The 246,708-nt window shown below is 42.8% G+C and overlaps 7 protein-coding genes, 1 long non-coding RNA gene and 1 pseudogene across 9 annotated transcripts; 6 read left to right on the top strand and 3 right to left on the bottom strand.

Moving 5' to 3' along the window:
• Positions 1-11,955: 11,955 nt before the first annotated feature.
• pno1 (partner of NOB1 homolog) lies at positions 11,956-16,404 on the bottom strand. The gene is made up of 7 exons (XM_084198997.1): positions 16,101-16,404; positions 15,552-15,701; positions 15,251-15,334; positions 14,642-14,702; positions 13,936-14,053; positions 13,745-13,815; positions 11,956-12,499 (listed from the first exon to the last, which is right to left on the bottom strand). Exons 1-7 carry the CDS (start codon positions 16,299-16,301, stop codon positions 12,432-12,434), a joined length of 753 nt encoding a protein of 250 aa, XP_084055123.1. The 5' UTR covers positions 16,302-16,404; the 3' UTR covers positions 11,956-12,431.
• Positions 16,405-16,618: 214 nt separating this feature from the next.
• dnaaf10 (dynein axonemal assembly factor 10) lies at positions 16,619-38,274 on the top strand. The gene is made up of 8 exons (XM_084198978.1): positions 16,619-16,955; positions 17,400-17,500; positions 18,406-18,536; positions 24,990-25,091; positions 25,346-25,461; positions 28,031-28,165; positions 31,723-31,820; positions 36,659-38,274. Exons 1-8 carry the CDS (start codon positions 16,770-16,772, stop codon positions 36,864-36,866), a joined length of 1,077 nt encoding a protein of 358 aa, XP_084055104.1. The 5' UTR covers positions 16,619-16,769; the 3' UTR covers positions 36,867-38,274.
• Positions 38,275-47,818: 9,544 nt separating this feature from the next.
• Positions 47,819-55,543, top strand: LOC311124886 (nuclear nucleic acid-binding protein C1D-like). Its single transcript, XM_084198980.1, has 5 exons — positions 47,819-47,874; positions 50,155-50,297; positions 52,959-53,025; positions 53,164-53,219; positions 54,587-55,543. Exons 2-5 carry the CDS (start codon positions 50,160-50,162, stop codon positions 54,965-54,967), a joined length of 642 nt encoding a protein of 213 aa, XP_084055106.1. The 5' UTR covers positions 47,819-47,874; positions 50,155-50,159; the 3' UTR covers positions 54,968-55,543.
• A 15,570-nt stretch (positions 55,544-71,113) lies between these two features.
• LOC311124890 (cadherin-related family member 1a-like) lies at positions 71,114-93,144 on the top strand (annotated as a pseudogene). Its single transcript has 17 exons — positions 71,114-71,186; positions 71,563-71,661; positions 75,945-76,090; positions 76,242-76,292; positions 76,426-76,515; positions 76,782-76,868; positions 79,173-79,289; positions 81,048-81,190; positions 81,327-81,405; positions 81,582-81,682; positions 81,984-82,190; positions 83,603-83,755; positions 84,164-84,328; positions 86,271-86,338; positions 88,194-88,422; positions 89,570-89,824; positions 92,542-93,144. The product of its transcript is annotated as a cadherin-related family member 1a-like (transcript).
• Positions 93,145-101,146: 8,002 nt separating this feature from the next.
• LOC311124879 (leucine-rich repeat, immunoglobulin-like domain and transmembrane domain-containing protein 2) lies at positions 101,147-103,982 on the bottom strand (the record flags this gene model as incomplete). Its single annotated transcript, XM_084198974.1, has 3 exons — positions 101,147-101,991; positions 102,823-103,610; positions 103,873-103,982. The coding sequence occupies 3 exons, from the start codon at positions 103,980-103,982 to the stop codon at positions 101,147-101,149; spliced, it is 1,743 nt and encodes a 580-aa protein (XP_084055100.1).
• Positions 103,983-109,000: 5,018 nt separating this feature from the next.
• On the bottom strand, positions 109,001-119,111 carry LOC311124891 (leucine-rich repeat, immunoglobulin-like domain and transmembrane domain-containing protein 1; the record flags this gene model as incomplete). Its single annotated transcript, XM_084198989.1, has 4 exons — positions 109,001-110,085; positions 115,963-116,268; positions 118,083-118,546; positions 118,987-119,111. 4 exons carry the CDS (start codon positions 119,109-119,111, stop codon positions 109,001-109,003), a joined length of 1,980 nt encoding a protein of 659 aa, XP_084055115.1.
• Positions 119,112-124,721: 5,610 nt separating this feature from the next.
• On the top strand, positions 124,722-131,990 carry LOC311124892 (RPE-retinal G protein-coupled receptor-like). Its single transcript, XM_084198990.1, has 7 exons — positions 124,722-125,133; positions 125,597-125,756; positions 126,942-127,063; positions 127,226-127,379; positions 127,953-128,070; positions 130,702-130,815; positions 131,021-131,990. Exons 1-7 carry the CDS (start codon positions 125,058-125,060, stop codon positions 131,165-131,167), a joined length of 891 nt encoding a protein of 296 aa, XP_084055116.1. The 5' UTR covers positions 124,722-125,057; the 3' UTR covers positions 131,168-131,990.
• An 850-nt stretch (positions 131,991-132,840) lies between these two features.
• On the top strand, positions 132,841-134,012 carry LOC311124893. The gene is made up of 2 exons (XR_014612820.1): positions 132,841-133,218; positions 133,253-134,012. It is a non-coding gene; the product is annotated as an uncharacterized lncRNA (long non-coding RNA).
• Positions 134,013-166,412: 32,400 nt separating this feature from the next.
• On the top strand, positions 166,413-170,278 carry LOC311124896 (protein Tob1-like). The gene is made up of 2 exons (XM_084198994.1): positions 166,413-166,674; positions 168,200-170,278. The coding sequence occupies exon 2, from the start codon at positions 168,343-168,345 to the stop codon at positions 169,363-169,365; it is 1,023 nt and encodes a 340-aa protein (XP_084055120.1). The 5' UTR covers positions 166,413-166,674; positions 168,200-168,342; the 3' UTR covers positions 169,366-170,278.
• The last annotated feature ends 76,430 nt before the right edge of the window (positions 170,279-246,708 follow it).

Here is a 246,708-nt window from a genome sequence, read left to right as displayed (position 1 = left end):
TACTGTAGTTATACTAGTATTAAGGGGTTAACAGGATACTGTAGTTATACTAGTATTAAGGGGTTAACAGGATACTGTAGTTATACTAGTATTAAGGGGTTAACAGGATACTGTAGTTATACTAGTATTAAGGGGTTAACAGGATACTGTAGTTATACTAGTATTAAGGGGGTTAACAGGATAGTATAGTTATACTAGTATTAAGGGGTTAACAGGATACTGTAGTTATACTAGTATTAAGGGGTTAACAGGATACTGTAGTTATGCTAGTATTAAGGGGTTAACAGGAAACTGTAGTTATACTAGTATTAAGGGGTTAACAGGATACTGTAGTTATGCTAGTATTAAGGGGTTAACGGGATACTGTAGTTATGCTAGTATTAAGGGGTTAACGGGATACAGTAGTTATACTAGTATTAAGGGGTTAACGGGATACTGTAGTTATACTGGTATTAAGGGGTTAACGGGATACTGTAGTTATACTAGTATTAAGGGGTTAACAGGATACTGTAGTTATACTAGTATTAAGGGGTTAACAGGATACTGTAGTTATACTAGTATTAAGGGGTTAACAGGATACTGTAGTTATACTAGTATTAAGGGGTTAACAGGATACTGTAGTTATACTAGTATTAAGGGGTTAACAGGATACTGTAGTTATACTAGTATTAAGGGGTTAACAGGATACTGTAGTTATACTAGTATTAAGGGGTTAACAGGATACTGTAGTTATACTAGTATTAAGGGGTTAACAGGATACTGTAGTTATACTAGTATTAAGGGGTTAACAGGATACTGTAGTTATACTAGTATTAAGGGGTTAACAGGATACTGTAGTTATACTAGTATTAAGGGGTTAACAGGATACTGTAGTTATGCTAGTATCAAGGGGTTAACAGGATACAGTAGTTATACTAGTATCAAGGGGTTAACAGGATACTGTAGTTATACTAGTATTAAGGGGTTAACAGGATACTGTAGTTATACTAGTATTAAGGGGTTAACAGGATACTGTAGTTATACTAGTATTAAGGGGTTAACAGGATACTGTAGTTATACTAGTATTAAGGGGTTAACAGGATACTGTAGTTATACTAGTATTAAGGGGTTAACAGGATACTGTAGTTATACTAGTATTAAGGGGTTAACAGGATACTGTAGTTATACTAGTATTAAGGGGTTAACAGGATACAGTAGTTATACTAGTATTAAGGGGTTAACAGGATACAGTAGTTATACTAGTATTAAGGGGTTAACAGGATACTGTAGTTATACTAGTATTAAGGGGTTAACAGGATACTGTAGTTATACTAGTATTAAGGGGTTAACAGGATACTGTAGTTATGCTAGTATTAAGGGGTTAACAGGATACTGTAGTTATACTAGTATTAAGGGGTTAACAGGATACTGTAGTTATACTAGTATTAAGGGGTTAACAGGATACTGTAGTTATGCTAGTATTAAGGGGTTAACAGGATACAGTAGTTATACTAGTATTAAGGGGTTAACAGGATACTGTAGTTATGCTAGTATTAAGGGGTTAACAGGATACTGTAGTTATGCTAGTATTAAGGGGTTAACAGGATACTGTAGTTATACTAGTATTAAGGGGTTAACAGGATACTGTAGTTATACTAGTATTAAGGGGGTTAACAGGATACTGTAGTTATACTAGTATTAAGGGGTTAACAGGATACTGTAGTTATACTAGTATTAAGGGGTTAACAGGATACTGTAGTTATACTAGTATTAAGGGGTTAACAGGATACTGTAGTTATACTAGTATTAAGGGGTTAACAGGATACTGTAGTTATACTAGTATTAAGGGGTTAACAGGATACTGTAGTTATACTAGTATTAAGGGGGTTAACAGGATACTGTAGTTATACTAGTATTAAGGGGTTAACAGGATACTGTAGTTATACTAGTATTAAGGGGTTAACAGGATACTGTAGTTATACTAGTATTAAGGGGTTAACAGGATACTGTAGTTATACTAGTATTAAGGGGTTAACAGGATACTGTAGTTATACTAGTATTAAGGGGTTAACAGGATACTGTAGTTATACTAGTATTAAGGGGTTAACAGGATACTGTAGTTATACTAGTATTAAGGGGTTAACAGGATACTGTAGTTATACTAGTATTAAGGGGTTAACAGGATACTGTAGTTATACTAGTATTAAGGGGTTAACAGGATACTGTAGTTATACTAGTATTAACGGGTTAACAGGATACTGTAGTTATACTAGTATTAAGGGGTTAACAGGATACTGTAGTTATACTAGTATTAAGGGGTTAACAGGATACTGTAGTTATGCTAGTATTAAGGGGTTAACATGATACTGTAGTTATACTAGTATTAAGGGGTTAACAGGATACTGTAGTTATACTAGTATTAAGGGGTTAACAGGATACTGTAGTTATACTAGTATTAAGGGGTTAACAGGATACAGTAGTTATACTAGTATTAAGGGGTTAACAGGATACAGTAGTTATACTAGTATTAAGGGGTTAACAGGATACTGTAGTTATACTAGTATTAAGGGGTTAACAGGATACTGTAGTTATACTAGTATTAAGGGGTTAACAGGATACTGTAGTTATACTAGTATTAAGGGGTTAACAGGATACTGTAGTTATACTAGTATTAAGGGGTTAACAGGATACTGTAGTTATACTAGTATTAAGGGGTTAACAGGATACTGTAGTTATACTAGTATTAAGGGGTTAACAGGATACTGTAGTTATACTAGTATTAAGGGGTTAACAGGATACTGTAGTTATACTAGTATTAAGGGGTTAACAGGATACTGTAGTTATACTAGTATTAAGGGGTTAACAGGATACTGTAGTTATACTAGTATTAAGGGGTTAACATGATACTGTAGTTATACTAGTATTAAGGGGTTAACAGGATACTGTAGTTATACTAGTATTAAGGGGTTAACAGGATACTGTAGTTATACTAGTATTAAGGGGTTAACAGGATACTGTAGTTATGCTAGTATCAAGGGGTTAACAGGATACAGTAGTTATACTAGTATCAAGGGGTTAACAGGATACTGTAGTTATACTAGTATCAAGGGGTTAACAGGATACTGTAGTTATACTAGTATTAAGGGGTTAACAGGATACTGTAGTTATACTAGTATTAAGGGGTTAACAGGATACTGTAGTTATACTAGTATTAAGGGGTTAACAGGATACTGTAGTTATACTAGTATTAAGGGGTTAACAGGATACTGTAGTTATACTAGTATTAAGGGGTTAACAGGATGCTGTAGTTATACTAGTATTAAGGGGTTAACAGGATACTGTAGTTATACTAGTATTAAGGGGTTAACAGGATACTGTAGTTATACTAGTATTAAGGGGTTAACAGGATACTGTAGTTATGCTAGTATTAAGGGGTTAACAGGATACTGTAGTTATGCTAGTATTAAGGGGTTAACAGGATACTGTAGTTATACTAGTATTAAGGGGTTAACAGGATACTGTAGTTATGCTAGTATTAAGGGGTTAACAGGATACTGTAGTTATACTAGTATTAAGGGGTTAACAGGATACTGTAGTTATGCTAGTATTAAGGGGTTAACAGGATACTGTAGTTATGCTAGTATTAAGGGGTTAACAGGATACTGTAGTTATGCTAGTATTAAGGGGTTAACAGGATACTGTAGTTATGCTAGTATTAAGGGGTTAACAGGATACTGTAGTTATGCTAGTATTAAGGGGTTAACAGGATACTGTAGTTATACTAGTATTAAGGGGTTAACAGGATACTGTAGTTATACTAGTATTAAGGGGTTAACAGGATACTGTAGTTATACTAGTATTAAGGGGTTAACAGGATACTGTAGTTATACTAGTATTAAGGGGTTAACAGGATACTGTAGTTATACTAGTATTAAGGGGTTAACAGGATACTGTAGTTATACTAGTATTAAGGGGTTAACAGGATACTGTAGTTATACTAGTATTAAGGGGTTAACAGGATACTGTAGTTATACTAGTATTAAGGGGTTAACAGGATACTGTAGTTATACTAGTATTAAGGGGTTAACAGGATACTGTAGTTATACTAGTATTAAGGGGTTAACAGGATACAGTAGTTATACTAGTATTAAGGGGTTAACAGGATACAGTAGTTATACTAGTATTAAGGGGTTAACAGGATACTGTAGTTATACTAGTATTAAGGGGTTAACAGGATACTGTAGTTATACTAGTATTAAGGGGTTAACAGGATACTGTAGTTATGCTAGTATTAAGGGGTTAACAGGATACTGTAGTTATACTAGTATTAAGGGGTTAACAGGATACTGTAGTTATACTAGTATTAAGGGGTTAACAGGATACTGTAGTTATGCTAGTATTAAGGGGTTAACAGGATACTGTAGTTATACTAGTATTAAGGGGTTAACAGGATACTGTAGTTATGCTAGTATTAAGGGGTTAACAGGATACTGTAGTTATGCTAGTATTAAGGGGTTAACAGGATACTGTAGTTATGCTAGTATTAAGGGGTTAACAGGATACTGTAGTTATGCTAGTATTAAGGGGTTAACAGGATACTGTAGTTATGCTAGTATTAAGGGGTTAACAGGATACTGTAGTTATACTAGTATTAAGGGGTTAACAGGATACTGTAGTTATACTAGTATTAAGGGGTTAACAGGATACTGTAGTTATACTAGTATTAAGGGGTTAACAGGATACTGTAGTTATACTAGTATTAAGAGGTTAACAGGATACTGTAGTTATACTAGTATTAAGGGGTTAACAGGATACTGTAGTTATACTAGTATTAAGGGGTTAACAGGATACTGTAGTTATACTAGTATTAAGGGGTTAACAGGATACTGTAGTTATACTAGTATTAAGGGGTTAACAGGATACTGTAGTTATACTAGTATTAAGGGGTTAACAGGATACTGTAGTTATACTAGTATTAAGGGGTTAACAGGATACAGTAGTTATACTAGTATTAAGGGGTTAACAGGATACTGTAGTTATACTAGTATTAAGGGGTTAACAGGATACTGTAGTTATACTAGTATTAAGGGGTTAACAGGATACTGTAGTTATACTAGTATTAAGGGGTTAACAGGATACTGTAGTTATACTAGTATTAAGGGGTTAACAGGATACTGTAGTTATACTAGTATTAAGGGGTTAACAGGATACTGTAGTTATACTAGTATTAAGGGGGTTAACAGGATAGTATAGTTATACTAGTATTAAGGGGTTAACAGGATTCTGTAGTTATACTAGTATTAAGGGGTTAACAGGATACTGTAGTTATGCTAGTATTAAGGGGTTAACAGGAAACTGTAGTTATACTAGTATTAAGGGGTTAACGGGATACTGTAGTTATGCTAGTATTAAGGGGTTAACGGGATACTGTAGTTATGCTAGTATTAAGGGGTTAACGGGATACAGTAGTTATACTAGTATTAAGGGGTTAACGGGATACTGTAGTTATACTGGTATTAAGGGGTTAACGGGATACTGTAGTTATACTAGTATTAAGGGGTTAACAGGATACTGTAGTTATACTAGTATTAAGGGGTTAACAGGATACTGTAGTTATACTAGTATTAAGGGGTTAACAGGATACTGTAGTTATACTAGTATTAAGGGGTTAACAGGATACTGTAGTTATACTAGTATTAAGGGGTTAACAGGATACTGTAGTTATACTAGTATTAAGGGGTTAACAGGATACTGTAGTTATACTAGTATTAAGGGGTTAACAGGATACTGTAGTTATACTAGTATTAAGGGGTTAACAGGATACTGTAGTTATACTAGTATTAAGGGGTTAACAGGATACTGTAGTTATACTAGTATTAAGGGGTTAACAGGATACTGTAGTTATACTAGTATTAAGGGGTTAACAGGATACTGTAGTTATGCTAGTATCAAGGGGTTAACAGGATACAGTAGTTATACTAGTATCAAGGGGTTAACAGGATACTGTAGTTATACTAGTATTAAGGGGTTAACAGGATACTGTAGTTATACTAGTATTAAGGGGTTAACAGGATACTGTAGTTATACTAGTATTAAGGGGTTAACAGGATACTGTAGTTATACTAGTATTAAGGGGTTAACAGGATACTGTAGTTATACTAGTATTAAGGGGTTAGCAGGATACTGTAGTTATACTAGTATTAAGGGGTTAACAGGATACTGTAGTTATACTAGTATTAAGGGGTTAACAGGATACTGTAGTTATACTAGTATTAAGGGGTTAACAGGATACTGTAGTTATACTAGTATTAAGGGGTTAACAGGATACTGTAGTTATACTAGTATTAAGGGGTTAACAGGATACTGTAGTTATACTAGTATTAAGGGGTTAACAGGATACTGTAGTTATACTAGTATTAAGGGGTTAACAGGATACTGTAGTTATACTAGTATTAAGGGGTTAACAGGATGCTGTAGTTATACTAGTATTAAGGGGTTAACAGGATGCTGTAGTTATACTAGTATTAAGGGGTTAACAGGATACTGTAGTTATACTAGTATTAAGGGGTTAACAGGATACTGTAGTTATACTAGTATTAAGGGGTTAACAGGATACTGTAGTTATACTAGTATTAAGGGGTTAACAGGATACTGTAGTTATACTAGTATTAAGGGGTTAACAGGATACTGTAGTTATACTAGTATTAAGGGGTTAACAGGATACTGTAGTTATACTAGTATTAAGGGGTTAACAGGATACTGTAGTTATACTAGTATTAAGGGGTTAACAGGATACTGTAGTTATACTAGTATTAAGGGGTTAACAGGATACTGTAGTTATACTAGTATTAAGGGGTTAACAGGATACTGTAGTTATACTAGTATTAAGGGGTTAACAGGATACTGTAGTTATACTAGTATTAAGGGGTTAACAGGATACTGTAGTTATACTAGTATTAAGGGGTTAACAGGATACTGTAGTTATACTAGTATTAAGGGGTTAACAGGATACAGTAGTTATACTAGTATTAAGGGGTTAACAGGATACTGTAGTTATACTAGTATTAAGGGGTTAACAGGATACTGTAGTTATACTAGTATTAAGGGGTTAACAGGATACTGTAGTTATACTAGTATTAAGGGGTTAACAGGATACTGTAGTTATACTAGTATTAAGGGGTTAACAGGATACTGTAGTTATACTAGTATTAAGGGGTTAACAGGATACTGTAGTTATACTAGTATTAAGGGGGTTAACAGGATAGTATAGTTATACTAGTATTAAGGGGTTAACAGGATTCTGTAGTTATACTAGTATTAAGGGGTTAACAGGATACTGTAGTTATGCTAGTATTAAGGGGTTAACAGGAAACTGTAGTTATACTAGTATTAAGGGGTTAACGGGATACTGTAGTTATGCTAGTATTAAGGGGTTAACGGGATACTGTAGTTATGCTAGTATTAAGGGGTTAACGGGATACAGTAGTTATACTAGTATTAAGGGGTTAACGGGATACTGTAGTTATACTGGTATTAAGGGGTTAACGGGATACTGTAGTTATACTAGTATTAAGGGGTTAACAGGATACTGTAGTTATACTAGTATTAAGGGGTTAACAGGATACTGTAGTTATACTAGTATTAAGGGGTTAACAGGATACTGTAGTTATACTAGTATTAAGGGGTTAACAGGATACTGTAGTTATACTAGTATTAAGGGGTTAACAGGATACTGTAGTTATACTAGTATTAAGGGGTTAACAGGATACTGTAGTTATACTAGTATTAAGGGGTTAACAGGATACTGTAGTTATACTAGTATTAAGGGGTTAACAGGATACTGTAGTTATACTAGTATTAAGGGGTTAACAGGATACTGTAGTTATACTAGTATTAAGGGGTTAACAGGATACTGTAGTTATACTAGTATTAAGGGGTTAACAGGATACTGTAGTTATGCTAGTATCAAGGGGTTAACAGGATACAGTAGTTATACTAGTATCAAGGGGTTAACAGGATACTGTAGTTATACTAGTATTAAGGGGTTAACAGGATACTGTAGTTATACTAGTATTAAGGGGTTAACAGGATACTGTAGTTATACTAGTATTAAGGGGTTAACAGGATACTGTAGTTATACTAGTATTAAGGGGTTAACAGGATACTGTAGTTATACTAGTATTAAGGGGTTAGCAGGATACTGTAGTTATACTAGTATTAAGGGGTTAACAGGATACTGTAGTTATACTAGTATTAAGGGGTTAACAGGATACTGTAGTTATACTAGTATTAAGGGGTTAACAGGATACTGTAGTTATACTAGTATTAAGGGGTTAACAGGATACTGTAGTTATACTAGTATTAAGGGGTTAACAGGATACTGTAGTTATACTAGTATTAAGGGGTTAACAGGATACTGTAGTTATACTAGTATTAAGGGGTTAACAGGATACTGTAGTTATACTAGTATTAAGGGGTTAACAGGATGCTGTAGTTATACTAGTATTAAGGGGTTAACAGGATGCTGTAGTTATACTAGTATTAAGGGGTTAACAGGATACTGTAGTTATACTAGTATTAAGGGGTTAACAGGATACTGTAGTTATACTAGTATTAAGGGGTTAACAGGATACTGTAGTTATACTAGTATTAAGGGGTTAACAGGATACTGTAGTTATACTAGTATTAAGGGGTTAACAGGATACTGTAGTTATACTAGTATTAAGGGGTTAACAGGATACTGTAGTTATACTAGTATTAAGGGGTTAACAGGATACTGTAGTTATACTAGTATTAAGGGGTTAACAGGATACTGTAGTTATACTAGTATTAAGGGGTTAACAGGATACTGTAGTTATACTAGTATTAAGGGGTTAACAGGATACTGTAGTTATACTAGTATTAAGGGGTTAACAGGATACTGTAGTTATACTAGTATTAAGTTGCCTCTCTTAGTTAGAAATCCGCTAATTTAGCCAATAGCATTAAGAATCAATCTGTTCCAGCTTTTGCTCTAGAATTGGAATTAGAACTAGAATAAGAACTCTTTGGTTCTGTTCCTCCTCTCTTCTCCTAGGTGGTGGGTGGCCTTGACATACACAAAAAGATGGTGGTGGACGTGTGAGCCCGTCCCTCCTCCTCCTCTCTCCCCCTCACTTTCTTCTCCGTCGGTCTCTGAAGATCTGTTCAAGACGTCTGGCAAACGCTCTATGTATTTCAATGGAAGTATTCTCTCTCCCCGTGAAGCCACCTTTTTTCTTCTAAACAAGCCACGAGCCTCGCGAAGCCAACTTCGAAGTGTTATTGAACTCCGATCCTCTCAATAACCTGAAGGACAGCTATTCTCGTTTGTAAGAGCATCCCAGTTCAATGGAGGGGGAGGGCGGGAGAAAGCTTGGCTTGTTTATATTGAGTTAATTATTTTTTGTTGTAATATAATTTTTTAATATTTATTTTCGTTCTGGTCTCTTTTTTTTTTTTATAGACAAGTATATCTATAATGTCTCTTTCGCGGGGAAATGTGTCGTTAGCTGAGGTGTTACGTTAAATAATATACTTGATTTCAGTTACAATTCAAAACGTAGTGTGAAGTGCCAACCAGGACATATCATACTGTTATTATGAACTATCCATCGTCACTGTCAGTGATGGACTGGTCTGCGATGCGTCAAACACTCGCTGCACGATCACTAATGGTTAGATGCAAATTTCATTTTCAAAAATAAACAGCAGTTTCTTTTACTCTATTTGACCCTTGAACAGGTTATATTAGATCAGTTAAACTTCCAATCAGGTTGGATTAGATCAGTTAAACTTCCAATCAGGTTGGATTAGATCAGTTAAGCTTCCAATCAGGTTGGATTAGATCAGTTAAGCTTACGATCACATTAAACATACAATTTTGTAACAAGAGTGAAAGGATGTGTTATTTATATGTTTATATTGTTGGAGATTAATATTCTAAACGTAGAGATAGATGCCAAGAAAGTGATGTCTTTGCACACTTATTTGTAATTTACTTTAACGACACGTTTTTACGTCGAACCATAGGACAATCCCCCACAATGCAAAGTAAATGGGCGGCAGGTAGCCTAGCAATTAGAGGCGAGCCAGCAACCGGAGGGTTGCCAGTTTGAATCCCGGGTCTGACGGGAAAAATCTGGAGGGAAGTGAGCTGGCAACCGGAGGGTTGCCAGTTTGAATCCCGGGTCTGACGGGAAAAATCTGGGGGGAAGTGAGCTGGCAACCGGAGGGTTGCTGCTGGTATCAAATCCTAGAAGCCATCACCTGCCATTGTACCCTTGAGCAAGTCCCTTAACCCCCCCACAGCAACTGCTCCACGGGTGCCGTAGTATGGCAGTCCTCTGCACCAACCTCTGTGTGTGTGTGTGTGTGTGTGTGTGTGTGTGTGTGTGTGTGTGTGTGTGTGTGTGTGTGTGTGTGTGTGTGTGTGTGTGTGTGTGTGTGTGTGTGTGTGTGTGTGTGTGTGTGTGTGTGTGTCTTTTGGAGAGTTGGGATAAAGTCAAATGTTCAGTTGCACCTTGTGTAAAATTGGATGAATAAAGGGATCTTGTATAGCTTAATCACTCAAGTTGAAAAATCTCTTAAACATGGAGCATCTATGTATTTGTATTTTATTACATTTTGAACTGAAGTGAGGAATATCCTAAGATCGAGATGAGAAAGATTATGAATGTCAGTGAGTTATTGAGAGAATATTTAACGTTATGGGCATCTTATTGAGACAACTGCAAACAGCGTAGTTATTGTATATTAGGTCAATGTTTGATCATCTTCTTAGCCAAGAGAGGCTGCAGCAGCTCGATGTCGAAGCCCTCCTGAATAGTGCAGCTACAGTACAGGGTTCTTTCTAATGCAACAACGGAGTTACTCGTAACTTTTGACATGATCAACGGGATACTGTACATTTGAGAGTTGTGTGTACATTAAGTTCTTAATCTTCACCACGTTCTATCACGATCACCTCATGGGTCCCTTGTCCCGCCCAGTGGTATTTCACAGAAGGGAGATTGACACCAGCTTAACCAAACCACCCCATGAAAATAACTGTAACAAAATGGCGTCGGGGTGCATTTTTAATGACTCGATAGCTGGTTTGGAAACCGACGTTTTTAAGTGAGACATTGAGTTGGGAGTCATTGGGTGAGTCTCAAATGGCACCCTATTCCCGATTTTATAGTGCACTACTTTTAACCAGGGCCCATAGATCTGGTCAAAATGAGTGCATCATATAGGGAGCCATTTGGGATGGATCCCGTTTCCCTTCATAGAGCACTGGACAAGTGGCTTTGCTTGCGCCTCCCCTGTGCTTGCACGATGATTTTCATTGTGCCATGTAGATGAACCCATTTAAATAATCCTCATTAACACATGAATGGTGAGGTCAGTAATAATGCTATTTGATAATCCACTGGGATACAACATGGATGTTGCCAAACTTTGGTAAATGTACACATTATGAGAAGTAATCCAAACAAACTGAACTACATGTTAACTTTTTTTGTATCCCCATCCCCCCCCCCGGATCAGCGAAATGCTTCTATTCCAGTAAAAGGTGCAAATCTGGTCCCAAGTCAACTGCCACGCATTGTACTCCGCTTTCAATGGGGAAATGATGTTTCTTGTTTTGTATAGAAGCTTTCTATTCCATCTGTATAGTTCAGACTGCTACTTTCTTTTCTTTTCTTTGAAGGAGACTCAGTGCTTTTTTAGTTTGTGTGGAAACTGAAATGGTTAAGTTGGACAAAGTTATTTCCCCCCTTTTCTCTGCATGCTGCATCTGATGCCATGGGCCTGTTGGAAACGTGATACTGTATGAAAATAAAAAAATAAAATAGACTTTGAAACATTTTAAGTAGGTGTTTTGTGTGGTCACTTTTGTTTCCCTGGTGTGTGGTGGGGTTTCTGGGCCAATTTTATCTGGCGCTTTATAGTCTCACAGAAAACTAACAACAGTTTCACATTAGGGTTTCCCCATTTTTATTTACATTAACTCATATTTTCACTTTGACATATGTGTAAGAATTCATCGTTGGCCTCCAAAAATACTTTGTTAGGTTCAGATCCAAACAATCATCATTAGTTAATATTTTATTTCAATCAAACAACTGAAAACCAAAAAGGACAATTAGGGGCAAATCATTTACATGCAAATATCCCCTGTGAGAAGACACTGGCCAGTCCAGATGTCTAAGGCAGGTAGGCACTCCCCAGATCAATATGTCCAGCGTCAATAACAAAGGTCCAGGAAGAGGTCAGGCAAGGGCACATATTCCAAAAAGCATCTCAAAGAGGAGCGCTGATCTAGGACCAGGTCCACCCGTCCATATGACCTTATTCATGATGTTTTAAAAAAAGATCAGATCCTACTGAGACTCTTGGTGAATACCCGACTTTCATCAGGCGATGAGAAGATAATTCCATGTATGATTCTAGAACCTCTCTGCCGTCCTGCTGGCCACAACCCTGATGTTACCGTACACCTTAGAAGGGGGACTTCCTGTACGGGGAAAGAGACATGTATAATATATCAATAATAATAATATATATAATATGCCATTTAGCAGACGCTTAAACCCAAAGCCACAGTTATCCGTGCATACATTATTCGTATGGGGTGACCCGGGAATCAAACCCCACAATCATGGCATTACAAGCGCCATGCTCTAACAACCATTTGTTTTATGTGGCATTTCCTGTAACACTCCCCATTTTAATACACGGGACTTGTAGGTTACTTGGGCAATGGTGAGACGTGATTATATGACTATAATTCACATGGCCAATAGAGTGGTGATGTGGAGGAGAAGCTCCGGCCGATCCTTCGTGTCTGGAAGTAATTTAGCCATTAATTGTCGTCATTGGCGCGCTGTAGAGTTGCTATTTTCTCAAGTTTTATCTTGTCAATTAACTCATGACATTCCTGGATTACTCATTATATTAATAAAAAGTCTGATTTATTCAACAAATACGATAGTCAGTTCAAAAAAGGTTAAAGGGTACAAGACTGTGTACATATCTGGATGTGTTGGCAAAATCACTACATATCCCATGGAGCCAAGCGGGGAGAGCCTGCCCATTGTCAGTTCCAAGACCTGTCAGAAACGTCCAGCTAATCCTACGCCAATGACGCCGGTGGATCTCAAAACTGAACTTGGTTCCGCGTTAAGTAGCAATGAGATCCTTCGCCACTGTCGTCTTACGACAGACATCTCAAACCATTCATGACTGTACAACAAAACAATAAAATAATTTTCAAGTTTCTTTCCAGCTAATTTCTTAGTTACATAATTGTATAACTAGTAAAAGGAGTTTTGAATTTGAGGGTGCAGTATTTATGAAGTTTGTCAATGAGGACAAAAACTATCATAGTTTAGCTAGCCAGCTAGTTTAGCCAGGGAAAACGAGCTTGGGCCTAGTTCGCTTGGGAGCCCAGCTGGGCGCACATGTAAGCTAATTCACGAGACAGATTGTAGTTTGTTCTCCTGATATCAGTAGCTGGTGGCGAAAAGTTCGATGAAACAATTCAGAGACTGAAACAATGAATCAGACGACTTATTTTTAAGGTGATCGAATCGATATTCAATCCTGAAATCAGCTGTAACTGTCAATAGTAAAACAAAGCTTAAAAAGACGTTTGAGTGAAACCTGAATACAGAAAGTGGTGTTGTCGCATCCGGACACTGTATACTCCTCCTCCTCCTCCTCACCACTCTACTAACTTCCACATCTCTTTCAGTCTTACCTAAGATGAGGTTGCATATCGCTGTCCGTGCCATCTTAATATTCTGGAAAGATCCTAATATGTGTACTTTTCTGTAAAATATTAAGGACACCAACAAAAAAGGCCATGAGTAAACCATAAATAATAGTCTTTGAATGTAGACCTAGAATTCTAACTATTCCGTCATACCATAGGGCCATAGCGCTACTCACGAGTCTGCAAGAACAATCCTGGTCTTGGTCACATTTTCAATGGTGAATTTTGTTTTTCCTCCTTTACCTGCTATCCTCCCGATAGCTCTGGACAAATGATCTCCTTTCAGTGGTTTCACTGCCAACCAAACAGAAAACATTAGTACAGAGAGAAAGGGGTTTGTGCCTTAAATGCACTTAGTATTGGTAGGGACCGTGCATACTTTTTTTATTTGACAGTGACAACGCACATCAAATAACAGTTCTTGAAATGTGCCATATTTAGCCAGCTGGCTAGTTTTCATCTGTAGTTCCCAAATATAAAAATAATTAATAAAAATATTAAAAAGGTTTTAAAGATAAGATGATAAGACCAAAACCGATTCATTGAAAGAAAGAAAACAACAAGACAGTTAGTGAAAAATGTGATTCTGAGGGAGTGCACTTAGTAGTGAAGAGAACTTACAGGGATAGAAATTAAGCTAACCCAAGGCTAGTACTTTTCAGACCGGGCTAGTAGAAAGTGTGCCTAACTAGCCCGATGACTAGTGAAATGTTGTCTTTTCAAATACCGCATTGCACAGAATGTCACCCGGGCAAGTACACATTGTGGTTTACTAGCCTGGCTGGCCAGTGCCCCAAAATCCTTCAATTCCATTCCTGACTACAAATAGTGTAGTTTGTAAAGGTAGAGAATAACAGTGCTGCCAGCCAGGCCCTTAGTTACCGTCTGTGACATCAAAGGTTTCTAGGAAAAGCTCGTCCAATCTGATGAGAGCAAGGGCATCCTGGGGAGACAGACAAGGTGTTGTTTAGATTCAATAGAACAAAACAGGGGAGTTGTATTCTCAAAGACGTTACGGTTAACTAATACCCTGTATTTAGATAAACTTTAGAGACATCCCAAGGGAGAGCGAAAAGGTGTCAGATTCCCTTTACATGATAAACAGTGGGTTTGTATTCTCAATATACATTAGGCTTTAGGCCTCGTTAGCATGTTTAAAGTAGAGTACTGCATGCTAGAGGTTCCGGTAGACTTCAAGTCATTGCGCTAACGCTAGTTAGCGATGGCTCAAGAAACTGCCTTCAAACTGCATGCAGTGACACATAAATAGTATCCATGAGTTCATCTGACTCTGGGTACGTAGAAAAAAACATACCCAGAATTGCCAAAATCTCTCACTATCCCTTTAAAAACATATTTGACTTGAAAGAAGGGAGATGGCCTGTAATTCTCACTATGTCAACACAGAGCAGAGATGGTAGAGTGCTGCTGGATGACTGGATCCTTCGCATTTCATCACCCCAACAAGAGAATGAAGGTGCTGCTGCTTACCTCAACCTGGAATCCTAGAACGAAGGCTCGGACGAAGTCTGCAGCTCTCGTGAGAGAGCCAATGTCCTGTGTGTCTTTACACGTCTGAAATGAAAGACAAGTTCTTATTAAAGCCTACTTTCTAGACACCAATAAATAAACATTCCACAAGATGTAATAATAAACATTTAACCAATTCACTGAAATGTCATTGTAAGAGTTCATGTAAGTAGATGCATAATGACACTTATCTATGAGCTTTCCAAGACACTCTGGACTATCAGGGACTATATCGTCACTCAGGTAATCTCATTGCACTTACTTTAATTTCCACATTTCTGGTTTTGAGGTTGAATCTGACTTGGAGCTGTAGGTTCTCGACGATGGGTGTGAATATCTTCAGCCAGTTCTCCTTCAGAGGAGTATACCTGTGGGCCGGGACAGCCACCTTACGCATCTCATCAGAACCACCCTGAAACAAGGAGCCCAACAAAAAAAAATATAGGACGCAGTGGAAATGTTAGAATTGTCACTGCAGCATCTCACAGTGGTATGTGCAGATTGTGCCCATTAGTAGCTTCAACAGTTTCTTGACATTGTTGTGTAGCCTATACCCTTCTCCACTAGAAGAAAACCGCACTGGCTGACTAAAATGTAGTCTTGTGAGACAGTGACACTTAAAATTTGTGTGGGGTAAAGCCTTCCATTTAGGGAGTGTCAGCATAATGATAGCAATAGGGTGACATTGCGCATGTGCAAGACCCAGACGTTACGAGCAAAATGTGCTACCCTAACATACAAAGTTCAAGCTAAGTATAATAGCTCAGTACGAAATATGTACTCTTATATGAAATGTTTGGATTTACTTTACCTTAAGTTTGTCGCCTGAAATGGGTGGAAACTGCGGCCGCTTGCTTGCTACGGAGTCCTCAGACTCCATATCGACTCCATCCATCTCGCGTTTTCGCTTCGACGCCTTCTTTGATTTCACCTTTACGAACGCTTCTGTTGTATCTCCACTGTCCATAGTAGTAGCAACTACCTCCGTTGTTGGATTATTATCAGTGTCCATAACGAATTTCGTTTTTTAACAGTAAATAAAGCCAAAATGTTAGGAGAGGTACATGAAGTTAGACACGAGGTTGTTCCCGTGTTTTGGAAAGGACCCAAAGTCTGTTCAACACGCGCCTGAGTGCAATGTATAATTATGGATGGATGAAAAAACATGTATGTGAATATGGTATTATATATATTCATGTCTGTTAGGGAATAGTATGTAATTATTTGGAAAATAAAACGACATTATTCACAAGTATTCAACAAATAAATTGTCTTTCATATTTTCATCAGGCGAAAATGCAGACAGCGCTTTATGTGGCCTTCCATATCATTTGTGTTGGTACAAAATCGTGTTGACAAGTTACCGAACCAAGCTTTAAAAAATTAGCTTGTTATTATATTAGTGTCAGAAAATCGTTATATCAGTCATTATTAGAGTTCGTTATAACATTGACATCGTTATTGTCATTCCAGTGAAGAAATGTCGACGCCATTTGAGAAGCCACAAATTATAGCTCACGTTCAGAAAAGCTTGAACTACACAGTGTTTGACAGTAAATGGATTCCTTGTAGTGCAAAGTTTGTCTGTCTGGGAAACTATGCAAGGGGCACCGGAGTGATGCAAATATACGAGGTGGAACATGGAGAGGTTAAACTCGTAAAAGAGGTAGCAAATTTTGTATTGTTTGTGCTTTGTTTTCTATCTAGTTAGCTCACGCTTTTAGCTAGCTAGGTAAGTGTTAGCATTGTAGTTTGTTCTGGAAAAGTCGTTCGGATACCTTTGTTACTATAGCAACTAGTAACACAATGATCCCTGTCGGTCTGTGAAACTGCAGCAGCGATTGTAGCTAGATTGGTTTCTACTGTCACTTGACTGTTGTTAACAGTGCAATGTCAAAAACACACATACACGAATAGCAACCATGCATGTTCATGTTGTTATCTGTTGCAGTCGTTTGGACCCTAGCGATAACTATTTGGACCCCTGTTTCCCAAAGACAAGACAGTACCCCTTTTTGAGGCAATCCATCTAATGAATTTCAGTAATGTAGACACATTTTCAGTAATGGACAAGGTCACAAGCATAACAATGTCCTGTTATCTTTCACAGATCGAGAAAGCAAAGCCCATCAAGTGTGGTACATTCGGGGCCAGCTCTCTACAACAAAGACATATAGCAACTGGGGACTTTGATGGAAATCTCAATATATGGTAGCCTATTTATTTATCAACTATTTTGACAAGACATATCACATGTCTTGTCAAATAGATTTACCCTACCACCAGCATGTGCTGCTATACATCATAAAAGCTATCTCTAGTAAGGACATTGGTGACAGCGTGTCCAGACGCCTGGTCCCAGGTCTGTTTGTACTAGCCAACTCCTTTGCGACCATATAGGAGACGGTGGCTATGCAGCACTAACAGATCTAGGATCAGGCTATGTGCCTGTACAATCAAAATCAAATGTTATTTGTCACATGCTTCGTAGACAACGTGTAGACTAACAGTGAAATGCTTACGTACGGGTCCTTTTCCAACAGTGCAGAGTTAAAGATTAGATTTAAAAAATATATAAAAAGTGACACGAGGAATAAATACACGGTGAATAATGAATAAAAATAATATGTCTATATATAGGGAGTAGACAATAACATACCCTCCTGTAGCTCAGTTGGTAGAGCATGGCGCTTGCAACGCCAGGGTTGTGGGTTCGATTCCCACGGGGGGCCAGTATGAAAAATGTATGCACTAACTGTAAGTCGCTCTGGATAAGAGCGTCTGCTAAATGACTAAAAGGTAAAATGGCTATATACAGGGAGTGCCAGTACTGAGTCGATGTGCAGGGGTACTGTACATATAGGTAGGGGTAAAGTGACTGGGCAGTATGTGTGAGTGTGTGGGTAGTGTCCAGTAGGAGTCAGTGCAAGGGAGTCGGTGTCAATGCAGGTAGTCTGGTTAGCCATTTGATTAGCTATTTAGTAGACTTGTTTAGAAGTCTTATGGCTTGGGGGTAGAGGCAGTTCCAGATCCTGTTGGTTCCAGACTTGGTATTTTGGTACCTAGTTGCCGTGCAGTCGTCATCTGATCCTGTGATATCCCCTGTCTGTCTGTAGGAACCTGGAGGTGCCTGACGTGTCTGTGTACTCTGTGAAGGCCCACAAGGAGATCGTGAACAGCATAGATGGTGTCGGGGGTCTGGGGATCGGTGACGGGGCCCCCGAGATCGTGACTGGGAGCAGAGATGGTAATTATTATATATATTTTTTAAAAGATTAATTTAATCCTGAGGGTGTAGCTAGGACTCTTAGGCAAGCACTCGTAGGATGCTGTAAAAGAAGATGGAATACAGACAGAAGTCATAAATTCATTAACATCAACTGAGTTTCAAGTTTTAGTTTCAAGTACAGGATACACATGGTATCCAGTATACAAATCAAATCAAATCAAATTTTATTGGTCACATGCGCCGAATAAAACAGGTGCAGACATTACAGTGAAATGCTTACTTACAGCCCTTAACAAACAGTGCATTTATTTTTAACAAAAAAAGTAAAAATAAAACAACAACAAAAAAAGTGTTGAGAAAAAAAGAGCAGAAGTAAAATAAAATAACAGTAGGGAGGCTATATATACAGGGGGGTACCGGTGCAGAGTCAATGTGCGGGGGCACCGGCTAGTTGAGGTAGTTGAAGTAATATGTACATGTGGGTAGAGTTAAAGTGACTATGCATAAATAATTAACAGAGTAGCAGCAGCGTAAAAAGGATGGGGTGGGGGGGCAGTGCAAATAGTCCGGGTAGCCATGATTAGCTGTTCAGGAGTCTTATGGCTTGGGGGTAGAAGCTGTTGAGAAGTCTTTTGGACCTAGACTTGGCACTCCGGTACCGCTTGCCGTGCGGTAGCAGAGAGAACAGTCTATGACTAGGGTGGCTGGAGTCTTTGAAAATTTTGAGGGCCTTCCTCTGACACCGCCTGGTATAGAGGTCCTGGATGGCAGGAAGCTTGGCCCCAGTGATGTACTGGGCCGTACGCACTACCCTCTGTAGTGCCTTGCGGTCGGAGGCCAAGCAGTTGCCATACCAGGCGGTGATGCAACCAGTCAGGATGCTCTCGATGGTGCAGCTGTAGAATTTTTTGAGGATCTGAGGACCCATGCCAAATCTTTTTAGTCTCCTGAGGGGGAATAGGCTTTGTCGTGCCCTCTTCACGACTGTCTTGGTGTGTTTGGACCATGATAGTTTGTTGGTGATGTGGACACCAAGGAACTTGAAGCTCTCAACCTGTTCCACTACAGACCCGTCGATGAGAATGGGGGCGTGCTCAGTTCTCTTTTTTTTCCTGTAGTCCACAATCATCTCCTTTGTCTTGGTCACGTTGAGGGAGAGGTTGTTGTCCTGGCACCACACGGCCAGGTCTCTGACCTCCTCCCTATAGGCTGTCTCATCGTTGTCGGTGATCAGGCCTACCACTGTTGTGTCGTCGGCAAACTTAATGATGGTGTTGGAGTCGTGCCTGACCATGCAGTCATGGGTGAACAGAGAGTACAGGAGGGGACTGAGCACGCACCCCTGAGGGGCCCCGTGTTGAGGATCAGTGTGGCAGATGTGTTGTTACCTACCCTTACCACCTGGGGGCGGCCCGTCAGGAAGTCCAGGATCCAGTTGCAGAGGGAGGTGTTTAGTCCCAGGATCCTTAGCTTAGTGATGAGCTTAGAGGGCACTATGGTGTTGAATGCTGAGCTGTAGTCAATGAATAGCATTCTCACGTAGGTGTTCCTCTTGTCCAGGTGGGAAAGGGCATCTGTTGAGGCGGTATGCAAATTGGAGTGGGTCTAGGGTTTCTGGGATAATGCTGTTGATGTGAGCCATGACCAGCCTTTCAAAGCACTTCATGGCTACAGACGTCAGTGCTACGGGTCGGTAGTCATTTAGGCAGGTTATCTTAGAGTCCTTGGGCACAGGGACTATGGTGGTCTGCTTGAAACATGTTGGTATTACAGACTCAGTCAGGGACATGTTGAAAATGTCAGTGAAGACACTTGCCAGTTGGTCAGCACATGCTCGGAGTACACGTCCTGGTAATCCGTCTGGCCCTGCGGCCTTGTGAATGTTGACCTGCTTAAAAGTCTTACTCACATCGGCTACGGAGAGCGTGATCACATAGTCATCCAGAACAGCTGGTGCTCTCATGCATGCTTCAGTGTTGCTTGCCTCGAAGCGAGCATAGAAGTGGTTTAGCTCCTCTGGTAGGCTTGTGTCACTGGGAAGCTCGCGGCTGTGCTTCCCTTTGTAGTCTGTAATAGTTTTCAAGCCCTGCCACATCCGACGAGCGTCAGAGCCAGTGTAGTACGATTTCAATCTTAGTCCTGTATTGACTCTTTGCCTGTTTGATGGTTCGTCGGAGGGCATAGCGGGATTTCTTATAAGCGTCCGGGTTCGAGTCCCGTTCCTTGAAAGCGGCAGCTCTACCCTTTAGCTCAGTGCGGATGTTTCCCGTAATCCATGGCTTCTGGTTGGGGTATGTACGTACGGTCACTGTGGGGACGACATCATCGATGCACTTATTGATGAAGCCAGTGACTGATGTGGTGTACTCCTCAATGCTGTCTGAAGAATCCCGGAACATGTTCCAGTCTGTGCTAGCAAAACAGTCCAACTAAATGCTTTCTTTCAGGTTCCTTCTCGGCAATACAACAACAATAAGAAATAATAAAGATAAGAATACGAACATAAAGTAAATGGCTCAGTAGAATAGAATAAACATTTAGCATAAGTATAATACAGGAAGGCACACTTTATAGTAGTACAATATTTACAGTACTTTCAGAAAGTATTCACATCCCTTGACTTTTTCCACATTTTGTTGTTACAAAGTGGGATTCAAATGGATTTAATTGTCATTTTTGGTCAACGATCTACACAAAATACTCTGTAATGTCAAAGTGGAAGAAAAATTCTAACATTTGTAAGAAATAACACTCATATCTTCATTAGATAAGTATTCAACCCCCAGAGTCAATACGTGTTAGAATCACCTTTGGCAGTGATTACAACTGTGAGTCTTTCTGGTTAAGTCTCTTAAGAGCTTTGCACACCTGGATTGTACAATATTTGCACATTCTTCTTTTTAAAAGTCTTCAAGCTCTGTCAAGTTGGTTGTTGATCATTGCTAGACAGCCATTTTCAAGTCTTGCCATATACAGTACCATTCAAACGTTTGGAAACACCTACTCATTCAAGGGTTTTTCTTGATTTTTACTATTTTCTACATTGTAGAATAATAGTGAAGACATCAAAACTATGAAATAACACATATGAAATCATGTAGTAACCAAAAAAGTGTTAAACAAATCAAAATATATTTTAGATGTTAGATTCTTCAAAGTAGCCACGCTTTGCCTTGATGACAGCTTTGCACACCCTTGAGATGTGTTAAGAGTCAGTGTGGAGGAGGTGTTGTTGCCAATCCTCACAGCCTGTGGTCTGCCCCTCAGGAAGTCCAGGACACACCCCTGGGGGGCCCCTGTGTTAAGAGTCAGTGTGGAGGAGGTGTTGTTGCCAATCCTCACAGCCTGTGGTCTGCCTGTCAGGAAGTCCAGGACACACCCCTGGGGGGCCCCTGTGTTAAGAGTCAGTGTGGAGGAGGTGTTGTTGCCAATCCTCACAGCCTGTGGTCTGCCCGTCAGGAAGTCCAGGGTCCAGTTGCAGAGGGTGGTGTCCAGACCCAGGGCTCTGAGCTTGGTGTCGCGCTTGGAGGGAACAATAGAGTTGAATGCTGAACTATAGTCAATGAACAGCATTCCCCTTGACTTTTTCCATATTTTGTTAATTTACAGCCTTATTCTAAAATGGATCAAATTGTTTTCCCCCTCAATCTACACACAATAACCAATAATGGCAAAGCAAAAACAGGATTTTATACATTTTTGCACATTTATACAAAATAATCAACTGAAATATCACATTTACATAAGTATTCAGACCCTTTACTCAGTACTTTGTTGAAGCACCTTTGGCAGCAATTACAGCCTTGAGTCTTCTTGGGTATGATGCTACAAGCTTGGCACACCTGTATTTTGGGATTTATGGGGTATAAAGTTATGTACAGCAACCCAAGGTGTAAAATATTAAATAATGGTTACTTCTCAGAATGTATTGAGCTTTTAAGAGGAGTAAAACAAGGCTGTCCGTTGTCTCCATATCTATTTATTATGGCCATTGAAATGCTAGCTATTAAAATTAGATCCAACAAGAACATCAAGGGGTTAGAAATCCAGGGGATGAAAACAAAAGTGTTAAGTGTATGCCGATGGCTCAAGTTTCTTCTTAAGTCCGCAATCTGGATCCCTGCACAGTCTTATTGAAGATCTTGATCCCTTTTCTAACCTCTCTGGACTAAAACCTAATTATGACAAGTGTACCATATTACGTATTGGATCGTTAAAAGACACAGTGTTTACACTACCTTTTAGTTTACCAATAAAATGGACGGATGGTGAAGTAGACGTACTTGGTATTCATATCTAAAAAAAAATATCAATTAACTTACCACAATCAATTTAAATAGGAAGTTAGCAAAAATAGATAAGATTCTGCAACCATGGAGAGGTAAATAATTGTCTATTTATGGAAAAATCACATTGATTAACTCTTTGGTCCTATCTCAGTTTACTTACTTACTAATGGCACTGCCTACTCCAGACAACTCGTTTTTAAAAATCATATGAGCAAAAAGTATTTCATTTTGTTTGGAATGCTAAGCCAGACAAAAAAAAAAGATTGTGGGAGGTGTTTTGTTAGACTTCAGTTCGGCTTTTGACATCATCGATCATAGTCTGCTGCTGGAAAAACGTATTTATTATGGCTTTACACCCCCTGCTATATTGTGGATAAAGAGTTACCTGTCTAACAGAAAACACAGGGTGTTCTTTAATGGAAGCCTCTCCAAAATAATCCAGGTAGAATCACGCATTCTCCAGGGCAGCTGTCTAGGCCCATTACTTTTTTCGATTTTTACTAATGACATGCCACTGGCTTTGAGTAAAGCCAGTGTGTCTATGTATGCGGGTGACTCAACACTATACACGTCAGCTACTACAGTGAGTGAAATCACTGCAACACTTAACAAAGAGCTGCAGTTAGTTTCAGAATGGGTGGCGATAAATAAGTTAGTCCTGAATATTTCAAAAAACTAAAAGCATTGTATTTGGGACAAATCATTCACTAAACCATAAACGCCAACTAAATCTTGTAATGAATAATGTGGAAATTGAGAAAGTTGAGGTGACTAAACTGCTTGGAGTAACCATGGATTGTAAACCGTCATGGTCAAAACATGTTGATGCAACAGTAGAAGTCTGTCCATAATAAAGTTATGCTCTACCTTTTTAACAGCACTATCAACAAAGCAGGTCCTACTGGCCCTAGTTTTGTAGCACCTGGACTACTGTTCAGTCGTGGGGTCAGGTGCCACAAGGAGGGACTATTGGCTCAGATCAGGGCAGCGCGGCTGGCCCTTAAATGTACACGGAGAGCTAACGTTAATAATATGCATGTCAATCTCTCATGGCTCAAAGTGGAGGAGAGATCGACTTCATCACTACTTGTTTTTGTAAGAAGTGTTGACATGCTGAATGCACCGAGGTGTCTGTTTTAAACTACTAGCACACAGCTCGGACACCCATGCATACCCCATTAGACATGCCACCAGAGGTCTCTTCACAATCTCCAAGTCCAGAACGGACTATGGGAGGCGCACAGTACTACATAGAGCCATGGCTACATGGAACTCCATTTCACATCAGATAACTGATACAAGCAGTAGAATCCGATTTTTTTTCAAAACAGCCTCTTGAAGCACTTCATGATGACTGGGGTGAGTGCGACAAGGCGATAGTCATTTGGCCATGTCACCTTGATTTTCTTGGACACTGGGATGATGGTGGTCACAGGTTGAAGATGTCCGAGAAGAGAGCCACCAGTTGGTCAGCACAAACTCTGAGGACGCGACCAGCAGGGTTCTTACAGTCATGAAAATCCTGGAAAAGTCATGGAATTTTAAAATGGTGTTTTCCAGGCCTGGAAAAGTTTTGGGAAAATGATAAAAATCCAAAAAGTCATGGAAATTAATTTAATAATTTCTGTAAATGTAATTTAGTTAGGCACAGTTTTATAAATATGTTATCAATCAATTTACAAATCAACATATCAGCCAGGATCGGAATGACACTTTAGCACGGCTGTGTATGCATGCATCACCTGCATGTGTGCGAAACGAATGGGCCGCGGTGTTGCCAACTTAGTGACTGTCGCTAGATTTATGCTCCTTTGAGAGCCCTCTTTCCAAGTCACTGAGATCTCTTCTTCTAGCCACGGTAGCCAAAATGATGGCCAACTGGGCATTTTTATACATGACCCTAAGCATGATGGGATGTTCATGGCTTAATTAAGTCAGGAACCACACTTGTGTGGAAGCACCTGCTTTCGATATACTTGTATCTCTCATTTACTCAAGTGTTTCCTTTATATTGTCAGTTGCCTGTATATTCCTCAATGTTGATGGACGAGTCCTGGATGGATGAATCTTTTAACATATTCCAATCAGTATTCTCAAAACAGTCCTGCAGTGCCGCCATCTTACATGAGGCATCAAAATATGTGTTTAATGTTATCCCTGCTGTCTGTGTTCTGTCTTCCAGGGACAGTGAAGGTGTGGGACCCCAGACAGAAGGACTCACCTGTGGCTAACATGGAGCCAGGGGAGGGGGAGGCCAAGAGAGACTGCTGGACCGTAGCTTTTGGTACGTATGGGGAAAAATACTAGCATAATGGAAACCCGTGGTTTCCCATGCTGCATCGCTCCTGTCACTTCACTCATCTGCGCTCATCTCAAATCTGCATTGGGACGCAGGAATGAATAGATCTCATGTTATCCTTCGCTTGCAGAAATTAGCAAAGCATAGGTCCTAAATGTCTAAGTTACTACATTTAAAACACCATCATAATGATAATTTAACCCCTCTGAGTAAAGTCTGTTTGACCATTTCTTCTCCAGGCCACGCCTTCAATGACCAGGACCGCTGTGTGTGTGCTGGCTACGACAACGGAGACATCAAGCTCTTTGACCTCAGGAGCATGTCTCTCCGGTGGGAAACCAACATTAAAAATGGGGTGAGGCCAACTGAAGATGCCAAGGGCCGGTTTCCTGCACCCAGATTAAAGGGAGAGTGCCAGATTTAGGCAATTGAGCTATTTTTCGATTTACCCAGAGACAGATTAACTGATGGGTAAAAATGGTATGTCTCTGCGTGCAGTGTGCTAGCTGTACCTGTAGACCTCCAGTCATTGTGCTAACGCTAGTTAGCAACATCTCTTAAAACTATCTTGAACCTTCTTCATACTGGACGCAGAGGCATACTGGACACAGAGACATACAGGACGCAGAGACATATCAATTAGTTAATTTACTCTGGGTAAGTATAAATTGTTGGCTGGTTTCCTGGACACAGATTAAGCCTTCTTCTCAACTAAAATCTCGCACTGTCCCTTTAAGCTCAGTTCTATTCTGAAATGCACTTTCAATGGAGATTCTAGTCGAGAAGAATGCTTAGGGCTCTGTTCTATCCGCACCGCGGAAGTTCAGCTTTACAGCGTGATTGAAATGTAAAGGCAATGTTCCCGCTTTAGCGGAGACTGCGTTCAGGGTAAACGCTGCAATATGTCGGCTCAATCGGAAATGACCTTTACATTTCTATGGCGGAATCGGTAATGCTTCAGCATTACAGGTTGAATAGAGCCCTTAATCTGTGTCCAGGAAATCAGCCCTGAATGTCTGGAGAATTATATGGTAGTAGTGGTCTGTACCTTCTTTTTGCTCGATTCGATATTGACACAGTAACAGCAGAATAGCAGCTACCTTCATATTGTGACTATGAACAGCCAACCTTGATATACGTTAAAGGCCCAGTGCAGTCAAAATTCAGTTTTTCCTGTGTTTTGTATCATATTGTACAACAGCTGATGAAACTAACACTTTAAAGGTGTGAAAAATGTTGATCAGTGTTATTTCCTGATAGTTGCTGGTTGAAAATACAATCTACACAGGACCTTCTAATCAGCCTGTTTGAATGGGCAGGAGTTTTGGCTTGTTTAGTAGACCAATAACAATGAGTTCCAAACCTCTCTGCCAATAACAGCTAGTTTTAAGTTCCCCCCTCCCCACTCAGACCATTCCCAGACAGTCCAAGCAAAATTATTGCTTGAGAAAGTGTTTTTTGTTGCAAAAAAAGCAATTTTTGTCAATTTTAATGGAAAACTATTACAATTTTTACCTTTTGACATTGGACATTTTGAAATGTTTTTCCTGGATTATTGGTGTTGTGTATGTAATGTTTCATGCTCTTATACATGTCTATCTGTATTCTACAAGGGCCCATTTTTTCCCCTTTCAACACTGAGACCCAATCGGTGGAAAAAGTATATTTTAATATATTACGTGTATACTTAAATATACTACGAATTAATAGAATATACTTCAAAATACCAGATGTACTTTTCTAGTATATCATTAAGTATGCTTTACACATACTATCATTTCACTTCAATACACTTCTAGGAGCTGAAGTTAGTTCTACTGAGGACATTTATCTGCTAGGAGCTGAAGTTAGTTCTACTGAGGACATTTCTCTCGGTGCTAGGAGATGAAGTTAGTTCTACTGTGGACATTTCTCTGCTAGGAGCTGAAGTTAGTTCTACTGGGGACATTTCTCTCGGTGCTAGGAGCTGAAGTTAGTTCTACTGAGGACATTTCTCTGCTAGGAGCTGACGTTAGTTCTACTGAGGTCATTTCTCTGCTAGGAGCTGAAGTTAGTTCTACTGAGGACATTTCTCTCGGTGCTAGGAGCTGAAGTTAGTTCTACTGAGGACATTTCTCTGCTAGGAGCTGAAGTTAGTTCTACTGAGGTCATTTCTCTGCTAAGAGCTGAAGTTAGTTCTACTGAGGACATTTCTCTCGGTGCTAGGAGCTAAAGTTAGTTCTACTGAGGACATTTCTCTCGGTGCTAGGAGCTGAAGTTAGTTCTACTGAGGACATTTCTCTGCTAGGAGCTGAAGTTAGTTCTATTGAGGACATTTCTCTGCTAGGAGCTGAAGTTAGTTCTACTGAGGTAATTTCTCTGCTAGGAGCTGAAGTTAGTTCTGCTGAGGTCATTTCTCTGCTAGGAGCTGAAGTTAGTTCTACTGAGGACATTTCTCTGCTAGGAGCTGAAGTTAGTTCTACTGAAGTCATTTCTCTCAGTGCTAGGAGCTGAAGTTAGTTCTACTGAGGTCATTTCTCTGCTAGGAGCTGAAGTTAGTTCTACTGAGGTCATTTCTCTGCTAGGAGCTGAAGTTAGTTCTACTGAGGTCATTTTTCTGCTATGAGCTGAAGTTAGTTCTACTGAGGTCATTTCTCTCAGTGCTAGGAGCTGAAGTTAGTTCTACTGAGGACATTTCTCTGCTAGGAGCTGAAGTTAGTTCTATTGAGGTCATTTCTCTCAGTGCTAGGAGCTGAAGTTAGTTCTACTGAGGACATTTCTCTGCTAGGAGCTGAAGTTAGTTCTACTGAGGTCATTTCTCTCAGTGCTAGGAGCTGAAGTTAGTTCTACTGAGGTCATTTCTCTGGTATGGCTCGGCTGTCCGGCTGTCCGCTCCAAGGACTCAGTGCCTCATTGTGTTATTTTCTTTTATAACTGTCCGGCAGGTATGCCACGTGGAGTTTGACAGGAAGGATATCAACATGAACAAGCTAGTGGCCACTTCATTGGAGGGGAAATTCCACGTCTTTGACATGAGGACCCAGCACCCCACCAAGGGCTTCGACTCCGTTTCCGAAAAGGTAATTAGCGAAATAGAAGGCTTACCTTTGGTGGGGTGCTGACGGGAAAAGCGTCAAAGGTTATTTTTCGTCCTCCGGTGCCGGTGAGTCCGTTGTGGTTACGGAGAGAGAGAGAAAGTCAGTTTGAATGTTTTCACAACTGGATCTGTGTTTTTCTTACATGCTCATTGCCATGAAGTTGCCTGCCAAAGACCACATACGGTCGGTGGAGAGCGAGGTGTGGCTTTTTCAATCGTTCCTCTGTGAAATGAAAACACACTTGACTAAATTGCATTAAAGCCCAGGGGTGCCTCCCACATGGCACTCTTTCCACTATATAGTGCACTACTTTTGACCAGAGCCCTATGGGTAACCTAGCGGTTAGAGCAGGGGTGTCAAACTCATTTTAGCTCAGGGGCCACATGGAGGAAAATCTATTCCCAAGTGGGCCGGACCGGAAAAATCATGGTATATATAACTTAAAAACAACAACTTCAGATTGTTTTCTTTGTTTTAATACGATCAAACATACAACATAAAGCTGGAGCCTGAGGACAGTGTGTCCAAAATAGTACAAGCACAACATGACTATTAATCATAAAACACGTCAAGTTTATTTGAAAATTCTAAAGAAAAAGAACACACAAACACACAATGCCTCAGTGATTAACAGAACTGTTTCACAGATCACAGAACTATATCAGGGTGTCATTTCTCAGGCAGAAATGTAGATAAAAATAATGAAATCCTGTTCCCCAAACAAGTGCAAGAACCACAGAGTCAAGAATAGGTTAAATATACAAATAAAATCAATTAAAAACAATAGCACATCAACATAAAAACATAAACATAAATATGAAAGCGTTGCTCAAACTCCCGTAACAGTCCCGTTATTTTATATTTGAACCGCTTCATGTCTGCCACATGTTGGGTCGCGCACACATTTTTCAGACAGGGGAAGTGAGCTGCATCACCACCGGCAAGTTGTCTCCCACAATGACAGCTTCAACTTGAAAGAACGTATGCTGTCATAATACTGCGTGACAACTTTGTTGCGCCCTTGCAGCTGTTTGTTCAAGTTATTCAGGTGCTCTGTAACATCCACCATAAATGCAAGGTCCTGCATCCATTCTGCGGAATGAAATTCTAACACTGGTTTGCCCTTTTCTTCCATGAACTGTTCAATTTCTTCTCGTAAATCAAAGAAACGCCTCAGCACAGCACCTCGGCTTAACCATCTTACCTCAGTGTGGTATGGCAGGCCATAGATGTGGTCTTTCTCTCTGAGAAGGCTGTCAAACTGACAGTGATTCAGGCTTCTGGATCGGATGAAATTAACAGTTTGGATGACCACCTTCATGACGTTATCCATCTTTAATGACTTGCAACACAAAGCCTCCTGGTGCAAAATACAGTGAAAAGTCAAAAAATCACGTCCTCCATTTGCAGATTGCACTTTCTCTCTGAACTTTGTCACAACGCCTGCTTTTTTCCCGATCATTGAGGGCGCACCATCTGTAGCCAGGCTGACAGCGCGGGACCAGTCCACTCCGACCCTGTCCAGCGCGCCGACGAGTGCGGTAAAAATATCAGCTGCTGTCGTTGTATCTGTCATCGGCACCAACTGCACCAACTCCACGAACTCCTCGGTGACGGTCAATGTGTCATCAACTCCGCGGATGAAAATGGCCAGTTGTGCAACATCTGTAATGTCCGTGCTTTCATCAATTGCAACCGAAAACGCAATAAATGACTTTACTTTTTGCTTCAACTGGCTGTCCAAATCCACTGAAAGATCGGAAATCCTGTCTGCAACTGTGTTTCTTGTCAGGCTGATATTTGCAAAAGCCTGCCGCTTTTCAGGGCACACAATCTCCGCTGCCTTCATCATGCATGTTTTTACAAATTCACCCTCACTAAATGGTTTTGAAGCCACTGCGATTTCATTAGCAATGAGGTAGCTAGCTTTCACTGCAGCATCACTGATGTCTCGGCTGTGAGTAAACACAGACTGCTGTTTCTTCAGACCCGCCAACAGTTCATTCACCTTCTCTCTTCTCCGCTGTCCTTGAAAGTTGTCATATTTGTCGGCATGAAGACTCACATAGTGGCGACGAAGGTTATATTCTTTCAGCACTGCAACATGCTCTGAACACACCAAACATACAGCTTTCCCATTCAATTCCGTGAATAAATAGGATGACAATTTTTCTTGGAACACTCTGCACTCTGCGTCCACTTTTCTCTTTTTTGACAGAGACATATTGGGGCAATGAGGGTGCCAAAGCACATAATGTTAAAAGTAGAAGCCGTAATAAATATCGCGGGCAAAACAAAGTAGCTCATTGGCTGGACGTGCTTGACCTACTTGCTCTGCCCCGGTATAAACAGTTTGCTTGCTTAACACAATTGCTATTGCGCCATCCAGTGGACGCAATTGGAACAGCAGTTTATTTTATTGAAAAATTGCAGCGCATTTTTATACTTTACAAAAAAAAAAAAAAAAAAAATCCGAAATCATCTCGCGGGCCGGATTAAACCCGTTTGCGGGCCTGATCCGGCCCGCGGGCCGTACGTTTGACACCCCTGGGTTAGAGCGTTGGGCCTGTAACCTATTTAGAATCCAGGACCCGACAAGGTGAAGAATCTGGACGTGCCTTTGAGCAAGGCACTTAACCCCAATTGCTCCAAGGTCAAACCCTGGCCATGACCCCACTCTCCAAGGGTGTCTGTCACAGGGAGAGTTGGGATGTGCAACAAAAAAACGAATAATAACATTTCCAATTCACACAATGCATATTAATACACACTGGACGAATATAAACACCCACCAAATTATTATTATTTTAACTAGTGCCCTATGGGCCCCGGTCAAATGTAGTGCACTTTATAGGGATTAGGGTACGACCCTGGCTCCGTTCGATCTGGTGTTTGGAGGTCTGGGGAGATCAGAGAGGACTTTGCCGCCATACCTCTTCAAATATTTGTGTAGTTCATTGAGCAATCAACAGTCGGGAACATAAATATGTCTTAATCTCATTTTGGGTTTCAATCCACTTAGATTGTTCTTTTGTTTCTTAGATTGTTGAGTTGTTTCTGGTTTCATGCCCCTTCCCCTAATCAAAGTTGTACGTCTGCCACCGACATGGGATATTACTAACCGTTGAGTGAATATAAATAATAATAATAATAATATGCCATTTAGCAGACGCTTTTATCCAAAGCGACTTACAGTCATGCGTGCATACATTATTTTTATTTTTTTGTGTATGGGTGGTCCCGGGGATCGAACCCACTACCTTGGCGTTACAAGCGCCGTGCTCTACCAGCTGAGCTACAGAGGACCACATATACTACTAGACTTTTGGTTTGTGTGATTCTAGCGAGCATGCTTTCCAGTCAGCTACTCATTGTGCGATATCCCTGTGAACTTGCAATCACAGAAATAGAATGACCATACATTAACTTGAATGCGGATCCCATTCTATGAATTGTATTTCTATGGTTGCAATATCCATTTGAAAATGTTTAAGCACATCCTTTTTTTATGGAATGGATTCTTTCCCATTTCATTCCAGGCCCATAAATCGACTATCTGGCAAGTGAGACATCTGCCCCAGAACAGAGACATCTTTATGACGGCAGGAGGGGCTGGAAACCTTCATCTATGGAAATAGTAAGTAACTTTATCTATTGTTCACGTACTTGGTCAAATGGATTTCAATATATAACCTTAGAAACATGTCTCTATAATGGTAAACTAGTTAAGACTCAAAATAAATGCTCTTCACTCCTGGTTCTGGAGGGACACTGCTGGTACAGTATATGGGCTGAATCCTAACTTGAGATAAACATGCATAATTGGCATCAGTGCATGATGTACTGTATGTGAAAGTCTTGAGTTATGCGCTTATATCTCAAGTTACATGTAGGATTTAGCCCTGAATGAGTCTAGAGTCTAGACTAGTGTGTAGATGCATCCTTGATTCCTGCTGTCTTCTGTACTGTTAACAGTGAATACCCTGCTCAGAGGATTTACTGTCTTCTGTACTGTTAACAGTGAATACCCTGCTCAGAGGATTTACTGTCTTCTGTACTGTTAACAGTGAATACCCTGCTCAGAGGATTTACTGTCTTCTGTACTGTTAACAGTGAATACCCTGCTCAGAGGATTTACTGTCTTCTGTACTGTTAACAGTGAATACCCTGCTCAGAGGACTTACTGTCTTCGGGCCTGTTAACAGTGAATACCCTGCTCAGAGGACTTACTGTCTTCTGTCCTGTTAACAGTGAATACCCTGCTCAAAGGATTTACTGTCTTTGTCCTGTTAATAGTGAATACCCTGCTCAGAGGATTTACTGTCTTCTGTCCTGTTAACAGTGAATACCCTGCTCAGAGCATTTACTGTCTTCTGTCCTGTTAACAGTGAATACCCTGCTCAGAGCATTTACTGTCTTTGGGCCTGTTAACAGTGAATACCCTGCTCAAAGGATTTACTGTCTTTGTCCTGTTAATAGTGAATACCCTGCTCAGAGGATTTACTGTCTTCTGTCCTGTTAACAGTGAATACCCTGCTCAGAGCATTTACTGTCTTCTGTCCTGTTAACAGTGAATACCCTGCTCAGAGGATTTACTGTCTTCTGTCCTGTTAACAGTGAATACCCTGCTCAGAGCATTTACTGTCTTCCGGCCTGTTAACAGTGAATACCCTGCTCAGAGGATTTACTGTCTTCTGTACTGTTAACAGTGAATACCCTGCTCAGAGGATTTATTGTCTTCTGTCCTGTTAATAGTGAATACCCTGCTCAGAGGATTTATTGTCTTCTGTCCTGTTAACAGTGAATACCCTGCTCAGAGCATTTACTGTCTTCTGTCCTGTTAACAGTGAATACCCTGCTCAGAGGATTTATTGTCTTTGTCCTGTTAATAGTGAATACCCTGCTCAGAGGATTTATTGTCTTCTGTCCTGTTAACAGTGAATACCCTGCTCAGAGGATTTATTGTCTTTGTCCTGTTAACAGTGAATACCCTGCTCAGAGCATTTACTGTCTTTGGGCCTGTTAACAGTGAATACCCTGCTCAGAGGATTTACTGTCTTCTGTACTGTTAACAGTGAATACCCTGCTCTGAGGACTTACTGTCTTCGGGCCTGTTAACAGTGAATACCCTGCTCAGAGGATTTACTGTCTTCTGTACTGTTAACAGTGAATACACTGCTCAGAGGATTTATTGTCTTTGTCCTGTTAATAGTGAATACCCTGCTCAGAGGATTTACTGTCTTCTGTCCTGTTAACAGTGAATACCCTGCTCAGAGGATTTATTGTCTTTGTCCTGTTAATAGTGAATACCCTGCTCAGAGGATTTATTGTCTTCTGTCCTGTTAACAGTGAATACCCTGCTCAGAGCATTTACTGTCTTCTGTCCTGTTAACAGTGAATACCCTGCTCAGAGGATGTATTGTCTTTGTCCTGTTAATAGTGAATACCCTGCTCAGAGGATTTATTGTCTTCTGTCCTGTTAACAGTGAATACCCTGCTCAGAGGATTTATTGTCTTCTGTCCTGTTAACAGTGAATACCCTGCTCAGAGGATTTATTGTCTTTGTCCTGTTAACAGTGAATACCCTGCTCAGAGCATTTACTGTCTTTGGGCCTGTTAACAGTGAATACCCTGCTCAGAGGATTTACTGTCTTCTGTACTGTTAACAGTGAATACCCTGCTCAGAGGACTTACTGTCTTTGGGCCTGTTAACAGTGAATACCCTGCTCAGAGGATTTACTGTCTTCTGTACTGTTAACAGTGAATACCCTGCTCAGAGGATTTACTGTCTTCTGTCCTGTTAACAGTGAATACACTGCTCAGAGGATTTATTGTCTTTGTCCTGTTAATAGTGAATACCCTGCTCAGAGGATTTACTGTCTTCTGTCCTGTTAACAGTGAATACCCTGCTCAGAGGATTTATTGTCTTTGTCCTGTTAATAGTGAATACCCTGCTCAGAGGATTTATTGTCTTCTGTCCTGTTTACAGTGAATACCCTGCTCAGAGGATTTATTGTCTTTGTCCTGTTAACAGTGAATACCCTGCTCAGAGCATTTACTGTCTTTGGGCCTGTTAACAGTGAATACCCTGCTCAGAGGATTTACTGTCTTCTGTACTGTTAACAGTGAATACCCTGCTCAGAGGACTTACTGTCTTCGGGCCTGTTAACAGTGAATACCCTGCTCAGAGGATTTACTGTCTTCTGTCCTGTTAACAGTGAATACCCTGCTCAGAGGATTTACTGTCTTCTGTCCTGTTAACAGTGAATACCCTGCTCAGAGGACTTACTGTCTTCGGGCCTGTTAACAGTGAATACCCTGCTCAGAGGATTTACTATTTACTGTCTTCTGTACTGTTAACAGTGAATACCCTGCTCAGAGGACTTACTGTCTTCGGGCCTGTTAACAGTGAATACCCTGCTCAGAGGATTTACTGTCTTCTGTCCTGTTAACAGTGAATACACTGCTCAGAGGATTTATTGTCTTTGTCCTGTTAATAGTGAATACCCTGCTCAGAGGATTTACTGTCTTCTGTCCTGTTAACAGTGAATACCCTGCTCAGAGGATTTATTGTCTTTGTCCTGTTAATAGTGAATACCCTGCTCAGAGGATTTATTGTCTTCTGTCCTGTTTACAGTGAATACCCTGCTCAGAGGATTTATTGTCTTTGTCCTGTTAACAGTGAATACCCTGCTCAGAGCATTTACTGTCTTTGGGCCTGTTAACAGTGAATACCCTGCTCAGAGGATTTACTGTCTTCTGTACTGTTAACAGTGAATACCCTGCTCAGAGGACTTACTGTCTTCGGGCCTGTTAACAGTGAATACCCTGCTCAGAGGATTTACTGTCTTCTGTCCTGTTAACAGTGAATACCCTGCTCAGAGGATTTACTGTCTTCTGTCCTGTTAACAGTGAATACCCTGCTCAGAGGACTTACTGTCTTCTGTCCTGTTAACAGTGAATACCCTGCTCAGAGGATTTACTATTTACTGTCTTCTGTACTGTTAACAGTGAATACCCTGCTCAGAGGACTTACTGTCTTCGGGCCTGTTAACAGTGAATACCCTGCTCAGAGGATTTACTGTCTTCTGTCCTGTTAACAGTGAATACCCTGCTCAGAGGATTTACTGTCTTCTGTCCTGTTAACAGTGAATACCCTGCTCAGAGGATTTATTGTCTTTGTCCTGTTAACAGTGAATACCCTGCTCAGAGGATTTACTGTCTTCTGTACTGTTAACAGTGAATACCCTGCTCAGAGGATTTATTGTCTTTGTCCTGTTAACAGTGAATACCCTGCTCAGAGGATTTACTGTCTTTGTCCTGTTAACAGTGAATACCCTGCTCAGAGGATTTACTGTCTTCTGTCCTGTTAACAGTGAATACCCTGCTCAGAGGATTTATTGTCTTTGTCCTGTTAACAGTGAATACCCTGCTCAGAGGATTTACTGTCTTCTGTCCTGTTAACAGTGAATACCCTGCTCAGAGGACTTATTGTCTTCTGTCCTGTTAACAGTGAATACCCTGCTCAGAGGATTTATTGTCTTTGTCCTGTTAATAGTGAATACCCTGCTCAGAGGACTTACTGTCTTCGGGCCTGTTAACAGTGAATACCCTGCTCAGAGGATTTACTGTCTTCTGTACTGTTAACAGTGAATACCCTGCTCAGAGGACTTACTGTCTTCGGGCCTGTTAACAGTGAATACCCTGCTCAGAGGATTTACTGTCTTCTGTACTGTTAACAGTGAATACCCTGCTCAGAGGACTTACTGTCTTCTGTCCTGTTAACAGTGAATACCCTGCTCAGAGGACTTATTGTCTTCTGTCCTGTTAACAGTGAATACCCTGCTCAGAGGATTTATTGTCTTTGTCCTGTTAATAGTGAATACCCTGCTCAGAGGACTTACTGTCTTCTGTCCTGTTAACAGTGAATACCCTGCTCAGAGCATTTACTGTCTTCTGTCCTGTTAACAGTGAATACCCTGCTCAGAGGATTTATTGTCTTTGTCCTGTTAATAGTGAATAACCTGCTCAGAGGATTTATTGTCTTTGTCCTGTTAATAGTGAATACCCTGCTCAGAGGATTTACTGTCTTCCATCCTGTTAACAGTGAATACCCTGCTCAGAGGATTTATTGTCTTCTGTCCTGTTAACAGTGAATACCCTGCTCAGAGGATTTACTGTCTTCTGTCCTGTTAACAGTGAATACCCTGCTCAGAGGATTTACTGTCTTCTGTCCTGTTAATAGTGAATACCCTGCTCAGAGGATGTACTGTCTTCTGTCCTGTTAACAGTGAATACCCTGCTCAGAGGATGTATTGTCTTCTGTCCTGTTAACAGTGAATACCCTGCTCAGAGGATTTACTGTCTTCTGTACTGTTAACAGTGAATACCCTGCTCAGAGGATTTATTGTCTTCTGTCCTGTTAACAGTGAATACCCTGCTCAGAGGATTTACTGTCTTCTGTACTGTTAACAGTGAATACCCTGCTCAGCGGATTAAGAAGGACTCAGATGAGGTGGACATGGGCGTGGCCGGCACTGTGAACCTGCTGCAGAACGTCACTCTGTCCACCCAGCCAATCGCCAGCCTGGACTGGAGCCCCGATAAGCAGGGCCTGTGTGTCTGCTCCGCCTTCGACCAGTCCGTCCGCGTCCTCATCGTGACCAAGCTCAACCGTGTGTGAGGTGTACGGTGAAGTACCCCTAGGTGTATGAAAGCTGTGGCCATTCAGTGTACCTAATTAGCAAAGTAATGTGGGTGATGAAGAGGTGAACACCAGCAGGACTGTGACCCAACTAGCTATATATCTTCAAGGCCTGCTAGTCCAAGTTAAAATGACTAACAGAACACCCAGTTGGCCTCCATGGATGGCAGTGAGAAACACTCTCTCTCTGTCTCTCTCTCTCTCTCTCTCTCTCCTCATCAAACAGTTTCCATTGAGTTGTTAGGAGGATTGAGTCACACAGGAATTTTGTGGAACTCAATATCCTTTGTTTCTCCCTCTTCCATCCCTCCAGCCATCCTTTCTCCTGTTCAAAACACGTGTAGCCGATGTTTCTAATGGCAGAAGGTTGATAGCAAAGGAATTTTGTTCAGACTAACTGAAGTTAGCATATTTTGCTGCTGGAGAAAAATGCTTGTGGTCTTTGTGTCTTTTACACAGGCAGGGTGTGTTTCATTATCACAGGCCTCCAGTTTTGCCTACAGATGTTCTTACTGTGTTATAAAACACCCTACTGTGGATGAAGTGTTCCAGATTAAATTGCCTTTTTTGAGAAAACTAGTATTGTTTTATTGCTTTGAAATGTTAATACTCAAGTCTGTGACCTAATTTACATGTAAAGTGTTGGTTCCCATGTTTCATGAGCTGATATCAAAGATCCCAGACATTTTCCATACGCACAGAAAGCTTATTTCTTTAAAATGTTGTGCAGAAATGTGTTTACATCCCTGTTAGTGAGCATTTCTCCTTTGCCAAGGTAATCCATCCGCCTGACAGGTGTGGCATATCAAGAAGCTGATTAAACAGCGTGATCATTACACAGGTGCACCTTCTAATGGGGACAATAAAAGGCCACTGTAAAATGTGCAATTTTGTCACACAACACAATACCACAGATGAGATTTTGAATGAGTGTGCAATTGGCATGTCCACCAGAGCTTTTGCCAGACAATCTAATGTTAATTTCTCGACCATAAGCCGCCTCCAAAGTCATTTTAGAGAATTTGGCAGTATGTCCAACTGCAGACCACATGTAACCACGCCAACCCAGGACCTCCACATCCGGCTTCTTCACCTGCAGGATCGTCTGAGACCCACAGCTGATGAAACTGAGGAGTATTTCTGTCTGTTATAAAGCCCTTTTGTGGGGAAAATTTATTCTCATTGGCTGGGCCTGGCTCCCCAGTGGGTGGGCCTATGCCCTCCCAGGCCCACCCATGGCTGCGTCCCTGCCCAGTCATGTGAAATCCATAGATTAGGGCTTAATGGATTTATTTCAATTGACTGATTTCCTTATATGAACTGTAACTCTGTAAAATCATTGAAATTGTTGCATGTTGCGTTTATTATTATGTTCAGTATAGTTCTTAAATAAAATCAAAATACATATATATATTATTTATTTTTTGTCGGGACCAGCGGTCTGTATTGACCCTGTTCTGGGTCCGGATCCGGACCGCGGCCTGTCTGGTGAGTATGGGTGTACCACAGTGTGTGCTGACCTGAGTGCGGGCTTTGAGGGCCGCAGGGCCAGACCAGTCTGCAGGTGCTGCAGTACCTCCCTACGCCTCTTCTGTAGCAGCAGCAGATGACTCCCATGGAGGTTGTAGTCCCAGAAGTCCTGGATCAGCGACCAGGCATCCAGGTACTTCAGCAGGGCATGTTGGATACAGCTCTCCTCATCCCCCACGCCCAAACTGCCATCCTGGGAAACAAGCATTTTTTTGCCGGGACCAAGATAAAGTTGGAGGAATCACATCCCCTTTTCACCTTGGTTTTCTTCCAGATCGCCTAACCTAACCCTCAGACAGTCTGTATTACAAGAGCAAGCACACTGTGTATTTAAACAGCTGACATCACCACTCCCACCTCGTGTTTTCAAAGGTGTGAGTTAAGGATTACATTTCAGAGTGAGGACCAACGAGTCCTATTCAACGCTTCTCTGATGTCACTTCTCAGATTCAGTGATTTAGTCTGGCACTAAGACAAAAAAAAAAGACAAACAGTAACCTGAGTGCCATGCATCATGTCAGGATAGGCCCTTGACGCTTACGCTAACTAGCCTCTCTTAATGTATTTTTCAATAGGCAAGGCTAATCAGCTATGCTAATTCTAACTAGCCTCTTCATGTACACAGTGTACAAAACATTAAGAACACCTTAATATTGAGTTGCACCCCCTTTTGCCCTCAGAACAGCCTCAATTTGTCGGACATGGACTCTACAAGGTGTTCGAAAGCGTTCCACAGGGATACTGGCCCATGTTGACTCCAATGCGTCCCACAGATGTTTCAAGTTGGCTGGTAGTGGATCTCTACTCCGAATAGCTCGTTCCAGCTCATCCCACAGATGATCAATTGGATTGAGATCTGGTGACTTGGCAGGCCACCGCAGTAAGCTGAATTCACTGTTATGTTCGTGGAACCATTTCTGGACAATCCTAGCCTTGTGGCATGGGGGGCATTATCCTGCTGAAAAAATCAATTTGCAGATGGAATCACTGCTCCCATGAAAGGATGCACCTGATTGGCATTGACGTTCAGATATCCTGTGGCATTCAAACATTGCTCCACTTTTATCAAGGGGCCCAATGTGTGCCATGAAAACACATCCCACACCATCACACCACCACCACCACACCACCACCACCAGCCTGCAATGTCGACACGCGGCATGATGGGTGCATGTACTCGTGGTGTTCTCCGTACCCTAGTCCTTCCATCAGCGTGAAACAGCAGGAACCGGGATTCATCAGACCAGACAATGTTTTTCCAATTCTCCAGTGTCCAGTGTTTTCGTTCCTTAGCCCACTGCAACCGCAGTTTCTTGTTTTTTGCTGAAAGAATTGGAACTCTGTAAGGTTGTCGGCTGCCATACCCAATTTGTGTCAAGGTACGACGAGTTGTCCATTCTTTTATGGGTCTTTGGGCACCAATGTTGTACTGGACTGTCAATTGACAAACTGTTGCCCATCTGTTGCTCTGCACAATTCGTGTCAGCTTCCTTTGTCCTCTTACATAAATTACCCATTTTCGACCACTGGCCTGCTGTTGGCTGGATGTCCTTTTGGTGGTGGACCATTCCTGATACACACGGAAACTGTTGAGCGTGAAAAACCCAGCAGCATTGCAGTTCTTGACACTCAAACCGTTGCGCCTGGCACCTACTACCATACCCCGTTCAAAGGCACTTAAATAATTTGTCTTGTTCATTCACCCTCTGAATGGCACACATACACAATCCCATGTCTAAATTGTCTCAAGGCTTAAAAATCATTCTTTAACCTGTCTCCTCCCTTTCATCTACACTGATTGAAGTGGATTTAACAAGTGTCGTATATGATGAATGGTGGTCGTCCTTGCTGATGAACAAAAGGAGTCTGCTCATACTGAACCTTGATCATAAGGTTTATTCAGACCACAAGCTTCAGCATGAGTTTACAGACACGCGTGGTCCGGAGAGCAGTGTCCTCCAATTCTAATGTCTGCTCTGTCCTATCTTCTTCGTGTACCCCTATTTATAACCAATGCAACAAGATGGGCTCCCTCTTCTGGCCAGTTTACAATACACTTCCTGTCTATTATATGTTACATTATACTAACCATTGTCTTGTGATACTAACATAACCAACATTCCATTTCGTCATGAAAAACATTTAACAAAGGCATAATCTTCAGATACGATACAAGTAACATCAATAAGGGATTGTTATGATGAGTTTCTCGGGTATCAAGTAGTTCATGATGCAAGAAGATATTTAACACTTAGATGGAGAGTTCATACAAATATTTAATAGATTCGGTACTGGGTTCGTCTAACAAAAGGCACGTGCTTCGCCTCCTGCCATCCGAACTACTCGACAAAGAAAACCTCTCAGTTGATATACCTCATGTTACACGTTTCTTCAACAACATCTGGTACAACCATCAGTTGGCACTCCCTTCTTTGATGTTATTACATTGTACCCCAAGTCAGTATATCATGTCCATCAATCATCCTAAGATAAACCTCAGTAATCTCCCTCGACATACTGGAATCCTTGGCCTCTAGACTGTGTGGCACCAAGAATTACCTATCTACTAAATTTCCTTGTTCCCACAACACCATGAAGAGACATCATAACAGGGATCATAGCTTTCACTTGGATACACCTGGTTCGTCTATGTCATGGAAAGAGCAGGTGTTCCTAATGTTTTGTCCACTCGGTGTATATTTCAATGGGCAAGGCTGATCCGCTGCTTTGCTCACAGAAGTTCGGCTTAGCTGCGTTGGATGGAAACTCTTACCGACCTGGTTTGGGCAGACACTCTCTGTAGAGTTTTCAGATTCTCCAGGGCCAGGACACACAGATTATCCACACTGTCCTGTCCTGTTGCCTTTTGTAGTCTCTTCTCCCAGGAACACACCGGTGGAGAACAAAGGAAACATCCTCACTGATGCAGAATGAAGGATGCCTCATCAGCAACACATTAGCAGAGAATTTGTCTAATGAGATGAACAAGGTTTGTGAACAATCTTAGCAACAACATGTAACGATGACAGTGAATAGAGTAACATAGCCAAACATAGGCAACACTTTCCAATATTTCAGTTCTCTGTAGATCATAAGTTATGGAAATACCTTGTATCAGTGAGTAATCCATCACTAGCTCATCCAAAACAGTGCTGCAAGGATTCTGACAAAACCAAAACAGTCTGCCCACATCACACCCATCCTTGCTGATCTCCATTGGCTACCTGTTCCTCAAAGAATTTACACTACAATTCTCCTCCTTGTCTACAAAGCCCTAAATGGTATCGGACCCTACGTTCAAGCCACGCCAAACTTCTCCATGACCCTGAGGGGGAGTTTTTAGTGAACTATGTGCTACACAAAGTTAAATCATGGACGTCTCTGTTGCTAGGCAATAACTAAGAATGGTTCCTTTCACTGGGCTTGTGTATGTGTGAAATGGGGTTCTGACCTAGGGTCGAATTGCTCGCTCTTACCTAATCCATGGCTGTCTTACCTTATCAGAGACTGAAACCAGACTGTTGCCTAATGCATCTCTCCTCAAACAAAGGTTCTGAGAGAGGAGCCAAAGTTGAACAGCGTTTAGACTAGTCATGAGTAGTTACAGCATGACGGGAGGGAAGAGGAGTAGGTTTGGGTATGTTTGAAAGATTAAGTGTCAACCTGTCATGTCCAACAATCAATCTTCAGGTCAAGCTCGGGAGAGCTGGGGTTGGACAGAGTTTAAACTAAACATGAGTGTTTTTGCAAGATAAGGGATTGATTGATTGTATTACTATTGATTTTGAACTGAATAAAAGTTAAATTTAGCCACCATCATAGACGAAGGGAGTGGGCGGAGCGATAGAGAGCGGGAAACTGAAGATAAGGGTAGGAGAACCCAAGAGGGAGGGGCTTTGAGCTAGGAGAGATGTGAATGGGACTATATAGATGGGGAGCAGAGAGAGAGAGAAGGGAGGATGCTTTGCAAATCACCCCGGCTTTGTCCATTGTAATAAAGTCTCTCGATTCTACAAAAACTCTGTAAGAACTTTGATTTTTAATAAAGTACAGTGACAAGTTTCCACAACAACCCCAGGACCAGACTACACACAATGGGGGGACCAAGCCTTTTCCTCCCATTTACCACACCTATGGAACTCCCTTCCAGGTAATGTCTGGACTGTTCAGACTGTTGGGTCTTTTAAAGCAGGCTTTAAGACTCATCTCTATCAGCTGGCCTATCCTTACTACTAGATTGTTGCTTTCATGATATTTGTTATGTTTTTTTAAACTATTTTTCAATTTAATTTGATGCACTTTGAGATTATTCTTGTATAATGAAAAGCGCTTTACAAATGTAATACATTATTATTATTATTATTATTATTATTAGATTGTTAATAACAGGTTAGATCTTTCAACCAAAGATGCACTGTGGCGGCAAGTTTTATTAGGGATTGTCATTTGGTTAGAGCACTTCAACCTATAGTCCTCTGCATGCAGCGCACACACTCACTCACACACACTCACATCCCATAACGAAGGCTAATATATCAAAATATATTTCAAATACATATGTAATATATGCACTAACATTTGAAATAAATATTTATAAATCCATGGATTAGTAATATATCCATATACAGTATGTCAAATATATTTCATAAAAATGATTTTGACCATTTTTAAATATGTTTTAATATTTCTGACATATATGTAAATACAGTATGTTTATACATAGGTGGTTGTAAGCATTTTACATACATGTGCTATTCATATATTTACATGTATTTGTTTAAAATATATTTAGCAGTATGCATGGTTATTTATGATCAATGCGTGTACAAAACATTAAGAACACCTGCTCTTTCCATGACATAGCCTGACCAGGTGAATCCAAGCTATGATCCCTTATTGATGTCACTTGTTAAATCCACTTCAATCAGTGTAGATGAAGGGAAGGAGGCAGGTTAAAGATGTATTTTTAAACCTTGAGACAATTGAGACATGGATTGTGTATGTGTGCCGTTCAGAGGGTGAATGGGCAAAACAAAAGATTTAAGTGCCTTTGAACAGGGTATGGTAGTAGTTGCCAGGTGCACCGGTTTGAGAGTGTCAAGAACGGCAACGCTGCAGGGCTTTTTACGCTCAACAGTTTCACGTGTGTATCAAGAATGGTCCCCCACCCAAAGGACATCCAGCCAACTTGACACAACTGTGGGAAGCATTGGAGTCAACATGGCCAGCATCCCTGTGGAACGCTTTCTACACCTTGTAGAGCCCATGCCCCGACGTATTGAGGCTGTTCTGAGGGGAAAAGGGGGTGCAACTCAATATTAGGAAGGTGTTCCTAATGTTTTGTACACTCAGTGCATATACAGTGGGGGAAAAAAGTATTTAGTCAGCCACCAATTGTGCAAGTTCTCCCACTTAAAAAGATGAGAGAGGCCTGTAATTTTCATCATAGGTACACGTCAACTATGACAGACAAATTGAGAAGAAAACAATCCAGAAAGTCACATTGTAGGATTTTTAATGAATTTATTTGCAAATTATGGTGGAAAATAAGTATTTGGTCACCTACAAACAAGCAAGATTTCTGGCTCTCACAGACCTGTAACTTCTTCTTTAAGAGGCTCCTCTGTCCTCCACTCTTTACCTGTATTAATGCCACCAGTTTGAACTTGTTATCAGTATAAAAGACACCTGTCCACAACCTCAAACAGTCACACTCCAAACTCCACTATGGCCAAGACCAAAGAGCTGTCAAAGGACACCAGAAACAAAATTGTAGACCTGCACCAGGCTGGGAAGACTGAATCTGCAATAGGTAAGCAGCTTGGTTTGAAGAAATCAACTGTGGGAGCAATTATTAGGAAATGGAAGACATACAAGACCACTGATAATCTCCCTCGATCTGGGGCTCCACGCAAGATCTCACCCCGTGGGGTCAAAATGATCACAAGAACGGTGAGCAAAAATCCCAGAACCACACGGGGGGACCTAGTGAATGACCTGCAGAGAGCTGGGACCAAAGTAACAAAGCCTACCATCAGTAACACACTACGCCGCCAGGGACTCAAATCCTGCAGTGCCAGACGTGTCCCCCTGCTTAAGCCAGTACATGTCCAGGCCCGTCTGAAGTTTTCTAGAGTGCATTTGGATGATCCAGAAGAGGATTGGGAGAATGTCATATGGTCAGATGAAACCAAAATATAACTTTTTGGTAAAAACTCAACTCGTCGTGTTTGGAGGACAAAGAATGCTGAGTTGCATCCAAAGAACACCATACCTACTGTGAAGCATGGGGGTGGAAACATCATGCTTTGGGGCTGTTTTTCTGCAAAGGGACCAGGACGACTGATCCGTGTAAAGGAAAGAATGAATGGGGCCATGTATCGTGAGATTTTGAGTGAAAACCTCCTTCCATCAGCAAGGGCATTGAAGATGAAACGTGGCTGGGTCTTTCAGCATGACAATGATCCCAAACACACCGCCCTTGCAACGAAGGAGTGGCTTCGTAAGAAGCATTTCAAGGTCCTGGAGTGGCCTAGCCAGTCTCCAGATCTCAACCCCATAGAAAATCTTTGGAGGGAGTTGAAAGTCCGTGTTGCCCAGCGACAGCCCCAAAACATCACTGCTCTAGAGGAGATCTGCATGGAGGAATGGGCCAAAATACCAGCAACAGTGTGTGAAAACCTTGTGAAGACTTACAGAAAACGTTTGACCTGTGTCATTGCCAACAGAGGGTATATAACAAAGTATTGAGAAACTTTTGTTATTGACCAAATACTTATTTTCCACCATAATTTGCAAATAAATTCATTAAAAATCCTACAATGTGATTTTCTGGATTTTTTCTCTCTCATTTTGTCTGTCATAGTTGACGTGTACCTATGATGAAAATTACAGGCCTCTCTCATCTTTTTAAGTGGGAGAACTTGCACAATTGGTGGCTGACTAAATCCTTTTTTTCCCCACTGTATATTGCTGTCAGATAAACCCAGACTTCACTACAAAGATAGCTAGCTAGCTAGCAAGCAACACATTGCTTGGCAAGCAACATTTAACATTAGCTAGCTAGCAATTCAATTATATCTAACACATAGCTACATGACATTAACCGCATGTCTCTTTTTGAAATAAACATAGCTAATCTTACTATGTTTTATAAGTGGCAGGTAGCCTCAATAGCTGCATAATTTATGTTCAACTTTTGCATACAAACCCTACTTTGGGAACCTAATACCAAGGTACCAGAGGTCAATAGACTCAACATAAGACATGTGGCGCAAAAATATATTTAATTAACATATATTTTAAAATATATTTACATACATATTCTACGATGTTATATTTCTCATAAATATATTCTGGCTATATGTATCAATATATTTTGAATTCCCACGCATATATACATAAATTATAATACATTAGTTTTCCTTATGGGACACTGGTCTTTTAATATTATTATTATTATCACACACACACACTGGTCGATGTTACATGCTGACCTTTTGGTCCAGGTCCGCTGAGGGTTTGTGTGAACACTCCACTGCGTCTTGCTGGCTTGTAGGTGACAGTGTACCTTGGTATGCAAAGAAACATTTTGACCAGGGCGGAGGACATGGTCTTGTCCAGGTCGTGTTCCAGAACCTTCCTGCTGTCTCCCAGAGGACACTCGTTTAGCAGGTCGACCTTTGACCTTCTAGCCAGCATGTCAATGTAGGGGGGCTGAGAACAGGTGCTTTAGATCACTGCAGAAAACAGTGTCAGAGTCTCAAATGATGAGAAAGAATCAGTGCATATTGATAAATAACCTGAGAGCAGGGCCCAAATTCATAAAGTGTATCAGAGTAGGAGTGCTGATCTAGGATAAGTTTAGCTTTTTAGATCGTAATGAATCATATGAACAGGGAGGACCCTGATCCTAGATCAGCACTCCTACTCTGAGATTCTATGTGACTGTGGGCCCTGAAGACTAATGCCCAGGCTTTAGCTCAGTGGGCTAACATAGTCTAAGGCACGTAGTAGGAGACCTGGGTTCGAAACCTAGTTGGTAACACATATACAGTATAGGAACCTCAAATTAAAATCTGGACCTGGAAGTTCCACCGTTTTTCTCTTCTTCTTCTCCCCTTCTAATCAGAGACTGGTTTAGACCTGGGACACCAGATGGGTGCAATTATGAAATCAGGTAGAACAGAAGACCAGCAGGCTCCGGAACCTCCAGGGTAAGATTAGAATACCCCCGGTGCTATAGTAACTTTACCTCTGGTTGATGGAGATGGGTCTGTAGAGGGCTGTCAGAGTGAATGGGACATTCATACTAGACCTGCTCTTTCACGTCACTGAAAGCCACAGCCATGGGAATCTGCTCTCATGTGACCAGCACATTGTACATCTGGAAGAGGTTTTGAAAAAATACACTCTTTAATCCATTAGGCTTCAATGAATAGTTGATGTATCATTATCTAAAGTACAAAGATTTACCAAAAGTTTCCATACAAATGTTGCCGATACTGTAGCAGTCTATGTGTAATCATCTTACACGAGAATTGCTTCCATCTGCTGATAAAACCTTGATACTGACGACAGTTTCTCCAACATTCAATGGGGAAGGTTGGGAATCTCTTTCTCCATTCACTGAAGCGTTCATTCTCCAACATTCAATGGGGAAGGTTGAAAATCACTTTCTCCATTCACTGAAGCGTTCATTCTCCAACATTCAATGGGCAAGGTTGGGAATCATTTTCTCCATTCACTGAAACGTTCATGTTTTTATCAGGAACCTTGGGCATTACAGTCACCGAGTTACAGTAGAAAGAAACTGTGCCTAAATGAGGTTTTAAAAAAACTGCACATTACATGTCATAGAATAAGTCATTAGAATAGAATAGTACTTTAGTTTCCATTTTTCTTAAGGTTATGGATATCCTCCTCTCACTTGAGTAGGTAATCATAGATGTTTGCAGAAAATGTAGGTTGTAGTTGAACATACAATATTTCTTGAAGTGCCATACTCTGCTACCACATCTATCTCAACCACATCAATCCTTCATTTAGTTTGATGGACTTTGAACCATCACCACACCGCTGAAAAGTAAAAATGCATTGATTTGCAAGAGCACGAAGAAAAAATGATGGTTTATGTACACAGTGTAGAATATTTTACAGCGTTTCCTCCGACACTCACTATGTTGGAAACAATCAATGTGCTCTCTGTGCAGCGCTATGATAACAGTCCTGTTTATTATGCCATTGCCAAATGAATCACATTCTCTTAACTTTACTGTTAAAATAGCCAAGACAGCCCGTCATAATATGCGCTTGAATGTAAATTATGTTTTCTGAAATCCAACACAGTAGAGGGCGATATTGAGCATCAGTGTCGCTGGGCGAAATACAAAACATAGAAGAAGAGAGTGTTGCCGCTGGTGTGTTTCCGGTTGGACGACAACGTGTGGAGAAACAGGTAGCTAACTTCACATTATTGCTGTAACTAGCTAAAATAATAGACAAACTATTCAACAATGAGTAGTTAACGGAGTGTTACGATGGGCTTTGTCATTGACAGGAATAAAGTGTTTTCGCTGAGCCGTAGCTGTTCAAAATCCTTGATTGAACGCTAGTTAGCTAGCCAGCAATAAGCTAGCTAGCATCATGCATGGCTATCTTAGCCACATTTTCAATGATATTGCTTCGCCTCTTCCTCGGTCTTAGCTACATCAAAGCTGGTGGAATAGATGGGTTGGTTGTTTAGCAACAAAACCGACGCATGCAAAACAGACATTACATGTCATAGTAAAAAAAATTATGCACTCACTAACTGTAAGTCGCTCTGGATAAGAGCGTCTGCTAAATGACTGAAATGTAATTAAATGTTTAGATTGTTAACATGTAAAGTATGTTACGTCTCCAATGTTTATTGAAAACATAAAGTTGCAAAATCTGAGCATTTGTCTCTCAAATACATTGTTATAGTTGTTGGTTAGCTAACAAATTTGAGCCATATTAGCATAGACGTGACATCCGTCAAAACACCTAAAAACAAGACATGGTATCAAGAACAAGACCAAACTAGCTGAAACGAGCCACTTAGCTACAAATAAAATCACCACATGGCAGCTTCTTGTCAACCATGACACAGCCTTATGCCCCTTTGCAGCGCCTCTGTCTGCATTCCCTGGCTGAAATGTTGCAGTTCAGTTGTCACGGGGGTCGTTCTAGCAAACCATGACACCCACCATCTCAGATTGTTCTGAAATCGTTTCTGTAGTTAGAAAATGATAAGATTAGCATTCCTGGAACATTTTGTTGAAATATAATTTGATCTGATCTCTGAGAAATTAGTTAATTCATTGCACCCAAATTGGCAATTTTTAATGTATACGATTCATGTAATATTCACTAAAAATAATACTGTAACGACCCTGGGTTTATAAGTGCGGATATGCTTTTGGGGCACAGTCGATGGCGCGCTCCCTGCCTGTTTCATTACATTGGTGTCAGAAGTGATCGACACCAATGTAATGAAACAGGCAGGGAGCAGGTCTTCATCCCTCAATCTTATAGCCTGAAGTCCAGCGCGCCATCGACTGTGCCCCAAAAGCATGCTCGTGTGGCAGCGTCGATATCCGCACTTATAAACCCAGGGTCGTTACAGTACCTTACATCCAATTTGGACCTCATTGAGTTAGACAATTAATTTGTAGATACTTTAGGATGATTTGAACATTAAGCGTGAAAATGCTAATATAGGTACCATTGATGCATTAGATTTGTCCCACACATGCTTAAAAGTTAGCATTTAAAACAGTGGCTAACAAAACCAAAGCGTGGGTTGCTGTAATACATTGTCAATAGACTACTTACAGGGTAAGGAAACCAATATAATTTTGTAATTTGGGTGAACTATCCCTTTAACATTGAGGGGGAGGGGGGTGGGGTCAAACTTTTTCACATAATAGCAGGAACAGCACCATCTAGTGGTCAGAATCTGGTAATATCAGGTTGTCGGATGGGACATAAACCTAACAACTTCGATGACTAATTTATCTGAACAGAGGAAGAAAAAAAAACACCAAAATCACTGGTAATACATTACGATGAAGAAACAATACTCCGAGCCGCAGCTCCATACTACTTGTCAGACACAGAGAACCGATACTATATACTCGTTTTTGGGGTGGGGTGTCGGGGGTCCGTGGGTGGCTTTTGACCATTCCTTTGGATTCCTCATGTCTAACTCATTGTTAGATTTTTATTTTTTTGTCAAAATCGGATGTTGGGTACTATATTTATTGAGTATTATATGAATCCTATAAATTAAAATGGCCAATTTGGATGCAATCAAATTATATTTAAACAAAATAATGTTGCAGGAATGCTAATCTTTATCGGTTTCTAACAACCAAAATGATTTCAGAACAATCTGAGATGGTGGATGTCGAAATCCTCTTTCTTGTGCTTTTTGAGGTGAAACGACCCATGGTATCGTTAGTAGCTAGCTAGCTAGCTTGTCTAGTGGAACGACCCATGGTATCGTTAGTAGCTAGCTAGCTAGCTAGCTAGCTTGTCTAGTGGAACGACCCATGGTATCGTTAGTAGCTAGCTAGCTTGTCTAGTGTCTACAGTACACTCACTACTGTAAGTCCCTCTGGATAAGAGTTTCTGTTAGCTAAATGAATAAAATGTCAAATGTAATATGTCTATCTATCTAACTAATGTTAATTGTCTTTCTCAATCTCCCCAGACAACATGGCAGAGGACATCCCTGTGGAAGACTACCCTACTGAGATTGAGGAGCAGCTCACAGGGTTTGAGTCATCAGTCGGTGCTGTCAACAACATGGTGCAGACCATCCTATCCATGCCAAGAAATGAGCTGGTGCAAAAAGTATGTTTTCAGACAGACAGGGTAGAATGACTTGGTATTGAGTGTTATCTGAAGTCCAGCGGTGTATTCAGCCGTTTACTGTTTTAAGAACCAAACGGAACCAAACAGAGAAAACAGAACGAAACGGGGAGAGACCTAGCTGAATTTGTCCAATAGAAACTCTAGTTTTCGTTGTAAAACCTTTTCCATTTGTAGTAAACGGTTTCTGTCGCAAAACATTTTGCAACAGACGACAAATGTTTTGCAACAGTATCGGCGTAATGAATACACCCCTGATTATTGGGAATGTCACTCTGAGTCGGTCACATTCAAATGAACAGAAGCAATATTTAGGCCTCTGCTGTTAGACCCTCACCACTTAAGAGGTTTAATTACACTCCTGAAATGGGGTGCACAGAGCGCCCTGCTTAAATCTACGGCTCCGGGTCATATTGTCAACAAGGCAGCGTGATGCATGCTTCAGAAACAGGCTACAACGTGTATTTTCTATGAAATATACAGTACCATTCAAAAGTTTGGGCACACCTACTCATTCAAGGGTTTTTCTTTATTTGTACTATTTTCTACATTGTAGAATAATAGTGAAGACATCAAAACTATGAAATAACACATATGGAATCATGTAGTAACCAAAAAACTGTTAAATAGCCACCCTTTGCCTTGATGACAGCTTTCCACACTCTTGGCATTCTCTCAACCAGCTTCACCTGGGGTGCTTTTCCAACAGTCTTGAAGGAGTTCCCACATATGCTTAGCACTGCTTTTCCTTCACTCTGCCGTTCGACTCATCCCAAACCATCTCAATTGGGTTGAGGCCGGGGGATTGTGGAGGCCAGGTCATCTGATGCAGCACTCCATCACTCCTTCTTGGTCAAATAGCTCTTACACAGCCTGGAGGTGTGTTGGGTCATTGTCCTGTTGAAAAACAAATGATAGTCCCACTAAGCCCAAACCAGATGGGATGGCGTATCGCTGCAGAATGCTGTGGTAGCCATGCTGGTTAAGTGTGACTTGAATTCTAAATAAATCACAGTGTCACCAGTAAAGCACCCCCACACCATAACACCTCCTCTTCCATGCTTTACGGAGGGAACTACACATGCAGAGATCAACCGTTCACCCACACCGCGTCTCACAAAGACACGGCGGTTGGAACCAAAAATCTCCAATTTAGACTCCAGACCAAAGGACACATTTCCACCGGTCTAATGTCCATTGCTCGTGTTTCTTGGCCCAAGCAAGTCTTTTCTTCTTATTGGTGTCCTTTAGTAGTGGTTTCTTTGCAGTAATTCGACCATGAAGGCCTGATTCACACAGTCCCCTCTGAACAGTTAATGTTGAGATGTGACATGAACTTTTTGAAGCATTTATTTGGGTAGCAATTTCTGAGGCTGGTAACTCTAATGAACTTATCCTCTGCAGCAGAGGCAACTATGGGTCTTCCTTTCCTGTGGCGGTCCTCATGAGAGCCAGTTTCATCATAGCACTTGAGGGTTTTTGCGACTGCACTTGAAGAAACTTTCAAAGTTCTTGAAATGTTCCGTATTGACTGACCTTCATGCTTTAAAGTAATGATGGACTGTCGTTTCTCTTTGCTTATTTGAGCTGTTCTTGCCATAATATGGACTTGGTCTTTTACCAAATAGGGCTATCTTCTGTATACCCCCCTACCTTGTCACAACACAACTGATTGGCTCAAACTCATTAATGAAATATTCCATACGCACAAAAAGCTTCTTTAGCTCCAATATTGTGCACAAATGTGTTTACATCCCTGTTAGTGAGCATTTATCCTTTGCCAAGATAATCCATCCACCTGACAGATGTGGCATATCAAGAAGCTGATTAAACAGCATGATCTTTACACAGGTACACCTTGTGTTAGGGGACAATAAAAGGCCACTCTAAAATGTGCAGTTTTGTCACACAACACAATGCCACAGATGTCTCAAGTTTTCAGGGAGCGTGCAATTGGCATGCAGGAATGTCCACCAGAGCTTTTGCCAGAGAATTGAATGTTAATTTCTCTACCTTAAGCTGCCTCCAACGTTGTTTTAGAGAATTTGGCAGTATGTCCAACTGGCCTCTCAACCACAGGCCATGTGTAACCACGCCAGCCCAGGACCTCCACATCCGGCTTCTTCACCTGTGGGATCCTCTGAGACCAGCCACCCAGACAGTTGATGAAACTGAGGAGTATGTCTGTCTGTAATAAAGCCCTTTTGTGGAGAAAAACTCATTCTGATTGGCTGGTCCTGGCTCCCCAGTGGGTGGGCCTGTGCCCCTGCCCAGTCATGTGAAATCCATAGATTAGGGTCTAATGAATTTATTTCAATTGTCTGATTTCCTTATTTGAACTGTAACTCAGTAAAATCGTTGAAATTGTTGAATGTTGCGTTTATATTTTTGTTCAGTATAGTTTTCCATCAAACACTTGTTCATGTGAAAACATGTAATACTAACTCATTACTGCTTGACAATAGGCTCGTTTTGAGCTGATTTCACCACCGGCTTGAGCGGTGCTCCCAGCTCACACCCGGGGGGCAGCCTGGTTACAAAACGAATGCAAATCACGTTTAACCTGGTGCAAACTCTGCCTACCTGTCGAACTGGGCCAAGCTAAAACGAACCCTCTCAATGTGTCTTTTGCTTACTTAATAGCTGGATCCTCTGGAACAAGCCAAGCTGGACCTGATGTCTGCATATAGCCTCAACTCTCTTTTCTGGAGTAAGTGTGCTTTATTTTCCTGCACGCAAATCCAGGTTAATATTGTAAAATTATATTCAGTCAGCACATTGTTTTGTGTGTAAAGATGATGAAACGACTGTCACCACAACGCACTCATTCTTGTTTTGTTGTTTGCAGTGTACTTGGTCACACAAGGAATAAACCCCAAAGAACATGCAATCAAGCAAGAGTTGGTAAGATATTCCATTTTTTTTACCCTGAAGACAATTCTACTCGTCCCACTGTATTTTGTTCAGTCAATTGGCAACTTCCATAACCTGCATACAACTGAGTGTACAAAACATTAGGAACACCTGCTCTTTCCATGACAGAGCATGCACACTAATAATTCAATATTAAACTGATTATGGCAGAAGGCCGAGTATGGCAATACATTTTACATTACATTTTAGTCATTTAGCAGACGCTCTTATCCAGAGCGACTTACAGTTCGTGAATACATATATTTATTTATTTTATACTGGCCCCCCGTGGGAATCGAACCCACAACCCTGGCATTGCAAACGCCATGTTCTATCAACTGAGCTACATCCCTGCCGGCCATTCCCTCCCCTACCCTGGACAAGCTGGGCCAATTGTGCGCCGCCCATGAGTCTCCCGGTCGCGGCCGGCTGCGACAGAGCCTGGATTCGAACCAGGATCTCTAGTGGCACAGTTAGCACTGCGATGCGGCGCCTTAGACCACTGCGCCACTCAGGAGACAGTACATAGACAATACATTAGTCATGTAAACACCTTACTCTGTTGATCTGTCATGGACACAGCAGGTGTTCCTAATGTTTTGGAAGTTTCCGGCATTTATCAAAAGTCCCATCCGTAGCCTGATTTCAGATGTGTCCATGTAAACAGGATTATTAAGGAAATCGTTCTTCTTGCAAAGCATGTAAACATTTTAAACCAACTATTATATTAACATGACTATCCACAATAATCACATTGTTTACATGTAACCGTGGTAATAGACAGACCAGGTGAATCCAGGTGAAAGCTATGATCCCTTATTGATGTCACTTGTTAAATCCACTTCAATCAGTGTAGATGAAGGGGAGGAGACAGGTTAAAGAAGGATTTCTAAGCCTTGAGACAATTGAGACATGGATTGTGTATGGGTGCCATTCAGAGGGTAACTGGGCAAGACAAAATATTTAAGTGCCTTTGAACGGGGTATGGGAGTAGGTGCCAGGCGCACCGGTTTGAGTGTGTCAAGAACTGCAACGCTGCTGGGTTTTTTCACACTCAACAGTTTCCCCGTGTGTATCAAGAATGGTCCACCACCCAAAGGACATCCAGCCAACTTGACACTACTGTGGGAAGCATTGGAGTCAACATGGGCCAGCTTCCCTGTGGAACGCTTTCGACACCTTGTAGAGTCCATGTCCCTGACGAATTGAGGCTGTTCTGAGGGGTGCAACTCAATATTAGGAAGGTGTTGCTAATGTTTTGTACTCTGTCTGCTGTAGATAAGTATCTGCTAAGTGACATTATATATTTTTATCGTAACGTTATTTCTAAGTGCTTTATTTTCTTGTCACCTGACTAGGAGAGGATCAGGACGTACATGAACCGTGTGAAGGAGATCACTGACAGGAGGAAAGCGGCCCGTCTGGACAAAGCAGCGGCATCTCGCTTCCTCAGGAACGCCCTGTGGGAACCTGAGGAAGGGGGGTCAAAGGACACGCCGGGTCGTGCCCCCCAACACACACCAGGTCGCGGTCGCATCACACCGGGTCGCGGTCACAGCACCCCGGGTCGCGGTCACAACACACCGGGTCGCGGTCACAGCACACCGGGTCGCGGTCACAACACACCGGGTCGCGGTCACATCACACCGGGTCGCGGTCACAACACACCGGGTCGCGGTCACAACACACCGGGTCGCGGTCACAACACACCGGGTCGCGGCCACCACAAAAGATTTTGATGGCCATCAGTCAAAATAACCCAAACTCAGCTGAGAGGAGGTGCTTCCTCACTGCCCTCTACCACGTTTCCTTGGCCCCCTTTCTATGTGCACCTGTCTGAAAGAACTGGACAGGTGAAAGCAGAGCCTTATCACGTGTAACCATGGTGTTACCATGGACAAGCGACTAATGAGTCAGTTATTTTTACACATGTTTTGTGCACAAGTAGAAGTTTTATCAAATTGTTTTAGTTTATTTCTCTCTTCAAACATTCAAAGAAGTCGTCATCATAACATCAGACAGAAAATGTCCTACCAGTGCTACCCTTATTGTCTCTGAACTAGATTGATACTTTTTATATGCATTTGTTTTATTTAGTCATCAACTTTGTTTACGTTGCCTACTGTAATTACAAAAACGCCACTCTGGAAACCGTCTCCAGGCGACGCTCGTGACCATGTCAATGTAGATCAGACATGTGGCCATGTTTTAGAGAGGATTCCGTTTGGCTGGTAATCACTGTCTATGTCTGTATTGGATCCATCTTGTTTCTGTCAGTTTCAACTGACCAACTATAAAGCCTTTATTGATGCACAGTACTGTTGATTTGGTAACACCCTACATAGCACTCTCCTTCTACAGGTCCCTCTGGGGGGGCGTCCCAAATGACACCCTATTCTCTACAGAGTGCATAACCTTTAACCTTTGAGTCCTACGGTAAACGGTAACATTTAGGATGCAACCTCAGTCTTAATTTATTACATAATGCAACAAATCAGTTTGTCCCTCTAATCAAGCTCAGGAAGTAGGGATGTACTGTACTGCTGGTTCCCCCAGGAATGACATATCTTCGTATTTTCCACATATTTGCTCTTCTCGCTGGTCTTTGGTTCAGATTACTAAAGTGACATTTGTTTTAAGGGCGTTTCCTTCTTCCATCTCTTACTTTTTCCACTGAAGTGTTGATTCTACACCGTTCAAAGAAGTGCGTCAGCGTTCAGCCTGCCTCACGAATGGTCCAGTTCGCATCCAAATCCTACCCTATTCCCTATGTAGTGCAGTACGTTTGACTAGGACCCAATAATGAAAAGGGTGCCATTTTGGACATGCCCAGTCTGCTCATAGGGCCTTCAGGACATACCAGCATGTGCTCAGTTTAGAAGCTAATCAAAAGGGGATCATCGCACTCTCCCAGAAGTTTGGTTGGTGTGTAAAACCTGTCAGTTCAGATAAGCAAAAAGGTGCGATGGGTCCTCACTCAAAAAGATGTTGCATAAAGCTTACTTCATTTTAAACAATTATTTGAATTGCATCAGGGATGTGGCCTAGCGGTTAAGAGTGTTGGACCAGTAACCTAAAAGTCGCTGGTTTGAATCCCCGAGGCGTCTAGGTGAACAATCTGTCGTTGTGCCCTTGAGCAAGGCACTTAACCCTAACAGCTCCTGCTAGTCGCTCTGGATAAGAGCGTCTGCTAAATAACTTACATGTAAAAGCGTACACAGACATTTCGGCTTTGCAGACGTCTTCTACATTAGGCATTAGGTCACTAATCAGGCTTTTCAGTAGAAAACAAAACAGCACGTCGAACGACACGAGGCAACAAGCTCCATTCTGGTTCTGCTGTGTTTATTTACCCAGTGTGTTTGGTATGAATCAGCGCTAGCTATACTGAACTGGCAGAGAGGAGGGTTAGGTCAGAGATAGTGACACCACCAGGGTATCTGACCTCCCAGACCTGAGGGGAGCAGCGAGAGGTTTCACTCATATGAAATAATGTAGAACTACCTTAGACAAACGTGGGAGGCTGTTCCACCTACGTGGGAGGCTGTTCCACCTACGTGGGAGGCTGTTCCACCTACGTGGGAGGCTGTTCCACCTACGTGGGAGGCTGTTCCACCTACGTGGGAGGCTGTTCACCTACGTGGGAGGCTGTTCCACCTACGTGGGAGGCTGTTCCACCTACGTGGGAGGCTGTTCCACCTACGTGGGAGGCTGTTCCACCTACGTGGGAGGCTGTTCCACCTACGTGGGAGGCTGTTCCACCTACGTGGGAGGCTGTTCCACCTACGTGGGAGGCTGTTCCACCTACGTGGGAGGCTGTTCCACCTACGTGGGAGGCTGTTCCACCTACGTGGGAGGCTGTTCACCTACGTGGGAGGCTGTTCACCTGGCTGAGAAGTAAATCGTTTTTTGGGCCAGTGTACTTAAAGAAGCATATCCAACTGACAACCTCTTAGAAAAAATATTAGCTATTGGAACCAAGACTTAAAAATAACTGATATTGGCACAAGATGGAAGGAATGTTGGAACATAACTAACGAAATGTACAGTTAACGAAAAATGTACACTTAATCCAATATAAACTAATGTATGTAATTTATTACACGAGACAAAATTCACATTCTATAGTGCAACGGCAGAGTCATATCTTAAGTGTAAAACTAACAATGACTCAGTCCATGCCTTCTGGGAGTGCTATAAAGTTCAAAAGTTATGGGCAGAGTTAGAAATGTGACTGTCAGAAGTATTACAATGTACATTTACTTTTAATCCTTCTGTCTGCACATTTCAAGACATGTCATATGAGGGTGCAGTGAGATACCCGATGGGTTGGACAATACTCTTGTCAATTGTCTTGAAAAACTTATACTTAACTGGAAATCAACCAATCCTCCATCGTTAAGACAATGGAAAAATCGTACGCTTCATTATCTAAATATTGAAAGAGCGTGGGCGAACGAGAGGAATAAAATGGTGCAATTTGAGGACGTGGCGGAGAGTAGTGCAGTCACTGGAGATAGGAGGGAGAACAGGTGGGTCTGGGTAGGAGTGAGAACAGGTGGGTCTGGGTAGGAGTGAGAACAGGTGGGTCTGGGTAGGAGTGAGAACAGGTGGGTCTGGGTAGGAGTGAGAACAGGTGGGTCTGGGTAGGAGTGAGAACAGGTGGGTCTGGGTAGGAGTGAGAACAGGTGGGTCTGGGTAGGAGTGAGAACAGGTAGGTCTGGGTAGGAGTGAGAACAGGTGGGTCTGGGCAGGGTTATGTCGTTGATCTTTATGTGCGTCTGTATGTTGTCTTTACTGTGGCAGAGTAAAGGAGGATAGGATAGGAAAGGATTAATACAGCTCTGAGAAGCTGCTCCAGCCCCTTCACTGAGCTGAGACGCCTGGCATACCCCCATAAGAGCCAAATAGATATTAGAATTATGAAATGACATTGTTTATATGTCATTCTGATTATTCGTCTGACATAATTATTGTTTGACATATGAATCAGCTGTCAGTGTTTATTCCCTCCTTTACAGGCTGGAGATGGCTATACCAGTCAAGGGGTCCAGAGACCTAGTGGGAATGGCTGGCTAGAGTCCATACAGTGAGAGACCTAATGAGAATGGCTGGCTAGAGTCCATACAGTGAGAGACCTAATGAGAATGGCTGGCTAGAGTCCATACAGTGAGATACCTAATGAGAATGGCTGGCTAGAGTCCATACAGTGAGAGACCTAATGAGAATGGCTGGCTAGAGTCCATACAGTGAGATACCTAATGAGAATGGCTGGCTAGAGTCCGTACAGTGAGAGACCTAATGGGAATGGCTGGCTAGAGTCCATACAGTGAGAGACCTAATGGGAATGGCTGGCTAGAGTCCATACAGTGAGAGACCTAATGAGAATGGCTGGCTAGAGTCCATACAGTGAGAGACCTAATGAGAATGGCTGGCTAGAGTCCATACAGTGAGAGACCTAGTGGGAATGGCTGGCTAGAGTCCATACAGTGAGAGACCTAATGGGAATGGCTGGCTAGAGTCCATACAGTGAGAGACCTAATGGGAATGGCTGGCTAGAGTCCATACAGTGAGAGACCTAATGAGAATGGCTGGCTAGAGTCCATACAGTGAGAGACCTAATGAGAATGGCTGGCTAGAGTCCATACAGTGAGAGACCTAGTGGGAATGGCTGGCTAGAGTCCATACAGTGAGAGACCTAATGGGAATGGCTGGCTAGAGTCCATACAGTGAGAGACCTAGTGGGAATGGCTGGCTAGAGTCCATACAGTGAGAGACCTAATGGGAATGGCTGGCTAGAGTCCATACAGTCATTGGCCTAATGAGAATGGCTGGCTAGAGTCCATACAGTGAGAGACCTAATGAGAATGGCTGGCTAGAGCCAAAAAAGGTAAAGACATCAACGATTCCTTGCCACAGATCTTTCCCACAGAAGAACAGTTACCAAACGCTCTGGAGCAGAATGGAGAAAAGATCAAATCGAAGTTTATTTGACGCGTACACAGATTAGCAAGATGTTAAAGCAGGTGCAGCGAAATGATTTGTTCCTAGCGCCAGCAGTGCAGTAAATGTCTTAACAGGACAATGATAATACACAAATAATCAAAGACGAAGAAACGAGATTAAAAACAAAAATATCAGAACGAGCTGTCAGTCTGAGAAATGGGGTGTGTGTAGACAGTATGGACAATATACTGCATAAGTAGGAAAAGGGACATTACCAGTCCAAAGTTAGGACACACCTACTCATTCCAGGGTTTTTCTTTATTTTTACTATTTTCTACATTGTAGAATAATAGTGAAGACATCAAAACTATTAAATAACACACATGGAATCATGTAGTAACCAAAAAAAAGTGTTAAACAAATCAAAATGTATTTAATATTTGAGATTCTTCAAAGTAGCCACCCATTTGCCTTGATGACAGCTTTGCACACTTGGCATTCTCTCAACCAGCTTCATGAGGTAGTCACCTGGAATGCATTTCAATTAACAGGTGTGCCTAGTTAAAAGTTAATTTTTGGCATCTCTTTCCTCTTTTTTCGTACCCTTGACAAGCAGAACACTCCATTTGCATCAGCAAATGAAAAACCTAAAGAAAATCAAGGTGATTGGTTTCCTGAATGGCAACCCAATGAAAGAAGAGGCCCATGTAGAGTCCATTGGCAAACACATACTGTCTGCAGGAGAAGCAACCCACTGGGGAAAAACAGGTTGAATCCATATTGTTTCCACATCATTTCAACAAAATAATTAAATGTGATGATGTTGAATCAACGATTGGATTTACAAAGAGTAATCAACATAAGGGAATGTAGTCTTTTTCACCCAACTTTTAACCTAAATCCAATGACATGGTGAATTTTTAGGGGGATTTCACATTGAATTCATGTTAGTTGACAACTAAACCAAATGTAAATCAAAACTAGACGTTGAACTGACGTCAGTGCCCAGTGGGAAGGGACTGACGTACATGGCTGTGAATATCACAAAGCAATGGGACTATTGTACATGGCTGTGATTATCACAAAGCAATGGGGCTGATGGGAAACCAAGAGGAGAAAAAAAAACAAGATTCCTGTGGAGGCCAGGAGAGAAAATGGCAGAGCTGGAAATGATGACATCTAGTGGCCTGTGAAATGTTGGATTCAGTGCCAGAACACGGACTTTTGAAAGTGAAAGAATACGTGGATACAGCAGCCATGTCTGAGGAGGCAAGGTTGGTGAACAGAAGATGACTGGTTAACTGAAGAGTCCTGTCTTCTACAGCCTGCTGCTAGCATCCACTGAGATGGTAATATGGACTGACCAACAGCAAAAGCTTCCTGCAAGTATTATACACACACATCTATACATTTAGGCTCTAATGTAAACATTCTGTTTAGATAATTGTTTTGCCTCACTTTACATACAATAAGGGGCTGGTATGTTAGAGCCAAATAGATATTTGTTTGAATTAGAATTATGAAATGACATTGTTTATATGTCACTGATTATTCGTCTGTCATGATTATTCGTCTGTCATGATTATTCGTCTGTCATAATTATTTGTTTGTCATAATTATTGTTTGACTGATATTAATAACCTGTCAGTGTTTATGCCCTGTGCGTGGGGTCCAGAGACCTAATGGGAATGGCTGGCTAGAGTCCATACAGTGAGAGACCTAATGGGAATGGCTGGCTAGAGTCCATACAGTGAGAGACCTAATGGGAATGGCTGGCTAGAGTCCATACAGTGAGAGACCTAATGGGAATGGCTGGCTAGAGTCCGTACAGTCTTTTGACTGTGCTTTCTTTGTCTCCGTGATACGTGTGATCCAAGAATGCCCATGTCGTAGCTTAAATATCTTATTTTTATCTTCATTATTTAGATAAATTTTTTTGCAACATTGTAACCAAGAATTTGAATAAATTGAACTTTATTTTTATGGAAAACAACCTGTGGACATTCGATTTCTGGATTCATGAATTACATGCTTCAGGAACAAATAGCCAGCCCATTTCCCACGGTGGCTGTAAGGAAAAGCCACTACACCTCCAGAAGGACACTGACTCCGCTCCGCTCAGCCTCAGCCTCAGCTGGACTCCCTCTCCCTGGTCTCTACCCCCTATCTCCACCCTGCATGATCCTGACAAGCCGTCTTCTTCTCCCACCTCCATCAGGATGAAGAACCAAAAGAAAAAGAGAGGTTCTATTCTTCTTGTAGCTTTATAACCATATTGAACCGGGCCCTGTCTCCCAAAAGCATCTTAAGACTAAGTTCATTGTTAGAACCTTCGTAGGAGCATCGTTAAATCTCTGGGCTGTTTCCCAAAAAACATTGTTACTAAAGTTGCTCTTGAAAACAAATGTGCATATCAATAAAATGTAAAATGTATTTTATAAACCACTTTTAACATCAGCAGTTGTCACAAAGTGCTTTGCAGGTACCCAGTGTAAAACCCCACAAAGCAAGCAATGCAGACCCAGGACAAACTCCCTAGAAGACAGGAACCTAGATGACCAGCTGCGTCAGATAATAACCATGAAGGTTATAGTAGAGGGTCAGATAATAACCATGAAGGTTATAGCAGAGGGTCAGATAATAACCATGAAGGTTATAGTAGAGGGTCAGATAATAACCATGAAGGTTATAGTAGAGGGTCAGATAATAACCATGAAGGTTATGGTAGAGGGTCAGATAATAACCATGAAGGTTATAGTAGAGGGTCAGATAATAACCATGAAGGTTATGGTAGAGAGTCAGATAATAACCATGAAGGTTATGGTAGAGGGTCAGATAATAACCATGAAGGTTATAGTAGAGGGTGCAACACTTCTAGATTCTAATGCCAGATGTCCTTTCATGCATAGTACAGATGTAGAAACACATTCACTGTAGCGGAGTGAAAAATATATCACACAGTCATTCAGTGACAGAGTGCAAATTGGCATGTGTTATATTTGCATGTGGCAGAGTGCAAATTGGCAGCTACAGTGAGGGAAAAAAGTATTTGATCCCCTGCTGATTTTGTACATTTGCCCACTGACAAAGACATGATCAGTCTTTAATTTTAATGGTAGGTTTATTTGAACAGTGAGAGACAGAATAACAACAACAAAAATCCAGAAAAACGCATGTCAAAAATGTTATAAATTGATTTGCATTTGAATGAGGGAAATAAGTATTTGACCCCTCTGCAAAACATGACTTAGTACTTGGTGGAAAAAACCCTTGTTGGCAATCACAGAGGTCAGACGTTTCTTGTAGTTGGCCACCAGGTTTGCACACATCTCAGGAGGGATTTTGTCCCACTCCTTTTTGCAGATCTTCTCCAAGTCATTAAGGTTTCGAGGCTGACGTTTGGCAACTCGAACCTTCAGCTCCCTCCACAGATTTTCTATGGGATTAAGGTCTGGAGACTGGCTAGGCCACTCCAGGACCTTAATGTGCTTCTTCTTGAGCCACTCCTTTGTTGCCTTGGACGCGTGTTTTGGGTCATTGTCATGCTGGAATACCTATCCACGACCCATTTTCAATGCCCTGGCTGGGGGAAGGAGGTTCTCACCCAAGATTTGACGGTACATGGCACCGTCCATCGTCCCTTTGATGCAGTGAAGTTGTCCTGTCCCCTTAGCAGAAAAACACCTCCAAAGCATAATGTTTCCACCTCCATGTTTGACGGTGGGGATGGTGTTCTTGGGGTCATAGGCAGCATTCCTCCTCCTCCAAACACGGCGAGTTGAGTTGATGCCAAAGAGCTCGATTTTGGTCTCATCTGACCACAACACTTTCACCCAGTTCTCCTCTGAATCATTCAGATGTTCATTGGCAAACTTCAGACGGGCATGTATATGTGCTTTCTTGAACAGGGGGACCTTGCGGGCGCTGCAGGATTTCAGTCCTTCACGGCGTAGTGTGTTACCAATTGTTTTCTTGGTGACTATGGTCCCAGCTGCCTTGAAATCATTGACAAGATCCTCCCGTGTAGTTCTTGGCTGATACCTCACCGTTCTCATGATCATTGCAACTCCACGAGGTGAGATCTTGCATGGAGCCCCAGGCCGAGGGAGATTGACAGTTATTTTGTGTTTCTTCCATTTGCGAATAATTGCACCAACTGTTGTCACCTTCTCACCAAGCTGCTTGGCGATGGTCTTGTAGCCCATTCCAGCCTTGTGTAGGTCTACAATCTTGTCCCTGACATCCTTGGAGAGCTCTTTGGTCTTGGCCATGGTGACGAGTTTGGATTCTAATTGATTGATTGCTTCTGTGGACAGGTGTCTTATATACAGGTAAGAAGCTGAGATTAGGAGCACTCCCTTTAAGAGTGTGCTCCTAATTTCAGCTCGTTACCTGTATAAAAGACACCTGGGAGCCAGAAATCTTTCTGATTGAGAGGGGGTCAAATACTTATTTCCCTCATTAAAATTCAAATCAATTTATAACATTTTTGACATGCGTTTTTCTGTCTCTCACTGTTCAAATAAACCTACCATTAAAAGTATAGACTGATCATTTCTTTGTCAGTGGGCAAACGTACAAAATCAGCAGGGGATCAAATACTTTTTTCCCTCACTGTGCATATATTATAGTGTCGAGTCACCACTATAGTAACTGTTGATTGGGCAATGCAACTTTGGGGCAGGAAAGTTCTGCTTACATACATTCCTGAGTTGTCTCAACGCATTTGCCAAAGTTGAGTAAACTAGAAATCATGTTGCAGCTGGTTACCTTGATTTTCTAAGTTGACTCAACTTTTTATTTTTTTATTACAGTGTATGCACATCAATAACAGTAGCAGGTGTAATAATCTGATTGCTTTAAAACTTCTGTGCATATGGGAAATTTAGGGTAGGGCTGCCAATTTGAATTTCCTAACTTTTTTGGCTATTGCCAACACTAACTATGTCACTTAAAACATAGTTTTTGTATTTAATATATACAACAATGTGCAGAGAGAGTGCAATTAGCAAATGTACAGTTCTAGGATGTTAGTGCAGAGGGCATAGTCCCTGAATGTATAGTGCAGAAAAAAATAAGCTCTGAGTAAGTCCTTACTGGTATCCTAGAGAGGCAATATTGAGAATAGGTTTTAAACACTTTCCCGGCAATTGAATCCTACTAATTGAAAAGATAATCTGAACCTTGTCTATACGTCTTTACCTGCGGTCCTTTCAGTGGCCCTGGGTCTAACTAGACAGCAATGTGCTGGACAGAACAGAAAGGGGTCCGTCCACCTATTTCTCCATAGACAACATGGCTCTGTGCTGCAAAGCTAGTGGCACCAGATGACAAAGGCTTGGTCAGATCATCCTCTTGTCAGCCATCTGCTCTGGCCCTCCAAAATTAAACCTCAAAACCAGGGCACTAGCAACCAGGGCACTAGCAACCAGGGCACTAGCAACCAGGGCACTAGCAACCAGGGCACTAGCAACCAGGGCACTAGCAACCAGGACACTAGCAACCAGGGCACTAGCAACCAGGGCACTAGCAACCAGGACACTAGCAACCAGGGCACTAGCAACCAGGGCACTAGCAACCAGGGCACTAGCAACCAGGGCACTAGCAACCAGGGCACTAGCAACCAGGGCACTAGCAACCAGGGCACTAGCAACAGATGCTAACATCTGTAACTAGCCAGGTGCTTCATTAGAAAAAAACAGATCGGCCTACATGTGCTGCGATAGCTGCTTGGGTTGGGTTTTAATCTTTTAAATCATAGCATATACTATTTATCATGATATGTAGTAATAATAATAATAAAAATAATATGCCATTTAGCAGACGCTTTTATCCAAAGCGACTTACAGTCATGCGTGCATACATTTTCACGTATGGGTGGTCCCGGGGATCGAACCCACTACCCTAACATTACAAGTGCCATGCTCTACCAATTGAGCTACAATATGATACGTGTAGATGGCATCGTATGTAATATGTTTGATATTTGTAACATATAGGAATGGTAGGCTAGAGACGGTTGGAACCGAGGACAACGCTAGAAGAGATGGAAAAGCTTCGTCCTTACTATTGCTGTGGATATCTGTTGCCTTAATCGATGTTATTGTGTTTCAGACATGGGTTCACCAGTAGTGGGTGCCAGTGTCTTCAATTGAATCCTAATCAACACATGGCATACAATACTGTTAGTTACATACAGTAGATTATATTGTCGCTCTTAAAACACAGAGAATTGACCATCAAGTGGAGGTGGACGTACAGCCTTTTCAAGGACCATGTCTACATAGCCTCCGTCAGGATCAGTGCGGTCTCTAGTGAGAGGCCTGTTAGGCCAACTTATGTTCCCCAGCAAGAAAATCTAAAACTGTCATTCAAAACAGAAGAGTCCCTGACAATGACCAAAACGAAACTGCTGGGGGTTTTAGGAGGGGTTCTGAAAGACGCTCATGCGGGGTGTCCACTGAAAGTTGCCTAGCAACAACAACTGGAACCTAAAAGACAGCCACCATAAGCAACTACTAAATTTGCCCGAGGACAGGCAAACTAAATTAAAACCCACACCAAACGTAAAAGACAGGAAGTAAACCAAAACAAAATCAGAGAAAGGGATTGTTTGTCTAGAAATCAAAATAATGAAGCGCCAACTAAAGGTGTTAACCCTCCACATCTACCAAGACAACTGGAGGACTGGGCCAGCCACTCATAAATAGCACCTGGGCCAGCACAGGTGAAACACCTTCCCACTAACGAGATGGCAACCAGCACAGGTGAAACACCTTCCCACTAACGAGATGGCAACCAGCACAGGTGTAACACCATACTGACTAACAAGGTGACACCAACCAGCTACACGTGCTAAAGTCCAACCTCAAAACATAAATGGAAAAACCAAAGCCTGTAACACTACCCACCCTACCTTTTAACTTGTCATTGTTGTGTGTGTGTAGAGATATCTATCCCACTGACTTGGCCCACGGTGCTTTTTCTCTGACTGTCTGTATGTCTGAGATTTCCATTGGCATACAGGTGAAACCTGCCTGAGTCCCTTTGGCCTAGTGAACACTTCCTCTAGCAACCGTAGTCCAATCAGGACCTCCGGGGATGTTTATTGACCGTTTTTCACTTCTTTTTTTTTTTTTGGGGGGGGGGGGGAAGTTCACTTTCTCAAAATCTAGAATATATTATTATTTCACCAGGCACCACCCTTACTGCTCAAAATGACAATACAAATTACTCTGCTCTGTATTATTCAATCTATGTGCTTGTTGGGAATATTTAAAGTCCTCATTCATAAATCTAAATCGGAGGAATGTTAATGTATCACTGAGTTATAAATTCAGTGTGACGTTGAAATATAATTCTAAATATCTGTATACCTTAATTGACAAAGAAAAGCTCATGGTAACTGCATATATTTTGGGAAGAACGTTGCAGGTCTATGTCTGGCTGCTTCCTGTGCTCTGTGTGAGCGGGTCATAAGACGTCACATCCTATTTTTAAACGTGTGAAGAGAGAAAACGCACATGACTGCACCTCTGAGTAAGTAAGTTACCACTGTCAATATAATATACAGCGCATTCGGAAAGTATTCAGATCACTACGTTACAGCCTTATTCTAAAATATACATTATTTTAGCAAATGTCTTACAAATAAAAAACAGAAATACCTTATTTACAAAAGTATTCAGACCCTTTGCTATGAGACTCGAAATTGAGCTCAGGTGCATCCTGTTTCCATTGATCATCCTTGAGATGTTTCTACAACTTGATTGGAGTCCACCTGTGGTAAATTCAATTGATTGGACATGATTTGGAAAGGCACACACCTGTCTATATAAGGTCCCACAGTTGACAATGCATGTCAGAGCAAAAACCAAGCCATGAGGTCGAAGGAATTGTCTGTAGAGCGCCAAGACAGGATTGTGTCGAGGCACAGATCTGGGGAAGGGTACCAAAAACTGTCTGCAGCATTGAAAGTCCCCAAAACACAGTGGCCTCCATCATTCTTAAATGGAATAAGTTTGGAACCACCAAGACTCTTCCTAGAGCTGGCCGTCCAGCCAAACTGAGCAATCGGAGGAGAAGGGCCTTGGTCAGGGAGGTGACCAAGAACACGATGGTCACTCTGACAGAGCTCCAGAGTTCCTCTGTGGAGATGGGAGAATCTTCCAGAAGGACAACCATCTCTGCAGCACTCCACCAATCAGGCCTTTATGGTAGCATGACGGAAGCCACTCCTCAATAAATGGCACATGACAGCCCGCTTGGAGTTTGCCAAAAGGCACCTAAAAGGACTCTCAGACCATGAGAAACAAGATTCTCTGGTCTGATGAAACCAAGATTAAACTCTTTGGCCTGAATGCCAAGCGTCACATCTGGAGGAAACCAGGCACCGCTCATCACCTGGCCAATACCATGCCTACGATGAAGCATGGTGGTGGCAGCATCATGCTGTGGGGATGTTTTTCAGTGGCTGGGACTTGGAGACTAATCAGGATCGAGGGAAAGATGAACGGAGCAAAGTACAGAGATCCTGGATTAAAAACCTGCTCCTGAGCGCTCAGAACCTCAGACTGGGGCGAAAGTTCACCTTCCAATAGGACAACGACCCTAAGCACACAGCTAAGACAACGCAGGAGTGGCTTCGGGACAAGTCTCTGAATGTCCTTGAGTGACCCAGCTAGAGTCTTGACTTGAACCCGATCAAACATCTCTGGAGAGACCTGAAAATAGCTGTGCAGCAACGCTCCCCATCCAACCTGACAGAGCTTGAGAACATCTGCAGAGAAGAATGGGATAAACTCGCCAAATACAGGTGTGCCAAGCTTGTAGCGTCATACCCAAGAAGACTTGAGGCTGTAATCGCTGCCAAAGATGCTCCAACAAAGTACTGAGTAAAGGGTCTGAATACTTATGTAAATGTATTTTTTTTTTAAAAAAATTATAAAGTTGCAAAAATTTCTAAACCTGTTTTTGCTTTGTCATTATGGGGTATTGTGTTTAGATTGATGAGGAAAAACATGTATTTAATCCATTTTAGAATAAGGCTGTAACGTAACAAAATGTGGAAAAAGTTTAGGGGTCTGAATACGTTCCGAAGGCACTGTATGTTTTGTTAACGTGGGCTGTACAAATAGTACCCTATTGCTTATGGGCTGGTCAAAAGTAGTGCACTACTGGTCCTGGTCCCTGGTCAAAAGTAGTGCACTAAATAGGGAATAGGGTGCCATTTGGGCCCCTTGGCCTTGAAGAAGCAATCAGCAGTTGGAACAACATCAAAGCGCCTGTCTGTTTCGGTAAAAAGCTGAGGTATGGGGCTGAAGAAATGTAACCACTCTGAAATTCATGGACGCAAGGACTGACCATCCATGATATTAACATTTTAACCATGTTTCGAGGCTACATTTCCCTCCCATTAGTTGGATTGATCCATGTTTAACCATGTTTCGAGGCTATATAGTGTTTGTTTACATTTACTTGGTTTACGAAGATTGGAGTGAAACAAGCTTATATGTTTGGTTCTGAAATGGTATGACAGTTGAACTAAGCTCATGGGGCATTTATAAGTTATATTCTTCAAGAATCAATGGGAACATATCATACATTTTAGGTCCAAAAATGTATATAGCACTTGCAGATTGTCCCCTTTGAGTTGCATGCCAAGGATGACGTCAGTCACGAGAGAGCAGCTTAGGTGAAATGTCTTTCTGGCACGTGACTAAACAAGATTAAAGTTGCACTCAGATGCCCACAGAAGGCCCTTAAGGGCTGTTGATTAAACATATTCCTCACAAACACTAGACTCTCTGTGGAGAACAGTCTGTTACATTAGATATCTCCTAGCCTCTCTGTGGGGAGAACAGTCTGTTACATTAGATATATCCTAGCCTCTCTGTGGGGAGAACAGTCTGTTATATTAGATATCTCCTAGCCTCTCTGTGGGGAGAACAGTCTCATATTTGAGGGTGAGAGCAGCAGTAGATGAGGTCTATCTAAGATGTCTGCTGTGGCTGTGAAGTACAGGAGTAGAAGATAGGATAGGATTCGTCACTGGATTAATACCGCTCTGAGCAACCTGGACTCAGGGGTAGACGTAACACAGTAAACATAAATCCGGGACAGTCCAATTAATATGATACAGTGCATTCGGAAAGTGTTCAGACCACTTGACTTTTTCCACATTTTATTACGTTACAGCCTTATTCTAAAATGGATTAAATAAATAAAAATCCTCATCAATCTACACACAATACCGCATAATGGCAAAGTGAAAACAGGTTTCTAGAAATGTTTACAAATGTATTAAAAATAAATAACAGAAATACCTTATTTACATGAGTATTGAAACCCTTTGCTATGAGACTCGAAATGTAGCTCAGTTGCATCCTGTTTCCATTGATTATCCTTGAGATGTTTCTACAACTTGATTGGAGTCAACCTGTGGTAAATTCAATTGATTGGACATGATTTGGAAAGGCACACACCTGTCTATATAAGGTTCCACAGTTGACAATGCATGTCAAAGCAAAAACCAAGCCATGAGGTCGAAGGAATTCTCCGTAGAGCGCCGAGACAGGATTGTGTCGAGGCACAGATCTGCGGAAGGGTACCAAAAACTGTCTGCTGCACTGAAGGTCCCCAAGAACACAGTGGCCTCCATCATTCTTAAATGGAAGAAGTTTGGAACCACCAAGACTCTTCCTAGAGCTGGCCGCCCTGCCAAACTGAGCAATCGGAGGAGAAGGGCCTCGGTCAGGGAGGTGACCAAGAACCTGATGGTCACTCTGACAGAGCTCCAGAGTTCCTCTGTGGAGATGGTAGAACCTTCCAGAAGGACAACCATCTCTGCAGCACTCCACCAATCAGGCCTTTATGGTAGAGTGGCCAGACGGAAGCCACTCCTCAGTAAAAGGCACATGACAGCCCACTTGGAGTTTGCCAAAAGGCACCTAAAGGACTCTCAGACCATGAGAAACAAGATTCTCTGGTCTGATGAAACCAAGATTGAACTCTTTGGCCTGAATGCCAAGCGTCACATCTGGAGGAAACCAGGCACCGCTCATCACCTGGCCAATACCATCCCTACGATGAAGCATGGTGGTGGCAGCATCATGCTGTGAGGATGTTTTTCAGCGGCAGGGACTTGGAGACTAATCAGGATCGAGGGAAAGATGAACTGAGCAAAGTACAGAGATCCTTGATTAAAAACCTGCTCCAGAGCGCTCAGGACCTCAGACTGGGGCGACGGTTCACCTTCCAACAGGACAACGACCCTTAGCACACAGCCAAGACAATGCAGGAGTGGCTTCCGGACAAGACTCTGAATGTCCTTGAGTGGCCCAGCCAGAGTCCGGACTTGAACCCGATCGAACATCTCTGGAGAAACCTGAAAATAGCTGTGCAGCAACGCTCCCCATCCAACTTTACAGAGCAGAGCTATATATATATTAGCAAAAATGTCTAAACCTGTTCTTGCTTTGTCATTATGGGGTATGGTGTGTAGATGACTGAGAATTGTTTTTTGAATCCATTTTAGAATAAGGCTGTAACATAACAAAATGTGGAAAAAGTCAAGGGGTCTGATGAATACTTTCCGAATGCACTGTATTTTATGTTTCGTATGGTATGTATTAATTTGTGGATGTCCATCATCCATTTCGTATCATATGTTACAAATTACAAGGCATATGATATAATACGAATAGCAATTTTTCGCAGATTTACGTTTACTATGTTACGTATAGTCTATGAGACCAGGCTGCACTGAGAAACTGCTCCAGTCTCTCCCACTGAGCTGAGCCGCCTTGCGTACTGTAGACACCTCCAGAAGGACACTGACTCCGCTCAGCCTCAGCTGGACTCCCTCTCCCTGGTCTCTACCCCCTATCTCCACCCTGCATGATCCTGACAAGCCGTCTTCTTCTCCCACCTCCATCAGGATGAAGAACCAAAAGAAGAAGAGAGAGTCTATTTTTCTCTTAGTCTTCCTGGTTACTCTTCCTCCCTCTTTGGGTAGGTTTCCTTTATTTTCTCTGTCCTGGTCTTTGTCATGATATTAGGACTTCACTGGGGGTTCCTTTACCTTCCTTAAGATAATACACTTTTCTTGACCTCTTCTGACATTGAACTGTCTTGTTTCTCTCTCTGCTTTCCTGCCGTTTCAGGAAGTGAGTACAATAATTGTAATTGAATATTCAGATAAATAGGACCACAGGTGTTAGAAGTATTGAATTGATTATGACATCATGCGTTATCATTTCTGTGCTGTATGAAGAGTTTACTCGTCATCCATAGATTGTCATCTACCTTTTTGTGATTGTGAACACGCTGCTTGTTATAAGTGACACATTTGACTCTACATTTTGATTCATTTGTTTTTCTCCACCAGGGCAAATGTCGGACTACGCACCCTATTTCTACGACAACGGACCGAGCAGCACCAATGGGAATATGGCACTCTTCAGTATCTCAGAAGACACACCTGTCGGTAAGTGTTTTAAACAATTAAATAAATGAGATGATTATTTAATTAATTAGTTGAGTCAGTGAAGTTGTGAATTAATAATATACAGTATGTCTTGTGATTTTAGAAATAATGTAGATAATGTGGCTAAATTAAAAGAAAATCACAACGTGATGAATTTTGTGTTTCAAGGGCAGCGTTACACAGTAGCTAATTATCAGACCTGGGTTCAAATACTATTTGTAATCATTTCATATAGTCGATGTGTGCTTCATTGAGTTTGCCTAGCTTAATTGACCAACAGAATAGTCCCAAAACTGCAAACCCCGCCCATCTGGCACTCCATGCAGGCTAGAGCAAACACTCGAAAGTATTTGAAAGATTTCAAATAGTATTTGAACCCAGGTCTGCTTGTGCTGGACTGATCAGTGATCACATGAGCAACACTGAGCCTTAGATTTATCACCATAAAGCCCTGCAGAGGAGGGTGACGGGCACTAACAGGCTTAGCCAGGGAAAACAATAGCGGGGCAGGAGTGGCTGTCAGCAATAGGAAAACCAATCAGATAATACTACGGGTTGCAACACTCCAGTAAAATTCCAGAAATCCCAGTTGGATCCCCATGATTTCCTGCTTATTCCTGGGTTTCTGGAAAACCTAGGTTTTTGGGAAAGTTATACCTCAGAATTCCTATTCCTAAACAACTATGTCTAGATCAGGTTAATGGTGCTGTATGCTAGTCTCTCCTCACTATCTTCTGTACAACTGGAGGCAGAGATTGGTTACCTTTCACGTTTTATTTAATTTATTTCACCTTTATTTAACCAGGTAAGCCAGTTGAGAACAAGTTCTCATTTACAACTGCGACCTGGCCAAGATAAAGCAAAGCAGTGCGATAAAAACAACAACAACACAGAGTTACATATGGGGTAAAACAAAAACATACAGAAAATATATATACAGTGTGTGCAAATGTAGTAAGTTATGGAGGTAAGGCAATAAATAGGCCATAGTGCAAAATAGTTACAATTTCGTATTAACACTGGAATGATAGATGTGCAAAAGATGATGTGCAAATAGAGATACTGGGGTGCAAATTAGCAAAATAAATAACAATATAGGGACAAGGTAGTAGTATTTTTGCAGTTCGTTCCAGTCATTGGCAGCAGAGAACTGGAAGGAATGGCGGCCAAAGGAGGTGTTGGCTTTGGGGATGACCAGTGAGATATACCTGCAGGAGGGTGTTGCTATGGTGACAAGTGAGCTAAGAAAAGACGGGGATTTGCCTAGCAGTAATTTATAGATGACCTGGAGCCAGTGGGTTTGGCGACGAATATGTAGTGAGGGCCAGCCAACAAGAGCGTACAGGTCACAATGGTGGGTAGTATATGGGGCTTTGGTGACAAAACGGATGGCACTGTGATAGACTACATCCAATTTGCTGAGTAGAGTGTTGGAGGCTATTTTGTAAATGACATTGCCGAAGTCAAGGATCGGTAGGATAGTCAGTTTTACGAGGGCATGTTTGACAGCATGAGTGAAGGAGGCTTTGTTGCGAAATAGGAAGCCGATTCTAGATCTAACTTTTGATTGGAGATGCTTAATGTGAGTCTGGAAGGAGAGTTTACAGTCTAACCAGACACCTAGGTATTTGTAGTTGTCCACATACTCTAGGTCAGACCCGCCGAGAGTAGTGATTCTAGTCGGGCGGGCGGGTGCAAGCAGCGTTCGGTTGAAGAGCATGCATTTAGTTTTACTAGTATTTAAGAGCAGTTGGAGGCTACGGAAGGAGTGTTGTATGGCATTGAAGCTCGTTTGGAGGTTTGTTAACACAGTGTCCAATGAAGGGCCAGATGTATACAAAATGGTGTCGTCTGCATAGAGGTGGATCCGAGCGTCACCAGCAGCAAGAGCGACATCATTGATATACACAGAGAATAGAGTCGGCCCGAGAATTGAACCCTGTGGCAACCCCATAGAGACGGCCAGAGGTCCAGACAACAGGCCCTCCGATTTGACACATTGAACTCTATCTGAGAAGTAGTTGGTGAACCAGGCGAGGCAGTCATTAGAGAAACCAAGGCTATTTAGTCTGCCAATAAGAATGCGGTGGTTGACAGAGTCGAAAGCCTTGGCCAGGTTGATGAAGATGGCTGCGCAGTACTGTCTTTTATCGATCGCGGTTATAATATCATTTAGGACCTTGAGCGTGGCTGAGGTGCACCCATGACCAGCTCGGAAACCGGATTGCATAGCGGAGAAGGTACGTTAGGATTCGAAATGGTCAGTGATCTGTTTGTTAACTTGACTTTCAAATACTTTCGAAAGGCAGGGCAGGATGGATATAGGTCTGTAACAGTTTGGATCTAGAGTGTCACCCCCTTTGAAGAGGGGGATGACCGCGGCAGCTTTCCAATCTCTGGGGATCTCAGACGTTACGAAAGAGAGGTTGAACAGGCTAGTAATAGGGGTTGCGACAATTTCGGCGGCTAATTTTAGAAAGAAAGGGTCCAGATTGTCTAGCCCAGCTAATTTGTAGGGGTCCAGATTTTTCAGCTCTTTCAGAACATCAGCTGTCTGAATTTGTGTGAAGGAGAAGCGGGGGAGGGGGGGGGGGGCATGGGCAAGTTGCAGCGGAGGGTGCAGAGCTGGTGGCTGGGGTAGTGGTAGCCAGGTGGAAAGCATGGCCAGCCATAGCAAAATGCTTGTTGAAATTCTCGATTATTGTAGATTTTTCGTTGGTGACAGTGTTTCCTAGCCTCAGTGTAGTGGGCAGTTGGGAGGTGCTCTTATTCTCCATGGACTTTACAGTGTCCCAAAACTTTTTGGAGTTAGTGCTACAGGATGCAAATTTCTGTTTGAAAAAGCTAGCCTTTGCTTTCCTAACTGATTGTGTATATTGGTTCCTGACTTCCCTGAAAAGTTGCATATCGCGGGGGCTGTTTGATGCTAATGCAGTACGCCACAGGATGTTTTTGTGCTGGTCAAGGGCAGTCAAGTCTGAGGAGAACCAGGGGCTATATCTGTTCTTAGTTCTGAATTTTTTGAATGGGGCATGCTTATTTAAGATTGAGAGGAAGCACTTTTAAAGAACAACCAGTCATTCTCTACTGACCGAGGTCAATATCCATCCAGGATACCCGGGCCAGGTCAATTAGAAAGGCCTGCTCGCTAAAGTGTTTTAGGGAGCGTTTGACAGTGATGAGGGGTGGTCGTTTGACCGCGGACCCATTACCAAGCAAGAGGCCACGGCTTGCGTGTGCTAGCGGGCCGGGGCTAGCAGATGGATCTTCGTGGTCGACGTCATAATGGGAAGCCTGTTGAAACCACATCAGACGATTTCGTCGGCAGACCAGTCGTGTTGGATCGGCGGGGCTCCGTGTCAACACTAGGAAGGCCCGTCCGGTTGACAGAGAGGTAGATAGCCGGGAGATGGGCCTGGCTCGAGGCTAGCTCAAGGCTGATTAGCCAACAACATCCATTTGGTTGCAGCTAGCTAGTTGCGATGATCTGATGTTAAAGGTCCAGTGATTCAGTGATTCCGGCAGAAAAAACTATATGTTCTGGGTCGATAACGCGCTGTGCAGACGGTGCAGACTGGCCGATAATAGTCCAGGCTAGAGCTGGCTGGTAGGTAGTGCAGGCCACGGACAATGGTGAAAAACCGCTAACGGTGGCTAATAGCAAGTAGCTAGTTAGCTGGCTACTCCCGTCCGGTAGACAGAGAGGTAGATAGCCGGGATATGGGCCTGGCTCGAGGCTAGCTCAAGGCTAACTGGTGTTTGCTTCGGGGGCAGTGGTGATTAGCCAACAGCAACATCCATTCGGTTGCGGCTAGCTAGTTGCGATCCGGTGTTAATGTCCAGTGATTCAGTTATTCCGGCAGAAAATCTGATGTTCTGGGTGAAAACTGCTAACGGTGGCTAATAGCAAGTTAGCTGGCTAGCTAGTTTCAACTGGAGATTCTAGATAAAAGGTAAGTCAATAATAGAATCCGTTCCACATTGAGTGAGGCGGGTTGCAGGAAAGTATATTTAGTAGAAGGATGAAAAGTGTGATAGGGAAATACAAAAAACAGGCTATTTACACGGACACACAACAGAGAACATGACTGCACTGCTACGCCATCTTGGATCTTGTTCCATGTATTTGATAGGCAATGTTATAACCAAATTCGGTAACACTTTATTATTTGAAGAGTACCTACATAAAGACTTCATAACACATTGATAAGCATTCATAACACATTCATAAGCATTCATAACACATTCATAAGCAGGTGCTATCTCTGTCTCTAACCTTACAGGAACACAGGTATATACCCTAAACGGTACCGACCCAGAGGGGGATGCCGTGAGGTTTGGCCTGACCTTTGAGAAGGGCACCAGAGAATACCTGAGAGTGGACCCCAAGTCAGGAAACATAACTCTCATTCAGGAATTAGACAGAGAGGTGAGTGTAATGCAGTGAGGCTTGAGAACACTATCTCTGGTAATCTCAGGAACCCAGAACCAAATCTGCCGTCTGTCACCAGAGATTATCATTACCCCCAGTAACGGATGTGCTGTTTAGAGCGCTGTTAACATGTTCTTTGTTTTGTCAGAAACAAGGTGAAATCTCAGCTCTTGTTAGCATAACAGATGGTCGGAATAAGGTGAGCTGAGCTTTGACAACAACATTAGTCGCAAATCCATATGCATCACATGTATAGGCCTATACACTTACGCAATAACACCTGGCTTCTCAGCTAGGTTGTTGTGATGTCATCTGTTTGTTCCTTCTTTTAGGTTGTCGAGACGATTCGGGTGTTTGTCACCGATGTCAATGATGAGCAACCAGAGTTTCAGAACCTGCCTTTCACCGTAGACGTCCCCGAGGTCAGTGTTAAATCCTGATCACCATAAAGACAGCTCTGTCATTGGTTTAATGTCTTTAGAGATAATGTTAAAAGATACTGACAGAGATGTCAATATTGGTATCATGTCTTTAGATATAATAGGGCTTCACTACCCCAGGGGCCTGTCTGACATGCCGGCAAGTAAAGACACCGTTATTAAAGTCTAGCAGATATGTACTAGATAAGTGCACAGGCAATATGTTATATTTAAATGTCGAATGTCATCAATGTTTTTGTCATCTGCAGGACACTGCAGCTGGAAGCAGCATTTACAGAGTGCAAGCTGTGGATAAAGACATGGGCTCTGGAGGCAGTGTCACCTACTACGTACAGGTAAACAACGTCCACACCCCTGGGTCTGCTTCATTGGACACTAAAGAAGAAGAACATGGACTGAAACAATATCAATTTTTAGCATATTTTTGCTACGTGTGCCCTAATGAATACAGTCCTGGTCTACCAGAGGTTTCAGGGTTAGATCTAATGTTATACAGTCTACAGTCGGGGTCAAACGTTTTGAGAATGACACAAATATTAATTTTCACAAAGTCTGCTACCTCGGTTTTTATGATGGAAATTTGCATATACTCCAGAATGTTATGAAGAGTGATCAGATGAATTGCGATTAATTGCAAAGTCCCTGTTTGCCATGAAAATGAACTTAATCCCCCAAAAAACATTTCCACTGCATTTCAGCCCTGCCACAAAAGGACCAGCTGACATCATGTCAGTGATTTTCTCGTTAACACAGGTGAGAGTGTTGACGAGGACAAGGCTGGAGATCACTCTGTCATGCTGATTGAGTTAGAATAACAGACTGGAAGCTTTAAAAGGAGGGTGGTGCTTGAAATCATTGTTCTTCCTCTGTTAACCATGGTTACCTGCAAGGAAACACGTGCCGTCATCATTGCTTTGCACAAAAAGGGCTTCACAGGCAAGGATATTGCTGCTATTAAGATTGCACCTAAATCAACCATTTTTCGGATCATCAAGAACTTCAAGGAGAGAAGTTCAATTGTTGTGAAGAAGGCTTCAGGGCGCCCAAGAAAGTCCAGCAAGCGCCAGGACCGTCTCCTAAAGTTGATTCAGCTGCGGGATCGGGGCACCACCAGTGCAGAGCTTGCTCAGGAATGGCAGCAGGCAGGTGTGAGTGCATCTGCACGCACAGTGAGGCGAGGACTTTTGGAGGATGGCCTGGTGTCAAGAAGGGCAGCGAGGAAGCCACTTCTCTCCAGGAAAAACATCAGGGACAGACTGATATTCTGCAAAAGGTACTGGGATTGGACTGCTGAGGACTGGGGTAAAGTAATTTTCTCTGATGAATCCCCTTTCCGATTGTTTGGGGCATCTGGAAAAAAGCTTGTCCGGAGAAGACAAGGTGAGCGCTACCATCAGTCCTGTGTCATGCCAACAGTAAAGCATCCTGAAACCATTAATGTGTGGGGTTGCTTCTCAGCCAAGGGAGTGGGATCACTCACAATTGTGCCTAAGAACACAGCCATGAATAAAGAATGGTACCAACACATCCTCCGAGAGCAACTTCTCCCAACCATCCAATAACAGTTTGGTGACGAACAATGCCTTTTCCAGCATGATGGAGCACCTTGCCATAAGGCAAAAGTGATAACTAAGTGGCTCGGGGAACAAAACATCAACATTTTGGGTCCATGGCCAGGAAACTCCCCAGACCTTAATCCCATTGAGAACTTGTGGTCAATCCTCAAGTGGCGGGTGGACAAACAAAACCCCACAAATTCTGACAAACTCCAAGCGTTGATTATGCAAGAATGGGCTGCCATCAGTCAGGATGTGGCCCAGAAGTTAATTGACAGCATGCCAGGGCGGATTGCAGAGGTCTTGAAAAAGAAGGGGCAACACTGCAAATATTGACTCTTTGCATAAACTTAATGTAATTGTCAATAAAAGCCTTTGCCACTTATGGAATGCTTGTAATTATACTTCAGTATGCCATAGTAACATCTAACAAAAATATCTAAAAACACTGAAGCAGCAAACTTTGTGAAGACCAATACTTTTGTCATTCTCAAAACTTTTGACCACGACTGTATATGGAGGATCCATTGTCATACTGTAGATGAATGGTACGGTCTTTAATCAACACAGGACAGAAACCATCCATGGAGAGAGAACCATTCATTTTACACTGGAGTGGAGGCAGGAAATTGTGTTACTTTAGTGGATTACATTTCAATTACATTTCAGCAAGGTATTGAGGACTAAGCAGAAGCTTAGGGTTGCTTTTGGCCATCAGCAAGCAAACCGTAGTTGGCACCGTTCATATGTCGACTGGGAGATTCACAAAGCAGATTCTAGAGTCTAAACCACCCTGATGATTCTAGAGTCTAAACCACCCTGATGATTCTAGAGTCTAAACCACCCTGATGATTCTAGACATCTGAAAGAACAACAGTAGAAAACAGTTGAAAGGCTGAAATATAATGTTGTAGCCATCTTTAGGTCTGGATTTGATGTGTGATGGGGTATTGGTTGTATTTCAAATGTCATTGAAGTAAAAACTGCATTGAATGGAGAGTGCGATTAGTTAGATCTAAGTCTAGATCTCAGTATACATCATCATAATGAAGGGTTTAAAGATGGCCCTGTGTCTGTTCACAGGGCACCCCTACTACCAAGTTCACCATCGACGGCCACAGTGGGGTCCTGCGGATCAAACCAGGCGAGACGCTCGACTTTGAGACCACAGCATTACACTTTGTGACGGTGGTTGCCAAGGTTAGACGCCGGCTAGCTATGTGTCAATCAACCCATCAATCAAATGTATTTTTTATTAAGCCCTTTTTACATCAGCAGTTGTCACAAAGTGCTTTACAGATACCCAGCCTAAAACCCCAAACAGCAATGTGTCATCCCTATGTGTCAGCCCAATGTGTCAGCCCAATGTTATCATCCCTATGTGTCATCCCTATGTGTCATCCCAATGTGTCATCCCAATGTGTCATCCCAATGTGTCATCCCTATGTGTCATCCCTATGTGTCATCCCTATGTGTCATCCCTATGTGTCCGCCCAATGTGTCATCCCAATGTGTCATCCCAATGTGTCAGCCCAATGTGTCAGCCCTATGTGTCATCCCAATGTGTCATCCCTATGTGTCATCCCAATGTGTCAGCCCTATGTGTCATCCCTATGTGTCAGCCCTATGTGTCATCCCAATGTGTCATCTCTGTCTGGTCTGGGGCTGCTGATCCCTTCTGGCCCTGGCCCCGTCTCTGGGCCTCAGAGGGAGGGTCAGCTCTCTCTATTCCGCCCCTGTCTCTCTGGGGAGGGAAGCTTTTCTTCTACTGTGTCTCTGTCATCTTCTCTGAGCCCTGGGGGAGGGAAGCTTTTCTTCTACTGTATCTCTGTCCTGTTCTCTGAGCCCTAGGGGAGGGAAGCTTTTCTTGTGTCTCTGTCCTCTTCTCTGAGCCCTAGGGGAGGGAAGCTTTTCTTCTACTGCATCTCTGTCCTGTTCTCTGAGCCCTAGGGGAGGGAAGCTTTTCTTGTGTCTCTGTCCTCTTCTCTAGGGGAGGGAAGCTTTTCTTCTACTACATCTCTGTCCTGTTCTCTGAGCCCTAGGGGAGGGAAGCTTTTCTTGTGTCTCTGTCCTCTTCTCTGAGCCCTAGGGGAGGGAAGCTTTTCTTCTACTGCATCTATGTCCTGTTCTCTGAGCCCTAGGGGAGGGAAGCTTTTCTTGTGTCTCTGTCCTGTTCTCTGAGCCCGAGGGGAGGGAAGCTTTTCTTCTACTGCATCTCTGTCCTGTTCTCTGAGCCCTAGGGGAGGGAAGCTTTTCTTCTACTGCATCTCTGTCCTGTTCTCTGAGCCCGAGGGGAGGGAAGCTTTTCTTCTACTGCATCTCTGTCCTGTTCTCTGAGCCCTAGGGGAGGGAAGCTTTTCTTCTACTGCATCTCTGTCCTGTTCTCTGAGCCCTAGGGGAGGGTGAAGGGCTGGGGGTCCCTCCTCCGTCTCTGTCTTTACGCCTCAGGGGGAGGGTCCTGTCCTCCATCCCTGGGTCCGTCTCTAAGCTCTTGGGGAGGGTAAGCCCTGATTACCTAAGGCCGCACTACGTCTCGGTCTCGGCCCTTGATCCCACACCATGGCAGTTGATTGACTAATTGTCTCGTGTAAAGGAGCATGTTGTTTAGGCCCTTACTGTACGTTGAGTGTATTTTCACGGGAGCAAGATTAAGAAGTTCACACACAAATAGAAAGCTGATGAAATTCACAAATGTAGCAGATGGGGATCTGTGACACTAACTCCTCAGCCTGAAGTGTCGCTCCTTGCACAATTGAAGAAGGCCTTTTTCATTAGCACGATGGAGGAGGTGGTACTCCTCGCTAAGCAAGCAGCGTCATATCCTTCACACGTAGAGTGTTAACTTATGCAAACAGTACTGTTGTTTCACAATGTTTTTAGCACTAAATAAATCAGTCAGAAAATTATTTATCATGTGTCGTCGTCCAATGTCTAACATGTCCCTTCTGTTGTCATCAGGATGGAGGTGGACAGTATAAAGGTAAGGCCCAGGTGTTGACATCTACGGCCACCATAACCATCAACGTCCTCGACGCCCAAGACACCCCTCCATCCTTCATTGGAACTCCTACTTTGGCTATGTCTACGAGGTCTCGGTTCCTGTAAGCACAACACAGCCTGTGATGATCATCTGGTCTTTAAAACATAACCCTGTTTTGAAAGCTGTAAGATTACATTTTTGGAACTTTGGGAACTTTTGCATGCCATTTCTTTATGATTTATAATGTGTATTTGCAGGGTTCTGAAATTTCCACTGTGTTTGCCAAAGATGGAGATGAAGGAAACCCTAATCCTATTCATTATTCCATTACCAATGGTAAGTTATAAACACACACGCACACACTACCAAGCTATTTCTTCACAAACTGATAATAACCTATCATTGTCAACAGTTGAGCGTGTGTTTGTTTACAGTTTCACAGATATTTGTGATTTTCTGTATATGTCATGATTCACATACTATGATGAAGTCCTTCCTGTTCTCCTCTTCAGGTAGTGAGGGTGCCTTCACCATCAATAGCACAAGTGGTTGTATCAGCCTAACAGCTTATCCAGTCACGCTGAGGAATGAATTTTATGAAATCAAAGTCAAGGTAATAACACCTTTCTATCCTGTTATTACATGTTTAGTGCATATGTTTTATTGTCTGACCTCTCTCTCTCTCTCTCTCTTCTCTCTCTCTCTCTCTCTCTCTCTCTCTCTCTCTCTCTCTCTCTCTCTCTCTCTCTCTCTCTCTCTCTCTCTCTCTCTCTCTCTCTCTCTCTCTCTCTCTCTCTCTCTCTCTCTCTCTCTCTCTCTCTCTCTCTCTCTCTCTCTCTCTCTCTCTCTCTCTCTCTCTCTCTGTCTGTCTGTCTGTCTGTCTCTCTGTCTCTCTGTCTGTCTCTCTCTCTCAGGCCACTGAGCTGGGGCCTAGTGAGGAGCTGTTGGACTACTATACCATGACTGTGGTGACTGTTCGAGTGGTGGACCTCAACAACCACCCTCCTACCTTCTACGGAGAGAACGGACCCCAGAGCCAGTTTGAGGTGACCATGCATGAGCACCCTTCAGAGGGGGAGATCCTCAGGGGGCTGAAGATAACGGTCAACGACTCTGATCAGGTACTGGAAGGCAGTCCGTTTCCCAAATCGCACCATATTCCCTATATAGTGCACGACCTTTGATCAGTGAAATAGGGTAACAGTTGGGATACAGCCAGAGCCATTCCTTCTCTATTTCCCCTCTTGTACTCTCATGGAAACCACTTCGTATGCTTCGTTATAGGCCTTGAACATGTGTCCTAAACCACTCTGTATGCTTCGTTATAGGCCTTGAACATGTGTCCTAAACCACTCCTTATGCTTCGTTATAGGCCTTGAACCTGTGTCCTAAACCACTCCTTATGCTTCGTTATAGGCCTTGAACATGTGTCCTAAACCACTCCTTATGCTTCGTTATAGGCCTTGAACCTGTGTCCTAAACCACTCCTTATGCTTCGTTATATGCCTTGAACATGTGTCCTAAACCACTCCTTATGCTTCGTTATAGGCCTTGAGCCTGTGTCCTAAACCACTCCTTATGCTTCGTTATAGGCCTTGAGCCTGTGTCCTAAACCACTCCTTATGCTTCGTTATAGGCCTTGAACATGTGTCCTAAACCACTCCTTATGCTTTGTTATAGGCCTTGAGCCTGTGTCCTAAACCACTCCTTATGCTTCGTTATAGGCCTTGAACCTGTGTCCTAAACCACTCCTTATGCTTCGTTATAGGCCTTGAGCCTGTGTCCTAAACCACTCCTTATGCTTCGTTATAGGCCTTGAACCTGTGTCCTAAACCACTCCTTATGCTTCGTTATAGGCCTTGAGCCTGTGTCCTAAACCACTCCTTATGCTTCGTTATAGGCCTTGAGCCTGTGTCCTAAACCACTCCTTATGCTTCGTTATAGGCCTTGAGCTTGTGTCCTAAACCACTCCTTATGCTTCGTTATAGGCCTTGAGCCTGTGTTCTAAAAATGTGTGTAAGCCCAAACTCTAAAGACTTGACTGATACTAAGGTACTGATAGATCTAACGATGAATATGGCGCTACAATCCATTTGTGTTTTAAATCCGGTTGATTTCTGAAGGCGTTGGCATATTATGGGATGTTTGGCCCTAAAAATCTACATTTCATAAAGGATGCTTTCATTAATCCCCCAAAAACAGTATGTGACATTATGTAACCCCATTTTAGAAATAATATCTTAATCCCCCCCCATTTAGCGAATAATACTATTACGCATCCCAGGAATGTCAACAGTTAATTTAGATTAAAAGGACCGTCATTATCCTCAGTATGTCATTGTTCCCACATTTCTTGACTGCATTGTTTTACATTACATAATAATTGTATCCATTGACAGTTTTTTTCCCCCCCTCAGCCCATACGATAGATTAAAGTTACTGTTGTTGAACAAGAGGTCATAGGTCCTGGTATTTGCCATGAATGTTGTCATCGATGGCAGACTCATGTAGGTGTGTGTGTTTTCTCTGACAGGGGGCGAATGCTAAATTTAAATTGAGATTGGTGGGGCCTGGTCGTGTACTCAGAGTGGTGCCCCAGACGGTCCTCAATGAAGCACAGGTCACCATCATCGTTGAAGACTCTGCTGCCATCGACTATGAAAAAGGCAAATCCTTAACATACAAGGTATTTCAGCCCATTTTCAGCTGCATTAATGACAAACTGGAATAACAAACATTTGATCCTAAAAAGGGATTTGGTTTTTCTGAATTTTTATGGTACAGAAATTACTAGGTATTTACTAAGAAATAACAATGGTAATTGTACAGTAAGAAATTACAATGGTAATTATACAGTAATAACCTATAACTTACTTAATATAATAATAATTTAGCAGACTTTTTTAAATCCAAAGTGACTTACAGTAGTGCTTCCATATATTTTGTATTTTTGACCCCAATGGGAATCCAACCCACAACTCTGGCATTGCAGGCACCAATGCTCATTCCTTTAATTATATTTTTACTACAGCACAACAGCAAGAATAGCAGGGAGTATTTTATGGATTTAACATGCATTTTTCCCCAACCACAGTTACTGGCTGTGGAGATTGACACCCCTGAGAGGTTCAGTGCGACGGCTGATATCGTGATTCATCTTTTGGACACCAACGACAACACTCCCAGGTTCACCTCAGAGTATTACATAACGCGTATCCCGGAGAACTCCCCCGGAGGTTCCAACGTTGTGTCTGTCACTGTGAGTACATCTGGATTATTGAACTCTACTCAAACACCACTGGCACCAAAATATGATTACGTAATCTCCCCAAAATAATCCACCGATAGATGGATATTAATGGTTATTGGTAATTGGAAGCTAAGAGGAAGCAGGGGATTTCCAGTTTGAGAGATTTACACAGAATGTGATATTTTGCCAGGAGAGAGGTAATACTTATAGGATGGACTTTCTCCATACAGTACTCAACTATGGAACCAGATTCATGACAAAAGAAATGCAAATAAAAGTATTAAAACAACACTAATATTGAAAAAAACAATACTCCAATATCCATTTTATGTATCTGTATTTCTTGTAGGATGAATCTGCTTCCATACTACTAGTATTTATACTGGTACACTACTAGTATTTATACTGGTACACTACTAGTATTTATACTGGTACACTACTAGTATTTATACTGGTACACTACTAGTAGGAAATGTTTAGCAGGAATCAGAGTTGGTGAGAGGAAACAATCCTTTAGGGTTAATCATATTGGCCTTTACCCTGTATTGTCCCTGTGGTGTCCCTGTGGTGTGGCTGTGGTGTCCCTGTGGTGTGGCTGTGTTGTCCCTGTGGTGTGGCTGTGTGCTATTCACCCCAGGGAATATGAGCTTAGTAGACAGCCCCTGCTGGGGTGAAATCCCACATTGTTCAGTCTGTTTTAGCTGATCCTCCCTAGTGGGTTATCCTCAGACTGTTCCAATCAGCTAATGGATAGTCATTGGATGACCTTCATTCAGGAGTTGTGTCCCAATGGACTCCCTACTCAACAATATTGTCAACCAAAAAATTAGTTGTTAATAATATAAATATGAATGTGGAAATTGTTATTATTATTATGAATAATATTGTTATATACTATTGGAGTTTATTTCCTGTGTGATGGCATTATTTTTAAAGAGCCCTGACATGCTTATGAACTTGATGTGCATAGGTTCCAACATTCTAACTCCTCTGTTCCGTTCCAACATTCTAACTCCTCTATGTTCCGTTCCAACATTCTAACTCTCCTCTGTGTTTCGTTCCAACTCTGTTTTGTTCCAACATTCTAACTCCTCTCCTCTATGTTCCGTTCCAACATTCTAACTCCTCTGTTCCGTTCCAACATTCTAACTCCTCTGTTCAGTTCCAACATTCTAACTCCTCTGTTCCGTTCCAACATTCTAACTCCTCTGTTCCGTTCCAACATTCTAACTCTCCTCTGTGTTTCGTTCCAACTCTGTTTTGTTCCAACATTCTAACTCCTCTCCTCTATGTTCCGTTCCAACATTCTAACTCCTCTATGTTCCGTTCCAACATTCTAACTCTCCTCTGTGTTTCGTTCCAACTCTGTTCCGTTCCAACATTCTAACTCCTCTCCTCTATGTTCCGTTCCAACATTCTAACTCCTCTAACATTTTAACTTATATCCTCTCCTCTGTTCCGTTCCAGCATTCTACCAACATTCTAACTTCTATCCTCTCCTCTATGTTCCGTTCCAGCATTCTACCAACATTCTAACTTCTATCCTCTCCTCTATGTTCCGTTCCAGCATTCTACCAACATTCTAACTTCTATCCTCTCCTCTATGTTCCGTTCCAGCATTCTACCAACATTCTAACTCCTCTCCTCTCCTCTATGTTCCGTTCCAGCATTCTACCAACATTCTAACTCCTCTCCTCTCCTCTATGTTCCGTTCCAGCATTCTACCAACATTCTAACTCCTCTCCTCTCCTCTATGTTCCGTTCCAGCATTCTACCAACATTCTAACTCCTCTCCTCTCCTCTATGTTCCGTTCCAGCATTCTACCAACATTCTAACTCCTCTCCTCTCCTCTATGTTCCGTTCCAGCATTCTACCAACATTCTAACTCCTCTCCTCTCCTCTATGTTCTGTTCCAGTGTTCTAACTCCCTTTCTCTTTATTGCATTCCAGGCCAATGATCCAGACTCTGGCCTTTGGGGTGAAGTCAAGTACTCCATCTATGGATCTGGATCTGATTTGTAAGTACAACAGACTCCTGCCAATACCAATGATTGTTGGACATGATGATTTGTATAAAATCACTTCCTCTGTTGGTGTGGAGCCAGTTGAACAGACCAATATGGGCAGAAATGATCACTTATGCAATATAATTATTTTGAATGTCTGATTATGTGTTAGGACAGACGTGGGGTAACCTGCTGGCTCTTTATATTGGATAATTACATAACATCCCAATCGCTCAGCAACAGTGATGTAATGGTTAAAAAAAAGTGGGTAAATGCTGATCGCCGTTTGCAGTGAATAAAGTACAGCCCCCTATATTTTCTATGCCCTTTTCCGCAATAGGTGTGAAAACGCTTGTGCAAAATAAAAAAGGTGTGTAAACAGTGTTTAGTTGAGCCTACTCCACTCCACCCAGGCATAACAACAACTGTCACTATCAGATGAACCAGCCTCCTCCTGACTGATCAGTCTCAGAAAGATGAATCTTTTTCATGCCATTCCATCACCTGCCGGCCATGATTATTGTGGCTAAGAATGAATGAGTTTGACTTGGATTAACTAATCCTGCTCAGGTCAACCATCTCTCAACTCAGATTCTTCCCCTTTGATTGGAAGATGGGAGCAGCCAGTATTCCAGTATATTGGGTTGGCTCTGCTTGTAGCTCCTCTCCTCTCTCCTGTAACAGCTTACTCTAAGATGGCGGCAAGATACTGACTGGTTAATCTCGTAATTGGATGTAGGGTAAGAAATAGCCTGCCAGGCCTGGATGTCTCGTGTAGAGAGGGCCAATTAACATGCAATGTGACAGCTGGAGCTCTGCTATGGAAAGCAAGCAAGGCAGGCAGGCTGCAATACAGGCAGTACATTGAAAAAAATAAGTGTCAAGTTATCTTCCAGTTTTGCTTGCCGTTTATAAATGTGTGAAAGTTAACAGTTTGCTTTGCATTTGTTAATTTTCACACGGAATAAGTTGTAAAAAGAAAATGTTGGAAAATGGCTGAATATGTGCTGCTTTAACATAATATTGGACTTTAAAAATGTGTACTGGACAAAAAACAACCTTTGTGATTGTACAGAAAACTTGATCCAGCATCCTGGAACACGGGTCTTGACATATTTTCCCCATGAGTTTTAATCCAAGATTAAACTGTAACGCACAGTACATATAGTGCATAACCTTGACTGTTACATAACTGCTAATATACTGCTAATATACTGCTAACATACTGCCAATATACTGCTAACATACAGCCAATATACTGCTAACATACAGCCAATATACTGCTAACATGCAGCCAATATACTGCTAACATACTGCCAATATACTGCTAATATATACTCTTAGAAAAAAGGGTTCTTCGTCTGTCCCCATAGGAAAACCCCTTTTGGTTCCAGGTAGAACCCCTGTTGGTTCCAGGTAGAACTATTTTGGGTTCCATGTAGAACCCTCTGTGGAAAGGGTTCTACATGGAACTCAAAAGGGTTTTACCTGGAACTAAAAAGGGTTATTCAAAGGGTTCTCTTATGGGGACAGCCAAAGAACCCTTTTAGGTTCTAGATAGAAAAAAAAGTGCTAAGAGTATACTGCCAATATACTGCCAATATACTTCCAGTATACTGTCAATATACTGCCAACATACTCTCAATATACTGCTAATAATCTGCCAATATACTGTCAATATACTGCTAATATACTGTCAATATACCGCTAATATACTGTCAATATACCGCTAATATACTGTCAATATACCGCTAATATACTGTCAATATACCGCTAATATACTGTCAATATACCGCTAATACACTGTCAATATACCGCTAATACACTGTCAATATACCGCTAATACACTTTCTGTTGTGTTTTCCAGGTTTCTCATCCACCCGTCCTCAGGCATCATCTACACCCAGGCCTGGGCCACTCTGGACGCTGAGGTCAAGTCCAAGTACAACTTCTACGTGAAGGCAGAGGACACAGAGGGGAAGTACAGCCTGGCGGAGGTGTTTGTCACTGTCCTGGACGTCAACGACCATGTTCCAGAGTTCGATGACAGCCTTGTGGAGAGGACCATGATCATCGGTGCACCTGTTAGGGTAGAGGTATGTACAGTAGCGATAAGATAGCACTTTACAGATCCCTAAAGTAGAGGTATGTACAGTAGCGATAAGATAGCACTTTACAGATCCCTAAAGTAGAGGTATATACAGTAGCGATAAGATGGCACTTTACAGATCCCTAAAGTAGAGGTATATACAGTAGCGATAAGATAGCACTTTACAGATCCCTAAAGTAGAGGTATATACAGTAGCGATAAGATGGCACTTTACAGATCCCTAAAGTAGAGGTATATACAGTAGCGATAAGATAAGATAGCACTTTACAGATCCCTAAAGTAGCGGTATGTACAGTAGCGATAAGATAGCACTTTACAGATCCCTAAAGTAGAGGTATATACAGTAGCGATAAGATGGCACTTTACAGATCCCTAAAGTAGAGGTATATACAGTAGCGATAAGATGGCACTTTACAGATCCCTAAAGTAGAGGTATATACAGTAGCGATAAGATAGCACTTTACAGATCCCTAAAGTAGAGGTATGTAGAGAAGCCATGTCGTGTGTAGTGGTATACCCTAGGGCAGGGGTCGGCGGGGGGGGGGGGGGCGTCGTTATTTTATTTTTTTAAAGGTACTCAGTCCGGCTTTCAACTTACTCTTGAAAGTTGTAATAGTAGAACGCACAAGGTGCCATTTCAAAATTGGTTAGTGCATCATCAGTATTCCTCTTGTCATGTCAGTCATTGCAGACCTTAGAGAGCTGTTTATAACTTGTCAGAAATGTCCAGATCAACTACCCATGTCAGCTAAAGTTTTTTAGCTAGGTTTTTTAGCCCATAGATTTTGTTGTAATGTTTGAGTCACTCAAATATAACAATACACGTTAGACATGGCAAAATGTATAGAATTGTAAGAAAATGTACTTTAAGACGGCAAAATGTTCTATGCAACCCACGACAGAATGTGTAGGATTGCAGGAAATAAGCTTTAAACCTGTGACAGTTCACTGGCCCATCGGTTCGGTCCCATACATGAATCATTACACCCCTAGTAAACATTGTACATTGAATGTTTGCTTTTGTTGGATTATAATTACCTGAAATGTGAGCGTATCCACAACTGCTCCAGTATAGAGCAATTTTAAAGTAACTAATGTGTTTGATTTTGCTGCTTTTTCGTTCTTCCATTCAGGCAATAGATGCCGATGCAGAGTCGCCCAATAACGTCATCGAGTATTCCATTATGCAAGCTGAACCTGACAACATCTTCGACATCAACGCGGAGACGGGAGAGATCAAGCTGAAGTCCTACATCAAGTCCATGGAGATAGTGCAGAACATCACCGAGCAGAAGGACTGCAGGTGGTCTCTGGTGGTCCAGGCCCGGGACAGAGGGTCTCCGTCCTTCAGCACTACCGCCGTGGTCAAGATCGACATCACTGAAGCGGTAGGTTTAATGTTTCCTGACCTTAACCGTAGAGTAATAACCCTAACCTAACTCTAATCCGAACTGCCTAATTTCCCAACCCTGACGCTAACTTTCTAACCCTAATGCTTACCCTTAACCTTAACCTAACCCTAATGCTTACCCTTAACCTTAACGTAACCCTAATGCTTACCCTTAACCTTAACCTTAACCTAACCCTAATGCTCACTAACGCTGTAGTATCACTGTGGTAAGAATTTAAACCTAAGTTCCCTAACCTTAACTAACCCAAACCCTTACAATAGACTTCTAACTCAAACCTTTAGCATAGACTTCTAACCTTAAAGGGATAGTTTACCCAAATTACAAAATGGCACATTGGTTTCCTTACCCTGTAAGCAGTCTATGGACAAGGTATGACAGCAATCCATGCGTTGGCTTAGTTTCACATGATGAGTGAAAAATGCTAATATCGGTACCATGACTTGAATGGGATTTGTGCCACAAATGCTCAAACGTTAGCATTTGGAAACAGTGCCAGGGAAACTAAGCCAATGCATGGATTGCTGTCATACCTTGTCCATAGGCTGCTTACAGGGTAAGGAAACCAATGTGCCATTTTGTAATTTGGGTGAACTATTAATGCCAGCAGCATTAGCTCTGTCAAGCCTGTTAAGTGATATTTTACATCACTCAAACTCTCCTCCAATAAAAACATAAAGAAAGTGGTATTTCAATTGTTTATGTTTTGTTTGTTTTTATAATGTAAAAAAAAAATCACATACTCATTAAGTGTATTTTCGTTTCTAAATTTGCATTAATTGATTACATTAATTTTAAAGCTTACTTTCCTATAAATTATTTAACTAAACCCTACATATTTGACATCATATTCGAGAAGAATAGAATAGTAGAATATTATCTCTGTTGTCTTCTGTGTCGTATTGTGCTTTTCAGATCAAAGCTCGAATAATTGCAAACTTCCTAAACCTCATCAAGCGCCCATCAAATGTTGTTGGACTTTTTTTGGCCATAGTCAGCTTCACCATCTTACTAACAATCTGTATATCCACTACCTTGTACTGTAGAACAGTGAAGAAAGCTCGCGTCAACCCCCAGGCCAGTTTCATCAGAGTTATCCGAAGGCCCAAATGATCATGAGACTCATCCCGCTGGACTATACAGACTACGTTTTATATATCACCTTATTATGTCTGCAAGACATTACTTTATGATCCATTTTTAAAAACAATATCATTTTTATTTTACTGCTTTGTCTGTAAAAGAGTACTGGAGCACATTATAAAGGATAGGATTTTTCTATTGGATTCTTGTATTGGTATTTTATTGGGATCCCCAATAGCTGTTGCGAAGGCAGCAGCTACTCTTCCTGGTGTCCACATGAAACATGACTTAATACATAACATTAATAGACAAGAACAGCTCAAGGACAGAACTACATACTGGAGCACATTATAAAGGAGAGTACTTGAGTACATTATAAAGGAGAGTACTGGAGCACATTATGAAGGAGAGTACTGGAGTACGTTATAAAGGAGAGTACTGGACTACATTATAAAGGAGAGTACTGGAGTACATTATAAAGGAGAGTATTGGAGCACATTATAAAGGAGAGTACTGGAGCACATTATAAAGGAGAGTACTGGAGCACATTATAAAGGAGAGTACTGGAGCACATTATAAAGGAGAGTACTGGAGCACATTATGAAGGAGAGTACTGGAGTACATTATAAAGGAGAGTACTGGAGTACATTATAAAGGAGAGTACTCGAGTACATTATAAAGGAGAGTACTGGAGCACATTATAAAGGAGAGTACTCGAGTACATTATAAAGGAACAGTAAATGAGTACACACAAAGTTTTTCGACAGGCCGTCATTGTAAATAATATTTTTTTCATAACTAACTTAGCTGTTTAAATAAAGGTTAAATAAATAAAATAAACAAAGATATATCATACACAATATAATATTATACCAAAAAATAATAGTTATTTCATATCCATCTTTTATATTTTGATTGGGAGATGTTTTTCTACTCCTAGAAATGTATTTTTATGTACTTTTATGTATACTGTTTTGATTATGTTGTCAAATTATAATTCTACCATTATAGTATGTAGTACTTATTTTATAGTAATCTAGAGCATATTTTAAACAGTTTGACTATACTGAAGTAACAAAGATTAAGTCATTTCATTTCAAACCAGTGTCTTGAGTTTGGGTTAATCCCTTTGTCAGAAGAACAGAGTAATCTCTATTTTTCATTTCATTTTTCATATCCATGTAAATAATACACTCAAACCAAAGACCCAGTAGCAATGAACGTAGTGCTTTAGGATCCTGTCACAGGAAGTTAATCCACAACACAATCCTCATCAGAAACATGTCACTGCTCGTGAACAAAAAGAACAAACCGTTCTGATGCACCCACCGCACTGCCAGACATACTCCCGACAACTACCACCAGTGTGCATAGTCCCAAATTGCACAGCCTAAAGTAGACCACCATTTACTACCCGCAGTCGTCATGCTGCGAATGTTATAGAGATGTTGTCTGTCTGGGGCTCCTCTGTCAGTGCTTGGCGCATGTCTGACCTCTGACCTCGCTGCTTGCCTGCATGCTTTGGACCAAAATGGTGAACGTTTAAAACGTTTGATGATCTAGCCCCGTGGATGGGCGTGATTAAAAGTATGATATTTTTTGCTCTTTTACAGACTCAACTCAAGGGGCCTATGGCAGCCTTTTTATTGCAAAGTAGGGACAACCCAATGAAGGCTCTAGGCATGGTCGCTGGTGTCATTAGCATATTGGTAGGGGTCACTGTCTTGATATCCACGGCTATGTTCTTGCGCAACACAAAGTCCAACAGGATAATGCCGGCACGTCGCATCATCATCAGACGGAGACCACCAAAGGACCGCAAGCCGTGGACGTTTAACGTACCGTTCAGTGGAGGCGGTGGAAATGACCTGTTGAACAAGACCGTTGTAGACGACCCGGAAGCAGGGAGTGTCAGCATCAACCCCAACAAAAACGGCAGACCCCGGTGCTCCAGGTCAAAGCCCAAGCCTCTGCCCCCCAGAGCCCCCTGCCTGCCCCCTCCATCCTGCCCCCTTCCATCTTCCAACCCCAGGCCCAGTGAGAGGCCCCGGGCAGCAGTGCCCACCGTCTCTGGGGCCCTGGCTTCCAAGAGCACCAGCAGAGACAGCAACATCAGCTCTGAGACTACTAGAATCCCTGTCAGCTCAGCCCTTGTCTCTGAACTCAAAATGAGGCTGCAGCAGAAAATCATCGAGAGTAACTCAAGCTATTATTGAACCTGATAGTTGTGGTGTGCTGGCGCTCTAACCAATCTTTCAATAATTGTCTGGACCACTGAAGGTGCTCAGTCTTAGGATTGTAAAACTGCAATTGTAAAGGAAGGTTGAGGACAGCAGGTTAATTTCCTTCAAAACTGTATTTGTTTCTAAGCAAGTCCTTTGTCAAAGCAATGTTGCAACACAGTGTCCTATTATTGAACCTATTGAATCTAACCAGCTCTACACGTTTTCTTAAATATGTTAACATAATGTGGATCCATGGGCCCTGGTCAAGAATAGTGGACTATATAGGGAATAGGATGCCATTTGAGACGCAGTCTCTGTCATCCAGCTTTAGAAATAACTAGAGACATTTCTGCACTGCCATCTTGAGAAATGTAATGGGATCCTTGTTAGATAAGTCTCTGCATTGCTGCCATCTTGAGGGAAACAACGTGTTAACAAGAGTGACTGAGGGGGAAATACTGGACCATGTCTGAGGAAAAGATTACTGCATATTTCTGTGTTTACAGAACTGTACATATGTTCCTGAAAAGTTATGTTTTATTTGCTTAAGACCATGCAATGTTGTCAAGAATAGTGCTGAAATATAGGATTAGGATTGTTGCCAGACAAATGTAGCCTACTAGGGATGGGCACAGTTATTCAAAAGTCAGAACGGCAGTTGGTATTCAATTAGACTACTTGGGAGACTATTTATTTTTTAGATTTAAAAAAAATAGGCCTCTTTTTATTTATACAATGATCTACATACGCTAAAAAGGATAGCCATTACATTCGACATTTGGTAATTTCTTTTGTAATTTTCTCCCTTTTTCTCCCCAATTCCGTGATTACGATCTTGTCTCATCGCTGCAACTCCCCAAGGGCTCCGGAGAAGCGAAGGTCGAGTCGTGCGTCCTCCGAAACATGACCAGCCAAACCGCGCTTCTCAACTACATTCGACATTTTAATAAAACAACAGTTTAATGACAGTTTGTATGAGTGTGCTCCATTAAAAAAAAGACGCACCGATAGCCTAGGCCGTACACACGTTCCACAGTGTAGCTTGTTGTTATTGTCGGTCAATCAGAGCGGCGCTACAGTCAGAGCCTAATCAATGCAAAATGGAATTAAAATTACCTAATTAATTTGGCTAAATGAGGAGTAAGCTACAATGATCAACCAACAGGTAGGCTGTTGTTTCATATGAATGGGGTTGTTGTCGTCAAGGACGCCTCAAAATAGCCTCAATCAGCCTTGCTACTTTAGCTAGCCAGCTGGCTAACTTAGTTGCCTACTGTAGCTAGCCAGCTGGCTAACTTAGTTGCCTACTGTAGCTAGCCAGCTGGCTAACTTAGTTGGCTACTATAGCTAGCCAGCTGGCTAACTTCTTTACAACGATTTGATTCAGTAAAGACGGGCACTACCAGATGACATGATAGGAAACCTATGGCAGCAACACGTTTGTGTAACTAGTGCCACACACCGGCCTCTACTCCTCTCTGCTCGTGTCCCTTCCCCACCGTTCTGCTGAAACAAGCAAGTCTCCATTGAAGTTTCCAAAACAACTGTTTTTTTCTTTAAAACACATATATTTATACTATCCGGATATCTGAAAAAATACAATGATATTATTCTAATAGTGAAACAATTTCAAATGCCCATCCCTAAAATGTACCCACTTTTAACTGTGCATCAGATCGAAGCAGCTATATAAGACCGCTATAAAATAAGATATATTCTTGACAGGATAAATGCCATTGCTTAAAACATGAAGTGCTCATGGACCTGTGTAGTGACATTCTAATGTTGTCATATTTTGAAGTAGGGAAGTAGATGTACTAGGATTATGATGTGCCACTGCCTGCTTTCAAAACAACAAAAGCTCTTGCTTGTTTGAAATCAGTTACTTTTTTTTCTTTCTCTGTTTTCTTGTTTTGCTTAAATGCTTTTATATTTCAAAAGGGTCTGCTTTTAATTTGGGGGATTGGTGTTGGATTACTCACTTAAATGAAGGGATCGCTTTGTTGTTTCAGTAAATATCAAACTGTATAAATGGAGATGTTGTAAAAAAATATATAAAAAAATAAAGTATTAGCTATACATTTATTTAGTGACACGTGAGTCACTAATAATCACTGTTTTTCAAAATTGTCCATAAACCTGGTTGGAATTTTGAAACATTCATTTCCACGCTGTGCGAACTACATGGAAATTCATGGGATACATAACGATACAATATATTCTGTATGTATATATTATTATAATAATGTATGTATGCTGTGTAACACTTGCCTGTCCCTTGAAGTGAAATCTTTATTGTCTTTATTTTATCATTTTGAATAAATATAGGAAAATAATTGTTGTGTTGTGATTTTGTTAGTTCATAACCAGCTAGATATACAATACGTTTTAGATAACAATAAACTAAAACTAGAATACAGAAATAATTTTGTGATCTGCAATAAATTACTAATAAAGTAAATAAAAAAATAAAAAATGTTTTATGTGTAGATAGTAGGGGTGTAACGATTCGATTTGTATCACGATTCGTGGTTGTCGATACGATTCAAGGACGATATTGGTTCATTTAGAACGATACGATCCGAAACGATTCAGTGACTTGAAATCGATTCAGTAACCTTTTAGCCAAAAATTCAACCAGTGTGACTGAAATAAATACCTGGTAACCAGTTGCATTTTAATGGCTGGCAATAGTCTTGATATTTTGAACAGTGTTTCATGCCTCCATGCAGACCATCTGGTATTATGAAACTTACCCATACCTACGTTGACATGTGCGGTTCGGTCAGCACCCAATTCAACCAGTCCAATAAAGTCCGAAGTAAACTCTCCGTTGCTGGACACAGACACAATGTAAACTATTTCCTGCTCAGTTTTTGTGATGTCCTCAGATCCATCAAAAAGCATTCAGTAAAGGAACATCCTCAGAATAGGAAGACATGGGACGTGCGTGTTTAGCTTTATGCATTTATTCTCGGCTAGCTTTTAGCAATGGCTTGCGCCACATTCGTGTGCTCCTTGCTCTTTTCATGTTGGTCAAATAAAGGATGGTTGAAATTCTTTGAGCCTTTATAAAATGCACCTGTTTTGTCTGCTAGATGTGGATTTGAGCGGCAAATCTTGCACCACATTTCAGTGCGCTCATCGTTAGCTTCAAGCCACTGCACATCTTGGAGCCACTTTTCCGAAAAAATTATTTTCTTCGGCTCTGGCTCCAGTTGGCGTTTCTTTGTAGGTGGCGAAACGCCAAAAAGGCTGCTTAATGTCTGTTGCTTTTTGGACATCCCTGACAGTAGTTGACAAGCAACATGTCATGTGTAAGGTTAGATGAGAAGATCGGTCAAGTACGCAAAGGCGCGTAGTAACACAAGTGGCATTACGCATTCCTGATTTTTGTCGTGCTTGCGTATCTGCGTACCAGTTATGGGCACCCCTGCATATAAAGTCTGACGTGCTTAAATCCAATGGGTTATTTGCTAGTATCGATACAATCGATTTATTACATTTTAAAACGATGTTAGATCGATATATGTTGTCCAAAAGGCCAACTCGCCGCGCACAGATCGATGTAGTTGGATCATATGAATATAAATCGATACATCGATGTAGTAGATGAATCGTTACACCCCTAGTAGATAGGAACCAGTGGAGGCTGCTGAGGGGAGGACGTCTCATAACAATGGCTGGAACGGAGCAAATGGAATGGCATCAAACCATGTTTGATTTAGTTGATACCATTCCACTGACTCCGCTCCAGCCATTACCACGAGCCCGTCCTCCCCAATTAAGGTGCCACCAACCTCCTGTGATAGGTACGGTGCTGTATGTCATTATTCAGTTGAAGCGCGCAAAGCCTGGGATTCAATCAAAGGCGTGTTGTCAACCAGTGCATTGCACTTGACTTTTAAAGGTAATTTACACTATAGCCGACATCCAAGCTGAAATATTTACTACACAAACATACATAAGACAAAAAACAGGAGAATGACAAAAACTGAACGACTAAAAAGCACCATAAGGAAAAGCAAAGCAAAAAATATGCGTTTTTAAGATCTCTTTTAAATATGTCCACAGTTTCGTCCCACCTCGGGTTCTCTGGCAGGCTATTCCAGAGGCTGGGGGCATAATAACTAAAGGCTGCCTCTCCATGCGTCTTGGTTCTAGGATTTGGGATGGTTAGAAGGCCAGTCAGTGCCAGAGGACCTGAGGGACCTACTGGGTAAATAACTTAAAAACATGTCTGATATGTATTGGGGTGCACAATCATGGTTTGATCTAAAAACCAATAGAATAATCTTAAAATGTATTCTAAAACTCACAGGCAGCCATTGCAGAGACCTTAAAACTGGTGTAATGTGTGCTCTCCGTCTGAGGAGACCATTACAGTAGTCAAGCCTGCTTGTAATAAAGCATGGATGAGTCTCTCTGTATCAGCCTGAGAGAGAAACGGCCGCACCTTGGCAATATTCCTCAGGTGGTAAAAAGCTATTTTGGTCACATTCCTAATGTGTCATTTGAAATTTAGTTCAGAATCTAAAATAACACCTACGTTTTTTTAACCTGGTGTTTACCTAACGTGTGGCCAGATTCTCTCTCTGTGCTTTGGCTCCAACAATAAATACCTCGGGCTTGTCTTGATTTAGCTGGAGGAAGCCATCCAAGTCATCTAATACAGTCTAATAATTTATCCGTGGAGCTAAAATCCTCTGGTGACACAGAATTGTAAAGTTGTGTATCGTCTACCATTTTGTTTCTGAGGTCTTGGCTGATTTCTTGCGATTTTCCCATGATGTCAAGCAAAGAGGCACTGAGTTTGAAGGGAGCTCTTGAAATACATCCACAGGTACACCTCCAATTGACTCAAATTATGTCAGTTAGCCTATCAGAAGCTTCTAAAGCCATCACATCATTTTCTGGAATTTTCCAAGCTGTTTAAAGGCACAGTCAACTTAGTGTATGTAAACTTCTGACCCATTGGAATTGTGATACAGTGAATTATAAGTGAAATAATCTGTCTGTAAACAATTGTTGGAAAAATCACTTGTCATGCACAAAGTAGATGTCCTAACCGACTTGCCAAAACTATAGTTCGTTAAAAAGAAATTTGTGGAGTGGTTGAAAAACAAGTTTTAATGACTCCAACCGAAGTGTATGGAAACATCCGACTTCAACTGTATATAAACTGAACAGACCCAAAATCGAACATTGTGGAATGCCACATGTGATATGTATTTTCTCTTTGTTATGTTCACCAAAGGTGACAAAAAACTTTTGACCGGTTAAATAGGTCCTAAACCATTTTATAACTGGACTGGAGAGGCCAACCCACCTCTCCATTCTGTCCAGAAGTACATCATGGTCAACAGTGTTGAATACAGCACTTAAATCCAATGGTACAAGGACAGAGAGCTGTTTGGCATCTGTGTTGGCTCTAAGATAATTTACCACTTTAACTAAGGCTGTCTCTGTGGGCACAAAAAAACAGATTGAAATTTTTCACAAATACAGTTGGCACTTAAACAATTATTTAGCTGTTTGAAAACCAATTTCTCCAGAATTTTGCGTAAGAATGGAAGGTTGGAGATTGTCAGAAAATTGCTAAGAGCTGAAGAATCTAGATTCGTTTTCTTCAGAAGGGGTTTCACCATAGCAGGGAGAGAACAGGGAGTGATTAACAATAGCTTGCACTTCTTCAGATATGCAATTAAAAACAGTTTTGAAGAAGGTGGTGGGGATAGGATCGAGAAGGCAGGTAAAAGGCTTAAGTTGTGATGTCACTTTCCTGAGCATGTCTGTGTCAACCAGGGAAAATAAATCCATACTGCCTTTGCGTGGTAGGCTTGCATCAACGCCCTATACTGCATTCAACTGACCTGCACCGTCTTCCTAATCTTCTTTCTTGACCCTCTAGTCTCTTTTCACTCATTCGAGGGTAATGCTCACTTAGACATAAGAGGCTTTTGTCTTTTGGCGGCTGAGAATGTTGATAGCAAAGTTCAGTAGTCAAACCAACCACAATCAGTAGGCTAGGGATGAGTCATAAATAGGGTGGAAAAATTCCTGACTTCCTGATTATGCTCTTTCGATTCCGGGAATCTTTCACCTGGGATCTCTGGAAAACCTGAACATTTTGGGAAAGTTACCAGAATTTTAAATGTAACAAAGTGAAAGACGTAAACTTATGATGATACAAATCACAGAAGTAGAATATCTTTGACTCCACAATAGATGTGCTTTTATTCAAGACTATACATGCTTTGATCACATTGGCATGTGAAAGACAGATATTTTAGGCCATTGTTGAAAACACAAATACATTCAAGTACATTAAGGACTAGACTATTTACCCCATAATGTGACAGACACACACACACACATATATATATATATATAAAAATATATATATATATCAGAAATGATAATCTAATGCAGCTTGCAGTAAACTCAGAGAATATATTCTATGTGAGACATGGTTAAGATCTAGTGAAACCCAAATGGCACCCTATTCCATGTGTAGTGCACTACTTTTGACCAGTAGTGTACACTACACAGATAATAGGGGGCCATTTGGGACAGACACACATGGTTAAGATCTAGAGAGATACAAGATACAGATTATTCAGATAGAAAAAAACAACACTATAATCTCTTTACCAGTGTATGAATAAATGCACACCAAGCAATGCTTACATAACACATCCTTTTGAGTGATTGTGCTAAAATCAAATTGTTAATCTGTGAAAATTCACTCCGTTCCCCCTTGCCCTAACCCTTGGATGTTTACAGATCTGTAAGGTGTCAGTTATCAATATAAAGGAAATTCCACAACTAAACCTCTTATACCTATCCAGAAAAGGGTTACAAAATGACGGTTACTTTCCTAAAATTCCCAGGTTTTCTGGGAATTTCATGCTTATTCCCTCTTGATTCCATGAATCTCGAACCAGGATTTCCTGATTCCATTAATCTCCAACCAGGATTTGGGAACTTTACCAGAATTTTACAACCCTAATCCAGACCCTTCAGATTTGTAAAAGTCAAAAATGTAAGGCCAATGGGATTTGGGTAGGGAGCAATTAGGATGGTGTTGTCTCAAGTGTCCATCTTCACCCCCAACTTTAATCCCAAACATCTTCACCCCCAACTCTAATCCCAAACATTTTCACCCCCAACTCTAATCCCAAACATCTTCATCCCCAACTCTAATCCCAAACATCTTCACCCCCAACTCTAATCCCAAACATCTTCACCCCCAACTTTAATCCCAAACATCTTCACCCCCAACTCTAATCCCAAACATCTTCACCCCCAACTCTAATCCCAAACATCTTCAACCCCAACTCTAATCCCAAACATCTTCACCCCCAACTCTAATCCCAAACATCTTCACCCCAACTCTAATCCCAAACATCTTCACCCCCAACTCTAATCCCAAACATCTTCACCCCCAACTCTAATCCCAAACATCTTCACCCCCAACTCTAATCCTCACCATCCCACCCCTTATAAAAAAGTGAGTCAAAAACAGGAAAAGAGTAGCAAAGAAGCCTCATTCATTACGTAGGTAGTAGTGCAAAGGCTATATACAGTGTGTATTACTGTAGATTTAACTGAACCTCTCCTAATGAATGAGTTTCAACGAACCGTGAGGAAATGCAGTTCATTACATTCTGAAGACAAGAAAATATTTGCAACTATATTGCATGTACAGAATTAACATTATGGTTTTTTTTTTGGGGCCAGATAAGTTTGTATTCCATTTTTTTCTTTTAAAACAGAGAACAATCAAGCTAAATAGATACAGTATATAAACTCATTTAACAAATAAACCTTGCTACCGACATAGAAGGAAGGCATTTCACTCTTAGCATGACAACTTTAAGCTTTACAGATGCATTTCCTGAAGCTTCACTTCACATAAGACTGCCCCCCATTATTACAGATAACTGTTCCTCTAGACGTCTTGTACACGTTTTAATCGTTAAACCTACATCTAATATAGCTTTGCTCCAGTGGTTGTCTCTGGTAGATCTTGTGCTTTTCCCCTGTGGTTGTTTCTTTCCTCTGAGGACTTAGTCCTCTTCTTCATCACCTCATCAGAGTCGCCACAGAGTCCTTCATCGCTGGCGGCCTGGAGGCTGTCGAAGGTCCCCTGTCTCTCCCCATTCGTCCTCAGGGTCTTCTCCTGCCGCCTCCTCCTCTTACACTGCTCCGTACAGCGGTCCAGGCAGCTGAACGTACATCTGGTGTCGGTGGTGCAGGCGTACATGCCCACGGGCACCGCCAGCCCCATGGCGCACACGATCACCATAATATGGATGAGCTTCGCTCGTTGTTCCAGCTGGCTGATGTCACTTCCTGTTACGAACACGATGCACTGGCCGGCGCGGGGCATCTGGTTCTTCAGCGTCACACACACTTCGTATTTAGTAACCGGTATGAGGTCGTTGACCGAATAGGTGTTGATGCCCGGCCCGATGTATGTCAACTCCCTTTTGTCCGAGTGGTATTTCCCCAAGTGGATGGTGAACCAGGTTTCTGACGGGTTGTCTGTCGCAGCGTACCACTCCAGAGTGATGCCGTAGACCGTCTGCTTGGAGATGCGGATGTCAATGTATACGTTCTCGTCGGCTGAGGCCAGGGGGAACGGGGGAGGAGACATGGCTGAACCGCCGGAGGACGAGGCGTTGAAAGACTTGATGTTGACCAGGAAACTGGCGGAGGAGTTGCCGATGAAGTTGTTGGCGTAGCAGGTGTAGACACCTCGGTCCGCCATGTGGAGGGATGGGATGACCAGCTGAGATCTGATGGTCTCATCATCCACACGGGTCTCTGAGACTGAAGAGAAAGGAGAATTATGATACAACTTAATCGACAAGGGTGAATAAAAATTTGCATATTGTAAATGTATAATATTCAGTACTGTATTTGTAATATGTTGCATTAGGCATTATTGTTAAGTTTTCCTACAAGAAAGGCTGTGTCATACATTGTTTAAAGCAATCTATAAACACCAATAGCCTACCAAACACTTTCAATCTATAAACATCAATAGCCTACCAAACACTGTTTCAATCTATAAACACCAATAGCCTACCAAACACTGTTTCAATCTATAAACACCAATAGCCTACCAAACACTGTTTCAATCTATAAACACCAATAGCCTACCAAACACTGTTTCAATCTATAAACACCAATAGCCTACCAAACACTGTTTCAATCTATAAACACCAATAGCCTACCAAACACTGTTTCAATCTATAAACACCAATAGCCTACCAAACACTGTTTCAATCTATAAACACCAATAGCCTACCAAACACGGTTTCAATCTATAAACACCAATAGCCTACCAAACACTGTTTCAATCTATAAACACCAATAGCCTACCAAACACTGTTTCAATCTATAAACACCAATAGCCTACCAAACACTGTTTCAATCTATAAACACCAATAGCCTACCAAACACTGTTTCAATCTATAAACCAGATTCATATATATGAAATACACATGCTTTAGCCTACTTGTCTTAAATCCTGTCATCAAAGTGGTGTAGCTTACAATAAACTATGAGTGACTGACCTATGATATCAGTCACTGGTAAATAAAGTCACAGCAATCTAATGGATGATAGCCTAGAAGTTGCAATTAAATAAAACCTTACCAGTAAATCCCCTTATAATCTTTAGGCTGTATGACCAGTGGATGGCGGGGTCAGGCCTGGCTTTGACTAAGCACTGGAGGGTTACATTGTCCCCCAGCGACACCGTCATGTTGGTTTCTGAGGCTGAGGCCTCGGGTTTCATACATGTTTTCAAACCGACCTCGAGGAAGAACTTCCCCGCCCTGGAACTGGGGCCCGTGCACGTCAGGTACGAGTTCATCAGAATTAGAGGTGGACTAACGGTTTTGATAAACTCGACGAAACCTTTGAGGCGGCAGTCACACAGCCAAGGGTTGTCGTGCAGCGCTAAAACGACGTTGGCCTCTCCACTGCTGGCCTCTTTACCTCCGTTTCTCTCCTGCGTGTTGAGGAGAGGCCAGTTGAGGAAGACATCCCTGGATATGACAGTAAGCTGATTGAAGGATAAATCTAAATAGGTCAGGCCTGGTAGTTGTCTCAGGGCGGATTCCGGCAGCACGTCTAGTCGGTTATGTTTCAGGTCCAAAATCTTCAGGTTCGGCGTATCCTGGAACGCCGTCCATGGGACTGAACGCAGCTTGTTTCCCTGTAGCCGCAGTTCTGTTAGATTCGTCAGCCCCTCCAGACTCTTGATGTTCATCAGGGTGATGTCGTTGAAATTCAACCACAGAGACGCCAAGGCGTTCACGTTAGCGAAGGAGCGGCGAGGTAATTCGGTCAGGTGGGAATTCTCTATTCGAATTTTACTGAAATCGTTTGGAACGTTGTCTGGGATTCGTCCCATGGCGGTTTCCATACAAAGTAAGGATCTAAAATAAAACAAAAACATTTTGGGTTATGTAAGTACGGGTATCGTTATAATTTCATGTTAAAATAAAACAACATAGGTTATTTATATTATATTATAGTAAATTATCTCTCCACATTGTCCATTGTTAAAACCAGTTATGAAAAAACACCATTGAGTTTAGCAATAGGCTAAATAGGTCAACTGCATAACCTTCTGACAAGGTAAAGAAACTCGGTACAAAACTAGTTAGCCTACAAAATAATTGACAACAAACTATTTACCTTCCCAAGTTGTCATTTGTGCAAGAACAGCCGGGTAAACAAGATGTTGATCCAGGAGTAACTCGATAGAATAGCAAAACTATAGCCAATACTGTATACAAGGTGGCCATATTCCTTTGTACAGAAACGCATTTGAGCAGGGCATCTCCACAGGGACGGACGGTAGAGGTAAACCTATTACTTTAATCTTCCTTGAAGCAATTTCTTAAGACACCAAATGACATGTTAAACACACCGGAAGTTTGTATTTTTAGCAATGAGGCAAATTGACTGTGCTGCTACTGAATGTATGTTCCCTAATCCCTATGAATGAATGAATGGGAAGGCTTTCAGGAATAATGTGATTTCTACGAAATATACCTAGGCTACTTGATATTGAATATGTACTGACAGTGACCTGACGAAAAAAAAGTATAAATAGATTATCAGGAAGCATAATACGCAATCTATAGATTAGGGGTACTACAAACTATTGAGAAAATGGCATTATATACCCAACACCTATTATTTGTATACTGCATGAAACAGGATTGTTAATTAATTGAGGAACGTTGGAAGAGGTCTTCAGACATAGAGTACATAGTCTGCAGATGATTGTGTACAAAGTAAAAGACCACAGTGACCATGACAAGGAAACAAGTTGTACACCAAACAAAACAAATCACGTGGCACTATCCATGGTGCTGATCTCAACCAATGATTTATATATACACTAGAAGATTGACAGGTGGAGCTGTTTTGAAGCCACCGAGTTTAAACAGACGGATTTTGATGTGGATTTTTTTTATTATGCTAATAATTTTTTCAGCGCTAGCCTGGACATTGTCTCTAGGGGGTTAAAGTAAAAAAATTGTTTAGAGAGTACTGATATCACTCTCCCCACTACAACAAAAAAATACTTAAATACATGTAATCTTGTCCTTGAAATAATTCGTTGAAATACTGAAGAATTCTATTCATTCCTATGGAGGGCTGAGCCTTCTGAAGAGTGCCAATATGGCCGACCGGTGGCTTCAAAGCCTCTCATTGGCCAATACCAGAGTATGTGAGCGGAGCAGAGCTTGAACGGAGCGAGGAGGGAGCGTTGCCCAATTTGATTGGAGCGTGGAGCGAATTTCCCAAAGGCTGAAGCGTCGGCATTTTCGCCCGCTCCAATTTCGCTCCCGTAGCGTTCACTTCAGGAGCTCAGGGCGCGCCCGGCCCGGCCCGGCCCAGCATGCATTTGTAGTCTACTTGCTTTAGCTACTCTCATGGAGTTCGCTAAATATTTTCATAAAGAAACTGATAAAACACACAGGTGAAAAAGATGAGGAGGACCAAGAGCAAGAGAGGGAGTGAGGTGATGTAATGTCCACAACTAAATAATCATTGTGATGTAGTGATGTAGAGAGGGAGTGCTGTGGAATCTGAAAATACACGTATCCTGAAAGCATGATGGGGTACTTACTGCGTGCACATGCTAACAGAAAGGAAGGGGTGGGTAGCTAGCTAAGTGTGTCATGGTAGCAGTATTTATAACCAAAAGTCGGATCTCTTAAAAGTTTAGTTCATTTTCGTTCTATTATCTATACAGTAGGCCATCATTGATTTTGGCCCAATAGGCTTGGCATATTACATCTCTCAAGGAGCTTTCCATTTTGATAGGGTTATTTTATCTAAAATCCTGCCCAGCCTGGCAAGAGTGTCCCGAAGGGTGTTTAGCATCCCCAGGCTGCTGGCCTGAACCTGAGGCCACAGACTCTGGCTAAACTCATGTTTCTAAAAATGAATTCAAAGGCACTGTAGACTGAGCCTAATAAGGCATTTTTCGTTTAATTTGTATTTAATTCTAAGTAAGTCACAGCCTATATCTGCAAATTATAGACTATAATGATTTAATATACCTACATGTTGTTTAAATGCTGAGCGCTTAATGTCCCTGCCAGCCTTGTGTGTCGCTCTCGCAAATGCTTCACAATTTATTTATTTGTAGGCTATAGCCTTGAAATAATTGAAATTATACAGCCTAAATTAATCATGTCTGGCTCCTGACCCATTTAGAGTGTTTATATGCTGTTTAATATGACATGTAGCCTGTTTAATGATGAGCTCTAATTACAGTCACCTTTTCCTGTTGTTTATTAAAATACTTTCTATTCAAATCCATATGGTTTGGTTTCAATACTTCAAAACCATATGGTAGGTCCAATTAGTCAGAAAAAATAGATGGGGTGTTGGTTAAATTGTGATTTTAATGAATGGAGTGAATTTGTAGTGGTAGTTTTAATTTGGAGCAGCAGTTTCTTTTTCTTTGAGCGAGGAGCGTTTTTTTTTTTGCGGAGCGGTTGAAAAGGAGGTGGAGCACCGCATACTGTGGCCAATACATAGCATCAGCAATCCAGGCTTTATATACATCGTTGATTGCAATGTATAGCTGTTCGTCAGCCCTTCAAATGTATATAATATCGTATGTAATAAGCTTAGACTTAGCTTAAACATATGCTATTGCCGAGCATGCTAGTGCTATGCCATGCTGTGGTTTGCCATCATAATGCTTAAATCTGCCTGTTGTCACCTCTTGATAATTGACTATTGACCCCAGATGGATATCATCACATTAGGATGTTCTTTATCTTTGAAACAGAACCTATCCTCTGATTCGCTTGAAAAATAATGTTGTGTCTTGGGAGGAAAGTGCTGTTACAGAGCAGGTAAGGATTTAAGAGGACACAAACATTTATATCAAAATATTTATTTTGTCATACATTTAGACATACACACACATCAGATCGTAGATACATATTACAAAATATGTAGTATGTTAGCTTTGATTGGACAGTAAACCTGGCACATTAACATACAGTGAGGGAAAAAAGTATTTGATCCCCTGCTGATTTTGTACGTTTGCCCACTGACAAAGAAATGATCAGTCTATAATTTTAATGGTAGGTTTACTTGAACAGTGAGAGACAGAATAACAACAAAAAAATCCAGAAAAACGCATGTCAAAAATGTTATGAAGTGATTTGCATTTTAATGAGGGAAATAAGTATTTGACCCCTCTGCAAAACATGACTTAGTACTTGGTGGCAAAACCCTTGTTGGCAATCACAGAGGTCAGACGTTTCTTGTAGTTGGCCACCAGGTTTGCACACATCTCAGGAGGGATTTTGTCCCACTCCTCTTTGCAGATCTTCTCCTAGTCATTAAGGTTTCGAGGCTGACGTTTGGCAACTCGAACCTTCAGCTTCCTCCACAGATTTTCTATGGGATTAAGGTCTGGAGACTGGCTAGGCCACTCCAGGACCTTAATGTGCTTCTTCTTGAGCCACTCCTTTGTTGCCTTGGCCGTGTGTTTTGGGTCATTGTCATGCTGGAATACCCATCCACGACCCATTTTCAATGCCCTGGCTGAGGGAAGGAGGTTCTCACCCAAGATTTGACGGTACATGGCCCCGTCCATCGTCCCTTTGATGCGGTGAAGTTGTCCTGTCCCCTTAGCAGAAAAACACCCCCAAAGCATAATGTTTCCACCTCCATGTTTGACGGTGGGGATGGTGTTCTTGGGGTCATAGGCAGCATTCCTCCTCCTCCAAACACGGCGAGTTGAGTTGATGCCAAAGAGCTCCATTTTGGTCTCATCTGACCACAACACTTTCATCCAGTTCTCCTCTGAATCATTCAGATGTTCATTGGCAAACTTCAGACGGCCCTGTATATGTGCTTTCTTGAGCAGGGGGACCTTGCGGGCGCTGCAGGATTTCAGTCCTTCACGGCGTAGTGTGTTACCAATTGTTTTCTTAGTGACTATGATCCCAGCTGCCTTGAGATCATTGACAAGATCCTCCCGTGTAGTTCTGGGCTGATTCCTCACCGTTCTCATGATCATTGCAACTCCACAAGGTGAAATATTGCATGGAGCCCCAGGCCGAGGGAGATTGACAGGTCTTTTGTGTTTCTTCCATTTGGGAATAATCACACCAACTGTTGTCACCTTCTCACCAAGCTGCCTGGTGATGGTCTTGTAGCCCATTCCAGCCTTGTGTAGGTCTACAATCTTGTCCCTGACATCCTTGGAGAGCTCTTTGGTCTTGGCCATGGTGGAGAGTTTGGAATCTGATTGATTGATTGCTTCTGTGGACAGGTGTATTTTATACAGGTAACAAACTGAGATTTGGAGCACTCCCTTTATGAGTGTGCTCCTAATCTCAGCTCGTTACCTGTATAAAAGACACCTGGGAGCCATACATCTTTCTGATTGAGAGGGGGTCAAATACTTATTTCCCTCAATAAAATGCAAATCAATTTATAACATTTTTGACATGCGTTTTTCTGGATTTATTTGTTGTTATTCTGTCTCTCACTGTTCAAATAAACCTACCATTAAAATTATAGACTGATCATTTCTTTGTCAGTGGGCAAACGTACAAAATCAGCAGGGGATCAAATACTTTCCCCCCCCTCACTGTATATGGTAAATACACAGTAGTATAAAACATCACTACAGATATTGAGTTCTGCTTCAACAATACTTTACAAATACATTATTTTGTCAAATAACAACTGTGCCAGAATTCTGAGGTCAGATTTATTTCAGAATAACCCTGTCATTACTCTTTCTATTTGCAAACCTTTATTAAGAAGATGGGTTTCCTGAATTCTAGTAGAATGGGCCATTTAGGGTTTCTTGTTCCATTCTGATTCTGGGAATCTTCCACACAGAATTTCTGGAAAACCTGGGAATTTTGAAAAAGTTAAATAACCCCCTTAAAGGTGCATGACAAATATAAAATGTTTCTTTGCAGATCAGAACTAATTTATGTGTACAATGAAATCAACATTTTCTTTTTTCTTTATTTTTGTACAGTTCACCAGGTCAAGGGTCAAGGGTGGCCTGTATTCCCACAAGGCTGTACATTTATTTCTCCTATTTATCTAAACTCACATATTTCACCACACATGTTTTATCCAAAGGCAAAAGTGTCCATGCAACTGTCCTTCTAGTTCTGTCCAGTCTCTGAGCAGTTTCACTCACGCTGCTGTCAACTACTGGCTGAAATTCTACAAAACCTTTATAACGCATCTTTAAGTTGTGCTTGGAAAGGACAGACTTTCTCTGCCCTATAAAGGTTGAGGCCATCATTTGGTATCAACAAAAGTACTCGTTAGGCGGTCCCTCAGTCCTACAAGTGGCCTCAGAGCCCACACTGGACCTAGCAGAGAGCAGTCTGTTGGACTCATCTGGCTGTCGCCTGGCAAGGTACTCCCCCTCCATCCCGTTAGGCTTCTGTCCTGGGGAGAGGGTCTCGAATGTCACATATGATTCTTGGATATCTTTGGATTTCCTCTCCAGTAGCTTTTTACAGCGCTTCTTGAGCGCCCCGCAGCAGACGATCAACGTCAGGGGGACAGCGATCACGCAGGCCACGGTGATCACCACCACGTTAATGAGCTTCTGGGTGCCGCTAGCGCTGGCCGCCTCGTCCGTTGAGAAGATTACGCACTGCTCCTTTTTTGGGATCAGGCCTTTGACGCAGACGCAGGCGATGTACTTTGTCCTTGGCACAAGGCCCTCGATGGTGATCCGGTTCTTTCCCGCACCGACGTTGATCCTCCGCATGTCCCTCTCGCCAAACACGGCGTACAGGACGCTGAACTCTGTAGTGTTCTTGGCCGCCGTGGCCCGCCAGTTCAGGGAGACGGTGTGGTCGGTGTCCCCGATTACCTTCACCGATCGCACCACCCGTTTCTCCGGCGGCGCCAGCGCCTGTAAAGAAGAGACATTGGCTGCCAGGTTGCTAAGGATCTCCTTCTCCACTTCCTGCATCGCTGTCTCCGTGATGGGAGGACTGGGCGTCTGTCCGTCAGCCACGCTGCGCGAAATACTGTAGCTCTCGATATTATGCTTTCCTGTGAAACCGCCCGGTCCTAGTGGTTCGATGATGGGCGTGGCCGCCGTGGTGGTTGGTGGAGGTATGTATTTTGTAACGAGTTTATCCTGGTAGGCAGCTTTCCCAAACCCACCGGTTTTCCGTCCCCTTTGGTTTCTAGTCTTGGAGCTGCCACCTTGTTCATCATTTTTAAAGGAGTCTGTGATAACCAGGGAGATGATGGCATCTGCAGTCCCCACAAAGTTCGTCGCTTTGCAGATGTATTTCCCAGAGTCCCTGTAAGAGACAGCACGCACACTCAGGAGGGACCAAATGATTCCCTCCTTTGAAACTTCTTCCTGAACTATCAAAGAAATACGAAGAAAATGTGATTAGTGAAGAGAAAACAGTCCATCCATCTGTAATCTAGGCTATTTCAGCTTCTGACTGTACAAAAATAGATTTCCTGGTCCCTGGTCCCAGATTTCCAGATGCCCTGGTCCCAGATCTTCTTGTGCTGTCTTGCGAACTACGCCAAACAGTGACCATAAGAGTTTCCAAGACAGCACAAATAGATCTGGGACCAGGCTAAGACCTGCCATAACTGGAGCAGGTTTAGAGCACAACTGAAATGTCAACTTTTTTGTGTTGTCCTTCATCCATTTTTTACGTACACTACCAGTCAGAAGTTTGGACACACCTACTCATTCAAGGTTTTTTTGCTTTTTTAAACTATTTTTTTTACATTGTAGAATAATAATGAAGACATCAAAACTATGAAATAACACATATGGAATCATTTAGTAACCAAAAAAGTGTTAAAGAAATCAAAATATATTTTATATTTGAGATTCTTCAAAGTAGCCACCCTTTGGCTTGATGACAGCTTTCCACACTCTTGGCATTCTCTCAACCAGCTTCATGAGGTTGTCACCTGGAATGCATTTCAATTAACAGGTGTGCCTTCTTAAAAGTGAATATGTGGAATCTCTTTCCTTCTTAATGCGTTTGAGACAATCAGTTGTGACAAGGTAGGGGGGTGTACAGAAAAAAGTCCATATTTTGGCAAGAACAGCTCAAATAAGCAAAGAGAAACGACAGTCCATCATTACTTTAAGACATGAAGGTCAGTCAATACGGAACATTTCAAGAACTTTGAAAGTTTCTTCAAGTGCAGACACAAAAACCATCAAGAGCTATGATGAAACTGGCTCTCATGAGGACCGCCACAGGAATGGAGGACCCAGAGTTCTCTCTGCTGCAGAGGATAAGTTCATTAGAGTTACCAGCCTCAGAAATTGCAGCCCAAATAAATGACAGAGTTCAAGACACAGACACATCTCAAAATCAACTGTTCAGAGGGGACTGTGTGAATCAGGCCTTCATGGTCGAATTGCTGCAAAGAAACCACTACTAAAGGACACCAATAAGAAGAAGATACCTGCTTGGGCCAAGAAACACGAGCAATGGACATTAGACTGGTGGAAATGTGTCCTTTGGTCTGTAGTCCAAATTAGAGATTTTTGGTTCCAACCGCTGTGTCTTTGTGAGACGCGGTGTGGGTGAATGGATGATCTCTGCATGTGTATCATGTGTATTTCCCACCGTAAAGCATGGAGGAGGAGGTGTTATGGTGTGGGGTTGCTTTGCTGGTGACACGGTCTGTGATTTATTTTAGAATTCAAGGCACACTTAACCAGCATGACTACCACAGCATTCTGCAGTGATACGCCATCCCATCTGGTTTGGGCTTAGTGGGACTATCATTTGTTTTTTAACAGGACAACGACCCAACACACCTCCAGGCTGTGTAAGGTCTATTTTACGAAGAGGGAGAGTGATGGAGTGCTGCATCAGATGACCTGGCCTCCACAATCCCCCAACCTCAACCTAATTGAGATGGTGTGGGATGAATCGGACGGCAGAGTGAAGGAAAAGCAGCCAACAAGTGCTCAGCATATGTGGAAACGCCTTCAAGACGGTTGGAAAAGCATTCCTGGTGAAGCTGGTTGAGAGAATGCCAAGAGTGTGAAAAGCTGTCATCAAGGCTGTAGCGGGTGATTTGGACGGAGTCAGGTGCAGGAGGTGTAAATCCCAGAATAATGGTTTATTCGGCCAATACAGCAGTTCGCAGCAATGCGTAAAACAACTACAGTGTGACTTAACGGCGCACTGGGGGAAAACAAAACACACAGGTGAATATCTCGGCGATAAAGTACATAATGCTCCACCGAGCTATCGACCTTGCCAAAGCCCCGGATAAACCACCGATAGTAATTGGCAAAGCCAATGAAGCGCTGCACCTCCTTTACCGTGGTTGGAGTCGGCCAATTACGCACGGCTGAAATGCGATCTCCCTCCATCTCCACACCTGAGGTGGTGATGTGGTATCCAAGGAAGGAGACAGATTGTTGGAAGAACAGACACTGTTCTGCCTTGGCATACAGGTCATGCTCCAACAGTCGGCCCAGCACTCTGCAAATCTGGGACACATGCTCGGCGCGCATAGTGGAATACACCAGGATGTCTTTGATGTAGACCACCACACCGCGACCAAGCATGTCCCGAAACACCTCGTTCACAAAGGACAGAGGAAATGAGGAGTAGTGGTCGCACCAACGGAAACAGCTAGACACCTACCCTGACACTCTCGCGACCACCCTGTGAGAGCCCTCTGTGGCCATGAAAAGATGGTGTCGTGTAGTGCTAGCCAGGGAAGGCCCAACACAACAGGAAAATCAGGGGACTCAATAATGTGAAACGTGATTTGCTCATTATGGGTCTCCTGCGTAATCATAGTGACTGGTGCTGTAACCTCCCTAACAAAACCTGACCCTAATGGTTGATTGTCATGTGCTTTGATGGGTAATGGAATAGACAGGGGAACCAATGGAATACATAGACTAAGAGCTAAGACCTGTCCATAAAGTTCCCAGCTGCGCCTGAATCTACCAGCACCTTACACTGGGGAACTACCGTGTAATCAGGAAAGTTGACGTGGATGGTGAAATGCGCAGCAGAGGGCTCTGAACGAGTGTGGGTTTGCGCTACCTGGGGTGACGCGAGAGTGCCCTGCCTGCCGCCTCCAGAACCAGAAGAACTCTGATGACATCGTGCAGCAGAATGTCCTCTCTTGCCACAAGAGTGACACTGGAACTGTCGTCCTCCGTTCTCCCGGAACGCTGCACCACCCAGCTCCATCGGAACATGATCCGGGTTGAAGGGGGGTGAAACGGGCAGGCCCCTTCCAGGACGTCCTCTCGAAGCCAGCAGGTTGTCCAACCGGATGGCCATGTCCACCAGTTGGTTGAAGGTCAACGTGGTATCCCTGCAAGCTAGCTCCCTTCGGACGTCCTCACACAGGCCGCATCGGAAGTGGTCGATGAGGGCCCGCACGTTCCACCCGGACCCAGCTGCTAGAGTTCTAAACTCCAGGGCAAAGTCTTGCGCGGTCCTCGTCCCTGCCTCAGATGGACCAGACGTTCGCCCGCCTCTCTTCCTTCGGGGGGATGATCAAAGACTGCCCGGAAGAGGCGAGCGAACTCTCCACAGTTGTCCAACGCGTCTCCTCCTTCACTCCAGACCGCGTTGGCCCACTTCAGGGCTTTCCCCGAGAGGCAGGAGACGAGGGCGGACACCTTCTCACAATCCGATGGAGCCGGGCTGATGGTGTTGAAATAGAGGTCCAGCTGCAGGAGAAAACCCTGGCAGCGGGCCGCTGTCCTGTCGTATTCCCTTGGTCGAGAAAGGTGAATACCTCTGGGTGCTGGTGTGTGGGTGGCTGGATCCGGTCGCTGAGCTGGTTCCGCAGGGTCGGGTCCTCTCCTCTCCAGGCGCTGGATGGCCTGGAGAACCCGATCCATCGCTTCGCCCAAGCTTGCTAACATGTTGGAATGCTCCCAGACCCGCTCAACAACTCCAGGCATATTCTCTGCTCCTGCTGACTCCATGCTGTTCGGGTGATTCTATAGCGGGTGATTTGGATGGAGTCAGGCGCAGGAGGTGTAAATCCCAGAATAATGGTTTATTCCGCCAATACAGCGGTTCGCAGCAATGCGTAAAATAATTACAGTGCGACTTAACGGCGCACTGTAACCCTCTTCAAAAGGGGGTGACACTCTAGATCCAAACTGTTACAGACCTATATCCATCCTGCCCTGCCTTTCGAAAGTATTTGAAAGCCAAGTTAACAAACACATCACCGACCATTTCGAATCCCACCGTACCTTCTCCGCTATGCAATCCGGTTTCCGAGCTGGTCATGGGTGCACTTCAGCCACGCTCAAGGTCCTAAACGATATTATAACCGCGATCGATAATAGACAGTACTGTGCAGCCGTCTTCATCGACCTGGCCAAGGCTTTCGACTCTGTCAACCACCGCATTCTTATTGGCAGACTAAATAGCCTTGGTTTCTCAAATGACTGCCTCGCCTGGTTCACCAACTACTTCTCAGATAGAGTTCAATGTGTCAAATCGGAGGGCCTGTTGTCTGGACCTATGGCAGTCTCTATGGGGGTGCCACAGGGTTCAATTCTTGGGCCGACTCTTTTCTCAGTGTATATCAATGATGTCGCTCTCGCTGCTGGTGACTCTCAGATCCACCTCTACGCAGACGACACCATTTTGTATACATCTGGCCCTTCATTGGACACTGTATTAACAAACCTCCAAACGAGCTTCAATGCCATAGAACACTCCTTCAGTAGCCTCCAACTGCTCTTAAACACTAGTAAAACTAAATGCATGCTCTTCAATCGAACGCTGCTGGCACCCGCCCACCCGACTAGAATCACTACTCTCGACGGGTCTGACCTAGAGTATGTGGACAACTACAAATACCTAGGTGTCTGGTTAGACTGTAAACTCTCCTTCCAGACTCACATTTAGAATCTCCAATCCAAAGTTAAATCTAGAATCGGCTTCCTATTTCGCAACAAAGCCTCCTTCACTCATGCTGCCAAACATGCCCTCGTAAAACTGACTATCCTACCGATCCTTGACTTCGGCGATGTCATTTACAAAATAGCCTCCAACACTCTACTCAGCAAATTGGATGTAGTCTATCACAGTGCCATCCGTTTTGTCTCCAAAGCCCCATACACTACCCACCACTGTGACCTGTACGCTCTTGTTGGCTGGTCCTCACTACATGTTCGTCGTCAAACCCACTGGCTCCAGGCCATCTATAAATCACTGCTAGGCAAATCCCCGCCTTATCTTAGCTCATTGGTCACCATAGCAGCACCCACCCGTAGTCTGCGCTCCAGCAGGTATATCTCACTGGTCATCCCCAAAGCCAACACCTCCTTTGGCCGCCATTCCTTCCAGTTCTCTGCTGCCAATGACTGGAACGAATTGCAAAAATCTCTGAAGCTGGAGACTCTTATCTCCCTCACTAACTTTAAGCATCAGTTGTCAGAGCACCTTACCGATCACTGCACCTGTACACAGCCCATCTGAAATTAGCCCACCCAACTACCTCATCCCTATATTGTTATTTATTTTGCTCTTTTGCACCCCAGTATCTCTATTTGCACATAATCTCTTGCACATCTAGCATTCCAGTGTTAATACTAATTGTAATTATTTTGCACTATAGCCTATTTATTGCCTTACCTCCATAACTTGCTACATTTGCACACACTGTATATATATTTTCTGTAGTATTTTTTTTTTTGGACTTTATGTTTTTTTACCCCATATGTAACTCTGTGTTGTTGTTTTTATCGCACTGCTTTGCTTTATCTTGGCCAGGTCGCAGTTGTAAATGAGAACTTGTTCTCAACTGGCTTACCTGGTTAAATAAAGGTGAAATAAATAAATAAAATAAAATAAACTGGGGAAAACAAAACACACAGGTGAATATCCCGGCGATAAAGTACATAATGCTCTACCGAGCTAATGACACCTCCACATGGAAACAATCACACACAATGACATGGGGAGCAGAGGGAATACTAGTACAGAGACTGATGAGGGGATATGAACCAGGTGTGTGTAAAAAAAAGTAGACAAAACCAATGGAATGATGAAAAGAGGAGCGGCAGTGGCTAGAAGGCCGGTGACGACGATCGCCGAAGCCTTTTCGAACAAGGAGAGGAGGCCGCTTCGGAGGAAGTCGTGACAAAGGCAAAGGGTGGCTATTTGTTGAATCTCAAATATAAAATATATTTTGATTTGTTTAACATAAATAAAATACACAATAAAATAAATACATTCATAAATCAATTAAACTCACCAGTGCCGTTCATCTGTTTGCCGTCTGCCCGGGTCCAGGACAGCTCTGGGATGGGGACTCCGATGGTCCCACAGCGCAGCAGGACGTTGTTCCCCAGGGAGCTCCTGACCCGGGCCACAGCCGTGTGGACCCGGGGCTCCTGGCACCTCTGGAGCTCCGTCTCGCTGAACAGCACCCCCGACAGGCTCTCTGGGTCAGCGCAGCGCAGCCTGGTGTCGATCAGAGCCACGGAGGACGATGGAGACTTCTGGAACTGGACCACGTCATAGAGCCGGCAGTCGCACAGCCACGGGTTGTCATGGAGACCTACAGCGATGAATAAAATAAACATTTCACCAGGATATACATTTACATTTTAGTCATTTAGCAGACGCTCTTATCCAGAGCGACTTACAGGAGCAATTAGGGTTAAGTGCCTTGCTCAAAGGCACATCGACAGATTTTTCACCTAGTCGGCTCGGGGATTAGAGCCAGCGATCTTTCGGTTACTGGCACAACGCTCTTAACCACTAAGCTACCTGCCGCCCCATAAACATTTTTGTTCGTTAGCAGGTGCTCTTATCCAGAGCGACTTAGGTAGATAAAGTAACAACAATGGTAGCTAAACAAAGGTAAAATAAAACAACATCACTTTTAGCATGGCAATAGATAAGACAAACATGCATATTTTGGACAAATGTTCTTGCTCTGTCTGAACTATCACCATGTGTTATGTGTATACAAAGGCAGTTTAGCAAGAATTCATTGTAAGTAGAAGTAATCATGTTAGTTTGAAGTGATACTAGTGAATGTAGTCACATTAACACTACAGTATGGCTTCACTATAATTAGACTAATCCTTTTACTACTCCCAAATGCTGATGCCTCCAACTTTCCAGTTAATTTTATTTTTTATTTTTTATTTAACCTTTATTTAACCAGGAAAGGCTCATTGAGATTTAACATCTCTTTTTCAAGAGCGTCCTGGCCAAGATAGGCAGCACCAAGTCATTACAAAAAATTACAGACAGACAACATGAAAAACTACAAGTAATCTAGTAAAAAACCATTCATGAATTCACAAGAGTATAACAATATCAAAAACAGCAAATTAAAAACATTGACAGGTCAGGGAATCAGCCTCAAAATCCTTCATCAGAGATTTAAAAACACCAATCGGGACAAGTTCTTCCAGTTTAAAATTATTTTGTAAGGTGTTCCAAGACGATGGCGCAGAGTACATAAAAGACCTTTAACCAAATTCAGTTCGGACATTTGGAACAGTTAGCAGGATAAAGTCCAGTGAACGAAGAGAGTACCCACCACATTTCTGAACAATAAAAATGCCCAAATAAAAAGGTAGTAAACCCAAAATGGCTTTGTAAATAAAAGTATACCAGTGACTGAGCCTACGAGTGACTAGAGAAGGCCAGCCAACCCTGGTATACAAAGTACAGTGGTGCGTAAGGGTTTTGCAGTTTAAAATAAATCTCAAAGTACCATGGTAAAGAGTGTCAATTGATCTCAAACACTGAGCGGAAGCATTCATATATAAAATATCCCCATAGTCTAGTAAAGGCATAAATGTAGCTGATACTAGCCTCCTTCTGGCTTCAAAAGAAAAACAGGCCTTATTCCTAAAATAAAATCCCAATTTCAGCTTCAATTTTTTTGTAAGTTGTTGAATATGCAATTTAAAAGAGAGGCCGTCATCAATTAGAATTCCAAGATATTTATATGAGGTTACAACCTCAATCTCCTTGCCCTGACAGGTAGTAACAGGTGAAAGGTTCAGAGGTCTATTTCTTGCATTAGAAAACACCATTAGTTTAGTTTTGTCGGTATTGAGGATAAGCTTCAATTGACACAAGGTATGTTGAACAGTATAAAAAGCAGTTTGCAAGTTCTGGAAAGCTTTTGTAAGAGATGAGGCACAACAGTAAATAACAGTATCATCAGCATAAAAATGAAGTTGTGCATTTTTGACATTTTTGTCTAAATCATTAATATAAATAGTGAATGCTATTTATAAACTGGGTGGTTCGAGCAAACCAAATGGGATTCCCTCTAGGTAAATAAAGATTGCTTTAATTGGAATTGATTGATTAATTAATTGCTTAATTAGCTGTTTAGATCCTTACCTAGAATATATTTGGAACTTTCCCCATCTCCTTGAGATAGTTTCACAGATAACCACGTAGAGAGAACCTCAGGAGGTACAGTGGCCAGGCTGTTGCTAGATAAGTCCAGGTAGGTCAGGTTCTTGATATAGCTGGTCGCCTCGGCCGGGATCGACGATATCTTATTATTATGCAGGTCCAGTAGCCTGAGGTTGGGCATATCAGTCAGAGATTCCCAGGGGAAAGAGGTGAGAGCGTTCCCTTCCAGTCTCAGCTCATCCAGACTTCTCAGGCCACGGAAGCTGTCTACATTTAAAGAGTTCAGAGAATTGAAAGACATCCAGAGAAATTCCAGACTGTTGAGGTAGTGAAAGGTTTCGCTGGAAATCCTTGTGATGGCAGTCTTCTCGATCCGCAGTTTCAAGGTGTCTGCGGGAAAGTTGGGTGGGACCAGCGTGATCTCTGGGTCATTACAAAGGACACTCCTAGATAGATAGAGAGAAAGGTAAACCCATGTTAGTGAATGTCACTGTATAACCTGTTGTAACATGTTTATTTAAATAATTAAACGTTATTACAAGGTTGATTCAATTAACCATGGCCTTGTACGTGTTCATGACATATGATAGGTTGACAATTCATGCATAAAAAAAAATCACCCTAAATATTTTATTTGCTCGGTTTTTAACCGTTTGTTTTTTCCATTATTTTTTTCTCCCTCGGTCTAAACGTGGTGTATACATCAGGACCAAGGAAAGGGGATTAGAGCAGAGCAAGTTAATCCTCAAGCCTATATATAAAAAAAAAAAGAAGTGCAGACCTTACCTGCATACTACGCCCAGGTACCACACAACAGAACAATATGTAGAATAGAAGTTGTTTACATTAACATTTTAATCAGTTGTAATAATTGCAATGGTCTTACCTTGCGTTGGATCCGTCCGATAGTTTATGAAAGAAGCAGCTACATTGAGACAGACACGCGTTGCAAACAAACCGTCCGAGGAAAAGTAATGCCAAACAGAAACCCAGACTAAAACCTGGAAACATTTTCTCTCCGAAACTTCACTATCAAATATACTATCAAACTAAACTACAAGATAATTTGACAAATAACAAAAGTACTGTTTATTTGTTATTCCGAGCCTGCTATGCATCATGTGTGGGTCCCGCTATCTCCGTGCCGCATATTGGTTTTAACGTCGTTCGGAAGCCTGAGATAAAAAAGGATGGACAGGGATTAGTGGAAAGGACTTGGGTTATTTTCATTTACACGATTATTTCCTCCTGGCAGTTGATACACGGGCTGTGTAGTTTCGCTTTGTTTATATGCAGAGTAAAACACTTCCCTATAGTTGGGGTTTATTACAGAGATGGGAGTGGACCATTAGTTTTGGCGATTCATTTACTTTCATAGATGCACTTTATTTATTTTCTTGAATGAGACAATGTAAGTTAACTACAACGCAAAAGGAAACTGTTGATATTTGTTACAAAAAAGTTTTAGAACACCTACTCATTCAAGGGTTTTTCTTTATTTTTACTATTTTCTACATTGTATAAAAATAGGGAAGACATCAAAACTACGAAATAACACATAATGTAGTAACCAAAAAAAGTGTTAAACAAATCAAAATATATTTTATATTTGAGATTCTTCAAATAGCCACCCTTTGCCTTGATGACATATTTGCACACTCTTGGCATTCTCTCAACCAGCTTCATGAGGTAGTCACCTGGAATGCATTTCAATTAACAGGTGTGCCTTCTTAAAAGTTAATTTGTGGAATTTCTTTCCTTTTTAATGCGTTTGAGCCAATCAGTTGTGTTGTGACAAGGTACAGGTAGTCCCCTGTAGCTCAGTTGGTAGAGCATGGCCCTTGCAACGCCAGGGTCGTGGGTTCGTTTCCCACGGGGGGCCAGTATGAAAATGTATGCACTCACTAACTGTAAGTCGCTCTGGATAAGAGCGTCTGCTAAATGACTAAAATGTAAATGTTAAAATGTATGGGGGGTACACAGAAGATAGCCCCATTTGGTAAAAGACCAAGTCCATATTATGGCAAGAACAACTCAAATAAGCAAAGAGAAACAACAGTCCATCATTACTTTAAGGCATGAAGGTCAGTCAATACGGAACATTTCAAGAACTTTGAAAGTTTCTTCAAGTGCAGTCACAAAAACCATCAAGCGCTATGATGAAACTCTCTCATGAGGACCGCCAAGGGAATGGAAGACCCAGAGTTACCTCTGCTGCAGAGGATACGTTCATTAGAGTTACCAGCCTCAGAAATTGCAGCCCAAATAAATGCTTCACAGAGATCAAGTAACAGACACATCTCAACATCAACTGTTTAGAGGAGACTGTGTGAATCAGGCCTTCATGGTCGAATTGCTGAAAAGGAACCACTACTAAAGGACACCAATAATAAGAAGAGACTTGCTTGGGCCAAAAAACAGGAGCAATGGACATTAGACCGTCCTTTGGTCTGGAGTCCAAATTGGACATTTGTGTCTTTGTGAGACGCGATGTGGGTGGACGGATTATCTCTGCATGTGTATTTCCCACCGTAAGGCACGGAGGAGGAGGTGTTATGGTGTGGGGGTGCTTTGCTGGTGACACTGTCTGTTATTTGTTTAGAATTCAAGTCACACTTAACCAGCATGGCTACCACAGCATTCTGCAGCGATACGCCATCCCATCTGGTTTGGGCTTAGTGGGACTATCATTTGTTTTTCAACAGGACAATGACCCAACACACCTCCAGGCTGTGTAAGGGCTATTTTACCAAGAAGGAGAGTGATGGTGTGTCAGATGACCTGGCTTCCGCAATCCCTCGCCCTCAACCAAATTGAGATGGTTTGGGATGAGTCGGACGGCAGAGTGAAGGAAAAGCAGCAAACAAGTGCTCAGCATATGTGGGAACTCCTTCAAGACTGTTGGAAAAGCATTCCAGGTGAAGCTGGTTGAGAGAATTGCAAGATTGTGCAAAGCTGTCATCAAGGCAAAGGGTGGCTATTTGAAGAATCTAATATCTAAAATATATTTTGATTTATTGAACACTTTCTTTGGTTACTACTTGATTCCATATGTGTTATTTCATAGTTTTAATGTCTTCACTATTATTCTACAGTGTAGAAAATAGTAAAAATAAAGGAAAACCCTTGAATGAGTAGGTGTGTCCAAACTTTTTACCAGTAGTGTATATATATATATATATATATATATATATATATATATATATATATATATATATATATATATATATATATATATATATATATATATAGTATAGCCTACATGTGTTTAATTTACGGGTTGTGCTGCAATAAATTAATAAAATGTTGGAAAAGCACATTATCAGCACAACTGAAACGCAGTCAGGTCAAAAAGAAAATCGGCATTAGGGATTCTAAGAAAATATTTTGCTTTTTTTTTTTCAATACAGAATTATTACCGTAGTGTATCATAAAAAGGTTGCATGCCATGTTTTTGACATAGAGCCCATTATCTCTTAAATGTATGAAAATGGGTGCATTATTTTCAGGCGAAATATCTATTAACATGTAAGCTTCTGTAACAAAGTCACACTGATTTGGTATTTTGTATTTTATTAGGATCCCCATTAGCTGTTGCAAAAGCAGCAGCTACTCTTCCTGGGGTCCACACAAAACATGAAACATGACATAATACAGAACATTAATAGACAAGAACAGCTCAAGGACAGAACTACATACATTTTTTTTAAAGGCACACGTAGTCTACATATCAATACATACACACAAACTATCTAGGTCAAATAGGGGATATCCACCAGTATTATCAAAACACATACCAGTGGCCTCCTTTCCCCCAATGAACAGTGGTCTATAGTGTACAAGGCCCCAGTGGTCTATAGTGTACAAGGCCCCAGTGGTCTATAGTGTACAAGGCCCCAGTGGTCTATAGTGTACAAGGCCCCAGTGGTCTATAGTGTACAAGGCCCCAGTGGTCTATAGTGTTCAAGGCCCCAGTGGTGTACAGTGTACAATGCCCCAGTGGTGTACAGTGTACAAGGCCCCAGTGGTCTATAGTGTACAAGGCCCCAGTGGTCTATAGTCTACAAGGCCCCAGTAGTCTATAGTGTTCAAGGCCCCAGTGGTGTACAGTGTACAAGGCCCCAGTGGTGTATAGTGTACAAGGCCCCAGTGGTCTATAGTGTTCAAGGCCCCAGTGGTGTACAGTGTACAAGGCCCCAGTGGTGTACAGTGTACAAGGCCCCAGTGGTGTACAGTGTACAAGGCCCCAGTGGTCTATAGTGTTCAAGGCCCCAGTGGTGTACAGTGTACAAGGCCACAGTGGTGTACAGTGTACAAGGCCCCAGTGGTCTATAGTGTACAAGGCCCCAGTGGTCTATAGTGTACAAGGCCCCAGTGGTGTACAGTGTACAAGGCCCCAGTGGTCTATAGTGTACAAGGCCCCAGTGGTCTATAGTGTACAAGGCCCCAGTGGTCTATAGTGTTCAAGGCCCCAGTGGTCTATAGTGTACAAGGCCCCAGTGGTCTATAGTGTACAAGGCCCCAGTGGTCTATAGTGTTCAAGGCCCCAGTGGTGTACAGTGTACAAGGCCCCAGTGGTGTACAGTGTACAAGGCCCCAGTGGTGTACAGTGTACAAGGCCCCAGTGGTCTATAGTGTACAAGGCCCCAGTGGTCTATAGTGTACAAGGCCCCAGTGGTGTATAGTGTACAAGGACCCAGTGGTCTATAGTGTACAAGGCCCCAGTGGTCTATAGTGTACAAGGCCCCAGTGGGACCCTACATAACATGGAACGCACCACTAGATGGCAGCTAAGAGTAAAAGAAAACAATCAATTTGATTTGTGAACCTTTCTTAACCTGTATATTATGTTGAGTCATGGTTCTAGAGTCAGAGTCAGGGTTCTACACAAGGGGTTCTGACGGTTTCAATATTCTATGACTATGCTTCTTCATCCAGTTAATGTTTCCAGCCTTTTGTTCCTGTAGGTCTGGACACCTATTAGTCGGCAAAACTACTGACCCCTCCTCATGACGCACTTTCTATCTGTGAGAGTGGTTTCAGTGTGAGTACACTGTCTGTCTCCTGTCTCTATTCAGACACTGATGTAATGTGCATCCCAAAAGGAACCCTATCCCCTATATAGTACACTACTTTTGACCAGGACCCATAGGGTAGTAGTGCACCATATAGGGGATAGGGTGCATTTGTGACAGGCTCATAAATTTGCCAGGCGCAGACAAAAGCTTTAAAGATTTCAAGCAATTTGCGACCAGGAGGCAAATCCCGGGTCACCATCCAACTATGCCTCTTTAATCCTGTCATTTATCTATGGCCCTGATTAATACATCACTTTCATTCTGGAGGGGTTTTCCCTCTAAGGTGTGTGTGTGTGTGTGTGTGTGTGTGTGTGTGTGTGTGTGTGTGTGTGTGTGTGTGTGTGTGCGCTAAGTAATGTGAAACAGCGTTTATAAAGAGGGCTGCCTTCTGCCTTAGCAGGAATAAACTGCAGTCTAGGGTGACAGATCGGGGGAATGAGTTGAGCTTTGAAAAGTTACACAGTTGTGTGTTATTCAGTGTCTAAAGTCCGAACTCAGGCAGCTAGACTTGCATCAACAGTGCAACCTTTGTTTTATTGCTACATCACCAGATTATGACGGATGGCCCACTACACCAGCGGTAGAAATTATTCAAATCCATGTAGGAACCTGTGGGTGCTGTTTTCCAATGCCGTAAAAGGTGGGGTCTTTGATTAGAATGCAATACTACTCCTCCAGTTTATCTGTGATTCACATGGCACCCTATTCCCTATGTAGTGCACTACTGGTCCTGGTCCCTGGTCAAGAGTAGTGCACTACATAAGGAATAGGGTGCCATTTGGGACTATCTGAGTGACGCCAAGCAAGCTCTATTGTTTATGTCTTGACTGTTGTTACATTATGATAAGACCCCTTGGGACCATCTCTAGGCTATCCAAGTCTTTGGGATCTATGGATGAAGGATGAAACTGAGCTAATGTATCACATACCAACTCAAAGAGCCTAGTCATAATGCCATCTAAAGCTTTGACCGATAGATATCGATATTGAATTGTAAATCGTAAAATTACAGAGATATCAGTTGCCACTTTCCATTTTCTCCATCTAGATGTACTGTACTTGGCATTAACACTGAAGTAGACAATCAATATATAATATAGTGTATAACTACAGGAGGCTTGACCTGTTCCCGGTGACATGTGTACATTAAACTGGCTTCTTTATTATTTTACACAACACAAACATGAACACATAGAATCAGAACAGACGCAGTAATCACAGTCAACACCATAATGTGATACAGGGAGCTCCAGCCCATGATAAACCACAGTCAACATCATGATGTGATACAGGGAGCTCCAGGCCATGATAAATCACAGTCAACACCATAATGTGATACAGGGAGCGCCAGGATAAAACACATCATTGGCATCTGTAGGTTTACCTATCAGAATAAGAGAGAGATCCTTTATTGTCATGTGCCATATAATGTTTAGCCTCCTAAGGATAAAGGATGACCTGTGGGTTTAGAGTTCAGTGATAATATAAACGCTTTCACCACTGGTCAGTAGCCTATAATGTGAGAGAGACGGTATCCTTATCAGTTGTTTTATAGATCAGTGAGCTGCGCATGCGCACTGGGTGCGCAGAAACCACTTCAATGAACACAAAGATTGGGGAAGAAAAAAAAATAATCGGAAAAAGAAGAAAATTAGCACTTATCCAATGTGCAGCAGACTCTATTGCTATTTTACCACTTATTAGAACATTCTTGTAGGGATTGGTGAGGGTTTTACTTGAGATAAGTCCTTGCATGCCTTTTCACGTGAAATAGCCTTTAAAAGGAGTTCAGTCTTAGAAACCTCTTTCACTTTTAGGAGCAAGAATAAACGTAGAAGAATTAGTTGTAGTGTCCGACAATTATAGTGGGCACTAAAAAATGGCAGCATACACATTACCGGAGGGTTTCTCCGATTTTGACATGTTTGCATTTGGTTCAGCGCTTCTTGTTGGGGGTAAGTGAAATATTTTATGCCAAACATGTTGAAACGAAAGATGTATTTGCATTAGGGAAACGTCTGCCAGAGGATGGAGCAGTGTGGGCTTTTAAAGTGTTCTTAAATGGATAGGCCTAATGATGTTAAAGTCGGACAAAAAAAAAAAAAGATTTGGCCCGAGAAATACTTAGAAGATTCTTCAAGTAATGACAGCAACTTGGCAACTTCAAATCATTCATAGTTGTCAATGGGAGATGTGAATTATATAAAGATTTGGAAGATTATGTTTTGTAAGGTTGAAATGTGAAAGTGAAATAAAAGTATGTGCGCTGAAAATTCAACAATTTCCGATATAGGCGTAAAACGTATAGGCTATGTAACTTAACTGAAACGCTAAACCTCCATTTAGTCTGTTTATGTCATGGAATCTATCACATGTTGTTTCCCATTATGATTTCTTTTTTTCATGTGTGTGTTTTAGGTCTTCTTGGATTCTTCCTCAACGCCATTTCAATATTGGCCTATATTAGCGTAAAGCAAATGCGAACTCCCAGTAATTTTCTTGTGTTTAACCTTGCTGTGGCTGACATTATGCTCAATGTAACCGGCCTGATCGCTGCATACGCCAGCTTAACTTATAGGTATGAATTCTTATCCTCTGACACTGCATTAATGCCTGTAGAGGTTGCCTAATTTATGTGTACAATAGTTGTTACAAAACATGCGCTTATGCATTGATCTAAAAGTGGTTTACAGACGGGATGTCAGTGCAAATCATTCTAAAGAGGCATTCTAGGGAGGCACATGTTTCATATATATCTGAATAGCTATAATGGATATATATATATAGATATAGATATAGATATAGATATATATAGATCATGGACATAATATACTACACATAAAGGTGATTCCTCACGAAACTAGGAAAGAAATGACACATTTTAAAATGACTAATTCTTTTTGGATTTTCATGAAATATAATCCATATAAGGGTCCTTTGGAGGAAGGGTATTTGACATTTGTATCTTAAAGCATAATTGAGAAATAATTGATTGAAGTTGGACTTTTTTTGACATTTTGGCCTTACCCAGGCCTCCTTTAAGACACCAAAAAATTGGTGTCATATGAAGCTTTACCGCTTGCTCTGTAATATTAGTATTTTGATTTCAATAAAAAAAAATCTAACATTTTATAATTATTGAAAAATATAAACATGAATATTGAAAATATAAAAATGTTGGTTTGGCAAATTGTTCAGCATATTGTTGAACACCATATATTCTACGGGCATATAACAATTCGAGAGGGATCTCTGCTAGTTTTAAAGTTATGACCCATTTTAAACAGAGATAATGGTTAAAAGGAGGCCTGGGTAAAGCCCAGATTTCACAAATATTCAAAATTCAAATAATTATTTCTCGATTATGCGTTAAGATACAAATGTCAATATATATGTCAACAATCCAACCTCTAAAGGAACCTTCTATGGATTAAATGTTGTGAAAATCACCCATAACTGTCATGTTGAACAATGGTTAATTTTTTGTGATCCTGATTTCATAGTTTAACTGAATAGAACCACAACCCAAAGCAGGTGTATTTGGTATAACAATTTGCAGCAATATGAGTCACCATGTTTATACCTGATGGGAATAGAAACTCCACGGCTGTGTTTACACAGACAGCCCAATTCTGATCTTTTGCCAATAATTGGTCTTTTGACCAATCAGATCAGATATATTTTGCAAATAATCAGGCAAAATATCAGAATTGGGCTGCCTGTGTAAACACAGCCTAAATGTGCTCCTCTCTTGCCACCCTAGACACTGGCCCTGGGGCCAAGATGGATGTAGCAACCATGCCTTCATGGGGATGACAGCAGTCCTGGCCTCTATCAGCTTCCTGGCTACCATCGCCTGGGACAGATATCACCAATATGTCACCAGTGAGTAGTATCCTACTGTACAGTATGTATTCATGGCATTTACTATAGCATTATTGATTTATTAACAATGTGTTTATGTATTTATTTATGCACTATAAACATCTACAAAGCTACAAACATATTCTTGCAAATTCCAATAAACATGGCTTTATTATGTTCCAGATCAGAAGCTGTTTTGGAGCACGGCCTGGACTTTTTCTATCGTTATCTGGGGGATGGCCATCTTCTGGGCGGCCGTCCCTCTGGCTGGTTGGGGAGTTTATGACTTTGAGCCCATGAGGACCTGCTGCACTCTAGACTACACCAAAGGAGACAAGTAGGCTATATTTAAATAAAAATGTAGGTCATTTAGCAGACATTCTTATCCAGAGCGACATACGGTCAGAAATTAAACATGCACACACCATAATGTTCTCTCTCATCTATGGTGCAGGGAATTCCAGACCAGCTGTTGACATCACTGTTTGGCTTAGTAATATGTCAACAATGGAATACAGTAGATTACCACAAAAGTAGGCTCTTTTACCCCAGTTGAAAACATCCAGCATTTCACACACAGAGCGAGCACTGCCAAAAATCTCTAATGGATTGGGATTATTCATTTCAGACAATAAAAACAAAGCTCTATAGCAATGTCTCCCACAGACTAGGGTTGCAAAATTCCCAGGTTTTCCAGAAATCCCAGTTGGAGGGTTCCCGGAATCAGGAGGGAATAAGCAGGAAATGCGGAATCCTCTCGGATTTCTTGAAAACCTGGTATGTTTTTTTTGAAAATTACCAGAATATAGCAACCCTAGATGAGTGAGGATGCCCCATGCATAGAGGTGCCCAGTATAAACAGTATATGTCTTATGTCATTCTATTGTCTATGTGCATCTCCATCCAACAGGGACTACATGACCTATATGGGGGCACTGACTGTCTTCTACCTTATCTTCCCTGCTTATGTCATGAAGTCCAACTACGACGCCATTCACGCATACTTCAAGAAGATCCACAAGCACAGGGTAAACCTTTTTAACATTCTACCGTTAGAACATTTGGAACATGTTCTTTGGAACATTACAACGCATTTTATCAATACCATTCATCTTTGGCCAGAAAAACATACTTCTCAATATATTACAAATGGATGTGATAGTCTTAAATCCTAGTAAATGAACAATGCGTAATTTGTACCATAAAATTCAGATTACAACAACTTTAAGCAAGATAATCCTGTAAACAAGGGTTGCTGTAAGTAAGAAGTGTAAAACTAAACCAAAAATGAGTTATATGGGTGTACATAACAGTCACTATGTTCTGTGTGGGTGTACATAACAGTCACTATGTTCTGTGTGGGTGTACATAACAGTCACTATGTTCTGTGTGGGTGTACATAACAATCACTATGTTCTGTGTGGGTGTACATAACAGTCACTATGTTCTGTGTGGGTGTACATAACAGTCACTATGTTCTGTGTGGGTGTACATAACAGTCACTATGTTCTGTGTGGGTGTACATAACAGTCACTATGTTCTGTGTGGGTGTACATAACAGTCACTATGTTCTGTGTGGGTGTACATACGTCACTATTGTCGTGACGTGACTTACTTTAATGTATGACTGTTATTTATCGAATCACCTAACTATGTTTAATTGTCACTCGATTAAATTAATCATGTAACAATTAACTCATTAGGAATTTGGGGCACCATGGAAGAAGTTGTTTTTAACGAGTTACCATCTCCCGAATTAAACTATTAGAAGATATATATTATATATCGATAACAGTCACTTATTAAATAATTACCTCTTATCAGTCTCATTCTCAACGTCGCATAATCCTTGAACCTGCAAGAACCCTGACCTTACTGATGAATCAGCAATAAAGTAAATTGGCTTAATTATTTATTTACTAACTAACTAAACAATAACACACACACACACATATGTTATTGATTACTAACGTAATACAATGAAAACAGGACCTTAGTGGACTGGACTAACAATAGCATGAATGCTTGGTTAGAAGGAAGATTGGTGGATTCAGAGAGAGAGGGGGGGGCAAAGGAAGAGACAAAGGAATTCACCTATCAGACATTTCTTAACTACGCTCACGGAAATGGAAATGCTTAGCACCCGCTCATTCGGATTAGAAATGCAACATGTATTTACGTGTAGCTGTCCTCGATCGTTGAGTTGATGATGTAGGACTGGTTTGCCCACCAGAGATCCCAATGTCCTTGGTAGAGTTTCTGGTCGTAGTGGTGGTTAGAATGGATACTTCAGCGTACCCTGTAGTTCGTAGAGTTGATCTGTTAGAAAAGATACTTCAGATGTACCAGCGGTTGTCTGAGAGGGATTGTCCTTCCCAACTTGTGTCTTTTAGTGAAAGTTCTCTAGACGACTATACATGCCAGCTGCAGACTGAGATGATAAGGTCTAGTGCATTGTCTTCTTCTTCACCTCGTGTAGAGGTTGAGAGTTTCAGAGTTTCTCCATTTCAAATGTGTGGACTAACGTCTCACGTTTTCTGGTCTTTCTGGTCTAATCATTTTGTAACGTGTAGCTTCAGCTTCACGCTTCCTGGTCTGGTAGAAATTCAACCATTTGCAACATCAACCATTTGGCTTATACCGTAATCTGCTTGGTCTTCCTTTGATAATGGAGTTGTAGTTTTAAACCATTTTGTAACGTTTAGCTCACACTTCACTGGTCTGAGGTGAATTTAGTCACGAGGGGATTTATACTTGAGTAGAAAAGGGGGCGTTTCATCATGTTTGTGCTCATCTGGGCGTGGCCACTGACTGAGAACAAATCAATATGGAAACAATCATCTCATCTAGAATGCTAAAATCACATTTATCTTTATAAAAGTATTATTATACTTAATCATTCGTTTTATACAACAATTAGATGCAAACCTCATAACTGGGAAGTGTAGCCCCCCAGAGATACAGTTATGTTGTTCCACCATCTTTAATGACATCACAACATAATAACGAATTTGACATAGTTGTTCTTTAAGTCGCCACCGACCATTTCCCACATTCTTTGAAGTATGAATATTGTTTCATTATCCACTTTTGGATGTTGGAGTCTTGGCGGGAAGACTTCCTTTGTCTCACAGGGAAATTCCCTCTGTCAGTACTGCATGGCACGGAAAAGAGAGTTTCTGCAAGGAATTTATGACCGGTCATAGAACTGGCCCCCAGGAGAGGGGATGTTCAAACCTTTGCCTAGCCGGCATCTTTGATCCTCAACCCATGAGGGCAAGTCATGACACTATGTTCTGTGTGGGTGTACATACGTCACTATGTTCTGTGTGGGTGTACATAAGTCACTGTGTTCTGTATGGGTGTACATAAGTCACTGTGTTCTGTGTGGGTGTATAACAGTCACTATGTTCTGTATGTGTGTACGTATAACTGTCGCTATGTTCTGGTGTTTTATACATTATGTGATGCTGATATGTTATTGATGTTATTGTGTGACTTAAAAGTCGGAAAAGTCTAAACAGGATTAAAGTAAGGGTTAAGGTTAAGGTTAGGGTTAGGGTTAGGGTTTATGGTAGGGACATCCCAAGGATTCCAGATAGCACTAACCCTTAAAAGGCCCATTCAATACAGCTTTATTTACCGTCCTTGTTTTCCAGTGGAACACCAGTGTACCACTGAGGGTTCTGTTGTTCTGCTGGGGACCCTACGAAATCATGTGTATCTACGCCTGCTTTGACAATGCCAAACTGGTCTCTCCAAAGCTGAGAATGGTGAGCAGTTCTTCTTCTTTTGCTTATTTTTCCTCCTTTGCCTCTTCTTCTTCTTTTGCTTCTTGTTTTGCTTCTTCTTCCTATATTTCTCTGTCTTTTTTCTCTTGTCTCTCTGTGATTGATAATGTTTTAGTTCAATGAAATGTGAATGGAGATTGTTTTATTTAAATCCTTTAACAAGAAAACATGTTTATTCATTTCCTAGTTGCTTCCTGTTTTGGCGAAAATGAACCCCATTTTCAACGCGTGGCTCTATTCCTTTGGGAATGAGTTCTACAGAGGAGGGGTGTGGCAGTTCCTGACTGGTCAGAAGTTTACTGAGCCGGTCGTTGTGAAGTTAAAAGGAAGATAAAGGAAGTTTTCGTCTATGCCCATTCTATTCTAATTCTATGGTTACACTACTGTACAGGCCATAGAATTAGAATGGTCCATTCTCACATTCTAATTCTATGGTTACACTACTGTACAGGCCATAGAATTAGAATGGTCCATTCTCATATTCTAATTCTATGGTTACACTACTGTACAGGCCATAGAATTAGAGTGGTCCATTCTCACATTCTAATTCTATGGTTACACTACTGTACAGGCCATAGAATTAGAATGGTCCATTCTCACATTCTAATTCTATGGTACAGGCCATATCCAAACATAATCATCATCATGCACTCTCATTGCACTAGGTTTCACATAGGAAGAATGCTATTTGTACAAGGTTGTGAAGTAAATGGTGATTGTTTATTTAGATGGCTTGGGAAACCATGGGTCCAATGTAGCTTGTCAATAGCGATATGGTGACTGACTCTCCATTCAAATAGACTTTGGGGAGAAGCATCTGCTCTTAGGTTGAATGATGTCTCATGATTGACTAGACAAAGGACACTCATTGACCTAAGTTTTAATACAAATACCACAGTGCTCTTAATGCCATGTTCATGTTGAGGGATTTGAAGGTGCTGCTAAATGGCATATTATTATTATTATTATTATTATTATTATTATAAAGGTAGTAAAACCAGAGAGTACATTTCGATGTGTGATCAACTTAAAGTGGACAAAACTTAAGTTTCAAGTCATGTTAATGTAAAACAGATTTTATAGCCAATAGCTTTACTTCTAGAACTCACTGATGTATTCCTCTGACACTGTAATAAACACAGCGAGGTATTCTGCCATGCAGCCGCTTTTCAATCTGACTCGACTGACCTTACGTGGAAATGCTGTGATTCTCAGCACGCAGCTGTACTGTACAGCTGTAAATGATGAGACTTTTAAAAAATAGCTATACCTACCAGACTTGGGTTAAAATACTATTTCAAATCTTTCAAATACTTTAACCATTTACTTTAGCCTGCCTGGAGTGCCATATGGGTGGGGTATACAGTTATGCTAAGGCAAGCTCAATCAAGCCAGGATAAAGTATTTGAGATTATTTCATATTTGAACCCAGGTCTGATTCAGCCAAGCCATTTCATGCTATGGTGGTTGTTGTATAGTTGTGACCAAGTAGATTTATTGGGTCACTTCTGGTTCCTGAGGAGTTTTAGGGTTGTTTCCCAAATGGCACCCTATTCCCTATATAGTGCACTACTTTATTTATTTTGTTGTTGTATTTTACCCTCATTTTTCTCCCCAATTACGATCTTGTCTAATCGCTGCACCTCCCCAATGGGCTCAGGGGGTAAAGGTCGAGTCATGCGTCCTCCAAACCGCGCTTCTTAACACCCACCCGCTTAACCCGGAAGCCAGCCGCACCAATGTGTTGGATAAACACCATTCAACTGATGACCGAAGTCAGCCTGCAGGCCCCCCGGCCCGCCACAAGGAGTCGCTAGAGCGTGATGAGCCAAGTAAAGCCCCCCCCCCCCGGCCAAACCCTCCCCTAACCCGGACGACGCTGGGTCAATTGTGCGCAGCCCTATGCAGACCCGTCGCCAGACCTCAGTCTTAAGGGGGGCATATGAAATGCATGGGAGGGCAGGGCACAATAATTTTTAGCCTACAGTACGTATATTTAATAGTGGGGGGGGGGCACAAGCATTTTTGGGGGCGGGCCCGGCCCCCTATGGCACGCCCATAGCGACGGGTGTGGCCCTATGGGACTCCCGATCACGGCCGGTTGTGATACAGCCCGGGATCGAACCCGGGTGTGTAGTGACGCTTCAAGCACTGAGATGCAGTGCCTTAGACCGCTGTGACACTCGGGAGGCCCAATGCACTACTTTTGAACAGAGCCCTGGTCAAAAGTAGTGCACTATGTAGGGAATATGGTTCCATTGAAGTCTGAAGACTAAAGCCCAGGTGATGTAGCCTCTATTACTACACACAGTATAGCAACCAATCTTGCTGTGAATAACTATTCTCTGTAGGTACTTAGTGTGGAGGTGGAACTATTCTCTGTAGGTACTTAGTGTGGAGGTGGAACTATTCTCTGTAGGTACTTAGAACTGAAAGAAGCAGGATCATCCCTTTTTAAAGTAAGTGGAGAAAACCGCTCAACACTGAACCCCACGGAGGAAGTTTGTGAATGACCAATGCTCCCCAAAGAGCAAAGGGTTTAAGTCAAGTTACTTAGTCTTACTTCCCTATATATTCTGGAGTAAATGGCTCAACTTCCGGTGACCAACTGAACTAGATTAAACCTAATAATAATGTTTGGTGTATTGAATGTGTTTTTGTTCTAATATATAATAATAATATATGCCATTTAGCAGACGGATTGACAGTCATGTGTGCATATATTTTTTAGGTATTTGTACGTTCAAACCCTAATATTAGATTTTTGTAGTCCGACTGCCACATGTCACTAATTGTGCCTTTTTTAACTTTGTCTATCTTTGTGTAGCAGACTCTGACATGCATAACCTTACGTAAGATACAGTTAATCTACTCCATGGTAGTTGTTGGCTAGCTCGGTGTTAGATTAATTTGTATTTTAAGAATAATGACTAAAGGATTTCACCCCAAATACAGTATAAATGTGTGAACGGTGTTAAAGAGTTATAATGTAATGGCAACCCACTAACAGAGGGGGGCGGGACTAAACATTCCAGGGTGAAGGGGACTGAGAAAACGGGTTAAAAAAAGCCTCCTAAAGGTGGGCGGAGCAAAGTGCCTTTGTGTGTCAAGGGGTATAAAGCTGTATGTATGGGTTTTGGCGGGAGAGCTCTCCATGAATAAAAATACAGATCATTCTTGCTGGTTGTGGACCTTGAATCATTTATGATTAAAACCAGAGCCTTACAACCCCTGGTAATGATTCAAGCTTAGGTTGAATTAGAGATAGAAATTCTCATGACACTCGGTTTGGACGGGTTTCGTCTCTACTCCCAGGAATGTGTTCTGGTGCCAGGTGAGGTAAGCACGGCGGACAGACATCAACACAACGGCCTAGAGCCTGTCAATGTGTCGTCTGACCTGCTTCGCATGGAGTCTGCAGTCCTGAAATAAACCTTAATGAGTGGAGTGAAATAATGCAGCTAAGTCCCTGCCACAGCCGCCTGTCACAGTAATCCTGTGTGGCACAGCACCAGGACCTGTCAGAGCCACTTCACCCAATCAGCAGGGGTGTAGCAAATGGCAACCTATTCCCTATATAGTGCACTACTTTTGACCAGAGCAGTGCAATATAAAGGGAATAGAGTGCCATTTGAGACGCAGGCTGCAAATAGACAACAGCCTTCCTCCGGGGGAGGAGTCGGCTTTCTCCTAACTCACCTGGATGTTACAGTTTGGCAGGTTCAGAGAACCCTGTTGACCAATAAAAAGGAAGTGCTTACAGTACTCTAAGAAAGTGATTATTGCACACCATCATTATAGTATGTTTTAGGAGGGTTGACAGAATGATGTAACCAACCATTCCTTTTTATACAAATTGGGAACCTTCTGGTATTTTCATGAAATGTATGCACAATACAGTTATAAGAAACATTTTGGTGAGAGCAGAATTGGTGGTAATGACAGAATGCCAACTAGATTCGCTAGCAATAATCTGGATAAACCAAAAACGGATTTAATTAATCTCAAAAATATTTTTCTATACAGCCCAACTTGCTCAAAAACTTTACTTTTTTTTATTTATTATTATTATTTTTTTTAGGGGGAGATCAGCTTTAATATGACTTCCATCAATGTAATTGTCTGCATCACTTCCCCCATATGTTTTTTTTCTCTCACTAATATATATATACACTGCTCAAAAAAATAAAGGGAACACTTAAACAACACAATGTAACTCCAAGTCAATCACACTTCTGTGAAATCAAACTGTCCACTTAGGAAGCAACACTGATTGACAATAAATGTCACATGCTGTTGTGCAAATGGAATAGACAACAGATGGAAATTATAGGCAATTAGCAAGACACCCCCAATAAAGGACTGGTTTTGCAGGTGGTGACCACAGACCACTTCTCAGTTCCTATGCTTCCTGGCTGATGTTTTGGTCACTTTTGAATGCAGGCGGTGCTTTCACTCTAGTGGTAGCATGAGACGGAGTCTACAACCCACACAAGTGGCTCAGGTAGTGCAGCTCATCCAGGATGGCACATCAATGCGAGCTGTGGCAAGAAGGTTTGCTGTGTCTGTCAGCGTAGTGTCCAGAGCATGGAGGCGCTACCACGAGACAGGCAGTACATCAGGAGACGTGGAGGAGGCCGTAGGAGGGCAACAACCCAGCAGCAGGACTGCTACCTCCGCCTTTGTGCAAGGAGGAGCAGGAGGAGCACTGCCAGAGCCCTGCAAAATGACCTCCAGCAGGCCACAAATGTGCATGTGTCTGCTCAAATGGTCAGAAACAGACTCCATGAGGGTGGTATGAGGGCCCGACGTCCACAGGTCGGGGTTGTGCTTACAGCCCAACACCGTGCAGGACGTTTGCCATTTGCCAGAGAACACCAAGATTGGCAAATTCACCACTGGCGCCCTGTGCTCTTCACAGATGAAAGCAGGTTCACACTGAGCACATGTGACAGAGTCTGGAGACGCCGTGGAGAACGTTCTGCTGCCTGCAACATCCTCCGGCATGACCGGTTTGGCGGTGGGTCAGTCATGGTGTGGGGTGGCATTTCTTTGGGGGGCCGCACAGCCCTCCATGTGCTCGCCAGAGGTAGCCTGACTGCCATTAGGTACCGAGATGAGATCCTCAGACCCCTTTTGAGACCATATTCTGGTGCGGTTGGCCCTGGGTTCCTCCTAATGCAAGACAATGCTAGACCTCATGTGGCTGGAGTGTGTCAGCAGTTCCTGCAAGAGGAAGGCATTGATGCTATGGACTGGCCCGCCCGTTCCCCAGACCTGAATCCAATTGAGCACATCTGGGACATCATGTCTCGCTCCATCCACCAATGTCACGTTGCACCACAGACTGTCCAGGAGTTGGCGGATGCTTTAGTCCAGGTCTAGGAGGAGATCCCTCAGGAGACCATCCGCCACCTCATCAGGAGCATATCCAGTAGTTGTAGGGAGGTCATACAGGCACGTGGAGGCCACACACATTACTGAGCCTCATTTTGACTTGTTTTAAGGACATTACATCAAAGTTGGATCAGCCTGTAGTGTGGTTTTCCACTTTAATTTTGAGGGTGACTCCAAATCCAGACCTCCATGGGTTGATACATTTGATTTCCATTGATAATTTTTGTGTGATTTTCTTGTCAGCACATTCAACTATGTAAAGAAAAAAGTATTTAATAAGATTATTTCATTCATTCAGATCTAGGATGTGTTATTTTAGTGTTCCCTTTATTTTTTTGAGCAGTGTATATATACATACAGTGAGGGAAAAAAGTATTTGATCCCCTGCTGATTTTGTACGTTTGCCCACTGACAAAGACATGATCAGTCTATCATTTTAATGGTAGGTTTATTTGAACAGTGAGAGACAGAATAACAAAAAAAAAATCCAGAGAAACGCATGTCAAAAATGTTATAAATTGATTTGCATTTTAATGAGGGAAATAAGTATTTGACCCCTCTGCAAAACATGACTTAGTACTTGGTGGCAAAACCCTTGTTGGCAATCACATAGGTCAGACGTTTCTTGTAGTTGGCCACCAGGTTTACACACATCTCAGGAGGGATTTTGTTCCACTCCTCTTTGCAGATCTTCTCCAAGTCATTAAGGTTTTGAGGCTGACGTTTGGCAACTCGAACCTTAAACTCCCTCCACAGATTTTCTATGGGATTAAGGTCTGGAGACTGGCTAGGCCACTCCAGGACCTTAATGTGCTTCTTCTTGAGCCACTCCTTTGTTGCCTTGGCCGTGTGTTTTGGGTCATTGTCATGCTGGAATACCCATCCACAACCCATTTTCGATGCCCTGGCTGAGGGTAGGAGGTTCTCACCCAAGATTTGACGGTACATGGCCCCGTCCAACGTCCCTTTGATGTGGTGAAGTTGTCCTGTCCCCTTAGCAGAAAAACACCCCCAAAGCATAATGTTTCCACCTCCATGTTTGACGGTGGGGATGGTGTTCTTGGGGTCATAGGCAGCATTCCTCCTCCTCCAAACACGGCGAGTTGAGTTGATGCCAAAGAGCTCCATTTTGGTCTTATCTGACCACAACACTTTCATCCAGTTCTCCTCTGAATCATTCAGATGTTCATTGGCAAACTTCAGACGGCCCTGTATATGTGCTTTCTTGAGCAGGGGGACCTTGCGGGCGCTGCAGGATTTCAGTCCTTCACGGCATAGTGTGTTACCAATTGTTTTCTTGGTGACTATGGTCCCTGCTGCCTTGAGATCATTGACAAGATCCTCCCGTGTAGTTCTGGGCTGATTCCTCACCGTTCTCATGATCATTGCAACTCCACGAGGTGAGATCTTCCATGGAGCCCCAGGCCGAGGGAGATTGACAGTTATTTTGTGTTTCTTCCATTTGCGAATAATCGCACCAACTGTTGTCACCTTCTCACCAAGCTGCTTGGCGATGGTCTTGTAGCCCATTCCAGCCTTGTGTAGGTCTACAATCTTGTCCCTGACATCATTGGAGAGCTCTTTGGTCTTGGCCATGGTGGAGAGTTTGGAATCTGATTGATTGATTGCTTCTGTGGACAGGTGTCTTTTATACTGGTAACAAGCTGAGTTTAGGAGCACTCCCTTTAAGAGTGTGCTCCTAATCTCAGCTCGTTACCTGTCTAAAAAGACACCTGGGAGCCAGAAAACTTTCTGATTGAGAGGGGGTCAAATACTTATTGCCCTCATTAAAATGCAAATCAATTTATAACATTTTTGACATGCATTTTTCTGGATTTTGTTGTTGTTATTCTGTCTCTCACTGTTCAAATAAACCTACCATAAAAATTATAGACTGATCATTTCTTTGTCAGTGGGCAAACGTACAAAATCAGCAGGGGATCAAATACTTTTTTCCCTCACTGTACATACACATACATATACACATACATACATATAAATACATATACATACATATATACAGTGTGGAGAACAAGTATTTGATACACTGCCGATTTTGCAGGTTTTCCTACTTACTAAGCATGTAGAGGTCTGTAATTTTGATCATAGGTACACTTCAACTGTGAGAGACGGAATCTAAAACAAAAATCCAGAAAATCACATTGTATGATTTTAAGTAATTAATTTCCATTCTATTGCATGACATAAGTATTTGATACATCAAAAAAGCAGAACTCAATATTTGGTACAAAAACCTTTGTTTGCAATTACAGTGATCATACATTTCCTGTAGGTCTTGACCAGGTTTGCACACACTGCAGCAGGGATTTTGGCCCACTCCTCCATACAGACCTTCTCCAGATCCTTCAGGTTTCGGGGCTGTCGCTGGGCAATACGGACTTTCAGCTCCCTCCAAAGATTTTCTATTGGGTTCAGATCTGGAGACTGGCTAGGCCACTCCAGGACCTTGAGATGCTTCTTACGGAGCCACTCCTTAGTTGCCCTGGCTGTGTGTTTCGGGTCGTTGTCATGCTGGAAGACCCAGCCACGACCCATCTTCAATGCTCTTAATGAGGGAAGGAGGTTGTTGGCCAAGATCTCGCGATACATGGCCCCATCCATCCTCCCCTCAATACGGTGCAGTCGTCCTGTCCCCTTTGCAGAAAAGCATCCCCAAAGAATGATGTTTCCACCTCCATGCTTCACGGTTGGGATGGTGTTCTTGGGGTTGTACTCATCCTTCTTCTTCCTCCAAACATGGCGAGTGGAGTTTAGACCAAAAAGCTCTATTTTTGTCTCATCAGACCACATGACCTTCTCCCATTCCTCCTCTGGATCATCCAGATGGTCATTGGCAAACTTCAGACGGGCCTGGACATGCGCTGGCTTGAGCAGGGGGACCTTGCGTGTGCTGCAGGATTTTAATCCATGACGGCGTAGTGTGTTACTAATGGTTTTCTTTGAGACTGTGGTCCCAGCTCTCTTCAGGTCATTGACCAGGTCCTGCCGTGTAGTTCTGGGCTGATCCCTTACCTTCCTCATGATCATTGATGCCCCACGAGGTGAGATCTTGCATGGAGCCCCAGACCGAGGGTGATTGACCGTCATCTTGAACTTCTTCCATTTTCTAATAATTGCGCCAACAGTTGTTGCCTTCTCACCAAGCTGCTTGCCTATTGTCCTGTAGCCCATCCTAGCCTTGTGCAGGTCTACAATTTTATCCCTGATGTCCTTACACAGCTCTCTGGTCTTGGCCATTGTGGAGAGGTTGGAGTCTGTTTGATTGAGTGTGTGGACAGGTGTCTTTTATACAGGTAATGAGTTCAAACAGGTGCAGTTAATACAGGTAATGAGTGGAGAACAGGAGGGCTTCTTAAAGAAAAACTAACTGGTCTGTGAGAGCTGGAATTCTTACTGGTTGGTAGGTGATCAAATACTTATGTCATGCAATAAAATGCAAATTAATTACTTAAAAATCATACAATGTGATTTTCTGGATTTTTGTTTTAGATTCCATCTCTCACAGTTCAAGTGTACCTATGATAAAACTTACAGTCGGCAGTGTATCAAATACTTGTTCTCCCCACTGTATATATATATACATATCCTTTAAAAAAATATATTTCCCTTTATTACTTTCCAACCCCACCACCCCTTCCCTAATTGGAGAAAACTAGTGTTATTAGTCCCATCCTTCAACTCCATTGAACACCTCCCATGTATCTCTTAACATCCATATTGGATTTCTATTTGCCATATATTTTTCAACTGTACTGTGATGTTTTACAAAAGTTCTGAACCCTTCTCTTCTCATTGTTTCTACAGATTTTAAATGGAAAATAAACATTTTTGCTAAAAGTATTATTATATTACTGATCAATTGACTATGACATTTCAGATCACCCAGTAGAGCTATCTGCAGGGTTAGCTCCAGGTAAATATTGCAATCCTTCAGCCATTCCTGGACCTGTGTCCAAAAACAAGCTACAAATGGACAGTACCAAAACAAATTATCTAATGATTCTGTCTCTTCGCAGCAAAATTTGCAGAGCTGGGAAGATTGTATCCCCCATATAAATAACATTCTATTGGTAGCAAGAATTTTGTATAATAATTTAAATAGAAAAATTGAAAAAGTTTTGAATCCGGTGTCGTTTTGGGTATCAGTTCATAAACATGGAATCGGTACGTCAAAAATTTCTTCCCTACTATTTTGCAATCTATATGGGACGGCTGTCAATCCTTTGGTCCTTAAATGAAACTGGTATACTTTTTTATTTATCACAATTTTCTTTAACCAATTATGTTCTTTAATGCAAGGCCGACAGACAAGTTTCTTACTTTTTCCCCCTTCCACTTTCCTCTTCCATTTTTGCGGTAATGCTGCAATTATATGGTTGTAATTTTGGGTAGAGCAGACATTTCCATATGTTTTTGTTAGCTGCATGTGCGACAACTCCACCAGTCCTACCTATGATATAATTTACGAAGATTATACCTTTTTTAAACATTGTTTAAAAAAATAATGGTTTTTTATCAATTAGTATATTTTGAGTTTAACCACAATATTCGTTGCATTATTTGTTCTGTCGTTTCTGGAGGATTAAATTGAAATTGCAACCAACTTTCTATGGCTTGTTGACATTATATACATGTGCCCGTTTAATTTTGTCTGGCTTGCCGTTCCAAATAAAATGGAATATTGTTTTCTCATATAATTTAAAAAACTGTTCGCTAGGCGTAGGCAAGACCATAAGCAAATAGGTAAACTGGGATAATACTAAAGAGTTAATCAGTGTGATTTTTCCATAAATTGACAGGTATTTACCTTTCCATGGTAGCGAGGTCTTATCTATTTTTGCTAACTTTATTTTAAAATGTATTGGAGTGAGATCATTTATTTCATTTGGGATATGTATTCCGAGTATATCTACATCACCATCAGACCATTTTATTGGTAGACTACATGGTAATGTAATATATATATTTTTTAATCCAATACGTAATATAGTACATTTATCATAATTTGGTTGTTAGAAAATGTATCTAGATCTTCTATGAGGCTGTGGAGGGATTCAAGTTGTGGATTTAAAAGAAAACATGAATCATCAGCATACAATGACACCTTTGTTTTTAAGCCCTGGATTTCTAATCCCTTGATATTATTGTTGGATCTGATTTTAATAGCTAACATTTCGATGGCCATAATAAATAGATATGCCGATAGTGGACAACCTTGTTTCACTCCTCTTGACAGTTTAAAACTTTCGGAGAAATAGCCAATATTTACTATTTTATACCTAGGGTTGTATATACAGTGGGGGAAAAAAGTATTTAGTCAGCCACCAATTGTGCAAGTTCTCCCACTTAAAAAGATGAGAGAGGCCTGTAATTTTCATCATAGGTACACGTCAACTATGACAGACAAAATTAGAAAGAAAAATCCAGAAAATCGTAGGATTTTTAATGAATTTATTTGCAAATTATGGTGGAAAATAAGTATTTGGTCAATAACAAAAGTTTCTCAATACTTGGTTATATACCCTTTGTTGGCAATGACACAGGTCAAACATTTTCTGTAAGTCTTCACAAGGTTTTCACACACTGTTGCTGGTATTTTGGCCCATTCCTCCATGCAGATCTCCTCTAGAGCAGTGATGTTTTGGGGCTGTCGCTGGGCAACACGGACTTTCAACTCCCTCCAAAGATTTTCTATGGGGTTGAGATCTGGAGACTGGCTAGGCCACTCCAGGACCTTGAAATGCTTCTTACGAAGCCACTCCTTCGTTGCCCGGGCGGTGTGTTTGGGATCATTGTCATGCTGAAAGACCCAGCCACATTTCATCTTCAATGCCCTTGCTGATGGAAGGAGGTTTTCACTCAAAATCTCACGATACATGGCCCCATTCATTCTTTCCTTTACACGGATCAGTCGTCCTGGTCCCTTTGCAGAAAAACAGCCCCAAAGCATGATGTTTCCACCCCCATGCTTCACAGTAGGTATGGTGTTCTTTGGATGCAACTCAGCATTCTTTGTCCTCCAAACACGACGAGTTGAGTTTTTACCAAAAAGTTATATTTTGGTTTCAACTGACCATATGACATTCTCCCAATCCTCTTCTGGATCATCCAAATGCACTCTAGCAAACTTCAGATGGGCCTGGACATGTACTGGCTTAAGCAGGGGGACACGTCTGGCACTGCAGGATTTGAGTCCCTGGCGGCGTAGTGTGTTACTGATGGTAGGCTTTGTTACTTTGGTCCCAGCTCTCTGCAGGTCATTCACTAGGTCCCCCCGTGTGGTTCTGGGATTTTTGCTCACCGTTCTTGTGATCATTTTGACCCCACGGGGTGAGATCTTGCGTGGAGCCCCAGATCGAGGGAGATTATCAGTGGTCTTGTATGTCTTCCATTTCCTAATAATTGCTCCCACAGTTGATTTCTTCAAACCAAGCTGCTTACCTATTGCAGATTCAGTCTTCCCAGCCTGGTGCAGGTCTACAATTTTGTTTCTGGTGTCCTTTGACAGCTCTTTGGTCTTGGCCATAGTGGAGTTTGGAGTGTGACTGTTTGAGGTTGTGGACAGGTGTATTTTATACTGATAACAAGTTCAAACAGGTGCCATTAATACAGGTAACGAGTGGAGGACAGAGGAGCCTCTTAAAGAAGAAGTTACAGGTCTGTGAGAGCCAGAAATCTTGCTTGTTTGTAGGTGACCAAATACTTATTTTCCACCATAATTTGCAAATAAATTCATTAAAAATCCTACAATGTGATTTTCTGGATATTTTTTCTCAATTTGTTTGTCATAGTTGACGTGTACCTATGATGAAAATTACAGGCCTCTCTCATCTTTTTAAGTGGGAGAACTTGCACAATTGGTGGCTGACTAAATACTTTTTTCCCCCACTGTATGATTTTAACCCATTTTATAAGAGATTCTCCAAAATTGAAATGCTCTAGGCATTTATATATAAATATATATAAGGTACCACGTTCATCTGTACAAACAATAGTACGCAAGTATAAACACCATGGGACCACGCGGCCGTCATACCGCTCAGGAAGGAGACGCGTTCTGTCTCCTAGACATGAACGTACCTTGGTGCGAAAAGTGCAAATCAATCCCAGAACAACAGCAAAGGACCTTGTGAAGATGCTGGAGGAAACAGGTACAAAAGTATCTATATCCACAGTAAAACGAGTCCTATATCGACATAACCTGAAAGGCCGCTCAGCAAGGAAGAAGCCAGACTATGGTTTGCAACTGCACATGGGGACAAAGATCGTACTTTTTGGAGAAATGTCCTCTGGTCTGATGAAACAAAAATAGAACTGTTTGGCCATAATGACCATCCTTATGTTTGGAGGAAAAAGGGGGGTTCTTGCAAGCCGAAGAACACCATCCCAACCGTGAAGCACGGGGGAGGCAGCATCATGCTGTGGGGGTGCTTTGCTGCAGGAGGGACTGGTGCACTTCACGAAATAGATTTCATAATGAGGAAGGAAAATTATGTGGATATATTGAAGCAACATCTCAAGACATCAGTCAGGAAGTTAAAGCTTGGTCGCAAATGGGTCTTCCAAATGGACAATGATCCCAAGCATACTTCCAAAGTTGTGGCAAAATGGCTTAAGGACAACAAAGTAAAGGTATTGGAGTGGCCATCACAAAGCCCTGACCTCAATCCTATAGAAAATGTGTCGGCAGAACTTAAAAAGCATGTGCGATCAAGGAGGCCTACAAACCTGACTCAGTTACACCAGCTCTGTCAGGAGGAATGGGCTAAAATTCACCCAACATGTTGTGGGAAGCTTGTGGAAGGCTACCCAAAATATTTGACCCAAGTTAAACAATTTAAAGGCAATGCTACCAAATACTAATTGAGTGTATGTAAACTTCTGAGCCACTGGTAATGTGATGAAAGAAATTAAAGCTGAAATAAATCATTCTCTCCACTATTATTCTGACATTTCACATTCTTAAAATAAAGTGGTGAATGTTTACTAGGATTAAATGTCAGGAATTGTGAAAAACAGAGTTGAAATGTATTTGGCTAAGGTATATGTAAACTTCCGGCTTCAACTGTATATGCCAATTATATGATGGTCCGACCGCATTCTGTCCCCTATCAACACTTTTTAAGCTTTTGGTGCCAACGAGAATTGACATAAGAAAGAAGTGAAGATGACTAGCTTGATTGAGTCTCCGCCATGTTTATCTCACTAGGTCAGGATATTTAAGCCTCCATATATCTACTACTTCTAATGTATCCATGACATTCACGATTTCCTTAAAGTGAATGAGGGGGATAGTTTGTGGTGTGATTTCCTTTACGGTCCATTGAGCTATTTAAAACAGTATTATAATCTCCCACCACAATAATAGAGTATTATTGCAGTGTTGATAATTTATTATATATATTGTCAAAGAAGTGTGGATCATCATTATTTGGTCCGTAAAGGTTAATGAGCCATATCTGTTTATGGTCCAATAACATATTTCAAGTAATCCATCTACCTTGTGGATCTGTTTGGACAATTTGCACATTCGGATCGAAATTACTGTTAATTAATATCATCACCCCTTTTGAGTTTCTTTGCCCATTGGGAGAAGTACATTTCGCTCACCATTCCTTTTTCCACTGCCTTGCTCAAGGACACATCGACAGATTTTTCACCTAGTCGGCTTGGGGATTAGAACCAGCGACCTTTCGGTTACTGGCACAACGCTCTTAACCACTAAGCTACCTGCCGCCCTCCTTCTCTTTGAGCCATGTAAATATTGTTCTTCTTTTGTTATTATCTGCTAAGCCATTACAATTGGCTATACTTATTTCACCACATACCATAATGAGATACAAGTTTCAAATCTATTTATCATTATATATGTTTGTAAATTTACCAATAAAAAAGTACCATAGTGATTGAGTGTCCATATAGCTGTACCATGATACTTGCATTGCTACTAAGTAACCCTCCAATTGTTCTCCACTATTCCCCCCGCTAAAGCCCCTCCCCATCCCAAGTTGGGTCGTCATCCCAGTGATCGGCATCCCACCCCCGTCCCTCCGCATCCCTAGGGCCCCGAGAGGCCAGGACCCATCCATCGAAAACAGCACACAGTGCCACCCACAAAACAGAAGCAGGTCAACCGCCAAAAGCATTTCCAATGCTCTCACCTCAATATATATATATATATATATATATACAGCTATTTAAAAATATATATATCCAAAATATTTTGCATATCTTCATTTCCATCATTATCAATTAATATGCGTAATAATGTTGGCAGTTCATGCGTAGGATTGTTACCTATAACCCGGATTGCCATTGTATTACATTACATTTTTGTCAAGCAATTATTATTTTAGCAAACAATTATTGTGGTTCATCCTATATTCTCCCTAACATCCTTACCCCCTTGCAACAGATGTGGGATAAACACACACGCGCATACTCTAACACACTCAACCCCTTTCCTCCACAATCAACCATAAGATCAGACGCTCAACGGTTGTTACATCCCAGAGCCCAACTCAAGAAAGGACCTGATTTACGAATGCACATACAGTTACAGCTGTTTGAGAAAGCATGCAAGATTGAGCAAAAATTGACAACAATGTAAGATTTGATGAATCTATGTCAAGTCCTAGGTGATAGAGCTCAGATCCACCCTCTTCCCCTGAGACACAAACACTCTGGTCCCCCGTTGTAACCATTTTTCCCAAGCATCTCCGTGCTGTCAGACCTTTGATTATTTTGTGCCACCAGGGCCACAATAATAAGCCCCCTCTCTGATTGTCCGAGTGTGACCCCTCCCCATGGGTTACTGCAGCCAGTGTTGCCAGCACTGCCACTACCTGGGTGGGGGTACCCCACCGGAATCCCCCACCGGCTAGGTACAAGGTCGTGAAGGTTCTCATTAGCAGCTTTGAGAATTTCCTTGTATATTATGCTCTCCCATCAGGGGGCTCTGGCTTTGTAGGACCAACCCTGCCAGGCAGGCTCAGAATCTTGAGGGGGCGGTGCTGCTCAAGTAGGTCTCTGACCGCATTTATTTTTCTGTTTTGGCTGCATATAAGCAATTCACAGCAGGGCCATAAAACAGATAGGGACTTCTCTTTGGTGTATGGGTCGCTCAGGTGGGTGTCTAGGATATAGGGTTGGGGATCATTCCATCATGATAGGACAATAAAAAAATAGATTAGATGTATACTATATTTTAAAATGTATATCCCTCATCTGCACAAAATGTGAAAGCTCTCTCTCACAACCCCTGTTCACAGACACACATTGGTTCTGGGATATGCAACCATTTCCTTTCTTACTCACTTAACGGCACACTTTTTCAAACACAAAAACGCACACCACACCTTCCATCACAATACATCCTCACATACCCACATACTGTGCCTTCTATGTATTCTGTTCGCTATGTTTTTATCTCCACTATGTTGATTGAGTACATGTGTTCTAATTAGTTGTATTTGAAGATGTATTATTTTGCTTGTTATCTTTTCTTGTAATACCGTCTTATCCCTTATCCCTATAAATACTATAAATGTGCTTTATTATCACAATCCCTACCATGGCTAGTATTGGGTGTTCCATTATTCGACTCCTCTATTAGAACTTTAGTTGATTGTGTAGTTGTGTAATGCATTGGCAATAGCTACAGCTAGTGCTGAGCGATTAACCGACATTTCAGTTATTTTTTCGTTTTTTTTAAACAACTAATTGGTTCAATTATTCGAATGCTCGATGTGGAGTTTTTGATGTAGAGATAAATCAGATCAAGCCTGAACTGTGCGATGTAGTACGGAGTTGTAGTTTCCAACAGGCCAATATTGTACATAGTTTAAAGCAGAAAACACGGTAATGAACTACAATGACTATAATCCATTGCGCGCCCGCTGAGAGAAGAGAGAACGCACCGATCGAGGGGGATAGAAAGCTGTTGCTTGGCGAGGTATCTCTACCTGAAAATACATGATGTAAGTGATTGATAGTTGGTATTCAGCAGTCATAGAAGTATGCCTTATTTACTTTGAAGAACTACTAAAATAGTGATTTAGTCAGACAGCACAGGCAGCAGCTCTATAGAGATGAGATGATGACTTGGAATGAAATAATAAAGTCCTCAAATAAAACAAATATTTTATTAAAGTAATGTGACTTTTATTAATTGTTTTATTCTGTGTTACAGCATTCAACCCACATAATGCATAGTGCATTAAAAAAAAAAAATAGAAATGGAAAAACGTGATAAATTTTTTTTAGTCATCGAACCGAAACTGAACCGACCTCAAAAAGCATGAATCGCTCAGCACTAGCCACAGCATAATCTACTTAACAGATGAGATGGAACGGCAAGCTAAACAACACTCCCTATATAACACACTACTTCTGACCAGAGCCCCATTGGTAGTAAACAGGGAGGCATTTGGGATGCATACAAAGTCTGAGGGGTTCATGAACAGACAGTAACTTCAAAGAACTCAAACACAAATTGGTAACTACCTGGTACAAAATGCTAACTACAGATGTAGGATCTTAATTTGATCACCCGGTTGTTGCAGGAAATTTCCTGCACAACAGGAAATGCAAACTTATAGTGTATTCAAGGTTTAAAAAGGCGTGTAAAGTTTGTAATTTCCATTTAACATTTTCAGACTTGATTTCAACTAATACAAAATGAATCAACCCTACAAAAATGTCCATTCATTATAATCCACCCAAAAATCGAATTTCCTGTTGCTGACATGGCATGCTATTCACTATATAGTGCCCTACATTTGGCTGCAGTAGGACCTGATACTATTAGCTCGGGGGAGTTGTAGAATGTCATTGTATACTGTAGCATTAAGATTTCCCTTCACTGGAACTAAGGGGCCTAGCCTGAACCATAAAAAAAACAGCCTAAGACCATCATTCCTCCTCCACCAAACTTTACACTATGCATTCGGGCAGGTAGCGTTCTCCTGGCATCTGCCAAACTCAGATTCTTCCGTCGGACTGCCAGATGGTGAAGCATGATTCATCACTCCAGAGAAGGCATTTCCACTGCTCCAGAGTCCAATGGCGGTGAGCTTTACACCACTCCAGCTGATGCTTGGCATTGCGATCTTAGGCTTGTGTGCAGCTGCTCGGCCATGGAAACCCATTTCATAAAGTTCCCGATGAACAGTTCTGTGCTGACATTGCTTCCAGAGGCAGTTTGGAACTCAGTAGTGAGTGTTGCAACCGAGGACAGACGATTTTTACGCACTTCAGCACTTGGCGATCCCATTTTGTGAGCTTGTGTGGCCTACCACTTCGCAGCTGAGCTGTTGTTTACATTTTAGTCATTTAGCAGATGCTCTTATCCAGAGCGACTTACAGTTAGTGAGTGCATACATTATTATTTAATTTTTTTCATACTGGCCCCCCGTGGGAATCAAACCCACAACCCTGGCGTTGCAAACGCCATGCTCTACCAACTGAGCTACATTCCTGCCGGCCATTCCCTCCCCTACCCTGGATGACGCTGGGCCAATTGTGCGCCGCCCCATGGGTCTCCCGGTCGCAGCCGGCTACGACAGAGCCTGGATTCGAACCAGGATCTCTAGACCACTGCGCCACTCGGGAGAGTGCTCCTAGATATTTCCACTTCACAATAACAGCACTTACAGTTGACCGGGGAAGCTCTAGCAGGGCAGAAATTTGACAAACTGACTTGTTGGAAAGGTGGCATCCCATGACGGTGCCACATTGAAAGTCACTGAGCTCTTCAGTAATGCCATTCTACTGCCAATGTTTGTCTATGGAGATTGCATGGATGTGTGCTTGATTTTATACACCTGTCAGCAACGGGTGTGGCTGAAATAGCTACATCCACTAATTTGAAGGGGTGTCCCCAATGTTCCCTCTAATTATTTCTGCTGAGTGCAAACTTCATTCTGTGCAACTTCCAGTGCGCGTTTACTGTGAACACTGAGGCTGTACCCACTTTAAGTTACAGTTTTAACAGTGTCCAAGTAGGCTACTGTGGCTATTTGATCATAATGTAGGCCTACCAGAGTGGCCTACCATTAAAAACTATGGAGAAAATGAATCCCATAACATTTTAACATGGAAATAGCTGTCCTATCATTCAGCCTACAGTAGCAGCTAATGTGTGGTGTTCAGTGTAGGCCTACATTCCATGAGACTTTTGAAAATAAAACTTGTCCTTCAGATAAGGAGGTGACTGAAAATGTTGTGTTGTTCGATGCAAGAAACCACTTTACAAAATAAAAATGCATTATTATTCCCATTCCATTATTACAGAGAATCAGACAAATTATGCTTCTCTCTGCCTATTGGCTACTTAGCTTATTCAAGCCTGTCTCAAAACACTGGTCCTTTAAGACAGAAAAAGCTCTTTACCTGACTTGCTTTTCAAAGATGTCTAGAAATATAAATGCTTTGTTCTCTTGTAGGAAGCAATCACTCCACTATTGCTGACTACAATGTATCTATAACTGGAATAAAAACTCACTAACTAGCAAAGGATATGAACAACATGTGCACACATGGCTACATGCTAATTTTGCTTTGATCTCAAAACAAGGTTATGTACTCACGAACACGGTCAAGTTCAAAGTAAATGGCACAGATCCATATATGGCAATGGTCTATTTTTCATATAGGCCTACGGCAGCTCTGATTGGTTATACCGCACCTGTCTGTAGAGTATGGGCTGAGTCATGCTCAATAGAACCCTACTCCGATGTGTTCTCCCTACAAGAAAATCTCTTGCATAGTTCGTTTTTTTTTGTTTCGTTAGGTTACATTGAGAGTGGCTAATATTGCATTGATACGATCACAATTGCCACAGGAAAGGGAAACGTTGATAGTGAAAACTCTAGATGGTTGAGTGAAGTTCAATCTCGTGCTTCTGTCAGGGGAGCTGTGCGGCTGTCTCGGGGCTACCGGAGGGCGCAGTTCAGAGGGAACATTGGTGTCCACATACTTTTGTATATACAGAAAAGTGTACTATTAGCTGTGGGTCTGTAGTATACTGTAGTATTTAATATAGTGTTCTCCAGTATACTACAACATTATATACTAAGTACTACACATGATTGAGGGATACTACAGTGTGCAGTATAGTATTCTACAGTATACTACAGTTTACTACATAATTCTATAGTAAGTACTGATACTTTTGTTATAGGCATTTTTCAACTAATGTGACCCTCGAATGGTCTCACAGCCAACTGGTGCGACCCTCGACTGGTCGCGGCAGGTAGCTTAGTGGGTAAGAGCGTTGTGCCAGTAACTGAAAGGTTGCTGGTTCTAATCCCCGAGCCGACTAGGTGAAAAATCTGTCGATGTGCCCTTAAGCAAGGCGCTTAACCCTAATTGCTCTGGATAAGAGCGTCTGCTAAATGACTAAAACGTAAATGTCTCATAGCTAACTGGTGTGACCCTCGACATAGCCATTGGATGCAGGTCGGGGCAAACTGACATATTGCAGAGTAGACAAAATGTCCTCCCAGTGTGTTTACGCATCAGTACCCTGGCACCATAGATACTTCACATGTGATTACATAACCTTTCACATCTGGATTCAAATTTCTACATGAGATTTCTGCAAACCAAGTCATTATGATACACAGGGCTTTCAACATACATATGGGACAACATTGTGTGTATTTATAGAGTCATTATTGTTCAACATGTTGTTACCTGGGATTTGAACTCACATCCTCTTGGTTCACAGCATTCAGAGCTTCCTGCTACGCTACCATGCCTGTGTCAGAAACTGATTTCACCTGTATTCCTACACTGGACTTCAAAGTAAATCTCAGTTTTGTTAAAAATACACTCAAGAAAAACGATTATATTTATCATAGTGATTCAGGAGTAACATTAAAACAGAATTATATGCCCCACCAACATTATACAACTATACAGAAAACCCTCAAATTACTGAAATAATTCAATTAAATCAATGATGAGAGAATAGTCAGAATAACTGGTAACTATAATAGCAGTGCAGATTAGGTTTTTGCAGAGATGTATTATAGGTATTGAATGTGTGAAGGAATGCTACAGACTTTGTGGCGCAGCAGAATGATCAGCCTACTTCCAATCCAGTGGTTCTGAGTTCAAATCCCAGGTGGGGTCATCATTTTAGCTGAACAGCAATAAACACATGGAATTGCACATTTGAAAAAGTGATCACATCTGAAGTGACGTGATAACATGGAACTACACTGTTAGCCATTGCTGTTTATTTTGGGGTAAATGTTACAGTTATTTTACGGTAAATGTCTACAGTAATAGGATACTGTATTAGTGTTTTGCAATTTATTTACTGTCAATAGCAATGCACTTGGGTACTTTTTGTCCCGTCCTGCAAAATAACTTGCCTCAATTGCAATTGCATTTAAACTTATAGGATACTTTAGAAGTGCTTATGGTATACACTGTAAAAAAATAAAAAATAATCTGGTAATTTTAGAGTAAGTTACCGGCTACTGAGCTGTGGTGAAAATAGTGGAAGCAACTTTTAATGTATTTCTACAGCTAAAATGTATTTTGTAAGTAAATATACAACAACAAACTGTATTCAGGAAGTTCACAGAAATTCTAATTCTAATTCAATTATTGTCAATGCCGTAAAAATAGGAACTGGGTTTACTTTCTGAATTGACAACATTGGCTTGAGATGCTACCACACCTGGGATTTGAACTCACAACCTCTTAGATGACAGCGACCTGAATTTCCTGCTTCGCCACCAGGTCTGTGCCCATGACGGAGATTGGCCACAGATTTATTGGCGAGAATACATTTCTGCACATTGCTAAAAGTTGCCCGGAATCAAGTCAATAATTGTGCGATTTATCTGTCACCAACTAAACAGTAGCAGTGCTCAGAGACACTAGACATTAAGGCCTAGATTCAATCAGATGAAGCGTAAATAATAATAATATGCCATTTAACAGACGCTTTCATCCAACGCGACTTACAGTCATGCATGCATACATTTTTGTGTATGGGTGGTCCTGGGGATCGAACCCACTACCTTGGCGTCACAAGCGCCGTGCGCTACCAGCTGAGCTACAGAGGACCACGATAGTGTCAGGGGTATAACTGCATTAAAGCTGTCAAAACGGGGAGCTCATTGTCAAGAAGTCACACCAGTCCTACTCAGAACGAGAAAGTGTAGGTTACATAGAAATAATGACAAATTGAAAATCATAAAACAAAATACTAAGAATGACTATCAGCCTAATAAAAGTGTAGATTACATCTCACATTCCAGTGTTCCAACGTGTAAACAAAGCCGCAAGAGATTTATCTTAATACAGCTCCATGCAGCCAATGGCAATGTCCACTTCAAGAACACACACACACACACACACACACACACACACACACACACACACACACACACAGGAGTATGGTTACGGTACAGTGTTGTTCCCTAGTGTACAAAAAGGTCAAAGGTACCTTCAGAGTTACACATCATACTGGTCAGTACCTTTTAGGGTACATTTTTCAACCCAATATATTAACTATAAAGCTGCGTTTGTAACCATGTAGGAGATGGGAATTTACCAGTTGTGAAATCGTAAATACCAGTTGGACGCATTAAAATGCTTTGAAATCATTGGGAAACGCCAATTGGCTAATGGCCAACAAACTATAAACTAAAAGTACAGCTATCATGCTTGTGAACAAATTATAGAGTTCAAAAACCATTTTACAATTTTGTTCAATACTGCGGATACATGTGCAAAACTCTAAATACAGTTATCACAACAACACTCTATGTGGCAACCTGTGGATCCTTTGTCATTGCTTTGACACAAAATGCATTCAATGACAACATCTTTCAAATTACATAAATACTTGTCTCACAAAAACACATTTACCAACAAAACTCTATGTATCTACAGACCATTTTGCAAATGTTAAGATACCCTTATCAAAACTGTTCAACTCAAGTTCAAAATCTACTGAAAATTGAATTAGACTAAAATTCTAATAAAGAAAAATAATAATAATAACTCTTAATTATTCACATCTGATTTTCATTCTACATTACGTAACTGAAGACCTACCCAGGTGTTTACCATTTTTATGTCATTACCATCACTACAAAAGCGGCCATCTTTGGAATATATTTTACATAAACATGGACCCAGCCAGAGATCGTGTTGTGGCTTACAGAGGTGGAAGAGTTGCCGGGCAAGGCAGAGGATTACGTATCCGTGGTGGAAGACGATTGAGGGGAAGATCCAGAGTTGTAGTGTCAGATGACATTAGGGCTACAATCATTGATCATGTTGTCAATCATGGTCTATCAATGAGAGATGCTGGTCTCAGAGTGCAGCCAAATTTGCAACGCTCAATTGTGTCATCTATTATAAGAACCTTCCAGCAAAAAACAGGTAAGATATGCATTCTGCATGGGCATCTAACTGTACTGAATATTACTGTAGAGTAGTAAATTGAGCAAAAGCTCTCCGAACCACTTGTGTGTAATTGTATTTCTGTTTTAGGACCCAACGGTTACCAAATGGAGGGGGGAGAGGTAGGATTTTCTCTGCTCAGCAGGAAGCTGTAATTGTTGACATGGCCATTAGCAACAATGCCATAAAACTCAAGAGAAATTCAAGAGAGAGTGTTGGCAGACAATAATACATTTCAAAATGTTGAAAGTGTAAGCACGACAACCATTGCTACAGTCTCGACAAAGCATCATATCAGCATGAAGCAGGTGTACACTGTTCCCTTTGAGAGCAACTCTGATCGTGTCAAGGAACCCTGGTACCAATATGTCCAGGTAAGATGACTATATCCTGTAATACAGTGCTGTTTTTACTGTAAACAAAACCCACCAGAGCACTGCACACTCAGCAGTGATTTCAGTTACAGTATACTGTAATGTAAACTACTGTTATAGAATAACTGTTATGTTGCCCTGTGGATTGACAATATTTTAGAGTGTCATGGAGCTTGAAGCCAGGCCAACACCCCACATGTTCGTCTTTGTGGATGAGGCTGGTTTTAACATGGCCAAAACACGCCGACGTGGAAGGAATGTGATTGGGAAAAGAGCAACAGTGAATGTCCCGGGCCAGAGGGGTGCCAACATCACAATGTGTGCCGCAATATCCTCTGAAGGATTGCTGTTACATAAACCACTAATTGGGCCATACGACACAGAGTGCCTCATTTCATTCATAGATGACCTCTATGGAAGGCTTTTGCCAGGTGAAGAAAGAGGGCAAGTCAGAAGAAATATGGAAACCTGGGTGATTGTATGGGACAATGTGGCATTTCACCACTCCCATGCAGTCACAGAGTGGTTTGCAGCCCATCCCAGGATGGTGTCATTTCCTCCCCCCTTACTCTCCCTTCCTCAACCCCATAGAATAATTATTTTCCTCATGGAGGTGGAAAGTTTATGACCACCATCCACATTATCAAATGTCACTCTTGGATGCAATGAATGCAGGATGCCTGGGATATCTCTGCAGAAGATTGCCAGGGATGGTTCAGGCATGCAAAGAGATTATTTCCCAGGTGTATTGCGCGAGAGGCCATTCGATGTGATGTGGATGAGAACTTGTGGCCCAATGCAGCAGACAGGGTTGACTAGCACTGTCATGAGCTCCGAGGCATGCATTGAAATCGCTAAGCAGCTAACTTCGAAGCAGTGTGCCAATGCGTGTATCACTTTATCAGAAATCCGTCATCAATGACGTCCAAAGCTTCGGTTGTGATTCCGCCGTGGTTCCGGTGCTTTCTTGGATTCCAAGCTGCTTTCAAACACCGACCTCAACTGGACACCGTACTTACAAATATAGTTATGATTTTATACAGACAGTTTCACTTGACCAGTAGCTTAGCAGGTAGAGTAAGGAACTATGGAACATTCAAGGACGTGAGGGTTTGAGGTTGAAGCCGGAGTGGGGATATCCAACATGCATTCAGAATGACTGCCAGGGTTGGGAAGACTATATGAGACTACCAAAACCATCTAAACTGGAACACCCATCGCAGTAACAGTAAGTCCAAGTAGCATATTGGCAGTGGTGTAAAGTACTTAAGTAGAAATACTTTAAAGATTTTGTACAGACAGTTTCACCTGACCAGTATCTCAGCAGCCAGAGTAGGGAACTATGGAACATTCAAGCACATGAGGGCGTGAAGGCACACTATTTAGGAAATGGTATTATGTGAAACCACACTCTCTGCACTGTTGTTCAAATCATTAGTTTGATTTAGTATAGTATGAGCTTCTGTGTTAAGCATCCTAAATAATGCCATAGATTCAGTAAAAAAAAAAAAGAGTAATCTTTAAGGCAAAAAAAGGGAGATGTAAGATCTGGTATCCCAACGGATTGTAAACTACTAAAGCCAATGACTTAACCGCTGCGCTACGGAGTTCTGACAAAAACAGCAGAAAAAAAACTATCTGATAATCACACGCTGGTATTTATTGCTGACCTGCTGATTTGACATTTTAGTCATTTTAGCAGATGCTCTTATCCAGAGCGACTTACAGTTAGTGCATACATTATTTAATTTTTTAATTCCCCGTGGGAATCGAACCCACAACCCTGGCATTGCAAACGCCATGCTCTACCAACTGAGCTACATCCCTGACGGCCATTCCCTCCCCTACCCTGGACGAATTGTGCGCCGCCCCATGGGTCTCCCGGGCGCGGCCGGCTACGACAGAGCCTGGATTCAAACCAGGATCTCTAGTGGCACAGCTAGCACTGCGATGCAGTGCCTTAGACCACTGCGCCACTCGGGAGAGTTGTCATTAATGTGTAATTGTGAACTGATAATGACGCTCCGAGTAATTAACCGTTTTTTCGGCACAATTTGTTGAAAGCGTTGAAGCCTTCAGAAAGCCTCGGTTTCCCATCACTACTACAAGGTACCGAACTATACCATGTGAGCTCATATGTGTACCTGTGAAGTTTACCTTTGACCTTTTTGTACCCCAGGCAACAACCCTGTAGTATACCCTAACCATACCCTTCATTTTTGCGGGTGTGTTAATATATGTTCCAAGTAGTAATTATGAACGTGGTGGCACTGCAGAAACATCGATGCACTTCAAACCAATATTTAGCTAGTTCAAATCTCTATGTCAAGTGTCCTTGAGCACTGCTAGTTTAACGCTGATGTTATGTTGGTGGTGATATAATTGGACAATGATTTACCTGATTCTGGGCATCTTTTAGCTAAGTGCTTGAATGGATTCCTGCCATTAAGTCTGTGGCCGTATCTCTTTTACGCTCACAGATCTGGTGGTGTAGCTGCACTGTAGCAGGAAGTTTAAAGTTGCTAGCGACCAAGAAGTTACGAGTTCAAATCCCTTTTAAAAGCTGAGTCCCAATTGTGGTCACACTACAAGATTTTACAGTAATTTAAATCAGAATACAGCAGCATGCTGTCATTTTATCGAAATAACGCCTTCATTTACTTTATTTTAACAGCAACTTTTTTTGCAGAAACGTTTTCTTGCCATTCTCCATTATGTCCACAGACTTGGTGGTCCAGCAGGAATGTCTGGTAGCTAACAACAACCACGAGACTGTGAGTTCCAATCCCAAGTGGTGTTGAGTCACAAGTCAGCAGCGTTCTGTCCTTTTAACATTAGTGCCTTCATTTAGCTGTAAAAAAAAATACAGTAGCCTTTTGTAGATTTACCATATTTACAAAAGGTCCCCTGGAGGTTTTTGTCTACAAAAGGCTACTGTATTTTTTTACAGCTAAATGAAGGCACTAATGTTAAAGGACAGAACATTCTAAGAACATCCTAAAAACGTCCTTGGGGACGTCGCTGGAACAAACCTGAAACTAGACCAAACCTGCAGGGGACCGTGACTGTTTCAATTGAATTAATGTAAATGATGCCTTTCAAAGTAAAATATTCTAAATTACATTTGACACCCTGGGCATTCACATGCTCAAATATTGTCACGTGTAGTTAGTTTTATCTTATCATATGTTGTCACAGTAACTTCACATTAAATCACTTATCACATGAGATCACACGAGATCACGTGTTCACGTGAAATTCATGTTTTTTTTTCTTCCGTAAGGGTATAGCAATCTCGTAACGGGTAATTAGTTTACTCCAATTAGGGGTGGTGGGGTTAGGGGGAAATAACAACAACAACAAAATATATTTAAAAAATTATATATATATATATATATATATACAGTACCAGTCAAGGGTTTTTCTTTCTTTATTTCATTACTATTTTCTACATTGTAGAATAATAGTGAATACAATAAAACTATGAAATAACACATATGGAATCATGTAGTAAGAGAAGAGAAGAGACAGAAAATGTGTTTGGGTTAAGGACTCCAGAACAGGAGTGTAAGCGAGGGAAGGTCAGAGTCGAAATGAGAGAGAAAGGAGGATAAAAATACAAATCACACTGCCAGGGACTCAGAGCCCACTGTATCAGACTCCATTCACTATTCATGGAATTGTGACACATCATCCCCACTGAGAGCAATGGATGGTATGAAGACCAATGAGCTCTCCAAACAGGTCAGGGACAAAGTTGTGGAGAAGTACAGATCAGGGTTGGGTTATAAAAAAATATCAGAAACTTTGAACATCCCACGGAGCACCATTAAATCCATTATTAAAAAATGGAAAGAATATGGTACCACAACAAACCTGCCAAGAGAGGGCCGCCCACCAAAACTCACGGACCAGGCAAGGAGGGCATTAATCAGAGAGGCAACAAAGAGACCAAAGATAACCCTGAAGGAGCTTCAAAGCTCCACAGCGGAGATTGGAGTATCTGTCCATGGGACCACTTTAAGCCATACACTGGCCAACTGGCTGACTGGCTGACTGACTGGCCGACTGGCCGACTGGCTGGCTGACTGACTGGCTGACTGGCTGACTGGCTGACTGACTGGCTGACTGGCTGACTGGCTGACTGGCTGACTGACTGACTGGCTGACTGGCTGACTGGCTGACTGACTGGCTAAACCTGCTGAACATAATCCGTGACATGAAAGCCAGCGCTGCCTGGAACAGAATGGTATTTAAATGGGAGAGCAGAGGTGATCCCACTGATAGTTAATAGACATTGTAGAACCTCCTCCACATACTCTACATAGTCATATTCAACACAGTAAAGATATTCAGACATGGACCTTGCTTATATCAGGCATTACATAAGGCTCAGTACCGACGACTTGACTTTAAATACATGGTCATAATAACTAGGAGGCTGTACTGTCCAAATCCATGAACACATCTGGTTCCAAGTCCCATCTCTCATGCCTGTACTGTACATCAAGGTTTTAGTGTTAGCTTATTTAGCCTGAAAGCTATTTCCAACTCTTTTCCCTGAGCCCACTGCTCAAACCTCTTCAAAGCATGCATGTATTCAGTAGAGTCGAGCTGGGAAGGTATTAACATGTATTAATATATTTAATGACATTCCTACTTCTTAGCTCTTCTTAGCGCGCGCGCACACACACACACACACACACACACACACACACACACACACACAGCCACAACTGGAAAGGAAGCCGTTTTTACCCCCAGAGGGAGCTGATGTAGGTCTACCACATTTATACCATTAGTCTCTCGCATGTTAAAGTCCATGGCCAGTGCAAATGAAGAGAGGAACACTTCATAGATATGTGCACTTTCAAAAACACAACTAGGAGAACCTCGCCACAAAATAAATAACTGTGGGTGTCACGATCGTCATAATGAGCGGACCAAGGCGCAACGTGATATGAGTACATACTTTAATAGGTACTTTTAATTACAAAACAACAAAACGATACGTGAAGTCCTCGGTCATAAACACACAAACCTACACGGAACAAGATCCCACAAAAGACAAGTGCACAACAGGCTGCCTAAGTATGGTTCCCAATCAGAGACAACAAGCAACAGCTGATTCACGTTGCCTCTGATTGAGAACCACCCCGGGCCAACATAGAAACACATAAACTAGATCGTGAACATAGAACACAAAACATAGACACTACACAACCTGGCTCCACATAAAAGAGTCCCTAGAGCCAGGGCGTGACAGTGGGGCCCTTTGGTGAGCTCTCGATGACAAGAGGCAGAAACCAGCGAGAAACCTGTTGAGCCTGAACGCTGTTAAACCAGTGGGGGGGGGGAAATAATCTTCATACATTTTTAACACACGCCACCATGTTGTGGAAATAACAACCAAGTAACAACAAAATAATACAGCATGCAGTGGATTTTCAATGCTCCGTTGAAGTGAGCCATTTTGCAGCGTTTGGCCGTCTCACTGCCTGAATGCTGTCGTGTTGTGGGAATAGCAACCAAATAAGACAGTCATTTGTGGTATGTTCTAATATTCAAACGGTCCTTTTTACTGTGTGGCTCAGTAGGTAACGCATGACGATTGGCCACGCCAAAGATCAAGGGTTCGATTGCCGCTGGGGCCACCCGTACGGAAAATGTATACACACATGACATTAAGCTTTGGATGACAGCGTCTGCTAACGGGCATATACTAATTTATATACTGTGATTAATAGCGTACAGATTTTCTTGATAGGTTTACTCACAACCTGAATGCAGCCATGTCTTGGTCTGTGTCCAATGGCTCCTGTAGTGTTTGTATGGCTCCATCACACAGGATCTTCCCTGGTGGGACACATCACTCACCCCTACAGAGACCCAATCTGGAGAGAGGGAGGGAGGGAGAGAGACAAGGAGGGGGAGAGAGAGTTGCCTGAGGCTGCAGAAAAACATGTTCCTGGAAACAGACACTCTACTATGAATGAATGTCAATCATATTATAATCAATTATAATATTGTATTGCATCACTGCATTGTGCTTTTCCCAGAGTACACTGCATTAACGTCCATCCCCTGAGTTGGAGAAGATTTCAGACTGAACAAATCAAGCATTTATGAAATGTACTATTCAGTCTCAAATCTGTTCCCCTCCCCTGAACCCCCATTTCCCCAGCTGTATAATTCATTAATGCGGTTTTGTGTTTATTGTGAAAACCCAGAGCTCCGGAGTCCATGTTGAGAGAGAGAGAGAGAGAGAGAGAGAGAGAGAGAGAGAGAGAGAGAGAGAGAGAGAGAGAGAGAGAGAGAGAGAGAGAGAGAGAGAGAGAGAGAGAGAGAGAGAGAGAGAGAGAGAGAGAGAGAGAGAGAGAGAGAGAGGACATTCACCCCGTCGCGCTCACCTCTGTTATCATGAAGTGCTTTGAGAGGCTGGTCATGGCCCACATCAAGGCCAGCATGCCAGGCCCACTGGACCCACTCCAATCTGCCTACTGCTCCAACAGATCCATGGAAGATTCCATTTCCATCACTATTCACACGGCCGTAACACAACTGGACAAGAGGAACACGTATGTGAGAATGCTGTTGATTGACTACACTTCAGCATTCAACACTATTGTTCCCTCCAAGCGCGACACCAAGGTATTGGGAGGAGGGCATTGTGCCGTCTAACCTGAACTGCCTGGTGAAATCCCCAGGGACACAGGAATCATTAGAAGCCAGTTTCTAGAACACACAGTTACTAGAACAGATTTGGTCGAAATTCCGAAACTGCAAAGATTCAGCCCCGTTTAACAAACTCTGAGCATAGCCCCTTTACAGAAGAATCCAAGGTAGTTACAGTACAGTTTCACAACGAATGCATCCAGGACTACGACATACAAGTTTGGTTAAGCAGGTTCGCCACCATCATGTCAGCGGCTAGGAGTGTCCTGGACGAAGACAACATCTGGACTGGGGCACGAAAATGGCTAGTAATGTTAAGACTTGGACCCAACCGGAGTGGGTGGAGTCCAACACCTCCCCAGCACCATCACGCTGAGGAACAACAGAGGCTCCGTCCACTACTACGGCATTCCCAAACTGTGCAGGAACTTCGGACAACTGGGCCATCTGGCTGCAACCCGCAGAGCTATCATCTGTACGATCTGTAAAGACAACCATCCTACCTCAGACTGTACCTCCACACGCCCCCTGCAACTTGTGTGGTGAAAGGAGGTAATTTCTTCAGAACCTGCCCCAGTTCCTATGCCTGCAGGGCAAGGGCCAACGCCACCAACCCAAATCCCAACCCCCTCCACCAGATAACAACCATGAAGACCCAGAACTTTACACCGGCACCGCCCAGCCAACCACCCAAGATGTGTCAGAAATGGCCCCCATCCCTGTCACCACCCAAGACATCCCAGAAACAGCCCCCACCCCTGCCGGCCCCTCTGCCTTTGCACCCCCAACAAATCCCTTCCTTACTGCCTCCACCCCCTCCAAACCCCTGATCAAAATGGAGCCGGTTTTGAGAGAGCTCATACAACAGGAAGACCCCCTCGCCTCACAGCTCATACAACAGGAAGACCCCCTCGCCTCACAGCTCATACAACAGGAAGACCCCCTCGCCTCACAGCTCATACAACAGGAAGACCCCCTCCCCTCACAGCTCATACAACAGGAAGACCCCCTCGCCTCACAGCTCATACAACAGGAAGACCCCCTCCCCTCACAGCTCATACAACAGGAAGACCCCCTCGCCTCACAGCTCATACAACAGGAAGACCCCCTCGCCTCACAGCTCATACAACAGGAAGACCCCCCTCGCCTCACAGCTCATACAACAGGAAGACCCCCTCGCCTCACAGCTCATACAACAGGAAGACCCCCCTGGCCTCACAGCTCATACAACAGGAAGACCCCCTCGCCTCACAGCTCATACAACAGGAAGACCCCCTCGCCTCACAGCTCATACAACAGGAAGACCCCCTCGCCTCACAGCTCATACAACAGGAAGACCCCCTCGCCTCACAGCTCATACAACAGGAAGACCCCCCTGGCCTCACAGCTCATACAACAGGAAGACCCCCTCGCCTCACAGCTCATACAACAGGAAGACCCCCTCGCCTCACAGCTCATACAACAGGAAGACCCCCTCGCCTCACAGCTCATACAACAGGAAGACCCCCTCGCCTCACAGCTCATACAACAGGAAGACCCCCCTGGCCTCACAGCTCATACAACAGGAAGACCCCCTCGCCTCACAGCTCATACAACAGGAAGACCCCCTCGCCTCACAGCTCATACAACAGGAAGACCCCCTGGCCTCACAGCTCATACAACAGGAAGACCCCCTCGCCTCACAGCTCATACAACAGGAAGACCCCCTCGCCTCACAGCTCATACAACAGGAAGACCCCCTCGCCTCACAGCTCATACAACAGGAAGACCCCCTCGCCTCACAGCTCATACAACAGGAAGACCCCCTGGCCTCACAGCTCATACAACAGGAAGACCCCCTCGCCTCACAGCTCATACAACAGGAAGACCCCCTCGCCTCACAGCTCATACAACAGGAAGACCCCCTCGCCTCACAGCTCATACAACAGGAAGACCCCCTCGCCTCACAGCTCATACAACAGGAAGACCCCCCTCGCCTCACAGCTCATACAACAGGAAGACCCCCCTGGCCTCACAGCTCATACAACAGGAAGACCCCCTCCCCTCACAGCTCATACAACAGGAAGACCCCCCTCGCCTCACAGCTCATACAACAGGAAGACCCCCCTCCCCTCACAGCTCATACAACAGGAAGACCCCACTCGCCTCACAACTCCAGTTCTTAGATGACGATGAAGACCCAAACTGGACAAAAATGACCAAACGGACAAAACAACAGACCAGACCAAAAGACCACCCCAGAATCAAAACCCTGACGCCAGCAAACACGACCCGCCAGACCCTCTATCCCCTCCGAGAAACCGTCTCCCCCTCCCAGACCCATCATCATGACCTTGACAACACACTCCGAACAGAAGGACTTTCCCTAGACGGCTGTTCATGGTTGCCTCCCCACCAGATAATCCATCTATAGACGGCAGGTGGTACCTACAGAGAGCTTCCCCCACGGAGGCACTCATACTGAACACACCTACCAACTGTTTGTGAGTGCTCCGTGGTCAGGTGGGTCTGGGCCCTGTTTGCTCCCTCTGTCTTCCAGCCTCCAGCGTCCAGCCTTGCCGCTGCTTCGTTCCTCCTCCAACACCAGCCCAGCCGATGGACATACCCTCCACCTCCCCCACATACCCCTGCTCCCCCTCCATCCCTTTCCCCCTTTCCTCCCCCTACACTTATCCCTCTCACAGAACCACACCAGAACCAGGAACCAGTCATCACCACACCAGAAGGGCACGGAGGAAGGACCAAAGCTCTAGACCTACGCCCGGAGCGAGCAGGCCACAGGAGAGTACCATCACTGATCTAATAATAATAATAATATACTCCGGGTCTTGTTCTTCCAGGTGTGTCTGCTCGCTCCTCAGGTTGTTCTTCCTCCCCTCTGCAGATCCAACACCAGACCCAGTTCCAGTACCAGACCCAGTTCCAACACCATACCCAGTACCAGACCCAGTTCCAGCACCAGAACACTGGAAGAAGCGCGGAGGAGGGACCAAAGATCAGATCTTCACTCGGAGCGAGCAGGCCACAGGGACGTACCACCATTGACCTCAGGGTCTAGGGCTCCCTTGTGTGTCTGCTTGCTCCTCAGGTTGTCTTTCCTCCGCTCTACAGACCCAGATTCCGACCCAGCACCTGCAGCAGCCCCAGTTCCCGGTTTCTGGTTCCCCGTTCCTGTTTTTTCCCCCCGGTCCCTAACACCAACCCTTGGTCTCCAGTCCTGGTCCCAGCACGACTTCCAGTCCCGGCCCGGCCCCAACTCCAGTACCAACCCAGGTTTTCCCGATCCCAGCCACATCACCAACCCTGGACACTGCAGCGACCAACCACAACTGTCACCTCTTTTCAGCAACTGCCAGCATAGACCCCACCCCTTCCTGTCCCCCAAAACAAAGATACATACATTGTGGACTGACTGACTGACTGACTGACTGACTGACTGACTGACTGACTGACTGACTGACTGACTGACTGACTGACTGACTGACTGACTGACTGACTGACTGACTGAATTGACTGAATTGACTGACGGACTGAATTGACTGACAGATTTTTCTGATTGCTTTTCTTGGACCATTTGGTTTGCTTAATTTGAATTGATTACTTATTGTTCATTATTTGGAATTTTAAATTAATGATGGATTGAATTTTAACATTTTAAACTGTAAGGAATTTTGGAAAAACCTAATAAAATGACCTATAGGGAGGAGGTAAGTGAACTGGCATTGTGGTGTCTTGACAACAACCTCTCCCTCAACGTCAGCAAAACAAAGGAGATGATTGTTGACTTCAGGAAGCAGAGGAGGTAACATGCCCCGATCCACATCAACGGGACTGCAGTGGAGAAAGTAACAAGTTTTAAGTTCCTCGGCATTCACATCCCAGAGGGCTTGACATGGACCAACAACACCACCCTCTTGTCAAGATGGCGCAACAGCGACTCTACTTCCTAAGGCGGTTAAAAAAATTACCATGCCACCCAAGGTCCTCTTCAAATACTACCGATGCGCCATCGAGAGCGTCATGACTGGTTAAAACACGGCCTTGTACGGAAATTGCTACATCCACGACTGCAAGGCCCTCCAGCGGGTGGTTAAAGACGGCCCAGTACATCACTGGGACCGTGCTCCCACCCATCCAGGACATCTACTGGAAACGGTGCCTGAGGAAGGCATGCAGCATCATCAAGGACCCCCACACACCCCAGCCACGAGTTGATCTCTGCCTTGTCGTCGGGCAGACGGTGTCGGAGCGTGAGGTCTGACAGAAACTTTCTCTGAGCCTGTTTTATATCTACAAACCATCAGACTGCTGAACACTTGAACTGGACTGACCACCTGCTCCAACCCCCTTTCCTCTTTTGTTCTCTAATGCTCCTCTATTGTTCCTCAAGCAAGGGGGGAGGCCGATGACATCACAAATCCCCATTTAGACCAACTCTTTGAATGCCCTACACCTTGAAGTTTGCAGTTGTGTATTTTTTTATTTATTCTTTACTCTTTAGTGTGTATACTTCACCTTATTTATACTTGGGATATGGCTTTCAACTGTAAAAGTTTTTTGTTTTTTTTATCGCTAGACGACGTCTTTAAGCTCTACACAGTTGCTGTGCTAGGATGCATAGATACAAACAGAAAGAGCTTGACCATTGTGTAACAAAACCAGTCACTCACACAGTCCCACAGACCATGATCTTAAAGTTTCATCATAGGAACCTGTCACCTGTAGCCTACTGTAAAAGGTTCATCTTACACATAATATCCTATTTTCTAAGCAAGGACCCAATCTGCATAACTCTAATGTCCATTCAGTTCACTATATCCATTCCTCTCTTTTACTCCTAATTTTTAGGAGAGCGAGGTCAGAATAACCCTGTAACTTCAAGCCAAAGCATTTCAAAATGTCATTGGCAAACTACAGCCTGTACAGCCAATGCCCGAAGTACATAACGAAACAGAGCACAATCCTACCCGGTGACGTGTCCTTCCGCCAAACTGCCTGTGCACTACTTTTCCCATCTCACAATGCTCATTGCATTTCCGAAATAATCACACTGGCATAATCAGAGCAACTACAGCAAGATTATTCTCTCATATATTTGAGACAGTATATCGCCCTTTCAAAGTATTTTATTCATTTGTATTTAACCTTTATTTAACTAGGCAAGTCAGTTAAGAACAAATTGTTATTTACAATGACGGCCTGCACCGGCCAAACCCGGACGACGCTGGGCCAATTGTGCGCCGTCCTATGGGACTCCCAATCACGGCCGGTTGTGATACAGCATGGAATCGAACCAGGGGGTCTGTAGTGTCGCCTCAAGCACTGAGATGCAGTGCCTTAGACCGCTGCGCCACTCGGGAGCCCATACAGTATATACACTACCGAATAAATTGTTATTAATGTTCAGTAGCTATCTCAAGAACCTTCAACATTATGATACTTGTGATCCCAACACACATGAAAAGCTCACCACTACCGTAAATAGACCCTTTGCTGTTGACTGACATGCTAAACAGACAATCGGAATGCAAGATGAAGTAGCTCACGAATGACGAAGGCCGAGTTTGGCCAATGGAATACCGTTATTTAGTGTCGACCTCTTGAACGCCTCATCACCGCCTACTTTGTGTCCGTGGCGGAGTACTACGTATATAAACAAGACAATCCGAATTTTAAAGCGCAGAGTTGTAAAAAAAACTCTCAGACGGAAACGCAAATGAACATCCGCATAACCTGACTAGAATAATCCTTTATATTCATACTGCAGCACAACAGTTTGTACAACAAGGACGTAGCTAACCGTCTCTATCTAGTCAGCTGAAAAGCGTCGTGTCAACGTTATTTTACTAGTTAACAGTTAAGCTAGCCAGAGTCATTCGTCATCTAAGCTGTCCAGTGCAAGGACCTGTGGGGATTTCTATGTAACTGTGGCTAACTACATGTAAGTAGAACCTCTTCATTAGCTACTTCAATATGTCGTTAGCGAGGTAGCTATTTATTAAGCTATATCGCTGTTCAAATCCCTAGAGACAAAGCTAACGTATGATTACAACCGCTTTCTCCGTCTTGTTTGGGTTGGATATAGGTTGGCTAACGTTAGCTAGCTAGCACAGCTAATTAGTAGTAGTAACGTTAGCTAGTTAGTTAATATATCTGACGGGGATATCTAGCCAGCTAGCTAGAAAGTTAAATCAAACTATTTTGAGCTAACAACCAGAAACGGCTTTTTAGTTAACTTGGTGGTCATTGCATAACAGTGAAGGATAAGGGCACATTTGGGGCAAGACAACAGTCTGTAACGTTAAGTTACACATCCGATTAGCGTGAATCACTTTAATGTATTTTCATTACAGGTTAAAACTATGCTGTAACGTAAGCATAGCTGCTGTTTACAATACAACATTCCCCTCACACCCTGGGTGCGTAGCTAGGTAGCCAACGTTAGCTACATTACTGATCGATGGATTTGGATTGGACGTTGTTTTGATCATTTGTATGATCTCATATATATATATATAGCTAGCTAATGTTACCAGTCATTTCTAGACGAGAAAGGCCTCAATGACCATGAATAGAAATTCAATGTGGATTATGTAACAAGGCTTCTCTCAGATAGTTCAGCTCACCAGCTGCTCTCTAACAATACATTATTCTCTAGCCGATGGTGGTTCACGGACACGGTTTCTTCTGTTACCATCGCTAGACAACATTAATTATTCCATCTCATCTTATCAAATGAATTAGGGACGCGAGTGTGTATCATCGCGCAAATATATTCTATATCAGGTGAGGATACAATGTTTCGGATCATTGGCTAATTACATTGTTACTTTAGTTGCGTTGAAAGGCGATGAGCCACCACTGTCCAGAGGTCAACTATGCTTGCTTTTAGCTGTCACTAATACCAGAAGACCGCTAGGGAACCCACAGCGCTGACTCGGTCTGCGAGTCAGTATGTTTAGGCCTTATTTATAGCTATTGATATTGTACAGCCTGCCTGGTGGACATACCAATGCACTGGACATGGAAGTGAACAGCAGAGCACATTTAGTACTAGACAGTAAATGCAATCAGGTATTTGAAGCCAACCTATTTACAACGGTGAGCTAAACATATACAATAATATATGCCATTTAGCAGATGCTTTTATCCAAAGCAACTTTGAGTCATGTGTGCATACATTTATCATGTTACTTATATGAACGTACAGTTTTGTTGTATTATGGGATGGCAGATTTAAGGGCTGTTCTTATGCAAGACACAAAGCAGAGAGCCTGGATACAGCCCTTGGCCATATACTACAAACCCCTGAGGTGCCTTATTGCTATTATAAACTGGTTACCGACATAAATAGAACAGTAAACAAGTAGTATGTCAATCAGCATCCAGGACCCAAACTGCCCGGTTTTATAATTAGCCGAATAGCATTGTTATATTTTTGTTCATTTGTGTCTCTCTTCTTCCAGGCTTAGGAACCCTACCCTGTGGAAGGATATCGTTTCAGCAACTACCACTTACTCTGTCCCCCTGTTTGGCCCAAACTGCTTACTGCTGCCTTAGAGGTTTTTGCAACGCTCAGGAATACCAACTTAATAAGCAGGAAGTAGCTATGCAGCTTGAAATCCAAGTAGCACTTAACTTTATTATTTCCTATTTGTACAACAAACTCCCCAGACGGCGCGTGAACATCTTCGGCGAGGAGCTGGAGAGGCAGCTAAAGAAGAAGTACGAGGGCCACTGGTACACAGAGAAGCCATACAAGGGCTCTGGGTACAGGTGTCTCCACGTAGGGGAGAAGGTGGACCTTGTGGTGGAGCAGGCAGCCAAGGAGAGCGGCCTGGACTTGGACGACGTCCGGGATAATCTCCCTCAGGACCTTAGTGTGTGGATTGACCCTTTCGAGGTATCCTACCAGCTTGGCGAGAAGGGGCCGGTCAAGGTGCTGTACGTGGATGATAACACTGAGAGCAACGGGTCCGAGCTGGACAAGGAGATCAAGAACAGCTTCAACCCAGAGGCCCAGGTCTTCATGCCCATCAGTGACTCTATTGGGACCTCTTCTGAGTCCAGCTCTCCCTCACCCCCCTTCGGGCAATCTGCGGCCATTAGCCCCTCCTTCATGCCGCGTTCCACCCATCCTATAACCTTCACCACCGCCACCTTCGCCGCCACCAAGTTCGGCTCCACCAAGATGAAGATCTCCGGCCGCAACAACAACGGTAACGGAAACAAGGTGGCCCGCGCGTCCCCCACCAACGACCTGGGGCTGAATGTGAACACCCTAATGAAGCAGAAAGCCATGTCCACCTCTATGTACTCTCTGTACGGCCTGGGCCAGCAGCAGAATGCCTCTGCACTCTCTCCTAACGCTAAGGAGTTTGTGTTCCCCAGCCTCCAGGGTCAGGGGAGCTCCAAAGGAGTGTTCCCCAGCGTCCAGGATCAGGGGAGCCCCGGTGGAATCTTCCCCAGCGAGGGCTCACTCAGCGTCAGCCCGCTGCAGTACAACAATGCCTTTGACGTGTTTGCGGCCTACGGAGGTCTCAACGACAAGTCCCTCAATGATGGGCTGAACTTCAACCTCAGCAACATGCAGTATTCGAACCAGCATTTCCAGCCAGTCATGGCTAGCTAAACCTGACACTACGACGTGAAGATGTTATTTATGAATGACGACGGTGGCTAGAAGGTGGGGGAAAAACACGCACATTTTAAAGAAGAACTGGACTTTCAAAGAACCTCTGAGGAGCTTTCTGTCTAGTTAGTGAAGCGGCATGTGTCCAAGGTTGCTTTTTCTCTGCCCCATTGAGTTTTGTTTTTTTACTAAAAGCTTGTTGAACAAACACGTCCAAACTTGGTTACTTAAATTCAACATGCATAGTTGTTTCTCTTTTCCTTGTTGCCAACCTAGCACAAAAAATACTCCATAACATGGATAATAATCATAATAATAATACAAGCTTCAAGTTCTGTCCTCTTAGACATGGCATATTTGTATGAATTTGCACTACTAAATGGGGTTACTTGGTCTTTTTCTAATTGTATAATTTAATTTAGGACAGAGTTTTTAAGATATCAGAGTATATATTGTTTCTATGACATGGTAGTGCATTTAGATATTTCTACTACTCCTGTGATGGCTGCAGCAGCTTTTCCTTAGTAATAAGAAGAGAAAAAAATAATATAAGGAATCGTCAGTGAAAACCATCTTTAAAGTCCATCAAATATTCTAAAGATTGCATACAGAGTATTGCTTAATGGTGGAATTCCGTGTTCAACAAGAGTTGTATTTTCTTTTGAGATTTGAAAGATTTTGCTATATTATGTACAAAAAATGTAATTGTATAAGTATTAATTTTGTACCTACATTGTGCAATACTTTATAAAAAATACACTATAACCAAGTATTTTGAGTCAGTGTCTTACATGTCAAGAGGGACTGGAATAGCTTATATTGTTTGTATTAAATGCTTAAATTATGTTGTATTTTTTTTATATATATTTGCACCTTGGTCTTTTTAATAAATTAAACTACAGTCAAAATGTGATTTGTGGATATTGGATTTATTAATAAGGACAGGGTGCATGCTTGCATTTGTTAGGCCCAGAAGCGAAGTCATTTTACTACACATTGGGAATGTGACGCATTGGAAAGTAATGGGGCTTTTTATGAAGGGAATGGACAATGAATTTAGAATGGTCCAGGCCAAGGCCTGACTCTTCACTATTCCAGGGATGGTGTTGATGTGTTTCGTTATAGTAGTCCGTAAGTAAGACTGATCAATGCACATCCATTTCACATCCACCTTCTAAATGAAGGGAATAACCTTGGCTGTTGGGCAATCCTTGGCCCTGGACGGATAAAGAAGCAAGCTGTTAGCGTAGCACCATCTACGTCATGTTGATAGTATTGTTGTGCCAAAGGGCAGTTTTAAGATAAAATACACCAAGCCAATGGACAGAATGACTTGGCAGTTTATCTCTGTAACAGTAAAAAGTACATTATTTTCTTTAAGAATGTAGTGAATTCAAAGTTGTCAAAAATATAAATAGTAAAGTACAGTTCAAATACCCCCCAAAACTACTTAAGTAGTACTTTCTAGTATTTTTATTTAAGGACTTTACACCACTGGGTAGGGGTCGTATGAAGTGTAGATTTTCTGTGTGTGGACACCCAAAACTACTTGTTATATTTTGAATGCTTAGCAGGACAGGAAAATGGTCTAATTCACACTTATCAAGAGAACATCCCTGCTCATACCTACTGCCTCTGACCTACTAAACACATGCTTTGTTTGTAAATGATGTCTGAGTGTTGGAGTGTGCCCCTGGCTATCTGTAAATGATGTCTGAGTGTTGGAGTGTGCCCCTGGCTATCCATAAATAAATACAAAACAGAAAATGGTGCCGTCTGGTTTGCTTAATATAAGGAAGTTGAAATGATTTATACTTTTGATACTTAAGTATATTTAAAACCAAATACTTTTAGACTTACTCAAGTAGGATTTTACTGGGTGACTTTCACGTTTACGCGAGTCATTTTCTAGTAAGCTATCTTTACTTTTACTCCAGTATGACAATTGGGTACTTTTTCCACCACTGCCCCTACCGCTCCTATGTTGTGCATGTGAACTCCCAGCGCTATTCATGGATATGATGGAATACTGTATGCATATGGAATATCAGTTCCTTCAGGGAGGACCCAAAGTCCATGCCCATCCCCGGGGTAACCTAGCATGTGATTGGTGTCATCATGAAAACAGGTGGAGGAGCTATTTTTGTCACATATCAAATTATTGTGACTGCATTAACCTAATATCAGGCTGTTGTGTTTCTTTGCTTTTTATAGTCTAGGCCTGTCTAATGCTATAAGAGGGTAGACAAGGAGATGACGGTCAGCCTCTGTGTTGGCCAGAGGTATCATTAGAGATGACGGTCAGCCTCTGTGTTGGCCAGAGGTATCATTAGAGATGACGGTCAGCCTCTGTGTCGGCCAGAGGTATCATTAGAGATGACGGTCAGCCTCTGTGTTGGCCAGAGGTATCATTAGAGATGACGGTCAGCCTCTGTGTTGGCCAGAGGTATCATTAGAGATGACGGTCAGCCTCTGTGTTGGCCAGAGGTATCATTAGAGATGACGGTCAGCCTCTGTGTTGGCCAGAGGTATCATTAGAGATGACGGTCAGCCTCTGTGTTGGCCAGAGGTATCATTAGAGATGACGGTCAGCCTCTGTGTTGGCCAGAGGTATCATTAGAGATGACAGTCAGCATTGACTAGAATACAGTATATACATATGAAATGAGTAAAGCAGTATGTAAACATGATTAAAGTGACCAGTGTTCCATTATTAACATGACCAGTGATTCCATGTCTATGTACATAGGGCAGCAGCCTCTAAGGTGCAGGGTTGAGTAACCAGGTGGTAGCCGGCTAGTCATGGTTGGGCTGCGGTGCAGGGGAATAGCTTGTGTTGTTATTATGCTTGAAAGACCTCTTCTCCTCCCTGTGAAGGGTCTGATGGTCTGTTAGGCATGTGGATATGACTAGAGTAATTAACCTTTGTTAATATGACTAGAGCGTTAACACAGCTAAAGTGTAAAGCCCACTTGTTAGAGGGTTCTGTGGAGGATTGAGATTACATTTTGTGGCATTCACTGAGCTTGTTTGTGTAAGTTCGATGTGTGAGTTTGATGTGTGTGTGTGTGTGTGTGTGTGTGCGTGTGTGTGTGTGTGTGTGTGTGTAACACTATTACAGTATGAACATGACACACACACACACACAAACACACACACACGTGTGCATGTGGTTAAATAGAGCCCCAGATGGTCCTGTGTTACTCCAGCTGGGTGTCTCCCAGGGTGTGTGATGTTGTTGCTGGGCTCCCATCTAGTCCAGGCCACAGTGTACTTTCACTAAAGATACCTCTCATATTAGTGTTCCACAATGCAGACAATGCAACGTGTTCCTCACCCTCTTGTGAACTCCTGTCAGGTTATTGGACGTGGCTGTGATAGCACTGTAGATTCTATTTTTGTATTTACCCCCTCAACCTTTACGGATGACAGTAGAGACAGTTTGATGGACTAGAACGACAACAGAGAGAACACGGCATAGTGTAGCTGACCTTTATGACTACGTGAATGAGAAGAGGAAGATGGCACCTGTTCCCAGTTATTGCGTTTGGCCGGCGCGGTGCGACCCAGTGACATTTGAAGTGGCTCACGGTCCAAAGATACCACATGACACGCGGGTGTGAGAGTATCCTTCATTTTCACAATCTTCGGCAAACGTTTTAAAGTAAACATTAAACAGTTTATTGGAGAAATAGAGATGAGAGAGAAGGATACTCCAGTGTTGCTGAATGTTAAACTACAGTTAGTGACTACAGCCTGAGTTGTGTTTGGCCGAGATAGAACCTCACTCAGTTTTCTGCTTTCAAGTGTTGCCAAGTCATTTCACCGCAGATCATCCTTCTCAACCCTATTCTCATTCAGCCAGACAGTCATTCAACTTAGAAGCACCACTGCTCAGCAAAATAGAACAATAATGCATATTTCACGACGACTCGAGCTCCGGAAGAGCTGAATTGAATACTAAAAATGTTCTACCACCGCAGACTGCACTCCCTCCCTCCCTCCCTCCCTCCCTCCCTCCCTCCCTCCCTCCCTCCCTCCCTCCCTATCTTTCTCTCTCTCTCTCGCTCTCTCTCTCTCTCTCTCTCTCAACTTCTTGTTTTGGTTTGCAGATACAGTTGAAGGTTAAGGTAATGAGTAGGTGTCTTCGCACACATCAATAGGTTTAAAAATAGAACGTACAGAGCTCTTCTGCTTTACCATCAGAGGAGAATCCTTTCTATCCCTCTCTCCCTCTCTCTCTCTCTCTCCCGCTATGCATCCCTCTCTCTCTGCTCTCTGGCTTCTCCCTCCCTCCCTCCCTCCCTCCCTCCCTCCCTCCCTCCCTCCCTCCCTCCCTATCTGTATGCAAATACTGTAGCTAGGAAACCATGCAACTGCGTATCACCCAGAACCAGAGTTGACGTAACACCTCATCTGCGTTAGAAGGAGAGAGGGAGGGGAGGGAGAGAGGGAGGGGAGGGGAGGGAGAGAGGGAGGGGAGGGGATATTAATTGGGGTTTGTTTACAGTTTTCAGTCTGCTGTAGTCCCCTGTCCCTCCCTCCATCTCTCCACAGTCTTCTATTTAGAGGACTATGCCTCAGCCCACTCTCTATCCCTTCCAGAGTCCACCCCTCTCCCCCTCTCTATCCCTTCCAGAGTCCACCCCTCTCCCCTCTACCCTCTCTCTATCCCTTCCAGAGTCCACCCCTCTCCTCCTCTCATTCCCTTCCAGAGTCCACCCCTCTCCCCCTCTCTATCCCTTCCAGAGTCCACCCCTCTCTCCCTCTAAATCCCTTACAGAGTCCACCCCTCTCCCCTCTCCCCTCTCCCCTCTCTCTATCCCTTCCAGAGTCCACCCCTCTCCTCCTCTCATTCCCTTCCAGAGTCCACCCCTCTCCCCTCTCTCTATCCCTTCCAGAGTCCACCCCTCTCTCCCTCTAAATCCCTTACAGAGTCCACCCCTCTCCCCTCTCTCTATCCCTTACAGAGTCCACCCCTCTCCTCCTCTCATTCCCTTCCAGAGTCCACCCCTCTCCTCCTCTCATTCCCTTCCAGAGTCCACCCCTCTCCCCCTCTCTGTCCCTTCCAGAGTTCACCCCTCTCTCCCCCTCTCTATCCTTTCCAGAGTCCACCCCTCTCTCCCTCTAAATCCCTTACCGAGTCCACCCCTCTCCCCCTCTCTATCCCTTACCGAGTCCACCCTCTCCCCTCTCACCTCTCTCATTCCCTTCCAGAGTCCACCCCTCTCCTCCCTCTCTATCCCTTCCAGAGTCCACCCCTCTCCCCCCTCTCTTTCCCTTTGAGTCCACCCTCTCCCCCTCTCTCTATCCCTTACAGAGTCCACCCCTCTCCCCTCTCTCTATCCCTTCCAGAGTCCACCCCTCTCCCTCTCTCTATCCCTTCCAGAGTCCACCCCTCTCCCCCTCTCTATCCCTTACAGAGTCCACCCCTCTCTCCCCCCTCTCTATCCCTTCCAGAGTTCACCCCTCTCCCCTCTCTCTATCCCTTACAGAGTCCACCCCTCTCTCCCCCCTCTCTATCCCTTCCAGAGTTCACCCCTCTCCTCTCTCTCTATCCCTTCCAGAGTTCACCCCTCTCCCCTCTCTCTATCCCTTCCAGAGTCCACCCCAAGTTCTATTTAAAATACTAGTTTTGATGTCTGCGCCAAAGAAGGTGCAGTGACATCCAGTCGGTCTCTTGTAAAGAGATGCCTTTGAACAGTGCCAAAGAGGTAGCCATACCTCTGGTGGAATGAGCCCTCAGGCCCCTCCGGGGGGCTGTAAACCCTTGCTATTATAAGCCAATATAATAGCCTCCACTATTCAATGGGCTAGTCATTGACGAGAGAGGGGCCAACCCTTGCAGGGGGGCGGCCAAGACATGAAGAGTTGGTCACTTTTTTACGCCATGCTTTCGTTCTATCCAAGTACATGTGCAAAGCACGGTGGAGACACTCTTCTTCCATAGAAGTGAAGGGCAGTGGGTGGAAAGCCACAGGCAGTCAGCGAAGCTGTTTTTTGAAGGAGAGATATTTTAACCCCATGCTTTTCAGCGGCTCAGAAGGTTGCTGTGAAAATCGCCTGAAGCTCAATAGACAGATCCCAAGATGGGGCTAAAGGCTTGGAGACTGGGCGCAAGCGACGCGCTCCCTTCATGAAAGGAAATAACAGAAGGCGTTTCCCTACCAGGTTATTGTGGAAGCATATATGACAGGCCGAGATAGCGGCTAAATAGACCTCAGCAGTGGAGACAACCTTCCCTCTGTTAATAAGGTCCTGCAAGAAGCATTGGTAAGGAATGGTCTGTTTTTTGGTCACACCATTTCTCAAGCTTGTAGAAGGGGCTCATGCACTCTGGACAGTGTCGTGACTCCGAGACCAACCCACTGGGCAAAACTGGTGGAATCAACGTTGTTTCAACAACAAAACAATCAATGTGATGACATTGAATCAACGTGGAAAACTGATTGGATTTGAAAAAAGTCATCAATGTAAGGGAATTCCGTCCATTTTTCACCCAACTTTAAACCTAAATCAAAATGACGTGGTGAAATGTTTTGTTGATTTCACGTTGAATTCACGTCAGTTGACAATTCAACCAAACGTAAATCAAAACTATTCGTTGAAATGACGTCTGTGCCCACCCACATGAAAAAATACAATATATATATTTTTTTCAGACTTTACTGTATTATTCACTGTAGTGTTTATTTGAAAGTCCACAAAAACATTACAGTGAATACTGTAGTATTTACTGTAGTCAACTGTAATATACTGTAGTATTTAAAGTTTACTATAGTGTTAATACTGTAGTAAAAGAAAACTGTAGTATACAGTATACTAAAGTCATTCATGTAGTGTTTTTTCAGATTGTAGTATACGATAGTATTTATGATAGTGTTTTCGCGGACTGTAGTATACTGTAGTATTTACTGTAGCGTTTTTGCGGACTGTAGTATACTGTAGTGTTTTTGCGGATATAACTGTAGTATTTTCTGTAGTGTTTTTGTTTCATTATCTTTGACATAGTTGTGGAGGGCTTACTCCTTGAGGATACCTACTGGAGAATACTAAAATAGCAAATGTTCTATAATCTGTAGATAGGTGGGACTGTGATCTGAACAGCTAGTTCAGAGCTTCTGCTCTTATCTGTCATCTGTAGGAAACGCAATATATGGTCGATACTTGGCATGTCGTTTTCTCACTCATTGGTGGCACAAACTGGGATTTGGGGAATGGGCAGGTTATATACAAACTAAATACTGTAGTATTTACTATAGTTAAAAATGCGTAGTGTTTTTGCGGAGTGTAGTGTTTTTGCAGACATTACTGTTGTATTTACTACAAGTGTTATTTTTTTCATATAAAACTGTAGTATTTAATATAGTGTTCTCCAGTATAGTACAACATTATATAGTAAGTACTACACATGATTGAGGGATACTACAGTGTGTAGCATAGTATTCTACAGTATACTACGGTTTACTATAGAATTCTATAGTAAGTATACTGTAGTATTCTATTGTAAATTGTAGTATTTTTTCATGTGAGCAATGCCTGTCGCATTCAGATTGAACAGCTCACGGTCCAGGCCCAGAGGGCCATGGTTTCTGGATGGAACATCTCTCCGTTCGCCTGGGTCAAAAGATCAGTCCTAGCGGTACTACTGGATGATGGATGCCATCAACCCCAGGTCTCGGAGGCACGTTCTGAGCGTGATCAAGTGTGCCCCCGTCGAACAGGGAGAGGCACTGTCGGAAAGTTGTGATGCGGTTGTCCAATAGAGTAACTCGATAAGAGAGAGAATCCAGCTTGACCCCTAGGTTTTCTGTTCTCTGTGTGGGCACCAAACAGCTATTTTCTGGTTGACCTTGAACCCTTACTCTGACCCTAGCTAGTTAGCACACTGCTAGCCGGAGAAAGCGCTTGCTTTCTTTGTCTCTCGACGAACAAAGAGTGTCTCTTGACCGTCAACCTGTGAAGCAAGGGTGGTTAGTCTAGTCAATGCGGCATGGGTGCAAGAAGAGAGCTGGCAATTCTTCCTTTCCTGGTAGAAAAGCTAATTTGGTGTAGCTAGACTTGCGGCGAGTTACCTGGGTTAGCTAAGCCTTACGGTGAGAGCTAGCCCTTTGTAGTGTGGTTAGCTAGCCTACCAGCTAGCTAGCCAAGTTAGTTAAAGCCTTGCGGCGTGAGCTTACCAAGTCTCGATAACTAGCCGTGGGACGCTAGCTACCAACGGCGACTGAGGACTAGAAAATAAATTATACTGGAAGGAAAACTTTTTATTTAGGTCAGTACTCAACACTATCGACAGGCTGAGGTCCTACGTTCGGCAAACGTTTACGTCATGGTTCGCCTGAGAACAGTTCAGTAGGAAGACAGGGAATCACCCACGTGACTCACGGCAGGAGAATTCCTCTCTGACTCCCGTACAGGCCAGTGGATTTCTGGTCAGTCAGGGAGAATTCCTCTCTGACTCCCATACAGGCCAGTGGATTTCTGGTCAGTCAGGGAGAATTCCTCTCTGACTCCCATACAGGCCAGTGGATTTCTGGTCAGTCAGGGAGAATTCCTCTCTGACTCCCATACAGGCCAGTGGATTTCTGGTCAGTCAGGGAGAATTCCTCTCTGACTCCCATACAGGCCAGTGGATTTCTGGTCAGTCAGGGAGAATTCCTCTCTGACTCCCATACAGGCCAGTGGATTTCTGGTCAGTCAGGGAGAATTCCTCTCTGACTCCCGTACAGGCCAGTGGATTTCTGGTCAGTCAGGGAGAATTCCTCTCTGACTCCCATACAGGCCAGTGGATTTCTGGTCAGTCAGGGAGAATTCCTCTCTGACTCCCATACAGGCCAGTGGATTTCTGCTCAGTCAGGGAGAATTCCTCTCTGACTCCCATACAGGCCAGTGGATTTCTGGTCAGTCAGGGAGAATTCCTCTCTGACTCCCATACAGGCCAGTGGATTTCTGCTCAGTCAGGGAGAATTCCTCTCTGACTCCCGTACAGGCCAGTGGATTTCTGGTCAGTCAGGGAGAATTCCTCTCTGACTCCCATACAGGCCAGTGGATTTCTGGTCAGTCAGGGAGAATTCCTCTCTGACTCCCGTACAGGCCAGTGGATTTCTGGTCAGTCAGGGAGAATTCCTCTCTGACTCCCATACAGGCCAGTGGATTTCTGCTCAGTCAGGCACTTCCAGGAGTATTAGGAACACCATCCATCACACTCTTTTTCTATTGGCTAGAGGAGGTGGGAAAAGATATGAGGTCATTCTTCGGCGGGACAGCAGTGGAGAAGGTGGAAAGTTGCTTGGCGTACATATCACTGACAAACTGAAATGGTCCACCCACACAGACATTGTGGTGAAGAAGGCGCAACAGCGTCTCTTCAACCTCAGGAGGCTGAAGAAATGTAGCCTGTCACCTAAAACCCTCACAAACTTTTACAGATGCACAATTGAGAGCATCCTGTCGGACTGTATCACCGCCTGGTACGGCAACTGCACCGCCCACAACCGCAGGGCTCTCCAGAGGGTGGTGCGGTCTGCCCAACGCATTACCTGGGGCAAACTACCCGCCCTCCAGGACACCTACAGCACCCGATGTCACAGGAAGGCCAAAAAGATCATAAAGGACAACTACCACCCGAGCCACTCCCTGTTCACCCCGCTATCATCCAGAAGGCGAGGTCAGTACAGGTGCATCAAAGATGGGACAGAGAGAATGAAAAACAGCCTCTATCTCAAGGCCATCAGACTGTTAAATAGCCATCACCAGCACAGAGAGGCTGCTGACTACATTCAGACTTGAAAATCACATTTTACATTTACATTTTAGTCATTTAGCAGGCGCTCTTATCCAGAGCGACTTACAGGAGCAATTAGGGTTAAGCGCCTTGCTCAAGGGCACATTGGCAGATTTTTCACCTAGTCGGCTCAGGGATTAGAACCAGCGACCTTTCGGTTACTGGCACAACGCTCTTAACCAATAAGCTACCTGCCGCCCTGCCTGGCCACTTTAACAAATAGAACACTAGTCACTTTAATAATGCCACTTTAATAATGTTTACATATCTTGCATTACCCATCTCATATGTATATACTGTATTCTATACTATCTATTGCATCTTAGACTATGCCACTCTGATAATGATAATGACATTGCTCATCCATATATTTATATATTCTTATTCCATTCCTTTACTTAGATTTGTGTGTATTAGGTTTTTGTTGTAGAACTGTTAGATATTACTTGCTAGATATTGCTGCACTGTCGGAACTAGAAGCACAAGCATTTCGCTACACTCGCAATAACATCTGCTAACCACGTATATGTGACCAATAAAAATGTATTTTATTTTATTTAATTTTATTTGAGAAGTAGGTAGAAGAGGTTGAAGTTTCCCCCAACCTCTGGTCAAGGACCAGGTCTTACATCACCCCGTAAAGCTGGGATCCTTAATGGTGAAACAGACGCGTCCATTTGGGATATTAGTACAACAAAGAAGTTACTTTAATCAACGAACACTGTTTTTTTTTTCTCTTCCATTGGACATCATTGCACTTGAGATAAAAACAACAGATTATGTACTGCAATTGTTTGTACCAAACTGCTCGGCGCACCCCACTGACAGTTCGTCCACAAAACCAATAACAAAGTTACTGGGGGCGAACAGTGGCGCTGTTTCCCCTAATGCGGATTCCATCTTCAGTAGTTACGATACCAACTATGTGGCCTTGTGGTTAGAGTATCCAGGTTAGGGGTTCGATCCCCAGCCAAGTTATACCAAAGGCTCTTGGCATTAAGGAGATGGATTGGGGGTAAAAAGGTTGTGATAGGTCAATCCGACGTCTGCAATAGCTGTGCAGCGTTTATGGTGATACGGCCCCTGCAGAAGTCAAGGCATTCATGCTTCGCAGAGCTGTTGTCAAGGAAGTGTGTTTGTGTTTATACAGGACCTCCCGCCCCCACCTACCATCAACCAATCATGTCAATGTGGAGCTATACAGAGCCCTCCGCATTGTTACAAAATGCTGTACCGCACAGCGATGCGGTACGGAGCTCAGTTTGGCCTCTGGATGCTTTGCAATTGCGTCACACCCTCCACACGGAGCCTCCGACCACTTTTTTCTAAGGACTAAGGTCCTGTCCAGCGGGTACTTGTACATCAGAAATGGGACAAAGCTTACTTGTCCAAGGCTTACTTTATTAATGGTTAAGGTTAGGATTGGTGGTAGGGATATCCTACCACCTGATCCTAAATCTGTGGTTAGGGATATATTCTACCTCAAGCTATGAGAATGAGGTGTTTGAAGCATGAAAATATTATTTTTTTCATCAGTGTCAAAGCAGTGTTGTTGCCCCACAGCCATGGGTAATTTATGTCTCAGCTCAAAAAGGAGATGGTGAGTGTTGAGCTGAACTGTCATCCATCAGCCAGCTGCTGCTGCTGCTGTTATATTGGTGTTCGGAGAAGGTAGAGAAGGCAGAGAAGCTAGAGAAGATAGAGAAGGTAGAGAAGGAAGAGAAGGAAGAGAAGTTAGAGAAATTAGAGAAGGAAGAGAAAGTAGAGAAGATAGAGAAGGAAGAGAAGGTAGAGAAGGTAGAGAAGGAAGAATAAAGAAAAGGAGGTAGAGAAGGAAGACAAGGTAGAGAAGGTAGAGAAGGAAGATAAGGTAGAGAAGGTAGAGAAGGTAGAGAAGGAGGAGAAAGTAGAGAAGGAAGAGAAGGTAGAGAAGGAAGAAGAGAAGGTAGAGAAGGTAGAGAAGGAAGAAGAGAAGGTAGAGAAGGAAGAGAAGGAAGAGAAGGAAGAGAAGGTAGAAGAAAGAAGAGAAGGTAGAGAAGATAGAGAAGGTGGAGAAGGAAGAGAAGGTAGAGAAGGAAGAGAAGGAAGAGAAGGTAGAAGAAATAAGAGAAGGTGGAGAAGATAGAGAAGGGGGAGAAGGTAGAGAAGATAGAGAAGGTACAGAAGGAAGAGAAGGTAGAGAAGGTAGAGAAGGTACAGAAGGAAGAGAAGGTAGAGAAGAAAGAGAAGATAGAGAAGGAAGAGAATGATGAAGAAAAAAGAGAAGGTAGAAGAAAGAAGAGAAGGTAGAGAAAGTTGAAGAAAGAAGAGAAGTTAGAGAAGGTAGAGGAGGGGAAATCAGTTCTGCTGCAGCACTTACTGAGTTTCTCCTGCGTTTAAATATTTAAATATTTCAGCAGCACATACAGTAAATGCACTAAAAAAGTCAAGGTGGAGGGAAAAATCCAACGTCTGGTCTCGTTACCGGATGCTTTTAGGCGTAGGTTACTCTTCAAGATAAAGTGCTCTAGGAGGAGAATCTGTCTGCTGAATGAAATAGAGCCAGCCTCAGATGATGTTAGTCCACAATAGTGGATCTTCTATTCCCAAACTTTTTGTCGTCACCGGCCCATTCATAGCAAGTAGCTCTCGCTGTATGGCTACTGCTGTATCTATAATGGATGGTTCCTTAAAGGTAACAAAGGTAAACAAACGTAGATGTCATCTATGGAATGTGGAAACTTGCCACCCTACCAAACATTACTAAATTATTATCTTAGTGACACCTCCCACCTATTACCTTTAACCTTGTTACAGACGTAACTCTGGGAATATTTGTGCATAGCCCTGGCACACCTATATTTTTCTGATTCCTTCCGTCAGATGGCGTCATTCTAACGCAACACGCCGTTGTCAGGTCAGTGCCAACAGCCGTCACGCTATCTGATGTAAGACAATGGGGCCAGGGATAGAGAATACTGCATGGCTCTGGTTTCGACACACTGGTTTCGAGACATACTTGAAAGAGGAGTTTTGTGGTTACCATGGCTACTGTTGTAATCAGGAACAGCTGTAGAAACATGTAGGTAAGAATCAACCTCATTCCGTAATCAGAATCAAGACATTCCTATACCAACCAGTTATAATGATCAAAATTGTCCAGGACTAGTATCATTTTTGATAGGAAGAGTACATGGAACTTTCAAATGTTGGTCCAACAGATAACTTTTAACCCAGCCATGCAGAGCCAAAGGCACTAGAGTGGTGATGTGAAATGTAAGACGCGAACCTCAGGAGGAGCTGGTCCTCATAGCTCCCTACTGTCAACACTAGAAAAATACGGAGTATGAATCTGAGATTGAGTTATGTGTTGGGGTTGGTAGTTATGATGACCTAGAAAGATGGGAGCTCCTCTTAGACAAACCAATGTGTGGAATTTCAGATAGACCCGAGAAGGCAGGGAACAGATGAAATATTTGGAACTGTAGTTGGCTCGCCCTCTCTCTCTCTCTCTCTCTCTCTCTCTCTCTCTCTCTCTCACATCTCTCTATACAGTGCCTTCAGAAAGTATTCAGACTCGTTGACTTATTTCACATTTTGTTGTGTTACAGCCTGAATTCAAAATGGATTAAATCGATTTTTATTCTCACCCATCTACACACAATACCCCATAATGACAAAGTGAAATCATGTTTTTATTCATTTTTTTGCTATTTTATTCAAAATGAAATACAGAAATATCTCATTTACATAGGTATTCACACCCCTGAGTCAATACTTTGTAGAAGCACCCTTGGCAGCGATTACAGCTGTGAGTCTTTCTGGTTAAGTCTCTAAGAGCTTTCCACACCTGGATTGTGCAACATTTGCCCATTATTCTTTTCAAATTCTTTAAGCTCTGTCAATTGGTTGTTGATCATTGCTAGACAACCATTTTCAGGTCTTGCCATAGATTTTCATATAGATTTAAGTCAAAACTGTAACTCAGCCAATTAGGAACATTAACTGTCTTCTTGGTAAGAAACTCCAATTTCGATTTGGCCTTGTGATTTAGGTTATTGTCCTGCTGAAGGGTGAATTCATCTCTGGTGGAAAGCAGACTGAACCAGATTTTCCTCTAGGATTTTAACTGTGCTTAGCTCCATTTAGTTTATTTTTTATTCTGAAAAACTCCCCAGTCCTTAATGATTACAAGCATACCCATAACATGATGCAGCCACCACTATGCTTGAAAATATGGAGAGTGGTACTCAGTGATGCGTTGAATTGGATTTGCCCCAAACATACAGTGGCTTGCGAAAGTATTCACCCCCCTTGGCATTTTTACTACTTTGTTGCCTTACAACCTGGAATTAAAAATAGATTTTTGGGGGGTTTGTATCATTGGATTTACACAACATGCCTACCACTTTGAAGATGCAAAATATGTTTTATTGTGAAACAAAGAAAAGATAAGACAAAAAAATCAGAAAACTTGAGCGTGCATAACTATTCAGCCCCCAAAGTCAATACTTTGTAGAGCCACCTTTTGCAGCAATTACAGCTGCAAGTCTCTTGGGGTATGTCTCTATAAGATTGGCACATCTAGCCACTGGGATTTTTGCCCATTCTTCAAGGCAAAACTGCTCCAGCTCCTTCAAGTTGGATTGGTTCCGCTGGTGTACAGCAATCTTTAAGTCATACCACAGATTATCTATTGGATTGAGGTCTGGGCTTTGACTAGGCCATTCCAAGACATTTAAATGTTTCCCCTTAAACCACTCAAGTGTTGCTTTAGCAGTATGCTTAGGGTCATTGTCCTGCTGGAAGGTGAACCTCCGTCCCAGTCTCAAATCTCTGGAAGACTGGAACAGGTTTCCTTCAAGAATTTCCCTGTATTTAGCGCCATCCATCATTCCTTCAATTCTGACCAGTTTCCCAGTCCCTGCCGATGAAAAACATCCCCACAGCATGATGCTGCCACCACCATGCTTCACTGTGGGGATGGTGTTCTCGGGGTGATGAGAGGTGTTGGGTTTGCGCCAGACATAACATTTTCCATGATGGCCAAAAAGCTCAATTTTAGTCTCATCTGAGCAGAGTACATTCTTCCATATGTTTGGGGAGTCTCCCACATGCCTTTTGGCGAACACCAAACGTGTTTGCTTATTTTTTTCTTTAAGCAATGGCTTTTTTCTGGCCACTCTTCCGTAAAGCCCAGCTCTGTGGAGTGTACGGCTTAAAGTGGTCCTATGGACAGATACTCCAATCTCCGCTGTGGAGCTTTGCAGCTCCTTCAGGGTTATCTTTGGTCTCTTTGTTGCCTCTCTGATTAATGCCCTCCTTGCCTGGTACGTGAGTTTTGGTGGCAGGTTTGTTGTGGTGCCATATTCTTTCCATCTTTTAATAATGGATTTAATGGTGCTCTGTGGGATGTTCAAAGTTTCAGATATTTTTTTATAACCCAACCCTGATCTGTACTTCTCCACAACTTTGTCTCTGACATGTTTGGAGAGCTCCTTGGTCTTCATGGTGCCGCTTGCTTGGTGGTGCCCCTTGCTTAGTGGTGTTGCAGACTCTGGGGTCTTTCAGAACAGGTGTATATATACAGAGATCATGTGACACTTAGATTGCACACAGGTGGACTTGATTGAACTAATATGTGACTTCTGAAGGTAATTGGTTGTAGCAGATCTTATTTAGGGGCTTCATAGCACACATATGCACACACCACTTTTCCGTTATTTATTTTTTAGAATTCTTTGAAACAAGTTATTTTTTTCATTTCACTTCACCAATTTGGACTATTTTGTATATGTCCATTACATGAAATCCAAATAAAAATCAATTTAAATTACAGGTTGTAATGCAACAAAATAGGAAAAATAGGATGAATACTTTTGCAAGGCACTGTAACACTTTGCATTCAGGACCAAAAGTTAATTGCTTTGCCACATTTTTTTGCAGTATTACTTTAGTGCCTTGTTGCAAACAGGATGCATGTTTTGGAATATTTGTATTCTGTACAGGCTTCCTTCTTTTACATTTAAATTTAAATTTTAGTCATTTAGCAGACACTTTTCCAGAGCGACTTACAGTTAGTGAGTGCATACATTTTCATACAATATATATTAATGAGTGTAGGGAGGACAGTGGACTCCCGGTGAACAGAAGTTATCATGTTTTGTCTGTAATTAAAACTTTAGTGTTGCTGATTTAAGATTTAGCATAGTGAAAACTAACGAAATGTACATTTTTCTCCTCCTCCACCCTATCTCTCTCTTTGAAATGGAGAAAGTCAAAAGCTCCTGCTGAAATGTCATCATCAGTTGTACGACGAGAGATTATAGATCTGAGTGATTATAGATCAGAGGCCATGTCTTGGAGGTGTAAACATACAAATCAACTGAGAATGTTAATCATGTTCTATTTTCTGTTCATTTATAAGTAATTTCAAAGTTTATGTAATGTTGAACAGCATGTTCAAAAATGAGGGACTGTTGGATTCTATCTTGAAATATATACTTATTCATGTTCCTATACTAGAATTACGTTGCATGTATAATGTTATTGTTGAATCTCATGGATCTCATGGATCCTATGGAGAGGGTAACAGTCTGGTTTCAGTCACTGATAAGGTTGGATAGCTGTGGATTAGGGAGGAGTGAGGAATGTGGGCCGAGATCAGGTCAAAGGAAGTGACAAGGAACAGAGATATATCATAAAAATTAGTTTCTCATTAAAAGATGGGAATCGGTACAATTCTAGATAGCGTAGCATCTCAAAGAGAACTCTATCATCTTTTTGAAATCCACACCACATGTACCATGTAAAACAAACATGTGTCTCCGATTAGGAATCACATCAGCTCTCGTCATTACATTTCTATCTGTAACATTCCTAATTTGTTGCAGAAACAGGGTCCAGGTGGTCGTGTTGCTTCTGATAGAAACATACCCAGAACATGGTTGCCATATTCTCAGAATATCAGAACTGTGTATATTTATAGTAGCATGTCTGTACTTTCTCACATTTGCCATTTAAGCAATGATGATGCCAGTTATACCAAAACTATACACAACACAGAGTTCCATATCCAAGTTTTAATGTGAAAAAAATAGAAAAATTGTAACAGAATCACTTGGGGACCAGTGTTGGGTGTAATATATTTATTTTATGAGTAATGGCGTAATATAATGAGGTACTGTCGTCAAATATTGTAATATTATTACAATATATATTACTTTCATAAGCATATCTCTACTGGCATGTTATATGTATATATAGTTTAACGCCTTGTCTCATGCTTATGGAATTCATGCTGTAGGCGTAAAGCCACAAATCTAAGAAAGAACGCAGCTGTGTTGTTACCCTGCTTAACCTTTTCCTTGTGAAAATGCTCCCATTATTTTTAAGTTAATCGAGGAGAAAGAAAATGTTTGTCAAATGTTAACTCTGCAAAGGCATCATTGATCTCTTCGTCCGGAAACACCACATCAAACCTGAAAAAGCATCTGGAGGTCATGCAATCCATATAGTAGGGGCTTAATTCATTTATTTCCATTGACATGCACAAAGCTGGTAGCCAAAGTTACAGAAATGCGTAACAGAGGAGAAAACAGAGAAACTCACGAGTTGGGGTCCCCCCGGAGGTCAGGCCCCCCAGATAGCAGATGAACATGTCATAAGCCATATAAAAAATAAAATCACGACAGCTGTGATGGAAACCGCTAGTTTCTGTACAACTTTGTAAATGGCTACAGATAATTTGTTGGTTTGACACGGTGGGATCTTTTTATGTCGGTAAAATCTATAATGCTAGAAATGGGCGTGGAAACGCCTGTATGCACAAATATTGATATAATAATCATCATATCGAAGTAAACTTGGAGTCACACGATGATATGTGGTCCTCCCACTACGACTAAGTTTATTAGACTACAGATTAAATATACTGAACAGAAATATAAATGCAACATGCAACAATTTCTAAGATTTTACTAAGTTACAGTTCATACAAGAAAATCAGTCAATGGAAATAAATGAATTAGGCCCTAATACATGGATTTCACATGACTGGGAATACACATGCATCTGTGGGTCACAGATACCTTTAAAAAAAAAAAGTAGGGGCGTGGATCAGAAAACCAGTCAGTATCTGGTGTGACCACCATTTGCCTCATGCAGCGCGACACATCTCCTTTGCATAGAGTTGATCAGGCTGTTGATTGTGGCCTGTGGAATGTTGTCCCACTCCTCTTCAATGGCTGTGTGAAGTTGCTGGATATTGGCAGGAACTGGAACACGCTGGCATATACGTCGATCCAGAGCATCCCAAACATGTTCAGTGGGTGACATGTCTGGTGAGTATGCAGGCCATGGAAGAACTGGGATATTTTCAGCTTCCAGGAATTGTGTACAGATCCTTGTGACATGGGGCCGTGCATTATCATGCTGAAGCATGAGGTGATGTCGTTTCACTCTGACAATTAGGTTAGTTTTGTGGAGTAACTACAATGTTGTTGATCCATCCTCAGTTTTCTCCTATCACGGCCATTAAACTCTGTAACTGTTTTAAAGTCACCATTGGCCTCATGGTGAAATACCTGAGCGGTTCCCTTCTTCTCCGACAGCTGGGTTAGGAAGGACGCCTCTATCTTTGTAGTGACTGGGTGTATTGATACACCATCAAAAATGTGATTAATAACTTCACCATGCTCAAAGGGATATTCAATGTCTGCTTTTTTTTTTTTTTACCAATCTACTAATAGGTACTCTTCTTTGCGAGGCATTTGAAAACCTCCCTGGTCTTTGTGGTTGAATCTGTGTTTGAAATTCACTGCTCGACTGAGGGACCTTACAGATAATTACAGATAATTGTATGTGATGTTAAACATTATTATTGCAAGTTATCACGTGAATTGTTAAGCAAGTTTTTACTCCTTAACTTATTTAGGCTTGCCATAACAAAGGGGTTGAATACTTATTGACTCAATACATTTAATCTTTTAATTTTAATTAATTTGTTTAAAAACTAAAAAAACATAATTCCACTTTGCCGTTATGGGGTATTGTGTGTAGGCCAGAGACAAAACATCTAAATGTAATCCATTTTAAATTCAGGCTGTAACAGAAAAACATGTGGAAAATGTCAAGGGGTGTCAATAGTTACAGTGGGGAGAACAAGTATTTGATACACTGCCGATTTTGCAGGTTTTCCTACTTACAAAGCATGTAGAGGTCTGTAATTTTTATCATAGGTACACTTCAACTGTGAGAGACGGAATCTAAAACAAAAATCCAGAAAATAACATTGTATGATTTTTAAGTAATTAATTTGCATTTTATTGCATGACATAAGTATTTGATACATCAGAAAAGCAGAACTTAATATTTGGTACAGAAACCTTTGTTTGCAATTACAGTGATCATACGTTTCCTATGGGTCTTGACCAGGTTTGCACACACTGCAGCAGGGATTTTGGCCCACTCCTCCATACAGACCTTCTCCAGATCCTTCAGGTTTCGGGGCTGTCGCTGGGCAAGACAGACTTTCAGCTCCCTCCAAAGATTTTCTATTAGGTTCAGGTCTGGAGACTGGCTAGGCCACTCCAGGACCTTGAGATGCTTCTTACGGAGCCACTCCTTAGTTGCCCTGGCTGTGTGTTTCGGGTCGTTGTCATGCTGGAAGACCCAGCCACGACCCATCTTCAATGCTCTTACTGAGGGAAGGAGGTTGTTGGCCAAGATCTCGCGATACATGGCCCCATCCATCCTCCCCTCAATACGGTGCAGTCATCCTGTCCCCTTTGCAGAAAAGCATCACCAAAGAATAATGTTTCCACCTCTATGCTTCACGGTTGAGATGGTGTTCTTGGGGTTGTACTCATCCTTCTTCTTCCTCCAAACACGGCGAGTGGAGTTTAGACCAAAAAGCTCTATTTTTGTCTCATCAGACCACATGAACTTCTTCCATTCCTCCTCTGGATCATCCAGATGGTCATTGGCAAACTTCAGACGGGCCTGGACATGCGCTGGCTTGAGCAGGGGGACCTTGCGTGCGCTGCAGGATTTTAATCCATGACGGCGTAGTGTGTTACTAATGGTTTTCTTTGAGACTGTGGTCCCAGCTCTCTTCAGGTCATTGACCAGGTCCTGCCGTGTAGTTCTGGGCTGATCCCTCACCTTCCTCATGATCATTGATGCCCCACGAGGTGAGATCTTGCATGGAGCCCCAGACCGAGGGTGATTGACCGTCATCTTGAACTTCTTCCATTTTCTAATAATTGCGCCAACAGTTGTTGCCTTCTCACCAAGCTGCTTGCCTATTGTCCTGTAGCCCATCCCAGCCTTGTGCAGGTCTACAATTTTATCCCTGATGTCCTTACACAGCTCTCTGGTCTTGGCCATTGTGGAGAGGTTGGAGTCTGTTTGATTGAGTGTGTGGACAGGTGTCTTTTATACAGGTAATGAGTTCAAACAGGTGCAGTTAATACAGGTAATGAGTGGAGAACAGGAGGGCTTCTTAAAGAAAAACTAACAGGTCTGTGAGAGCCGGAATTCTTACTGGTTGGTAGGTGATCAAATACTTATGTCATGCAATAAAATGCAAATGAATTACTTAAAAATCATACAATGTGATTTTCTGGATTTTTGTTTTAGATTCCGTCTCTCACAGTTGAAGTGTACCTATGATAAAAATTACAGACCTCTACATGCTTTGTAAGTAGGAAAACCTGCAAAATCGGCAGTGTATCAAATACTTGTTCTCCCCACTGTATGTGACTGAAGTTTCATTTAATTAGCATGTATATTGGGTGTTAATTACTTAGGAACTCGTTTAACATTCGCGTGAGTTGTTTGCTATTATAAAGGAAAGTTAGGGGCTGGATAAGCCTGCATGCAATACAGCCGCTACAACACTGAGTAATACTCTGAAATTAATTTCAAAATGGCCCAGTTCAGAAATGCAACTGTAAAGTCACTCCTCTGAAGCATGTGAATGTGTGTCCTTCAGCTCTCTGTGTGTATGTGGGTGTTTGTGTGTGTGTGCTCCTAACCGTTCCCCAGCGTTAAGATTCTCATTACTGCACCAAGTATTTCAGCCCAGGGATCAAAGCACAGCCCAGACAGAAAGACAGACAGACAGACCCACTGATGTCTGATGGAGAGAGGAGAGAGGAGGAGGAGGGGAGAGGAGGAGGGGAGCGGAGGAGGAGGAGAGAATAGGAGGAGAGGAGGAGGAGAGAGGAGGATGAAAGAGGAGGAGCAGAGAGGAGGCGGGGGGAGGAGGAGGAGAGAGGAGGAGGGGAGAGGAGAGGAGGAGGGGAGGGGAGAGGAGAAGGAGAGAGGAGGAGGAAAGAGGATGAGGAGAGAGGAGGAGGAGAGAGGAGGAGGGGAGAGGAGGCGGGGAGAGGAGGAGGAGAGAGGAGGAGGGGAGAGGAGGAGGAGAGAGGAGGAGGGGAGAGGAGGAGGGTAGAGGAGGAGGGGAGAGGAGGAGGGTAGAGGAGGAGGGGAGAGGAGGAGGGGAGAGGAGGGGAGAGGAGGATGGGAAGGTAGAGGAGATGATAGACTGTTATGTAACCTCATGAAGGTTTAGAGGAGGAATGGGCGAATATGCCCTCTCTCTCTTTCTCTATGTCTCTCTCTCTCTCTCTCTCTCTCTCTCTCTTTCTCTATGTCTCTCTCTCTCTCTCTCTCTCTCTCTCTTTCTCTGAGATTGTTTATCAGTGTGATGGGGGGATCACGTTGCAGGTGGAGGTTTCCATCATATTGCTGTTGTTATTTTACCTTCTCTCCTCATGTCTCATGTGCATTGGCCTTTTCTCCAGCAGGTTATTTATTCTGTGTAATGGATGAGATTTCCTGCTTTGAAATCAATAGACCTTGTTGGCCCACTGCATGGCTGCTAATGGAGTGTTTACTCCTACACTGAACCTTGTTGTAGTACCTTGTCCTGAGCCAGAGGATTTGGGCTCTGCTCTCACCCATAGAATTAGGATTCTTCTCTTTCAGCCTCTCTCCAGCTTCACCATTGTCATCTTTCTTTGTGACATATACAGGGGGAGGAGTAAGGAGGTGTCACATTCCATCTTTCCATTACGTGACCACTCATTCAGCAAAGCCCTGTATTATGACTCTATATTGTAGCCCTCTGGATCTGTAACTATGGTGGCCTGGTAGGGTCAGGTGCTTCTCAGACGTGGAGGTCAGGATCAGTAACTATGGTGGTCCTGGTAGGGTCAGGTGCTTCTCAGACGTGGAGGTCAGGATCAGTAACTATGGTGGCCTGGTAGGGTCAGGTGCTTCTCAGACGTGGAGGTCAGGATCAGTAACTATGGTGGTCCTGGTAGGGTCAGGTGTTTCTCAGACGTGGAGGTCAGGATCAGTAACTATGGTGACCTAGTAGGGTCAGGTGCTTCTCAGACGTGGAGGTCAGGATCAGTAACTATGGTGACCTGGTAGGGTCAGGTGCTTCTCAGACGTGGAGGTCAGGATCAGTAACTATGGTGGCCTGGTAGGGTCAGGTGCTTCTCAGACGTGGAGGTCAGGATCAGTAACTATGGTGACCTGGTAGGGTCAGGTGCTTCTCGGACGTGGAGGTCAGGATCAGTAACTATGGTGGCCTGGTAGGGTCAGGTGCTTCTCGGACATGGAGCTCTTCAGGTCTGATTCTGTCAGTACCAAACAGATCACTAACATCCTCTTGAACTTCGCACACATATAATTCTGTGTGAAGCTGCCACAGTGTCAATGTCACCACAATGTGTCAGGACTATGCAATGTGGATCTGCCCTAGACACTACAATATATCAGGATACATCCCTAGATCTAGAAACATGACCTCTCTCTCTGACCAGGAACTGTATTCCAGAGAAACATGACCTCTCTCTCTCTGACCAGGAACTGTATTCCAGAGAAACATGACCTCTCTCTCTCTGACCAGGAACTGTATTCCAGAGAAACATGACCTCGCTCTCTCTCTGACCAGGAACTGTATTCCAGAGAAACATGACCTCTCTCTCTCTGACCAGGAACTGTATTCCAGAGAAACATGACCTCTCTCTCTCTGACCAGGAACTGTATTCCAGAGAAACATGACCTCGCTCTCTCTCTGACCAGGAACTGTATTCCAGAGAAACATGACCTCGCTCTCTCTGACCAGGAACTGTATTCCAGAGAAACATGACCTCGCTCTCTCTCTGACCAGGAACTGTATTCCAGAGAAACATGACCTCGCTCTCTCTGACCAGGAACTGTATTCCAGAGAAACATGACCTCGCTCTCTCTCTGACCAGGAACTGTATTCCAGAGAAACATGACCTCGCTCTCTCTCTGACCAGGAACTGTATTCCAGAGAAACATGACCTCTCTCTCTCTGACCAGGAACTGTATTCCAGAGAAACATGACCTCTCTCTCTCTGACCAGGAACTGTATTCCAGAGAAACATGACCTCTCTCTCTCTGACCAGGAACTGTATTCCAGAGAAACATGACCTCTCTCTCTCTGACCAGGAAATTACTGTGTATTACTGTATATCCTGCCCTACGATTTGATAACAGGGAGAGCATTGTCTTTAAGAGGTTATCAAAAATCTTTCTTGTCTGACATTACATAATTGGTTTGGCTGCTACTTTGTTTTGGTAACTAATGTTAGGTTATGCAGTTCAGTCAATGTATTTGTGTGAACATCTGGGTTTTGAACCTGTGTCTCCTATATAACACAAGTCTGTGTTATCCCGCTATACTAAAGCCTTTGGCTCAGGGAGCTAAAACAAGTCTTCAGGTCTCAGGCATTTTTCAATACAGTGAGCACTCATCTGCCGTAGTGAATCAGTGTATTTGCACCACAGCTACTGAGGATGGTAGCTGACTCTATAGCCACTCCTATCTGTCATGTCTTTAATCTGAGCCCAGAGGAAAGTCTTTGTCCTAAGGCCTGGAGGGAAGCCAAAGTCATTCTGCTACCCAAGAGTGGTAAAGTGGCCTTTACTGGTTCTAACAGCAGACCTATCAGCTTGCTTTCAGCTCTTAGCAAACTGTTGTAAAGAATTGTGTTTGACCAAATACAATGCTATTTCTCTGTAAACAAATTAACAACAGACTTTCAGCATGTTTATAGTGAAGGGCACTCAACATGTACTGCACTGACACAAATGACTGATGATTGGCTGAAATAAATTGATAACAAGAAGATTGTGGGAGCTGTACTGTTAGATTTCAGTGCAGCCTTTGATATTATTGACCATAACCTGTTGTTGAGAAAACGTATGTGTTATGGCTTTTCAACCTCTGCCATATTGTGGATTCAGAGGTAATGAAGTCACTGAAACCCTTAACAAAGAGTTGCAGTCTGTTTTGGAATTGGGTGGCCACTAATAAACTGGTCCTGAACATCTCTAAAACAAAGAGCATCGTATTTGGTACAAATCATTCCCTAAGTTCTAGACCTCAGCTGAATCTGGAAAATGAATGGTGTGGCTTTTGAACAAGTTGAGGAGACTAAGTTACTTGGTGTTACCTTGGATTGTAAACTGTCATGGTCAAAATATATAGATTGAATTATTGTAAAGATGGGGAGAGGTCTGTCCGTAATAAAGAGATGCTCTGCTTTTTTGACACCACACTCCAAAAAGCAAGTTCTGCAGGCTCTAGTTTTGTCTTATCTTGATTATTGTCCAGTCGTGTGGTCCAGTGCTGCAAGGAAAGACCTAGTTAAGCTGCAGCTGGCCCAAAACAGAGCGGCACGTCTTGCTCTTCATTGTAATCAGAGGGCTAATATTAATACTATGCATGCCAGTCTCTCTTGGCTAAGAGTTGAGGAGAGACTGACTGCATCACTTCTTCTTTTTATAAGAAACATTCATGTGTTGAAAAACCAAAATTGTTTGCATAGTCAACTTACACACATCTCTGACACACACACTTACCCCACCACACATGCCACCAGGGGTCTTTTCACAGTCCCCAAATCCAAAACAAATTCAAGAAAGCGTACAGTATTACATAGAGCCATTATTGCATGGATCTCATATTGCTCAAATAAACAGCAAACCTGGTTTTAAAAAACAGATAAAGCAACACCTCACGGCACAATGCCTCTCCCCTATTTGACCTAGATAGTTTGTGTGTATGTATTGATATGTAGGCTACGTGTGCCTTTAAAAAATAATGTATGTAGTTCTGTCCTTGAGCTGTTCTTGTCTATTAATGTTCTGTATTATGTCATGTTTCATGTTTTGTGTGGACCCCAGGAAGAGTAGCTGCTGCTTTTGCAACAGCTAATAGGGATCCTAATAAAATACCAATACCGAAGAATAGCTCAACCTAAAACAGTAACGCTAGTCAGTGAAGCCTGACTAATGTTAACGTTACAGTATCGACAGTCCAAAATAGTTGAAGATGATCCACAACATAGGGTCTGATGCCAGTAGCTACCAAGTAACAAAATGGCCCATACATATAGCGTTAACGTAGTATACCATGGTAAGTTTATAAACCCCAAAAAAGTATCAAAGATCAGAAATGAACAGGCTACGTGAGAAAAATAGATACCATTGAATATGTGCTACGTTACCTCATAAACACCACATACCAAATCCCAGCGTACAGTATGTTGATTAACTGTTGTATTTCTTAATGTGTCCTGGGTTTTTAATGCACTGGTCTCAGTACAAAGTGGCCATGCTAGTTTATTGATGTAACGCTCTTCACGCTTTTATGGAGTATAAAATTAATGAGCTGTCTGGTGTGTGTGTGTGTGTGTGTGTGTACGTACGTGAGCGTGTGTGCGTGCGTGTGTGTGATTCATGCTTGGGGGCCATTGAGAATTCTGCTCTGCATGCTAAAGTGATGTCACAGGCTGTGCAGACCAGCATGCATTGGGCTCATGGGGTGGGTTGATGCTACAGTTGGCCTGATTGGCTGGGATCATCGTTTGGCAAAATGTAAAAATAAGTGTCAAAATACCCAACAAATATATTTTAAAAAATGTATGCAAGTTTCAATCATTTCATTTTACCAAAATAATGTACGAATAAATCCAACTTAATATGTGGCTCAAAATGTACGCATCAATCACGAGCACAACCAAAGAGAGAGAACATTTTGTGATTGAACTCTTTGGAAGTCTGGTTTTAATCACCTTGCATTTCCTATCTTGGCACATGACTCTGTTTTTAGAGGATTGTGGGTAATTCAAGATTTGTCTTACTTCATGATTCTTTCACACAATGTTGTATGCATGTTTGAAGAAAGAAAAGTATGTTTCTATGTTAGTATTAAAGCTTGTTGTGCCATGAGGCGTAATGGATCATGACAAACGCAATTTGACGTTCAATGAGGACAGCACCCATTTCCACGTTCATGATTGTCAAATTGAAGAGGCAAGTGCAGAATCCTTAATTCTTGCAGTTCAACCCCCAGTTAGTGCTGGCGGTTTGAACACTGTGCTTGACAATGTCTGCCAAGACGGTATAAAAAGGCACATGATCAAATACATAAAACACTGTTCAACATTAAGACAACAGACAAAGGGATCTAATTCTGCACTAGACAGGATTCAAAACATCATAACGGTGTTTAGAAGCTTTTTAGGGAGGAAATGACATCAAAAGAGAAGGGATCTAATTCTGCACTAGACAGGATTCAAAACATCATAACGGTGTTTAGAAGCTTTTTAGGGAGGAAATGACATCAAAAGAGAAGGGATCTAATTCTGCACTAGACAGGATTCTAAACATCATAACGGTGTTTAGAAGCTTTAGAGAGAGGAAATGACATCAAAAGTGAAGGGATCTAATTCTGCACTAGACAGGATTCTAAACATAATAACGGTGTTTAGAAGCTTTTTAGGGAGGAAATGACATCAAAAGAGAAGGGATCTAATTCTGCACTAGACAGGATTCTAAACATCATAACGGTGTTTAGAAGCTTTAGAGAGAGGAAATGACATCAAAAGAGAAGGGATCTAATTCTGCACTAAACAGGACTAGAAACACCAGAATAGTGTTTTCAATATTTTTTGTTAATGCTCCCAGTCCCTGGCAAGGTGTTGCACAACTCTTGATTAAGTGTTACAACACACCATGTCATGTTTCAAAACATCTCAGGATGATGTGTTTCAATACTCCAGCCAAGTTAAGGTTTCGTCTCCTTCAAGTTGGTGGCAACTCAGTTGCCAGTAGTTTGGGTGTTACAAAGCACTACAAAGCAGTTTACTGCTTGAGGACGTACAGAAATAAAATCATAAATATAATAATAATAATATGCCATTTAGCAGACGCTTTTATCCAAAGCGACTTACAGTCATGTGCGCATACATTTTCACGTATGGGTGGTCCCCGGGGATCGAACCCACTACCCTGGCGTTATAAGCACCATGCTCTACCAATTGAGCTACAGAGGACCAAATCATAAAAAGGTAATGTCCTTGCAATTACAATAATTGCTACCACAATTAAACTATGTCTTAAAGGCAAAATAAAACCTAAGTTGAATACATGATGTATTATCTCTAGAAAACAATGTTTAATGCAGGATATGTTTTTGGTGCTTGTATGAATAAAACATCACTGCACCATGTTTATTCCAACCCTTCAACCACAACTCACTTTTTACACGACTGAATTGAGTTCCATCGCAGGCAGTGTATCTCAGAGCCATCGATTTAAAAAATACTTTTTAAATGAAGGTTCTGGTGCGTCTCATTGTGAAGAAAAAAGTCCAAGTAGGCCCAATTCACTTCCTTGTTGTAGACCAATTGACAGGAGTCAAAAACCCAATCTGACCCAATCAGTCGGTGGAAAAGCTTTTGAAGCGGAGTGACGAGGTACTATCTGAACTTGTCAATTAGGTATACAAGGTTAAGTTGAGGTTAGGGAATGGAAAGTGCTGTATTCATGGCAAGACAGTGATATTCCCTAGCCCCGTATTTCCCATCTCTCTCTCGCTCTCTCTCTCTCGCTCTCTCTCTCTCTCTCTCTCTCTCTCTCTCTCTCTCTCTCTCTCTCTCTCTCTCTCTCTCTCTCTCTCTCTCTCTCTCTCTCTCTCTCTCTCTCTCTCTCTCTCTCTCTCTCTCTTTCTCTCCCTCTGAGTGTGTGAGAAACTGGCTGTGTACCTGGCAGACTAAAATACAATATGCAACCCACAGTTTTTTTCTCTCTCTTCTTTCTCTCTCTTCATCCCATGTGCGAGGGATATTTGGTCCATCGTGGAGAGGTGCTTATACAAGGCCATGGCCTCTCCCTATGACAGCAGGCAGGCATTCTTACAGGCTATCAATGATTACATGAAGCCTCACATCCACTCTCTCCTACAGAACAGAACACATTAGCATTCTGTTCTAACGTTAGTATTCTATCTGAACGGGAACATTTGTCCAGGGGCTTCTAGAGTTCAAGGGCTGTATAATAGATCAGGTATAAGAGTTTGTCCAAAACAATGGAAATGCCATGCTATAACTTACCAATCTAAAAAAACAAAATGTCGCTGACATGGGCTAATTGAGTGACTGTCAGTGACGGACATAACAAGAGAGACACTGCTGATGCACAAACACATTTTGAAATGGCACCTTTGCGTATTCTGCTGTTGCCCATCCTTGATCTGAAGGCTCATGGGAAGTGTTGATTACTGTTGCTCAGTTTCCTCTGCAAAAAAGAAATCTCCTTAACACCTCTCACACACACACACTCGCCCCTCCTAAGGCTCACGCTGTGGTCGGTGTGTCGTGTGTGAGGAGCTTGGAGTGGCGCTGGGCGTGCCGGGGCATCAGCTCTTCAGCCCTTCACTCTTCACATCAGCTGTAAATGTGTGTGGTGTGGAGGGGTGTGATGTGATGGGGTGTGGTGTGCTCTGCTGTGTTGTGGTGGGGTGTGTTTCTGTCTCTGTCTCTATCTCCGTGTCTCTTTCTCTCGCTCTCTCTCTCTCTCTCTCTCTCTCTCTCTCCCCCTCTCTCTCTCCCACTCTTTTATCTTTGGAGGGTCATCCTAGAACCGTCTATGAATGGTTCCACCAGCCTTATTAGCCTTTGAAATTCAAATTATTTATGACAACACATTACATATATATCACAAGGCATTTCTTTGTTATACCCTAACACAGTGTTGTTAGGAAACTCCTGGTTTACAAGCCACATCAGGCCTGCAAGTCACATTATTCTGGCTTGCAAAGTGATGTGTAATTCCTATTGGAATCCAGCCAGAGATAGGACATCCAACTAGTGGCATTTTTAATCAGCCGCAACCTGCATTCAGAATAACTGCCACGGTAGGGAAGATTGAATACCTCAATCATCTAAACTGGAACAGCCATCTCAGTAACGGGTGCAATAACACCAACAGATCGGATTAGTTTAGAAAACTGTATGTTATTTACCTTTGTGTAGCATTAAAAAAAAATCAATGTACATGCAAAAACATAGATACTACAGTAAAACAAACAATTCTGAAAATATCCCTGCAATAGAGCATGCTGGGAAATATGATATATGGTTCTATGTAGAACCCTTCTTGCCTTCCAAAGAAGCATCAAATAACCATTGTCTTCCAAAAAGGGTTCTTCAGAGAACCCGATTGGAAACCTTTTTTTCCCAAGAGTGAACAATTCCCATATGCTTCACATGCTGTGCAGTTATATGTAATGTACTGTAGCCTCCATTACTAGAGACTCCATTTAACCTCTGTGAGTGTAAGACGTAAGACTAGCGTACTACCATGTTATCTGCTTGGCTGAGCACTGCAGTACAGTCTGTCCAGAAGGCCACCTTAGGACACTACAGTGTACCGACTCTCTCTCTCTCTCTCTCTCGAGGAGCTGGCTAATTATGTCACCACGCAAACAAGCTCAGTCAAGCATGAATATCTGCACACATATGCACACATATGCACACACACACACAGACACACACATGCATGGAGATGCACACACACAAATGCGCGCTCACACAGAAACACACAAGGACACACACGCACGGCCTCATCCATTGTGGGAACAGGAGGGGTTCTATGAAAGGGAACACCCCTCCTGGAATTGTTGATGAGATTACATTATAATGTCTGTGATGTCAGCACTGTGCTTGTCACGGCAACCAATGATGTTGAATGACAGGAAAAACAGAGAGAAACACACACACAGAGAAATAACCTAAATCTGTTTATTTATTTTCCATTTCATACTTCAACTATTTGCACATTGTTACAACACTGTACATAGCCAATAATATAACATTTGAAATGTCTTTATTCTTTTGGAACTTTTGTGAGTGTAATGTTTGCTGATTGTTTATTTCCCTTGTTTATTGTCTAGTCCATTTGCTTTGGGAATGTAAACAAATGTTTCCCATGCCAATAAAGCCCTTTGAATAGGAGAGAGAGAGAGAGACAGAGAGATGGAGAGAGACAGAGAGACAGAGAGAGAGAGAGAGAGAAAGAGAGAGAAAGAGAGAGAAAGAGGGAGACAGAGAGAGACAGAGAGACAGAGAGACAGAGAGACAGAGAGAGAGAGAGACAGAGAGACAGAGAGACAGAGAGACAGAGAGAGAGAGAGAGAGAGAGATGGAGAGACAGAGACAGAGAGAGAGAGCGAGAGAGAGAGAGAGAGAGACAGCGAGAGAGAGAGAGAGATGGAGAGACAGAGACAGAGAGAGAGAGAGAGACAGAGACAGAGAGAGAGAGAGACAGAGAGAGAGACAGAGAGAGATACAGAGAGAGAGAGAGAGAGAGAGAGAGAGAGACAGAGAGAGAGAGAGACAGCGAGAGAGAGAGAGAGAGAGAGAGAGAGAGAGACAGCGAGAGAGAGAGAGAGACAGCGAGAGAGAGAGAGAGAGAGAGAGAGAGAGAGAGAGAGACAGAGAGAGAGAGAGACAGAGAGAGAGAGAGAGACGGAGAGAGAGACGAAGAGAGAGAGACGGAGAGAGAGAGAGAGAGACAGAGAGAGAGAGAGACAGAGAGAGACAGAGAGAGAGAGAGAGAGAGAGAGAGACAGAGAGACACACAGAGAGAGAGAGACACAGAGAGAGAGAGAGAGACAGAGACAGAGAGAGAGAGAGAGAGAGAGAGAGAGAGAGGGGTGGAAATAAATAATATAAAATGAATAGTAAACATTACACAAAGCATCCTCCAGCAACAGGAAATGTGAATTATTATGTGGACTATAATGAATGGACCTTTTTGTAGGGATTGGTAGATTATTTGTAAGGGAAAATCAAGTGTGAAATTTCAAAGTGGAAATTACTTCAGATGCCTTTGTAAACCTCAAATACACTACACGTTTTACATTTCCTGATCAAATTAAGATCCTACACCTGTAAGGTCATTTAGATCATAATGTTTGAATGCTGTGGACAATAACATTGAATCTTAGTAGAAAACAGCTTTTTGTTTGTCTCAGAAACACACGGGTGAAATAATCTCACCTGTCGTTATTTTAATCTCTCCACAGTGTGTGTGAGAGAGAGATCTGAACTGAGGTAGAAAAATAAATGTATTTCAGTCTGTAATGGAACTATCACACTGAGTCACTGAGCAGTCTGTAATGGAACTATCACACTGAGTCACTGAGCCAACTCTGCTACCTGATTGCTGAGGAGGGACAGGAAATTAAGGGGTCTTAAAACACTGAACACAGCAGGAAAATAAGGTACAATAATGAACTGTTCTCTTCTGAGCTACATTGGGTTGAGACATAAGAAAATATCAAAATGGTGACACAGTAGTAGGATCTTAACATTTTACTGCAGTGGGCTAAATCAGGGTCAGACAGAGTGTTTCTGGGTAGTCTTAAACAAATCTACGTTTGAAACAAAAGTATACACCTCACACACATGGTTATGGGCTTTAAAAAAGATGTACCATGTCAGATATAGAGTTGAAATGTATTCAATGTTGAGTTTTGCATCCCGATATTACACTTTAAATACATCACAGAAGACTGAATATAACAAAATCGTTTGACATAGCAGCACCGGATTTTCGGTAGAGGTTTCTTGAAACAATGTTTATTAATTATGGAATTATGATAACATTCCACCCATGAGGCCACTAGAGAGCTATTTGATCATTCGACTGAAGGCAAGGGCCACTTGGACCTATATTGTCACAGCAAAATAATTTGAACGTTTAGTCCATAATGTTGCTTGATCAGTGCTTAGGCTATTAGCTGGCTAAAAGTAGACCACATGGAAAGTGCAATTCTATTAATAGAAGGTTTCAAGGTTTCAGGTTTTAATGCCACGTGCACAAGTACTTGCAAGCTCTAAACCCAACAATGCATTAATCAATTTTAATGTAGCACTAAAAATAACAAGGTAGAACAAAAAGACAGGAGAAATAGAAATAAGAAGAAAAGAGAAGTAAGTCAGCTATGTACATGGACAGTTCCAGGGTCAGTAGCTATATACAGGGACAGTTCCAAGGTCAGTAGCTATATACAGGGACAGTTCCAGGGTCAGTAGCTATATACAGGGACAGTTCCAAGGTCAGTAGCTATATACAGGGACAGTTCCAGGGTCAGTAGCTATATACAGGGACAGTTCCAGGGTCAGTAGCTATATACAGGGACAGTTCCAGGTTCAGTAGCTATATACAGGGACAGTTTCAGGGTCAGTAGCTATATACAGGGACAGTTCCAGGGTCAGTAGCTATATACAGGGACAGTTTCAGGGTCAGTAGCTATATACAGGGACAGTTCCAGGGTCAGTAGCTATATACAGGGACAGTTCCAGGGTCAGTAGCTATATACAGGGACAGTTCCAGGGTCAGTAGCTATATACAGGGACAGTTTCAGGGTCAGTAGCTATATACAGGGACAGTTCCAGGGTCAGTAGCTATATACAGGGTCAGTTCCAATACAATATTGACAATGTGCAGGGATACTGGAGTGATAGAGGTAGATATGTATAGGGGTAAGGTGACTAGGCATCAGGATATATATGATAAACAGAGTAGCAGCAGCATAAATTATGATTATACAGTGGGGGGAAAAAGTATTTAGTCAGCCACCAATTGTGCAAGTTCTCCCACTTAAAAATATGAGAGAGGCCTGTAATTTTCATCATAGGTACACGTCAACTATGACAGACAAATTGAGAAAGAAAATTCCAGAAAATCACATTGCAGGATTTTTAATGAATTTATTTGCAAATTATGGTGGAAAATAAGTATTTGGTCACCTACAAACAAGCAAGATTTCTGGCTCTCACAGACCTGTAACTTCTTCTTTAAGAGGCTCCTCTGTCCTCCACCCGTTACCTGTGTTAATGGCAACTGTTTGAACTTGTTATCAGTATAAAAGACACCTGTCCACAACCTCAAACAGTCACACTCCAAACTCCACTATGGCCAAGACCAAAGAGCTGTCAAAGGACACCAGAAACAAAATTGTAGACCTGCACCAGGCTGGGAAGACTGAATCTGCAATAGGTAAGCAGCTTGGTTTGAAGAAATCAACTGTGGGAGCAATTATTAGGAAATGGAAGACATACAAGACCACTGATAATCTCCCTCAATCTGGGGCTCCATGCAAGATCTCACCCGGTGGGGTCAAAATGATCACAAGAACGGTGAGCAAAAATCCCAGAACCACACGGGGGGACCTAGTGAATGACCTGCAGAGAGCTGGGACCAAAGTAACAAAGCCTACCATCAGTAACACCGCCGCCAGGGACTCAAATCCTGCAGTGGCAGACGTGTCCCCCTGCTTAAGCCAGTACATGTCCAGGCCCGTCTGAAGTTTGCTAGAGTGTATTTGGATGATCCAGAAGAGGATTGGGAGAATGTCATATGGTCAGATGAAACCAAAATAGAACTTTTTGGTAAAACCTCAACTCGTCGTGTTTGGAGGACAAAGAATGCTGAGTTGCATCCAAAGAACACCATACCTACTGTGAAGCATGGGGGTGGAAACATCATGCTTTGGGGCTGTTTTTCTGCAAAGGGACCAGGACGACTGATCCGTGTAAAGGAAAGAATGAATGGGGCCATGTATCGTGAGATTTTGAGTGAAAACCTCCTTCCATCAGCAAGGGCATTGAAGATGAAACGTGGCTGGGTCTTTCAGCATGACAATGATCCCAAACACACCGCCCGGGCAACGAAGGAGTGGCTTCGTAAGAAGCATTTCAAGGTCCTGGAGTGGCCTAGCCAGTCTCCAGATCTCAACCCCATAGAAAATCTTTGGAGGGAGTTGAAAGTCCGTGTTGCCCAGCGACAGCCCCAAAACATTACTGCTCTAGAGGAGATCTGCATGGAGGAATGGGCCAAAATACCAGCAACAGTGTGTGAAAACCTTGTGAAGACTTACAGAAAACGTTTGACCTGTGTCATTGCCAACAAAGTGTATAGAACAAAGTATTGAGAAACTTTTGTTATTGACCAAATACTTATTTTCCACCATAATTTGCAAATAAATTCAATAAAAATCCTACAATGTGATTTTCTGGATTTTTTTTTCTCATTTTGTCTGTCATAGTTGACGTGTACCTATGATGAAAATTACAGGCCTCTCTCATCTTTTTAAGTGGGAGAACTTGCACAATTGGTGGCTGACTAAATACTTTTTTCCCCCACTGTATAGGTCAGGGTTCCATAGCCGCAGGCAGAACATTTGAAACTGGAGCAGCAGCACGACTAGGTGGACTGTGGACAGCCAGGAGTCATCAGGCCAGGTAGTCCTGAGGCATGATCCTCCGGGAGGAGAGAGGGAGACAGAGAATTAGAGGGAGCATTCTTAAATTCACACATGACACCAGATAAGACAGGAGAATTACACCAGATATAACAGACTGACCCTAGCCCCCGGGCACATGGACTATTGCAGCATAGATACTGGAGGCTGAGACAGGGGGGGTTCGGGAGACACTGTGGCCCCGTCTGACGATACCCCCAGACAGTGCCAACCAGGCAGGATATAACCCCACCCGCTTTGCCAAAGCACAGCCCCCACACCACCAGAGGGATATCAACAGACCACCAACCTACTACCCTGAGACAAGGCTGAGTATAGCCCACAAAGATCTCCTCCACCACACGAGCCCGAGGGGGCGCAAAACCGGACAGGAAGATCCCGTCTGTGATTCAACCCACTCAAGTGACACACCCCTCCTAGGGACGGCAAGGAAGAGCACTAGTAAGCCAGTGACTCAGCCCCCGTAATAGGGTCAGAGGCAGAGAATCCCAGTGGAGAGAGGGGAGCCGGCCAGGCAGAGACAGCAAGGGCCGTTCGTCGCTCCAGTGCCTTGCCGTTCACCTTCGCACCGATGGGCCAGACTACGCTCAATCATAGGACCTACTGAAGAGATTAGTCTTCAGTAAAGACTTAAACGTTGAGACCAAGTCTGCGTCTCTGACATGGATAGGCAGACCATTCCATAAAAATGGAGCTCTATAGGAGAAAGCCCTGCCTCCAGCTGTTTGCTTAGAAATTCTAGGTACAATAAGGAGGCCTTCGTCTTGTGACCGTGGCGTACGTGTAGGTATGTACGGCAGGACCAAATCAGAGAGAAAGGTAGGAGCAAGCCCATGTAATGCTTTGTAGGTTAGCAGTAAAACCTTGAAATCAGCCCTAGCCTTAACAGGAAGCCAGTGTAGAGGCTAGCACTGGAGTAATATGATCACATTTTTGGGTTCTAGTCAGGATTCTAGTAGCTGTGTTTAGCACTAACTGAAGTGTATTTAATGCTTTATCCGGGTAGCCGGAGAGTAGAGCATTGCAGAAGTCTAATCTAGAAGTGACAAAAGCATGGATTAGCTTTTCTGCATCATCTTTGGACAAACAGTTTCAGATTTTTGCAATGTTACGAAGATGGAAAAAGCGGTAATTTTATTTGAGACGATTGTACAACCATCAAGATTAATTGTCAGATCCAACAGCAGATCTCTTTGTTTCTTGGGACCTAGAACTAGCATCTCTGTTTTGTCTGAGTTTAAAAGTAAAACATTTGCTGTCATTCACATCCTTATGTCTGAAACACAGGCTTCCAGTGTAGGCAATTTTGGGGTAGACTATATAGTGAAAATAGTGGTCCTAAAACGGAACCTTGAGGAATGCCGAAACGTACAATTGATTTGTCAGAGGACAAACCATCCACAGAGACGAACTGATATCTTTCCGACAGATAAGATCTAAACCAGGCAAGAACGTGTCTGTGTAGACCAATTAGGGTCTCTAATCTCTCCAAAAGAATGTGGTGATCGATGGTGTCAAAAGCAGCACCAAGGTCTAGGAGCACGAGGACAGATGCAGAGCCTTGGTCTGACGCCATTAAAAGGTAATTTACCACCTTCACGAGTGCAGTCTCAGTGCTATATTGGGGCCTAGAACCAGACTGAAGCATTTCGTATACATTATTTGTCTTCAGGAAGGCATTGAGTTGCTGTGCAACAGCTTTTTCTACAATTTTTGAGAGGAATGGGAGATTCGATATAGGCCGATAGTTTTTTTTCCAATTTTCCGGATCAAGGTTTGGGTTTTTCAAGAGAGGCTTTATTACTGCCACTTTTAGTGAGTTTGGTAAACATCCGGTGAATAGGGAATCATTTATTATGTTCAACATGCACAAGCACAGGAAGTAGCTCTTTCAGTAGTTTAGTTGGAATAGGGTCCAGTATGCAGCTTGACGGTTCAGAGGCCATTACTATTTTCATAAATGTGTCAAGAGATAAAGGATAAAAAAACTTGAGTGTCTCCATTGATCCTAGGTCCTGGCAGTTCTGTGCAGACTCAGGACAACTGAGCTTTGGAGAAATACGCAGATTCAAAGAGGAGTCCGTAATTTGCTTTCTAATGATCGTAATCTTTTCATTGAAGAAGTTCATGAATTTATCACTGCTGAAGTGAAAGCTATCCTCTCTTGTTGAATGCTGCTTTTTAGTTAGCTTTGTGACAGTATCAAAAATAAATGTTGGATTGTTCTTATTCTCCTCAATTAGGTTGGTGGAGCAGCAGTGATGGCTCTTCGATATTGCTCTGTACTTTCTTTCCAAGCTAGACGGAAGACTTCCAGTTTGGTGGAGCGCCATTTCCGTTCCAAATTTTCTGGAAGCTTGCTTCAGGGCTCTGGTATTTTCTATATATGAGGGAGCAAATTTCTTGTGACAAATGTTTTTTGTTTTTAGGGGTGCGACTGCTGCATTACAACCTGTAATATAAATTGATTTTTATTTGGATTTCATGTAATGGACATACACCAAATAGTCCAAATTGGTGAAGTGAAATGAAAAAATAAAGGACAGCTAAAACAAAAAGAAAAAAAAGCTGAAAACCCTAAATAAGTATATATACACCTGTTCTGAAAGGCCCCAGAGTCTGCAACACCACTAAGCAAGGGGCACCACCAAACAAGCGGCACCATGAAGACCAAGGAGCTCTCCAAACAGGTCAGGGACAAACAGGTCAAGTCCAGATCAGGGTTGGGTAATAAAAAAATATCTGAAACTTTGAACATCCCACAGAGCACCGTTAAATCCATTATTAAAAAATTGAAAGAATATGGCACCACAACAAACCTGCCAAGAGAGGGCTGCCCACCAAAACTCACGGACCAGGCAAGGGAGGCATTAATCAGAGAGGCAACAAAGAGACCAAAGATATCCCTGAAGGAGCTGCAAAGCTCCACAGCGGAGATTGGAGTATCTGTCCATAGGACCACTTTAAGCCTTACACTCCACAGAGCTGGGCTTTACGGAAGAGTGGCCAGAAAAAAGCCATTGCTTAAAGAAAAAAATAAGCAAACACGTTTGGTGTACGCCAAAAGGCATGTGGGAGTCTCCCCAAACATATGGAAGCAGGTACTCTGGTCAGATGAGACTAAAATTGAGCTTTTTGTCCATCAAGGAAAATGCTATGTCTGGTGCAAACCCAACACCTCTCATCACCCTGAGAACACCATCCCCACAGTGAAGCATGGTGGTGGCAGCATCATGCTGTGGGGATGTTTTTCATGGACTGGGAAACTGGTCAGAATTGAAGGAATGGAGCTAAATACTGGGAAATTCTTGAGGGAAACCTGTTTCAGTCTTCCAGAGATTTGAGACTGAGAGGAGGTTCACCTTCCAGCAGGACAATGACCCTAAGCATACTGCTAAAGCAACACTTGAGTGGTTTAAGGGGAAACATTTAAATGTCTTGGAATGGCCTAGTCAAAGCCCAGACCTCAATCCAATTGAGAATCTGTGGTATGACTGAAAGATCGCTGTACACCAGCGGAACCCATCCAACTTGAAGGAGCTGGAGCAGTTTTGCCTTGAAGAATGGGCAAATATCCCAGTGGCTAGATGTGCCAAGCTTACAGAGACATACCCCAAGAGACTTGCAGCTGTAATTGGGGGGGGGGGGGGTTGTGATGGATAGTTATGAACGCTCAAGTTCTGTTTTTTTATCTTATTTGTTGTTTGTTTCACAAAAAATTAATCTTCAAAGTGGTAGGCATGTTGTGCAAATCAAATGCTACAAACCCCCCCAAAATCCATTTTGATTCCAGGTTAAAAGGCAACAAAATAGGAAAAATGCTTTTGGGGGGGAATACTTTTGCAAGCCACTGTAGATCCTCAGTTACGTGGTTAACCGATTTTTGTACTCAGACGTCCTTGGGTAGGTGGAGGGAGTCTGGAAGGGCATCTAGGAATCTTTGGGTTGTCCGAGAATTTTATAGCATGGCTTTTGATGATCCTTGGTTGGGGTCTGAGCAGATTATTTGTTGCGATTGCAAACGATTGCAAACCTCCGAAAGCCTTTTGGAGTGGGTCTGTGGACTTTTCCATGTGAATATTATAGTCACAAAAAATTTGAATATGATCTTCCACGACTACAAGGTCCGATAGGAATTCAGGGAACTCAGTGAGGAACACTGTATACGGCCCAGGAGGCCTGTAAACAGTAGCTATAAAAAGTGATTGAGTAGGCTGCATAGATTTCATGATTAGAAAGACAAAAATGCAGCCATTTTTTATTTTTTTATTTGCTGTCATAAATGTTAGCAACACCTTCGCCTTAGTGGGATGTGTGGGGGATATGTGTAACCAGGAGGAGAAGCCTCATTTAACACAGTAAATTCATCAGGCTTGAGCCATGTTTCAGTCAGGCCAATCACATCAAGATTATGATCAGGGATTAGTTCATTGACTATGACTGATTGAAAGTGAGGGATCTAACATTAAGTAACCCTATTTTGAGATGTAGGATATCACAATCTCTTTCAATAATGACAGAAATGGAGGAGGTCTTTATTCCAGTGAGATTGCTAAAGCGATTACCGCCATGTTTTGTTTTGCTCAACCTAGATCGAGGCACAGACACAGTCTCAATGGGGATAGCTGAGCTGACCACACTGACTGTGCTAGTGGCAGACTCCACTAAGCTGTCAGGCTGGCTAACAGCCTGCTGCCTGGCCTGCACCATGTCTCATTGGGCTGGCTAACAGCCTGCTGCCTGGCCTGCACCCTATCTCATTGGGCTGGCTAACAGCCTGCTGCCTGGCCTGCACCCTATCTCATTGGGCTGGCTAACAGCCTGCTGCCTGGCCTGCACCCTATCTCATTGTGGAGCTAGTGGAGTTAGAACCCTGTCTGTGCTCATAGATAAGATGAGAGCACCCATTCAGCTAGGATGGAGTCCGTCACTCCTCAGCAGGCCAGGCTTGGTCCTGTAGCACCCCTCCAGCTAGGATGGAGTCCGTCACTCCTCAGCAGGCCAGGCTTGGTCCTGTAGCACCCCTCCAGCTAGGATGGAGTCCGTCACTCCTCAGCAGGCCAGGCTTGGTCCTGTTTGTGGGTGAGTCCCAGAAAAGAGGGCCAATTATCTACAAATTTGATATTTTGTGAGGGGCAGAAAACAGTTTACAACCAGCGATTGAGTTGTGAGACTTTGCTGTAGAGCTCATCACTCCCCCTAACTGGGAGGGGGCCAGAGACAATTACTCGACGTCGACACATCTTTCTAGCTAATTTACACGCTGAAGCTATGTTGCTCTTGGTGACCTCTGACTGTTTCATCCTAACATCATTGGTGCCGACGTGGATAACAATATCCCCCTGGTAAACAGTGTATGATCGCTGGATGATTCTTTTTAAGTCTAATATTGCGGGTAATGGAGTCGCCAATGACTAGGGTTTTCAATTTGTCAGAGCTAATGGTGGGAGGCTTCGACGGCTCAGACCCCGTAACGGGTGGAGGAGAGACCTGAGAAGGCTCGGCCTCTGTCTCCGACTCGTTGCTAAATGGGGAGAACCGGTTGAAAGTTTCTGTCGGCTGAATGAGCGACACCGGTTCATGCCGACAGCATTTCTTTCCAGAAGCCGTGAGAAAATTGTCCGGCTCCGGGGACTGTGTGAGGGGATGTATACTACTATCTGTACTTACTGGTGGCACAGACGCTGTTTCATCCTTTCCTACACTTACCTTGTCCTTGCCTAACGATTGCATCTGAAGCTGGGTTTGCAGCACGGCTATCCTCACCATAAGGCGATAGTTCTCCTGTATATTATGAGTCCAGAGAGTGCAATTAGATGGCATAGTGTTAATGTTACTACTTAGCTTCGGCTGGTGGAGGTCCTGTAGAACCATGTCCAGATAAAGCGTCCGGGGTGAAAAAGTTGAATGAAAAAATATGTTGGTAAATGTATTAAAAGTGAAAACCGAAAAGTTTGGCAGATAGCCAAGCAGCAACAAACAGCACAACAGCACGGAGAGATGGCAGGGAGCTCGGCCCAAGTGATGTGCTGGGCTGGCCGCACCACCCTCTTTAGTGCAATGCGATCGAGGGCGGTGCTGTTGCCATACCAGGCGGTGATGCAGCCAGTCAAGATGCTCTCAATGGTGCAGCTGTAGAACTTTTTGAGGATTTGAGGGCCCACGCCAAACATTTTTTGATATAACCGTGTGCTAGTGTGGGTTTTCACTGAATTTATGTAAATCGCGACGCTCATCTGCATTTCCTGCTGTGCAGGTAAATTGTCAGCAACAAAATAGTGATAAAATGAAGATCCTACATCTGTATGTAATCATCATTTAAGAACTTCTGACTGCAGCCAAGTTACAAGAAACGTCATGTTTCATATTTCATATACATTGTAAAAAAGGCAATTTAACCAATTGCTTAATCAATGTTATTCTGTGAGTTGGGTGGACTTCAGAAGGACTAATGTGTGAACATTGTTTACAGTGAGCTGAATGTATTAAAAGCTTGAGTCGAACTATAAATTCATGTTTGCCTTTGGAAGGTAACACTGTATATTGGTTCAGCTATATGCCCAAATGTTGAGCAAACTCACAATCCTATTGCAGCTGGTTACCTTACAATTGTACATTGAATCAACTTTATTTTTTATTTTTACAGTGTACTTATATGACTAAGTCTTGTGTGTCTTATACCAGAACGTCACAATCCCCTGGTGACATAACCAGTAGCACTAATCCTTTTTATGATAACTATGCATCTAATATAACCACACAACCAAGCCAGCCAAACATCTAAACCAAGCAGCGTTGTCATGAAGTGCTTGGTGCCAAACAAGTGACGTAATCACTGGATGAGTACTCTGATAGCTGGTTGAGTTAAATTACATTTTTCCTTTGTATAATGAATGCTGTGTCTCCCGGCCTCTTAGTAATCTTTCCATCTCTCCCACCTCTCCATCGCTCCATCTCTCCTTTTCTCTCTTTTAATGTTTGACAGAGATAAAGAGATAAATCCTGAAATAGAACGTCAGGAGAGACGGATGAGAGAGTCATCCAGATCAGCTGCACTGTGTGTGTGTGTGTGTGTGTGTGTGTGTGTGTGTGTGTGTGTGTGTGTGTGTGTGTGTGTGTGTGTGTCAGGGGGGCAGAACACAGTGTACCCAGGCAGTTTTCCTGGCCAGCGTTCAGCTCCAGGAGACTGCTTGCAGCTATGTGCCTCGGGGTCACCGGCACTCACGTCCTCACCCCCCTCTCTGTCTTCCTCTCTCATCCTCCCCATCATCCCCCCCTCCAACCCCCTGCTCCCATTCGTCTCTCCTTCTCTCTCCCTCTTCTTTCATTCCCTCTCTCCCTCTCACTTTCCCTCTCTCTCGCCCTCTGTCCTCCCTCTCTCTCTCCCTCTCTCCTCCCTCTCTCTCTCCTTCCTCTCCCTCCCTCTCTCTCTCCTTCCTCTCCCTCCCTCTCTCTCTGCTGTGTCCTGTAGTATCTTGAGTGGTGTAGTGGGCTAGGTCATGTGAGGAGAATGTAATCTGCTGCGCCAAGCTTGCAGGCTGGCGCCGGTAGCCCCAAACATTTCCACCAGAACACTACACACACACACACACACACATGCACACACTTCCACCAGCTACTGTTGTAGTCTAATCAGACTCTAACATAGGAGCATGAGGTGACAATCTGTGTGTCTTCTGTTATGCACTTATGAAGCTAAGTGGAGGCCAGTTATATAGAGGACAGTTATATGGAGGCCAGTTATATAGAGGACAGTTATATAGAGGCCAGTTATATGTAGGCCAGTTATATAGAGGCCAGTTATATGGAGGCCAGTTAAATAGAGGCCAGTTATATAGAGGCCAGTTATATAGAGGCCAGTTATATAGAGGCCAGTTATATAGAGGCCAGTTATATAGAGGCCAGTTATATAGAGGCCAGTTATATGGAGGCCAGTTATATAGAGGCCAGTTATATAGAGGCCAGTTATATAGAGGACAGTTATATAGAGGCCAGTTATATGGAGGCCAGTTATATGGAGGCCAGTTATATGGAGGCCAGTTATATAGAGGACAGTTATATGGAGGCCAGTTATATAGAGGACAGTTATATGGAGGCCAGTTATATAGAGGCCAGTTATATGGAGGCCAGTTATATGGAGGCCAGTTATATGGAGGCCAGCTATATAGAGGCCAGTTATATAGAGGCCAGTTATATAGAGGCCAGTTATATGGAGGCCAGTTATATAGAGGAAGTTATATGGAGGCCAGTTAAATAGAGGCCAGTTATATAGAGGCCAGTTATATGGAGGCCAGTTTTATGGAGGCCAGTTATATAGAGGCCAGTTATATGGAGGCCAGTTATATGGAGGCCAGTTATATAGAGGCCAGTTATATAGAGGCCAGTTATATAGAGGCCAGTTATATGGAGGCCAGCTATATAGAGGCCAGTTATATGGATGCCAGTTATATGGAGGCCGGTTATATAGAGGCCAGTTATATAGAGGCCAGTTATATGGAGGCCAGTTATATAGAGGAAGTTATATGGAGGCCAGTTAAATAGAGGCCAGTTATATAGAGGCCAGTTATATAGAGGCCAGTTATATAGAGGCCAGTTATATGGAGGCCAGATATATGGAGGCCAGCTATATAGAGGACAGTTATATAGAGGACAGTTATATGGAGGCCAGTTATATGGAGGCCAGTTATATGGAGGCCAGTTATATGGAGGCCAATTATATGGAGGCCAGTTATATGGATGCCAGTTATATGGAGGCCAGTTATATAGAGACCAGTTATATGGAGGCCAGTTATATGGAGGCCAGTTATATGGAGGCCAGCTATATGGAGGCCAGTTATATGGAGGCCAGTTATATGGAGGCCAGTTATATGGAGGCCAGCTATATGGAGGCCAGTTATATGGAGGCCAGTTATATGGAGGCCAGTTATATGGAGGCCAGCTATATGGAGGCCAGCTATATAGAGGCCAGTTATATAGAGGCCAGTTATATAGAGGACAGTTATATGGAGGCCAGTTATATGGAGGCCAGCTATATAGAGGCCAGTTATATGGATGCCAGTTATATGGAGGCCAGTTATATAGAGACCAGTTATATGGAGGCCAGTTATATGGAGGCCAGTTATATAGAGGCCAGTTATATAGAGGCCAGCTATATGGAGGCCAGCTATATGGAGGCCAGTTATATAGAGGCCAGCTATATGGAGGCCAGTTATATGGAGGCCAGCTATATAGAGGCCAGTTATATGGAGGCCAGTTATATAGAGGACAGTTATATAGAGGCCAGTTATATGTAGGCCAGTTATATAGAGGCCAGTTATATGGAGGCCAGTTAAATAGAGGGCAGTTATATAGAGGCCAGTTATATAGAGGCCAGTTATATAGAGGCCAGTTATATAGAGGCCAGTTATATAGAGGCCAGTTATATGGAGGCCAGTTATATAGAGGCCAGTTATATAGAGGCCAGTTATATAGAGGCCAGTTATATAGAGGCCAGTTATATGGAGGCCAGTTATATGGAGGCCAGTTATATGGAGGCCAGTTATATAGAGGACAGTTATATGGAGGCCAGTTATATAGAGGACAGTTATATAGAGGCCAGTTATATGGAGGCCAGCTATATGGAGGCCAGCTATATAGAGGCCAGTTATATAGAGGCCAGTTATATAGAGGCCAGTTATATGGAGGCCAGTTATATAGAGGCCAGTTATATGGAGGCCAGTTATATGGAGGCCAGTTATATAGAGGCCAGTTATATAGAGGCCAGTTATATGGAGGCCAGTTATATGGAGGCCAGCTATATGGAGGCCAGCTATATAGAGGCCAGTTATATAGAGGCCAATTATATAGAGGCCAGTTATATGGAGGCCAGTTATATAGAGGCCAGTTATATGGAGGCCAGTTATATGGAGGCCAGTTATATAGAGGCCAGTTATATAGAGGCCAGTTATATGGAGGCCAGTTATATAGAGGACAGTTATATGGAGGCCAGTTATATGGAGGCCAGTTATATAGAGGACAGTTATATGGAGGCCAGTTATATGGAGGCCAGTTATATAGAGGCCAGTTATATGGAGGCCAGTTATATAGAGGCCAGTTATATGGAGGCCAGTTATATGGAGGCCAGTTATATGGAGGCCAGTTATATAGAGGCCAGTTATATGGAGGCCAGTTATATGGAGGCCAGTTATATAGAGGCCAGCTATATAGAGGCCAGTTATATGGAGGCCAGTTATATAGAGGCCAGTTATATGGAGGCCAGTTATATGGAGGCGTTATATAGAGGCCAGTTATATGGAGGCCAGCTATATAGAGGCCAGTTATATGGAGGCCAGTTATATGGAGGCCAGTTATATGGAGGCCAGCTATATGGAGGCCAGTTATATGGAGGCGTTATATAGAGACCAGTTATATGGAGGCCAGTTATATAGAGGCCAGTTATATGGAGGCCAGTTATATGGAGGCCAGCTATATAGAGGCCAGTTATATGGAGGCCAGCTATATGGAGGCCAGTTATATGGAGGCCAGTTATATGGAGGCCAGTTATATGGAGGCCAGTTATATAGAGGCCAGCTATATAGAGGCCAGTTATATGGAGGCCAGCTATATGGAGGCCAGTTATATGGAGGCATTATATAGAGGCCAGTTATATGGAGGCCAGTTATATAGAGGCCAGTATTAACACTTAAGGCCCAATTCCACGAAACCAGAAGGGTGATCAATTGTTTGGATAAAGCATTATTTTATTTAATGAAATTACCTGACAATCCCAGATTGCCCCTTTAAATGAACTGGCAATCCCCAAAGTAAGATTGGTTAAATTACCTGACAATCCCCAAAGTACGTTTTCTGACCATTTTCAGTCCCATTCCTTGAATCCCATTCCACAGCCATGGTTCTGATTCGTCTAAAGCCTACCGCTCTCTGTTCTTCAAAGCCGGCAATACCCTCCTCAGTGTGTGTGACGGTCCTCAATGTGTGTGTGTGTGTGTGTGTGTTTGTGTGTGTGTGTGTGCGTGCATGCTTGCGTGTGTGTAGGTCCCTGCTCAGTGTGATCACTCAGAAAGAGGCTGTTCAGAATTCACCTGTTTAGAATTCACCTGTTTAGATTCACCTATTCCGAATTCACCAGTTCCGAATTCACCAGTTCCGAATTCACCTGTTACGAATTCACCTGTTCCGAATTCACCTGTTCCGAATTCACCTGTTTAGAATTCACCTGTTCAGAAATCGTGTGTAATTCTACTTGAAAGCTTCTGATCCAACTGCTTCTCACTGATCTGAACCCACTCCCTGGTACCTAGACGAGATTAACAGGGAGGAAGGGATGGAGGGAGGGAGAGAGGGAGGGAGGGAGGAGGGGGAAAGGTAGAGAGATGGGTTGAGAGAAAGAGAGAGAGAGCGAGAGAGAGAGGCAGAGGGTAGTTAGAGAGAGAGATGGGTAGAGAGTGAGTGATAGAGAAAGAGAGCGATCGAGAGAGAGATAGACAGAGAGAGAGGAGGAGAGGAAGAATGGTGGGATGATCTTTAAGAGCTTTACTGTCCTTTAAATGGAGCAAATTATACAGATCCTGCAACAATGGAGCAGAGAGAGGGTTAGAGAGAGTTAGCCTGCAATCAATGGAGCAGAGAGAGAGTTAGAGAGAGTTAGCCTGCAATCAATGGAGCAGAGAGAGAGTTAGAGAGAGTTAGCCTGCAATCAATGGAGCAGAGAGAGAGTTAGAGAGAGTTAGCCTGCATTCAATGGAGCAGAGAGAGAGTTAGAGAGTTGTAGGAATTATTAATGAATTTCTCAGACAGACGATACACCAAAGAGGGATTTTACAGTCTACACTCTACAGCAGGGCTCCCCAACCCTGTTCCTGGAGAGCTACCCACCTGTAGGTTTTAAATCCAACCCTGTTCCTGGAGAGCTACCCACCTGTAGGTTTTAAATCCAACCCTGTTCCTGGAGAGCTACACACCTGTAGGTTTTAAATCCAACCCTGTTCCTGGAGAGCTACCCACCTGTAGGTTTTAAATCCAACCCTGTTCCTGGAGAGCTACCCACCTGTAGGTTTTAAATCCAACCCTGTTCCTGGAGAGCTACACACCTGTAGGTTTTAAATCCAACCCTGTTCATGGAGAGCTACCCATCTGTAGGTTTTAAATCCAACCCTATTCCTGGAGAGCTACCCACATGTAGGTTTTCAATCCAACCCCAGTGGTAACTAACCTGCTTCATTTAATCAACCAGCTAATTATTAGAATCAGGTGCACTAGATTAGGGTTGGAGTGAGAACCTACAGGACGGTAGCTCTCCAGGAACAGGGTTGGAGTTAAAACCTACAGGAGGGTGTCTCTCCAGGAACAGGGTTAGAGTTAAAACCTACAGGAGGGTATCTCTCCAGGAACAGGGCTGGAGTTAAAACCTACAGGAGGGTGTCTCTCCAGGAACAGGGTTGGAGAGCCCTGACGATTATCCTACGAATCAAGCTAGATCTTCTCAGGGTTTTCTAAAGCTAACCAGCTTCAGTTAGCTTCACATTCCAGCTCAGGCTTCATCCGTACTACGACGGTGTATACTGCTCGTCCGCCTGCCGCTGACTCTAGCAGCCTTGTAACTGTGCGTGCATGTCGCACATGGCTAGTCGAAATGCCAAATACTGAATACTGAACAATACTGAAACATCAACCCTTGGGTGAGTCAGTACCACATTTTCATTTGTGTCGAAATCAAAATGACAGAAAAGTTATCTTGCAAATTCAGCAGGACGTAGTGTTAAATAGGCATTTAGAAGGGCCGTCTTTATTTTATAACTTATCTTTAATGCTGTATGTGGTGTTCTTGGTGTTCTTATCAATGCACAAATACCACAAGTGTTACATTATGTGAAGTTTAAAAGGTATTCTTTCATTACTAAATGTTTAATGTGAGATATTTTAACACGAAAAAAACATTGATTCATAAAACATTGAATCAGTTGTCTTCCTCAAATGAAGGGAATGATGATTCAATCTTTGCGAGAGGGAGAGAATCTGATTTCATTGGTCCTCAACTCGCGGCTCAGTCATTTCATTCAGGGTGAGTGGAGTTAGCTGTGAGTTAGCCTGCCCCGGAGTGGGTTAGTTCTGAAGGATTCGTTGCCATAGAAATGTACCTGGCTAAAAGGTGAGCCACTTTCGTATGACCGGTTATCCCGAGTTGACCAAAGTTACCTCGATATCACCTCAAACCTGCTTCGTAGCATAGTCCTCTGCTCTACAGCTAAGAGCTGAGCCTGAATCCTATAATTGTATTTGGATAAAAATGTAATATTCCTTTGCCTCAGTTCTATTTTGCTATCCTAATGGCTGATTATGAATAATGATTTTCAGAGCTCTGGCTAGTTGTCATGCAATTACAACTGTGCAAGATCTGCCCAAATTCTGCTAAAGTCTATAAAAGTTGTAGTTATTTAGGTAAATAGTTAATGAGACTCCGTTTGTAATATAGGCCTACTGTAGTGCTTATTTTAAAGGCACAGCATGTGCTTATTTTTTTATCAATATCAGCCGCAAATCTGACCCTATTGCACTAGACCTACACACTAAACAATGAGGGTTGCTCATTCATGTGGAACCATACTGACTTAAAGAACCCTTTGAGCCCTTCAATGGTTGTTTGCAGTTTAAAAAAAAAACGTTTTTAGTGATAATTAAAATGTAGGGGCAGTGGCTAATTCAAATATTTTGGGACACCTGGTTTGTTCACAGCTCTTTTTGTGCAACCGTGAGTGAGAGTGTCATTCCAGTTGATCTAATCTGTTGTGTTCTGCTATTACATATTGTAAATGACTATGGCTAGTGGTGGTGTCTTGTGAAAGGCTCATGTATGGCCTTGTGTCAACTGAGAATGGTTGACTAAGTCAGTAGTTGTGAATTCTCTCCTCAGGAACCCCTGGCCATTCCAGAACTAGAACACCTGATTCAACTTGTTAATAAACACAATAATAAAACCTATGGAATTTAACAATATAATATGTCTATGAAAAACAGAATTTAAAAAAAACTGTGTGGTTCTACAAAGAACCTTTGAGATTGAGAAATGTTCTTTATAGAACCATTCTCCATAAAGGTTCAATACTGAACCATAAAAAAAGGGGTTCTATATAAACCCAAAAAGGGTTGTAACCATAGCAGAACCCTTTATTGGTGCTACATATAACCTTTTTTTAACATTTTACTGCAGTTGGCTAAATCAGGGTCACACAGAGTACTTCTTGATAGTCTTAAACAAATCTACTTTGAAACAAAAGTATACACCTCACACACATGGTTATGGGCTTAAAAAAAAGAAGACACCTGTACCATGTCAGATATAGAGTTGAATTATATTAAATTTTGAGTTTGCATCCCAATATTACACTTTATATACATCACAGAAGACTGAAATTTAACAAAATCGTTTGACATAGAAATACCTGATTTCTGGTGGCTTTCAAATAAATAATGTTTATTAATTATGAAAATATGAAAAATATTAATATATTTCCACCCATGAGGTCATTACGTCCTTTGACTGCAGGAAAGGGCTACTGCTTCTTTATAGAACCTTAGCAAAGGGTTCTTTATAGCACCAAACAGGTTCCATTTAGAACTTCATGAGCATGTTCCTTTATAGAACCTTCAAAAAAAGCTTCCATCCCTAGTCAAAAAATCCTACAGGATTATTATTTTTTTTTTATCCTATAGGACCTATCATATACAGTAGGATGATATCCTATAGGACTGGTTCCAAAATCTAATTGGATTTTTCTATTGGATTCTTGTATTGGTATTTGGTATTTTATTAGGATCCCCATTAGCTGTTGCGACAGAACTACATACATTTAAAAACGGCACAAATATCCTACATGTCAATACATACACACATAATTGTGACACTCTGGCTCCAGGACTTTTGTATTTGAGCCAGGGTGTATTGTGTTTTGTTGTGTTTTGGTTGTGTTTTCTTGGTTTGGTCAATGACTCCCAATCGGAGGTAACGAGTGTCAGCTGTCGGCTCGTTATCTCTGATTGGGAGCCATATTTAGACTGTGTGTTTTCACCTTGGGGTTGTGGGTTTTTGTTCCAGGTTCAGTCTTAGTCACTGTAGGACTTCACTATCGTCATTTGTTTGTTGTTTTCGTGGTTGCTTTTATTTAATAAAGTCATCATGTTCACTCCACGCGCTGCGTATTGGTCCGTTCCCTCAGACGATCGTGACAGAAAAACCCACCATAGAAGGACCAAGCAGCGTGTCCAGGAGCAAGACAGCTGGACATGGGAGGAAGCGCCTGGTAAGGAGATCGAGAGGCTGGCGATGGCCCAGGTGGGCAAATCGTGGTCCTGGGAGGACATGCTCGGGGGCAAGGGACCTTGGGGGAAGATCAAGGCCCTGGCGAGAGAGGAGCAACGGCGTCAGCAGGGCCATCATCGTTGGAAGGACGAGAGGCAACCCCAAAAAGTTTTTGGGGGGGGGCACATGGCTTGGACGACGGGGCTAACGGAGGCAGAGAAGGGGCGAATTCAAGAGGCCACCAGGTTACGGGGGCTACTGGTTAAAGGAGGGAAAGGAGATGTAGAGGCACGGCGTGAGAGACTGAGGTGTGTATCCAGTCCGGTCCGGCCCGTTCCAGTTCCCGGGGTAGAGCCAGTGGTGTGTGTCCCCAGTACGGTCCGGCCTGGTACGGCCCCTCGCACCAAAGGGACGGTGCGCGTCTCCAGCCCGGTCCGACCTGTTCCTGCCTCTCGCACAAGGCCTACGGTGTGCGTTGCCAGCCCAGCCCGGCCTGTTCCTGCTCCACGCACAGAACCTACGGTGTGCGTCGCCAGCCCAGCCCGGCCTGTTCCTGCTCCACGCACAGAACCTACGGGGTGCGTCGCCAGCCCAGCCCGGCCTGTTCCTGCTCCACGCACAGAACCTACGGTGTGCGTCGCCAGCCCGGCCCGGCCTGTTCCTGCCACTCGCACCAAACCTACGGTGCGCGTCGCCAGCCCGGTCCGGCCTGTTGCTGCTCCCCGCACTAGCCCTGAGATGCGTGTCCTCAGCCCGGGACCACCAGTTCCGGCACCACGCACTAGGCCTTATGTGCGTCCCCAGGGTCCAGCATGCCCTGTTGCTTCTCTCCGCACTAGGCCTCATGTGCGTCCCCAGGGTCCAGCATGCCCTGTTGCTTCTCCCCGCACTAGCCCTGAGATGCGTGTCCTCAGCCCGGTACCTCCAGTTCCGGCACCACGCACTAGGCCTTATGTGCGTCCCCAGGGTCCAGCATGCCCTGTTGCTTCTCTCCGCACTAGGCCTCATGTGCGTCCCCAGGGTCCAGCATGCCCTGTTGCTTCTCCCCGCACTAGCCCTGAGATGCGTGTCCTCAGCCCGGTACCTCCAGTTCCGGCACCACGCACCAGGCCTACGGTGCGCCTCAGACGGCCAGAGTCTGCCGTCTGCCCAACGGGGCCTGAACTGCCCGTCTGCCCAAAGGCGCTTAAGCCGCCCGTCTGCCATGAGCCGTCAGAGCCGTCCGCCAGACCGGAGCCGCTAGAGCCTTCCGCCAGACAGGATCAGCCAGAGCCTTCCGCCAGACAGGATCAGCCAGAGCCTTCCGCCAGACAGGATCAGCCAGAGCCTTCTGCCAGACAGGATCAGCCAGAGCCTTCCGCCAGACAGGATCAGCCAGAGCCTTCTGCCAGACAGGATCAGCCAGAGCCTTCTGCCAGACAGGATCAGCCAGAGCCTTCCGCCAGACAGGATCAGCCAGAGCCTTCCGCCAGCCATGAGCAGCCAGATCCGTCGGCCAGCCATGAGCAGCCAGATCCGTCGGCCAGCCATGAGCAGCCAGATCCGTCAGCCAGCCATGAGCAGCCAGATCCGTCAGCCAGCCATGAGCAGCCAGATCCTTCAGCCAGCCATGAGCCGTCCAGCCAGGATCCGCCAGAGCCGTCCAGCCAGGATCCGCCAGAGCCAGCCAGCCAGGATCCGCCATTGAGTCCGGTGCTGTCCCTTAGCCCGGTGCTGCCCCTTATCCTGGTGCTGCCCCTTAGTCCGGTACTGCCCCTTAGTCCGGTGCTGCCCCTTAGTCCGGTGCTGCCCTTTAGTCCGGTGCCGCCCCTTAATCCAGTGGGGTTTAGTTGGGGGGTGGTCATGTGGAGGAGGCTACGGAGGCGGGTAGTGACTAAGGTGGGGTGGGGACCACGACCAGGGCCAGAACCGCCACCGTGGACAGACGCCCACCCAGACCCTCCCCTAGACTGTATGCTGGTGCGCCCGGAGTTCGCACCTTTAGGGGGGGGTACTGTGACACTCTGGCTCCAGGACTTTTGTATTTGAGCCAGGGTGTATTGTGTTTTGTTGTGTTTTGGTTGTGTTTTCTTGGTTTGGTCAATGACTCCCAATCGGAGGTAACGAGTGTCAGCTGTCGGCTCGTTATCTCTGATTGGGAGCCATATTTAGACTGTGTGTTTTCACCTTGTGGTTGTGGGTTTTTGTTCCAGGTTCAGTCTTAGTCACTGTAGGACTTCACTATCGTCATTTGTTTGTTGTTTTCGTGGTTGCTTTTATTTAATAAAGTCATCATGTTCACTCCACGCGCTGCGTATTGGTCCGTTCCCTCAGACGATCGTGACAATAATATCCAGGTCAAATAGGGGAGAGGCGTTGTGCCGTGAGCTGTTGCTTTATTTGCTTTTTGAAACCAGGTCTGCTGTTCATTTGAGCAATGTGAGATGGAAGGGCGTTTCATGCAATAATGGCTCTATATACACTATATATACAAAAGTATGTGGACACCCCTTCAAATTAGTGGATTCAGCTATTTCAGCCACACCTGTTACTGACAGGTGTATAAAATCGAGCACACAGCCATGCAATATCCATAGGAAAACATTGGCAGTAGAATGGCCTTACTGAAGAGCTCAGTGACTTTTAACGTGGCACCGTCATAGTATGCCACCTTTCCAACAACTAAGTTCGTAAAATTTCTGCCCTGCTAGAGCTGCCCCGGTCAACTGTAAGTGCTGTAATTGGGAAACATCTAGGAGCAACAACGGCTCAGCCACAAAGTGGTAGGCCACACAAGCTCACAGAACGGGACCGCTGAGTGTTGAAGCGCGTAAACATTGTCTGTCCTCGGTTGCAACACTCACTACTGAGTTCCAAACTGCCTCTGGAAGCAACGTCAGCACAGAACTGTTCGTCGGGAGCTTCATGAAATGGGTTTCCATGGCCGAGCAGCCGTATACACGCCTAAGATCACCATGCGCAATTCCAAGTGTCGGCTGGAGTGGTGTAACGCTCGCTGCCATTGGACTCTGGAGCAGTGGAAACACGTTCTCTGGAGTGATGAATCACGCTTTACCATTTTTACGCCTCTCCCACACTAACTTTACAAAATTCTAACTTACAATGCTTTTCTTTCATTATTAGTTTTTTTTATGCATGAGTACAATAGCTCACATTTTTAATTGTTGCCATTTCCTGCCTAAGTTTGTCCACTTTGCCAATGAAGGAATCATTAAAATAATTGGCAACATCAAATGGTTTTGTGATGAATAAGCCATCTGATTCGATGAAAGATGCCCATAATTTCATTTAAAGTACTCCAAAGTTTTTTTCCCCATCATTCTTTATATTATTGATATTGGCTTCATAATACAGTTTCTTCTTCTTTTTGTTGAGTTTAGTCACATAATTTCTTAATTTGCAGTAAATCAGCCAGTCAGATGTGCAGCCAGACTTATTAGCCACTCCTTTTGTCCCGAATCTACAGTTTTTCAATTCTTCAGCAATCCACGGAGCCTTAACAGTTCTAACTGTCCGTTTCTTAACAGGTACATGTTTATCAAAAATTGGAAGAAGCAAATTCATAAATCCATCAAGTGCAGCGTCTGGATGCTCCTTATTAATCACATCAGAACAACAACAATGTTTTACATCATCCACATATGAGTCACAGCAAAATATTTTGTATGATCTCTTATACACTATTTTAGGCCCAGCATTTGGAACTTTGGCTTTCCTGGATATAGCCACGATATTGTGATCACTGCGTCCAATGGGTACGGATTAGGGATGTTAACAGCGAACCATCAGTCGGTTAGCCACGGAAAATAAACGTGAACTGTCATGCTTATCAGTCAATAGGTTACTTTGCATAATTTTGTGGAATTAAATTGGTGTCAGAACAAATCTCGTCAATCATAAAACAGGAACAGTGTCTTGGTCGGCCGGAATTATTATTTTGCCGAAAATAGTCATGTAAAGGGAGTTTATAGAGTTAGGAAGTAGCTTTCTTACCTCAACTAATGGCTGTTTCTAGTCAGAGTGAGCCAGGGGCAGGCCAGAGCGGAGACTCGTTGCTAGGCAACTCACAGACCAGGCTGCAGGGAGTAGTGGGAGAGAGGGAGGAGTAGCACGAAGCAGCTAACAACAACAGCTAAGCTAGCAACCAAACAAGTTTCACAGCGTTTCTCTCCCGTTCTACTGGTTTGCATATCAACTTTATTTCGTTGTCCAGAAGCCAAAAAGGCACAATCCTAGTCATATTTACAAGCCATCGTAGTTGTTGCATATTTACGTTTTCCCCCTTTCTAAGTTTCTAATGGAGATGTTCATCTCTGTCAGTGTCCCATGAAACGGCTCACATCGGGTGTGTCTTTTAGAACAGTGTATTCCCACAAATTGCAATTTGACAAATGTTTGAAAATGATCTATTCCTTTCTCTGCTTCATTACAGTAGTTGCATGTTTAATAATATGAGAGGATGGGCTCGCTATTGTCGCAGGTTTTTTAAAGCTCTTAATGAAACAAATACCATTCCTTCATGAATATTTTCTGTTGGTCATGTCATTTTACTGTTTGGAACGAATTTAAATTTGGTTAGTCTGCAACAAAATTGACTGAAATGTGCATCCCTAGTTTGGATACAGCTTTAGAACAAAGTTCAACAGTATTAGTAAAAATGTGATCAAGACATGTGGATGATCTTTTTCCTGTAGTGTTTGTAAACACCCTGGTAGGTTGATCAATAACCTGAACCAGATTACAGGCACTGGTTACAGTGAGAAGCTTCCTCTTGAGCGGACAGCTTGATGAAAACCAATCAATATTCAGGTCCCCAAGAAAGTAGACCTCTCTGTTTACATCACATACACTATCAAGCATTTCACACACATTATTTAAATACTGATTATTAACACTTGGTGGCCTTTAGCAACACCCCAAAAATAATAGGTTTTAGATGAGGCAGGTGAACCTGCAACCACAGCACTTCAATAACACTTGACATGAGATCATCTCTGAGCATTACAGGGATATGGCTCTGAATATATACAGCAACACCTCCCCCATAAGCATTCCTGTCTCTTCTGTAGATGTTATATCCTTGTATTGCTGCTGCTGTATCATCAAAGGAATTATCAGAGTGAGTCTCAGAAATGGCTAATATATGAATGTTATCTGATGATAGCAAGTTATTGATTTCATAAACCTTATTTCTAAGGCTACATATATTATTATGGGCTATTTTCAGCCCTCTCCTGGGTAGCTTATCAGAGACAGACTTAATATGGAAAATAACAAACAAAACTAGAAAAAAATTACATTATTCAGCAGTCATTCAATCAGTTGGTGTGTGTGTAAGTGTGTGTGTGTGTGCTGTGGGGATGAAGCTACGAACCCACAGGCTTGGTTCTCTCATCCCTTCCAGGGTTTTAGGAGGGAGGGTGGACAATGAGCCTGTCATAGTGGATGTAAGCAATGTCCCCACGCACTCTGGCAGCTTTCATGGCCGGGATAAGTAATTTTCTCTTCTGGCGCATGTACGTTCCTCTCAAATTCTTGACTCTTTCCAGAACAGCTACCTTGTCCTCAGGAACTTGAACACTATTGGCCTGGGCCTGTCACCTGGGCCGGTGGTGCGTTTTGCATTCCTGTGGGCGCGCTCCAACTCTTTTCTCAGAGAATCATTTCCCTCACTTTGTCCTCAGACTCCGTCCAGGTCTCATGTGGCGATTGTGCAATTTCGTCCACAACCATGTTGTTCCGCCTTGATTGTCCCTCGAGATAATCTGATTCCTCCGTCATTGTTATCATGGATTCACACACAGAACTGATGTCCTCTCTCAATGACTTACAGATTACTGTAATCTTGCCGTTCTCCTGTTTAAACTCATCGAGCTGACCCTGGGAGAACTGCAAACTGTTCTTCAGGTCCTGGATCCTATTCATAGGTTGCACCTCCGTCATGTCATGCCATTGTTATGAACGTTCTCAAGCCGCCGTCTATCGGGGCCGCCATAGTGTTGCCCTAAAGTGGTGATAAACCCAGTCATTCTGGACGGAGGCTAACTACGGTTTCGTCTAAGGGTGCGTTCATAAATTCACTCTGGCTATTTACTCCGATTTCAGAGCACTCTCGTCTGAGTGTGCCAGAGCGCAGAATAACTGATGAATTTACGAACGCGCAACACCCGTTGAATATGGACGGTGTCAGTAAAAAAAAACGTATTTCAATTGTTGTCAGCAGCACAGTTACCATCACCAACGCTCTAGATAACATGGAAGCTGCTAGGACGAGTAGAATGGTCAGAGTGAGGTGTTCTCTCCTATGTGTCTGGAAGTAGCTAGCAAGCTAGTCAACTTTAGCCAGTTAGCTTAGGTGCTTGACTGCCATTGTGAGGTTAGAACACTCGGATCAACCCTACTCCTAGGCCAGAGCGTCCAGTTTGCGCTCTGAATGCTCCTAGCTAAAGCGAAAACGCTCTGAATTTATGAACGGACAATCTGACAACGCTCTCAATTTACTAACGCCCAGAGCGCACTCCGAGCTCAATTTACGAAAACACCCTAAATTACACTATAGTGCCTGGACATATGATGACATTACTAAAGTAGTTAGTAGGAAACAACTTTGCCAGTATTATCATGTCATCAAATTTACTTGAGACAGATGGCAATGTTGTCATTAGCTAGCAAAGTTCGTCAAAAATAGCTAGCAATCCTAACGTCAGCTTGCTAAAATCCGATGGCCTCTCCTCAATCTTAGCTAGCTAGCTAATGTTATACTGCATCTAAAGTCAATCTGGTGACATCAAAATGATGGCAAAAGGTTTTCCTACTAATTATTTGCCTCCTTTTGAATGTCATTGTATTTCCAAGCCACTGTAATGCACTTTTGATTAAATCTTCATCAGCGCTCATTGACGATGCATTGAGTAGAATGCTCAGTCAGGCATCAGTCCAAAATTAACATTCAAAACAATATTCTGACGAAACATGCAATCCATGAGTAGAATCCTATAGGATAAAATCCTATAGGATAGAATCCCATAGGAGTCCAATAGGACTAGTTAAAAAATCTGATAGGATTTTTCTATTGGATTCTTGTATTGTAATCCTATAGAATAGAATCCTATAGGACTGGTTCCAAAATCTGACTGGATTGTTCTATTGGATTAGGCAAAGAGATGGAGATTGTGCTCTGGAGAGACACGAGAGAAAGACTGTTCCTCAGTTCACTGGTCTTTAATCTTCATTGCAGTTTAACATAAATGTTCAGGTTGCTGTGCCATATTTAGCTGTGAGACTGTCCAATAAAGCTACATATTAGATTGGTTAAGATTATTTGCATTAATTTCCTGTATGTGGACAGTATGTGTTACTACATTACATAACCTCATGTTTTGACCACATCCAATTGAGGGTAATTAATTACACAGATTAGTGATATTAGTATAAACGTTTATAGTAATCACAATGACACAAAATTGATTGCTTAAAACAGATCAATATCATTGTTTTTGTCATATGCGCAAGCGGTTTTAGGACATGGAATTCTACTAACATTTTCAAACTCAAATGGCAGGGAAAATTCGGGGCGTTCTCTGTATAAAAGTCGCTGGCCTCACACCTATACATGGATTTGAGAGTCAAACTATCACTCAAATAACAGCCAACCCTTGTCACTGTTGATATCCTATGGCGGATCGTGATTCATTGAAGTTAAATAACAAAGCAACTGATTTGTTCCCTTCCGCGTTTCGCAGTGTCACGCCCTGGCTCTAGGGACTCTTTTATGTTGAGCCAGGGTGTGTAGAGTCTATGTTTTGTGCTCTTTGTTTTCCATTCTAGGTCTTGTATTTCTATGTTGGCCAGAGTGGTTCCCAATCAGAGGCAACGAGTGTCAGCTGTTGCTGGTTGTCTCTGATTGGGAACCATATTTAAACAGTCTGTTTTCCCTCAGTGTTTGTGGGATCTTGTTCCGTGTTCCAGTGTGGTTTGTGTAGACCGTGGACGTCACGTTATCGTTTGTTGTTTTGTTTCGTGGAATCACTAAATAAAAAGTATGTTCACATTCAACGCTGCGCCTTGGTCCTCTGTTCCCGACGATCGTGACAGAAGATCCCACCAAAACTGGACCAAGCAGCGTGAAGAGGAGAGAGGAAGGACTTGGGATCAGTGGAGTAGGAGTCTCGACTGGGCCAAGCCAAGTGAAGAGCAGAGAGGTTGGACTATGGAGCAGTGGATTAAGAGTCTCGACTGGGCCAAGCCAAGTGAAGAGCAGAGAGGTTGGACTTTGGAGCAGTGGGGTGAGAGTCTGGCGAGAACTAGGGAGGCCTGGTCCACGGGGAGGAGAGACCCCCAGAAAATGTTTAGGGGGGGGGGCTCACGCCGTGGACGACGGGGCAGCAGGAGGCCGCGATGGAGCGGTCCAGCGGGTGTGCAGAGGAGGCAGCCAGGTTAAGGGGGCCACTGGTCACAGAGGAGAGGGAAAGTGTGGAGGCACGGCGAGAGGTACTGGGGTGTGTTACCAGTCCGGTCCGGCCCGTTCCTGATCCCTGCGTAGGGCCAGTGGTGTGTGTCCCCAGTACGGTCCGGCCTGTTCCTGCTCCCCGCACCGAGCCTATGGTGCGCGTCGCCAGCCCGGCCCGGCCTGTTCCTGCTCCCCGCACCAAGCCTATGGTGCGCGTCGCCAGCCCGGCCCGGCCTGTTCCTGCTCCCCGCACCAAACCTATGGTGCGCGTCGCCAGCCCGGTCCGGCCTGTTCCTGCTCCCCGCACCAAGCCGATGGTGCGCGTCGCCAGTCCGGCCCAGTCTGTTCCTGCTCCCCGCACCAAGCCTATGGTGCGCGTCGCCAGCCCGGCCTGTACCTGCTCCCCGCACCGAGCCTATGGTGCGCGTCGCCAGCCCGGTCCGGCCTGTACCTGCTCCCCGCACCAAGCCGATGGTGCCCGTCGCCAGTCCGGCCCGGTCTGTTCCTGCTCCCCGCACCAAGTCAGTGGTGCGCGTCGCCAGCCCGGCCCGGTCCATTCCTGCTCTCCGCACCAAGTCAGTGGTACGTTTCGTCAGCCCGGCTCGGCCTGTTCCTGCTCCCCACACCAAGCCAGTGGTGTGCGTTGTCAGTCCGGCACGGCCCGTGCCTGTTCCACCGGTGCCTGGTCCGGTACCGGTCAGCTGCTCCACGTCGGAGCTAGAGCAATCCGCTCCACCAGTGTTCAGTCCAGCTCCGGCCAGCAGGGCCAGACCGGACCAGGGGTACTGTGGGGGGTTAGAGAGGGAGTGGGGATCATGCCCAGAGCCGGATCCGCCGCCAAGACGGAGTGCCCACCCGGTCCCTCCCCTGTGGTGTTCTGTTGGCGCGGTCGGAGTCCGCGCCTTTGGGGGGGGGTACTGTCACGCCCTGGCTCTAGGGACTCTTTTATGTTGAGCCAGGGTGTGTAGAGTCTATGTTTTGTGCTCTTTGTTTTCCATTCTAGGTCTTGTATTTCTATGTTGGCCAGAGTGGTTCCCAATCAGAGGCAACGAGTGTCAGCTGTTGCTGGTTGTCTCTGATTGGGAACCATATTTAAACAGTCTGTTTTCCCTCAGTGTTTGTGGGATCTTGTTCCGTGTTCCAGTGTGGTTTGTGTAGACCGTGGACGTCACGTTATCGTTTGTTGTTTTGTTTCGTGGAATCACTACATAAAAAGTATGTTCGCATTCAACGCTGCGCCTTGGTCCTCTGTTCCCGACGATCGTGACACGCAGCCTCCCAAAACTTCAATCTGACATTCTAGAATTTAGATGACTGACTTCAGCAAATTCTCTTCTAACCAGTGATTTCAAATTATTCCCAGATTCAGTGTGGCTTTTGCATAGTGTTAGTTTCAACAGCGCATACACACCAAATATTTGCCCCTGCTCTATTGATTTCAAATTGAGATCGTTATGAGTGATTAACAAAATGGTGTTGCGTTTACCTTTCTGCGTTGGCGACCCACTTCTAACAAAATGCAACAATCCAAAATGTAGCTGGTTGTGTTCTACAAGTTGTCCTCTAACCAGTGATATACATATTATTCTCAGATTCTGTGTGTTTTTTTAGTAAGGTTAGTTTGAACAGGACGTGCAACCCAACTCCCCTCTCTCGTTCTATTGATTTCAACATGATATCAATATGAGTGATTGACAAATAAGTGTTGCGTTTCTCTTTCCGTTTTGGCCACCCCCAAATCAAAATGCATCACTCCAAAATGTAGCTGGTTGTCTTCAGCAGGTTGTCCTCTAATGAGTGATGCAAACAATATTTAGTTTCCATGTGGTTTTTGAGTTGTGTTAGTTTCAACAGTGCATACAACCTGATTTCCCCCCTTATCAATATGAGTGATTAATTGCCAATTGGTTTTTGTGCATATGCAGTTTATAAGGTGCTTGTTTAAAAAATACAAGTAATATGATTACTATTGTGGCACATGTATATGTGGGTAGTGCATTGTATGTTTATGTTTTTAATACATCCCAAAACAGTGTTTTGACATTGGGCTATTTATTTAAAGAAAGTAGCACAATATGATTCCAATAGGATTCTGATAGAGGTGACACAAAATCCTGTAGGATTGTAAGAATCCTATAGGATCACTTTTTATTTCCAATAGTAAAAAAGATGTCCAATACGATTCTGATAGAGGTGTCACAAAATCTTATAGTATTGTAAGAATCCTATAGGATTCTATTGGAAAAATCATTCATCCTATAGGATATTTTGACTAGGGATATAACCAAAATGGGTTCCTGCTATAGTTACAAGCCAAATAATCCTTATTTGGCACTATATAGAACAATTTGTTTTTAGTGTGTAAGACACAAAATACAGCATGATCTTTAGTAAGTCTTACATACTGTGTACCGGTATTCACATTCATTGCACATAGCACAAAAAGCACAAAAGCCAACAGGAACCAAGGACATACGGTCGACACCTGTGGCTCTCTGCTTTACACCTATCAATGAACCTCAGGAGAGTTGTGTCAGCGAGTTACGTGAGACGTAACGAGCAGGACTTTTGAACAACCTCACGTTGAAACGTTCAGTCTGGTTCAGTATTCCCTGGAGATGTTACCATCAACACAAAATGTAGGCACTGAATAGAATTTGATCGAATAAACACGGAACATTGGGAGATGATTGTTGTGCTTAGCTAGTGTTGTGTTCGTTTTCTGTCTTCTCAAATGTTTGACTGACAGTGACCGATAAACAACAATGTTCTAGTCTGGAGAGACAAACAACACTTGCCTGTGGAATGGAAAATAATTCAAAGCAATAGAAGTATAAATGAAGGAAAATGTGTCTATTTCTGTTGTCAACAGACCCTGCTGGACAGCGACTGAGCAGGAACTAAAACAGGACAGATAAATTACTATGTATTGATTGTATCCTCTCTCTCTCTCCCCTGAGCTGCACTTCCTAACCTCCAGACAAATGTATGACCGCATTAGAGAGACACATTTCTCACAGTTCACACAGACCCACGAAGAATTTGAAAACAAATCAAACATTGATGAACTCCCATATTCGTTAGGCGAAATACCGCAGTGTGCAATCATAGCAGCAAGATTTGTGGCCCGTTGCCATGAGAAAAGGGAAACCAGTAGAGCACAAACAACATTGTAAATACCACCAATATTATTATACTTTTTTGTACTATTCGTACTACAACTATTTGTCCATTTCTAAAACACTGTATATACACACACACACAAAACTTGCAATGTATATACAGTGCATTATATCCCATAATGACAAAGCGAAAACAGTTTTTTGTTTTGTTTATGCACATTTATAATACTTATTTACATAAGTATGCTGACCCTTTGCTGTGAGACTTGAAATTGAGCTCAGGTGCATCCTGTTGCCATTGATCACCCTTGAGATGTATCTACAACTTGATTGGAGTCCACCTGTGGTCAATTCAATTGAAAGAACATGGTTTGGAAAGGCACACACCTGTCTATATAAGGTCCCACTGCTGACAGTGCATGTCAGAGCAAAAACCAAGCCATGAGGTCGAAGGAATTGTCCGTAGAGCTCTGAGACAGGATTGTGTCGAGGCACAGATCTAGGGAAGGTTACCAAAACATTTCTGCAGCATTGAATGTCCCCAAGAACACAGTGGCCTCCATCATTCTTAAATGGAAGAAGTTTGGAACCACCAAGAGTCTTCCTAGAGCTGGCCACCCAGCCAAACTGAGCAATTTGGGGAGAAGGGCTTTGGTCAGGGAGGTGACCATAAACCCGATGGTCACTCTGACAGAGCTCCAGAGTTCCTCTGTGGAGCACTCCATCAATCAGACCTTTATGGTAGAGTGGCCAGAAGGAAGCCACTCCTCGGTAAAAGGCACATGACAGCCCGCTTGGAGTTTGCCAAAAGGCACCTAAAAGGACTCTCAGACCATGAGAAACCAGATTCTCTGGTCTGATGAAACCAAGATTGAACTCTTTGGCCTGAATGCCAAGCGTCACGTCTGGAAGAAACCTGGCACCATCCCTAGGGTGAAGCATGGTGGTGGCAGCATCATGCTGTGGGGATGTTTTTGAGTGGCAGGGACTGGGAGGCTAGTCAGGATCGAGGGAAAGATGAACGGAGCAAAGTACAGAGAGATCCTTGATGAAAACCTGCTCCAGAGCGCTCAGGACCTCAGACTGGGGTGAAGGTTCACCTTCCAATAGGACAACGACCCTAAGCACACAGCCAAGACAACACAGGGGTGCTTGAGTGGCCCAGCCAGAGCCCGGACTTGAACCCAATCAAACATCTCTGGAGAGACCTGGAAATAGCTGTGCAGTGACGCTCCCCATCCAACCTGACAGAGCTTGAGAGGATCTGCAGAGAAGAATGGGAGAACCTCCCCAAATACCGGTGTGCCAAGCTTATAGCATCATACCCAAGAAGACTCAAGGCTGTAATCGCTGCCAAATGTGCTTCAACAAATTACTGAGTAAAGGGTCTGAATACTTATGGAAATGTGATATTTCAGCGGGGGGTTTTGCAAACATTTTTAAAATCCTGTTTTTGCTTTGTCATTATGGGGTATATAGTGTGTAGATTGATGAAAAAACAAACAATTTAATCAATTTTAGAATTAGGCTGTTACGTAACAAAATGTGGGAAAACTCAAGTGGTCTGAATCTTTTTGTATCTTTTTGAAACCTTTGTGAGTGCTTACTGTTAATTTCTAATCGTTTTTTGTTGATGTTGTTTTGTGTCTTCTCACTTTTGTTTATTATTTGTTTCCCATGCCCCATTGATTTGAGAGAGAGAGAGAGAGAGAGAGAGAGAGAGAGAGAGAGAGAGAGAGAGAGAGAGAGAGAGAGAGAGAGAGAGAGAGAGAGAGAGAGAGAGAGAGAGAGAGAGAGAGAGAGAGAGAGAGAGAGAGAGAGAGAGAAAAACTGTAATTTATACGCAGATTTGGGGTATTATCAGTGGCGATTTTAGCAAACCCCCACCACATTTGTTTGTATGCATGCCAGGCAAGCCACTAAACAACAAAACACAATGCTAAACAATACATTAATTGAACTATAACAGTGACAAACAGTGCCCACAAACTGTTAGGGCCTACATAACGCTGTCCCAACAGCAGAGTCCCAACAGCAGTCCCAACACCTTACCACTGCTACACCTGGCTATCAGCGGAGCCTTGTCTGGCTTTGAAACAGTTCATTCAGCCTCATTTACTGCCTTTAAAAAAAACATAGCTGATATAATGCATGCAGAGCAGAATTAGGCCAATACCCGCTAATTATCAAAATCCAGAAAAGAGCCGTTAAATTCTATAACCACTTAAAAGGAAGCGATTTCCAAACCTTCCATAACAAAGCCATCACCTACAGAGAGATGAACTTGGAGAAGAGTCCCTTAAGTAAGCTGGTCCTGGGGCTCTGTTCACAAACACAAACAGACCCCACACAGCCCCAGGACAACAACAACAACAACAACAACACAACTAGACCCAACCAAATCATGAGAAAACAAAAAGAGAATTACTTGACACATTGGAAAGAACAAACAAAAAAACAGAGCAAACTAGAATGCTATTTGGCCCTAAACAGAGAGTACACAGTGGCAGAATACCTGACCACTGTGACTGACCCAAACTTAAGGAAAGCTTTGACTATGTACAGACTCAGTGAGCATAGCCTTGCTATTGAGAAAGGCCGCCGTAGGCAGACCTGGCTCTCAAGAGAAGACAGGCTATGTGCACACTGCCCACAAAATGAGGTGGAAACTGAGCTGCACTTCCTAACCTCCTGCCAAATGTATGACCATATTAGAGACACATATTTCCCTCAGATTACAGCGATCCACAAAGAATTCGAAAACAAACCCAATTTTGATAAACTCCCTTATCTACTGGGTGAAAAACCACAGTGTGCCATCACAGCTGCAAAATGTGTGACCTGTTGCCACAAGAAAAGGGCAACCAGTGAAGAACAAACACCATTGTAAATACAACCCATATTTATTTTTTATTTATTTTCCCATTTGTACTTTACAGTTTTTCTCAATTGCTAAAACACTAAACCCTATTGTCTGAACCAAATGCTCAGTTGCCTGAACCCACTGATTGAATCAATCACTCTTTTGGCAAAACCATAAGCACTTTTCACCTGTTTAGTGTCACACTCTGGCTCCGGGACTTGTAGTTGAGCCAGGGTGTATTCGTTTTGTTGGGGTTTGTTTTGGTTAGGTTGGGTTGAGGGTGTGTTCGTTTCGTTGTGTTCTGTTTGGTTGGGTTGTCATGTGGTTATGTTTCCTTATTTGGTCAATGACTCCCAATCGGAGGTAACGAGTGTCAGCTGTCGGCTCGTTATCTCTGATTGGGAGCCATATTTAAACTGTGTGTTTTCACCTTGTGTTTGTGGGTTTTTGTTCCAGTGTTCCATGTTCTGTCAGTATTGCAGAGGACTTCACGTATCGTCATTTGTTTTGTAGTATTCTCGTGTTGCACTTTATTAAATAAAGTCATGTTCGCTCAACGCGCTGCGCTTTGGTCTACTCATTTGGAAGACGATCGTGACAGAAAAACCCACCAATCTAGGACCAAGCGGCGTGTCAAGCGGCAACAGGACCCACATACACAGGATTCATGGACGCCTATAAAGGATTCATGGACATGGGAGGAGATACTGGATGGAAAGGGTCCTTGGGCACAACCGGGAGAATATCGCCGCCCTCGTGAAGAGCTGGAGGCAGCTAAAGCCGAGAGGAGGCGATATGAGGAGGCAGCACGGAGGCAAGGCTGGAAGCCCGAGAGTACTACCCAAAAATTTCTTGGGGGGGGGGCTTAAAGGGAGTGTGGCGAAGTCAGGTAGGAGACCTGCGCTTACTCCCTGTACTTACCGTGGAGAGCGAGAGTACGGGCAGACACCGTGTTACGCAGAAGAGCGCATGGTGTCTCCTGTACGCGTGCATAGCCCGGTTCGGTACATTCCAGCTCCACGTATCGGCCGGGCTAGATTGAGCGTTGAGCCGGATGTCATGAAGCCGGCCCCACGCATCCGGTCACCAGTGCGTCTCCTCGGGCCGGCTTACATGGCACCAGCCTTACGCATGGTGTCCCCGGTTCGCCTACATAGCCCGGTGCGGGTTATTCCTCCTTCCCGTACTGGTCGGGCGACGGGGAGCATACAACCAGGTAAGGTTGGGCAGGCTCAGTGCTCAAGGGGGCCAGTACGCCTGCACGGTCCGGTATTTCCGGCGCCACCTCCCCGCTCCAGCCCAGTACCACCAGTGCCTACACCACGCACTAGGCCTTATGTGCGTCCCCAGGGTCCAGCATGCCCTGTTCCTGCTCCCCGCACTAGCCCTGAGATGCGTGTCCTCAGCCCGGGACCACCAGTTCCGGCACCACGCACTAGGCCTTATGTGCGTCCTGTTGCTGCTCCCCTCACTAGCCCTGAGATGCGTGTCCTCAGCCCGGGACCACCAGTTCCGGCACCACGCACCAGGCCTATAGTGCGTCTCGGCCGGCCAGAGTCTGCCGTCTGCCCAACGGCGCCTGAACTGCCCGTCTGCCCAACGGCGCTTGAACTGCCCGTCTGCCCAACGGCGCCTGAACTGCCCGTCTGCCCAACGCCGTCTGAACTGTCAGTCTGCCAAGCGCTGCATGAACTGCCCGTCTGTACTGAGCCTGCAAAGCCGCCCGTCTGCCATGAGCCTTCAGAGCCGTCCGCCAGAAAGGAGCCGCTAGAGCCTTCCGCCAGACAGGAGCAGCCAGAGCCTTCCGCCAGACAGGATCAGCCAGAGCCTTCCGCCAGACAGGATCAGCCAGAGCCTTCCGCCAGACAGGATCAGCCAGAGCCTTCCGCCAGACAGGATCAGCCAGAGCCTTCCGCCAGACAGGATCAGCCAGAGCCTTCCGCCAGACAGGATCAGCCAGAGCCTTCCGCCAGCCATGAGCAGCCAGATCCGTCAGCCAGCCAGGAGCAGCCAGATCCGTCAGCCAGCCAGGAGCAGCCAGATCCGTCAGCCAGCCAGGAGCAGCCAGATCCGTCAGCCAGCCATGAGCAGCCAGATCCGTCAGCCAGCCATGAGCAGCCAGATCCGTCAGCCAGCCATGAGCAGCCAGATCCGTCAGCCAGCCATGAGCAGCCAGATCCGTCAGCCAGCCATGAGCAGCCAGATCCGTCAGCCAGCCATGAGCCGTCCGGCCGGGATCCGCCAGAGCCATCCAGCCGGGATCCGCCAGAGCCGTCCAGCCGGGATCCGCAAGAGCCGTCCAGCCGGGATCCGCCAGAGCCGTCCAGCCGGGATCCGCCAGAGCCGTCCAGCCGGGATCCGCCAGAGCCGTCCAGCCGGGATCCGCCAGAGCCGTCCAGCCGGGATCCGCCAGAGCCGTCCAGCCAGGATCCGCCCGCCAGCCAGGATCCGCCAGAGCCAGCCAGCCAGGATCCGCCATTCAGTCCGGTGCTGCTCCTTAGTCCGGTGCTGCCCCTTAGCTCGGTGCTGCCCCTTAGTCCGGTGCTGCCCCTTAGTCCGGTGCTGCCTCTTAGTCCGGTGCTGCCCCTTAATCCGGTGGGGTTAATTTGGAGGGTGGTCAGTTGGAGGAGGCTACGAAAGCGGGTAGTGACTATGGTGGGGTGGGGATCACGACCAGAGCCTGAACCACCGCCGAAGAGGTATGCCCACCCAGCCCTCCCTTGGTTAGCCCTAGTTGAGGCGCGGTCGCAGTCCGCGCCTTTAGGGGGGGGTACTGTCACACTCTGGCTCCGGGACTTGTAGTTGAGCCAGGGTGTATTCGTTTTGTTGGGGTTTGTTTTGGTTAGGTTGGGTTGAGGGTGTGTTCGTTTCGTTGTGTTCTGTTTGGTTGGGTTGTCATGTGGTTATGTTTCCTTATTTGGTCAATGACTCCCAATCGGAGGTAACGAGTGTCAGCTGTCGGCTCGTTATCTCTGATTGGGAGCCATATTTAAACTGTGTGTTTTCACCTTGTGTTTGTGGGTTTTTGTTCCAGTGTTCCATGTTCTGTCAGTATTGCAGAGGACTTCACGTATCGTCATTTGTTTTGTAGTATTCTCGTGTTGCACTTTATTAAATAAAGTCATGTTCGCTCAACGCGCTGCGCTTTGGTCTACTCATTTGGAAGACGATCGTGACATTTAGACATAACTTGCCAACACATTTTCATTGTGATGCACCCGTGCTGCATAATGGTGAGCACAGGTGACAAAAGTCAAACACAATTAGAGCACAGGTGTCACCACTTGAACACAACAACTCAAAATTGATCACACTTGTGGCTAATGATGTGAGGGACATATACAGTAAGCCAGTTCAGAGAGCACTGGTTTGTGAGGCCCTACAATGGATAGAAATCTGAGAGGAAGAGTTCGTGTGAGAGGAGGTCGAGGTGGTCGAGGTGGTCAGCGAAGACAAAGAACAGTAATATCTGATGAAATCAGAGCTACTGTGATTGACCATGTTCTTGTCCATGGTATGAGCATGAGGGAGGCTGGACAAAGGGTACAACCAAACATCAGTAGATTCACTGTGTCCACCATAATCCGAAGATTTAGAGAAGAGAACAGGTAATTACCTTTTTTTGACATTATAGTACAGTATGTAAATGTTGACAGCAATTACTGTATGACATACTATATACTGTACCACAGTATACTGTAAGTAAATATATGTTTCAGTACATCACTGTACCAATGTACTGTAGTATTGTAATGGAGGGTTGGTCTAACTGTTTGTAGGCCTAGTATTCCATGTATATTTTTTGTAACTCCATGTTCTCTTTTTGTAGAATTGAAAGACTGCCACATGGGGGTGGGAGGACAGGTATGTTCTCCCCACACCAAGAGACCCTAATTGTTGATATGGTCCGTGAGAACAATGCCATTAAACTGAGCGAAATTCAGCAGAAGATCATTGAGGACCATTTAAATTTTGAGGGTATCAACAGTGTCAGCCTCTCTACTGTTGATCGTGTCCTCAAGCGCAACAGACTGCGCATGAAACAGCTATACAGAGTGCCCTTTGATCGCAACTCAGACAGAGTCAAAGAGCAAAGATTCCAGTATGTACAGGTTGGTATATATCCAGACACATTCAATGTTGATTACTCTAAGTAGTGATTTACTGTAGTGGCCTAAATCACTTTTTCCGTATCACTTACAAAACTATATCTATTTCTACAGAGGGTTTTTCAACTGGATGCAATGGAAAGACCCCATCAATGCATCTACATGGATGAAGCTGGGTTTAATCTCACCAAAAGGAGAAGGAGAGGCCGTAATGTGATTGGCCATCGGGCCATTGTTGGTGTTCCTGGGCAGCGTGGTGGCAATGTCACATTATGTGCTGCCATCAGCAATCATGGGGTTGTCCACCATCATGCCAACCTGGGGCCCTACAACACTCACCAGCTCCTCATTTTCCTCAATCACATGCGAGATGCTTTGTTAGGGCAGCAGGATGAGCATCCCATCTATGTTGTTGTTTGGGACAATGTGAGTTTTCACAGAGCCCTCCAGGTTAGAGAGTGGTACAATATGAACCAAGGTTTTATCAATCTTTGCCTTCCACCGTACTCCCCTTTCCTAAACCCCATTGAGGAATTATTCTCCTCATGGAGGTGGAAGGTATATGAACGCCAACCTTACACCAGGGTAAATCTCCTGCAAGCCATGGGACTTGCCTGTGGTGACATAGGTGTGGAGGCATGCCAAGCCTGGATACGGCATGCCAGGGGCTTTTTCCCCCGTTGCCTGGCCAGACAAAATGTGGCCTGTGATGTGGATGAAGTCCTGTGGCCTGACCCAGTACGGAGACATGATGCTGTGGCTGAGTAATGCACTTATTTGTATATTTTTGTACTTTATTTTTACATGGGCTTACTGTACACAAGTGGCAAACGCATAAGATTTCTGTTTGTTTTTACAAGTGCTACATGTAAATGCACAAGATTTCTGTTTTGTCTTTTTGTACAAGTGCTAAATGCACAGTTTTTTTTTGTTTTGCAACATGCATTTAGCCTACAGTGAACAATAAACATTTATTTCTCCAGCTTCATGTCCTGGGCATTGTGTTTTCTATTTTTCTACGTAGTGTTTAGTGACTGTTCAGTAGTGTTTTTAATTTTGATTGACTCGGGCACGATTTGACAACATAGTTCAGTTTTGAGCACAGATTGAACTGTTTTGAGGTGAAAGTTTGGTTTTGCAAGAAGAGTCTGAGGTTTTGTGAATGTAGCTTGAAAATTGGGTTTTGTGTTCACAGTTAAGAGAAAAGGAGAGCAGCTTTCAAGAAATGTGTCTTAGCAATCGAGAAAAACTGTAACTATTTGCACATTGTTACAACACTGTATATATACATAATATGACATTTGAAACTTCTGAGTGTAATGTTTACTGTTAATATTTATTGTTTATTTCACTTTTGTTTACTATCTACTTCACTTGCTTTGGCAATGTTAACATATGTTTCCCATGCCAATAAAGCCCTTAAATTGAAGAGAGAGAGAGAGAGAGAGAGAGAGAGAGAGAGAGAGAGAGAGAGAGAGAGAGAGAGAGATGGCTGGTTGTACGAGCTGTTCAGTCCATTCCACTGGGCTGTTCTATTCTGACCTCTGTGTATTCTGCTCCTAAAATATACACCATAAAGGAGAGAGGGAGAGAAATCACAGACGCACACGCACGCTCACAGACACACACGCACGCTCACAGACACACACGCACGCTCACAGACACACACGCACGCACACAGACACACACGCACGCTCACAGACGCACACGCATGCACACAGACGCACACGCACGCTCACAGACACACACGCACGCTCACAGTCTGTGAGCGTGCGTGTGTGTCTGTGAGCGTGCGTGTGCGTCTGTGTGCATGCGTGTGCGTCTGTGAGCGTGCGTGTGTGTCTGTGTGCGTGCGTGTGTGTCTGTGAGCGTGCGTGTGTGTCTGTGAGCGTGCGTGTGTGTCTGTGAGTCACAGACACACACGCACGCTCACAGACGCACACGCACGCTCACAGACGCACACAGACGCACACGCACGCTCACAGACACACACGCACGCTCACAGACTCACACGCACGCTCACAGACACACACGCACGCTCACAGACACATACGCACGCTCACAGACACACACACACGCTCACAGACGCACACGCACGCTCACAGACGCACACAGACGCACACGCACGCTCACAGACACACACACACGCTCACAGACACACACGCACGCTCACAGCTGACCTGCCTGGTGACATCACCAGGTGGCAAATTAGTTAATAGACCAATGAGAAAGACCACAATACATCACACTACATCTCAATACATCTCAATACATCTCAATACATCACACTACATCTCAATACATCACACTACATCTCAATACATCACTATACATCTCAATACATCTCAATACATCACTATATATCTTTATACATCTGCTCCTAAAATACACACCAAAAAGGAGAGAGGGAGAGAAATCACATATGCAGCCACACGCACGCTCACAGACGCACACGCACGCTCACAGACACACACGCACGCTCACAGACACACACGCACGCTCACAGACGCACACGCACGCTCACAGACACACACGCACGCTCACAGACACACACGCACGCTCACAGACACACACACGCACGCTCACAGACACACACGCACGCTCACAGACTTACACGCACGCTCACAGACGCACACGCACGCTCACAGACACACACGCACGCTCACAGACACACACACGCACGCTCACAGACACACACGCACGCTCACAGCTGACCTGCCTGGTGACATCACCAGGTGGCAAATTAGTTAATAGACCAATGAGAAAGACCACAATACATCACACTACATCTCAATACATCTCAATACATCACACTACATCTCAATACATCACACTACATCTCAATACATCACACTACATCTCAATACAACTCAATACATCACACTACATTTCAATACATCTCAATACAACCTCAATACATCACACTACATCACACTACATCTCAATACATCACTATACATCTCTATACATCTCAATACATCTCAATACATCACAATACACACTACATCTCAATACATCATTATACATCTCAATACATTACAATACATCACACTACATCTCAATACATCTCAATACATCACACTACATCTCAATACATCACACTACATCTCAATACATCACACTACATCTCAATACAACTCAATACATCACACTACATTTCAATACATCTCAATACAACCTCAATACATCACACTACATCACACTACATCTCAATACATCACTATACATCTCTATACATCTCAATACATCTCAATACATCATTATACATCTCAATACATTACAATACATTACACTACATCTCAATACATCTCAATACATCACTATACATCTCAATATATCACTATACATATCAATACATCACTATACATCTCAATACATCACACTACATCTCAATACATCACTATACATCTCAATACATAACAATACACACTACATCTCAATACATCATTATACATCTCAATACATTACAACACATTACACTACATCTTAATACATCTCAATACATCACACTACATCTCAATACATCTCAATACATCACTATACATCTCAATACATCACACTACATCTCAATACATCACAATACATAACACTACATCTCAATACATCTCAATACATCACACTACATCTCAATACATCACTATATATCTCAATACACCACACTACATCTCAATACATCACACTACATCTCAATACATCACACTACATCTCAATACATCACTATACATCTCAATACATAACACTACATCTCAATACATCTCCATACATCACACTACATCTCAATACATCACACCACATCACACTACATCACACTACATCTCAATACATCTCAATACATCACACTACATCTCAATACATCACACCACATCACACTACATCTCAATACATCACTATACATCTCAATACATCACACTACATCTCAATACATCTCAATACATCTCAATACATCACTATACATCTCAATACATCACTATACATCTCAATTCATCACTATACATCTCAATACATCACAATACATAACACTACATCTCAATACATCACACTACATCTCAATACATCACTATACATCTCAATACATCACACTACATCTCAATACATCACACTACATCTCAATACATCTCAATACATCACACTACATCTCAATACATCTCAATACATCTCATTACATCTCAATACATCACACTACATCTCAATACATCACTATACATAACACTACATCTCAATACATCTCAATACATCACACTACATCTCAATACATCACTATACATCACACTACATCTCAATACATCACTATACATCTCAATACATCACACTACATCTCAATACATCACACTATATCTCAATACATCTCAATACATCACACTACATCTCAATACATCATACTATATCTCAATACATCTCAATACATCACACTACATCTCAATACATCACTATACATCTCAATACATCACACTACATCTCAATACATCACACTACATCTCAATACATCACACTATATCTCAATACATCTCAATACATCAAACTACATCTCAATACATCACACTACATCTCAATACATCACACTATATCTCAATACATCTCAATACATCACACTACATCACAATACATCTCAATACATCTCAATACATCACACTACATCTCAATACATCACACTACATCTCACTACATCTCAATACATCTCAATACATCACACTACATCTCAATACATCACTATACATCTCAATACATCTCAATACATCACACTACATCAATACATCTCAATACATCACACTACATATCAATACATCACACTACATCTCAATACATCACACTACATCTCAATACATCACACTACATCTCAATACATCACACTACATCTCAATACATCACACTGCATCTCAATACATCACTATACATCTCAATACATCTCAATACATCTCAATACATCACTATACATCTCAATACATCACTATATATCTCAATACATCACTATACATCTCAATACATCTCAATACATCACTATTCATCTCAATACATCACTATACATCTCAATACATCACTATACATCTCAATACATCGGAATACATCAGTCCTGCACTGACACCAAGTGGAAACAGATGCTCATTGCATCACTGCTGTATGTCAGAAAGTTGATTTAGGCAATACTGTTCAACTATTCTTGATCATGTCAGATTATTGACTAAATATACACAACAAACAATTAGTAGTGTATGAGTATTAACGCTGAGTTCCCTACAAACCAATCTCTTCAGAAGCCTCTCCGACAAACACTATACATCTTTATACATCTGCTCCTAAAATACACACCATAAAGGAGAGAGGGAGAGAAATCACATATGCAGCCACACGCACGCTCACAGACGCACACGCACGCTCACAGACACACACGCACGCTCACAGACACACACGCACGCTCACAGACACACACACGCACGCTCACAGACACACACGCACGCTCACAGACTCACACGCACGCTCACAGACGCACACGCACGCTCACAGACACACACGTACGCTCACAGACACACACACGCACGCTCACAGACACACACGCACGCTCACAGCTGACCTGCCTGGTGACATCACCAGGTGGCAAATTAGTTAATAGACCAATGAGAAAGACCACAATACATCACACTACATCTCAATACATCTCAATACATCACACTACATCTCAATACATCACACTACATCTCAATACATCACACTACATCTCAATACAACTCAATACATCACACTACATTTCAATACATCTCAATACAACCTCAATACATCACACTACATCACACTACATCTCAATACATCACTATACATCTCTATACATCTCAATACATCTCAATACATCACAATACACACTACATCTCAATACATCATTATACATCTCAATACATTACAATACATCACACTACATCTCAATACATCTCAATACATCACACTACATCTCAATACATCACACTACATCTCAATACATCACACTACATCTCAATACAACTCAATACATCACACTACATTTCAATACATCTCAATACAACCTCAATACATCACACTACATCACACTACATCTCAATACATCACTATACATCTCTATACATCTCAATACATCTCAATACATCACAATACACACTACATCTCAATACATCATTATACATCTCAATACATTACAATACATTACACTACATCTCAATACATCTCAATACATCACTATACATCTCAATATATCACTATACATATCAATACATCACTATACATCTCAATACATCACACTACATCTCAATACATCACTATACATCTCAATACATCACACTACATCTCAATACATCACTATACATCTCAATACATTACAACACATTACACTACATCTCAATACATCTCAATACATCACACTACATCTCAATACATCTCAATACATCACTATACATCTCAATACATCACACTACATCTCAATACATCACAATACATAACACTACATCTCAATACATCTCAATACATCACACTACATCTCAATACATCACTATATATCTCAATACACCACACTACATCTCAATACATCACACTACATCTCAATACATCACACTACATCTCAATACATCACTATACATCTCAATACATAACACTACATCTCAATACATCTCCATACATCACACTACATCTCAATACATCACACCACATCACACTACATCACACTACATCTCAATACATCTCAATACATCACACTACATCTCAATACATCACACCACATCACACTACATCTCAATACATCACTATATATCTCAATACATCACACTACATCTCAATACATCTCAATACATCTCAATACATCACTATACATCTCAATACATCACTATACATCTCAATTCATCACTATACATCTCAATACATCACAATACATAACACTACATCTCAATACATCACACTACATCTCAATACATCACTATACATCTCAATACATCACACTACATCTCAATACATCACACTACATCTCAATACATCTCAATACATCACACTACATCTCAATACATCTCAATACATCTCATTAAATCTCAATACATCACACTACATCTCAATACATCTCAATACATCACTATACATAACACTACATCTCAATACATCTCAATACATCACACTACATCTCAATACATCACTATACATCACACTACATCTCAATACATCACTATACATCTCAATACATCACACTACATCTCAATACATCACACTATATCTCAATACATCTCAATACATCACACTACATCTCAATACATCACACTATATCTCAATACATCTCAATACATCACACTACATCTCAATACATCACTATACATCTCAATACATCACACTACATCTCAATACATCACACTACATCTCAATACATCACACTATATCTCAATACATCTCAATACATCAAACTACATCTCAATACATCACTATACATCTCAATACATCTCAATACATCACACTACATCACAATACATCTCAATACATCTCAATACATCACACTACATCTCAATACATCACACTACATCTCACTACATCTCAATACATAACACTACATCTCAATACATCTCAATACATCACACTACATCTCAATACATCACTATATATCTCAATACACCACACTACATCTCAATACATCACACTACATCTCAATACATCACACTACATCTCAATACATCACTATACATCTCAATACATAACACTACATCTCAATACATCTCCATACATCACACTACATCTCAATACATCACACCACATCACACTACATCACACTACATCTCAATACATCTCAATACATCACACTACATCTCAATACATCACACCACATCACACTACATCTCAATACATCACTATACATCTCAATACATCACACTACATCTCAATACATCTCAATACATCTCAATACATCACTATACATCTCAATACATCACTATACATCTCAATTCATCACTATACATCTCAATACATCACAATACATAACACTACATCTCAATACATCACACTACATCTCAATACATCACTATACATCTCAATACATCACACTACATCTCAATACATCACACTACATCTCAATACATCTCAATACATCACACTACATCTCAATACATCTCAATACATCTCATTACATCTCAATACATCACACTACATCTCAATACATCTCAATACATCACTATACATAACACTACATCTCAATACATCTCAATACATCACACTACATCTCAATACATCACTATACATCACACTACATCTCAATACATCACTATACATCTCAATACATCACACTACATCTCAATACATCACACTATATCTCAATACATCTCAATACATCACACTACATCTCAATACATCACACTATATCTCAATACATCTCAATACATCACACTACATCTCAATACATCACTATACATCTCAATACATCACACTACATCTCAATACATCACACTACATCTCAATACATCACACTATATCTCAATACATCTCAATACATCAAACTACATCTCAATACATCACTATACATCTCAATACATCTCAATACATCACACTACATCACAATACATCTCAATACATCTCAATACATCACACTACATCTCAATACATCACACTACATCTCACTACATCTCAATACATCTCAATACATCACACTACATCTCAATACATCACTATACATCTCAATACATCTCAATACATCACACTACATCAATACATCTCAATACATCACACTACATCTCAATACATCACACTACATCTCAATACATCACACTACATCTCAATACATCACACTGCATCTCAATACATCACTATACATCTCAATACATCTCAATACATCTCAATACATCACTATACATCTCAATACATCACTATATATCTCAATACATCACTATACATCTCAATACATCTCAATACATCACTATTCATCTCAATACATCACTATACATCTCAATACATCACTATACATCTCAATACATCGGAATACATCAGTCCTGCACTGACACCAAGTGGAAACAGATGCTCATTGCATCACTGCTGTATGTCAGAAAGTTGATTTAGGCAATACTGTTCAACTATTCTTGATCATGTCAGATTATTGAC

Source organism: Coregonus lavaretus, assembly GCF_964263955.1.
Source record: "Coregonus lavaretus genome assembly, contig: HAP1_SCAFFOLD_271, whole genome shotgun sequence".
NCBI classification, from domain to species: Eukaryota; Metazoa; Chordata; class Actinopteri; order Salmoniformes; family Salmonidae; genus Coregonus; species Coregonus lavaretus.
This window is presented reverse-complemented; position numbering and strand designations above follow the sequence as displayed.

What these genes read in the sequence shown, in the direction of transcription:
- pno1 (XM_084198997.1), bottom strand. Translation starts at nt 16,301, where the DNA reads ATGGACACTGATAATAATCCAACAACGGAGGTAGTTGCTACTACTATG. An exon ending in TTCTAGGATTCCAGGTTGAG is followed by an intron (nt 14,703 to 15,250) that starts GTAAGCAGCAGC and finishes CTGTCTCCCCAG; the next exon opens with GATGCCCTTGCTCTCATCAG. An exon ending in GATATGCAACCTCATCTTAG is followed by an intron (nt 12,500 to 13,744) that starts GTAAGACTGAAA and finishes TTCCCCGTACAG; the next exon opens with GAAGTCCCCCTTCTAAGGTG.
- LOC311124896 (XM_084198994.1), top strand. Translation starts at nt 168,343, where the DNA reads ATGCAGCTTGAAATCCAAGTAGCACTTAACTTTATTATTTCCTATTTG.
- LOC311124886 (XM_084198980.1), top strand. Translation starts at nt 50,160, where the DNA reads ATGGCAGAGGACATCCCTGTGGAAGACTACCCTACTGAGATTGAGGAG. An exon ending in CCTCAACTCTCTTTTCTGGA is followed by an intron (nt 53,026 to 53,163) that starts GTAAGTGTGCTT and finishes TGTTGTTTGCAG; the next exon opens with TGTACTTGGTCACACAAGGA. An exon ending in ATGCAATCAAGCAAGAGTTG is followed by an intron (nt 53,220 to 54,586) that starts GTAAGATATTCC and finishes TCACCTGACTAG; the next exon opens with GAGAGGATCAGGACGTACAT.
- LOC311124892 (XM_084198990.1), top strand. Translation starts at nt 125,058, where the DNA reads ATGGCAGCATACACATTACCGGAGGGTTTCTCCGATTTTGACATGTTT. An exon ending in ATATCACCAATATGTCACCA is followed by an intron (nt 127,064 to 127,225) that starts GTGAGTAGTATC and finishes ATTATGTTCCAG; the next exon opens with ATCAGAAGCTGTTTTGGAGC. An exon ending in GACTACACCAAAGGAGACAA is followed by an intron (nt 127,380 to 127,952) that starts GTAGGCTATATT and finishes TCCATCCAACAG; the next exon opens with GGACTACATGACCTATATGG.
- dnaaf10 (XM_084198978.1), top strand. Translation starts at nt 16,770, where the DNA reads ATGTCGACGCCATTTGAGAAGCCACAAATTATAGCTCACGTTCAGAAA. An exon ending in CTGCTGGACCGTAGCTTTTG is followed by an intron (nt 25,092 to 25,345) that starts GTACGTATGGGG and finishes TTTCTTCTCCAG; the next exon opens with GCCACGCCTTCAATGACCAG. An exon ending in AAACCAACATTAAAAATGGG is followed by an intron (nt 25,462 to 28,030) that starts GTGAGGCCAACT and finishes ACTGTCCGGCAG; the next exon opens with GTATGCCACGTGGAGTTTGA.